We start from the raw sequence: 288,358 nt of genomic DNA, 5'->3' as shown, positions 1-288,358 counted from the left end.
GCAAGGAGAAGAGGGAGCCCTGTGAGGCTTATAGTGGAAATGTATATTGCCAACGGCCATTCTGGAGAAGTGTATTGTGTTTACTAAAGCATCTAAAAAATGAGCTACAGAGCATAGGGCACTTGCACTCATGGGCGTATATCTTGGGAAAAACAAAAATCGAGAGGACACAGGCACCCCAATGTTTACTGCCTCTCTGTTTAAAAGATCCTCGACTAGGATATAACTTAAATGTCTCTGGAGGGAAAAAATGGATAGAGATGTGGTACTTATGTAGAGTGGAATATTACTCAGCCTGGAAATCAATGAAATATGGCCAGTTGTAACAACTCCGGAGGAGTTATGTATGATCATTCTAAGTGACATAAATATGTAGAAAACACACATAAGGCTGCTAAACGGGAAAGGTGGGGAGGGGTGAGGCATCATCCAGGAGGTTGAAATTAGCAAAGATACCATTCCAAATACCAAACTGATAATCAACAAGGCCTACACGGTAGCTAAAAGAACTGCACTCAGCACACTCAAGTCACCGGAAAAGAATATCTATGACTGGTAAGAATCTGAAAAAGAAATTATTGATGTCTCTCTGTACGTGAATCAAGTGGATGTACAGCAGCAAGAAACAGAGCTTTGAAAATCAGCTGTAAACAACATAGTAATAAATTGAAAAAAATAAACGACAGAGAGACAGAGAAAACCTCTTACAACTTTTCCTCAGGGATGGTGATGCAACATGGATTGAACACATCTAGACCCACAGCAGGATGAGACATAAGGCTGGAAACTGTTCGCGCTAAGAGAAATGTGAGGTTGGGTGAGGAAATGCACACCCTTTAAAGTAATACTACCTGGTACCCATTCAATGGGTCCCAAATCTGCAGGTTCAAGGAATCTTCCTACAGCTAAAACATGCATGGAAAACCCAGAGGACTGTACACCATGTGATCGGGAGATGTGTCTAAAATGCACCTCATTTATCCTCTCCTGGTGCTCCTGTTCATCATTCCAGCCACGTTACTTAGAATCTCCCCACTTAGAGAATCAGCACATTTAAACTTCTGTTTCACACATTTTGCAAATTGTGAGGAGGATGAACGGGAACAGGGGGAACCAATGAGAGAATAGTTGTAGGGGTTTGGACGGGCACATGTCACTCTAATTTCCCATTAAGAATAAGAATTAAAAAAAGGCTCAGCCCGCCTCGCCGGAGCCAAAATAGGGCCTGAAGCAATCCTGCGGTTTTGAGGCCAGCTCACAAAAGAGCAACTTAAAAAATGGAGCTCAGGGTCACTGCAATTCACAAACCTGCAGAGTTATAAATGAAAACTAACGTCCAAAAATATGTTGAGGTAAGGCAAAGAAGAGGATCTGAATGCAAGACAGAATTGCAAGAAACAGATTTCAAGAGATAGATTGGACTCGCCTTTAAAGCACATGAAAAGCGGCAGAATTTCGACAATGATGCAGTTGGCCCAAAAGGGAGTATGCGTTTTTTCCTGAATATATCCAGGAAAAAACGCATACGCACTTTATGGGCAACCAAGCAAGCAAGCAATGCAAATGTGCACAACAAAGAAGTCTCATTTCCCACCGGTCAAATGGGCCATCCGAAAAAATTGTAAACACCAGAAATGCAGGACAGGCCATGGAGAACAGGGAGCCTTTATACGCTGATGGACAGTGTGTGAACTGCCGAGAGCCACTCTGGAGAAGTGTATGGTGGTTCCTAAATCATCTAAAAAACAGAGCGACAGAGCATAGGGCACTTCCAATCACGGGAGTATATCTAGGGAAGTCTAAAAATCAACAAGACACAAGCACACCACAGTTTAGGGCTACTCTGTTTACAAGAACCTCAACTTCAGTACACCTTAAATATCCCAGGAAAGAGAACAATGGATAAAGAAAATGTGGTACTTATGTACAATGGAATATCTCTTCACCATGAAATCAATGTAATAAGGCTAGTAGAAGGATAAAGAGTGGATTTAGGTCCGATAATACTACTTGAAATAAGTCAAACAGAAAAAGAAACATATCATAAGATATCACTTATAGAGGGAGGATAAATATGGCTGCACAAAAAATGAATTACAAAACAGAACAGTGTCTCACATTTAGAAAACACACTTATGTCAGCTTAAGGGGAAAGGAGAGGTGGGGTGATGCATAAAACCAAAGTTTGAAATTAGCACAGATACCGTTCAATAAACCAAATAGGTATCAGACAAGATCTACACCTCGCTCAATGAACTGGCCTCAACACACCCTATACACCACAGAGAAATATATCTGAGTAATAAGAATCTTAAAACCCATGTATTGACATATCTCTATAAGGGAATCAAGTGTGCGCAGAGCGGCACAAACACAGCAGTGAAAATGAGCTAAACCCCATTATAGAAATAAATTTTAAAACCAAAACACAGAAACAATGAAAGAGAGAAAAATTCTTACAAAATTCGCTCAGGGGCTGTGATGCAACCTGGAATGACCACATATAAACCCACAGCTTGATAAGACATAAGGCTGGACACTTGGGGCTGAAAGGATTGGTGAGCTTTGGTGAGCAACTGCCGAAAGTTTAATGCAATACTTCATGCTACTTATTCCAAGGGTCCCAACACTCCAAGTTGAAGGGAATCTTCCTACAGCTAAACCATGCATGGGAAATCCAGCAGATGGTATACAATATGATCGGGAAAGGTTTCTAAAATGCACCTCATTTTCCTCTCCTGGGGCTCCGGATCAACATTCCAGCCACTTTACTAACAACATCTCCACATGGAGAGTCAATGCCTTTAAGTTCCAGTATCGCACAGTCTGCAGTTAGTGCGGAGGATGAATGGGAATAGGGGGAACCAGTGAGAAAATAGCTGTAGCGGTTTCAATGGGCACATGTCACTCTAATTTCAAATGAGGAAGAAGAATTAACCAAAGGCAGAGCAAGGCGCCCCAGAAGAAGAATAGGGCCTGAAGAAATCCTGTGGATATGAGGCAAGATCACAAAAATAAGAGCTGAAAAATGGAGCTAAGGGCCACTGCAATTCAAAAACCTGCAGAGTTATAAAGGCCAACTATTTTCCAAAAGTATATTGAGGTAAGGCTATGAAGAGGCACTGAGAGCAGGGTAGAATTGCAGGAAACCGAATTCAGGAGGTAGACTGGAATTGCATGTAAAGCATAGGAAAAGAGGCAGAACGTCCACAATGATGCACTTGGCCAAAAAGGGAGTATGCGTTTTTTCCTGAATATATTCAGGAAAAAACGCATACGCACTTTTTGGCCAACCAAGCAAGCTTGCAAAGGAAATCTGCACTACAATGAAGTCTCACTGCCCCCCGGTCCAAAGGGCCATCTGAAAAAATTGTAAAATCCAGAAAGGCAGGACAGGCCAAGGAGAATAGGGAGCCTTGTTATGCTGATGGGCGGGATGTAAATTGCCAACAGCCACTCTGGAGAAGTGTATGGTGTTTCCTGAAACATCTAAAAAACAAAGCAACAGAGCCTCGGACACTTCCACTTATGGTCCTATAGCTTAGGGAAATTAAAATCAAAAAGACACAGCCACCACAAAGTTTGGGCCGGCCATGTTTACAAGAACCTCGTTTATGGTAAAATTTCAATATCACAGGAAGCGAAAAATGGATAAAGAAGTTGTGGTACTTACGTACAATGCAATATCACTCAGCAATGAAATCTATGTCATCAGGCCCGTAGCAGCATAATGAATGGATTCAGGTACGATGATTCTAAGTGAAATAAGTCACACAGAAAAAGAAACATCATAATGTATCACTCATACACGGAATGTAAACTTGGCTACACAGGAACTGAATTACAAAACAGAAAAGGGTCTCAAATGCAGAAAACCAACTTATGCTTGCTTAAGGGGAAAGGTGAGTTGGGGTGCTGCATAAAACCAGAGATTGAAATTAGCACAGATACCGTTCCATAAGCCAGATATGTAATAGACAAGAGCTACTCCTTGCTCAACGAAGTGGACTCAACACCCCATATTAAAAGCCTAAGAATATACCTGACTAGTAAGAATTTTAAAACCTATGGATTTATATGTCTCCGAAAGAGAATCAAATGTGTGTATAGTGGCATAAACGCAGCAGTGATAGGATGGGTGAGGTTTGGTGAGCAAATGCAGACTCTTTGAAGTCATATTGCATGGTACCCATTCCATAGGTCTCAACTCTCCAGGTTTACGGGATTCTTCCTTCAGCTAAAACATGCATGTGGAACCCAGAGTATGATCCACTGTGTGATCGGGAAACGTGTTCAAATGTGTCTCAGTTTTCGTCCCCTGGTACTCGGGTGCAACATTCCAGACGCTTTACTAACACTCTCCCCACTTGGAGAGTCAGTGCCTTTAACCTCCTGTTTGGCCCAGTTTGCAATTTCTGCGGAAGATGAACAGGAAGAGGGCGAACCAATGAGAGACTAGCTGGAGGTGTCTGGACGGGCAAATTTAACTCTCATTTCCCACCAGGAAGAGGAATTAAACAAAGGCTCATCATGCCATGCCGGAACCAAACTAGGGCCTGAAGCTTTCCTGCGGTGTTGCGGCCAGCTCACAAGAAAGCGAGTTGAAGAAAGGAGCTCAGGGGCACTGTAGTTCACAAACTTGCAGAGTTATAAATGACAGCTATCGTCCAAAAATATATTGAAGGAAGCCTGCCAAGAGGACTTGAAAGTGGGGCAGAATTGCAGGAAACCGATTTCAGGAGGTAGACTGGAATTGCATGTAAAGCATAGGAAAAGAGGCAGAACGTCCACAATGATGCACTTGGCCAAAAAGTGCGTATGCGTTTTTTCCTGAATATATACAGGAAAAAACGCATACGCCCTTTTTGGTCAACCAAGCAAGCTTGCAAAGGAAATCTGCACTACAATGAAGTCTTACTGCCCCCCGGTCAAAAGTGTCATCTGAAAAAAGTGTAAAATCCAGAAAGGCAGGACAGGCCATGGAGAACAGGGAGCCTTGTTATGCTGATGGGCGGCATGTAAATTGCCAACAGCCACTCTGGAGAAGTGTATGGTGTTTCCTGAAACATCTAAAAAACAAAGCAACAGAGCCTAGGGCACTTCCACTTATGGTCCTATAGCTTAGGGAAATTAAAATAAAAAAGACACAGCCACCCCAAAGTTTGGGCCGGCTCTGTTTACAAGAACCTCATTTACGGTACAAGTTCAATATCACAGAAAGCGAAAAATGGATAAAGAAGTTGTGGTACTTACGTACAATGCAATATCACTCAGCAATGAAATCTATGTCATCAGGCCCGTAGCAGCATAATGAGTGGATTCAGGTACGATGATTTTAAGTGAAATAAGTCACACAGAAAAAGAAACATCATAAGATATCACTACTACACGGAATGTAAACTTGGCTACACAGGAACTGAATTACAAAACAGAACAGGGTCTCAAATGTAGAAAACCAACTTATGCTTGCTTAAGGGGAAAGGTGAGTTGGGGTGCGGCATAAAACCAGAGATTGAAATTAGCACAGATACCGTTCCATAAGCCAAATATGTAATAGACAAGAGCTACTCCTTGCTCAACGAATTGGACTCAACACCACATATTAAACGCCTAAGAATATACCTAACTAGTAAGAATCTTAAAACCTATGGATTTATATGTCTCCGAAAGAGAATCAAGCGTGTGTACAGTGTCATAAACGCAGCAGTGATAGGATTGGTGAGGTTCGGTGAGCAAATGCAGACTCTTTGAAGTCATATTGCATGGTGCCCATTCCATGGGTCTCAACTCTCCAGGTTTAAGGGATTCTTCTTTCAGCTAAAACATGCATGTGGAACCCAGAGTATGATCCACCGTGTGATCGGGAAACGTGTTCAAATGTGTCTCAGTTTTCGTCCCCTGGTACTCGGGTGCAACATTCCAGACGCTTTACTAACACTCTCCCCACTTGGAGAGTCAGTGCCTTTAACCTCCTGTTTGGCCCAGTTTGCAATTTCTGTGGAAAATGAACAGGAATAGGGAGAACCAATGAGAGACTAGCTGGAGGTGTCTGGACGGGTAAATTTAACTCTCATTTCCCACCAGGAAGAGGAATTAACCAAAGGCTCAGCATGCCATGCCGGAACCAAACTAGGGCCTGAAGCAATCCTGCGGTGTTGCGGCCAGCTCACAAGAAAGCGAGTTGAAGAACAGAGCTCATGGGCACTGTAATTCACAAACCTGCAGAGTTATAAATGACAGCTATCGTCCAAAAATATATTGAAGTAAGGCTGCCAAGAGGACTTGAAAGCGGGACAGAATTGCAGGAAACCGATTTCAGGAGGTAGACTGGAATTGCATGTAAAGCATAGGAAAAGAGGCAGAACGTCCACAATGATGCACTTGGCCAAAAAGGGCGTATGCGTTTTTTCCTGAATATATTCAGGAAAAAACGCATACGCCCTTTTTGGCCAACCAAGCAAGCTTGCAAAGGAAATCTACACTACAATGAAGTCTCACTGCCCCCCGGTCAAAAGGGCCATCTGAAAAAAGTGTAAAATCCAGAAAGGCAGGACAGGCCATGGAGAACTGGGAGCCTTGTTATGCTGGTGGGCGGGATGTAAATTGCCAACAGCCACTCTGGAGAAGTATATGGTGTTTCCTGAAACATCTAAAAAACAAAGCAACAGAGCCTAGGGCACTTCCACTTATGGTCCTATAGCTTAGGGAAATTAAAATCAAAAAGACACAGCCTCCCCAAACTTTGGGACGGCTCTGTTTACAAGAACCTCGTTTACTGTACAAGTTCAATATCACAGAAAGCGAAAAATGGATAAAGAAGTTGTGGTACTTACGTACAATGCAATATCACTCAGCAATGAAATCTATGTCATCAGACCCGTAGCAGCATAATGAGTGGATGCAGGTATGATGAGTCTAAGTGAAATAAGTCACACAGAAAAAGAAACATCATAAGATATCACTACTACACGGAATGTAAACTTGGCTACACAGGAACTGAATTACAAAACAGGACAGGGTCTCAAATGTAGAAAACCATCTTATGCTTGCTTAAGGGGAAAGGTGAGTTGGGGTGCTGCATGAAACCAGAGATTGAAATTAGCACAGATACCGTTCCATAAGCCAAATATGTAATAGACAAGAGCTACGCCTTGCTCAACGAAGTGGACTCAACACCCCATATTAAACGCTTAAGAATACACCTGACTAGAAATAATCTTAAAAACTACGGATTTATATGTCTCCGAAAGAGAATCAAGCGTGTGTACAGCGGCATAAACGCAGCAGTGATAGGATTGGTGAGGTTCAGTGAGCAAATGCAGACCCTTTGAAGTCATATTGCATGGTACCCATTCCATGGGTCTCAACTCTCCAAGTTTAAGGGATTCTTCCTTCAGCTAAAACATGCATGTGGAACACAGAGTATGATCCACCGTGTGATCAGGAAACGTGTTCAAATGTGTCTCAGTTTTCGTCCCCTGGTACTCGGGTGCAACACTCCAGACGCTTTACTAACACTCTCCCCACTTGGAGAGTCAGTGCCTTTAACCTCCTGTATGGCCCAGTTTGCAATTTCTGCGGAAAATGTACAGGAATAGGGAGAACCAATGAGAAACTAGCTGGAGGTGTCTGGACGGGCAAATTTAACTCTCATTTCCGACCAGAAAGAGGAATTAACCAAAGGCTCAGCATGCCGTGCCGGAACCACACTAGGGCCTGAAGCAATCCTGCGGTGTTGCGGCCAGCTCACAAGAAAGCGAGTTGAAGAAAGGAGCTCAGGGGCACTGTAATTCACAAACCTGCAGAGTTATAAATGACAGCTATCGTCCAAAAATATATTGAAGTAAGGCTGCCAAGAGGACTTGAAAGCGGGGCAGAATTGCAGGAAACCGATTTCAGGAGGTAGACGGGATTTGCATGTAAAGCATAGGAAAAGAGGCAGAACGTCCACAATGATGCACTTGGCCAAAAAGGGCGTATGTGTTCTTTCCTGAATATATTCAGGAAAAAACGCATACGCCCTTTTTCGCCAACCAAGCAGGCTTGCAAAGGAAATCTGCACTACAATGAAGTCTCACTGCCCCCCGGTCAAAAGGGCCATCTGAAGAAAGTGTAATATCCAGAAAGGAAGGACTTGGCATGGAGAACTGGGAGCCTTGTTATGCTGATGGGCGGGATGTAAATTGCCAACAGCCACTCTGGAGAAGTGTATGGTGTTTCCTGAAACATCTAAAAAACAAAGCAACAGAGCCTAGGGCACTTCCACTTATGGTCCTATAGCTTAGGGAAATTAAAATCAAAAAGACACAGCCACCCCAAACTTTGGGACGGCTCTGGTTACAAGAACCTCGTTTACTGTACAAGTTCAATATCACAGAAAGCGAAAAATGGATACAGAAGTTGTGGTACTTACGTACAATGCAATATCACTCAGCAATGAGATCTATGTCATCAGGCCCGTAGCAGCATAATGAGTGGATTCAGGTACGATGATTCTAAGTGAAATAAGTCACACAGAAAAAGAAACACCATAAGATATCACTACTACACGGAAGGTAAACTTGGCTACACAGGAACTGAATTACAAAACAGAACAGGGTCTCAAATGTAGAAAACCAACTTATGCTTGCTTAAGAGGAAAGGTGAGTTGGGGTGCTGCATGAAACCAGAGATTGAAATTAGCACAGATACCGTTCCATAAGCCAAATATGTAATAGACAAGAGCTACTCCTTGCTCAACGAAGTGGACTCAACACCCCATATTAAACGCCTAAGAATATAACTGACTAGTAAGAATCTTAAAACCTATGGATTTATATGTCTCCGAAAGAGAATCAAGCGTGTGTACAGCGGCATAAACGCAGCAGTGATAGGATTGGTGAGGTTCGGTGAGCAAATGCAGACCCTTTGAAGTCATACTGCATGGTACCCATTCCATGGGTCTCAACTCTCCAGGTTTAAGGGATTCTTCCTTCAGCTAAAACATGTATGTGGAACACAGATTATGATCCACCGTGTGATTGGGAAACGTGTTCAAATGTGTCTCAGTTTTCGTCCCCTGGTACTCGGGTGCAACACTCCAGACGCTTTACTAACACTCTCCCCACTTGGAGAGTCAGTGCCTTTAAACTCTTGTATGGCCCAGTTTGCAATTTCTGCGGAAAATGTACAGGAATAGGGAGAACCAATGATAAACTAGCTGGAGGTCTCTGGACGGGCAAATTTAACTCTCATTTCCCACCAGAAAGAGGAATTAACCAAAGGCTCAGCATGCCGTGCCGGAACCACACTAGGGCCTGAAGCAATCCTGCGGTGTTGCGGCCAGCTCACAAGAAAGCGAGTTGAAGAAAGGAGCTCAGGGGCACTCTAATTCACAAACCTGCAGAGTTATAAATGACAGCTATCGTCCAAAAATATATTGAAGTAAGGCTGCCAAGAAGACTTGAAAGTGGTGCAGAATTGCACGAAACCGATTTCAGGAGGTAGACGGGAATTGCATGTAAAGCATAGGAAAAGAGGCAGATCGTCCACAACGATGCACTTGGCCAAAAAGGGCGTATGCGTTTTTTCCATTCAGGAAAAAACGCATACGCCCTTTTTGGCCAACCAAGAAAGCTTGCAAAGGAAATCTGCACTACAATGAAGTCTCACTGCCGCCCAGTCAAAAGGGCCATCTGAAAAAAGTGTTAAATCCAGAAAGGCAGGACAGGCCATGGAGAACTGGGAGCCTTGTTATGCTGATGGGCGGGATGTAAATTGCCAGCAGCCACTCTGGAGAAGTGTATGGTGTTTCCTGAAACATCTAAAAAACAAAGCAACAGAGCCTAGGGCACTTCCACTTATGGTCCTATAGCTTAGGGAAATTAAAATCAAAAAGACACAGCCTCCCCAAACTTTGGGACAGCTCTGGTTACAAGAACCTCGTTTACTGTACAAGTTCAATATCACAGAAAGCGAAAAATGGATACAGAAGTTGTGGTACTTACGTACAATGCAATATCACTCAGCAATGAAATCTATGTCATCAGGCCCGTAGCAGAATAATGATTGGATTCAGGTATGATGATTCTAAGTGAAATAAGTCACACAGAAAAAGAAACATCATAAGATATCACTACTACACGGAATGTAAACTTGGCTACACAGGAACTGAATTACAAAACAGAACAGGGTGTCAAAAGTAGAAAACCAACTTATGCTTGCTTAAGGGGAAAGGTGAGTTGGGGTGCTGCATGAAACCAGAGATTGAAATTAGCACAGATACCGCTCCATAAGCCAAATATGTAATAGACAACAGCTACACCTTGCTCAACGAAGTGGACTCAACACCCCATATTAAACGCCTAAGAATATACCTGACTAGAAATAATCTTAAAACCTACGGATTTATATGTCTCCGAAAGAGAATCAAGCGTGTGTACAGCGGCATAAACGCAGCAGTGATAGGATTGGTGAGGTTCGGTGAGCAAATGCAGACCCTTTGAAGTCATATTGCATGGTACCCATTCCATGGGTCTCAACTCTCCAAGTTTAAGGGATTCTTCCTTCAGCTAAAACATGCATGTGGAACACAGAGTATGATCCACCGTGTGATCAGGAAACGTGTTCAAATGTGTCTCAGTTTGCGTCCCCTGGTACTCGGGTGCAACACTCCAGACGCTTTACTAACACTCTCTCCACTTGGAGAGTCAGTGCCTTTAACCTCCTGTATGGCCCAGTTTGCAATTTCTGCGGAAAATGTACAGGAATAGGGAGAACCAATGATAAACTAGCTGGAGGTGTCTGGACGGGCAAATTTAACTCTCATTTCCCACCAGGAAGAGGAATTAACCAAAGGCTCAGCGTGCCGTGCCGGATCCACACTAGGGCCTGAAGCAATCCTGCGGTGTTGCGGCCAGCTCACAAAAAAGCGAGTTGAAGAAAGGAGCTCAGGGGCACTGTAATTCACAAACCTGCAGAGTTATAAATGACAGCTATCGTCCAAAAATATATTGAAGTAAGGCTGCCAAGAGGACTTGAAAGTGGTGCAGAATTGCACGAAACCGATTTCAGGAGGTAGACTGGAATTGCATGTAAAGCATAGGAAAAGAGGCAGAACGTCCACAACGATGCACTTGGCCAAAATGGGCGTATGCGTTTTTTCCTGAATATATTCAGGAAAAAACGCATACGCCCTTTTTGGCCAAACAAGCAAGCTTGCAAAGGAAATCTGCACTACAATGAAGTCTCACTGCCGCCCAGTCAAAAGGGCCATCTGAAAAATGTGTAAAATCCAGAAAGGCAGGACAGGCCATGGAGAACTGGGAGCCTTGTTATGCTGATGGGCGGGATGTAAATTGCCAACAGCCACTCTGGAGAAGTGTATGGTGTTTCCTGAAACATCTAAAAAACAAAGCAACAGAGCCTAGGGCACTTCCACTTATGGTCCTATAGCTTAGGGAAATTAAAATCAAAAAGACACAGCCACCCCAAAGTTTGGGACGGCTCTGTTTACAAGAACCTCGTTTACGGTACACGTTCAATATCAGAGAAAGCGAAAAATGGATAAAGAAGTTGTGGTACTTACGTACAATGCAATATCACTCAGCAATGAGATCTATGTCATCAGGCCCGTAGCAGCATAATGAGTGGATTCAGGTACGATGATTCTAAGTGAAATAAGTCACACAGAAAAAGAAACACCATAAGATATCACTACTACACGGAATGTAAACTTGGCTACACAGGAACTGAATTACAAAACAGAACAGGGTCTCAAATGTAGAAAACCAACTTATGCTTGCTTAAGGGGAAAGGTGAGTTGGGGTGCTGCATGAAACCAGAGATTGAAATTAGCACAGATACCGTTCCATAAGCCAAATATGTAATAGACAAGAGCTACTCCTTGCTCAACGAAGTGGACTCAACACCCCATATTAAACGCCTAAGAATATAACTGACTAGTAAGAATCTTAAAACCTATGGATTTATATGTCTCCGAAAGAGAATCAAGCGTGTGTACAGCGGCATAAACGCAGCAGTGATAGGATTGGTGAGGTTCGGTGAGCAAATGCAGACCCTTTGAAGTCATACTGCATGGTACCCATTCCATGGGTCTCAACTCTCCAGGTTTAAGGGATTCTTCCTTCAGCTAAAACATGTATGTGGAACACAGATTATGATCCACCGTGTGATTGGGAAACGTGTTCAAATGTGTCTCAGTTTTCGTCCCCTGGTACTCGGGTGCAACACTCCAGACGCTTTACAAACACTCTCCCCACTTGGAGAGTCAGTGCCTTTAAACTCTTGTATGGCCCAGTTTGCAATTTCTGCGGAAAATGTACAGGAATAGGGAGAACCAATGATAAACTAGCTGGAGGTCTCTGGACGGGCAAATTTAACTCTCATTTCCCACCAGAAAGAGGAATTAACCAAAGGCTCAGCATGCCGTGCCGGAACCACACTAGGGCCTGAAGCAATCCTGCGGTGTTGCGGCCAGCTCACAAGAAAGCGAGTTGAAGAAAGGAGCTCAGGGGCACTGTAATTCACAAACCTGCAGAGTTATAAATGACAGCTATCGTCCAAAAATATATTGAAGTAAGGCTGCCAAGAGGACTTGAAAGTGGGGCAGAATTGCAGGAAACCGATTTCAGGAGGTAGACGGGAATTGCATGTAAAGCATAGGAAAAGAGGCAGAACGTCCACAATGATGCACTTGGCCAAAAAGGGCGTATGCGTTTTTTCCGGAATATATTCAGGAAAAAACGCATACGCCCTTTTTGGCCAACCAAGCAAGCTTGCAAAGGAAATCTGCACTACAATGAAGTCTCGCTGCCCCCCGGTCAAAAGGGCCATATGAAAAAAGTGTAAAATCCAGAAAGGCAGGACAGGCCATGAAGAACTGGGAGCCTTCTTATGCTGATGGGCGGGATGTAAATTGCCAACAGCCACTCTGGAGAAGTGTATGGTGTTTCCTGTAACATCTAAAAAACTAAGCAACAGAGCCTAGGGCACTTCCACTTATGGTCCTATAGCTTAGGGCAATTAAAATCAAAGAGACACAGCCACCCCAAAGTTTGGGACGGCTCTGTTTACAAGAATCTTGTTTACGGTACAAGTTCAATATCACAAAAGCGAAAAATTGATAAAGAAGTTGTGGTACTTACGTACAATGCAATGTCACTCAGCAATGAAATCTATGTCATCAGGCCCGTAGCAGCATAATGAGTGGATTCAGGTACGATGATTCTAAGTGAAATAAGTCACACAGAAAAAGAAACATCATAAGATATCACTACTACACGGAATGTAAACTTGGCTACACAGGATCTGAATTACAAAACAGAACAGGGTCTCAAATGTAGAAAACCAACTTATGCTTGCTTAAGGGGAAAGGTGAGTTGGGGTGCTGCATGAAACCACAGATTGAAATTAGCACAGATACCGTTCCATAAGCCAAATATGTAATAGACAAGAGCTACTCCTTGCTCAACGAAGTGTACTCAACACCCCATATTAAACGCCTAACAATATACCTGACTAGAAATAATCTAAAAACCTACCAATTTATATGTCTCCAAAAGAGAATCAAGCGTGTGTACAGCGACATAAACGCAGCGGTGATAGGATTGGTGAGGTTCGGTGAGCAAATGCAGACCCTATGAAGTTATATTGCATGGTACCCATTCCATGGGTCTCAACTCTCCAGGTTTAAGGGATTCTTCCTTCAGCTAAAACATGCATGTGGAACCCAGAGTATGATTCACCGTGTGATCAGGAAACGTGTTCAAATGTGTCTCAGTTTTCGTCCCCTGGTACTCGGGTGCAACACTCCAGACGCTTTACTAACACTCTCTCCACTTGGAGAGTCCGTGCCTTTAACCTCCTGTATGGCCCAGTTTGCAATTTCTGCGGAAAATGTACAGGAATAGGGAGAACCAATGATAAACTAGCTGGAGGTGTCTGGACGGGCAAATTTAACTCTCATTTCCCACCAGGAAGAGGAATTAACCAAAGGCTCAGCGTGCCGTGCCGGATCCACACTAGGGCCTGAAGCAATCCTGCGGTGTTGCGGCCAGCTCACAAAAAAGCGAGTTGAAGAAAGGAGCTCAGGGGCACTCTAATTCACAAACCTGCAGAGTTATAAATGACAGCTATCGTCCAAAAATATATTGAAGTAAGGCTGCCAAGAAGACTTGAAAGTGGTGCAGAATTGCACGAAACCGATTTCAGGAGGTAGACGGGAATTGCATGTAAAGCATAGGAAAAGAGGCAGAACGTCCACAATGATGCACTTGGCCAAAAAGGGCGTATGCGTTTTTTCCATTCAGGAAAAAACGCATACGCCCTTTTTGGCCAACCAAGAAAGCTTGCAAAGGAAATCTGCACTACAATGAAGTCTCACTGCCGCCCAGTCAAAAGGGCCATCTGAGAAAAGTGTTAAATCCAGAAAGGCAGGACAGGCCATGGAGAACTGGGAGCCTAGTTATGCTGATGGGCGGGATGTAAATTGCCAGCAGCCACTCTGGAGAAGTGTATGGTGTTTCCTGAAACATCTAAAAAACAAAGCAACAGAGCCTAGGGCAATTCCACTTATAGTCCTATAGCTTAGGGAAATTAAAATCAAAAAGACACAGCCACCCCAAAGTTTGGGACGGCTCTGTTTACAAGAACCTCGTTTATGGTACAAGTTCAATATCACAGAAAGCGAAAAATGGATAAAGAAGTTGTGGTACTTACGTACAATGCAATATCACTCAGCAATGAAATCTATGTCATCAGGCCCGTAGCAGCATAATGAGTGGATTCAGGTATGATGATTCTAAGTGAAATAAGTCACACAGAAAAAGAAACATCATAAGGTATCACTAATACACGGAATGTAAACTTGGCTACACAGGAACTGAATTACAAAACAGAACAGGGTCTCAAAGTAGAAAACCAACTTATGCTTGCTTAAGTGGAAAGGTGAGTTGGGGTGCTGCATAAAACCAGAGATTGAAATTAGCACAGATACCGTTCCATAAGCCAAATATGTAATAGACAAGAGCTACTCCTTGCTCAACGAAGTGGACTCAACACCCCATATTAAACGCCTAACAATATACCTGACTAGTAAGAATCTTAAAACCTATGGATTTATATGTCTCCGAAAGAGAATCAAGCGTGTGTACAGCGGCATAAACGCAGCAGTGATAGGAGTGGTGAGGTTCGGTGAGCAAATGCAGACCCTTTGAAGTCATATTGCATGGTACCCATTCCATGGGTCTCAACTCTCCAGGTTTCAGGGATTCTTCCTTCAGCTAAAACATGCATGTGGAACCCAGAGTATGATCCACCGTGTGATCGGGAAACGTGTTCAAATGTGTCTCAGTTTTCGTCCCCTGGTACTCGGGTGCAACATTCCAGACGCTTTACTAACACTCTCCCCACTTGGAGAGTGAGTGCCTTTAACCTCCTGTTTGGCCCAGTTTGCAATTTCTGCGTAAGATGAACAGGAATAGGGATAACCAATGAGAGACTAGGTGGAGGTGTCTGGACGGGCAAATTTAACTCTCATTTCCCACCAGGAAGAGGAAATAACCAAAGGCTCAGCGTGCCATGCCAGAAGCACACTAAGGCCTAAAGCAATCCTGCGGTGTTGCGGCCAGCTCACAAGAAAGCGAGTTGAAGAAAGGAGCTCAGGGGCACTGTAATTCACAAACCTGCAGAGTTATAAATGACAGCTATCTTCCAAAAATATATTGAAGTAAGCCTGCCAAGAGGAGTTGAAAGCGGGGCAGAATTGCAGGAAACCGATTTCAGGAGGTAGACTGGAATTGCATGTAAAGCATAGGAAAAGAGGCAGAACGTCCACAATGATGCACTTGGCCAAAAAGGGCGTATGCGTTTTTTCCTGAATATATTCAGGAAAAAACGCATACGCCCTTTTTGGCCAACCAAGCAAGCTTGCAAAGGAAATCTGCACTACAATGAAGTCTCACTGCCCCCCAGTCAAAAGAGCCATCTGAAAAAAGTGTAAAATCCAGAAAGGCAGGACAGGCTAAGGAGAACTGGGAGCCTTTTTATGCTGATGGGTGGGATGTAAATTGCCAACAGCCACTCTGGAGAAGTGTATGGTGTTTCCTGAAACATCCAAAAAACAAAGCAACAGAGCCTAGGGCACTACCACTTATGGTCCTATAGCTTAGGGAAATTAAAATCAAAAAGACACAGCCACCCCAAAGTTTCGGCCGGCTCTGTTTACAAGAACCTCGTTTACTGTACAAGTTCAATATCACAGAAAGCGAAAGATGGATAAAGAAGTTTTGGTACATACGTACAATGCAATATCACTCAGCAATGAAATCTATGTCATCAGGCCCGTAGCAGCATAATGAGTGGATTCAGGTACGATGATTCTAAGTGAAATAAATCACACAGAAAAAGAAACATCATAAGATATCACTCCTACACGGAATGTAAACTTGGCTACACAGGAACTGAATTACAAAACAGAACAGGGTCTCAAATGTAGAAAACCAACTTATGCTTGCTTAAGGGGAAAGGTGAGTTGGGGTGCGGCATAAAACCAGAGATTGAAATTAGCACAGATACCGTTCCATAAGCCAAATATGTAATAGGCAAGAGCTACTCCTTGCTCAAAGAAGTGGACTCAACACCCCATAATAAACGCCTAAGAATATACCTGACTAGTAAGAATCTTAAAACCTTTGGATTTATATGTCTCCAAAAGAGAATCAAGCGTGTGTACAGCGGCATAAACGCAGCAGTGATAGGATTGGTGTGGTTCGGTGAGCAAATGCAGGCCCTTTGAAGTCATATTGCATGGTACCCATTCCATGGGTCTCAACTCTGCATGTTTAAGGGATTCTTCCTTCAGCTAAAACATGCATGTGGAACCCAGAGTATGATCCACCATGTGATCGGGAAACGTGTTCAAATGTGTCTCAGTTTTCGTCCCCTGGTACTCGGGTGCAACATTCCAGACGCTTTACTAACACTCTCCCCACTTGGAGAGTCAGTGCCTTTAACCTCCTGGTTGGCCCAGATTGCAATTTTTGCGTAAGATGAACAGGAACAGGGAGAACCAATGAGAGACTAGGTGGAGGTGTCTGGACGGGCAAATTTAACTCTCATTTCCCACCACGAAGAGGAATTAACCAAAGGCTCAGCGTGCCATGCCAGAAGCACACTAGGGCCTGAAGCAATCCTGCGGTGTTGCAGGGAGCTCACAAGAAAGCAAGTTGAAGAAAGGAACTCAGGGGTACTGTAATTCACAAAACTGCAGAGTTATAAATGACAGCTATCGTCCAAAACTATATTGAAGTAAGGCTGCCAAGAGGAGTTGAAAGCGGGGCAGAATTGCAGGAAACCGATTTCAGGAGGTAGACTGGAATTGCATGTAAAGCATAGGAATAGAGGCACAACGTCCACAAGGATGCACTTGGACAAAAAGGGCGAATGCGATTTTTCCTGAATATATTCAGGAAAAAACGCATACGCCCTTTTTGACCAACCAAGCAAGCTTGCAAAGGAAATCTGCACTACAATGAAGTCTCACTGCCCCCAGGTCAAAAGGGCCATCTGAAAAAAGTGTAAAATCCAGAAAGGCAGGACAGGCCATGGAGAACTGGGAGCCTTGTTATGCTGATGGTTGGGATGAAAATTGCCAGCAGCCACTCTGGAGAAGTGTATGGTGTTTCCTGAAACATCCAAAAAACAAAGCAACAGAGCCTAGGGCACTTCCACTTATGGTCCTATAGCTTAGGGAAATTAAAATCAAAAAGACACAGCCACCCCAAAGTTTGGGACGGCTCTGTATACAAGAACCTCGTTTACAGTACAAGTTCAATATCACAGAAAGCAAAAAATGGATAAAGAAGTTGTGGTACTTATGTACAATGCAATATCACTCAGCAATGAAATCTATGTCATCAAGCCCGTAGCAGAATAATGAGTGGATTCAGGTACGATGATTCTAAGTGAAATAAGTCACACAGAAAAAGAAACATCATAAGATATCACTACTACACGGAATGTAAACTTGGCTACACAGGAACAGAATTACTAAACAGGACAGGGTGTCAAATGTAGAAAACCAACTTATGCTTGCTTAAGGGGAAAGGTGAGTTGGGGTGTTGCATACAACAAGAGATTGAAATTAGCACAGATACCATTCCATGAGCCAAATATGTAATAGACAAGAGCTACTCCTTGCTCAACGAAGTGGACTCAACACCCCATATTAAACGCCTAACAATATACCTGACTAGTAAGAATCTTAAAACCTATGGATTTATATGTCTCCGAAAGAGAATCAAGCGTGTGTACAGCGGCATAAACGCAGCAGTGATAGGATTGGTGAGGTTCGGTGAGCAAATGCAGACCCTTTGAAGGCATATTGCATGGTATCCATTCCATAGGTCTCAACTCTCCAGGTTTAAGGGATTCTTCCTTCAGCTAAAACATGCATGTGGAACCCAGAGTATGACCCACCGTGTGATCGGGAAACGTGTTCAAATGTGTCTCAGTTTTTGTCCCCTGGTACTCGGGTGCAACATTCCAGATGCTTTACTAACACTCTCCCCACTTGGAGAGTCAGTGCCTTTAACCTCCTCTTTGGCCCAGTTTGCAATTTCTGCGTAAGATGAACAGGAATAGGGAGAAGAAATGAGAGACTAGCTGGAGGTTTCTGGACGGGCAAATTTAACTCTCATTTCCCACCAGGAAGAGGAAGTAACCAAAGGCTCAGCGTGCCATGCCAGAAGCACACTAGGGCCTGAAGCAATCCTGCGGTGTTTCGGCCAGCTGAAAAGAAAGCGAGTTGAAGAAAGGAGCTCAGGGGCACTGTAATTCACAAACCTGCAGAGTTATAAATGACAGCTATCCTCCAAAAATATATTGAAGTAAGGCTGCCAAGAGGAGTTGAAAGCGGGGCAGAATTGCAGGAAACCGATTTCAGGAGGTAGACTGGAATTGCATGTAAAGCATAGGAAAAGAGGCAGAACGTCCACAATGATGCACTTGGCCAAAAAGGGCGTATGCGTTTTTTCCTGAATATATTCAGGAAAAAACGCATACGCCCTTTTTGGCCAACCAAGCAAGCTTGCAAAGGAAATCTGCACTACAATGAAGTCTCACTGCCCCCCGGTCAAAAGGGCCATCTGAAAAAAGTGTAAAATCCAGAAAGGCAGGACAGACCAAGGAGAACTAGGAGCCATGTTATGCTGATGGGCGGGATGTAAATTGCCAGCAGCCACTCTGGAGAAGTGTATGGTGTTTCCTGAAACATTCAAAAAACAAAGCAACAGAGCCTAGGGCACTTCCACTTATGGTCCTATAGCTTAGGGAAATTAAAATCAAAAAGAAACAGCCACCCCGAAGCTTGGGAGGGCTCTGTTTACAAGAACCTCGTTTAATGTACAAGTTCAATATCACAGAAAGCGAAAAATGGATAAAGAAGTTGTGGTACTTACATACAATGCAATATCACTCAGCAATGAAATCTATGTCATCAGGCACATAGCAGCATAATGAGTGGATTCAGGTACGATGATTCTAAGTGAAATCAGTCACACAGAAAAAGAAATATCATAAGATATCACTACTACACGGAATGTAAACTTGGCTACACAGGAACTGAATTACAAAACAGAACAGGGTGTCAAATGTAGAAAACCAACTTATGCTTGCTTAAGGGGAAAGGTGAGTTGGGGTGCTGCATAAAACCAGAGATTGAAATTAGCACAGATACCGTTCCATAAGCCAAATATGTAATACACAAGAGCTACTCCTTGCTCAACGAAGTGGACTCAACACCACATATTAAACGCCTAACAATATACCTGACTAGTAAGAATCTTAAAACCTATCGATTTATATGTCTCCGAAAGAGAATGAAGCGTGTGTACAGCGGCATAAACGCAGTAGTGATAGGATTGGTAAGGTTCGGTGAGCAAATGCAGACCCTTTGAAGTCATATTGCATGGTACCCATTCCATGGGTCTCAACTCTGCATGTTTAAGGGATTCTTCCTTCAGCTAAAACATGCATGTGGAACCCAGAGTATGATCCACCGTGTGATCGGGAAACGTGTTCCAATGTGTCTCAGTTTTCATCCCCTGGTACTCGGGTAAAACATTCCAAACGGTTTACTAACACTCTCCCCACTTGTAAAGTCAGTGCCTTTAACCTCCTGTTTGGCCCAGTTTGCAATTTCTGCGTAAGATGAACAGGAATAGGGAGAACCAATGAGAGACTAGCTGGAGGTGTCTGGATGGGCAAATTTAACTCTCATTTCCCACCAAGAAGAAGAATTAACCAAAGGCTCAGCATGCCATGCCAGAAGCACACTAGGGCCTGAAGCAATCCTGCGGTGTTGCAGCCAGCTGAAAAGAAAGCGAGTTGAAGAAAGGAGCTCAGGGGCACTGTAATTCACAAACCTGCAGAGTTATAAATGACAGCTATCCTCCAAAAATATATTGAAGTAAGGCTGCCAAGAGGAGTTGAAAGCGGGGCAGAATTGCAGGAAACCGATTTCAGGAGGTAAACTGGAATTGCATGTAAAGCATAGGAAAAGAGGCAGAACGTCTACAATGATGCACTTGGCCAAAAAGGGCGTATGCGTTTTTTCCTGAATATATTCAGGAAAAAACGCATACGCCCTTTTTGGCCAACCAAGCAAGCTTGCAAAGGAAATCTGCACTACAATGAAGTCTCACTGCCCCCCCGGGTCAAAAGGTCCATCTGAAAAAAGTGTAAAATCCAGAAAGGCAGGACAGGCCATGGAGAACTGGGAGCCTTGTTATGCTGATGGTTGGGATGAAAATTACCAGCAGCCACTCTGGAGAAGTGTATGGTGTTTCCTGAAACATCCAAAAAACAAAGCAACAGAGCCTAGGGCACTCCCACTTATGGTCCTATAGCTTAGGGAAATTAAAATCAAAAAGTCACAGCCACCCCAAAGTTTGGGACGGCTCTGTTCACAAGAACCTCGTTTACGGTACAAGTTCAATATCACAGAAAGCAAAAAATGGATAAAGAAGTTGTGGTACGTATGTACAATGCAATATCACTCAGCAATGAAATCTATGTCATCAAGCCCGTAGCAGAATAATGAGTGGATTCAGGTACGATGATTCTAAGTGAAATAAGTCACACAGAAAAAGAAACATCATAAGATATCACTACTACATGGAATGTAAACTTGGCTACACAGGAACAGAATTACTAAACAGGACAGGGTGTTAAATGTAGAAAACCAACTTATGCTTGCTTAAGGGGAAAGGTGAGTTGGGGTGTTGCATACAACAAGAGATTGAAATTAGCACAGATACCATTCCATGAGCCAAATATGTAATAGACAAGAGCTACTCCTTGCCCAACGAAGTGGACTCAACACCCCATATTAAATGCCTAACAATATACTTGACTAGTACGAATCTTAAAACCTATGGATTTATATGTCTCCGAAAGAGAATCAAGCATGTGTACAGCAGCATAAACGCAGCAGTGATAGGATTGGTGAGGTTCGGTGAGCAAATGCAGACCCTTTGAAGTCATATTGCATGGTACCCATTGCATAGGTCTCAACTCTCCAGGTTTAAGGGATTCTTCCTTCAGCTAAAACATGCATGTGGAACCCAGAGTATGACCCACCGTGTGATCGGGAAACGTGTTCAAATGTGTCTCAGTTTTCGTCCCCTGGTACTCGGGTGCAACATTCCAGACGCTTTACTAACACTCTCCCCACTTGGAGAGTCAGTGCCTTTAACCTCCTGTTTGTCCCCGTTTGCAATTTCTTTGGAAAATGAACAGGAATAGGGAGAACCAATGAGAGACTAGGTGGAGGTGTCTGGACGGGCAAATTTAACTCTCATTTCCCACCAAGAAGAAGAATTAACCAAAGGCTCAGCATGCCATGCCGGAAGCACACTAGGGCCTGAAGCAATCCTGCGGTGTTGCGGCCAGCTCAAAAGAAAGCGAGTTGAAGAAAGGAGCTCAGGGGCACTGTAATTCACAAACCTGCAGAGATAAATGACAGCTATCTTCCAAAAATATATTGAAGTAAGGCTGCCAAGAGGACTTGAAAGCGGGGCAGAATTGCAGGAAACCGATTTCAGGAGGTAGACTGGAATTGCATGTAAAGCATAGGAAAAGAGGCAGAACGTCCACAATGATGCACTTGGCCAAAAATGGCGTATGCGTTTTTTCCTGAATATATTCAGGAAAAAACGCATACGCCCTTTTTGGCCAACCAAGCAAGCTTGCAAAGGAAATCTGCACTACAATGAAGTCTCACTGCCCCCCGCTCAAAAGGGCCATCTGAAAAAAGTGTTAAATCCAGAAAGGCCAGACAGGCCATGGAGAACTGGGAGCCTTGTTATTCTGATGGGTGGGATGTAAATTGCCAACAGCCACTCTGGAGAAGTGTATGGTGTTTCCTGAAACATCCAAAAAACAAAGCAACAGAGCCTAGGGCACTTCCACTTATGGTCCTATAGCTTAGGGAAATTAAAATCAAAAAGACACAGCCACCCCAAAGCTTGGGAGGGCTCTGTTTACAAGAACCTCGTTTAATGTACAAGTTCAATATCACAGAAAGGGAAAAATGGATAAAGAAGTTGTGGTACTTACGTACAATGCAATATCACTCAGCAATGAAATCTATGTCATCAGGCCCGTAGCAGCATAATGAGTGGATTCAGGTACGATGATTCTAAGTGAAATAAGTCACACAGAAAATGAAACATCATAAGATATCACCAATACATGGAATGTAAACTTGGCTACACAGGAACTGAATTACAAAACAGAACAGGATCTCAAATGTAGAAAACCAACTTACGCTTGCTTAAGGGGAAAGGTGAGTTGGGGTGCTGCATGAAACCATAGATTGAAATTAGCACAGATACCGTTCCATAAGCCAAATATGTAATAGACAAGAGCTACTCCTTGCTCAACGAAGTGGACTCAACACCCCATGTTAAACGCCTAACAATATACCCGACTAGTAAGAATCTTAAAACCTATGGATTTATATGTCTCCGAAAGAGAATCAAGCGTGTGTACAGCGGCATAAACGCAGCAGTGATAGGAGTGGTGAGGTTCGGTGAGCAAATGCAGACCCTTTGAAGTCATATTGCATGGTACCCATTCCATGGGTCTCAACTCTCCAGGTTTAAGAGATTCTTCCTTCAGCTAAAACATGCATGTGGAACCCAGAGTATGATCCACCGTGTGATCGGGAAACGTGTTCAAATGTGTCTCAGTTTTCGTCCCCTGGTACTCCGGTGCAACATTCCAGACGCTTTACTAACACTCTCCCCACTTGGAGAGTCAGTGCCTTTAACCTCCTGTTTGGCCCAGTTTGCAATTTCTGCGTAAGATGAACAGGAATAGGGATAACCAATGAGAGATTAGCTGGAGGTGTCTGGACGGGCAAATTTAACTCTCATTTCCCACCAGGAAGAGGAAATAACCAAAGGCTCAGCGTGCCATGCCAGAAGCACACTAAGGCCTGAAGCAATCCTGCGGTGTTGCGGCCAGCTCACAAGAAAGCGAGTTGAAGAAAGGAGCTTAGGGGCACTGTAATTCACAAACCTGCAGAGATAAATGACAGCTATCTTCCAAAAATATATTGAAGTAAGGCTGCCAAGAGGAGTTGAAAGCGGGGCAGAATTGCAGGAAACCGATTTCAGGAGGTAGACTGGAATTGCATGTAAAGCATAGGAAAAGAGGCAGAACGTCCACAATGATGCACTTGGCCAGAAAGGGCGTATGCGTTTTTTCCTGAATATATTCAGGAAAAAACGCATACGCCCTTTTTGGCCAACCAAGCAAGCTTGCAAAGGAAATCTGCACTACAATGAAGTCTCACTGCCCCCCAGTCAAAAGAGCCATCTGAAAAAAGTGTAAAATCCAGAAAGGCAGGACAGGCTAAGGAGAACTGGGAGGCTTTTTATGCTGATGGGTGGGATGTAAATTGCCAACAGCCACTCTGGAGAAGTGTATGGTGTTTCCTGAAACATCCAAAAAACAAAGCAACAGAGCCTAGGGCACTCCCACTTATGGTCCTATAGCTTAGGGAAATTAAAATCAAAAAGACACAGCCACCCCAAAGTTTCGGCCGGCTCTGTTTACAAGAACCTCGTTTACTGTACAAGTTCAATATCACAGAAAGCGAAAAATGGATAAAGAAGTTGTGGTACATATGTACAATGCAATATCACTCAGCAATGAAATCTATGTCATCAGGCCCGTAGCAGCATAATGAGTGGATTCAGGTACGATGATTCTAAGTGAAATAAATCACACAGAAAAAGAAACATCATAAGATATCACTACTACACGGAATGTAAACTTGGCTACACAGGAACTGAATTACAAAACAGAACAGGGTCTCAAATGTAGAAAACCAACTTATGCTTGCTTAAGGGGAAACGTGAGTTGCGGTGCGGCATAAAACCAGAGATTGAAATTAGCACAGATACCGTTCCATAAGCCAAATATGTAATAGACAAGAGCTACTCCTTGCTCAACGAAGTGGACTCAAAACCCCATAATAAACGCCTAAGAATATACCTGACTAGTAAGAATCTTAAAACCTTTGGATTTATATGTCTCCAAAAGAGAATCAAGCGTGTGTACAGCGGCATAAACGCAGCAGTGATAGGATTGGTGAGGTTCAGTGAGCAAATGCAGGCCCTTTGAAGTCATATTGCATGGTACCCATTCCATGGGTCTCAACTCTCCAGGTTTAAGGGATTCTTCCTTCAGCTAAAACATGCATGTGGAACCCAGAGTATGATCCACCATGTGATCGGGAAACGTGTTCAAATGTGTCTCAGTTTTCGTCCCGTGGAACTCGGGTGCAACATTCCAGATGCTTTACTAACACTCTCCCCACTTGGAGAGTCAGTGCCTTTAAACTCCTGTATGGCCCAGTTTGCAATTTCTGCGGAAAATGTACAGGAATAGGGAGAACCAATGAGAAACTAGCTGGAGGTGTCTGGACGGGCAAATTTAACTCTCATTTCCCACCAGAAAGAGGAATTAACCAAAGGCTCAGCATGCCGTGCCGGAACCACACTAGGGCCTGAAGCTATCCTGCGGTGTTGCGGCCAGCTCACAAGAAAGCGAGTTGAAGAAAGGAGCTCAGGGGCACTGTTATTCACAAACCTGCAGAGTTATAAATGACAGCTATCGTCCAAAAATATATTGAAGTAAGGCTGCCAAGAGGACTTGAAAGTGGGGCAGAATTGCAGGAAACCGATTTCAGGAGGTAGACGGGAATTGCATGTAAAGCATAGGAAAAGAGGCAGAACGTCCACAATGATGCACTTGGCCAAAAAGGGCGTATGCGTTTTTTCCTGAATATATTCACGAAAAAACGCATACGCCCTTTTTGGCCAACCAAGCAAGCTTGCAAAGGAAATCTGCACTACAATGAAGTCTCCCTGCCCCCCGGTCAAAAGGGCCATATGAAAAAAGTGTAAAATCCAGAAAGGCAGGACAGGCCATGAAGAACTGGGAGCCTTCTTATGCTGATGGGCGGGATGTAAATTGCCAACAGCCACTCTGGAGAAGTGTATGGTGTTTCCTGTAACATCTAAAAAACTATGCAACAGAGCCTAGGGCACTTCCACTTATGGTCCTATAGCTTAGGACAATTAAAATCAAAGAGACACAGCTACCCCAAAGTTTGGGACGGCTCTGTTTACAAGAATCTTGTTTACGGTACAAGTTCAATATCACAAAAGCGAAAAATGGATAAAGAAGTTGTGGTACTTACGTACAATGCAATATCACTCAGCAATGAAATCTATGTCATCAGGCCCGTAGCAGCATAATGAGTGGATTCAGGTACGATGATTCTAAGTGAAATAAGTCACACAGAAAAAGAAACATCATAAGATATCACTACTACACGGAATGTAAACTTGGCTACACAGGATCTGAATTACAAAACAGAACAGGGTCTCAAATGTAGAAAACCAACTTATGCTTGCTTAAGGGGAAAGGTGAGTTGGGGTGCTGCATGAAACCACAGATTGAAATTAGCACAGATACCGTTCCATAAGCCAAATATGTAATAGACAAGAGCTACTCCTTGCTCAACGAAGTGTACTCAACACCCCATATTAAACGCCTAACAATATACCTGACTAGAAATAATCTAAAAACCTACCGATTTATATGTCTCCGAAAGAGAATCAAGCGTGTGTACAGCGACATAAACGCAGCGGTGATAGGATTTGTGAGGTTCGGTGAGCAAATGCAGACCCTATGAAGTCATATTGCATGGTACCCATTCCATGGGTCTCAACTCTCCAGGTTTAAGGGATTCTTCCTTCAGCTAAAACATGCATGTGGAACCCAGAGTATGATCCACCGTGTGATCGGGAAACGTGTTCAAATGTGTCTCGTTTTCGTCCCCTGGTACTCGAGTGCAACATTCCAGATGCTTTACTAACACTCTCCCCACTTGGAGAGTCAGTGCCTTTAACCTCCTGTTTGGCCCAGTTTGCAGTTTCTGTGGAAAATGAACAGGAATAGGGAGAACGAAAGAGAGACTAGCTGGAGGTGTCTGGACGGGCAAATTTAACTCTCATTTCCCACCAGGAAGAGGAATTAACCAAAGGCTCAGCGTGCCGTGCCGGAACCACACTAGGGCCTGAAGCAATCCTGCGGTGTTGCGGCCAGCTCACAAGAAAGTGAGTTGAAGAAAGGAGCTCAGGGGCACTGTAATTCACAAACCTGCAGAGTTATAAATGACAGCTATCGTCCAAAAATATATTGAAGTAAGGCTGCCAAGAGGACTTGAAAGCGGGGCAGAATTGCAGGAAACCGATTTCAGGAGGTAGACGGGAATTGCATGTAAAGCATAGGAAAAGAGGCAGAACGTCCACAATGATGCACTTGGCCAAAAAGGGCGTATGCGTTTTTTCCTGAATATATTCAGGAAAAAACGCATACGCCCTTTTTGGCCAACCAAGCAAGCTTGCAAAGGATATCTGCACTACAATGAAGTCTCACTGCCCCCCGGTCAAAAGGGCCATCTGAAAAAAGTGTAAAATCCAGAAAGGCAGGACAGGCCATGGAGAACTGGGAGCCTTGTTATGCTGGTAGGCGGGATGTAAATTGCCAACAGCCACTCTGGAGAAGTGTATGGTGTTTCCTGAAACATCTAAAAAACAAAGCAACAGAGCCTAGGGCACTTCCACTTATGGTCCTATAGCTTAGGGAAATTAAAATCAAAAAGACACGGTCACCCCAAAGTTTGGGACGGCTCTGTTTACAGAACCTCGTTTACAGTACAAGTTCAATATCACAGAAAGCAAAAAATGGATAAAGAAGTTGTGGTACTTACGTACAATGCAATATCACTCAGCAATGAAATCTATGTCATCAGGCCCGTAGCAGCATAATGAGTGGATGCAGGTATGATGAGTCTAAGTGAAATAAGTCACACAGAAAAAGAAACATCATAAGATATCACTACTACACGGAATGTAAACTTGGCTACACAAGAACTGAATTACAAAACAGAACAGGGTCTCAAATGTAGAAAACCAACTTATGCTTGCTTAAGGGGAAAGGTGAGTTGGGGTGCTGCATAAAACCAGAGATTGAAATTAGCACAGATACCGTTCCATAAGCCAAATATGTAATAGACAAGAGCTACTCCTTGCTCAACGAAGTGGACTCAACACCCCATATTAAACGCTTAAAAATACCCCGGACTAGAAATAATCTTATAAACTATGGATTTATATGTCTCCGAAAGAGAATCAAGCGTGTGTACAGCGGCATAAACGCAGCAGTGATAGGATTGGTGAGGTTCAGTGAGCAAATGCAGACCCTTTGAAGTCATATTGCATGGTACCCATTCCATGGGTCTCAACTCTCCAAGTTTAAGGGATTCTTCCTTCAGCTAAAACATGCATGTGGAACACAGAGTATGATCCACCGTGTGATCAGGAAACGTGTTCAAATGTGTCTCAGTTTTCGTCCCCTGGTACTCGGGTGCAACACTCCAGACGCTTTACTAACACTCTCCCCACTTGGAGAGTCAGTGCCTTTAACCTCCTGTATGGCCCAGTTTGTAATTTCTGTGGAAAATGTACAGCAATAGGGAGAACCAATGAGAAACTAGCTGGAGGTGTCTGGACGGGCAAATTTAACTCTCATTTCCCACCAGAAAGAGGAATTAACCAAAGGCTCAGCATGCCGTGCCGGAACCACACTAGGGCCTGAAGCAATCCTGCGGTGTTGCGGCCAGCTCACAAGAAAGCGAGTTGAAGAAAGGAGCTCAGGGGCACTGTAATTCACAAACCTGCAGAGATAAATGACAGCTATCTTCCAAAAATATATTGAAGTAAGGCTGCCAAGAGGAGTTGAAAGCGGGGCAGAATTGCAGGAAACCGATTTCAGGAGGTAGACTGGAATTGCATGTAAAGCATAGGAAAAGAGGCAGAACGTCCACAATGATGCACTTGGCCAAAAGGGCGTATGTGTTTTTTCCTGAATATATTCAGGAAAAAACGCATACGCCCTTTTTGGCCAACCAAGCAAGCTTGCAAAGGAAATCTGCACTACAATGAAGTCTCACTGCCCCCCGGTCAAAAGGGCCATCTGAAAAAAGTGTAAAATCCAGAAAGGCAGGACAGACCAAGGAGAACTAGGAGCCTTGTTATGCTGATGGGCGGGATGTAAATTGCCAGCAGCCACTCTGGAGAAGTGTATGGTGTTTCCTGAAACATTCAAAAAACAAAGCAACAGAGCCTAGGGCACTTCCACTTATGGTCCTATAGCTTAGGGAAATTAAAATCAAAAAGAAACAGCCACCCCAAAGTTTGGGATGGCTCTGTTTACAAGAACCTCGTTTACGGTACAAGTTCAATATCACAGAAAGCGAAAAATGGATAAAGAAGTTGTGGTACTTATGTACAATGCAATATCACTCAGCAATGAAATCTATGTCATCAGGCACATAGCAGCATAATGAGTGGATTCAGGTACGATGATTCTAAGGGAAATCAGTCACACAGAAAAAGAAATATCATAAGATATCACTACTACACGGAATGTAAACTTGGCTACACAGGAACTGAATTACAAAACAGAACAGGGTGTCAAATGTAGAAAACCAACTTATGCTTGCTTAAGGGGAAAGGTGAGTTGGGGTGCTGCATAAAACCAGAGATTGAAATTAGCACAGATACCGTTCCATAAGCCAAATATGTAATACACAAGAGCTACTCCTTGCTCAACGAAGTGGACTCAACACCCCATATTAAACGCCTAACAATATACCTGACTAGTAAGAATCTTAAAACCTATGGATTTATATGTCTCCGAAAGAGAATGAAGCGTGTGTACAGCGGCATAAACGCAGCAGTGATAGGATTGGTAAGGTTCGGTGAGCAAATGCAGACCCTTTGAAGTCATATTGCATGGTACCCATTCCATGGGTCTCAACTCTGCATGTTTAAGGGATTCTTCCTTCAGCTAAAACATGCATGTGGAACCCAGAGTATGATCCACCGTGTGATCGGGAAACGTGTTCCAATGTGTCTCAGTTTTCATCCCCTGGTACTCGGGTACAACATTCCAGATGCTTTACTAACACTCTCCCCACTTGTAAAGTCAGTGCCTTTAACCTCCTGTTTGGCCCAGTTTGCAATTTCTGCGTAAGATGAACAGGAATAGGGAGAACCAATGAGAGACTAGCTGGAGGTGTCTGGACGGGCAAATTTAACTCTCATTTCCCACCAGGAAGAGGAAGTAACCAAAGGCTCAGCGTGCCATGCCAGAAGCACACTAAGGCCTGAAGCAATCCTGCAGAGTTGCGGCCAGCTCACAAGAAAGCGAGTTGAAGAAAGGAGCTCAGGGGCACTGTAATTCACAAACCTGCAGAGTTATAAATGACAGCTATCGTCCAAAAATATATTGAAGGAAGGCTGCCAAGAGGAGTTGAAAGCGGGGCAGAATTGCAGAAAACCGATTTCAGGAGGTAGACTGGAATTGCATGTAAAGCATAGGAAAAGAGGCAGAACGTCCACAATGATGCACTTGGCCAAAAAGGGCGTATGCGTTTTTCCCTGAATATATTCAGGAAAAAACGCATACGCCCTTTTTGGCCAACCAAGCAAGCTTGCAAAGGAAATCTGCACTACAGTGAAGTCTCACTGCCCCCGGTCAAAAGGGCTATCTGAAAAAAGTGTAAAATCCAGAAAGGCAGGACAGACCATAGAGAACTGGGAGCCTTGTTAAGCTGATGGGCGGGATGTAAATTGCCAACAGCCACTCTGAAGAAGTGTATGGTGTTTCCTGAAACATCAAAAAAACAAAGCAACAGAGCCTAGGGCACTTCCACTTATGGTCCTATAGCTTAGGGAAATTAAAATCAAAAAGACTCAGCCACCCCAAATTTTCGGCCGGCTCTGTTTACAAGAACCTCGTTTACGGTACAAGTTCAATATCACAGAAAGCAAAAAATGGATAAAGAAGTTGTGGTACTTACGTACAATGCAATATCACTCAGCAATGAAATCTATGTCATCAGGCCCGTAGCAGCATAATGAGTGGATTCAGGTACGATGATTCTAAGTGAAATCAGTCACACAGAAAAAGAAACATCATAAGATATCACTACTACACGGAATGTAAACTTGGCTACACAAGAACTGAATTACAAAACAGAACAGGGTCTCAAATGTAGAAAACCAACTTATGCTTGCTTAAGTGGAAAGGTTAGTTGGGGTGCTGCATAAAACCAGAGATTGAAATTAGCACAGATACCGTTCCATAAGCCAAATATGTAATAGACAAGAGCTACTCCTTGCTCAACGAAGTGGACTCAACACCCCACATTAAACGCCTAAGAATATACCTGACTAGTAATAATCTTAATACCTAAGGATTTATATGTCTCCGAAAGAGAATCAAGCGTGTGTACAGCGGCATAAACGCAGCAGTGATAGGATTGGTGAAGTTTGGTGAGCAAATGCAGACCCTTTGAAGTCATATTGCATGGTACCCATTCCATGGGTCTCAACTCTCCAGGTTTAAGGGATTCTTCCTTCAGCTAAAACATGCATGTGGAACCCATTGTATGATCCACCATGTGATCGGGAAACGTGTTCAAATGTGTCTCAGTTTTCGTCCCCTGGTACTCGGGTGCAACATTCCAGACGCTTTACTAACACTCTGCCCACTTGGAGAGTCAGTGCCTTTAACCTCCTGTTTGGCCCAGTTTGCAATCTCTGTGGAAAATGAACAGGAATAGGGAGAACCAATGAGAGACTAGGTGGAGGTGTCTGGTCGGGCAAATTTAACTCTCATTTCCCACCAGGAAGAGGAATTAACCAAAGGATCAGCATGCCATGCCGGAACCAAACTAGGGCCCGAAGCAATCCTGCGGTGTTGCGGCCAGCTCACAAGAAAGCGAGTTGAAGAAAGGAGCTCAGGGGCACTGTAATTCACAAACCTGCAGAGTTATAAATGACAGCTATCGTCCAAAAATATATTGAAGGAAGGCTGACAAGAGGACTTGAAAGCGGGGCAGAATTGCAGGAAACCGATTTCAGGAGGTAGACTGGAATTGCATGTAAAGCATAGGAAAAGAGGCAGAACGTCCACAATGATGCATTTGGCCAAAAAGGGCGTATGCGTTTTTTCCCAGGAAAAAACGCATACGCCCTTTTTGGCCAACCAAGCAAGCTTGCAAAGGAAATCTGCACTAAAATGAAGTCTCACTGCCGCCCAGTCAAAAGGGCCATCTGAAAAATGTGTAAAATCCAGAAAGGCAGGACAGGCCATGGACAACTGGGAGCCTTGTTATGCTGATGGGCGGGATGTAAATTGCCAACAGCCACTCTGGAGAAGTGTATGGTGTTTCCTGAAACATCTAAAAAACAAAGCAACAGAGCCTAGGGCACTTCCACTTATGGTCCTATAGCTTAGGGAAATTAAAATCAAAAAGACACAGCCACCCCAAAGTTTGGGATGGCTCTGTTTACAAGAACCTCGTTTACGGTAGAAGTTCAATATCACAGAAAGCGAAAAATGGATAAAGAAGTTGTGGTACTTACGTACAATGCAATATCACTCAGCAATGAAATCTATGTCATCAGGCCCGTAGCAGCATAATGAGTGGATTCAGGTACAATGATTCTAAGTGAAATAAATCACACAGAAAAAGAAACATCATAAGATATCACTACTACACGGAATGTAAACTTGGCTACACAGGAACTGAATTACAAAACAGAACACGGTGTCAAATGTAGAAAACCAACTTATGCTTGTTTCAGTGGAAAGGTGAGTTGGGGTGCTGCATAAAACCAGAGATTGAAATTAGCACAGATACCGTTCCATAAGCCAAATATGTAATAGACAAGAGCTACTCCTTGCTCAACGAAGTGGACTCCACACCCCACATTAAACGCCTAAGAATATACCTGACTAGTAAGAATCTTAAAACCTAAGGATTTATATGTCTCCGAAAGAGAATCAAGCGTGTGTACAGTGGCATAAACGCAGCAGTGATAGGATTGGTGAGGTTCGGTGAGCAAATGCAGACCCTTTGAAGTCATATTGCATGGTACCCATTCCATGGGTCTCAACTCTCCAGGTTTAAGGGATTCTTCCTTCAGCTAAAACATGCATGTGGACCCCAGAGTATGATCAACCGTGTGATCGGGAAACGTGTTCAAATGTGTCTCAGTTTTCGTCCCCTGGTACTCGGGTGCAACATTCCAGACGCTTTACTAACACTCTCCCCACTTGGAGAGTCAGTGCCTTTAACCTCCTGTTTGGCCCAGTTTGCAATTTCTTCGGAAGATGAACAGCAATAAGGAGAAGCAATGGGAGACTATCTGTAGGTGTCTGGACGGGCAAATTTAACTCTCATTTCCCACCAGGAAGATAAATGAACCAAAGGCTCCGCGTGCCATGCTGGAACTAGATTAGGGCCTGAGGAGATCCTGCGGTGTTGCGGCCAGCTCACAAGAAAGCGAGTTGAAGAAAGGAGCTCAGGGGCACAGTAATTCAGAAACCTGCGGAGTTATAAATGACAGCTATCATCCAAAATTATACTGAAGTAAGGCTGCGAAGAGGACTTGAATGCGGGGCAGAATTGCTGGAAACTGATTTCAGAACGTACACGGGAGTAGCTCTTAAAGCATAGGAAAAGAGACAGAACTTGGAAAATAATGCACTTGGCAAAAAAGGGCATATGTGTTTTATCCAGAGCTCTCATACCTGAGGGGAGGAGATTCCCAGCAGGCTCCAACTGCCACCTGAGGGCTCACATTGCCAAGGCAACGTGAGCATGCCAGGCAGGAGTTACCTCACAGCAGAGGTCCCACCTCACAGAAGGGTGAGAAACCCAGCCAACATCAGACTCTCACCAGAGGGGCCACATCACCAAGGGGATGGGAACCAGGCAGGAGTGTCTTCACATCAGTGGGGCCACATCATCAAAAGCTGAGGTACTCAGCACATGTGTCCTCAAACCAGAGGACCCACATCACCAAGGACCTCGGAGTGAGGCAGGCAGGAGTAGCCTCACAACACTGGGCCCATAGAATAAAAAAGTGAGGAATCCAGCAGTTGGAACCTCCCAGCAGGCGGCCCAGAGCACCGAGGCCATGGGATCCAGGCCACAGTGAACTCACAGAAGAGGGCCCATGTCATGAAACTGAGCAACCCAGCCATTGGGACCTCAGAGCAGGAGGCCCACATCCCCATGGGGATGGAATTCTGGTAGGAGTGTCCTCGCACCACTGAGAACGTATCAGAAAATTTTGGGCGACCAGCAGTTAGGGCCTGACGCCAGAGGACCCTCATCACCAAGGGAAGGAGGCTCCCAGCAGGCTCCAACTGCCACCAGAGGGCTGACGTCACCAAGGCGATGTGTGCCAACCAGGCACGAATGACCTCACAGCAGAGGGCCCACCTCAGAGAAGTGTGACGAACCCAGTCAGGATCAGACTCGCACCAGAGGGCCCACATCACCAAATGGATTGGAACCAGGCAGGAGTGTCCTCACATGAGTAGGGCCACATCATCTAAAGGTGAGGAACCCAGAACATGTGGCTTCAAACCATAGGACACCCATCACCAAGGGGCTGGGAGTGAGGCAGGCAGGAGGAGCCTCATAACAGAGGGCCCAAAAATAAGAAAGGTGAGGAATCCAGCAGTTGGAACCTCCCAGCAGGCGGCCCAGAGCACAGAGGCTAGAGGAACCAGGCCAGAGTGAACTAACACCAGACAGCCCACATCATGAAACTGTGAGCAACCCAGACATTGGGACCTCAGAGCAGAAGGCCCACATCCCCATGGTGATGGGAACATGACAGGAGTGTCCTGGCATCACTGGGCTCACATCAGAAAACGTGGGGTGCTCAGAAGTTAGGGCCTGACGCTAGAGGGCACTCATCACCGAGAGGAGGAGGCTCCCAGCAGGCTCCAGCTGCCACCAGAGGGCCAACGTCGCCAAGGTGATGTGTGCCAGCCTGGCAGGAGTGACCTCACAGCAGAGGGCCCACCTCACAGAAGGGTGAGGAACACAGCCAGGATCAGACTCTCACCAGAGGGCCCACATCACCAAGGGGATGGGAACCAGGCAGGAGTGTCCCCACACCAGTGGGACAACATCATCGAAAGGTGAGGATCCCAGCACATGTGTCCTCAAACCAGAGGAACCACATCACCAAGGGGTTCGGAATGAGGCTGGCAGGACTGGCCTCACAACACAGGGTCCATAGAATATAAAAGTTGAGGAATCCAGCAGTTGGAACCTCCCAGCAAGTGGCCCAGAGCACCGAGGCTATGGGATCCAGGCCGCAGTGAACTCACAGCAGAGGGCCCACATCATGAACCTGTGAGCAGCCCAGCTGTTGGGACCTCAGAACAGAAGGCCCACATCCCCATTGGGATGGGAACCTGGCAGGAGTGGCTTTGCACCACTTAGCACATATCAGAAAATGTTAGGAGCCCAGCAGTTAGGGCCTGATGCCAGGGGGCCCTCATAACTGAGGGGAGGAGACTCCCAGCAGGTTCCAACTGCCAACAGAGGGCCCACGTCTACAAGGTGGCATGCGCCAGCCAGGCAGTAGTGACCTCACAGCAGAGGGCCTATCTCACAGAAGGGTGAGGAACCGAGGCAGGATGAGACTCTCACCAGAGGGCCCACAACACCAAGGGGATGGGAACCAGTCAGGACTGTCCTCCCACCAGTGGGGCCACATCATCGAAAGGTGAGGAACCCAGCACATGTGGCCTCATATCAGAGGACATACATCACAAAGGGGATGGGAGTGAGGCAGGTAGGAGTAGCCTAAAAACAGAGGGCCCAAAGAATAAAAAAAGTGAGGAATCCAGCATTTGGAACCTCCCAGCAGGCGGCCGAGAGCACAGAAGCTATGGGATGCAGGCAGGAGTGAACTAACAGCAGAGAGCCCACATCATGAAACTGTGAGCAACCCAGGCATTGGGACCTCAGAGCAGAAAGCCCACATCCCCATGGGGATGGGAACCTGACAGGAGTGTCCTGGCATCACTGGGCTCACATCAGAAAACGTGGGGAGCCCAGCAGTTAGAGCCTGATGCTAGAGGGCCGTCATCACCGAGGGCAGGAGGCTCCCAGCAGGTTCCATGTGCCAACAGAGGGCCCACGTCGCCAAGGTGATGTGTGCCAGACAGGCATGATTGACCTCACAGCAGAGGGCCCACCTCACAGAAGGGTGAGGAACCCAGCCAGGATCAGACTCTCACCTGAGGGCCCACATCAGCAAGGGGATGGGAACCAGTCAGGACTGTCTTCCCTCCAGTGGGGTCACATCATCGAAAGGTGCGGAACCCAGCACATGTGGCCTCAAATCAGAGGACACATATCACAAAGGGAATGGGAGTGAGGCAGGCAGGAGTAGCCTAAAATCAGAGGGCCCAAAGAATAAGAAAGGTGAGGAATCCAGCAGTTGGAACCTCCCAGCAGGCGGCCCAGAGCACAGAAGCTATGGGATGCAGGCAGGAGTGAACTAATACCAGAGAGCCCACATCATGAAACTGTGAGCAACCCAGGCTTTGGGACCTCAGAGCAGAAGGCCCACATCCCAATGGGGATGTGAACCTGGCTGGAGTGTCCTCGCACCACTGGGCGCACATCACAAAATGTGGGGAGCCCAGCAGGTAAGGCCTGATGCCAGAGGGCCCTCATCACCGAGGAGAGGAGGCTCCCAGCAGGCTCCAAGTGCCACCAGAGGGCTCATGTCCACAAGGCGAGGTGAGCAAGCCAGGCAGGAGTGACCTCACATCAGACGGCCTACCTCACAGATGGGTGAGGAACCCAGCCAGGATCAGACTCTCAACAGAGGGCCCACATCACCAAGGGGTTGTGAACCAGGCAGGAGTCTCCTAAGACCATTGGTCCCACATCATCGAAAGGTGAGGAACCCAGCACATGTGGCCTCAAACCAGACGACACACATCACGAAGGGGATGGGAGTGAGGCAGGCAGGAGGATCCTCACAACAGAGGGCCCAAAAAATTAAAAAAGTGAGGAATCCAGCAGTTGGAACCTCCCAGCAGGCGGCCAAGAGCACAGAGGCTATGGGATCCAGGCTTCTGTGAACACCAGAGAGCCCACATCATGAAAATGTGAACAACCCAGCCGTTGGGACCTCAGAGCAGAAGGCCCACAACCCCATGGAGATGGGATCCTAAGAGGAGTGCCAAAGCATCACCGGGCTCCCTAAGAAAAGTTGGTGAGTCCAGCAGTTAGGGCCTGACGCAAGAGGGTCCTCATCACCGGGGGGAGGAGATTCCCAGCACGCTCCAACTGCCACCACACGGCTGACTTCACCAAGGCAATGTGTGCCAGCCATGCAGGAGTGACCTATCAGCAGAGGGTCTCCCTCACAGGTGGGTGAGGAACAAAGCCAGGAACAGACTCTCACCAGGGGGTCCACATAACCACGTGGATGAGAACCAAGCAGGAGTGTCCTCACACTAGTGGGGCCACATCATCGAAAGGTGAGGAACCCAGCAAAGGTGGCCACAAACCAGAGGACCCACATCACCAAGGGGTTGAGAGTGAGGTAGGTGTCTGGACGGGTATATTTAACACTCATTTCCCACCAGGAAGAGAAATTAACCAAAGGCTCAGCGTGCCCTGCCAGAAGCAGATTAGGGCCTGAAGCAGTCTTGCGGGTTTGCGGCCAGCTCACAAGAAAGCGAGTTGAAGAAAGGAGCTCAGGGGCCCTGTAATTCACAAACCTGGAGAGTTATAAATAACAGATAACGTCCAAAAATATATTGAAGTAAGGCTGCGAAGAGGACTTGAAAGCGGGGCAGAATTTCAGGAAACCGATTTCAGGAGGTAGACTGGAATTGCATTTAAAGCATAGGAAAAGAGGCAGAACATCGACAATGATGCACTTGGCAACAAAGGGCGTATGAGTTTGTTCCTGAATATATTCAGGAAAAAACACATATGCCCTTTTTGGCAAACCAAGCAAGCTTGCAATGGAAATCCGAACTACTATGAAGTGTCACTTCCCCCCGGTCTAAAGGGCCATCTGAGAAAAGTGTAAAATCCAGAAAGGCAAGACAGGCCATGGGGAAAAAGGAGCCTTGTTATGCTGATGGGCGGGATGTAAATTGCCAACAGCCACTCTGGAGAAGTGTATGGTGTTTCCTGATACATCTGAAAAACAAAGCAACAGAGTCTAGGGCATTTCCACTTATGGTCCTATAGCTTAGGGAAATTAAAATCAAAAAGACACAGCCACCCCAAAATTTGGGACGGCTCTGTTTACAGGAACCTCTTCTACAGTACGAGTTAAATATCCCAGAGAACAAATAATTGATAAAGAAGTTGCGGTACTTACGTACAACAGAATACCACTCAGCAATGAAATCTGTGTCACCAGGCCTGTACCAGCATAATGAGTGGATTGAGGCATGATGATTCTAAGTGAAATAAGTCACACAGAAAAAGAAACATCATAAGGTATCACTAATGCACGGAATGTAAACTTGGCTACACATGAACTGAATTACAAAACAGAACAGGGTCTCAAGATTAAAAAACCAACTTATGCTTGCTTAAAGGGAAAGGTGAGTTAAGGGGGTGCTGCATAAAACCAGAGATTGAAATTAGCACAGATACCGTTCCATAAGCCAAATATGTAATAGACAAGACCTACCCCCTGCTCAACGAAATGGACTCAACAATGAGGTATCACCTCACACCTGTTAGAATGGGCATCATCTGGAAATCTACAAACAACAAATGCTGGAAAGGGTGTGGAGAAAAGGAACCCTCTTCCACTATTGTTGGGAATATAAGTTGATACAGTCACTATGGAGAACAATATGGAGTTTCTTAAGAAACTAATAATAGAATTACCATATGATACAGCGATCCCAGGACTGGACATATACCCAGACAAAACCATAAATCAAAAAGAGACATTCACCGCAATGTTCATTGCATCACTATTTACAATATCGAGGTAATGGAAGCAACCTAAATGCCCACAGACAGACGAATGCATAAAGATGTGGTACATATATAAAATGGAATATTACTAAGCCATGAAAGGAATGAAATTGGGTCATTTGTAGAGACGTCGATGGATCTAGAGACTGTCATACAGAGTGAAGTAAGTCAGAAAGAGAAAAACAAATCTTGTATATTCATGCATATATGTGGAACCTAGAAAAACTGTACAGATTAACCGTTTTGCAAGGCATAAATAGAGCAACAGATGTAGACAACAATCGTATGGACAACAAGGGGGGAAAGCTCTTGGAGGGGTGGTGGTGGGAGGAGTTGAGAGATTGGGATTGGCATGTAAACATTTATATGTATAAAATAGATAACCAATGAGAACCTGCTGTATAAAAATATAAAATAAAATTCAAAATTAAAAAGAAATAAAATTTAAAAAATAAAACAGAAAAAACAATTATTCCCTTCACATACATTTATATGAATAAATTATTTCCATGCTTATATCTGTAAATACAAAAAAGAGGAATAAAATCTACCTTGAACCAAAAACAAAAAAGAGAAAAAAAAAACAGAACCCACCAGTTACTCAGAGGAAAACCGTATCAGGGCACTTGCTCCAGTTGTAAACAATTCTGAAGTTGGTCAGTGGTGGGGAATCGTCTCCCATTCAGCCAGCAGCCCCCACACAACAAGCGTCCTCATTGCAAAGCTGGGGCACCGTGCCGAGGCATCTGTGAGTAAACGTGAGCTGAGCCCCAGGCCAGTTGCTGCTGAACTGTTCCCGCCCTTCCCAGGTAAAACACCTGAATATATACAAGGACTTGAAAGCCTAGAGGAAGGGCCATGGAGCCACACGAGTGACAGCATGCCAGCTGACTTGGTGCCTGCAGGCCAGCCAGGATGGTCCTGGCCCTGGGTGCTCTTCTGGAAGATTTCCATTTCCCTGCCTGAGATACCCGTCCTGTCCCTGCCCCCACTGCTTTTTTCCTTCCTCACCTCTGCCCAGGGAGAAATTCCAGCAGCAGGTATGGGTGACACATCCTCTTCTTTAGCAGGTGGCAGCCTGGCAACTGCTGCAGAAAGTCCAGCAGAGCCCCACTCACACTGGGCCATCCACAAAGCCGTGGCCTCTCACTCCCTCCCACCAGCCCAGCCCCGAGACTGCTGACAGGGCAGAGAAAATGGCGTCAGGCACAGCTGCAGGGGCTTTTGCTGCCTGGAGTGGTATTTATATTGATCTCAACCCAGGCACACCTGGGGAGGGCTGGCCGGCATGGTAAGGCTGCCCAGGTAGCCAATCATCACCCCTCAGGGGCTCACAGTTGCAGAAAATGGAACTTGCTGAACCAGCCAGGTCCAAGGAACAGGTGTGGGCTCCTGAGAGTCAGGATAGACAAGGGGCTGCAGCTTTGGCTTGTTTTCTAATCATTTTATCTGGCCCATGAGTGGGAGACAACTTCAAGAAAACCCTCTCCTAATGAGAGGAACCCAGGAGTCAGGGAGAGGAGGGGTGGGTGGTGGTTGGAGACAGAGGCCTGGTGCCCTGGGTGCAGTGGAAGTCTCTGGAAGACCAGGTGGAGGGAGGCCACACAGAGTGATGCCCAGGGTCACAGACCTGTCGGAGCTGCTGTTTGTTAGTTCAAGTCCTGCTCTGAGGTGCTCTGTGTCAGCTCTGAGCGACAGGTGAGCTGGGGGTGCTCTTCAATGAGGGCTATGTGCACGGTTCCTGTGTGCCCAGCCCTGCCACGGTACCTGCAAGGGTAGCTCTGTATCCTGGGAGGGGCCTGACCATGAGAGCCCCGTGGGCTGGGTTGGGGGTGGGGTACCTGCCCAGGAGAGCTCCATATCCTGGGATTGGCCTGACCACGAGAGCCCCATGGGCTGCTGGGGACCTGGTAAAGGATGTCAGGACAGTCAGTGAAGCCACCGAGGATATACCTCCAGTTGCTCCTGATTCCTACACCCTGCTGGTCATTCTACCAACCACCAGGACATGGTATTCTGTATTAGTCTTCAATGATGCCTTCTTTTGTATTCCATTAGTCCCAGAGTCACAAGAAATTTTGGCTTGTGAGTGGCAGGACTCAACATACAACTAAAACAATACTTCCGGGCCGTCTTGCCCCAAGGGTTCAAAAATTCCCACACCATCTTTGGGGAAAGCTTAGCTAAAGACCGAAAAGTTCTACCTCTGGAAAAGGAAACCCTCCTTCAATATGCAGACGACATTCTGATCGCCAGCCCTACTAAGGAGGCCTCTGAACTACCAAGCCAATAAAGGATAGAAGTTGTCCAAGAAAAAGTTCAAATATCACAGACTGCAGTGACCTGCCTGGGCTTCATTCTCACACAAGGTCAGAGAAGCCCATCCCAGGAAAGGGAAGAAACCATTTGCAGCCTTACCCCTTTCTAAAACTAGAAGACAGCTTAGGGGTTCCTGGGGAGGCCAGGGTTTGCTGCTTCTGGATCCCTAACTACAGTCTACTAGCTGGGCCTCTATATGAAACACTGAAAGGAAAAGATGATGATCCTTTTGAACAGAATCCAGAAGTGGCCTTTCAAGAATGGAAAGAGCAGTCAATTCAGACCCTTGCCCTGGAACTCCCTAATTGAGCTAAACCCTTTGACCTTTCCATTCCCGGTGAAAGGTGAATCGCCATTGGAGAATTAGTGCAAAAACTGGGACCACTTGAAATGGAACAACGCAAGAATGCCATCCAGGTAGGATAAACTACAGTCACCAAAGGGCTTGGCCCACTGCCACATCTGGCCAAGATACTGGCGGTATCTAAAAACCTGGAAATCAGCAGCCCAAAAGGCCACCTCCCTCCTAAGGGAAAAGGACCCCACGTGGTGATCCTAATCACCAACCATGCCCTGAAGTTGCAGGGTTCGCTCCGTGGGCACACCGACCTCGAGTGAGGAGGCCCTCCAACTCCAACATCCAGAGAGATAACCGGGGGCAACAGGGCACCATGACGACTCGTGTGAACATCACTTGACCTGGAGTTTCTCTCATAAAACAACAATAGTGTGTCCCGAAGGAGTAGACTACTGCTTGCAGGACTTCCTGCACCCGGAGGGGAGCTAATAATCTTGGCGGGGGAACCGTATATCACACCGTCACCATAGAAAAGCCTACAGACACCGTGATGATGGTGGCCAATAAGACCGGCTGGACTCCTGTTTACTTCAAAAGGCTGTTGACTCAGTGGCCATCATGGTCCTTGATCACCACTGACCCTGGACTGTCTGGGAGTTGAGCGGGCAGGGCTCTGACACCTGGTGCTGTTTTTACGTTAATTCAGGGGCCTAATTGAAGAAAGAGCAGACTACTGGTCAGAGCATCTAGGCTGGCAGAAACGGTCAGCCTAAGGTGGCCGAACAAATGTGGGGCGGGGTGAAACCGGCCCCCACAGCGTCTCTGCACATCTCTTTCCTGGACCCTTAAAGGTCATTAGAATCTATAACACTTCCAATGCTGGTGCTCAGGCGGACGAGCAGGGAGGCAGGGGTCCTGGGGCCAATCAACGTCACCTGGAGGCTGCTGGGGAGAAGTTCTGACCCTCGTCCCCTGGTATGAGGGCTCCCAACTCAGCACTCAGCAGTTACAGAAGAAGGGTCTGCACCCTCAGCACTCCAAGAATGAGGAACGGGACAAAAGACAGAGGAGGGGTTTGTCCCCAGCAAAGCCCATTAAAAATCCCTGGGAGATAAAAATAGAATGTGGGCAATAAAGTCAAGTCTGACCTTTTTTATCCTTTGTGCTTTGTCTAATTTCACGTGCTCCTAGGGTCCCGCATACAGAGGTTCCACACCCGGCACTTCAGACCAGATTTCCTGGTGCAGAATGGCTGGGTCGACACCTCAGCTCCTGGGGCCCAGTGCAGACTCCGAGATATAGAGCCTGAGCTGCAGCCAACCCGGCCCTTGAGAGCTCCGCCCCCTCCCTCTCACTGACTCTGACAGGATCTCTACACAGCAGCCCAGCCCACAGCCCACGGGGTAGTGCATGCTCTCACCTCTCCATTCTCTGATGAAAATATAAAGTTTCCTTTGCTTGGGAACCAAACTCAGTCTCGATCTGTTGGCCCCAATGACACTGGGCAGGGGGACCCTTGTTGGGGTCCACTCTGGAGGATCAGTAACAGAAATTGAGACTATTGTAACTTCAATGAACAGATGTGTGAGCCAAACTGTAGTTAACATAGAACAGTTTATAAGGCTCGGGTAAAATAAGATGTTTCTAACACTTCCATTTGATATTTCCATCACTTTATTATAAGCAAGTTCAGTGAAAAGGTTTGTCTTATTTGTCAGGTCAATATTAGAGAAATGAAGTGATTTCTTTCCAAGGATGTACATCTAATAATCTTGGTTAAAGCTTCAATCTTGTTTTAAATGCTTTTCCATTGAAAATGATACCTCTCTTTCAGCTCCCCCATTTCTGAGAAGTATAAAATCTTATAATTTATTATTACCAAAGGGGAAAGGTGGGAGGAGGGATAAATTAACAGTTTGGAATTAACACATACACACTGCTATGTATAAAATAGATCATCAACAAGGAACTACTGTATAGCACAGGGAACTACACTCAATATTGTGCAATAACCTATAAGGGGAAATAATCGGAAAAAGAATAGATATTTTTATTGACATCATCTATCAATGACAGTTAAAGTGTAACCTAAGGGAAGCCGGTGGTGAGTGCTTCTGACCCTGAAGACTTCAGTCATCTAAAGTTTGGACTCTGCCTACTTCCCAAGGCCCTTAATGAACATATGTGTAGCCGTAGCTTAAAAAACTCCCCAGTTTGGGTTTCGGGGAGACACTGATTTTGAAAAAGCCCTGGTGTTCTCCTTACATGAATGGGACTCTTCCTACTGCTAAAACATGTCTGTCACACCCAGAGGATGGTATACCGTCTGATCGGGAAGAGTTTGGAAAAGGCATCTCATCTCCTCATCTCCTGGTGCTCGGGTTCACCCCTCCAGCGTCTTTACTAACAGTCTCCCCACTTGGAGATGTCAGCACTGTCAACATCCTGTTGCGTAAAGTTTGGAATTTGTCCAGAGGATGAAGCGGAAGGATGAGGAACAATGAGAGACAAGTCCTAGGTGTTCAGACAGGCACATGTCACTCTAATTTCCAATCAGGAAGACGAATTGACCAAAGGCTAGGGTTGCCTATGGAAACAGTATAGGGCTTGAGGAAATCCCACTGCTTTGTGGCCAGTTCCCATAAACACAAGTTGAACAATGGAACTCAGGGGCAGTAAAATTCATGAAACTGCAGAGTTGAAAATATCTATCACTGAAAAATGTCTTGAGGAAAGTCAGAGAAAAGGATTGGTAAGCAAGGGAGAATGGCAGGAAAGGGATTTGAGGAGGTAGAAAGGACTCGCCATTAAGCACAAGAAAAGGGGCTGAACATTGCCAACATTGCAGTTGGCCAAAAAGGCTGTATGCGTTTTTTTCTGCATATATTCAAGAAAAGGGCATACACTTTTTTAGCCAACCAAACAGGTGGGCACTGGAAATCAATATTACAAAAGATATCACTTCGCATCAGTCAGAAGAGCCATCCTCATAAAGTGTAAACACCGGAAATGCAGGACAGGGCAAGGAGAAGAGGGAGCCCTGTGAGGCTTATAGTGGAAATGTATATGGCCAACGGCCATTCTGGAGAAGTGTATTGTGTTTACTGAAGCATCTAAAAAATGAGCTACAGAGCATAGGGCACTTGCACTCATGGGCGTATATCTTGGGAAAAACAAAAATCGAGAGGACACAGGCACCCCAATGTTTACTGCCTCTCTGTTTAAAAGATCCTCGACTAGGATATAACTTAAATGTCTCTGGAGGGAAAAAATGGATAGAGATGTGGTACTTATGTAGAGTGGAATATTACTCAGCCTGGAAATCAATGAAATATGGCCAGTTGTAACAACTCCGGAGGAGTTACGTATGATCATTCTAAGTGACATAATTCAAAAAGAAAAAGACACATATCATAAGATATCACTTAAAGGTGGAATCCAAAATGGCTACACATGAAATAAATTACAAAACAAAAAGGTGGAATATATTGAAGTAAGGCTGCCAAGAGGACTTGAAAGCGGGGCAGAATTGCAGGAAACCGATTTCAGGAGGTAGACAGGAATTGCATGTAAAGCATAGGAAAAGAGGCAGAACGTCCACAATGATGCATTTGGCCAAAAAGGGCGTATGCGTTTTTTCCTGAATATATTCAGGAAAAAACGCATACGCCCTTTTTGGCCAACCAAGCAAGCTTGCAAAGGAAATCTGCACTACAATGAAGTCTCACTGCCCCCCGGTCAAAAGGGCCATCTGAAAAAAGTGTAAAATCCAGAAAGGCAAGACAGGCCATGGAGAACTGGGAGCCTTGTTATGCTGGTGGGCGGGATGTAAATTGCCAACAGCCACTCTGGAGAAGTGTATGGTGTTTCCTGAAACATCTAAAAAACAAAGCAACAGAGCCTAGGGCACTTCCACTTATGGTCCTATAGCTTAGGGAAATTAAAATAAAAAAGACACAGCCACCCAAAAGTTTGGGACGGCTCTGTTTACAAGAACCTCGTTTATGGTACAAGTTCAATATCACAGAAAGCGAAAAATGGATAAAGAAGTTGTGGTACTTACGTACAATGCAATATCACTCAGCAATGAAATCTATGTCATCAGGCCCGTAGCAGCATAATGAGTGGATTCAGGTACGATGATTCTAAGTGAAATAAGTCACAGAGAAAAAGAAACATCATAAGATGTCACCAATACACGGAATGTAAACTTGGCTACACAGGAACTGAATTACAAAACAGAACAGGGTCTCATATGTAGAAAACCAACTTATGCTTGCTTAAGGGGAAAGGTGAGTTGGGGTGCTGCATGAAACCAGAGATTGAAATTAGCACAGATACCGTTCCATAAGCCAAATATGCAATAGACAAGAGCTACTCCTTGCTGAACGAAGTGGACTCAACACCCCATATTAAACGCCTAAGAATATACCTGACTAGAAATAATCTTAAAACCTACGGATTTATATGTCTCCGAAAGAGAATCAAGCGTGTGTACAGCGGCATAAACGCAGCAGTGATAGGATTGGTGAGGTTCGGTGAGCAAATGCAGACTCTTTGAAGTCATATTGCATGGTACCCATTCCATGGGTCTCAACTCTCCAGGTTTAAGGGATTCTTCCTTCAGCTAAAACATGCATGTGGAACCCAGAGTATGATCCAACGTGTGATCGGGAAACGTGTTCAAATGTGTCTCAGTTTTCGTCCCCTGGTACTCGGGTGCAACACTCCAGACGCTTTACTAACACTCTCCCCACTTGGAGAGTCAGTGCCTTTAACCTCCTGTATGGCCCAGTTTGCAATTTCTGCGGAAAATGTACAGCAATAGGGAGAACCAATGAGAAACTAGCTGGAGGTGTCTGGACGGGCAAATTTAACTCTCATTTCCCACCAGGAAGAGGAATTAACCAAAGACTCAGCATGCCGTGCCGGAACCACACTAGGGCCTGAAGCAATCCTGCGGTGTTGCGGCCAGCTCACAAGAAAGCGAGTTGAAGAAAGGAGCTCAGGGGCACTGTAATTCACAAACCTGCAGAGTTATAAATGACAGCTATCGTCCAAAAATATATTGAAGTAAGGCTGCCAAGAGGACTTGAAAGCGGGGCAGAATTGCAGGAAACCGATTTCAGGAGGTAGACGGGAATTGCATGTAAAGCATAGGAAAAGAGGCAGAACGTCCACAATGATGCACTTGGCCAAAAAGGGCGTATGCGTTTTTTCCTGAATATATTCAGGAAAAAACGCATACGCCCTTTTTGGCCAACCAAGCAAGCTTGCAAAGGATATCTGCACTACAATGAAGTCTCACTGCCGCCCGGTCAAAAGGGCCATCTGAAAAAAGTGTAAAATCCAGAAAGGCAGGACAGGCCATGGAGAACTGGGAGCCTTGTTATGCTGATGGGCGGGATGTAAATTGCCAACAGCCACTCTGGAGAAGTGTATGGTGTTTCCTGAAACATCTAAAAAACAAAGCAACAGAGCCTAGGGCACTTCCACTTATGGTCCTATAGCTTAGGGAAATTAAATTCAAAAAGACACAGTCACCCCAAAGTTTGGGACGGCTCTGTTTACAAGAACCTCGTTTACGGTACAAGTTCAATATCGCAAAAAGCGAGAAATGGATAAAGAAGTTGTGCTACTTACGTACAATGCAATATCACTCAGCAATGAAATCTATGTCATCAGGCCCGTAGCAGCATAATGAGTGGATTCAGGTATGATGATTCTAAGTGAAATAAGTCACACAGAAAAAGAAACATCATAAGATAATAGTACTACACGGAATGTAAACTTGGCTACACAGGAACTGAATTACAAAACAGAACAGGGTCTCAAATGTAGAAAACCAACTTATGCTTGCTTGAGGGGAAAGGTGAGTTGGGGTGCTGCATGAAACCAGAGATTGAAATTAGCACAGATACCGTTCCATAAGCCAAATATGTAATAGACAAGAGCTACTCCTTGCTCATCGAAGTGGAATCAACACCCCATATTAAACGTCTAAGAATATACCTGACTAGTAAGAATATTAAAACCTACGGATTTATATGTCTCCGAAAGAGAATCAAGCGTGTGTACAGCGGCATAAACGCAGCAGTGATAGGATTGGTGAGGTTCGGTGAGCAAATGCAGACCCTTTGAAGTCATACTGCATGGTACCCATTCCATGGGTCTCAACTCTCCAGGTTTAAGGGATTCTTCCTTCAGCTGAAACATGCATGTGGAACACAGAGTATGATCCACCGTGTGATCGGGAAACGTGTTCAAATGTGTCTCAGTTTTCGTCCCCTGGTACTCGGGTGCAACACTCCAGACGCTTTACTAACACTCTCCCCACTTGGAGAGTCAGTGCCTTTAACCTCCTGTATGGCCCAGTTTGCAATTTCTGCGGAAAATGTACAGCAATAGGGAGAACCAATGAGAAACTAGCTGGAGGTGTCTGGACGGGCAAATTTAACTCTCATTTCCCACCAGGAAGAGGAATTAACCAAAGACTCAGCATGCCGTGCCGGAACCACACTAGGGCCTGAAGCAATCCTGCGGTGTTGCGGCCAGCTCACAAGAAAGCGAGTTGAAGAAAGGAGCTCAGGGGCACTGTAATTCACAAACCTGCAGAGTTATAAATGACAGCTATCGTCCAAAAATATATTGAAGTAAGGCTGCCAAGAGGACTTGAAAGCGGGGCAGAATTGCAGGAAACCGATTTCAGGAGGTAGACGGGAATTGCATGTAAAGCATAGGAAAAGAGGCAGAACGTCCACAATGATGCACTTGGCCAAAAAGGGCGTATGCGTTTTTTCCTGAATATATTCAGGAAAAAACGCATACGCCCTTTTTGGCCAACCAAGCAAGCTTGCAAAGGATATCTGCACTACAATGAAGTCTCACTGCCGCCCGGTCAAAAGGGCAATCTGAAAAAAGTGTAAAATCCAGAAAGGCAGGACAGGCCATGGAGAACTGGGAGCCTTGTTATGCTGATGGGCGGGATGTAAATTGCCAACAGCCACTCTGGAGAAGTGTATGGTGTTTCCTGAAACATCAAAAAAACAAAGCAACAGAGCCTAGGGCACTTCCACTTATGGTCCTATAGCTTAGGGAAATTAAATTCAAAAAGACACAGTCACCCCAAAGTTTGGGACGGCTCTGTTTACAAGAACCTCGTTTACGGTACAAGTTCAATATCGCAAAAAGCGAGAAATGGATAAAGAAGTTGTGCTACTTACGTACAATGCAATATCACTCAGCAATGAAATCTATGTCATCAGGCCCGTAGCAGCATAATGAGTGGATTCAGGTATGATGATTCTAAGTGAAATAAGTCACACAGAAAAAGAAACATCATAAGATAATAGTACTACACGGAATGTAAACTTGGCTACACAGGAACTGAATTACAAAACAGAACAGGGTCTCAAATGTAGAAAACCAACTTATGCTTGCTTGAGGGGAAAGGTGAGTTGGGGTGCTGCATGAAACCAGAGATTGAAATTAGCACAGATACCGTTCCATAAGCCAAATATGTAATAGACAAGAGCTACTCCTTGCTCATCGAAGTGGAATCAACACCCCATATTAAACGTCTAAGAATATACCTGACTAGTAAGAATATTAAAACCTACGGATTTATATGTCTCCGAAAGAGAATCAAGCGTGTGTACAGCGGCATAAACGCAGCAGTGATAGGATTGGTGAGGTTCGGTGAGCAAATGCAGACCCTTTGAAGTCATACTGCATGGTACCCATTCCATGGGTCTCAACTCTCCAGGTTTAAGGGATTCTTCCTTCAGCTGAAACATGCATGTGGAACACAGAGTATGATCCACCGTGTGATCAGGAAACGTGTTCAAATGTGTCTCAGTTTTCATCCCCTCCTACTCGGGTGCAACATTCAAGACGCTTTACTAACACTCTCCCCACTTGGAGAGTCAGTGTCTTTAAACTCCTGTTTGGCCCAGTTTGCAATTTCTGCGGAAAATGTACAGGAATAGGGAGAACCAATGAGAAACTAGCTGGAGGTGTCTGGACGGGCAAATTTAACTCTCATTTCCCACCAGAAAGAGGAATTAACCAAAGGCTCAGCGTGCCGTGCCGGAACCACACTAGGGCCTGAAGCAATCCTGCGGTGTTGCGGCCAGCTCACAAGAAAGCGAGTTGAAGAAAGGAGCTCAGGGTCACTGTAATTCACAAACCTGCAGAGTTATAAATGACAGCTATCGTCCAAAAATATATTGAAGTAAGGCTGCCAAGAGGACTTGAAAGCGGGGCAGAATTGCAGGAAACCGATTTCAGGAGGTAGACGGGAATTGCATGTAAAGCATAGGAAAAGAGGCAGAACGTCCACAATGATGCACTTGGCCAAAAAGGGCGTATGTGTTCTTTCCTGAATATATTCAGGAAAAAACGCATACGCCCTTTTTCGCCAACCAAGCAGGCTTGCAAAGGAAATCTACACTACAATGAAGTCTCACTGCCCCCCGGTCAAAAGGGCCATCTGAAGAAAGTGTAATATCCAGAAAGGCAGGACTTGGCATGGAGAACTGGGAGCCTTGTTATGCTGATGGGCGGGATGTAAATTGCCAACAGCCACTCCGGAGAAGTGTATGGTGTTTCCTGAAACATCTAAAAAACAAAGCAACAGAGCCTAGGGCACTTCCACTTATGGTCCTATAGCTTAGGGAAATTAAAATCAAAAAGACACAGCCTCCCCAAACTTTGGGACGGCTCTGTTTACAAGAACCTCGTTTACTGTACAAGTTCAATATCACAGAAAGCGAAAAATGGATACAGAAGTTGTGGTACTTACGTACAATGCAATATCACTCAGCAATGAAATCTATGTCATCAGGCCCATAGCAGCATAATGAGTGGATTCAGGTATGATGATTCTAAGTGAAATAATTCACACAGAAAAAGAAACATCATAAGATATCACTACTACACGGAATGTAAACTTGGCTACAAAGGAACTGAATTACAAAACAGAACAGGGTGTCAAATGTAGAAAACCAACTTATGCTTGCTTAAGGGGAAAGGTGAGTTGGGGTGCTGCATGAAACCAGAGATTGAAATTAGCACAGATACCGCTCCATAAGCCAAATATGTAATAGACAACAGCTACACCTTGCTCAACGAAGTGGACTCAACACCCCATATTAAACGCCTAAGAATATACCTGACTAGAAATAATCTTAAAACCTACGGATTTATATGTCTCCGAAAGAGAATCAAGCGTGTGTACAGCGGCATAAACGCAGCAGTGATAGGATTGGTGAGGTTCGGTGAGCAAATGCAGACCCTTTGAAGTCATATTGCATGGTACCCATTCCATGGGTCTCAACTCTCCAAGTTTAAGGGATTCTTCCTTCAGGTAAAACATGCATGTGGAACACAGAGTATGATCCACCGTGTGATCAGGAAACATGTTCAAATGTGTCTCAGTTTTCGTCCCCTGGTACTCGGGTGCAACACTCCAGACGCTTTACTAACAATCTCTCCACTTGGAGAGTCAGTGCCTTTAACCTCCTCTATGGCCCAGTTTGCAATTTCTGCGGAAAATGTACAGGAATAGGGAGAACCAATGATAAACTAGCTGGAGGTGTCTGGACGGGCAAATTTAACACTCATTTCCCACCAGGAAGAGGAATTAACCAAAGGCTCAGCGTGCCGTGCTGGAACTACACTAGGGCCTGAAGCAATCCTGCGGTGTTGCGGCCAGCTCACAAGAAAGCGAGTTGAAGAAAGGAGCTCAGGGGCACTGTAATTCACAAACCTGCAGAGTTATAAATGACAGCTATCGTCCAAAAATATATTGAAGTAAGGCTGCCAAGAGGACTTGAAAGCGGGGCAGAATTGCAGGAAACCGATTTCAGGAGGTAGACAGGAATTGCATGTAAAGCATAGGAAAAGAGGCAGAACGTCCACAATGATGCACTTGGCCAAAAAGGGCGTATGCGTTTTTTCCTGAATATATTCAGGAAAAAACGCATATGCCCTTTTTGGCCAACCAAGAAAGCTTGCAAAGGAAATCTGCACTACAATGAAGTCTCACTGCCCCCCGGTCAAAAGGGCCATCTGAAAAAAGTGTAAAATCCAGAAAGGCAGGACAGGCCATGGAGAACTGGGAGCCTTGTTATGCTGGTGGGCGGGATGTAAATTGCCAACAGCCACTCTGGAGAAGTGTATGGTGTTTCCTGAAACATCTAAAAAACAAAGCAACAGAGCCTAGGGCACTTCCACTTATGGTCCTATAGCTTAGGGAAATTAAAATAAAAAAGACACAGCCACCCAAAAGTTTGGGACGGCTCTGTTTACAAGAACCTCGTTTATGGTACAAGTTCAATATCACAGAAAGCGAAAAATGGATAAAGAAGTTGTGGTACTTACGTACAATGCAATATCACTCAGCAATGAAATCTATGTCATCAGGCCCGTAGCAGCATAATGAGTGGATTCAGGTACGATGATTCTAAGTGAAATAAGTCACACAGAAAAAGAAACATCATAAGATAATAGTACTACACGGAATGTAAACTTGGCTACACAGGAACTGAATTACAAAACAGAACAGGGTCTCAAATGTAGAAAACCAACTTATGCTTGCTTGAGGGGAAAGGTGAGTTGGGGTGCTGCATGAAACCAGAGATTGAAATTAGCACAGATACCGTTCCATAAGCCAAATATGTAATAGACAAGAGCTACTCCTTGCTCATCGAAGTGGAATCAACACCCCATATTAAACGCCTAAGAATATACCTGACTAGTAAGAATATTAAAGCCTACGGATTTATATGTCTCCGAAAGAGAATCAAGCGTGTGTACAGCGGCATAAACGCAGCAGTGATAGGATTGGTGAGGTTCGGTGAGCAAATGCAGACCCTTTGAAGTCATACTGCATGGTACCCATTCCATGGGTCTCAACTCTCCAGGTTTAAGGGATTCTTCCTTCAGCTGAAACATGCATGTGGAACACAGAGTATGATCCACCGTGTGATCAGGAAACGTGTTCAAATGTGTCTCAGTTTTCATCCCTTCGTACTCGGGTGCAACATTCAAGACGCTTTACTAACACTCTCCCCACTTGGAGAGTCAGTGTCTTTAAACTCCTGTTTGGCCCAGTTTGCAATTTCTGCGGAAAATGTACAGGAATAGGGAGAACCAATGAGAAACTAGCTGGAGGTGTCTGGACGGGCAAATTTAACTCTCATTTCCCACCAGAAAGAGGAATTAACCAAAGGCTCAGCGTGCCGTGCCGGAACCACACTAGGGCCTGAAGCAATCCTGCGGTGTTGCGGCCAGCTCACAAGAAAGCGAGTTGAAGAAAGGAGCTCAGGGTCACTGTAATTCACAAACCTGCAGAGTTATAAATGACAGCTATCGTCCAAAAATATATTGAAGTAAGGCTGCCAAGAGGACTTGAAAGCGGGGCAGAATTGCAGGAAACCGATTTCAGGAGGTAGACGGGAATTGCATGTAAAGCATAGGAAAAGAGGCAGAACGTCCACAATGATGCACTTGGCCAAAAAGGGCGTATGTGTTCTTTCCTGAATATATTCAGGAAAAAACGCATACGCCCTTTTTGGCCAACCAAGCAGGCTTGCAAAGGAAATCTACACTACAATGAAGTCTCACTGCCCCCCGGTCAAAAGGGCCATCTGAAGAAAGTGTAATATCCAGAAAGGCAGGACTTGGCATGGAGAACTGGGAGCCTTGTTATGCTGATGGGCGGGATGTAAATTGCCAACAGCCACTCTGGAGAAGTGTATGGTGTTTCCTGAAACATCTAAAAAACAAAGCAACAGAGCCTAGGGCACTTCCACTTATGGTCCTATAGCTTAGGGAAATTAAAATCAAAAAGACACAGCCTCCCCAAACTTTGGGACGGCTCTGTTTACAAGAACCTCGTTTACTGTACAAGTTCAATATCACAGAAAGCGAAAAATGGATAAAGAAGTTGTGGTACTTACGTACAATGCAATATCACTCAGCAATGAAATCTATGTCATCAGGCCCATAGCAGCATAATGAGTGGATTCAGGTATGATGATTCTAAGTGAAATAATTCACACAGAAAAAGAAACATCATAAGATATCACTACTACACGGAATGTAAACTTGGCTACAAAGGAACTGAATTACAAAACAGAACAGGGTGTCAAATGTAGAAAACCAACTTATGCTTGCTTAAGGGGAAAGGTGAGTTGGGGTGCTGCATGAAACCAGAGATTGAAATTAGCACAGATACCGCTCCATAAGCCAAATATGTAATAGACAAGAGCTACTCCTTGCTCAACGAAGTGGACTCAACACCCCATATTAAACGCCTAAGAATATACCTGACTAGAAATAATCTTAAAACCTACGGATTTATATGTCTCCGAAAGAGAATCAAGCGTGTGTACAGCGGCATAAACGCAGCAGTGATAGGATTGGTGAGGTTCGGTGAGCAAATGCAGACCCTTTGAAGTCATATTGCATGGTACCCATTCCATGGGTCTCAACTCTCCAAGTTTAAGGGATTCTTCCTTCAGCTAAAACATGCATGTGGAACACAGAGTATGATCCACCGTGTGATCAGCAAACATGTTCAAATGTGTCTCAGTTTTCGTCCCCTGGTACTCGGGTGCAACACTCCAGACGCTTTACTAACAATCTCTCCACTTGGAGAGTCAGTGCCTTTAACCTCCTCTATGGCCCAGTTTGCAATTTCTGCGGAAAATGTACAGGAATAGGGAGAACCAATGATAAACTAGCTGGAGGTGTCTGGACGGGCAAATTTAACTCTCATTTCCCACCAGGAAGAGGAATTAACCAAAGGCTCAGCGTGCCGTGCCGGATCCACACTAGGACCTGAAGCAATCCTGTGGTGTTGCGGCCAGCTCACAAAAAAGCGAGTTGAAGAAAGGAGCTCAGGGACACTGTAATTCACAAACCTGCAGAGTTATAAATGACAGCTATCGTCCAAAAATATATTGAAGTAAGGCTGCCAAGAGGATTTGAAAGTGGTGCAGAATTGCACGAAACCGATTTCAGGAGGTAGACTGGAATTGCATGTAAAGCGTAGGAAAAGAGGCAGAACGTCCACAATGATGCACTTGGCCAAAAAGGGTGTATGTGTTTTTTCCTGAATTCAGGAAAAAACGCATACGCCCTTTTTGGCCAACCAAGAAAGCTTGCAAAGGAAATCTGCACTACAATGAAGTCTCACTGCCGCCCAGTCAAAAGGGCCATCTGAAAAATGTGTAAAATCCAGAAAGGCAGGACAGGCCATGGAGAACTGGGAGCCTTGTTATGCTGATGGGCGGGATGTAAATTGCCAACAGCCACTCTGGAGAAGTGTATGGTGTTTCCTGAAACATCTAAAAAACAAAGCAACAGAGCCTAGGGCACTTCCACTTATGGTCCTATAGCTTAGGGAAATTAAAATCAAAAAGACACAGTCACCCCAAAGTTTGGGACGGCTCTGTTTACAAGAACCTCGTTTACGGTACAAGTTCAATATCGCAAAAAGCGAGAAATGGATAAAGAAGTTGTGGTACTTACGTACAATGCAATATCACTCAGCAATGAAATCTATGTCATCAGGCCCGTAGCAGCATAATGAGTGGATGCAGGTATGATGAGTCTAAGTGAAATAAGTCACACAGAAAAAGAAACATCATAGGATATCACTACTACATGGAATGTAAACTTGGCTACACAGGAACTGAATTACAAAACAGAACAGGGTGTCAAATGTAGAAAACCAACTTATGCTTGCTTAAGGGGAAAGGTGAGTTGGGGTGCTGCATGAAACCAGAGATTGAAATTAGCACAGATACCGTTCCATAAGCCAAATATGCAATAGACAAGAGCTACCCCTTGCTGAACGAAGTGGACTCAACACCCCATATTAAACGCCTAAGAATATACCTGACTAGAAATAATCTTAAAACCTACGGATTTATATGTCTCCGAAAGATAATCAAGCGTGTGTACAGCGGCATAAACGCAGCAGTGATAGGATTGGTGAGGTTCGGTGAGCAAATGCAGACCCTTTGAAGTCATATTGCATGGTACCCATTCCATGGGTCTCAACTCTCCAGGTTTAAGGGATTCTTCCTTCAGCTAAAACATGCATGTGGAACCCAGAGTATGATCCACCGTGTGATCGGGAAACGTGTTCAAATGTGTCTCGTTTTCATCCCTGGTACTCGGGTGCAACATTCCAGATGCTTTACTAACACTCTCCCCACTTGGAGAGTCAGTGCCTTTAACCTCCTGTTTCGCCCAGTTTGTAATTTCTGTGGAAAATGAACAGGAATAGGGAGAACGAAAGAGAGACTAGCTGGAGGTGTCTGGACGGGCAAATTTAACTCTCATTTCCCACCAGGAAGAGGAATTAACCAAAGGCTCAGCGTGCCGTGCTGGAACTACACTAGGGCCTGAAGCAATCCTGCGGTGTTGCGGCCGGCTCACAAGAAAGCGAGTTGAAGAAAGGAGCTCAGGGGCACTGTAATTCACAAACCTGCAGAGTTATAAATGACAGCTATCGTCCAAAAATATATTGAAGTAAGGCTGCCAAGAGGACTTGAAAGCGGGGCAGAATTGCAGGAAACCGATTTCAGGAGGTAGACAGGAATTGCATGTAAAGCATAGGAAAAGAGGCAGAACGTCCACAATGATGCATTTGGCCAAAAAGGGCGTATGCGTTTTTTCCTGAATATATTCAGGAAAAAACGCATACGCCCTTTTCGGCCAACCAAGCAAGCTTGCAAAGGAAATCTGCACTACAATGAAGTCTCACTGCCCCCCGGTCAAAAGGGCCATCTGAAAAAAGTGTAAAATCCAGAAAGGCAGGACAGGCCATGGAGAACTGGGAGCCTTGTTATGCTGGTGGGCGGGATGTAAATTGCCAACAGCCACTCTGGAGAAGTGTATGGTGTTTCCTGAAACATCTAAAAAACAAAGCAACAGAGCCTAGGGCACTTCCACTTATGGTCCTATAGCTTAGGGAAATTAAAATAAAAAAGACACAGCCACCCAAAAGTTTGGGACGGCTCTGTTTACAAGAACCTCGTTTATGATACAAGTTCAATATCACAGAAAGCGAGAAATGGATAAAGAAGTTGTGGTACTTACGTACAATGCAATATCACTCAGCAATGAAATCTATGTCATCAGGCCCGTAGCAGCATAATGAGTGGATTCAGGTACGATGATTCTAAGTGAAATAAGTCACACAGAAAAAGAAACATCATAAGATGTCACCAATACACGGAATGTAAACTTGGCTACACAGGTACTGAATTACAAAACAGAACAGGGTCTCAAATGTAGAAAAGCAACATATGCTTGCTTAAGGGGAAAGGTGAGTTGGGGTGCTGCATGAAACCAGAGATTGAAATTAGCACAGATACCGTTCCATAAGCCAAATATGCAATAGACAAGAGCTACTCCTTGCTGAACGAAGTGGACTCAACACCCCATATTAAACGCCTAAGAATATACCTGACTAGAAATAATCTTAAAACCTACGGATTTATATGTCTCCGAAAGAGAATCAAGCGTGTGTACAGCGGCATAAACGCAGCAGTGATAGGATTGGTGACGTTTGCTGAGCAAATGCAGACCCTTTGAAGTCATATTGCATGGTACCCATTCCATGGGTCTCAACTCTCCAGGTTTAAGGGATTCTTCCTTCAGCTAAAACATGCATGTGGAACCCAGAGTATGATCCACCGTGTGATCGGGAAACGTGTTCAAATGTGTCTCGTTTTCGTCCCCTGGTACTCGGGTGCAACATTCCACATGCTTTACTAACACTCGCCCCACTTGGAGAGTCAGTGCCTTTAACCTCCTGTTTGGCCCAGTTTGTAATTTCTGTGGAAAATGAACAGGAATAGGGAGAACGAAAGAGAGACTAGCTGGAGGTGTCTGGACGGGCAAATTTAACTCTCATTTCCCACCAGGAAGAGGAATTAACCAAAGGCTCAGCGTGCCGTGCCGGAACTACACTAGGGCCTGAAGCAATCCTGCGGTGTTGCGGCCAGCTCACAAGAAAGCGAGTTGAAGAAACGAGCTCAGGGACACTGTAATTCACAAACCTGCAGAGTTATAAATGACAGCTATCGTCCAAAAATATATTGAAGTAAGGCTGCCAAGAGGACTTGAAAGCGGGGCAGAATTGCAGGAAATCGATTTCAGGAGGTAGATTGGAATTGCATGTAAAGCATAGGAAAAGAGGCAGAACGTCCACAATGATGCACTTGGCCAAAAAGGGCGTATGCGTTTTTTCCTGAATATATTCAGGAAAAAACGCATACGCCCTTTTTGGCCAACCAAGCAAGCTTGCAAAGGATATCTGCACTACAATGAAGTCTCACTGCCGCCCGGTCAAAAGGGCCATCTGAAAAAAGTGTAAAATCCAGAAAGGCAGGACAGGCCATGGAGAACTGGGAGCCTTGTTATGCTGATGGGCGGGATGTAAATTGCCAACAGCCACTCTGGAGAAGTGTATGGTGTTTCCTGAAACATCTAAAAAACAAAGCAACAGAGCCTAGGGCACTTCCACTTATGGTCCTATAGCTTAGGGAAATTAAAATCAAAAAGACACAGCCTCCCCAAACTTTGGGACGGCTCTGTTTACAAGAACTTCGTTTACTGTACAAGTTCAATATCACAGAAAGCGAAAAATGGATACAGAAGTTGTGGTACTTACGTACAATGCAATATCACTCAGCAATGAAATCTATGTCATCAGGCCCATAGCAGCATAATGAGTGGATTCAGGTATGATGATTCTAAGTGAAATAATTCACACAGAAAAAGAAACATCATAAGATATCACTACTACACGGAATGTAAACTTGGCTACAAAGGAACTGAATTACAAAACAGAACAGGGTGTCAAATGTAGAAAACCAACTTATGCTTGCTTAAGGGGAAAGGTGAGTTGGGGTGCTGCATGAAACCAGAGATTGAAATTAGCACAGATACCGCTCCATAAGCCAAATATGTAATAGACAACAGCTACACCTTGCTCAACGAAGTGGACTCAACACCCCATATTAAACGCCTAAGAATATACCTGACTAGAAATAATCTTAAAACCTACGGATTTATATGTCTCCGAAAGAGAATCAAGCGTGTGTACAGCGGCATAAACGCAGCAGTGATAGGATTGGTGAGGTTCGGTGAGCAAATGCAGACCCTTTGAAGTCATATTGCATGGTACCCATTCCATGGGTCTCAACTCTCCAAGTTTAAGGGATTCTTCCTTCAGCTAAAACATGCATGTGGAACACAGAGTATGATCCACCGTGTGATCAGCAAACATGTTCAAATGTGTCTCAGTTTTCGTCCCCTGGTACTCGGGTGCAACACTCCAGACGCTTTACTAACAATCTCTCCACTTGGAGAGTCAGTGCCTTTAACCTCCTCTATGGCCCAGTTTGCAATTTCTGCGGAAAATGTACAGGAATAGGGAGAACCAATGATAAACTAGCTGGAGGTGTCTGGACGGGCAAATTTAACTCTCATTTCCCACCAGGAAGAGGAATTAACCAAAGGCTCAGCGTGCCGTGCCGGATCCACACTAGGACCTGAAGCAATCCTGTGGTGTTGCGGCCAGCTCACAAAAAAGCGAGTTGAAGAAAGGAGCTCAGGGACACTGTAATTCACAAACCTGCAGAGTTATAAATGACAGCTATCGTCCAAAAATATATTGAAGTAAGGCTGCCAAGAGGATTTGAAAGTGGTGCAGAATTGCACGAAACCGATTTCAGGAGGTAGACTGGAATTGCATGTAAAGCATAGGAAAAGAGGCAGAACGTCCACAATGATGCACTTGGCCAAAAAGGGCGTATGTGTTTTTTCCTGAATTCAGGAAAAAACGCATACGCCCTTTTTGGCCAACCAAGAAAGCTTGCAAAGGAAATCTGCACTACAATGAAGTCTCACTGCCGCCCAGTCAAAAGGGCCATCTGAAAAATGTGTAAAATCCAGAAAGGCAGGACAGGCCATGGAGAACTGGGAGCCTTGTTATGCTGATGGGCGGGATGTAAATTGCCAACAGCCACTCTGGAGAAGTGTATGGTGTTTCCTGAAACATCTAAAAAACAAAGCAACAGAGCCTAGGGCACTTCCACTTATGGTCCTATAGCTTAGGGAAATTAAAATCAAAAAGACACAGTCACCCCAAAGTTTGGGACGGCTCTGTTTACAAGAACCTCGTTTACGGTACAAGTTCAATATCGCAAAAAGCGAGAAATGGATAAAGAAGTTGTGGTACTTACGTACAATGCAATATCACTCAGCAATGAAATCTATGTCATCAGGCCCGTAGCAGCATAATGAGTGGATGCAGGTATGATGAGTCTAAGTGAAATAAGTCACACAGAAAAAGAAACATCATAGGATATCACTACTACATGGAATGTAAACTTGGCTACACAGGAACTGAATTACAAAACAGAACAGGGTCTCAAATGTAGAAAACCAACTTATGCTTGCTTAAGGGGAAAGGTGAGTTGGGGTGCTGCATGAAACCAGAGATTGAAATTAGCACAGATACCGTTCCATAAGCCAAATATGCAATAGACAAGAGCTACCCCTTGCTGAACGAAGTGGACTCAACACCCCATATTAAACGCCTAAGAATATACCTGACTAGAAATAATCTTAAAACCTACGGATTTATATGTCTCCGAAAGAGAATCAAGCGTGTGTACAGCGGCATAAACACAGCAGTGATAGGATTGGTGAGGTGCGGTGAGCAAATGCAGACCCTTTGAAGTCATATTGCATGGTACCCATTCCATGGGTCTCAACTCTCCAGGTTTAAGGGATTCTTCCTTCAGCTAAAACATGCATGTGGAACCCAGAGTATGATCCACCGTGTGATCGGGAAACGTGTTCAAATGTGTCTCGTTTTCATCCCTGGTACTCGGGTGCAACATTCCAGATGCTTTACTAACACTCTCCCCACTTGGAGAGTCAGTGCCTTTAACCTCCTGTTTCGCCCAGTTTGTAATTTCTGTGGAAAATGAACAGGAATAGGGAGAACGAAAGAGAGACTAGCTGGAGGTGTCTGGACGGGCAAATTTAACTCTCATTTCCCACCAGGAAGAGGAATTAACCAAAGGCTCAGCGTGCCGTGCTGGAACTACACTAGGGCCTGAAGCAATCCTGCGGTGTTGCGGCCGGCTCACAAGAAAGCGAGTTGAAGAAAGGAGCTCAGGGGCACTGTAATTCACAAACCTGCAGAGTTATAAATGACAGCTATCGTCCAAAAATATATTGAAGTAAGGCTGCCAAGAGGACTTGAAAGCGGGGCAGAATTGCAGGAAACCGATTTCAGGAGGTAGACAGGAATTGCATGTAAAGCATAGGAAAAGAGGCAGAACGTCCACAATGATGCACTTGGCCAAAAAGGGCGTATGCGTTTTTTCCTGAATATATTCAGGAAAAAACGCATACGCCCTTTTTGGCCAACCAAGCAAGCTTGCAAAGGAAATCTGCACTACAATGAAGTCTCACTGCCCCCCGGTCAAAAGGGCCATCTGAAAAAAGTGTAAAATCCAGAAAGGCAGGACAGGCCATGGAGAACTGGGAGCCTTGTTATGCTGGTGGGCGGGATGTAAATTGCCAACAGCCACTCTGGAGAAGTGTATGGTGTTTCCTGAAACATCTAAAAAACAAAGCAACAGAGCCTAGGGCACTTCCACTTATGGTCCTATAGCTTAGGGAAATTAAAATAAAAAAGACACAGCCACCCAAAAGTTTGGGACGGCTCTGTTTACAAGAACCTCGTTTATGATACAAGTTCAATATCACAGAAAGCGAGAAATGGATAAAGAAGTTGTGGTACTTACGTACAATGCAATATCACTCAGCAATGAAATCTATGTCATCAGGCCCGTAGCAGCATAATGAGTGGATTCAGGTACGATGATTCTAAGTGAAATAAGTCACACAGAAAAAGAAACATCATAAGATGTCACCAATACACGGAATGTAAACTTGGCTACACAGGTACTGAATTACAAAACAGAACAGGGTCTCAAATGTAGAAAAGCAACTTATGCTTGCTTAAGGGGAAAGGTGAGTTGGGGTGCTGCATGAAACCAGAGATTGAAATTAGCACAGATACCGTTCCATAAGCCAAATATGCAATAGACAAGAGCTACTCCTTGCTGAACGAAGTGGACTCAACACCCCATATTAAACGCCTAAGAATATACCTGACTAGAAATAATCTTAAAACCTACGGATTTATATGTCTCCGAAAGAGAATCAAGCGTGTGTACAGCGGCATAAACGCAGCAGTGATAGGATTGGTGACGTTTGCTGAGCAAATGCAGACCCTTTGAAGTCATATTGCATGGTACCCATTCCATGGGTCTCAACTCTCCAGGTTTAAGGGATTCTTCCTTCAGCTAAAACATGCATGTGGAACCCAGAGTATGATCCACCGTGTGATCGGGAAACGTGTTCAAATGTGTCTCGTTTTCGTCCCCTGGTACTCGGGTGCAACATTCCACATGCTTTACTAACACTCTCCCCACTTGGAGAGTCAGTGCCTTTAACCTCCTGTTTGGCCCAGTTTGTAATTTCTGTGGAAAATGAACAGGAATAGGGAGAACGAAAGAGAGACTAGCTGGAGGTGTCTGGACGGGCAAATTTAACTCTCATTTCCCACCAGGAAGAGGAATTAACCAAAGGCTCAGCGTGCCGTGCCGGAACCACACTAGGGCCTGAAGCAATCCTGCGGTGTTGCGGCCAGCTCACAAGAAAGCGAGTTGAAGAAACGAGCTCAGGGACACTGTAATTCACAAACCTGCAGAGTTATAAATGACAGCTATCGTCCAAAAATATATTGAAGTAAGGCTGCCAAGAGGACTTGAAAGCGGGGCAGAATTGCAGGAAATCGATTTCAGGAGGTAGATTGGAATTGCATGTAAAGCATAGGAAAAGAGGCAGAACGTCCACAATGATGCACTTGGCCAAAAAGGGCGTATGCGTTTTTTCCTGAATATATTCAGGAAAAAACGCATACGCCCTTTTTGGCCAACCAAGCAAGCTTGCAAAGGATATCTGCACTACAATGAAGTCTCACTGCCGCCCGGTCAAAACGGCCATCTGAAAAAAGTGGAAAATCCAGAAAGGCAGGACAGGCCATGGAGAACTGGGAGCCTTGTTATGCTGATGGGCGGGATGTAAATTGCCAACAGCCACTCTGGAGAAGTGTATGGTGTTTCCTGAAACATCTAAAAAACAAAGCAACAGAGCCTAGGGCACTTCCACTTATGGTCCTATAGCTTAGGGAAATTAAATTCAAAAAGACACAGTCACCCCAAAGTTTGGGACGGCTCTGTTTACAAGAACCTCGTTTACGGTACAAGTTCAATATCGCAAAAAGCGAGAAATGGATAAAGAAGTTGTGGTACTTACGTACAATGCAATATCACTCAGCAATGAAATCTATGTCATCAGGCCCGTAGCAGCATAATGAGTGGATTCAGGTATGATGATTCTAAGTGAAATAAGTCACACAAAAAAGAAACATCATAAGATAATAGTACTACACGGAATGTAAACTTGGCTACACAGGAACTGAATTACAAAACAGAACAGGGTCTCAAATGTAGAAAACCAACTTATGCTTGCTTGAGGGGAAAGGTGAGTTGGGGTGCTGCATGAAACCAGAGATTGAAATTAGCACAGATACCGTTCCATAAGCCAAATATGTAATAGACAAGAGCTACTCCTTGCTCATCGAAGTGGAATCAACACCCCATATTAAACGCCTAAGAATATACCTGACTAGTAAGAATATTAAAACCTACGGATTTATATGTCTCCGAAAGAGAATCAAGCGTGTGTACAGCGGCATAAACGCAGCAGTGATAGGATTGGTGAGGTTCGGTGACCAAATGCAGACCCTTTGAAGTCATATTGCATGGTACCCATTCCATGGGTCTCAACTCTCCAGGTTTAAGGGATTCTTCCTTTAGCTGAAACATGCATGTGGAACACAGAGTATGATCCACCGTGTGATCAGGAAACGTGTTCAAATGTGTCTCAGTTTTCATCCCCTCGTACTCGGGTGCAACATTCAAGACGCTTTACTAACACTCTCCCCACTTGGAGAGTCAGTGTCTTTAAACTCCTGTTTGGCCCAGTTTGCAATTTCTGCGGAAAATGTACAGGAATAGGGAGAACCAATGAGAAACTAGCTGGAGGTGTCTGGACGGGCAAATTTAACTCTCATTTCCCACCAGAAAGAGGAATTAACCAAAGGCTCAGCATGCCGTGCTGGAACCACACTAGGGCCTGAAGCAATCCTGCGGTGTTGCGGCCAGCTCACAAGAAAGCGAGTTGAAGAAAGGAGCTGAGGGGCACTGTAATTCACAAACCTGCAGAGTTATAAATGACAGCTATCGTCCAAAAATATATTGAAGTAAGGCTGCCAAGAGGACTTGAAAGCGGGGCAGAATTGCAGGAAACCGATTTCAGGAGGTAGACGGGAATTGCATGTAAAGCATAGGAAAAGAGGCAGAACGTCCACAATGATGCACTTGGCCAAAAAGGGCATATGTGTTCTTTCCTGAATATATTCAGGAAAAAACGCATACGCCCTTTTTCGCCAACCAAGCAGGCTTTCAAATGAAATCTACACTACAATGAAGTCTCACTGCCCCCTGGTCAAAAGGGCCATCTGAATAAAGTGTAATATCCAGAAAGGCAGGACAGGGCATGGAGAACTGGGAGCCTTGTTATGCTGATGGGCGGGATGTAAATTGTCAACAGCCACTCTGGAGAAGTGTATGGTGTTTCCTGAAACATCTAAAAAACAAAGCAACAGAGCCTAGGGCACTTCCACTTATGGTCCTATAGCTTAGGGAAATTAAAATCAAAAAGACACAGCCTCCCCAAACTTTGGGATGGCTCTGTTTACAAGAACCTCGTTTACGGTACAAGTTCAATATCACAGAAAGCGAAAAATGGATACAGAAGTTGTGGTACTTACGTACAATGCAATATCACTCAGCAATGAAATCTATGTCATCAGGCCCGTAGCAGCATAATGAGTGGATTCAGGTATGATGATTCTAAGTGAAATAAGTCACACAGAAAAAGAAACATCATAAGATATCACCAATACACGGATTGTAAACTTGGCTACACAGGAACTGAATTACAAAACAGAACAGGGTGTCAAATGTAGAAAACCAACTTATGCTTGCTTAAGGGGAAAGGTGAGTTGGGGTGCTGCATGAAACCAGAGATTGAAATTAGCACAGATGCCGTTCCATAAGCCAAATATGCAATAGACAAGAGCTACTCCTTGCTGAACGAAGTGGACTCAACACCCCATATTAAACGCCTAAGAATATACCTGACTAGAAATAATCTTAAAACCTACGGATTTATATGTCTCCGAAAGAGAATCAAGCGTGTGTACAGCGGCATAAACGCAGCAGTGATAGGATTGGTGAGGTTCGGTGAGCAAATGCAGACCCTTTGAAGTCATATTGCATGGTACCCATTCCATGGGTCTCAACTCTCCAGGTTTAAGGGATTCTTCCTTCAGCTAAAACATGCATGTGGAACCCAGAGTATGATCCACCGTGTGATCGGGAAACGTGTTCAAATGTGTCTCGTTTTCGTCCCCTGGTACTCGGGTGCAACATTCCAGATGCTTTACTAACACTCTCCCCACTTGGAGAGTCAGTGCCTTTAACCTCCTGTTTGTCCCAGTTTGTAATTTCTGTGGAAAATGAACAGGAATAGGGAGAACGAAAGAGAGACTAGCTGGAGGTGTCTGGACGGGCAAATTTAACTCTCATTTCCCACCAGGAAGAGGAATTAACCAAAGGCTCAGCATGCCGTGCCGGAACTACACTAGGGCCTGAACTAATCCTGCGGTGTTGCGGCCAGCTCACAAGAAAGCGAGTTGAAGAAAGGAGCTCAGGGGCACTGTAATTCACAAACCTGCAGAGTTATAAATGACAGCTATCGTCCAAAAATATATTGAAGTAAGGCTGCCAAGAGGACTTGAAAGCGGGGCAGAATTGCAGGAAATCGATTTCAGGAGGTACACTGGAATTGCATGTAAAGCATAGGAAAAGAGGCAGAACGTCCACAATGATGCACTTGGCCAAAAAGGGCGTATGCGTTTTTTCCTGAATTTATTCAGGAAAAAACGCATACGCCCTTTTTGGCCAACCAAGCAAGCTTGCAAAGGATATTTGCACTACAATGAAGTCTCACTGCCCCACGGTCAAAAGGGCCATCTGAAAAAAGTGTAAAATCCAGAAAGGCAGGACAGGCCATGGAGAACTGGGAGCCTTGTTATGCTGATGGGCGGGATGTAAATTGCCAACAGCCACTCTGGAGAAGTGTATGGTGTTTCCTGAAACATCCAAAAAACAAAGCAACAGAGCCTAGGGCACTTCCACTTATGGTCCTATAACTTAGGGAAATTAAAATCAAAAAGACACAGCCACCCCAAAGTTTGGGACGGCTCTGTTTACAAGAACCTCATTTACGGTACAAGTTCAATATCACAGAAAGCGAAAAATGGATAAAGAAGTTGTGGTACTTACGTACAATGCAATATCACTCAGCAATGAAATCTATGTCATCAGGCCCGTAGCAGCATAATGAGTGGATTCAGGTATGATGATTCTAAGTGAAATAAGTCACACAGAAAAAGAAACACCATAAGATATCACTACTACACGGAAGGTAAACTTGGCTACACAAGAACTGAGGTACAAAACAGAACAGGGTCTCAAATGTAGAAAACCAACTTATGCTTGCTTGAGGGGAAAGGTGAGTTGGGGTGCTGCATGAAACCAGAGATTGAAATTAGCACAGATACCGTTCCATAAGCCAAATATGTAATAGACAAGAGCTACTCCTTGCTCAACGAAGTGGACTCAACACCCCATATTAAACGCCTAAGAATATACCTGACTAGTAAGAATATTAAAACCTACGGATTTATATGTCTCCGAAAGAGAATCAAGCGTGTGTACAGCAGCATAAACGCAGCAGTGATAGGATTGGTGAGGTTCGGTGAGCAAATGCAGACCCTTTGAAGTCATATTGCATAGTACCCATTCCATGGGTCTCAACTCTCCAAGTTTAAGGGATTCTTCCTTCAGCTAAAACATGCATGTGGAACACAGAGTATGATCCACCATGTGATCAGGAAACGTGTTCAAATGTGTCTCAGTTTTCGTCCCCTGGTACTCGGGTGGAACACTCCAGACGCTTTACTAACACTCTCTCCACTTGGAGAGTCAGTGCCTTTAACCTCCTGTATGGCCCAGTTTGCAATTTCTGCCGAAAATGTACAGGAACAAGGAGAACCAATGAGAAACTAGCTGGAGGTGTCTGGACGGGCAAATTTAACTCTCATTTCCCACCAGGAAGAGGAATTAACCAAAGGTTCAGCGTGCCGTGCCGGATCCACACTAGGGCCTGAAGCAATCCTGCGGTGTTGCGGCCAGCTCACAAAAAAGCGAGTTGAAGAAAGGAGCTCAGGGGCACTGTAATTCACAAACCTGCAGAGTTATAAATGACAGCTATCGTCCAAAAATATATTGAAGTAAGGCTGCCAAGAGGACTTGAAAGTGGTGCAGAATTGCACGAAACCGATTTCAGGAGGTAGACTGGAATTGCATGTAAAGCATAGGAAAAGAGGCAGAACGTCGACAACGATGCACTTGGCCAAAAAGGGCGTATGCATTTTTTCCTGAATATATTCAGGAAAAAACGCATACGCCCTTTTTGGCCAACCAAGAAAGCTTGCAAAGGAAATCTGCACTACAATGAAGTCTCACTGCCGCCCAGTCAAAAGGGCCATCTGAAAAAAGTGTAAAATCCAGAAAGGCAGGACAGGCCATGGAGAACTGGGAGCCTTGTTATGCTGGTGGGCGGGATGTAAATTGCCAACAGCCACTCTGGAGAAGTGTATGGTGTTTCCTGAAACATCTAAAAAACAAAGCAACAGAGCCTAGGGCACTTCCACTTATGGTCCTATAGCTTAGGGAAATTAAAATCAAAAAGACACAGCCACCCGAAAGTTTGGGACGGCTCTGTTTACAAGAACCTCGTTTACGGTACAAATTCAATATCACAGAAAGCGAAAAATGGATAAAGAAGTTGTGGTACTTACGTACAATGCAATATCACTCAGCAATGAAATCTATGTCATCAGGCCCGTAGCAGCATAATGAGTGGATTCAGGTACGATGATTCTAAGTGAAATAAGTCACACAGAAAAAGAAACATCATAAGATATCACCAATACACGGAATGTAAACTTGGCTACACAGGAACTGAATTACAAAACAGAACAGGGTCTCAAATGAAGAAAACCAACTTATGCTTGCTTAAGGGGAAAGGTGAGTTGGGGTGCTGCATGAAACCAGAGATTGAAATTAGCACAGATACCGTTCCATAAGCCAAATATGCAATAGACAAGAGCTACTCCTTGCTGAACGAAGTGGACTCAACACCCCATATTAAACGCCTAAGAATATACCTGACTAGAAATAATCTTAAAACCTACGGATTTATATGTCTCCAAAAGAGAATCAAGCATGTGTACAGCGGCATAAACGCAGCAGTGATAGGATTGGTGAGGTTCGGTGAGCAAATGCAGACCCTTTGAAGTCATATTGCATGGTACCCATTCCATGGGTCTCAACTCTCCAGGTTTAAGGGATTCTTCCTTCAGCTGAAACATGCATGTGGAACCCAGAGTATGATCCACCGTGTGATCGGGAAACGTGTTCAAATGTGTCTCGTTTTCGTCCCTGGTACTCGGGTGCAACATTCCAGATGCTTTACTAACACTCTCCCCACTTGGAGAGTCAGTGCCTTTAACCTCCTGTTTGGCCCAGTTTGTAATTTCTGTGGAAAATGAACAGGAATAGGGAGAACAAAAGAGAGACTAGCTGGAGGTGTCTGGACGGGCAAATTTAACTCTCATTTACCACCAGGAAGAGGAATTAACCAAAGGCTCAGCGTGCCTTGCCGGAACTACACTAGGGCCTGAAGCAATCCTGCGGTGTTGCGGCCAGCTCACAAGAAAACGAGTTGAAGAAACGAGCTCAGGGGCACTGTAATTCACAAACATGCAGAGTTATAAATTACAGCTATCGTCCAAAAATATATTGAAGTAAGGCTGCCAACAGGACTTGAAAGTGGGGCAGAATGGCAGGAAATCGATTTCAGGAGGTACACTGGAATTGCATGTAAAGCATAGGAAAAGAGGCAGAACGTCCACAATGATGCACTTGGCCAAAAAGGGCGTATGCGTTTTTTCCTCAGGAAAAAACGCATACGCCCTTTTTGGCCAACCAAGCAAGCTTGCAAAGGATATTTGCACTACAATGAAGTCTCACTGCCCCACGGTCAAAAGGGCCATCTGAAAAAAGTGTAAAATCCAGAAAGGCAGGACAGGCCATGGAGAACTGGGAGCCTTGTTATGCTGGTGGGCGGGATGTAAATTGCCAACAGCCACTCTGGAGAAGTGTATGGTGTTTCCTGAAACATCTAAAAAACAAAGCAACAGAGCCTAGGGCACTTCCACTTATGGTCCTATAGCTTAGGGAAATTAAAATCAAAAAGACACAGCCACCCCAAAGTTTGGGACGGCTCTGTTTACAAGAACCTCGTTTACGGTACAAGTTCAATATCACAGAAAGCGAAAAATGGATAAAGAAGTTGTGGTACTTACGTACAATTCAATATCACTCAGCAATGAAATCTATGTCATCAGGCCCGTAGCAGCATAATGAGTGGATTCAGGTACGATGATTCTAAGTGAAATAAATCACACAGAAAAAGAAACATCATAAGATATCACTACTACACGGAATGTAAACTTGGCTACACAGGAACTGAATTACAAAACAGAACAGGGTCTCAAATGTAGAAAACCAACTTATGCTTGCTTAAGGGGAAAGGTGAGTTGGGGTGCGGCATAAAACCAGAGATTGAAATTAGCACAGATACCGTTCCATAAGCCAAATATGTAATAGGCAAGAGCTACTCCTTGCTCAACGAAGTGGACTCAACACCCCATATTAAACGCCTAAGAATATACCTGACTAGTAAGAATATTAAAACCTACCGATTTATATGTCTCTGAAAGAGAATCAAGCGTGTGTACGGCGGCATAAACGCAGCAGTGATAGGATTGCTGAAGTTTGGTGAGCAAATGCAGACCCTTTGAAGTCATATTGCACGGTACCCATTCCATGGGTCTCAACTCTCCAGGTTTAAGGGATTCTTCCTTCAGCTAAAACATGCATGTGGAACCCAGAGTATGATCCACCGAGTGATCGGGAAACGTGTTCAAATGTGTCTCAGTTTTCGTCCCGTGGAACTCGGGTGCAACATTCCAGATGCTTTACTAACACTCTCCCCACTTGGAGAGTCAGTGCCTTTAACCTCCTGTTTGGCCCAGTTTGCAATTTCTGTGGAAAATGAACAGGAATAGGGAGAACCAATGAGAAACTAGCTGGAGGTGTCTGGACGGGCAAATTTAACTCTCATTTCCCACCAGAAAGAGGAATTAACCAAAGGCTCAGCATGCCGTGCCGGAACCACACTAGGGCCTGAAGCAATCCTGCGGTGTTGCGGCCAGCTCACAAGAAAGCGAGTTGAAGAAAGGAGCTGAGGGGCACTGTAATTCACTAACCTGCAGAGTTATAAATGACAGCTATCGTCCAAAAATATATTGAAGTAAGGCTGCCAAGAGGACTTGAAAGCGGGGCAGAATTGCAGGAAACCGATTTCAGGAGGTAGACAGGAATTGCATGTAAAGCATAGGAAAAGAGGCAGAACGTCCACAATGATGCACTTGGCCAAAAAGGGCGTATGCGTTTTTTCCTGAATATATTCAGGAAAAAACGCATACGCCCTTTTTGGCCAACCAAGCAAGCTTGCAAAGGAAATCTGCACTACAGTGAAATCTCACTGTCCCCCGGTCAAAAGGGCCATCTGAAAAAAGTGTAAAATCCAGAAAGGCAGGACAGGCCATGGAGAACTGGGAGCCTTGTTATGCTGATGGGCGGGATGTAAATTGCCAACAGCCACTCTGGAGAAGTGTATGGTGTTTCCTGAAACATCTAAAAAACTAAGCAACAGAGCCTAGGGCACTTCCACTTATGGTCCTATAGCTTAGGAAAATTAAAATCAAAAAGACACAGCCACCCCAAAGTTTGGAACGGCTCTGTTTACAAGAACCTCGTTTACGGTACAAGTTCAATATCACAGAAAGCGAAAAATGGATAAAGAATTTGTGGTACTTACGTACAATGCAATATCACTCAGCAATGAAATCTTGTCATCAGGCCCGTCGCAGCATAATGAGTGGATTCAGGTACGATGATTCTAAGTGAAATAAGTCACACAGAAAAAGAAACATCATAACATATCACTACTACACGGAATTTAAACTTGGCTACACAGGAACTGAATTACAAAACAGAACAGGGTCTCAAATGTAGAACACCAACTTATGCTTGCTTAAGGGGAAAGGTGAGTTGGGGTGCTGCATGAAACCAGAGATTGAAATTAGCACAGATACCGTTCCATAAGCCAAATATGTAATAGACAAGAGCTACTCCTTGCTCAACGAAGTGGACTCAACACACCATATTAAACGCCTAAGAATATACCTGACTAGAAATAATCTTAAAACCTACGGATTTATATGTCTCTGAAAGACAATCAAGCGTGTGTACAGCGGCATAAACGCAGCAGTGATAGGATTGGTGAGGTTCGGTGAGCAAATGCAGACCCTTTGAAGTCATATTGCATGGTACCCATTCCATGGGTCTCAACTCTCCAGGTTTAAGGGATTCTTCCTTCAGCTAAAACATGCATGTGGAACCCAGAGTATGATCCAACGTGTGATCGGGAAACGTGTTCAAATGTGTCTCGTTTTCGTCCCCTGGTACTCGGGTGCAACATTCCAGATGCTTTACTAACACTCTCCCCACTTGGAGAGTCAGTGCCTTTAACCTCCTGTTTGGCCCAGTTTGTAATTTCTGTGGAAAATGAACAGGAATAGGGAGAACGAAAGAGAGACTAGCTGGAGGTGTCTGGACGGGCAAATTTAACTCTCATTTCCCACCAGGAAGAGGAATTAACCAAAGGCTCAGCATGCCGTGCCGGAACTACACTAGGGCCTGAAGCAATCCTGCGGTGTTGCGGCCAGCTCACAAGAAAGCGAGTTGAAGAAACGAGCTCAGGGGCACTGTAATTCACAAACCTGCAGAGTTATAAATGACAGCGATCGTCCAAAAATATATTGAAGTAAGGCTGCCAAGAGGACTTGAAAGCGGGGCAGAATTGCAGGAAATCGATTTCAGGAGGTACACTGGAATTGCATGTAAAGCATAGGAAAAGAGGCAGAACGTCCACAATGATGCACTTGGCCAAAAAGGGCGTATGCGTTTTTTCCTGAATATATTCAGGAAAAAACGCATACGCCCATTTTGGCCAACCAAGCAAGCTTGCAAAGGATATCTGCACGACAATGAAGTCTCACTGCCCCCCGGTCAAAAGGGCCATCTGAAAAAAGTGTAAAATCCAGAAAGGCAGGACAGGCCATGGAGAACTGGGAGCCTTGTTATGCTGATGGGCGGGATGTAAATTGCCAACAGCCACTCTGGAGAAGTGTATGGTGTTTCCTGAAACATCTAAAAAACAAAGCAACAGAGCCTAGGGCACTTCCACTTATGGTCCTATAGCTTAGGGAAATTAAAATCAAAAAGACACAGCCACCCCAAAGTTTGGGACGGCTCTGTTTACAAGAACCACGTTTACGGTACAAGTTCAATATCACAGAAAGCGAAAAATGGATAAAGTTGTGGTACTTACGTACAATGCAATATTACTCAGCAATGAAATCTATGTCATCAGGCCCGTAGCAGCATAATGAGTGGATGCAGGTACGATGATTCTAAGTGAAATAAGTCACACAGAAAAAGAAACATCATAAGATATCACTATTACACGGAATGTAAACTTGGCTACACAGGAACTGAATTACAAAACAGAGCAGGGTGTCAAATGTAGAAAACCAACTTATGCTTGCTTAAGGGGAAAGGTGAGTTGGGGTGCTGCATAAAACCAGAGATTAAAATTAGCACAGATACCGTTCCATAAGCCAAATATGTAATAGACAAGAGCTACTCCTTGCTCAACGCAGTGGACTCAACACCCCATATTAAACGCCTAAGAATATACCTCACTAGAAATAATCTTAAAACCTACGCATTTATATGTCTCCGAAAGAGAATCAAGCCTGTGTACGGCTGCATAAACGCAGCAGTGATAGGATTGGTGAGGTTCGGTGAGCAAATGCAGACCCTTTGAAGTCATACTGCATGGTACCCATTCCATGGGTCTCAACTCTCCAGGTTTAAGGGATTCTTCCTTCAGCTGAAACATGCATGTGGAACCCAGAGTATGATCCACCGTGTGATCAGGAAAATTGTTCAAATGTGTCTCAGTTTTCGTCCCCTGGTACTCGGGTGCAACATTCAAGACGCTTTACTAACACTCTCCCCACTTGGAGAGTCAGTGCCTTTAAACTCCTGTTTGGCCCAGTTTGCAATTTCTGCGGAAAATGTACAGGAATAGGGAGAACCAATGAGAAACTAGCTGGAGGTGTGTGGACGGGCAAATTTAACTCTCATTTCCCACCAGGAAGAGGAATTAACCAAAGGCTCAGCGTGCCGTGCCGGAACCACACTAGGGCCTGAAGCAATCCTGCGGTGTTGCGGCCAGCTCACAAGAAAGCGACTTGAAGAAACGAGCTCAGGGGCACTGTAATTCACAAACCTGCAGAGTTATAAATGACAGCTATCGTCCAAAAATATATTGAAGTAAGGCTGCCAAGAGGACTTGAAAGCGGGGCAGAATTGCAGGAAACCGATTTCAGGAGGTAGACGGGAATTGCATGTAAAGCATAGGAAAAGAGGCAGAACGTCCACAATGATGCACTTGGCCAAAAAGGGCGTATGCGTTTTTTCCTGAATATATTCAGGAAAAAACGCATACGCCCTTTTTGGCCAACCAAGCAAGCTTGCAAAGGAAATCTGCACTACAATGAAGTCTCACTGCCCCCCGGTCAAAAGGGCCATCTGAAAAAAGTGTAAAATCCAGAAAGACAGGACAGGCCATGGAGAACTGGGAGCCTTGTTATGCTGATGGGCGGGATGTAAATTGCCAACAGCCACTCTGGAGAAGTGTATGGTGTTTCCTGAAACATCTAAAAAACTAAGCAACAGAGCCTAGGGCACTTCCACTTATGGTCCTATAGCTTAGGGAAATTAAAATCAAAAAGACACAGCCACCCGAAAGATTGGGAAGGCTCTGTTTACAAGAATCTCGTTTACGGTACAAGTTCAATATCACAGAAAGCAAAAAATGGATAAAGAATTTGTGGTACTTACGTACAATGCAATATCACTCAGCAATGAAATCTATGTCATCAGGCCCGTAGCAGCATAATGAGTGGATGCAGGTACGATGATTCTAAGTGAAATAAGTCACACAGAAAAAGAAACATCATAAGGTATCACTACTACACGGAATGTAAACTTGGCTACACAGGAACTGAATTACAAACAGAAAAGGGTCTCAAATGTAGAAAACCAACTTATGCTTGCTTAATGGGAAAGGTGAGTTGGGGTGCTGCATAAAACCAGAGATTGAAATTAGCACAGATACCGTTCCATAAGCCAAATATGTAATAGACAAGAGCTACTCCTTGCTCAACGCAGTGGACTCAACACCACATATTAAACGCCTAAGAATATACCTGACTAGAAATAATCTTAAAACCTATGGATTTATATGTCTCCGAAAGAGAATCAAGCGTGTGTACGGCGGCATAAACGCAGCAGTGATAGGATTGGTGAGGTTCGGTGAGCAAATGCAGACCCTTTGAAGTCATACTGCATGGTACCCATTCCATAGGTCTCAACTCTCCAGGTTTAAGGGATTCTTCCTTCAGCTGAAACATGCATGTGGAACACAGAGTATGATCCACCGTGTGATCGGGAAACGTGTTCAAATGTGTCTCAGTTTTCGTCCCCTGGTACTCGGGTGCAACATTCAAGACGCTTTACTAACACTCTCCCCACTTGGAGACTCAGTGCCTTTAAACTACTGTTTGGTCCAGTTTGCAATTTCTGCGGAAAATGTACAGGAATAGGGAGAACCAATGAGAGACTAGCTGGAGGTGTGTGGACGGGCAAATTTAACTCTCATTTCCCACCAGGAAGAGGAATTAACCAAAGGCTCAGCGTGCCGTGCCGGAACCACACTAGGGCCTGAAGCAATCCTGCGGTGTTGCGGCCAGCTCACAAGAAAGCGAGTTGAAGAAACGAGCTCAGGGGCACTGTAATTCACAAACCTGCAGAGTTATAAATGACAGCTATCGTCCAAAAATATATTGAAGTAAGGCTGCCAAGAGGACTTGAAAGCGGGGCAGAATTGCAGGAAACCAATTTCAGGAGGTAGACGGGAATTGCATGTAAAGCATAGGAAAAGAGGCAGAACGTCCACAATGATGCACTTGGCCAAAAAGGGCGTATGCGTTTTTTCCTGAATATATTCAGGATATATATTCAGGATATATATTCAGGATATATATTCCTGAATATATTCAGGAAAAAACGCATACGCCCTTTTTGGCCAACCAAGCAAGCTTTCAAAGGAAATCTGCACTACAATGAAGTCTCACTGCCCCCCGGTCAAAAGGGCCATCTGAAAAAAGTGTAAAATCCAGAAAGGCAGGACAGGCCATGGAGAACTGGGAGCCTTGTTATGCTGATGGGCGGGATGTAAATTGCCAACAGCCACTCTGGAGAAGTGTATGGTGTTTCCTGAAACATCTAAAAAACTAAGCAACAGAGCCTAGGGCACTTCCACTTATGGTCCTATAGCTTAGGGAAATTAAAATCAAAAAGACACAGCCACCCCAAAGATTGGGAAGGCTCTGTTTACAAGAACCTCGTTTACGGTACAAGTTCAATATCACAGAAAGCAAAAAATGGATAAAGAAGTTGTGGTATTACGTACAATGCAATATCACTCAGCAATGAAATCTATGTCATCAGGCCCGTAGCAGCATAATGAGTGGATGCAGGTACGATGATTCTAAGTGAAATAAGTCACACAGAAAAAGAAACATCATAAGGTATCACTACTACACGGAATGTAAACTTGGCTACACAGGAACTGAATTACAAAACAGAACAGGGTCTCAAATGTAGAAAACCAACTTATGCTTGCTTAAGGGGAAAGGTGAGTTGGGGTGCTGCATAAAACCAGAGATTGAAATTAGCACAGATACCGTTCCATAAGCCAAATATGTAATAGACAAGAGCTACTCCTTGCTCAACGCAGTGGACTCAACACCCCATATTAAACGCCTAAGAATATACCTGACTAGAAATAATCTTAAAACCTATGGATTTATATGTCTCCGAAAGAGAATCAAGCGTGTGTACGGCGGCATAAACGCAGCAGTGATAGGATTGGTGAGGTTCGGTGAGCAAATGCAGACCCTTTGAAGTCATACTGCATGGTACCCATTCCATAGGTCTCAACTCTCCAGGTTTAAGGGATTCTTCCTTCAGCTAAAACATGCATGTGGAACCCAGAGTATGATCCACCGTGTGATCGGGAAACGTGTTCAAATGTGTCTCAGTTTTCGTCCCCTGGTACTCGGGTGCAACATTCCAGAAGCTTTACTAACACTCTCCCCACTTGGAGAGTTAGTGCCTTTAACCTCCTGTTTGGCCCAGTTTGCAATTTCTGCGGATAATGTACAGCAATAGGGAGAACCAATGAGAAACTAGCTGGAGGTGTCTGGACGGGCAAATTTAACTCTCATTTCCCACCAGGAAGAGGAATTAACCAAAGGCTCAGCATGCCGTGCCGGAACTACACTAGGGCCTGAAGCAATCCTGCGGTGTTGCGGCCAGCTCACAAGAAAGCGAGTTGAAGAAACGAGCTCAGGGGCACTGTAATTCACAAACCTGCAGAGTTATAAATGACAGCTATCGTCCAAAAATATATTGAAGTAAGGCAGCCAAGAGGAGTTGAAAGCGGGGCAGAATTGCAGGAAACCGATTTCAGGAGGTACACTGGAATTGCATGTAAAGCATAGGAAAAGAGGCAGAACGTCGACAATGATGCACTTGGCCAAAAAGGGCGTATGCGTTTTTTCCTGAATATATTCAGGAAAAAACGCATACGCACTTTTTGGCCATCCAAGCAAGCTTGCAAAGGAAATCTGCACTACAATGAAGTCTCACTGCCCCCCAGTCAAACGGACCATCTGAAAAAGTCTAAAATCCAGAAAGGCAGGACAGGCTATGGAGAACTGGGAGCCTTGTTATGCTGATGGGCGGGATGTAAATTGCCAGCAGCCACTCTGGAGAAGTGTATGGTGTTTCCTGAAACATCAAAAAAACAAAGCAACAGAGCCTAGGGCACTTCCACTTATGGTCCTATAGCTTAGGGAAATTAAAATAAAAAAGACACAGCCACCCCAAAGTTTGGGACGGCTCTGTTTACAAGAACCTCATTTACCGTACAAGTTCAATATCACAGAAAGCGAAAAATGGATAAAGAATTTGTGGTACTTACGTACAATGCAATATCACTCAGCAATGAAATCTATGTCATCAGGCCCGTGTCAGCATAATGAGTGGATTCAGGTACGATGATTCTAAGTGAAATAAGTCACACAGAAAAAGAAACATCATAAGATATCACTAATACACGGAATGTAAACTTGGCTACACAAGAACTGAATTACAAAACAGAACAGGGTGTCAAATGTAGAAAACCAACTTATGCTTGCTTAAGGGGAAAGGTGAGTTGGGGTGCTGCATAAAACCAGAGATTGAAATTAGCACAGATACCGTTCCATAAGCCAAATATGTAATAGACAAGAGCTACTCCTTGCTCAACGAAGTGGACTCAACACCCCCTATTAAACGCCTAACAATATACCTGACTAGAAATAATCTTAAAACCTATGGATTTATATGTCTCCGAAAGAGAATCAAGCGTGTGTACAGCGGCATAAACGCAGCAGTGATAGGATTGGTGAGGTTCGGTGAGCAAATGCAGACCCTTTGAAGTCATATTGCATGGTACCCATTCCATGGGTCTCAACGCTCCATGTTTAAGGGATTCTTCCTTCAGCTAAAACATGCATGTGGAACCCAGAGTATGATCCACCGTATGATCCGAAAACGTGTTCAAATGTGTCTCAGTTTTCGTCCCCTGGTACTCGGGTGCAACATTCCAGACGCTTTACTAACACTCTCCCCACTTGGAGAGACAGTGCCTTTAAACTCCTGTTTGGCCCAGTTTGCAATTTCGGTGGAAAATGAACAGGAATAGGGAGAACCAATGAGAGACTAGGTGGAGGTGTCTGGACGGGCAAATTTAACTCTCATTTCCCACCAGGAAGAGGAATTAACCAAAGACTCAGCGTGCCATGCCGGAACCACACTAGGGCCAGAAGCAATCCTGCGGTGTTGCGGCCAGCTCACAAGAAAGCGAGTTGAAGAAAGGAGCTCAGGGGCACTGTAATTCACAAACCTGCAGAGTTATAAATGACAGCTATCTTCCAAAAATATATTGAAGTAAGGCTGCCAAGAGGAGTTGAACGCGGGGCAGAATTGCAGGAAACCGATTTCAGGAGGTAGACTGAAATTGCATGTAAAGCATAGGAAAAGAGGCAGAACGTCCACAATGATGCACTTGGCCAAAAAGGGCGTATGCGTTTTTTCCTGAATATATTCAGGAAAAAACGCATACGCCCTTTTTGGCCAACCAAGCAAGCTTGCAATGGAAATCTGCACGACAATGAAGTCTCACTGACCCCCGGTCAAAGGGCCTTCTGAAAAAAGAGTAAAATCCAGAAAGGCAGGACAGGCCATGGAGAACTGGGAGCCTTGTTATGCTGATGGGCGGGATGTACATTGCCAACAGCCACTCTGGAGAAGTGTATGGTGTTTCCTGAAACATCCAAAAAACAAAGCAACAGAGCCTAGGGCACTTCCACTTATGGTCCTATAGCTTAGGGAAATTAAAATCAAAAAGACACAGCCACCCCAAAGGTTGGGCCGGCTCTGTTTACAAGAACCTCGTTTACGGTACAAGTTCAATATCGCAAAAAGCGAAAAATGGATAAAGAAGTTGTGGTACTTACGTACAATGCAATATCACTCAGCAATGAAATCTATGTCATCAGACCCGTAGCAGCATAATGAGTGGATTCATGTACGATGATTCTAAGTGAAATAAGTCACACAGAAAGAGAAACATCATAAGATATCACTACTACACGGAATGTAAACTTGGCTACACAGGAACTGAATTACAACACAGAACAGGGTCTCAAATGTAGAAAACCAACTTATGCTTGCTTAAGGGGAAAGGTGAGTTGGGGTGCTGCATAAAACCACACATTGAAATTAGCAGATACCGTTCCATAAGCCAAATATGTAATAGACAAGAGCTACTCCTTGCTCAACGAAGTGGACTCAACATCCCATATTAAAAGCCTAACAATATACCTGACTAGTAAGAATCTTAAAACCTATGGATTTATATGTCTCCGAAAGAGAATCAAGCATGTGTACAGCGGCATAAACGCAGCAGTGATAGGATTGGTGAGGTTCGGTGAGCAAATGCAGACCCTTTGAAGTCATATTGCATGGTACCCATTCCATGGTCTCAACTCTCCAGGTTTAAGGGATTCTTCCTTCAGCTAAAACATGCATGTGGAACCCAGAGTATGATCCACGGTGTGATCGGGAAACGTGTTCAAATGTGTCTCAGTTTTCGTCCCCTGGTACTCGGGTACAACATTCCAGACGCTTTACTAACACTCTCCCCACTTGGAGAGTCAGTGCCTTTAACCTCCTGTTTGGCCCAGTTTGCAGTTTCTGTGGAAGATGAACAGGAAGATGGAGAACCAAGGAGAGACTAGCTGGAGGTGTCTGGAAGGGCAAATTTAACTCTCATTTCCCACCAGGAAGAGGAATTGACCAAAGGCTCAGCGTGCCATGCCGGAACCACACTAGGGCCTGAAGCAATCCTGTGGTGTTGCGGCCAGCTCACAAAAAAGCGAGTTGAAGAAAGGAGCTCAGGGACACTGTAATTCACAACCCTACAGAGTTATAAATGACACTTATCGTCCAAAAATATATTGAAGTAAGGCTGCCAAGAGGACTTGAAAGCGGGGCAGAATTGCAGGAAACCGATTTCAGGAGGTAGACGGGAATTGCATGTAAAGCATAGGAAAAGAGGCAGAACGTCCACAATGATGCACTTTGCCAAAAAGGGCGTATGCGTTTTTTCCTGAATATAGGAAAAAACGCATACGCCCTTTTTGGCCAACCAAGCAAGCTTGCAAAGGAAATCTGCACTACAATGAAGTCTCACTGCCCCCCGATCAAAAGGGCCATCTGAAAAAAGTGTAAAATCCAGAAAGGCAGGACAGGCCATGGAGAACTGGGAGCCTTGTTATGCTGATGGGCGGGATGTAAATTGCCAGCAGCAACTCTGGAGAAGTGTATGGTGTTTCCTGAAACATCCAAAAAACAAAGCAACAGAGCTTAGGGCACTTCCACTTATGGTCCTATAGCTTAGGGAAATTAAAATCAAAAAGACACAGCCACCCCAAGTTTGGGACGGCTCTGTTTACAAGAACCTCGTTTACGGTACAAGTTCAATATCACAGAAAGCGAAAAATGGATAAAGAAGTTGTGGTACTTACGTACAATGCAATATCACTCAGCAATGAAATCTATGTCATCAGGCCTGTAGCAGCATAATGAGTGGATTCAGGTACGATGATTCTAAGTGAAATAAGTCACACAGAAAAGGAAACATCATAAGATATCACTACTACACGGAATGTAAACTTGGCTACACAGGAACTGAATTACTAAACAGAACAGGGTGTCAAATGTAGAAAACCAACTTATGCTTGCTTAAGTGGAAAGGTGAGTTGGGGTGCTGCATACAACAAGAGATTGAAATTAGCACAGATACCGTTCCATAAGCCAAATATGTAATAGACAAGAGCTACTCCTTGCTCAACGAAGTGGACTCAACACCCCATATTAAACGCCTAACAATATACCTGACTAGTAAGAATCTTAAAACCTATGGATTTATATGTCTCCGAAAGAGAATCAAGCGTGTGTACAGCGGCATAAATGCAGCAGTGATAGGATTGGTGAGGTTCGGTGAGCAAATGCAGACCCTTTGAAGTCATATTGCATGGTACCCATTCCATGGGTCTCAACTCTCCATGTTTAAGGGATTCTTCCTTCAGCTAAAACATGCATGTGGAACCCAGAGTATGATCCACCGTGTGATCGGAAAACGTGTTCAAATGTGTCTCAGTTTTCGTCCCCTGCTACTCGGGTGCAACATTCCAGACGCTTTACTAACACTCTCCCCACTTGGAGAGTCAGTGCCTTTAACCTCCTGTTTGGCCCAGTTTGCAATTTCGGTGGAAAATGAACAGGAATAGGGAGAACCAATGAGAGACTAGGTGGAGGTGTCTGGACGGGCAAATTTAACTCTCATTTCCCACCAGGAAGAGGAATTAACCAAAGGCTCAGCATGCCGTGCCGGTACCAAACTAGGGCCTGAAGCAATCATGCAGTGTTGCGGCCAGCTCACAAGAAAGCGAGTTGAAGAAAGGAGCTCAGGTGCACTGTAATTCACAAACCTGCAGAGTTATAAATGACAGCTATCGTCCAAAAATATATTGAAGTAAGGCTGCCAAGAGGAGTTGAAAGCGGGGCAGAATTGCAGGAAACCGATTTCAGGAGGTAGACTGGAATTGCATGTAAAGCATAGGAAAAGAGGCACAATGTCCACAATGATGCACTTGGCCAAAAAGGGCGTATGCGTTTTTTCCTGAATCAGGAAAAAACGCATACGCCCTTTTTGGCCAACCAAGCAAGCTTGCAAAGGAAATCTGCACTACAATGAAGTCTCAATGCCCCCCGGTGAAAAGGGCCATCTGAAAAAAGTGTAAAATCCAGAAAGGCAGGACAGGCCAAGGAGAACTGGGAGCCTTGTTATGCTGATGGGCAGAATGTAAATTGCCAGCAGCCACTCTGGAGAAGTGTATGGTGTTTCCTGAAACATCCAAAAAACAAAGCAACAGAGCCTAGGGCACTTCCACTTATGGTCCTATAGCTTAGGGAAATTAAAATCAAAAGACACAGCCACCCCAAAGTTTGGGACGGCTCTGTTTACAAGAACCTCGTTTACGGTACAAGTTCAATATCACAGAAAGCGAAAAATGGATAAAGAAGTTGTGGTACTTACGTACAATGCAATATCACTCAGCAATGAAATCTATGTCATCAGGCCCGTAGCAGCATAATGAGTGGATTCAGGTACGATGATTCTAAGTGAAATAAGTCACACAGAAAAAGAAACATCATAAGATATCCCTAATACACGGAATGTAAACTTGGCTACACAGGAACTGAATTACAAAACAGAACAGGGTCTCAAATGTAGAAAACCAACTTATGCTTGCTTAAGGGGAAAGGTGAGTTGGGGTGCTGCATGAAACCAGAGATTGAAATTAGCACAGATACCGTTCCATAAGCCAAATATGTAATAGACAAGAGCTACTCCTTTCTCAACGAAGTGGACTCAACACCCCATATTAAACGCCTAAGAATATACCTGACTAGTAAGAATCTTAAAACCTTTGGATTTATATGTCTCCGAAAGAGAATCAAGCGTCTGTACAGCAGCATAAACGCAGCAGTGATAGGATTGGTGAGGTTCGGTGAGCAAATGCAGACCCTTTGAAGTCATATTGCATGGTACCCATTCCATGGGTCTCAACTCTCCAGGTTTAAGGGATTCTTCCTTCAGCTAAAACATGCATGTGGAACGGAGTGTATGATCCACCGTGTGATCGGGAAACGTGTTCAAATGTGTCTCAGTTTTCGTCCCCTGGTATTCGGGTGCAACATTCCAGACGCTTTACTAACACTCTCCCCACTTGGAGAGTCAGTGCCTTTAACCTCCTGTTTGGCCCAGTTTGCAATTTCTTCGGAAGATGAACAGGAATAAGGAGAAGCAATGGGAGACTATCTGTAGGTGTCTGGAAGGGCAAATTTAACTCTCATTTCCCACCAGGAAGATAAATGAACCAAAGGCTCCGCGTGCCATGCTGGAACTAGATTAGGGCCTGAGGAGATCCTGTGGTGTTGCGGCCAGCTCACAAGAAAGCGAGTTGAAGAAAGGAGCTCAGGGGCACTGTAATTCAGAAACCTGCGGAGTTATAAATGACAGCTATCATCCAAAATTATACTGAAGTAAGGCTGCGAAGAGGACTTGAATGCGGGGCAGAATTGCTGGAAACTGATTTCAGAACGTACACGGGAGTAGCTCTTAAAGCATAGGAAAAGAGACAGAACTTGGAAAATAATGCACTTGGCAAAAAAGGGCATATGTGTTTTATCCAGAGCTCTCATACCTGAGGGGAGGAGATTCCCAGCAGGCTCCAACTGCCACCTGAGGGCTCACATTGCCAAGGCAACGTGAGCATGCCAGGCAGGAGTTACCTCACAGCAGAGGTCCCACCTCACAGAAGGGTGAGAAACCCAGCCAACATCAGACTCTCACCAGAGGGCCCACATCACCAAGGGGATGGGAACCAGGCAGGAGTGTCTTCACATCAGTGGGGCCACATCATCAAAAGCTGAGGTACTCAGCACATGTGTCCTCAAACCAGAGGACCCACATCACCAAGGACCTCGGAGTGAGGCAGGCAGGAGTAGCCTCACAACACTGGGCCCATAGAATAAAAAAGTGAGGAATCCAGCAGTTGGAACCTCCCAGCAGGCGGCCCAGAGCACCGAGGCCATGGGATCCAGGCCACAGTGAACTCACAGAAGAGGGCCCATGTCATGAAACTGAGCAACCCAGCCATTGGGACCTCAGAGCAGGAGGCCCACATCCCCATGGGGATGGAATTCTGGTAGGAGTGTCCTCGCACCACTGAGAATGTATCAGAAAATTTTGGGCGACCAGCAGTTAGGGCCTGACGCCAGAGGACCCTCATCACCAAGGGAAGGAGGCTCCCAGCAGGCTCCAACTGCCACCAGAGGGCTGACGTCGCCAAGGCGATGTGTGCCAACCAGGCACGAATGACCTCACAGCAGAGGGCCCACCTCAGAGAAGTGTGACGAACCCAGTCAGGATCAGACTCGCACCAGAGGGCCCACATCACCAAATGGATTGGAACCAGGCAGGAGTGTCCTCACATGAGTAGGGCCACATCATCTAAAGGTGAGGAACCCAGAACATGTGGCTTCAAACCATAGGACACCCATCACCAAGGGGCTGGGAGTGAGGCAGGCAGGAGGAGCCTCATAACAGAGGGCCCAAAAATAAGAAAGGTGAGGAATCCAGCAGTTGGAACCTCCCAGCAGGCGGCCCAGAGCACAGAGGCTAGAGGAACCAGGCCAGAGTGAACTAACACCAGACAGCCCACATCATGAAACTGTGAGCAACCCAGACATTGGGACCTCAGAGCAGAAGGCCCACATCCCCATGGTGATGGGAACATGACAGGAGTGTCCTGGCATCACTGGGCTCACATCAGAAAACGTGGGGTGCTCAGAAGTTAGGGCCTGACGCTAGAGGGCACTCATCACCGAGAGGAGGAGGCTCCCAGCAGGCTCCAGCTGCCACCAGAGGGCCAACGTCGCCAAGGTGATGTGTTCCAGCCTGGCAGGAGTGACCTCACAGCAGAGGGCCCACCTCACAGAAGGGTGAGGAACACAGCCAGGATCAGACTCTCACCAGAGGGCCCACATCACCAAGGGGATGGGAACCAGGCAGGAGTGTCCCCACACCAGTGGGACAACATCATCGAAAGGTGAGGATCCCAGCACATGTGTCCTCAAACCAGAGGAACCACATCACCAAGGGGTTCGGAATGAGGCTGGCAGGACTGGCCTCACAACACAGGGTCCATAGAATATAAAAGTTGAGGAATCCAGCAGTTGGAACCTCCCAGCAAGTGGCCCAGAGCACCGAGGCTATGGGATCCAGGCCGCAGTGAACTCACAGCAGAGGGCCCACATCATGAACCTGTGAGCAGCCCAGCTGTTGGGACCTCAGAACAGAAGGCCCACATCCCCATTGGGATGGGAACCTGGCAGGAGTGGCTTTGCACCACTTAGCACATATCAGAAAATGTTAGGAGCCCAGCAGTTAGGGCCTGATGCCAGGGGGCCCTCATAACTGAGGGGAGGAGACTCCCAGCAGGTTCCAACCGCCAACAGAGGGGCAACGTCTACAAGGTGGCATGCGCCAGCCAGGCAGTAGTGACCTCACAGCAGAGGGCCTATCTCACAGAAGGGTGAGGAACCGAGGCAGGATGAGACTCTCACCAGAGGGCCCACAACACCAAGGGGATGGGAACCAGTCAGGACTGTCCTCCCACCAGTGGGGCCACATCATCGAAAGGTGAGGAACCCAGCACATGTGGCCTCATATCAGAGGACATACATCACAAAGGGGATGGGAGTGAGGCAGGTAGGAGTAGCCTAAAAACAGAGGGCCCAAAGAATAAAAAAAGTGAGGAATCCAGCATTTGGAACCTCCCAGCAGGCGGCCGAGAGCACAGAAGCTATGGGATGCAGGCAGGAGTGAACTAACAGCAGAGAGCCCACATCATGAAACTGTGAGCAACCCAGGCATTGGGACCTCAGAGCAGAAAGCCCACATCCCCATGGGGATGGGAACCTGACAGGAGTGTCCTGGCATCACTGGGCTCACATCAGAAAACGTGGGGAGCCCAGCAGTTAGAGCCTGATGCTAGAGGGCCGTCATCACCGAGGGCAGGAGGCTCCCAGCAGGTTCCATGTGCCAACAGAGGGCCCACGTCGCCAAGGTGATGTGTGCAAGTCAGGCAGGATTGACCTCACAGCAGAGGGCCTACCTCACAGAAGAGTGAGGAACCCAGCCAGGATAAGACTGTCACCAGAAGGCCCACATCACCAAGGGGATGGGAACCAGGCAGGAGTGTCCTCACACCAGTGGGGCCACATCATTGAAAGTTGCCTAACCCAGCACATGTGGCCTCAAACCAGAAGACCCACATCACGAAGGGGTTGTGAGTGAGGCAGGCAGGAGGAGCATCACAACACAGGACCCATAGAATACAAAAGTTGAGGAATCGAGCAGTAGGAACCTCCCAGCAGGCAGCCAAGACCACAGAGGCTATGGGATCCAGGCCACAGTGAACTAACACCAGAGAGCCCACATCATGAAATTATGATCAACCCAGCCGTTGGAACCTCAGAGCAGAAGGCCCACATCCCCATGGGGATGGGAACCTAAGAGGAGTGCTTGAGCAACACTGGGCTCACTAAGAAAAGTTGGGGAGCCCAGCAGTTAGGGCCTGACGTCAGAGGGCCCTCATCACAGAGCTGAGGAGGCTTCCAGCAGGGTCCAATTGCCACCAGAGGGCTCATGTCAACAAGGCGAGGTGAGCAACCCAGGCAAGAGTTACCTGATAGTAGAGGGCCCACCTCACAGATGGGTGAGGAACCCAGCCAGGATCAGACTCTCACCAGAGGGCCCACATCACAAAGGGGATGGGACCCAGTCAGGATTATCCTCACACCAGTGGGGCCTCATCATCTTAAGGTGAGGAACCCAGCACATGTGTCCTCAAACTAGAGGACCCACATCACCAAGGGCCTTGGAGTGAGGCAGGCAGGAGTAGCCTCACAACACAGGGCACATAATATAAAAAACGTGAGGATTCCAGCATTTAGACCTTCCAGCAGGCGGCCCAGAACACCGAGGCTATGGGATCCAGGCCACAGTGAACTCACAGCAGAGGGCCCACATCACAAAACTGTGAGCAACCCAGGAGTTGAGACCTCAGCGCAGAAGGCCCACATCCCCATGGGAATGGGAACCTGGCTGGAGTGTCCTCGCACCACTGGGCGCACATCAGAAAATGTGGGGAGCCCACCATTTAGGGCCTGACGCCAGAGGGCCGTCATCACCGAGAGGAGGAGGCGCCCTGCATGCTCCAACTGCCACCAGAGGGCTCACGTCTCCAAGGTGACGTGTGCCAGCCAGGCAGGAGTGACCTCACAGCAGAGGGCCTACCTCACAGAACGTTGAGGAACCCAGCCAGGATTAGACTCTCGCCAGAGGGCCCACCTCACCAAGGGGATGGGAACCAGGCAGGAGTGTCCTCACACGAGTGGGGTCACATCATCGAAAGGTGAGGAACGCAGCACATGTGGCCTCAAGCCATAGGACAGTCATCACCAAGGGGCTGGCAGTGAGGCAGGCAGGAGGAGCCTCACAACAGAGGGCACATAGAATACAAAAGTTGAGGAATCCAGCAGTTGGAACCTCCCAGCAGGCGGCTCAGAGCACCGATGATAAGGGATCCTTGCCGGAGTGAACTCACAGCAGAGGGCCCACATCATGGTACTGTGAGCAAGCCAGCCGTCTTGACCTCAGAGCAGAAGGCCCATATCGCCATGGGGATGGGAACCTGGCAAGAGTCTCCTCACTCACTTGGCGCACATCAGAAAATGTGGGGAGCCCAGCAGTTATGGCCTAAGGCAAGAGGGCCCTCATCACCGAGGGGAGGAGGATCCCAGCACACTCCAACTGCCACCAGAGGGCCCACGTCACCAAGGTGACATCATGAAAATGTGAACAACCCAGCCGTTGGGACCTCAGAGCAGAAGGCCCACATCCCCATGGAGATGGGATCCTAAGAGGAGTGCCAAAGCATCACTGGGCTCACTAAGAAAAGTTGGTGAGCCCAGCAGTCAGGGCCTGATGCAAGAGGGCCCTCATCACCGGGGGGAAGAGATTCCCAGCACGCTCCAACTGCCACCACACGGCTGACTTCACCAAGGCAATGTGTGCCAGCCATGCAGGAGTGACCTATCAGCAGAGGGTCTCCCTCACAGGTGGGTGAGGAACAAAGCCAGGAACAGACTCTCACCAGGGGGTCCACATAACCACGTGGATGAGAACCAAGCAGGAGTGTCCTCACACTAGTGGGGCCACATCATCGAAAGGTGAGGAACCCAGCAAAAGTGGCCACAAACCAGAGGACCCACATCACCAAGGGGTTGAGAGTGAGGTAGGTGTCTGGACGGGCATATTTAACACTCATTTCCCACCAGGAAGAGGAATTAACCAAAGGCTCAGCGTGCCCTGCCAGAAGCAGATTAGGGCCTGAAGCAGTCTTGCGGGTTTGCGGCCAGCTCACAAGAAAGCGAGTTGAAGAAAGGAGCTCAGGGGCCCTGTAATTCACAAACCTGCAGAGTTATAAATGACAGATAACGTCCAAAAATATATTGAAGTAAGGCTGCGAAGAGGACTTGAAAGCGGGGCAGAATTGCAGGAAACCGATTTCAGGAGGTAGACTGGATTTGCATTTAAAGCATAGGAAAAGAGGCAGAACATCGACAATGATGCACTTGGCAACAAAGGGCGTATGAGTTTGTTCCTGAATATATTCAGGAACAAACACATACGCCCTTTTTGGCAAACCAAGCAAGCTTGCAATGGAAATCCGAACTACTATGAAGTGTCACTTCCCCCCGGTCTAAAGGGCCATCTGAGAAAAGTGTAAAATCCAGAAAGGCAAGACAGGCCATGGGGAAAAAGGAGCCTTGTTATGCTGATGGGCGGGATGTACATTGCCAACAGCCACTCTGGAGAAGTGTATGGTGTTTCCTGATACATCTGAAAAACAAAGCAACAGAGTCTAGGGCATTTCCACTTATGGTCCTATAGCTTAGGGAAATTAAAATCAAAAAGACACAGCCACCCCAAAATTTACAACGGCTCTGTTTACAGGAGCCTCTTCTACAGTACAAGTTAAATATCCCAGAGAACAAATAATTGATAAAGAAGTTGCGGTACTTATGTACAACAGAATACCACTCAGCAATGAAATCTGTGTCACCAGGCCTGTACCAGCATAATGAGTGGATTGAGGCACGATGATTCTAAGTGAAATAAGTCACACAGAAAAAGAAACATCATAAGGTATCACTAATGCACGGAATGTAAACTTGGCTACACATGAACTGAATTACAAAACAGAACAGGGTCTCAAGTTTAGAAAACCAACTTATGCTTGCTTAAGGGGAAAGGTGAGTTGGGGTGCTGCATAAAACCAGAGTTTGAAATTAGCACAGATACCGTTCCATAAGCCAAATATGTAATAGACAAGACCTACCCCTTGCTCAACGAAATGGACTCAACAATGAGGTATCACCTCACACCTGTTAGAATGGGCATCATCTGAAAATCTACAAACAACAAATGCTGGAAAGGGTGTGGAGAAAAGGAAGCCTCTTCCACTATTGTTGGGAATATAAATTGATACAGTCACTATGGAGAACAATATGGAGTTTCTTAAGAAACTAATAATAGAATTACCATATGATACAGCGATCCCAGGACTGGACATATACCCAGACAAAACCATAAATCAAAAAGAGACATTCACCGCAATGTTCATTGCATCACTATTTACAATATCGAGGTAATGGAAGCAACCTAAATGCCCACAGACAGACGAATGCATAAAGATGTGGTACATATATAAAATGGAATATTACTAAGCCATGAAAGGAATGAAATTGGGTCATTTGTAGAGACGTCGATGGATCTAGAGACTGTCATACAGAGTGAAGTAAGTCAGAAAGAGAAAAACAAATCTTGTATATTCATGCATATATGTGGAACCTAGAAAAACTGTACAGATTAACCGTTTTGCAAGGCATAAATAGAGCAACAGATGTAGACAACAATCGTATGGACAACAAGGGGGGAAAGCTCTTGGAGGGGTGGTGGTGGGAGGAGTTGAGAGATTGGGATTGGCATGTAAACATTTATATGTATAAAATAGATAACCAATGAGAACCTGCTGTATAAAAATATAAAATAAAATTCAAAATTAAAAAGAAATAAAATTTAAAAAATAAAACAGAAAAAACAATTATTCCCTTCACATACATGTATTTATATGAATAAATTATTTCCATGCTTATATCTGTAAATACAAAAAAGAGGAATAAAATCTACCTTGAACCAAAAACGAAAAAGAGAATAAAAAAACAGAACCCACCAGTTACTCAGAGGAAAACCGTATCAGGGCACTTGCTCCAGTTGTAAACAATTCTGAAGTTGGTCAGTGGTGGGGAATCGTCTCCCATTCAGCCAGCAGCCCCCACACAACAAGCGTCCTCATTGCAAAGCTGGGGCACCATGCCGAGGCATCTGTGAGTAAACGTGAGCTGAACCCCAGGCCAGTTGCTGCTGAACTGTTCCCGCCCTTCCCAGGTAAAACACCTGAATATATACAAGGACTTGAAAGCCTAGAGGAAGGGCCATGGAGCCACACGAGTGACAGCATGCCAGCTGACTTGGTGCCTGCAGGCCAGCCAGGATGGTCCTGGCCCTGGGTGCTCTTCTGGAAGATTTCCATTTCCCTGCCTGAGATACCCGTCCTGTCCCTGCCCCCACTGCTTTTTTCCTTCCTCACCTCTGCCCAGGGAGAAATTCCAGCAGCAGGTATGGGTGACACATCCTCTTCTTTAGCAGGTGGCAGCCTGGCAACTGCTGCAGAAAGTCCAGCAGAGCCCCACTCACACTGGGCCACCCACAAAGCCGTGGCCTCTCACTCCCTCCCACCAGCCCAGCCCCGAGACTGCTGACAGGGCAGAGAAAATGGCGTCAGGCACAGCTGCAGGGGCTTTTGCTGCCTGGAGTGGTATTTATATTGATCTCAACCCAGGCACACCTGGGGAGGGCTGGCCGGCATGGTAAGGCTGCCCAGGTCAGCCAATCATCACCCCTCAGGGGCTCACAGTTGCAGAAAATGGAACTTGCTGAACCGGCCAGGTCCAAGGAACAGGTGTGGGCTCCTGAGAGTCAGGATAGACAAGGGGCTGCAGCTTTGGCTTGTTTTCTAATCATTTTATCTGGCCCATGAGTGGGAGACAACTTCAAGAAAACCCTCTCCTAATGAGAGGAACCCAGGAGTCAGGGAGAGGAGGGGTGGGTGGTGGTTGGAGACAGAGGCCTGGTGCCCTGGGTGCAGTGGAAGTCTCTGGAAGACCAGGTGGAGGGAGGCCACACAGAGTGATGCCCAGGGTCACAGACCTGTCGGAGCTGCTGTTTGTTAGTTCAAGTCCTGCTCTGAGGTGCTCTGTGTCAGCTCTGAGCGACAGGTGAGCTGGGGGTGCTCTTCAATGAGGGCTATGTGCACGGTTCCTGTGTGCCCAGCCCTGCCACGGTACCTGCAAGGGTAGCTCTGTATCCTGGGAGGGGCCTGACCATGAGAGCCCCGTGGGCTGGGTTGGGGGTGGGGTACCTGCCCAGGAGAGCTCCATATCCTGGGATTGGCCTGACCACGATAGCCCCATGGGCTGCTGGGGACCTGGTAAAGGATGTCAGGACAGTCAGTGAAGCCACCGAGGATATACCTCCAGTTGCTCCTGATCCCTACACCCTGCTGGTCATTCTACCAACCACCAGGACATGGTATTCTGTATTAGTCTTCAATGATGCCTTCTTTTGTATTCCATTAGTCCCAGAGTCACAAGAAATTTTGGCTTGTGAGTGGCAGGACTCAACATACAACTAAAACAATACTTCCGGGCCGTCTTGCCCCAAGGGTTCAAAAATTCCCACACCATCTTTGGGGAAAGCTTAGCTAAAGACCGAAAAGTTCTACCTCTGGAAAAGGAAACCCTCCTTCAATATGCAGACGACATTCTGATCGCCAGCCCTACTAAGGAGGCCTCTGAACTACCAAGCCAATAAAGGATAGAAGTTGTCCAAGAAAAAGCTCAAATATCACAGACTGCAGTGACCTGCCTGGGCTTCATTCTCACACAAGGTCAGAGAAGCCCATCCCAGGAAAGGGAAGAAACCATTTGCAGCCTTACCCCTTTCTAAAACTAGAAGACAGCTTAGGGGTTCCTGGGGAGGCCAGGGTTTGCTGCTTCTGGATCCCTAACTACAGTCTACTAGCTGGGCCTCTATATGAAACACTGAAAGGAAAAGATGATGATCCTTTTGAACAGAATCCAGAAGTGGCCTTTCAAGAATGGAAAGAGCAGTCAATTCAGACCCTTGCCCTGGAACTCCCTAATTGAGCTAAACCCTGTGACCTTTCCATTCCCGGTGAAAGGTGAATCGCCATTGGAGAATTAGTGCAAAAACTGGGACCACTTGAAATGGAACAACGCAAGAATGCCATCCAGGTAGGATAAACTACAGTCACCAAGGGGCTTGGCCCACTGCCACATCTGGCCAAGATACTGGCGGTATCTAAAAACCTGGAAATCAGCAGCCCAAAAGGCCACCTCCCTCCTAAGGGAAAAGGACCCCACGTGGTGATCCTAATCACCAACCATGCCCTGAAGTTGCAGGGTTCGCTCCGTGGGCACACCGACCTCGAGTGAGGAGGCCCTCCAACTCCAACATCCAGAGAGATAACCGGGGGCAACAGGGCACCATGACGACTCGTGTGAACATCACTTGACCTGGAGTTTCTCTCATAAAACAACAATAGTGTGTCCCGAAGGAGTAGACTACTGCTTGCAGGACTTCCTGCACCCGGAGGGGAGCTAATAATCTTGGCGGGGGAACCGTATATCACACTGTCACCATAGAAAAGCCTACAGACACCGTGATGATGGTGGCCAATAAGACCGGCTGGACTCCTGTTTACTTCAAAAGGCTGTTGACTCAGTGGCCATCATGGTCCTTGATCACCACTGACCCTGGACTGTCTGGGAGTTGAGCGGGCAGGGCTCTGACACCTGGTGCTGTTTTTACGTTAATTCAGGGGCCTAACTGAAGAAAGAGCAGACTACTGGTCAGAGCATCTAAGCTGGCAGAAACGGTCAGCCTAAGGTGGCCGAACAAATGTGGGGCGGGGTGAAACCGGCCCCCACAGCGTCTCTGCACATCTCTTTCCTGGACCCTTAAAGGTCATTAGAATCTATAACACTTCCAATGCTGGTGCTCAGGCGGACGAGCAGGGAGGCAGGGGTCCTGGGGCCAATCAACGTCACCTGGAGGCTGCTGGGGAGAAGTTCTGACCCTCGTCCCCTGGTATGAGGGCTCCCAACTCAGCACTCAGCAGTTACAGAAGAAGGGTCTGCACCCTCAGCACTCCAAGAATGAGGAACGGGACAAAAGGCAGAGGAGGGGTTTGTCCCCAGCAAAGCCCATTAAAAATCCCTGGGAGATAAAAATAGAATGTGGGCAATAAAGTCAAGTCTGACCTTTTTTATCCTTTGTGCTTTGTCTAATTTCACGTGCTCCTAGGGTCCCGCATGCAGAGGTTCCACACCCGGCACTTCAGACCAGATTTCCTGGTGCAGAATGGCTGGGTCGACACCTCAGCTCCTGGGGCCCAGTGCAGACTCCGAGATATAGAGCCTGAGCTGCAGCCAACCCGGCCCTTGAGAGCTCCGCCCCCTCCCTCTCACTGACTCTGACAGGATCTCTACACAGCAGCCCAGCCCACAGCCCACGGGGTAGTGCATGCTCTCACCTCTCCATTCTCTGATGAAAATATAAAGTTTCCTTTGCTTGGGAACCAAACTCAGTCTCGATCTGTTGGCCCCAATGACACTGGGCAGGGGGACCCTTGTTGGGGTCCACTCTGGAGGATCAGTAACAGAAATTGAGACTATTGTAACTTCAATGAACAGATGTGTGAGCCAAACTGTAGTTAACATAGAACAGTTTATAAGGCTTGGGTAAAATAAGATGTTTCTAACACTTCCATTTGATATTTCCATCACTTTATTATAAGCAAGTTCAGTGAAAAGGTTTGTCTTATTTGTCAGGTCAATATTAGAGAAATGAAGTGATTTCTTTCCAAGGATGTACATCTAATAATCTTGGTTAAAGCTTCAATCTTGTTTTAAATGCTTTTCCATTGAAAATGATACCTCTCTTTCAGCTCCCCCATTTCTGAGAAGTATAAAATCTTATAATTTATTATTACCAAAGGGGAAAGGTGGGAGGAGGGATAAATTAACAGTTTGGAATTAACACATACACACTGCTATGTATAAAATAGATCATCAACAAGGAACTACTGTATAGCACAGGGAACTACACTCAATATTGTGCAATAACCTATAAGGGGAAATAATCGGAAAAAGAACAGATATTTTTATTGACATCATCTATCAATGACAGTTAAAGTGTAACCTAAGGGAAGCCGGTGGTGAGTGCTTCTGACCCTGAAGACTTCAGTCATCTAAAGTTTGGACTCTGCCTACTTCCCAAGGCCCTTAATGAACATATGTGTAGCCGTAGCTTAAAAAACTCCCCAGTTTGGGTTTCGGGGAGACACTGATTTTGAAAAAGCCCTGGTGTTCTCCTTACATGAATGGGACTCTTCCTACTGCTAAAACATGTCTGTCACACCCAGAGGATGGTATACCGTCTGATCGGGAAGAGTTTGGAAAAGGCATCTCATCTCCTCATCTCCTGGTGCTCGGGTTCACCCCTCCAGCGTCTTTACTAACAGTCTCCCCACTTGGAGATGTCAACACTGTCAACATCCTGTTGCGTACAGTTTGGAATTTGTCCAGAGGATGAAGCGGAAGGATGAGGAACAATGAGAGACAAGTCCTAGGTGTTCAGACAGGCACATGTCACTCTAATTTCCAATCAGGAAGATGAATTGACCAAAGGCTAGGGTTGCCCATGGAAACAGTATAGGGCTTGAGGAAATCCCACTGCTTTGTGGCCAGTTCCCATAAACACAAGTTGAACAATGGAACTCAGGGGCAGTAAAATTCACGAAACTGCAGAGTTGAAAATATCTATCACTGAAAAATGTCTTGAGGAAAGTCAGAGAAAAGGATTGGCAAGCAAGGGAGAATGGCAGGAAAGGGATTTGAGGAGGTAGAAAGGATTCGCCATTAAGCACAAGAAAAGGGGCTGAACATTTCCGACATTGCAGTTGGCCAAAAAGGCTGTATGCGTTTTTTTCTGTATATATTCAAGAAAAGGGCATACACTTTTTTAGCCAACCAAACAGGTGGGCACTGGAAATCAATACTACAAAAGATATCACTTCGCATCAGTCAGAAGAGCCATCCTCATAAAGTGTAAACGCCAGAAATGCAGGACAGGGCAAGGAGAAGAGGGAGCCCTGTGAGGCTTATAGTGGAAATGTATATTGCCAACGGCCATTCTGGAGAAGTGTATTGTGTTTACTAAAGCATCTAAAAAATGAGCTACAGAGCATAGGGCACTTGCACTCATGGGCGTATATCTTGGGAAAAACAAAAATCGAGAGGACACAGGCACCCCAATGTTTACTGCCTCTCTGTTTAAAAGATCCTCGACTAGGATATAACTTAAATGTCTCTGGAGGGAGAAAATGGATAGAGATGTGGTACTTATGTAGAGTGGAATATTACTCAGCCTGGAAATCAATGAAATATGGCCAGTTGTAACAACTCCGGAGGAGTTACGTATGATCATTCTAAGTGACATAATTCAAAAAGAAAAAGACACATATCATAAGATATCACTTAAAGGTGGAATCCAAAATGGCTACACATGAAATAAATTACAAAACAAAAACATAGTCAAATATGTAGAAAACACGCGTAAGGCTGCTAAACGGGAAAGGTGGGGAGGGGTGAGGCATCATCCAGGAGGTTGAAATTAGCAAAGATACCATTCCAAATACCAAACTGATAATCAACAAGGTCTACACGGTAGCTAAAAGAACTGCACTCAGCACACTCAAGTCACCGGAAAAGAATATCTATGACTGGTAAGAATCTGAAAAAGAATTTATTGATGTCTCTCTGTACGTGAATCAAGTGGATGTACAGCAGCAAGAAACAGAGCTTTGAAAATCAGCTGTAACCAATATAGTAATAAATTGAAAAAAATAAACGACAGAGAGACAGAGAAAACCTCTTACAACTTTTCCTCAGGGACGGTGATGCAACATGGATTGAACACATCTAGACCCACAGCAGGATGAGACATAAGGCTGGAAACTGTTCGCGCTAAGAGAAATGTGAGGTTGGGTGAGGAAATGCACACCCTTTAAAGTAATACTACCTGGTACCCATTCAATGGGTCCCAAATCTGCAGGTTCAAGGAATCTTCCTACAGCTAAAACATGCATGGAAAACCCAGAGGACTGTACACCATGTGATCGGGAGATGTGTCTAAAATGCACCTCATTTATCCTCTCCTGGTGCTCCTGTTCATCATTCCAGCCACGTTACTTAGAATCTCCCCACTTAGAGAATCAGCACATTTAAACTTCTGTTTCACACATTTTGCAAATTGTGAGGAGGATGAACGGGAAGAGGGGGAAACAATGAGAGAATAGTTGTAGGGGTTTGGACGGGCACATGTCACTCTAATTTCCCATTAAGAATAAGAATTAAAAAAAGGCTCAGCCCGCCTCGCCGGAGCCAAAATAGGGCCTGAAGCAATCCTGCGGTTTTGAGGCCAGCTCACAAAAGAGCAACTTAAAAAATGGAGCTCAGGGTCACTGCAATTCACAAACCTGCAGAGTTATAAATGAAAACTAACGTCCAAAAATATGTTGAGGTAAGGCAAAGAAGAGGATCTGAATGCAAGACAGAATTGCAAGAAACAGATTTCAAGAGATAGATTGGACTCGCCTTTAAAGCACATGAAAAGCGGCATAATTTCGACAATGATGCAGTTGGCCCAAAAGGGAGTATGCGTTATTTCCTGAATATATCCAGGAAAAAACGCATACGCACTTTATGGGCAACCAAGCAAGCAAGCAATGCAAATGTGCACAACAAAGAAGTCTCATTTCCCACCGGTCAAAAGGGCCATCCGAAAAAATTGTAAACACCAGAAATGCAGGACAGGCCATGGAGAACAGGGAGCCTTTATACGCTGATGGACAGTGTGTGAACTGCCGAGAGCCACTCTGGAGAAGTGTATGGTGGTTCCTAAATCATCTAAAAAAGAGAGCTACAATTTCTATGGAAGATGAAAAGGAATAGGGAGAACCAATGAGAGACTAGCTGGAGGTGTCTGGACGGGCAAATTTAACTCTCACTTCCCACGAGGAAGAGGAATTAACCAAAGGCTCAGCGTGCCATGCCGTAACCAGAAGAGGTCCTGAAGCAATCATGCAGTGTTGCGGCCAGCTCACAAGAAAGCGAGTTGAAGAAAGGAGCTCAGGGGCACTGTAATTCACAAACCTGCAGAGTTATAAATGACAGCTATCGTCCAAAAATATATTGAAGTGAGGCTGCCAAGAGGACTTGAAAGTGGGGCAGAATTGCAAAAAACGGATTTCAGGAGGTAGACTGGAATTGCATTTAAAGCATAAGAAAAGAGGCAGAACATCCACAATGATGCACTTGGCCAAAAAGGCCCTATACCTTTTTTCCTGAATATATTCAGGAAAAAACGCATATGCCCGTTTTGGCCAACAAAGCAAGCTTGCAAAGGAAATCTGCACTAAAATGAAGTCTCACTTCCCCCCGGTCAAAAGGGCCATCTAAAAAAAAGTGTAAAATCCAGAAAGGCATGACAGGCCATGGAGAACTGGGAGACTTGTTATTCTGATGGGCGGAATGTAAATTGCCAACAGCCACTCTGGAGAAGTATATGGTATTTCCTGAAACATCTAAAAAACAAAGCAACAGAGCCTAGGGCACTTCCACTTATGGTCCTATAGCTTAGGGAAATTAAAATCAAAATGACACAGCCACCGCAAAATTTGGGCCGGCTCTGTTTACAAGAACCTCGTTTACGGTACAAGTTCAATATCACAGAAAGCGAAAAATGGATACAGAAGTTGTGGTACTTACGTACAATGCAATATCACTCAGCAATGAAATCTATTTCATCAGGCCCGTAGCAGCATAATGAGTGGATTCAGGTATGATGATTCTAAGTGAAATAAGTCACACAGAAAAAGAAACATCATAAGATATCACCAATACACGGAATGTAAACTTGGCTACAAAGGAACTGAATTACAAAACAGAACAGGGTCTCAAATGTAGAAAACCAACTTATGCTTGCTTAAGGGGAAAGGTGAGTTGGGGTGCTGCATGAAACCAGAGATTGAAATTAGCACAGATACCGTTCCATAAGCCAAATATGCAATAGACAAGAGCTACTCCTTGCTGAACGAAGTGGACTCAACACCCCATATTAAACGCCTAAGAATATACCTGACTAGAAATAATCTTAAAACCTACGGATTTATATGTCTCCGAAAGAGAATCAAGCGTGTGTACAGCGGCATAAACGCAGCAGTGATAGGATTGGTGAGGTTCGGTGAGCAAATGCAGACACTTTGAAGTCATATTGCATGGTACCCATTCCATGGGTCTCAACTCTCCAGGTTTAAGGGATTCTTCCTTCAGCTAAAACATGCATGTGGAACCCAGAGTATGATCCACCGTGTGATCGGGAAACGTGTTCAAATGTGTCTCGTTTTCGTCCCCTGGTACTCGGGTGCAACATTCCAGATGCTTTACTAACACTCTCCCCACTTGGAGAGTCAGTGCCTTTAACCTCCTGTTTGGCCCAGTTTGTAATTTCTGTGGAAAATGTACAGCAATAGGGAGAACCAATGATAAACTAGCTGGAGGTGTCTGGACGGGCAAATTTAACTCTCATTTCCCACCAGAAAGAGGAATTAACCAAAGGCTCAGCATGCCGTGCCAGAACCACACTAGGGCCTGAAGCAATCCTGCGGTGTTGCGGCCAGCTCACAAGAAAGCGAGTTGAAGAAAGAAGCTCAGGGGCACTGTAATTCACAAACCTGCACAGTTATAAATGACAGCTATCGTCCAAAAATATATTGAAGTAAGGCTGCCAAGAGGACTTGAAAGTGGGGCAGAATTGCAGGAAACCGATTTCAGGAGGTAGACGGGAATTGCATGTAAAGCATAGGAAAAGAGGCAGAACGTCCACAATGATGCACTTGGCCAAAAAGGGCGTATGCGTTTTTTCCTGAATATATTCAGGAAAAAACGCATACGCCCTTTTTGGCCAACCAAGCAAGCTTGCAAAGGAAATCTGCACTACAATGAAGTCTCACTGCCCCCCGGTCAAAAGGGATATATGAAAAAAGTGTAAAATCCAGAAAGGCAGGACAGGCCATGAAGAACTGGGAGCCTTGTTATGCTGATGGGCGGGATGTAAATTGCCAACAGCCACTCTGGAGAAGTGTATGGTGTTTCCTGAAACATCTAAAAAACTAAGCAACAGAGCCTAGTGCACTTCCACTTATGGTCCTATAGCTTAGGGCAATTAAAATCAAAGAGACACAGCCACCCCAAAGTTTGGGACGGCTCTGTTTACAAGAATCTTGTTTACGGTACAAGTTCAATATCACGAAAGCGAAAAATGGATAAAGAAGTCCTGGTACTTACGTACAATGCAATATCACTCAGCAATGAAATCTATGTCATCAGGCCCGTAGCAGCATAATGAGTGGATTCAGGTACGATGATTCTAAGTGAAATAAGTCACACAGAAAAAGAAACATCATAAGATATCACTACTACACGGAATGTAAACTTGGCTACACAGGATCTGAATTACAAAACAGAACAGGGTCTCAAATGTAGAAAACCAACTTATGCTTGCTTAAGGGGAAAGGTGAGTTGGGGTGCTGCATGAAACCAGAGATTGAAATTAGCACAGATACCGTTCCATAAGCCAAATATGCAATAGACAAGAGCTACTCCTTGCTGAACGAAGTGGACTCAACACCCCATATTAAACGCCTAAGAATATACCTGACTAGAAATAATCTTAAAACCTACGGATTTATATGTCTCCGAAAGAGAATCAAGCGTGTGTACAGCGGCATAAACGCAGCAGTGATAGGATTGGTGAGGTTCGGTGAGCAAATGCAGGCCCTATGAAATCATATTGCATGGTACCCATTCCATGGGTCTCAACTCTCCATGTTTAAGGGATTCTTCCTTCAGCTAAAACATGCATGTGGAACACAGAGTATGATCCACCGTGTGATCAGGAAACGTGTTCAAATGTGTCTCAGTTTTCGTCCCCTGGTACTCGGGTGCAACACTCCAGACGCTTTACTAACACTCTCCCCACTTGGAGAGTCAGTGCCTTTAACCTCCTGTATGGCCCAGTTTGCAATTTCTGCGGAAAATGTACAGGAATAGGGAGAACCAATGAGAAACTAGCTGGAGGTGTGTGGACGGGCAAATTTAACTCTCATTTCCCACCAGGAAGAGGAATTAACCAAAGGCTCAGCGTGCCGTGCCGGAACCACACTAGGGCCTGAAGCAATCCTGCGGTGTTGCGGCCAGCTCACAAGAAAGCGAGTTGAAGAAAGGAGCTCAGGGGCACTGTAATTCACAAACCTGCAGAGTTATAAATGACAGCTATCATCCAAAAATATATTGAAGTAAGGCTGCCAAGAGGACTTGAAAGCGGGGCAGAATTGCAGGAAACCGATTTCAGGAGGTAGACGGGAATTGCATGTAAAGCATAGGAAAAGAGGCAGAACGTCCACAATGATGCACTTGGCCAAAAAGGGCGTATGTGTTCTTTCCTGAATATATTCAGGAAAAAACGCATACGCCCTTTTTGGCCAACCAAGCAGGCTTGCAAAGAAATCTACACTACAATGAAGTCTCACTGCCCCCCGGTCAAAAGGGCCATCTGAAAAAAGTGTAATATCCAGAAAGGCAGGACAGGCCATGGAGAACTGGGAGCCTTGTTATGCTGATGGGCGGGATGTATATTGCCAACAGCCACTCTGGAGAAGTGTATGGTGTTTCCTGAAACATCTAAAAAACAAAGCAACAGAGCCTAGGGCACTTCCACTTATGGTCCTATAGCTTAGGGAAATTAAAATCAAAAAGACACAGCCTCCCCAAACTTTGGGACGGCTCTGTTTACAAGAACCTCGTTTACGGTACAAGTTCAATATCACAGAAAGCGAAAAATGGATACAGAAGTTGTGGTACTTACGTACAATGCAATATCACTCAGCAATGAAATCTATGTCATCAGGCCCGTAGCAGCATAATGAGTGGATTCAGGTATGATGATTCTAAGTGAAATAAGTCACACAGAAAAAGAAACATCATAAGATATCACTACTACACGGAATGTAAACTTGGCTACACAGGAACTGAATTACAAAACAGAACAGGGTCTCAAATGTAGAAAACCAACTTATGCTTGCTTGAGGGGAAAGGTGAGTTGGGATGCTGCATGAAACCAGAGATTGAAATTAGCACAGATACCGTTCCATAAGCCAAATATGTAATAGACAAGAGCTACTCCTTGCTCAACGAAGTGGACTCAACACCCCATATTAAACGCCTAAGAATATACCTGACTAGTAAGAATATTAAAACCTATGGATTTATATGTCTCCGAAAGAGAATCAAGCGTGTGTACAGCGGCATAAACGCAGCAGTGATAGGATTGGTGAGGTTCGGTGAGCAAATGCAGACCCTTTGAAGTCATATTGCATGGTACCCATTCCATGGGTCTCAACTCTCCAAGGTTAAGGGATTCTTCCTTCAGCTAAAACATGCATGTGGAACACAGAGTATGATCCACCGTGTGATCAGGAAACGTGTTCAAATGTGTCTCAGTTTCCGTCCCCTGGTACTCGGGTGCAACACTCCAGACACTTTACTAACACTCTCTCCACTTGGAGAGTCAGTGCCTTTAACCTCCTGTATGGCCCAGTTTGCAATTTCTGCGGAAAATGTACAGGAATAGGGAGAACCAATGATAAACTAGCTGGAGGTGTCTGGACGGGCAAATTTAACTCTCATTTCCCACCAGGAAGAGGAATTAACCAAAGGCTCAGCGTGCCGTGCCGGATCCACACTAGGGCCTGAAGCAATCCTGCGGTGTTGCGGCCAGCTCACAAGAAAGCGAGTTGAAGAAAGGAGCTCAGGGGCACTGTAATTCACAAACCTGCAGAGTTATAAATGACAGCTATCGTCCAAAAATATATTGAAGTAAGGCTGCCAAGAGGACTTGAAAGTGGTGCAGAATTGCACGAAACCGATTTCAGGAGGTAGACGGGAATTGCATGTAAAGCATAGGAAAAGAGGCAGAACGTCCACAACGATGCACTTGGCCAAAAAGGGCGTATGCGTTTTTTCCTGAATATATTCAGGAAATAACGCATACGCACTTTTTAGCCAACCAAGAAAGCTTGCAAAGGAAATCTGCACTACAATGAAGTCTCACTGCCGCCCAGTCAAAAGGGCCATCTGAAAAATGTGTAAAATCCAGAAAGGCAGGACAGGCCATGGAGAACTGGGAGCCTTGTTATGCTGATGGGCGGGATGTCAATTGCCAACAGCCACTCTGGAGAAGTGTATGGTGTTTCCTGAAACATCTAAAAAACAAAGCAACAGAGCCTAGGGCACTTCCACTTATGGTCCTATAGCTTAGGGAAATTAAAATCAAAAAGACACAGCCACCCCAAAGTTTGGGACGGCTCTGTTTACAAGAACCTCGTTTATGGTACAAGTTCAATATCACAGAAAGCGAAAAATGGATAAAGAAGTTGTGGTACTTACGTACAATGCAATATCACTCAGCAATGAAATCTATGTCATCAGGCCCGTAGCAGCATAATGAGTGGATTCAGGTACGATGATTCTAAGTGAAATAAGTCACACAGAAAAAGAAACATCATAAGATATCACCAATACACGGAATGTAAACTTGGCTACACAGGAACTGAATTACAAAACAGAACAGGGTCTCAAATGTAGAAAACCAACTTATGCTTGCTTAAGGGGAAAGGTGAGTTGGGGTGCTGCATGAAACCAGAGATTGAAATTAGCACAGATACCGTTCCATAAGCCAAATATGCAATAGACAAGAGCTACTCCTTGCTGAACGAAGTGGACTCAACACCCCATATTAAACGCCTAAGAAAATACCTCACTAGAAATAATCTTAAAACCTACGGATTTATATGTCTCCGAAAGAGAATCAAGCGTGTGTACAGCGGCATAAACGCAGCAGTGATAGGATTGGTGAGGTTCGGTGAGCAAATGCAGACCCTTTGAAGTCATATTGCATGGTACCCATTCCATGGGTCTCAACTCTCCAGGTTTAAGGGATTCTTCCTTCAGCTAAAACATGCATGTGGAACCCAGAGTATGATCCACCGTGTGATCGGGAAACGTGTTCAAATGTGTCTCGTTTTCGTCCCCTGGTACTCGGGTGCAACATTACAGATGCTTTACTGACACTCTCCCCACTTGGAGAGTCAGTGCCTTTAACCTCCTGTTTGGCCCAGTTTGTAATTTCTGTGGAAAATGAACAGGAAGAGGGAGAACGAAAGAGAGACTAGCTGGAGGTGTCTGGACGGGCAAATTTAACTCTCATTTCCCACCAGGAAGAGGAATTAACCAAAGGCTCAACGTGCCGTGCCGGAACTACACTAGGGCCTGAAGCAATCCTGCGGTGTTGCGGCCAGCTCACAAGAAAGCGAGTTGAAGAAACGAGCTCAGGGGCAGTGTAATTCACAAACTGGCAGAGTTATAAATGACAGCTATCGTCCAAAAATATATTGAAGTAAGGCTGCCAAGAGGACTTGAAAGCAGGGCAGAATTGCAGGAAATCGATTTCAGGAGGTAGACGGGAATTGCATGTAAAGCATTGGAAAAGAGGCAGAACGTCCACAATGATGCACTTGGCCAAAAAGGGCGTATGTGTTCTTTCCTGAATATATTCAGGAAAAAACGCATACGCCCTTTTTCGCCAACCAAGCAGGCTTGCAAAGGAAATCTACACTACAATGAAGTCTCACTGCCCCCCGGTCAAAAGGGCCATCTGAAGAAAGTGTAATATCCAGAAAGGCAGGACTTGGCATGGAGAACTGGGAGCCTTGTTATGCTGATGGGCGGGATGTAAATTGCCAACAGCCACTCTGGAGAAGTGTATGGTGTTTCCTGAAACATCTAAAAAACAAAGCAACAGAGCCTAGGGCACTTCCACTTATGGTCCTATAGCTTAGGGAAATTAAAATCAAAAAGACACAGCCTCCCCAAACTTTGGGACGGCTCTGTTTACAAGAACCTCGTTTATTGTACAAGTTCAATATCACAGAAAGCGAAAAATGGATATAGAAGATTTGGTACTTACGTACAATGCAATATCACTCAGCAATGAAATCTATGTCATCAGGCCCGTAGCAGCATAATGAGTGGATTCAGGTATGATGATTCTAAATGAAATAAGTCACACAGAAAAAGAAACATCATAAGATATCAGTACTACACGGAATGTAAACTTGGCTACACAGGAACTGAATTACAAAACAGAACAGGGTGTCAAATGTAGAAAACCAACTTATGCTTGCTTAAGGGGAAAGGTGAGTTGGGGTGCTGCATGAAACCAGAGATTGAAATTAGCACAGATACCGCTCCATAAGCCAAATATGTAATAGACAACAGCTACACCTTGCTCAACGAAGTGGACTCAACACCCCATATTAAACGCCTAAGAATATACCTGACTAGAAATAATCTTAAAACCTACGGATTTATATGTCTCCGAAAGAGAATCAAGCGTGTGTACAGCGGCATAAACGCAGCAGTGATAGGATTGGTGAGGTTCGGTGAGCAAATGCAGACCCTTTGAAGTCATATTGCATGGTACCCATTCCATGGGTCTCAACTCTCCAAGTTTAAGGGATTCTTCCTTCAGCTAAAACATGCATGTGGAACACAGAGTATGATCCACCGTGTGATCAGGAAACGTGTTCAAATGTGTCTCAGTTTTCGTCCCCTGGTACTCGGGTGCAACACTCCAGACGCTTTACTAACACTCTCTCCACTTGGAGAGCCAGTGCCTTTAACCTCCTGTATGGCCCAGTTTGCAATTTCTGCGGAAAATGTACAGGAATAGGGAGAACCAATGATAAACTAGCTGGAGGTGTCTGGACGGGCAAATTTAACTCTCATTTCCCACCAGGAAGAGGAATTAACCAAAGGCTCAGCGTGCCGTGCCGGAACTACACTAGGGCCTGAAGCAATCCTGCGGTGTTGCGGCCAGCTCACAAGAAAGCGAGTTGAAGAAACGAGCTCAGGGGCAGTGTAATTCACAAACCTGCAGAGTTATAAAAGACAGCTATCGTCCAAAAATATATTGAAGTAAGGCTGCCAAGAGGACTTGAAAGCGGGGCAGAATTGCAGGAAATCGATTTCAGGAGGTAGACGGGAATTGCATGTAAAGCATAGGAAAAGAGGCAGAACGTCCACAATGATGCACTTGGCCAAAAAGGGTGTATGTGTTCTTTCTTGAATATATTCAGGAAAAAACGCATACGCCCTTTTTGGCCAACCAAGCAGGCTTGCAAAGGAAATCTACACTACAATGAAGTCTCACTGCCCCCCGGTCAAAAGGGCCATCTGAAAAAAGTGTAATATATAGAAAGGCAGGACAGGGCATGGAGAACTGGGAGCCTTGTTATGCTGATGGGCGGGATGTAAATTGCCAACAGCCACTCTGGAGAAGTGTATGGTGTTTCCTGAAACATCTAAAAAACAAAGCAACAGAGCCTAGGGCACTTCCACTTATGGTCCTATAGCTTAGGGAAATTAAAATCAAAAAGACACAGCCTCCCCAAACTTTGGGACGGCTCTGTTTACAAGAACCTCGTTTACGGTACAAGTTCAATATCACAGAAAGCGAAAAATGGATACAGAAGTTGTGGTACTTACGTACAATGCAATATCACTCAGCAATGAAATCTATGTCATCAGGCCCGTAGCAGCATAATGAGTGGATTCAGGTATGATGATTCTAAGTGAAATAAGTCACACAGAAAAAGAAACATCATAAGATATCACTACTACACGGAATGTAAACTTGGCTATACAGGAACTGAATTACAAAACAGAACAGGGTGTCAAATGTAGAAAACCAACTTATGCTTGCTTAAGGGGAAAGGTGAGTTGGGGTGCTGCATGAAACCAGAGATTGAAATTAGCACAGATACCGCTCCATAAGCCAAATATGTAATAGACAACAGCTACACCTTGCTCAACGAAGTGGACTCAACACCCCATATTAAACGCTTAAGAATACACCTGACTAGAAATAATCTTAAAAACTACGGATTTATATGTCTCCGAAAGAGAATCAAGCGTGTGTACAGCGGCATAAACGCAGCAGTGATAGGATTGGTGAGGTTCAGTGAGCAAATGCAGACACTTTGAAGTCATATTGCATGGTACCCATTCCATGGGTCTCAACTCTCCAAGTTTAAGGGATTCTTCCTTCAGCTAAAACATGCATGTGGAACACAGAGTATGATCCACCGTGTGATCAGGAAACGTGTTCAAATGTGTCTCAGTTTTCGTCCCCTGGTACTCGGGTGCAACACTCCAGACGCTTTACTAACACTCTCCCCACTTGGAGAGTCAGTGCCTTTAACCTCCTGTATGGCCCAGTTTGCAATTTCTGCGGAAAATGTACAGGAATAGGGAGAACCAATGAGAAACTAGCTGGAGGTGTCTGGACGGGCAAATTTAACTCTCATTTCCGACCAGAAAGAGGAATTAACCAAAGGCTCAGCATGCCGTGCCGGAACCACACTAGGGCCTGAAGCAATCCTGCGGTGTTGCGGCCAGCTCACAAGAAAGCGAGTTGAAGAAAGGAGCTCAGGGGCACTGTAATTCACAAACCTGCAGAGTTATAAATGACAGCTATCGTCCAAAAATATATTGAAGTAAGGCTGCCAAGAGGACTTGAAAGCGGGGCAGAATTGCTGGAAACCGATTTCAGGAGGTAGACGGGAATTGCATGTAAAGCATAGGAAAAGAGGCAGAACGTCCACAATGATGCACTTGGCCAAAAAGGGCGTATGCGTTTTTTCCTGAATATATTCAGGAAAAAACGCATACGCCCTTTTTGGCCAACCAAGCAAGCTTTCAAAGGAAATCTGCACTACAATGAAGTCTCACTGCCCCCCGGTCAAAAGGGCCAACTGAAAAAAGTGTAAAATCCAGAAAGGCAGGACAGGCCATGGAGAACTGGGAGCCTTGTTATGCTGATGGGCGGGATGTAAATTGCCAACAGCCACTCTGGAGAAGTGTATGGTGTTTCCTGAAACATCTAAAAAACAAAGCAACAGAGCCTAGGGCACTTCCACTTATGGTCCTATAGCTTAGGGAAATTAAAATCAAAAAGACACAGTCTCCCCAAACTTTGGGACGGCTCTGTTTACAAGAACCTCGTTTACTGTACAAGTTCAATATCACAGAAAGCGAAAAATGGATAAAGAAGTTGTGGTACTTACGTACAATGCAATATCACTCAGCAATGAAATCTATGTCATCAGGCCCGTAGCAGCATAATGAGTGGATTCAGGTACGATGATTCTAAGTGAAATAAGTCACACAGAAAAAGAAACATCATAAGATATCACCAATACACGGAATGTAAACTTGGCTACACAGGAACTGAATTACAAAACAGAACAGGGTCTCAAATGTAGAAAACCAACTTATGCTTGCTTAAGGGGAAAGGTGAGTTGGGGTGCTGCATGAAACCAGAGATTGAAATTAGCACAGATACCGATCCATAAGCCAAATATGCAATAGACAAGAGCTACTCCTTGCTCAACGAAGTGGACTCAACACCCCATATTAAACGCCTAAGAATATACCTGACTAGAAATAATCTTAAAACCTACGGATTTATATGTCTCCGAAAGAGAATCAAGCGTGTGTACAGCGGCATAAACGCAGCAGTGATAGGATTGGTGAGGTTCGGTGAGCAAATGCAGACCCTTTGAAGTCATATTGCATGGTACCCATTCCATGGGTCTCAACTCTCCATGTTTAAGGGATTCTTCCTTCAGCTAAAACATGCATGTGGAACCCAGAGTATGATCCACTGTGTGATCGGAAAACGTGTTCAAATGTGTCTCAGTTTACGTCCCCTGGTACTCGGGTGCAACATTCCAGACGCTTTACTAACACTCTCCCCACTTGGAGAGTCAGTGCCTTTAACCTCCTGTTTGGCCCAGTTTGCAATTTCTGTGGAAAATGAACAGGAATAGGGAGAACCAATGAGAGACTAGCTGGAGCTGTCTGGACGGGCAAATTTAACTCTCATTTCCCACCAGGAAGAGGAATTAACCAAAGGCTCAGCATGCCATGCCGGAAACAAACTAGGGCCTGAAGCAATCCTGCGGTGTTGCGGCCAGCTCACAAGAAAGCGAGTTGAAGAAAGGAGCTCAGGGGCACTGTAATTCACAAACCTGCAGAGTTATAAATGACAGCTATCTTCCAAAAATATATTGAAGTAAGGCAGCCAAGAGGAGTTGAAAGCAGGGCAGAATTGCAGGAAACCGATTTCAGGAGGTAGACTGGAATTGCATGTAAAGCATAGGAAAAGAGGCAGAACGTCCACAATGATGCACTTGGCCAAAAAGGGCGTATGCGTTTTTTCTTGAATATATTCAGGAAAAAACGCATACGCCCTTTTTGGCCAACCAAGCAAGCTTGCAAAGGAAATCTGCACTACAATGAAGTCTCACTGCCCCCCAGTCAAAAGGGCCATCTGAAAAAAGTGTAAAATCCAGAAAGGCAGGACAGGCCATGGAGAACTGGGAGCCTTGTTATGCTGGTGGGCGGGATGTAAATTACCAGCAGCCACTCTGGAGAAGTGTATGGTGTTTCCTGAAACATCCAAAAAACAAAGCAACAGAGCCTAGGGCACTTCCACTTATGGTCCTATAGCTTAGGGAAATTAAAATCAAAAAGACACAGCCACCCCAAAGTTTGGGACGGCTCTGTTTACAAGAACCTTGTTCACCGTACAAGTTCAATATCACAGAAAGCGAAAAATGGATAAAGAAGTTGTGGTACTTACGTACAATGCAATATCACTCAGCAATGAAATCTATGTCATCAGGCACATAGCAGCATAATGAGTGGATTCAGGTACGATGATTCTAAGTGAAATAAGTCACACAGAAAAAGAAACATCATAAGATATCACTACTACACGGAATGTAAACTTGGCTACACAGGAACTAAATTACTAAACAGAACAGAGTGTCAAATGTAGAAAACCAATTTATGCTTGCTTAAGGGGAAAGGTGAGTTGGGGTGCTGCATACAACAAGAGATTGAAATTAGCACAGATACCGTTCCATAAGCCAAATATATAATAGACAAGTGCTACTCCTTGCTCAACGAAGTGGACTCAACACCCCATATTAAACGCCTAACAATATACCTGACTAGTAAGAATCTTAAAACCTATAGATTTATATGTCTCCGAAAGAGAATCAAGCGTGTGTACAGCGGCATAAACGCAGAAGCGATAGGATTGGTGAGGTTCGGTGAACAAATGCAGACACTTTGAAGTCATATTGCATGGTATCCATTCCATGGGTCTCAACTCTCCAGTTTTAAGGGATTCTTCCTTCAGCTAAAACATGCATGTGGAACCCAGAGTATGATCAACCGTGTGATCGGGAAACGTGTTCAAATGTGTCTGAGTTTTCGTCCCCTGGTACTCGGGTGCAACATTCCAGACGCTTTACTAACACTCTCCCCACTTGGAGAGTCAGTGCCTTTAACCTCCTGTTTGGCCCAGTTTGCAATTTCTGTGGAAAATGAACAGGAATAGGGAGAATCAATGAGAGACTAGGTGGAGGTGTCTGAACGGGCAAATTTAACTCTCATTTCCCACCAGGAAGAGGAATTAACCAAAGGCTCAACATGCCCTGCCGGAACCAAACTAGGGCCTGAAGCAATCCTGCGGTGCTGCGGCCAGCTCACAAGAAAGCGAGTTGAAGAAAGGAGCTCAGGGGCACTGTAATTCAGAAAACTGCAGAGTTATAAATGACAGCTATCTTCCAAAAATATATTGAAGTAAGGCAGCCAAGAGAAGTTGAAAGCGGGGCAGAATTGCAGGAAACCGATTTCAGGAGGTAGACTGGAATTGCATGTAAAGCATAGGAAAAGAGGCAGAACGTCCACAATGATGCACTTGGCCAAAAAGTGCGTATGCGTTTTTTCCTGAATATATTCAGGAAAAAACGCATACGCCCTTTTTGGCCAACCAAGCAAGCTTGCAAAGGAAATCTGCACTACAATGAAGTCTCACTGCTCCCCGGTCAAAAGGGCTATCTGAAAAAAGTGTAAAATCCAGAAAGGCAGGACAGGCCAAGGAGAACTAGGAGCCTTGTTATGCTGATGGGTGGGATGTAAATTGCCAGCAGCCACTCTGGAGAAGTGTATGGTGTTTCCTGAAACATCTAAAAAACAAAGCAACAGAGCCTAGGGCACTTCCACTTATGGTCCTATAGCTTAGGGAAATGAAAACCAAAAAGACACAGCCACCCCAAATTTTGGGACGGCTCTGTTTACAAGAAACTCGTTTACGGTACAAGTTCAATATCACAGAAAGCGAAAAATGGATAAAGAAGTTGTGGTACTTACGTACAATGCAATATCACTCAGCAATGAAATCTATGTCATCAGGGCCATAGCAGCATAATGAGTGGATTCAGGTACGATGATTCTAAGTGAAATAAGTCACACAGAAAAAGAAGCATCATAAGATATCACTACTACACGTAATGTAAACTTGGCTACACAGGAACTGAATTACTCAACAGAACAGGGTGTCAAATGTAGAAAACCAACTTATGCTTGCTTAAGGGGAAAGGTGAGTTGGGGTGCTGCATGAAACCAGAGATTGAAATTAGCACAGATACCATTCCATAAGCCAAATATGTAATAGACAAGAGCTACTCCTTGCTCAACGAAGTGGACTCAACACCCCATATTAAACGCCTAACATTATACCTGACTAGTAAGAATCTTAAAACCTATGGATTTATATGTCTCTGAAAGAGAATCAAGCGTGTGTACAGCGTCATAAACGCAGCAGTGATAGGATTGGTGAGGTTCGGTGAGCAAATGCAGACCCTTTGAAGTCATATTGCATGGTACCCATTCCATGGGTCTCAACTCTCCATGTTTAAGGGATTCTTCCGTCAGCAAAAACATGCATGTGGAACCCAGAGTATGATCCACTGTGTGATCGGAAAACGTGTTCAAATGTGTCTCAGTTTTCGTCCCCTGCTACTCGGGTGCAACATTCCAGACGCTTTACTAACACTCTCCCCACTTGGAGAGCCAGTGCCTTTAACCTCCTGTTTGGCCCAGTTTGCAATTTCTGTGGAAAATGAACAGGAATAGGGAGAACCAATGAGAGACTAGGTGGAGGTGTCTGGACGGGCAAATTTAACTCTCATTTCCCACCAGGAAGAGGAATTAACCAAAGGCTCAGCATGCCGTGCCGGAACCAAACTAGGGCCTGAAGCAATCCTGCGGTGTTGCGGCCAGCTCACAAGAAAGCGAGTTGAAGAAAGGAGCTCAGGGGCACTGTAATTCACAAACCTGCAGAGTTATAAATGACAGCTTTCTTCCAAAAATATATTGAAGTAAGGCTGCCAAGAGGACTTGAAAGCGGGGCAGAATTGCAGGAAACCGATTTCAGGAGGGAGACTGGAATTGCATGTAAAGCATAGGAAAAGAGGCACAATGTCCACAATGATGCACTTGGCCAAAAAGGGCGTATGCGTTTTTTCCTGAATATATTCAGGAAAAAACGCATACGCCCTTTTTGGCCAACCAAGCAAGCTTGCAAAGGAAATCTGCACTACAATGAAGTCTCACTGCCCCCCGGTCAAAAGGGCCATCTGAAAAAAGTGTAAAATCCAGAAAGGCAGGACAGGCCAAGGAGAACTGGGAGCCTTGTTATGCTGATGGGCGGGATGTAAATTGCCAGCAGCCACTCTGGAGAAGTGTATGGTGTTTCCTGAAACATCCAAAAAACAAAGCAACAGAGCCTAGGGCACTTCCACTTATGGTCCTATAGCTTAGGGAAATTAAAATCAAAAAGACACAGCCACCCCAAAGTTTGGGACGGCTCTGTTTACAAGAAACTCGTTTACGGTACAAGTTCAATATCACAGAAAGCGAAAAATGGATAAAGAAGTTGTGGTACTTACGTACAATGCAATATCACTCAGCAATGAAATCTATGTCATCAGGCCCGTAGCAGCATACTGAGTGGATTCAGGTACGATGATTCTAAGTGAAATAAGTCACACAGAAAAAGAAACATCATAAGATATCACCAATACACGGAATGTAAACTTGGCTACACAGGAACTGAATTACAAAACAGAACAGGGTGTCAAATGTAGAAAACCAACTTATGCTTGCTTAAGGGGAAAGGTGAGTTGGGGTGCTGCATGAAACCAGAGATTGAAATTAGCACAGATACCGTTCCATAAGCCAAATATACAATAGACAAGAGCTACCCCTTGCTGAACGAAGTGGACTCAACACCCCATATTAAACGCCTAAGAATATACCTGACTAGAAATAATCTTAAAACCTACGGATTTATATGTCTCCAAAAGAGAATCAAGCGTGTGTACAGTGGCATAAACGCAGCAGTGATAGGATTGGTGAGGTTCGGTGAGCAAATGCAGACCCTTTGAAGTCATATTGCATGGTACCCATTCCATGGGTCTCAACTCTCCAGGTTTAAGGGATTCTTCCTTCAGCTAAAACATGCATGTGGAACCCAGAGTATGATCCACCGTGTGATCGGGAAACGTGTTCAAATGTGTCTCGTTTTCGTCCCTGGTACTCGGGTGCAACATTCCAGATGCTTTACTAACACTCTCCCCACTTGGAGAGTCAGTGCCTTTAACCTCCTGTTTGGCCCAGTTTGCAATTTCTGTGGAAAATGAACAGGAATAGGGAGAACCAATGAGAAACTAGCTGGAGGTGTCTGGACGGGCAAATTTAACTCTCATTTCCCACCAGAAAGAGGAATTAACCAAAGGCTCAGCATGCCGTGCCGGAACCACACTAGGGCCTGAAGCAATCCTGCGGTGTTGCGTCCAGCTCACAAGAAAGCGAGTTGAAGAAAGGAGCTCAGGGGCACTGTAATTCACAAACCTGCAGAGTTATAAATGACAGCTATCATCCAAAAATATATTGAAGTAAGGCTGCCAAGAGGACTTGAAAGCGGGGCAGAATTGCAGGAAACCGATTTCAGGAGGTAGACAGGAATTGCATGTAAAGCATAGGAAAAGAGGCAGAACGTCCACAATGATGCACTTGGCCAAAAAGTGCGTATGCGTTTTTTCCTGAATATATTCAGGAAAAAACGCATACGCCCTTTTTGGCCAACCAAGCAAGCTTGCAAAGGAAATCTGCACTACAATGAAGTCTCACTGCCCCCCGGTCAAAAGGGCCATCTGAAAAAAGTGTAAAATCCAGAAAGGCAGGACAGGCCATGGAGAACTGGGAGCCTTGTTATGCTGATGGGCGGGATGTAAATTGCCAGCAGCCACTCTGGAGAAGTGTATGGTGTTTCCTGAAACATCCAAAAAACAAAGCAACAGAGCCTAGGGCACTTCCACTTATGGTCCTATAGCTTAGGGAAATTAAAATCAAAAAGACACAGCCACCCCAAGTTTGGGACGGCTCTGTTTACAAGAACCTCGTTTCCGGTGCAAGTTCAATATCACAGAAAGCGAAAAATGGATAAAGAAGTTGTGGTACTTACGTACAATGCAATATCACTCAGCAATGAAATCTATGTCATCAGGCCTGTAGCAGCATAATGAGTGGATTCAGGTACGATGATTCTAAGTGAAATAAGTCACACAGGGCTTACCTGGTGGCGCAGTGGTTGAGAGTCCGCATGCCGATGCATAGGACATGGGTTCGTGCCCCGCTCCGGGAAGATGCCACATGCCGCGGAGCGGCTGGGCCTGTGAGCCATGGCCGCTGAGCCTGCGCGTCCGGAGCCTGTGCTCCGCAATGGGAAACACCACAACAGTGAGAGGCCCACGTACCGCAAAAAAAAAATAAATAAAAAAAAATAAATAAAAAAATAAGTCACACAGAAAAAGAAACATCATAAGATATCACTACTACACGGAATGAAAACTTGGTTACACAGGAACTAAATTACTAAACAGAACAGAGTGTCAAATGTAGAAAACCAATTTATGCTTGATTAAGGGGAAAGGTGAGTTGGGGTGCTGCATACAACAAGAGATTGAAATTAGCACAGATACCGTTCCATAAGCCAAATATATAATAGACAAGTGCTACTCCTTACTCAACGAAGTGGACTCAACACCCCATATTAAACGCCTAACAATATACCTGACTAGTAAGAATCTTAAAAACTATGGATTTATATGTCTCCGAAAGAGAATCAAGCGTGTGTACAGCGGCATAAACGCAGCAGTGATAGGATTGGTGAGGTTCGGTGAGCAAGTGCAGACCCTTTGAAGTCATATTGCATGGTACCCATTCCATGGGTCTCAACTCTCCATGTTTAAGGGATTCTTCCTTCAGCTAAAACATGCATGTGGAACCCAGAGTATGATCCACTGTGTGATCGGAAAACGTGTTCAAATGTGTCTCAGTTTACGTCCCCTGGTACTCGGGTGCAACATTCCAGACGCTTTACTAACACTCTCCCCACTTGGAGAGTCAGTGCCTTTAACCTCCTGTTTGGCCCAGTTTGCAATTTCTGTGGAAAATGAACAGGAATAGGGAGAACCAATGAGAGACTAGCTGGAGCTGTCTGGACGGGCAAATTTAACTCTCATTTCCCACCAGGAAGAGGAATTAACCAAAGGCTCAGCATGCCATGCCGGAAACAAACTAGGGCCTGAAGCAATCCTGCGGTGTTGCGGCCAGCTCACAAGAAAGCGAGTTGAAGAAAGGAGCTCAGGGGCACTGTAATTCACAAACCTGCAGAGTTATAAATGACAGCTATCTTCCAAAAATATATTGAAGTAAGGCAGCCAAGAGGAGTTGAAAGCAGGGCAGAATTGCAGGAAACCGATTTCAGGAGGTAGACTGGAATTGCATGTAAAGCATAGGAAAAGAGGCAGAACGTCCACAATGATGCACTTGGCCAAAAAGGGCGTATGCGTTTTTTCTTGAATATATTCAGGAAAAAACGCATACGCCCTTTTTGGCCAACCAAGCAAGCTTGCAAAGGAAATCTGCACTACAATGAAGTCTCACTGCCCCCCAGTCAAAAGGGCCATCTGAAAAAAGTGTAAAATCCAGAAAGGCAGGACAGGCCATGGAGAACTGGGAGCCTTGTTATGCTGGTGGGCGGGATGTAAATTACCAGCAGCCACTCTGGAGAAGTGTATGGTGTTTCCTGAAACATCCAAAAAACAAAGCAACAGAGCCTAGGGCACTTCCACTTATGGTCCTATAGCTTAGGGAAATTAAAATCAAAAAGACACAGCCACCCCAAAGTTTGGGACGGCTCTGTTTACAAGAACCTTGTTCACCGTACAAGTTCAATATCACAGAAAGCGAAAAATGGATAAAGAAGTTGTGGTACTTACGTACAATGCAATATCACTCAGCAATGAAATCTATGTCATCAGGCACATAGCAGCATAATGAGTGGATTCAGGTACGATGATTCTAAGTGAAATAAGTCACACAGAAAAAGAAACATCATAAGATATCACTACTACACGGAATGTAAACTTGGCTACACAGGAACTAAATTACTAAACAGAACAGAGTGTCAAATGTAGAAAACCAATTTATGCTTGCTTAAGGGGAAAGGTGAGTTGGGGTGCTGCATACAACAAGAGATTGAAATTAGCACAGATACCGTTCCATAAGCCAAATATGTAATAGACAAGAGCTACTCCTTGCTCAACGAAGTGGACTCAACACCCCATATTAAACGCCTAACATTATACCTGACTAGTAAGAATCTTAAAACCTATGGATTTATATGTCTCTGAAAGAGAATCAAGCGTGTGTACAGCATCATAAACGCAGCAGTGATAGGATTGGTGAGGTTCGGTGAGCAAATGCAGACCCTTTGAAGTCATATTGCATGGTACCCATTCCATGGGTCTCAACTCTCCATGTTTAAGGGATTCTTCCGTCAGCAAAAACATGCATGTGGAACCCAGAGTATGATCCACTGTGTGATCGGAAAACGTGTTCAAATGTGTCTCAGTTTTCGTCCCCTGCTACTCGGGTGCAACATTCCAGACGCTTTACTAACACTCTCCCCACTTGGAGAGCCAGTGCCTTTAACCTCCTGTTTGGCCCAGTTTGCAATTTCTGTGAAAAATGAACAGGAATAGGGAGAACCAATGAGAGACTAGCTGGAGGCGTCTGGACGGGCAAATTTAACTCTCATTTCCCACCAGGAAGAGGAATTAACCAAAGGCTCAGCGTGCCATGCCGGAACCACACTAGGGCCAGAAGCAATCCTGCGGTGTTGCGGCCAGCTCACAAGAAAGCGAGTTGAAGAAAGGAGCTCAGGGGCACTGTAATTCACAAACCTGCAGAGTTATAAATGACAGCTATCTTCCAAAAATATATTGAAGTAAGGCTGCCAAGAGGACTTGAAAGCGGGGCAGAATTGCAGGAAACCGATTTCAGGAGGGAGACTGGAATTGCATGTAAAGCATAGGAAAAGAGGCACAATGTCCACAATGATGCACTTGGCCTAAAAGGGCGTATGCGTTTTTTCCTGAATATATTCAGGAAAAAACGCATACGCCCTTTTTGGCCAACCAAGCAAGCTTGCAAAGGAAATCTGCACTACAATGAAGTCTCACTGCCCCCCGGTCAAAAGGGCCATCTGAAAAAAGTGTAAAATCCAGAAAGGCAGGACAGGCCAAGGAGAACTGGGAGCCTTGTTATGCTGATGGGCGGGATGTAAATTGCCAGCAGCCACTCTGGAGAAGTGTATGGTGTTTCCTGAAACATCCAAAAAACAAAGCAACAGAGCCTAGGGCACTTCCACTTATGGTCCTATAGCTTAGGGAAATTAAAATCCAAAAGACACAGCCACCCCAAAGTTTGGGACGGCTCTGTTTAAAAGAACCTCGTTTACGGTACAAGTTCAATATCACAGAAAGCGAAAAATGGATAAAGAAGTTGTGGTACTTACGTACAATGCAATATCACTCAGCAATGAAATCTATGTCATCAGGCCCGTAGCAGCATAATGAGTGGATTCAGGTACGATGATTCTAAGTGAAATAAGTCACACAGAAAAAGAAACATCATAAGATATCACTACTACACGGAATGTAAACTTGGCTACACAGGAACTGAATTACAAAACAGAACAGGGTGTCAAATGTAGAAAACCAACTTATGCTTGCTTAAGGGGAAAGGTGAGTTGGCGTGCTGCATAAAACCAGAGATTGAAATTAGCACAGATACCCTTCCATAAGCCAAATATGTAATAGACAAGAGCTACTCCTTGCTCAACGAAGTGGACTCAACACCCCACATTAAACGCCTAAGAATATACCTGACTAGTAAGAATCTTAAAACCTAAGGATTTATATGTCTCCGAAAGAGAATCAAGCGTGTGTACAGCGGCATAAACGCAGCAGTGATAGGATTGGTGAGGTTCGGTGAGCAAATGCAGACCCTTTGAAGTCATATTGCATGGTACCCATTCCATGGGTCTCAACTCTCCATGTTTAAGGGATTCTTCCTTCAGCTAAAACATGCATGTGGAACCCAGAGTACGATCCACTGTGTGATCGGGAAACGTGTTCAAATGTGTCTCAGTTTTCGTCCCCTGGTACTCGGGTGCAACATTCCAGATGCTTTACTAACACTCTCCCCACTTGGAGAGTCAGTGCCTTTAACCTCCTGTTTGGCCCAGTTTGCAATTTCTGTGGAAAATGAACAGGAATAGGGAGAACCAATGAGAGACTAGCTGGAGGCGTCTGGACGGGCAAATTTAACTCTCATTTCCCACCAGGAAGAGGAATTAACCAAAGGCTCAGCGTGCCATGCCGGATCCACACTAGGGCCAGAAGCAATCCTGCGGTGTTGCGGCCAGCTCACAAGAAAGCGAGTTGAAGAAAGGAGCTCAGGGGCACTGTAATTCACAAACCTGCAGTTATAAATGACAGCTATCTTCCAAAAATATATTGAAGTAAGGCTGCCAAGAGGAGTTGAAAGCGGGGCAGAATTGCAGGAAACCGATTTCAGGAGGTAGACTGGAATTGCATGTAAAGCATAGGAAAAGAGGCACAATGTCCACAATGATGCACTTGGCCAAAAAGGGCGTATGCGTTTTTTCCTGAATATATTCAGGAAAAAACGCATACGCCCTTTTTGCCCAACCAAGCAAGCTTGCAAAGGAAATCTGCACTACAATGAAGTCTCACTGCCCCCCGGTCAAAAGGGCCATCTGAAAAAAGTGTAAAATCCAGAAAGGCAGGACAGGCCATGGAGAAATGGGAGCCTTGTTATGCTGATGGGCGGGATGTAAATTGCCAGCAGCCACTCTGGAGAAATGTATGGTGTTTCCTGAAACATCCAAAAAACAAAGCAACAGAGCCTAGGGCACTTCCACTTATGGTCCTATAGCTTAGGGAAATTAAAATCAAAAAGACACAGCCACCCCAAAGTTTGGGACGGCTCTGTTTAAAAGAACCTCGTTTACGGTACAAGTTCAATATCACAGAAAGCGAAAAATGGATAAAGAAGTTGTGGTACTTACGTACAATGCAATATCACTCAGCAATGAAATCTATGTCATCAGGCCCGTAGCAGCATAATGAGTGGATTCAGGTACGATGATTCTAAGTGAAATAAGTCACACAGAAAAAGAAACATCATAAGATATCACTACTACACGGAATGTAAACTTGGCTACACAGGAACTGAATTACAAAACAGAACAGGGTGTCAAATGTAGAAAACCAACTTATGCTTGCTTAAGGGGAAAGGTGAGTTGGCGTGCTGCATAAAACCAGAGATTGAAATTAGCACAGATACCCTTCCATAAGCCAAATATGTAATAGACAAGAGCTACTCCTTGCTCAACGAAGTGGACTCAACAACCCACATTAAACGCCTAAGAATATACCTGACTAGTAAGAATCTTAAAACCTAAGGATTTATATGTCTCCGAAAGAGAATCAAGCGTGTGTACAGCGGCATAAACGCATCAGTGATAGGATTGGTGAGGTTCGGTGAGCAAATGCAGACCCTTTGAAGTCATATTGCATGGTACCCATTCCATGGGTCTCAACTCTCCATGTTTAAGGGATTCTTCCTTCAGCTAAAACATGCATGTGGAACCCAGAGTACGATCCACTGTGTGATCGGGAAACGTGTTCAAATGTGTCTCAGTTTTCGTCCCCTGGTACTCGGGTGCAACATTCCAGATGCTTTACTAACACTCTCCCCACTTGGAGAGTCAGTGCCTTTAACCTCCTGTTTGGCCCAGTTTGCAATTTCTGTGAAAAATGAACAGGAATAGGGAGAAGCAATGAGAGACTAGCTGGAGGCGTCTGGACGGGCAAATTTAACTCTCATTTCCCACCAGGAAGAGGAATTAACCAAAGGCTCAGCGTGCCATGCCGGAACCACACTAGGGCCAGAAGCAATCCTGCGGTGTTGCGGCCAGCTCACAAGAAAGCGAGTTGAAGAAAGGAGCTCAGGGGCACTGTAATTCACAAACCTGCAGAGTTATAAATGACAGCTATCGTCCAAAAATATATTGAAGGAAGGCTGCCAAGAGGACTTGAAAGCGGGGCAGAATTGCAGGAAACCGATTTCAGGAGGGAGACTGGAATTGCATGTAAAGCATAGGAAAAGAGGCAGAACGTCCACAATGATGCACTTGGCCAAAAAGTGCGTATGCGTTTTTTCCTGAATATATTCAGGAAAAAACGCATACGCACTTTTTGGTCAACCAAGCAAGCTTGCAAAGGAAATCTGCACTACAATATAGTCTCACTGCCCCCCGGTCAAAAGGGCTATCTGAAAAAAGTGTAAAATCCAGAAAGGCAGGACAGGCCAAGGAGAACTAGGAGCCTTGTTATGCTGATGGGTGGGATGTAAATTGCCAGCAGCCACTCTGGAGAAGTGTATGGTGTTTCCTGAAACATCCAAAAAACAAAGCAACAGAGCCTAGGGCACTTCCACTTATGGTCCTATAGCTTAGGGAAATTAAAATCAAAAAGACACAGCCACCCCAAAGTTTGGGACGGCTCTGTTTACAAGAACCTCGTTTACGGTACAAGTTCAATATCACAGAAAGCGAAAAATGGATAAAGAAGTTGTGGTACTTACGTACAATGCAATATCACTCAGCAATGAAATCTATGTCATCAGGCCCGTAGCAGCATAATGAGTGGATTCAGGTACGATGATTCTAAGTGAAATAAGTCACACAGAAAAAGAAACATCATAAGATATCACCAATACACGGAATGTAAACTTGGCTACACAGGAACTGAATTACAAAACAGAACAGGGTCTCAAATGTAGAAAACCAACTTATGCTTGCTTAAGGGGAAAGGTGAGTTGGGGTGCTGCATGAAACCAGAGATTGAAATTAGCACAGATACCGTTCCATAAGCCAAATATACAATAGACAAGAGCTACCCCTTGCTGAACGAAGTGGACTCAACACCCCATATTAAACGCCTAAGAATATACCTGACTAGAAATAATCTTAAAACCTACGGATTTATATGTCTCCAAAAGAGAATCAAGCGTGTGTACAGCGGCATAAACGCAGCAGTGATAGGATTGGTGAGGTTCGGTGAGCAAATGCAGACCCTTTGAAGTCATATTGCATGGTACCCATTCCATGGGTCTCAACTCTCCAGGTTTAAGGGATTCTTCCTTCAGCTAAAACATGCATGTGGAACCCAGAGTATGATCCACCGTGTGATCGGGAAACGTGTTCAAATGTGTCCCGTTTTCGTCCCTGGTACTCGGGTGCAACATTCCAGATGCTTTACTAACACTCTCCCCACTTGGAGAGTCAGTGCCTTTAACCTCCTGTTTGGCCCAGTTTGCAATTTCTGTGGAAAATGAACAGGAATAGGGAGAACCAATGAGAAACTAGCTGGAGGTGTCTGGACGGGCAAATTTAACTCTCATTTCCCACCAGAAAGAGGAATTAACCAAAGGCTCAGCATGCCGTGCCGGAACCACACTAGGGCCTGAAGCAATCCTGCGGTGTTGCGTCCAGCTCACAAGAAAGCGAGTTGAAGAAAGGAGCTCAGGGGCACTGTAATTCACAAACCTGCAGAGTTATAAATGACAGCTATCGTCCAAAAATATATTGAAGTAAGGCTGCCAAGAGGACTTGAAAGCGGGGCAGAATTGCAGGAAACCGATTTCAGGAGGTAGACAGGAATTGCATGTAAAGCATAGGAAAAGAGGCAGAACGTCCACAATGATGCACTTGGCCAAAAAGTGCGTATGCGTTTTTTCCTGAATATATTCAGGAAAAACCGCATACGCCCTTTTTGGCCAACCAAGCAAGCTTGCAAAGGAAATCTGCACTACAATGAAGTCTCACTGCCCCCCGGTCAAAAGGGCCATCTGAAAAAAGTGTAAAATCCAGAAAGGCAGGACAGGCCATGGAGAACTGGGAGCCTTGTTATGCTGATGGGCGGGATGTAAATTGCCAGCAGCCACTCTGGAGAAGTGTATGGTGTTTCCTGAAACATCCAAAAAACAAAGCAACAGAGCCTAGGGCACTTCCACTTATGGTCCTATAGCTTAGGGAAATTAAAATCAAAAAGACACAGCCACCCCAATTTTGGGACGGCTCTGTTTACAAGAACCTCGTTTACGGTACAAGTTCAATATCACAGAAAGCGAAAAATGGATAAAGAAGTTGTGGTACTTACGTACAATGCAATATCACTCAGCAATGAAATCTATGTCATCAGGCCTGTAGCAGCATAATGAGTGGATTCAGGTACGATGATTCTAAGTGAAATAAGTCACACAGGGCTTACCTGGTGGCGCAGTGGTTGAGAGTCCGCATGCCGATGCATAGGACATGGGTTCGTGCCCCGCTACGGGAAGATCCCACATGCCGCGGAGCGGCTGGGCCTGTGAGCCATGGCCGCTGAGCCTGCGCGTCCGGAGCCTGTGCTCCGCAATGGGAAACACCACAACAGTGAGAGGCCCACGTACCGCAAAAAAAAAATAAATAAAAAAAATAAATAAAAAAATAAGTCACACAGAAAAAGAAACATCATAAGATATCACTACTACACGGAATGAAAACTTGGTTACACAGGAACTAAATTACTAAACAGAACAGAGTGTCAAATGTAGAAAACCAATTTATGCTTGCTTAAGGGGAAAGGTGAGTTGGGGTGCTGCATACAACAAGAGATTGAAATTAGCACAGATACCGTTCCATAAGCCAAATATATAATAGACAAGTGCTACTCCTTACTCAACGAAGTGGACTCAACACCCCATATTAAACGCCTAACAATATACCTGACTAGTAAGAATCTTAAAAACTATGGATTTATATGTCTCCGAAAGAGAATCAAGCGTGTGTACAGCGGCATAAACGCAGCAGTGATAGGATTGGTGAGGTTCGGTGAGCAAATGCAGACCCTTTGAAGTCATATTGCATGGTACCCATTCCATGGGTCTCAACTCTCCATGTTTAAGGGATTCTTCCTTCAGCTAAAACATGCATGTGGAACCCAGAGTATGATCCACTGTGTGATCGGAAAACGTGTTCAAATGTGTCTCAGTTTACGTCCCCTGGTACTCGGGTGCAACATTCCAGACGCTTTACTAACACTCTCCCCACTTGGAGAGTCAGTGCCTTTAACCTCCTGTTTGGCCCAGTTTGCAATTTCTGTGGAAAATGAACAGGAATAGGGAGAACCAATGAGAGACTAGCTGGAGCTGTCTGGACGGGCAAATTTAACTCTCATTTCCCACCAGGAAGAGGAATTAACCAAAGGCTCAGCATGCCATGCCGGAAACAAACTAGGGCCTGAAGCAATCCTGCGGTGTTGCGGCCAGCTCACAAGAAAGCGAGTTGAAGAAAGGAGCTCAGGGGCACTGTAATTCACAAACCTGCAGAGTTATAAATGACAGCTATCTTCCAAAAATATATTGAAGTAAGGCAGCCAAGAGGAGTTGAAAGCAGGGCAGAATTGCAGGAAACCGATTTCAGGAGGTAGACTGGAATTGCATGTAAAGCATAGGAAAAGAGGCAGAACGTCCACAATGATGCACTTGGCCAAAAAGGGCGTATGCGTTTTTTCTTGAATATATTCAGGAAAAAACGCATACGCCCTTTTTGGCCAACCAAGCAAGCTTGCAAAGGAAATCTGCACTACAATGAAGTCTCACTGCCATCCAGTCAAAAGGGCCATCTGAAAAAAGTGTAAAATCCAGAAAGGCAGGACAGGCCATGGAGAAATGGGAGCCTTGTTATGCTGGTGGGCGGGATGTAAATTACCAGCAGCCACTCTGGAGAAGTGTATGGTGTTTCCTGAAACATCCAAAAAACAAAGCAACAGAGCCTAGGGCACTTCCACTTATGGTCCTATAGCTTAGGGAAATTAAAATCAAAAAGACACAGCCACCCCAAAGTTTGGGACGGCTCTGTTTACAAGAACCTTGTTCACCGTACAAGTTCAATATCACAGAAAGCGAAAAATGGATAAAGAAGTTGTGGTACTTACGTACAATGCAATATCACTCAGCAATGAAATCTATGTCATCAGGCACATAGCAGCATAATGAGTGGATTCAGGTACGATGATTCTAAGTGAAATAAGTCACACAGAAAAAGAAACATCATAAGATATCACTACTACACGGAATGTAAACTTGGCTACACAGGAACTAAATTACTAAACAGAACAGAGTGTCAAATGTAGAAAACCAATTTATGCTTGCTTAAGGGGAAAGGTGAGTTGGGGTGCTGCATACAACAAGAGATTGAAATTAGCACAGATACCGTTCCATAAGCCAAATATATAATAGACAAGTGCTACTCCTTGCTCAACGAAGTGGACTCAACACCCCATATTAAACGCCTAACAATATACCTGACTAGTAAGAATCTTAAAACCTATAGATTTATATGTCTCCGAAAGAGAATCAAGCGTGTGTACAGCGGCATAAACGCAGAAGCGATAGGATTGGTGAGGTTCGGTGAACAAATGCAGACACTTTGAAGTCATATTGCATGGTATCCATTCCATGGGTCTCAACTCTCCAGTTTTAAGGGATTCTTCCTTCAGCTAAAACATGCATGTGGAACCCAGAGTATGATCAACCGTGTGATCGGGAAACGTGTTCAAATGTGTCTGAGTTTTCGTCCCCTGGTACTCGGGTGCAACATTCCAGACGCTTTACTAACACTCTCCCCACTTGGAGAGTCAGTGCCTTTAACCTCCTGTTTGGCCCAGTTTGCAATTTCTGTGGAAAATGAACAGGAATAGGGAGAATCAATGAGAGACTAGGTGGAGGTGTCTGAACGGGCAAATTTAACTCTCATTTCCCACCAGGAAGAGGAATTAACCAAAGGCTCAACATGCCCTGCCGGAACCAAACTAGGGCCTGAAGCAATCTTGCGGTGCTGCGGCCAGCTCACAAGAAAGTGAGTTGAAGAAAGGAGCTCAGGGGCACTGTAATTCACAAAACTGCAGAGTTATAAATGACAGCTATCTTCCAAAAATATATTGAAGTAAGGCAGCCAAGAGGACTTGAAAGCGGGGCAGAATTGCAGGAAACCGATTTCAGGAGGGAGACTGGAATTGCATGTAAAGCATAGGAAAAGAGGCACAATGTCCACAATGATGCACTTGGCCAAAAAGGGCGTATGCGTTTTTTCCTGAATATATTCAGGAAAAAACGCATACGCCCTTTTTGGCCAACCAAGCAAGCTTGCAAAGGAAATCTGCACTACAATGAAGTCTCACTGCCCCCCGGTCAAAAGGGCCATCTGAAAAAAGTGTAAAATCCAGAAAGGCAGGACAGGCCAAGGAGAACTGGGAGCCTTGTTATGCTGATGGGCGGGATGTAAATTGCCAGCAGCCACTCTGGAGAAGTGTATGGTGTTTCCTGAAACATCCAAAAAACAAAGCAACAGAGCCTAGGGCACTTCCACTTATGGTCCTATAGCTTAGGGAAATTAAAATCCAAAAGACACAGCCACCCCAAAGTTTGGGACGGCTCTGTTTAAAAGAACCTCGTTTACGGTACAAGTTCAATATCACAGAAACCGAAAAATGTATAAAGAAGTTGTGGAACTTACGTACAATGCAATATCACTCAGCAATGAAATCTATGTCATCAGGCCCGTAGCAGCATAATGAGTGGATTCAGGTACGATGATTCTAAGTGAAATAAGTCACACAGAAAAAGAAACATCATAAGATATCACTACTACACGGAATGTAAACTTGGCTACACAGGAACTGAATTACAAAACAGAACAGGGTGTCAAATGTAGAAAACCAACTTATGCTTGCTTAAGGGGAAAGGTGAGTTGGCGTGCTGCATAAAACCAGAGATTGAAATTAGCACAGATACCCTTCCATAAGCCAAATATGTAATAGACAAGAGCTACTCCTTGCTCAACGAAGTGGACTCAACACCCCACATTAAACGCCTAAGAATATACCTGACTAGTAAAAATCTTAAAACCTAAGGATTTATATGTCTCCGAAAGAGAATCAAGCGTGTGTACAGCGGTATAAACGCAGCAGTGATAGGATTGGTGAGGTTCGGTGAGCAAATGCAGACCCTTTGAAGTCATATTGCATGGTACCCATTCCTTGGGTCTCAACTCTCCATGTTTAAGGGATTCTTCCTTCAGCTAAAACATGCATGTGGAACCCAGAGTACGATCCACTGTGTGATCGGGAAACGTGTTCAAATGTGTCTCAGTTTTCGTCCCCTGGTACTCGGGTGCAACATTCCAGATGCTTTACTAACACTCTCCCCACTTGGAGAGTCAGTGCCTTTAACCTCCTGTTTGGCCCAGTTTGCAATTTCTGTGGAAAATGAACAGGAATAGGGAGAACCAATGAGAGACTAGCTGGAGGCGTCTGGACGGGCAAATTTAACTCTCATTTCCCACCAGGAAGAGGAATTAACCAAAGGCTCAGCGTGCCATGCCGGATCCACACTAGGGCCAGAAGCAATCCTGCGGTGTTGCGGCCAGCTCACAAGAAAGCGAGTTGAAGAAAGGAGCTCAGGGGCACTGTAATTCACAAACCTGCAGTTATAAATGACAGCTATCTTCCAAAAATATATTGAAGTAAGGCTGCCAAGAGGAGTTGAAAGCGGGGCAGAATTGCAGGAAACCGATTTCAGGAGGTAGACTGGAATTGCATGTAAAGCATAGGAAAAGAGGCACAATGTCCACAATGATGCACTTGGCCAAAAAGGGCGTATGCGTTTTTTCCTGAATATATTCAGGAAAAAACGCATACGCCCTTTTTGGCGAACCAAGCAAGCTTGCAAAGGAAATCTGCACTACAATGAAGTCTCACTGCCCCCCGGTCAAAAGGGCCATCTGAAAAAAGTGTAAAATCCAGAAAGGCAGGACAGGCCAAGGAGAACTGGGAGCCTTGTTATGCTGATGGGCGGGATGTAAATTGCCAGCAGCCACTCTGGAGAAGTGTATGGTGTTTCCTGAAACATCCAAAAAACAAAGCAACAGAGCCTAGGGCACTTCCACTTATGGTCCTATAGCTTAGGGAAATTAAAATCCAAAAGACACAGCCACCCCAAAGTTTGGGACGGCTCTGTTTAAAAGAACCTCGTTTACGGTACAAGTTCAATATCACAGAAAGCGAAAAATGGATAAAGAAGTTGTGGTACTTACGTACAATGCAATATCACTCAGCAATGAAATCTATGTCATCAGGCCCGTAGCAGCATAATGAGTGGATTCAGGTACGATGATTCTAAGTGAAATAAGTCACACAGAAAAAGAAACATCATAAGATATCACTACTACACGGAATGTAAACTTGGCTACACAGGAACTGAATTACAAAACAGAACAGGGTGTCAAATGTAGAAAACCAACTTATGCTTGCTTAAGGGGAAAGGTGAGTTGGCGTGCTGCATAAAACCAGAGATTGAAATTAGCACAGATACCCTTCCATAAGCCAAATATGTAATAGACAAGAGCTACTCCTTGCTCAACGAAGTGGACTCAACAACCCACATTAAACGCCTAAGAATATACCTGACTAGTAAGAATCTTAAAACCTAAGGATTTATATGTCTCCGAAAGAGAATCAAGCGTGTGTACAGCGGCATAAACGCATCAGTGATAGGATTGGTGAGGTTCGGTGAGCAAATGCAGACCCTTTGAAGTCATATTGCATGGTACCCATTCCATGGGTCTCAACTCTCCATGTTTAAGGGATTCTTCCTTCAGCTAAAACATGCATGTGGAACCCAGAGTACGATCCACTGTGTGATCGGGAAACTTGTTCAAATGTGTCTCAGTTTTCGTCCCCTGGTACTCGGGTGCAACATTCCAGATGCTTTACTAACACTCTCCCCACTTGGAGAGCCAGTGCCTTTAACCTCCTGTTTGGCCCAGTTTGCAATTTCTGTGGAAAATGAACAGGAATAGGGAGAACCAATGAGAGACTAGCTGGAGGCGTCTGGACGGGCAAATTTAACTCTCATTTCCCACCAGGAAGAGGAATTAACCAAAGGCTCAGCGTGCCATGCCGGAACCACACTAGGGCCAGAAGCAATCCTGCGGTGTTGCGGCCAGCTCACAAGAAAGCGAGTTGAAGAAAGGAGCTCAGGGGCACTGTAATTCACAAACCTGCAGAGTTATAAATGACAGCTATCGTCCAAAAATATATTGAAGGAAGGCTGCCAAGAGGACTTGAAAGCGGGGCAGAATTGCAGGAAACCGATTTCAGGAGGTATACTGGAATTGCATGTAAAGCATAGGAAAAGAGGCAGAACGTCCACAATGATGCACTTGGCCAAAAAGTGCGTATGCGTTTTTTCCTGAATATATTCAGGAAAAAACGCATACGCACTTTTTGGTCAACCAAGCAAGCTTGCAAAGAAATCTGCACTACAATATAGTCTCACTGCCCCCCGGTCAAAAGGGCTATCTGAAAAAAGTGTAAAATCCAGAAAGGCAGGACAGGCCAAGGAGAACTAGGAGCCTTGTTATGCTGATGGGTGGGATGTAAATTGCCAGCAGCCACTCTGGAGAAGTGTATGGTGTTTCCTGAAACATCCAAAAAACAAAGCAACAGAGCCTAGGGCACTTCCACTTATGGTCCTATAGCTTAGGGAAATTAAAATCAAAAAGACACAGCCACCCCAAAGTTTGGGACGGCTCTGTTTACAAGAAACTCATTTACGGTACAAGTTCAATATCACAGAAAGCGAAAAATGGATAAAGAAGTTGTGGTACTTACGTACAATGCAATATCACTCAGCAATGAAATCTATGTCATCAGGCCCATAGCAGCATAATGAGTGGATTCAGGTACGATGATTCTAAGTGAAATAAGTCACACAGAAAAAGAAACATCATAAGATATCACTACTACACGTAATGTAAACTTGGCTACAGAGGAACTGAATTACTCAACAGAACAGGGTGTCAAATGTAGAAAACCAACTTATGCTTGCTTAAGGGGAAAGGTGAGTTGGGGTGCTGCATACAACAAGAGATTGAAATTAGCACAGATACCATTCCATAAGCCAAATATGTAATAGACAAGAGCTACTCCTTGCTCAACGAAGTGGACTCAACACCCCATATTAAACGCCTAACAATATACCTGACTAGTAAGAATCTTAAAACCTATGGATTTATATGTCTCCGAAAGAGAATCAAGCGTGTGTACAGCGTCATAAACGCAGCAGTGATAGGATTGGTGAGGTTCGGTGAGCAAATGCAGACCCTTTGAAGTCATATTGCATGGTACCCATTCCATGGGTCTCAACTCTCCATGTTTAAGGGATTCTTCCTTCAGCTAAAACATGCATGTGGAACCCAGAGTATGATCCACCGTGTGATCGGAAAACATGTTCAAATGTGTCTCAGTTTTCGTCCCCTCCTACTCGGGTGCAACATTCCAGACGCTTTACTAACACTCTCCCCAATTGGAGAGTCAGTGCCTTTAACCTCCTGTTTGGCCCAGTTTGCAATTTCTGTGGAAAATGAACAGGAATAGGGAGAACCAATGAGAGACTAGCTGGAGGTGTCTGGACGGGCAAATTTAACTCTCATTTCCCACCAGAAAGAGGAATTAACCAAAGGCTCAACATGCCGTGCCGGAACCAAACTAGGGCCTGAAGCAATCCTGCGGTGTTGCGGCCAGCTCACAAGAAAGCGAGTTGAAGAAAGGAGCTCAGGGGCACTGTAATTCACAAACCTGCAGAGTGATAAATGACAGCTATTTTCCAAAAATATATTGAAGTAAGGCTGCCAAGAGGACTTGAAAGCGGGGCAGAATTGCAGGAAACCGATTTCAGGAGGGAGACTGGAATTGCATGTAAAGCATAGGAAAAGAGGCACAATGTCCACAATGATGCACTTGGCCAAAAAGGGCGTATGCGTTTTTTCCTGAATATATTCAGGAAAAAACGCATACGCCCTTTTTGGCCAACCAAGCAAGCTTGCAAAGGAAATCTGCACTACAATGAAGTCTCACTGCCCCCCGGTCAAAAGGGCCATCTGAAAAAAGTGTAAAATCCAGAAAGGCAGGACAGGCCAAGGAGAACTGGGAGCCTTGTTATGCTGATGGGCGGGATGTAAATTGCCAGCAGCCACTCTGGAGAAGTGTATGGTGTTTCCTGAAACATCCAAAAAACAAAGCAACAGAGCCTAGGGCACTTCCACTTATGGTCCTATAGCTTAGGGAAATTAAAATCAAAAAGACACAGCCACCCAATGTTTGGGACGGCTCTGTTTACAAGAACCTCGTTTACGGTACAAGTTCAATATCACAGAAAGCGAAAAATGGATAAAGAAGTTGTGGTACTTACGTACAATGCAATATCACTCAGCAATGAAATCTATGTCATCAGGCCCGTAGCAGCATAATGAGTGGATTCAGGTACGATGATTCTAAGTGAAATAAGTCACACAGAAAAAGAAACATCATAAGATATCACTACTACACGGAATGTAAACTTGGCTACACAGGAACTGAATTACAAAACAGAACAGTGTCTCAAATGTAGAAAACCAACTTATGCTTGCTTAAGGGGAAAGGTGAGTTGGGGTGCTGCATAAAACCAGAGATTGAAATTAGCACAGATACCATTCCATAAGCCAAATATGTAATAGACAAGAGCTACTCCTTGCTCAACGAAGTGGACTCAACACCCCATATTAAACGCTTAACAATATACCTGCCTAGGAAGAATCTTAAAACCTATGGATTTATATATCTCCGAAAGAGAATCAAGCGTGTGTACAGCGGCATAAACGCAGCAGTGATAGGATTGGTGAGGTTCGGTGAGCAAATGCAGACCCTTTGAAGTCATATTGCATGGTACCCATTCCATGGGTCTCAACTCTCCATGTTTAAGGGATTCTTCCTTCAGCTAAAACATGCATGTGGAACCCAGAGTACGATCCACCGTGTGATCGGAAAACGTGTTCAAATATGTCTCAGTTTTCGTCCCCTGGTACTCGGGTGCAACACTCCAGACGCTTTACTAACACTCTCCCCACTTGGAGAGCCAGTGCCTTTAACCTCCTGTTTGGCCCAGTTTGCAATTTCTGTGGAAAATGAACAGGAATAGGGAGAACCAATGAGAGACTAGCTGGAGGCGTCTGGACGGGCAAATTTAACTCTCATTTCCCACCAGGAAGAGGAATTAACCAAAGGCTCAGCGTGCCATGCCGGAACCACACTAGGGCCAGAAGCAATCCTGCGGTGTTGCGGCCAGCTCACAAGAAAGCGAGTTGAAGAAAGGAGCTCAGGGGCACTGTAATTCACAAACCTGCAGAGTTATAAATGACAGCTATCGTCCAAAAATATATTGAAGGAAGGCTGCCAAGAGGACTTGAAAGCGGGGCAGAATTGCAGGAAACCGATTTCAGGAGGTATACTGGAATTGCATGTAAAGCATAGGAAAAGAGGCAGAACGTCCACAATGATGCACTTGGCCAAAAAGTGCGTATGCGTTTTTTCCTGAATATATTCAGGAAAAAACGCATACGCACTTTTTGGTCAACCAAGCAAGCTTGCAAAGGAAATCTGCACTACAATATAGTCTCACTGTCCCCCGGTCAAAAGGGCTATCTGAAAAAAGTGTAAAATCCAGAAAGGCAGGACAGGCCAAGGAGAACTAGGAGCCTTGTTATGCTGATGGGTGGGATGTAAATTGCCAGCAGCCACTCTGGAGAAGTGTATGGTGTTTCCTGAAACATCCAAAAAACAAAGCAACAGAGCCTAGGGCACTTCCACTTATGGTCCTATAGCTTAGGGAAATTAAAATCAAAAAGACACAGCCACCCCAAAGTTTGGGACGGCTCTGTTTACAAGAAACTCGTTTACGGTACAAGTTCAATATCACAGAAAGCGAAAAATGGATAAAGAAGTTGTGGTACTTACGTACAATGCAATATCACTCAGCAATGAAATCTATGTCATCAGGCCCATAGCAGCATAATGAGTGGATTCAGGTACGATGATTCTAAGTGAAATAAGTCACACAGAAAAAGAAACATCATAAGATATCACTACTACACGTAATGTAAACTTGGCTACAGAGGAACTGAATTACTCAACAGAACAGGGTGTCAAATGTAGAAAACCAACTTATGCTTGCTTAAGGGGAAAGGTGAGTTGGGGTGCTGCATACAACAAGAGATTGAAATTAGCACAGATACCATTCCATAAGCCAAATATGTAATAGACAAGAGCTACTCCTTGCTGAACGAAGTGGACTCAACACCCCATATTAAACGCCTAACAATATACCTGACTAGTAAGAATCTTAAAACCTATGGATTTATATGTCTCCGAAAGAGAATCAAGCGTGTGTACAGCGTCATAAACGCAGCAGTGATAGGATTGTTGAGGTTCGGTGAGCAAATGCAGACCCTTTGAAGTCATATTGCATGGTACCCATTCCATGGGTCTCAACTCTCCATGTTTAAGGGATTCTTCCTTCAGCTAAAACATGCATGTGGAACCCAGAGTATGATCCACCGTGTGATCGGAAAACATGTTCAAATGTGTCTCAGTTTTCGTCCCCTCCTACTCGGGTGCAACATTCCAGACGCTTTACTAACACTCTCCCCAATTGGAGAGTCAGTGCCTTTAACCTCCTGTTTGGCCCAGTTTGCAATTTCTGTGGAAAATGAACAGGAATAGGGAGAACCAATGAGAGACTACCTGGAGGTGTCTGGACGGGCAAATTTAACTCTCATTTCCCACCAGAAAGAGGAATTAACCAAAGGCTCAACATGCCGTGCCGGAACCAAACTAGGGCCTGAAGCAATCCTGCGGTGTTGCGGCCAGCTCACAAGAAAGCGAGTTGAAGAAAGGAGCTCAGGGGCACTGTAATTCACAAACCTGCAGAGTTATAAATGACAGCTATCTTCCAAAAATATATTGAAGTAAGGCTGCCAAGAGGACTTGAAAGCGGGGCAGAATTGCAGGAAACCGATTTCAGGAGGGAGACTGGAATTGCATGTAAAGCATAGGAAAAGAGGCACAATGTCCACAATGATGCACTTGGCCAAAAAGGGCGTATGCGTTTTTTCCTGAATATATTCAGGAAAAAACGCATACGCCCTTTTTGGCCAACCAAGCAAGCTTGCAAAGGAAATCTGCACTACAATGAAGTCTCACTGCCCCCCGGTCAAAAGGGCCATCTGAAAAAAGTGTAAAATCCAGAAAGGCAGGACAGGCCAAGGAGAACTGGGAGCCTTGTTATGCTGATGGGCGGGATGTAAATTGCCAGCAGCCACTCTGGAGAAGTGTATGGTGTTTCCTGAAACATCCAAAAAACAAAGCAACAGAGCCTAGGGCACTTCCACTTATGGTCCTATAGCTTAGGGAAATTAAAATCAAAAAGACACAGCCACCCCAAAGTTTGGGACGGCTCTGTTTAAAAGAACCTCGTTTACGGTACAAGTTCAATATCACAGAAAGCGAAAAATGGATAAAGAAGTTGTGGTACTTACGTACAATGCAATATCACTCAGCAATGAAATCTATGTCATCAGGCCCGTAGCAGCATAATGAGGGGATTCAGGTACGATGATTCTAAGTGAAATAAGTCACACAGAAAAACAAACATCATAATATATCATTAATACAAGGAATGTAAACTTGGCTACACAGGAACTGAATTACAAAACAGAACAGGGTGTCAAATGTAGAAAACCAACTTATGCTTGCTTAAGGGGAAAGGTGAGATGGGGTGCTGCATAAAACCAGAGATTGAAATTAGCACAGATACCATTCCATAAGCCAAATATGTAATAGACAAGAGCTACTCCTTGCTCAACGAAGTGGACTCAACACCCCATATTAAACGCTTAACAATATACCTGACTAGTAAGAATCTTAAAACCTATGGATTTATATGTCTCCGAAAGAGAATCAAGCGTGTGTACAGCGGCATAAACGCAGCAGTGATAGGATTGGTGAGGTTCGGTGAGCAAATGCAGACCCTTTGAAGTCATATTGCATGGTACCCATTCCATGGGTCTCAACTCTCCATGTTTAAGGGATTCTTCCTTCAGCTAAAACATGCATGTGGAACCCAGAGTACGATCCACCGTGTGATCGGAAAACGTGTTCAAATATGTCTCAGTTTTCGTCCCCTGGTACTCGGGTGCAACACTCCAGACGCTTTACTAACACTCTCCCCACTTGGAGAGTCAGTGCCTTTAACCTCCTGTTTGGCCCAGTTTGCAATTTCTGTGGAAAATGAACAGGAATAGGGAGAACCAATGAGAGACTAGGTGGAGGTGTCTGGACGGGCAAATTTAACTCTCATTTCCCACCAGAAAGAGGAATTAACCAAAGGCTCAGCGTCCCATGCCGGAACCACACTAGGGAAAGAAGCAATCCTGCGGTGTTGCGGCCAGCTCACAAGAAAACGAGTTGAAGAAACGAGCTCAGGGGCACTGTAATTCACAAACCTGCAGTTATAAATGACAGCTATCGTCCAAAAATATATTGAAGGAAGGCTGCCAAGAGGACTTGAAAGCGGGGCAGAATTGCAGGAAACCGATTTCAGGAGGTACACTGGAATTGCATGTAAAGCATAGGAAAAGAGGCAGAACGTCCACAATGATGCACTTGGCCAAAAAGGGCGTATGCGTTTTTTCCTGAATATATACAGGAAAAAACGCATACGCCCTTTTTGGCCAACCAAGCAAGCTTGCAAAGGAAATCTGCACTAAAATGAAGTCTCACTGCCCCCCGGTCAAAAGGGCTATCTGAAAAAAGTGTAAAATCCAGAAAGGCAGGACAGGCCATGGAGAACTGGGAGCCTTGTTATGCTGATGGGCGGGATGTAAATTGCCAACAGCCACTCTGGAGTAGTGTATGGTGTTTCCTGAAACATCTAAAACACAAGCAACAGAGCCTAGGGCACTTCCACTTATGGTCCTATAGCTTAGGGAAATTAAAATCAAAAAGACACAGCCACCCCAAAGTTTGGGCCGGCTCTGTTTACAAGAACCTCGTTTACGGTACAAGTTCAATATCACAGAAAGCGAAAAATGGATAAAGAAGTTGTGGTACTTACGTACAATGCAATATCACTCAGCAATGAAATCAATGTCATCAGGCCCGTAGAAGCATAATGAGTGGATTCAGGTACGATGATTCTAAGTGAAATAAGTCACACAGAAAAGGAAACATCATAAGATATCACTACTACACGGAATGTAAACTTGGCTACACAGGAACAGAATTACAAAACAGAACAGTGTCTCAGATGTAGAAAACCAACTTATGCTTGCTTAAGGGGAAAGGTGAGTTGGGGTGCAGCATAAAACCACACATTGAAATTAGCACAGATACCGTTCCATAAGCCAAATATGTAATAGACAAGAGCTACTCCTTGCTCAACGAAGTGGACTCAACACCCCATATTAAACGCCTAAGAATATACCTGACTAGTAAGAATCTTAAAACCTATGGATTTATATGTCTCCGAAAGAGAATCAAGCGTGTGTACAGCGGCATAAACGCAGCACTGATAGGATTGGTGAGGTTCGGTGAGCAAATGCAGACCCTTTGTAGTCATATTGCATGGTACCCATTCCATGAGTCTCAACTCTCCAGGTTTAAGAGATTCTTCCTTCAGCTAAAACATGCATGTGGAACCCAGAGTATGATCCACCGTGTGATCGGGAAACGTGTTCAAATGTGTCTCAGTTTTCGTCCCCTGGTACTCGGGTGCAACATTCCAGACACTTTACTAACACTCTCCCCAATTGGAGAGTCAGTGCCTTTAACCTCCTGTTTGGCCCAGTTTGCAATTTCTGTGGAAGATGAACAGGAATAGGGAGAACCAATGAGAGACTAGGTGGAGGTGTCCGGACGCGCAAATTTAACTCTAATTTCCCATCAGGAAGAGGAATTAACCAAAGGCTCAGCGTGCCATGCCGGAACCAAACAAGGGCCTGAAGCAATCCTGCGGTGTTGCGGCCAGCTCACAAGAAAGCGAGTTGAAGAAAGGAGCTCAGGGGCACTGTAATTCACAAACCTGCAGAGTTATAATTGATAGCTATCGTCCAAAAATATATTGAAGTAAGGCTGCCAAGAGGACTTGAAAGCGGGGCAGAATTGCAGGAAACCGATTTCAGGAGGTAGACAGGAATTGCATGTAACGCATAGGAAAAGAGGCAGAATGTCCACAATGATGCTCTTGGCCAAAAAGGGCGTATGCGTTTTTTCCTGAATATATTCAGGAAAAAACGCATACGCCCTTTTTGGCCAAACAAGCAAGCTTGCAAAGGAAATCTGCACTACAATGAAGTCTCACTGCCCCCCGGTCAAAAGGGCCATCTGAAAAAAGTGTAAAATCCAGAAAGGCAGGACAGGCCATGGAGAACTGGGAGCCTTGTTATGCTGATGATCGGGATGTGAATTGCCAGCAGCCACTCTGGAGAAGTGTATGGTGTTTCCTGAAACATCCAAAAAACAAAGCAACAGAGCCTAGGGCACTTCCACTTATGGTCCTATAGCTTAGGGAAATTAAAATCAAAAGACACAGCCACCCCAAAGTTTGGGACGGCTCTGTTTACAAGAACCTCGTTTACGGTACAAGTTCAATATCACAGAAAGCGAAAAATGGATAAAGAAGTTGTGGTACTTACGTACAATGCAATATCACTCAGCAATGAAATCTATGTCATCAGGCCCGTAGCAGCATAGTGAGTGGATTCAGGTACGAGTATTCTAAGTGAAATAAGTCACACAGAAAAAGAAACATCATAAGATATCCCTAATACACGGAATGTAAACTTGGCTACACAGGAACTGAATTACAAAACAGAACAGGGTCTCAAATGTAGAAAACCAACTTATGCTTGCTTAAGGGGAACGGTGAGTTGGGGTGCTGCATGAAACCAGAGATTGAAATTAGCACAGATACCGTTCCATAAGCCAAATATGTAATAGACAAGAGCTGCTCCTTGCTCAACGAAGTGGACTCAACACCCCATATTAAACGCCTAAGAATATACCTGACTAGTAATAATCTTAAAACCTTTGGATTTATATGTCTCCGAAAGAGAATCAAGCGTCTGTACAGCAGCATAAACGCAGCAGTGATAGGATTGGTGAGGTTCGGTGAGCAAATGCAGACCCTTTGAAGTCATATTGCATGGTACCCATTCCATGGGTCTCAACTCTCCAGGTTTAAGGGATTCTTCCTTCAGCTAAAACATGCATGTGGAACGGAGTGTATGATCCACCGTGTGATCGGGAAACGTGTTCAAATGTGTCTCAGTTTTCGTCCCCTGGTACTCGGGTGCAACATTCCAGACGCTTTACTAACACTCTCCCCACTTGGAGAGTCAGTGCCTTTAACCTCCTGTTTGGCCCAGTTTGCAATTTCTTCGGAAGATGAACAGGAATAAGGAGAAGCAATGGGAGACTATCTGTAGGTGTCTGGACGGGCAAATTTAACTCTCATTTCCCACCAGGAAGATAAATGAACCAAAGGCTCCGCGTGCCATGCTGGAACTAGATTAGGGCCTGAGGAGATCCTGCGGTGTTGCGGCCAGCTCACAAGAAAGCGAGTTGAAGAAAGGAGCTCAGGGGCACTGTAATTCAGAAACCTGCGGAGTTATAAATGACAGCTATCATCCAAAATTATACTGAAGTAAGGCTGCGAAGAGGACTTGAATGCGGGGCAGAATTGCTGGAAACTGATTTCAGAACGTACACGGGAGTAGCTCTTAAAGCATAGGAAAAGAGACAGAACTTGGAAAATAATGCACTTGGCAAAAAAGGGCATATGTGTTTTATCCAGAGCTCTCATACCTGAGGGGAGGAGATTCCCAGCAGGCTCCAACTGCCACCTGAGGGCTCACATTGCCAAGGCAACGTGAGCATGCCAGGCAGGAGTTACCTCACAGCAGAGGTCCCACCTCACAGAAGGGTGAGAAACCCAGCCAACATCAGACTCTCACCAGAGGGCCCACATCACCAAGGGGATGGGAACCAGGCAGGAGTGTCTTCACATCAGTGGGGCCACATCATCAAAAGCTGAGGTACTCAGCACATGTGTCCTCAAACCAGAGGACCCACATCACCAAGGACCTCGGAGTGAGGCAGGCAGGAGTAGCCTCACAACACTGGGCCCATAGAATAAAAAAGTGAGGAATCCAGCAGTTGGAACCTCCCAGCAGGCGGCCCAGAGCACCGAGGCCATGGGATCCAGGCCACAGTGAACTCACAGAAGAGGGCCCATGTCATGAAACTGAGCAACCCAGCCATTGGGACCTCAGAGCAGGAGGCCCACATCCCCATGGGGATGGAATTCTGGTAGGAGTGTCCTCGCACCACTGAGAACGTATCAGAAAATTTTGGGCGACCAGCAGTTAGGGCCTGACGCCAGAGGACCCTCATCACCAAGGGAAGGAGGCTCCCAGCAGGCTCCAACTGCCACCAGAGGGCTGACGTCGCCAAGGCGATGTGTGCCAACCAGGCACGAATGACCTCACAGCAGAGGGCCCACCTCAGAGAAGTGTGACGAACCCAGTCAGGATCAGACTCGCACCAGAGGGCCCACATCACCAAATGGATTGGAACCAGGCAGGAGTGTCCTCACATGAGTAGGGCCACATCATCTAAAGGTGAGGAACCCAGAACATGTGGCTTCAAACCATAGGACACCCATCACCAAGGGGCTGGGAGTGAGGCAGGCAGGAGGAGCCTCATAACAGAGGGCCCAAAAATAAGAAAGGTGAGGAATCCAGCAGTTGGAACCTCCCAGCAGGCGGCCCAGAGCACAGAGGCTAGAGGAACCAGGCCAGAGTGAACTAACACCAGACAGCCCACATCATGAAACTGTGAGCAACCCAGACATTGGGACCTCAGAGCAGAAGGCCCACATCCCCATGGTGATGGGAACATGACAGGAGTGTCCTGGCATCACTGGGCTCACATCAGAAAACGTGGGGTGCTCAGAAGTTAGGGCCTGACGCTAGAGGGCACTCATCACCGAGAGGAGGAGGCTCCCAGCAGGCTCCAGCTGCCACCAGAGGGCCAACGTCGCCAAGGTGATGTGTGCCAGCCTGGCAGGAGTGACCTCACAGCAGAGGGCCCACCTCACAGAAGGGTGAGGAACACAGCCAGGATCAGACTCTCACCAGAGGGCCCACATCACCAAGGGGATGGGAACCAGGCAGGAGTGTCCCCACACCAGTGGGACAACATCATCGAAAGGTGAGGATCCCAGCACATGTGTCCTCAAACCAGAGGAACCACATCACCAAGGGGTTCGGAATGAGGCTGGCAGGACTGGCCTCACAACACAGGGTCCATAGAATATAAAAGTTGAGGAATCCAGCAGTTGGAACCTCCCAGCAAGTGGCCCAGAGCACCGAGGTTATGGGATCCAGGCCGCAGTGAACTCACAGCAGAGGGCCCACATCATGAACCTGTGAGCAGCCCAGCTGTTGGGACCTCAGAACAGAAGGCCCACATCCCCATTGGGATGGGAACCTGGCAGGAGTGGCTTTGCACCACTTAGCACATATCAGAAAATGTTAGGAGCCCAGCAGTTAGGGCCTGACGCCAGGGGGCCCTCATAACTGAGGGGAGGAGACTCCCAGCAGGTTCCAACTGCCAACAGAGGGCCCACGTCTACAAGGTGGCATGCGCCAGCCAGGCAGTAGTGACCTCACAGCAGAGGGCCTATCTCACAGAAGGGTGAGGAACCGAGGCAGGATGAGACTCTCACCAGAGGGCCCACAACACCAAGGGGATGGGAACCAGTCAGGACTGTCCTCCCACCAGTGGGGCCACATCATCGAAAGGTGAGGAACCCAGCACATGTGGCCTCATATCAGAGGACATACATCACAAAGGGGATGGGAGTGAGGCAGGTAGGAGTAGCCTAAAAACAGAGGGCCCAAAGAATAAAAAAAGTGAGGAATCCAGCATTTGGAACCTCCCAGCAGGCGGCCGAGAGCACAGAAGCTATGGGATGCAGGCAGGAGTGAACTAACAGCAGAGAGCCCACATCATGAAACTGTGAGCAACCCAGGCATTGGGACCTCAGAGCAGAAAGCCCACATCCCCATGGGGATGGGAACCTGACAGGAGTGTCCTGGCATCACTGGGCTCACATCAGAAAACGTGGGGAGCCCAGCAGTTAGAGCCTGATGCTAGAGGGCCGTCATCACCGAGGGCAGGAGGCTCCCAGCAGGTTCCATGTGCCAACAGAGGGCCCACGTCGCCAAGGTGATGTGTGCAAGTCAGGCAGGATTGACCTCACAGCAGAGGGCCTACCTCACAGAAGAGTGAGGAACCCAGCCAGGATAAGACTGTCACCAGAAGGCCCACATCACCAAGGGGATGGGAACCAGGCAGGAGTGTCCTCACACCAGTGGGGCCACATCATTGAAAGTTGCCTAACCCAGCACATGTGGCCTCAAACCAGAAGACCCACATCACGAAGGGGTTGCGAGTGAGGCAGGCAGGAGGAGCATCACAACACAGGACCCATAGAATACAAAAGTTGAGGAATCCAGCAGTTGGAACCTCCCAGCAGGCAGCCAAGACCACAGAGGCTATGGGATCCAGGCCACAGTGAACTAACACCAGAGAGCCCACATCATGAAATTGTGATCAACCCAGCCGTTGGAACCTCAGAGCAGAAGGCCCACATCCCCATGGGGATGGGAACCTAAGAGGAGTGCTTGAGCAACACTGGGCTCACTAAGAAAAGTTGGGGAGCCCAGCAGTTAGGGCTTGACGTCAGAGGGCCCTCATCACAGAGCTGAGGAGGCTCCCAGCAGGGTCCAATTGCCACCAGAGGGCTCATGTCAACAAGGCGAGGTGAGCAACCCAGGCAAGAGTTACCTGATAGTAGAGGGCCCACCTCACAGATGGGTGAGGAACCCAGCCAGGATCAGACTCTCACCAGAGGGCCCACATCACAAAGGGGATGGGACCCAGTCAGGATTATCCTCACACCAGTGGGGCCTCATCATCTTAAGGTGAGGAACCCAGCACATGTGTCCTCAAACCAGAGGACCCACATCACCAAGGGCCTTGGAGTGAGGCAGGCAGGAGTAGCCTCACAACACAGGGCACATAATATAAAAAACGTGAGGATTCCAGCATTTAGACCTTCCAGCAGGCGGCCCAGAACACCGAGGCTATGGGATCCAGGCCACAGTGAACTCACAGCAGAGGGCCCACATCACAAAACTGTGAGCAACCCAGGAGTTGAGACCTCAGCGCAGAAGGCCCACATCCCCATGGGAATGGGAACCTGGCTGGAGTGTCCTCGCACCACTGGGCGCACATCAGAAAATGTGGGGAGCCCACCATTTAGGGCCTGACGCCAGAGGGCCGTCATCACCGAGAGGAGGAGGCGCCCTGCACGCTCCAAGTGCCACCAGAGGGCTCATGTCCACAAGGCGAGGTGAGCAAGCCAGGCAGGACTGACCTCACAGCAGACGGCCCACCTCACAGATGGGTGAGGAACCCAGCCAGGATCAGACTCTCAACAGAGGGCCCACATCACCAAGGGGTTGTGAACCAGGCAGGAGTCTCCTAAGACCATTGGTCCCACATCATCGAAAGGTGAGGAACCCAGCACATGTGGCCTCAAACCAGACGACACACATCACGAAGGGGCTGGGAGTGAGGCAGGCAGGAGGATCCTCACAACAGAGGGCCCAAAAATTTAAAAAAGTGAGGAATCCAGCAGTTGGAACCTCCCAGCAGGCGGCCAAGAGCACAGAGGCTATGGGATCCAGGCTTCTGTGAACTAACACCAGAGAGCCCACATCATGAAAATGTGAACAACCCAGCCGTTGGGACCTCAGAGCAGAAGGCCCACATCCCCATGGAGATGGGATCCTAAGAGGAGTGCCAAAGCATCACTGGGCTCACTAAGAAAAGTTGGTGAGCCCAGCAGTCAGGGCCTGATGCAAGAGGGCCCTCATCACCGGGGGGAAGAGATTCCCAGCACGCTCCAACTGCCACCACACGGCTGACTTCACCAAGGCAATGTGTGCCAGCCATGCAGGAGTGACCTATCAGCAGAGGGTCTCCCTCACAGGTGGGTGAGGAACAAAGCCAGGAACAGACTCTCACCAGGGGGTCCACATAACCACGTGGATGAGAACCAAGCAGGAGTGTCCTCACACTAGTGGGGCCACATCATCGAAAGGTGAGGAACCCAGCAAAAGTGGCCACAAACCAGAGGACCCACATCACCAAGGGGTTGAGAGTGAGGTAGGTGTCTGGACGGGCATATTTAACACTCATTTCCCACCAGGAAGAGGAATTAACCAAAGGCTCAGCGTGCCCTGCCAGAAGCAGATTAGGGCCTGAAGCAGTCTTGCGGGTTTGCGGCCAGCTCACAAGAAAGCGAGTTGAAGAAAGGAGCTCAGGGGCCCTGTAATTCACAAACCTGCAGAGTTATAAATGACAGATAACGTCCAAAAATATATTGAAGTAAGGCTGCGAAGAGGACTTGAAAGCGGGGCAGAATTGCAGGAAACCGATTTCAGGAGGTAGACTGGATTTGCATTTAAAGCATAGGAAAAGAGGCAGAACATCGACAATGATGCACTTGGCAACAAAGGGCGTATGAGTTTGTTCCTGAATATATTCAGGAAAAAACACATACGCCCTTTTTGGCAAACCAAGCAAGCTTGCAATGGAAATCCGAACTACTATGAAGTGTCACTTCCCCCCGGTCTAAAGGGCCATCTGAGAAAAGTGTAAAATCCAGAAAGGCAAGACAGGCCATGGGGAAAAAGGAGCCTTGTTATGCTGATGGGCGGGATGTACATTGCCAACAGCCACTCTGGAGAAGTGTATGGTGTTTCCTGATACATCTGAAAAACAAAGCAACAGAGTCTAGGGCATTTCCACTTATGGTCCTATAGCTTAGGGAAATTAAAATCAAAAAGACACAGCCACCCCAAAATTTACAACGGCTCTGTTTACAGGAGCCTCTTCTACAGTACAAGTTAAATATCCCAGAGAACAAATAATTGATAAAGAAGTTGCGGTACTTATGTACAACAGAATACCACTCAGCAATGAAATCTGTGTCACCAGGCCTGTACCAGCATAATGAGTGGATTGAGGCATGATGATTCTAAGTGAAATAAGTCACACAGAAAAAGAAACATCATAAGGTATCACTAATGCACGGAATGTAAACTTGGCTACACATGAACTGAATTACAAAACAGAACAGGGTCTCAAGTTTAGAAAACCAACTTATGCTTGCTTAAGGGGAAAGGTGAGTTGGGGTGCTGCATAAAACCAGAGTTTGAAATTAGCACAGATACCGTTCCATAAGCCAAATACGTAATAGACAAGACCTACCCCTCGCTCAACGAAATGGACTCAACAATGAGGTATCACCTCACACCTGTTAGAATGGGCATCATCTGAAAATCTACAAACAACAAATGCTGGAAAGGGTGTGGAGAAAAGGAAGCCTCTTCCACTATTGTTGGGAATATAAATTGATACAGTCACTATGGAGAACAATATGGAGTTTCTTAAGAAACTAATAATAGAATTACCATATGATACAGCAATCCCAGGACTGGACATATACCCAGACAAAACCATAAATCAAAAAGAGACATTCACCGCAATGTTCATTGCATCACTATTTACAATATCGAGGTAATGGAAGCAACCTAAATGCCCACAGACAGACGAATGCATAAAGATGTGGTACATATATAAAATGGAATATTACTAAGCCATGAAAGGAATGAAATTGGGTCATTTGTAGAGACGTCGATGGATCTAGAGACTGTCATACAGAGTGAAGTAAGTCAGAAAGAGAAAAACAAATCTTGTATATTCATGCATATATGTGGAACCTAGAAAAACTGTACAGATTAACCGTTTTGCAAGGCATAAATAGAGCAACAGATGTAGACAACAATCGTATGGACAACAAGGGGGGAAAGCTCTTGGAGGGGTGGTGGTGGGAGGAGTTGAGAGATTGGGATTGGCATGTAAACATTTATATGTATAAAATAGATAACCAATGAGAACCTGCTGTATAAAAATATAAAATAAAATTCAAAATTAAAAAGAAATAAAATTTAAAAAATAAAACAGAAAAAACAATTATTCCCTTCACATACATGTATTTATATGAATAAATTATTTCCATGCTTATATCTGTAAATACAAAAAAGAGGAATAAAATCTACCTTGAACCAAAAACGAAAAAGAGAAAAAAAAAACAGAACCCACCAGTTACTCAGAGGAAAACCGTATCAGGGCACTTGCTCCAGTTGTAAACAATTCTGAAGTTGGTCAGTGGTGGGGAATCGTCTCCCATTCAGCCAGCAGCCCCCACACAACAAGCGTCCTCATTGCAAAGCTGGGGCACCGTGCCGAGGCATCTGTGAGTAAACGTGAGCTGAACCCCAGGCCAGTTGCTGCTGAACTGTTCCCGCCCTTCCCAGGTAAAACACCTGAATATATACAAGGACTTGAAAGCCTAGAGGAAGGGCCATGGAGCCACACGAGTGACAGCATGCCAGCTGACTTGGTGCCTGCAGGCCAGCCAGGATGGTCCTGGCCCTGGGTGCTCTTCTGGAAGATTTCCATTTCCCTGCCTGAGATACCCGTCCTGTCCCTGCCCCCACTGCTTTTTTCCTTCCTCACCTCTGCCCAGGGAGAAATTCCAGCAGCAGGTATGGGTGACACATCCTCTTCTTTAGCAGGTGGCAGCCTGGCAACTGCTGCAGAAAGTCCAGCAGAGCCCCACTCACACTGGGCCACCCACAAAGCCGTGGCCTCTCACTCCCTCCCACCAGCCCAGCCCCGAGACTGCTGACAGGGCAGAGAAAATGGCGTCAGGCACAGCTGCAGGGGCTTTTGCTGCCTGGAGTGGTATTTATATTGATCTCAACCCAGGCACACCTGGGGAGGGCTGGCCGGCATGGTAAGGCTGCCCAGGTCAGCCAATCATCACCCCTCAGGGGCTCACAGTTGCAGAAAATGGAACTTGCTGAACCGGCCAGGTCCAAGGAACAGGTGTGGGCTCCTGAGAGTCAGGATAGACAAGGGGCTGCAGCTTTGGCTTGTTTTCTAATCATTTTATCTGGCCCATGAGTGGGAGACAACTTCAAGAAAACCCTCTCCTAATGAGAGGAACCCAGGAGTCAGGGAGAGGAGGGGTGGGTGGTGGTTGGAGACAGAGGCCTGGTGCCCTGGGTGCAGTGGAAGTCTCTGGAAGACCAGGTGGAGGGAGGCCACACAGAGTGATGCCCAGGGTCACAGACCTGTCGGAGCTGCTGTTTGTTAGTTCAAGTCCTGCTCTGAGGTGCTCTGTGTCAGCTCTGAGCGACAGGTGAGCTGGGGGTGCTCTTCAATGAGGGCTATGTGCACGGTTCCTGTGTGCCCAGCCCTGCCACGGTACCTGCAAGGGTAGCTCTGTATCCTGGGAGGGGCCTGACCATGAGAGCCCCGTGGGCTGGGTTGGGGGTGGGGTACCTGCCCAGGAGAGCTCCATATCCTGGGATTGGCCTGACCACGAGAGCCCCATGGGTTGCTGGGGACCTGGTAAAGGATGTCAGGACAGTCAGTGAAGCCACCGAGGATATACCTCCAGTTGCTCCTGATCCCTACACCCTGCTGGTCATTCTACCAACCACCAGGACATGGTATTCTGTATTAGTCTTCAATGATGCCTTCTTTTGTATTCCATTAGTCCCAGAGTCACAAGAAATTTTGGCTTGTGAGTGGCAGGACTCAACATACAACTAAAACAATACTTCCGGGCCGTCTTGCCCCAAGGGTTCAAAAATTCCCACACCATCTTTGGGGAAAGCTTAGCTAACGACCGAAAAGTTCTACCTCTGGAAAAGGAAACCCTCCTTCAATATGCAGACGACATTCTGATCGCCAGCCCTACTAAGGAGGCCTCTGAACTACCAAGCCAATAAAGGATAGAAGTTGTCCAAGAAAAAGCTCAAATATCACAGACTGCAGTGACCTGCCTGGGCTTCATTCTCACACAAGGTCAGAGAAGCCCATCCCAGGAAAGGGAAGAAACCATTTGCAGCCTTACCCCTTTCTAAAACTAGAAGACAGCTTAGGGGTTCCTGGGGAGGCCAGGGTTTGCTGCTTCTGGATCCCTAACTACAGTCTACTAGCTGGGCCTCTATATGAAACACTGAAAGGAAAAGATGATGATCCTTTTGAACAGAATCCAGAAGTGGCCTTTCAAGAATGGAAAGAGCAGTCAATTCAGACCCTTGCCCTGGAACTCCCTAATTGAGCTAAACCCTTTGACCTTTCCATTCCCGGTGAAAGGTGAATCGCCATTGGAGAATTAGTGCAAAAACTGGGACCACTTGAAATGGAACAACGCAAGAATGCCATCCAGGTAGGATAAACTACAGTCACCAAGGGGCTTGGCCCACTGCCACATCTGGCCAAGATACTGGCGGTATCTAAAAACCTGGAAATCAGCAGCCCAAAAGGCCACCTCCCTCCTAAGGGAAAAGGACCCCACGTGGTGATCCTAATCACCAACCATGCCCTGAAGTTGCAGGGTTCGCTCCGTGGGCACACCGACCTCGAGTGAGGAGGCCCTCCAACTCCAACATCCAGAGAGATAACCGGGGGCAACAGGGCACCATGACGACTCGTGTGAACATCACTTGACCTGGAGTTTCTCTCATAAAACAACAATAGTGTGTCCCGAAGGAGTAGACTACTGCTTGCAGGACTTCCTGCACCCGGAGGGGAGCTAATAATCTTGGCGGGGGAACCGTATATCACACCGTCACCATAGAAAAGCCTACAGACACCGTGATGATGGTGGCCAATAAGACCGGCTGGACTCCTGTTTACTTCAAAAGGCTGTTGACTCAGTGGCCATCATGGTCCTTGATCACCACTGACCCTGGACTGTCTGGGAGTTGAGCGGGCAGGGCTCTGACACCTGGTGCTGTTTTTACGTTAATTCAGGGGCCTAATTGAAGAAAGAGCAGACTACTGGTCAGAGCATCTAGGCTGGCAGAAACGGTCAGCCTAAGGTGGCCGAACAAATGTGGGGCGGGGTGAAACCGGCCCCCACAGCGTCTCTGCACATCTCTTTCCTGGACCCTTAAAGGTCATTAGAATCTATAACACTTCCAATGCTGGTGCTCAGGCGGACGAGCAGGGAGGCAGGGGTCCTGGGGCCAATCAACGTCACCTGGAGGCTGCTGGGGAGAAGTTCTGACCCTCGTCCCCTGGTATGAGGGCTCCCAACTCAGCACTCAGCAGTTACAGAAGAAGGGTCTGCACCCTCAGCACTCCAAGAATGAGGAACGGGACAAAAGGCAGAGGAGGGGTTTGTCCCCAGCAAAGCCCATTAAAAATCCCTGGGAGATAAAAATAGAATCTGGGCAATAAAGTCAAGTCTGACCTTTTTTATCCTTTGTGCTTTGTCTAATTTCACGTGCTCCTAGGGTCCCGCATGCAGAGGTTCCACACCCGGCACTTCAGACCAGATTTCCTGGTGCAGAATGGCTGGGTCGACACCTCAGCTCCTGGGGCCCAGTGCAGACTCCGAGATATAGAGCCTGAGCTGCAGCCAACCCGGCCCTTGAGAGCTCCGCCCCCTCCCTCCCACTGACTCTGACAGGATCTCTACACAGCAGCCCAGCCCACAGCCCACGGGGTAGTGCATGCTCTCACCTCTCCATTCTCTGATGAAAATATAAAGTTTCCTTTGCTTGGGAACCAAACTCAGTCTCGATCTGTTGGCCCCAATGACACTGGGCAGGGGGACCCTTGTTGGGGTCCACTCTGGAGGATCAGTAACAGAAATTGAGACTATTGTAACTTCAATGAACAGATGTGTGAGCCAAACTGTAGTTAACATAGAACAGTTTATAAGGCTCGGGTAAAATAAGATGTTTCTAACACTTCCATTTGATATTTCCATCACTTTATTATAAGCAAGTTCAGTGAAAAGGTTTGTCTTATTTGTCAGGTCAATATTAGAGAAATGAAGTGATTTCTTTCCAAGGATGTACATCTAATAATCTTGGTTAAAGCTTCAATCTTGTTTTAAATGCTTTTCCATTGAAAATGATACCTCTCTTTCAGCTCCCCCATTTCTGAGAAGTATAAAATCTTATAATTTATTATTACCAAAGGGGAAAGGTGGGAGGAGGGATAAATTAACAGTTTGGAATTAACACATACACACTGCTATGTATAAAATAGATCATCAACAAGGAACTACTGTATAGCACAGGGAACTACACTCAATATTGTGCAATAACCTATAAGGGGAAATAATCGGAAAAAGAATAGATATTTTTATTGACATCATCTATCAATGACAGTTAAAGTGTAACCTAAGGGAAGCCGGTGGTGAGTGCTTCTGACCCTGAAGACTTCAGTCATCTAAAGTTTGGACTCTGCCTACTTCCCAAGGCCCTTAATGAACATATGTGTAGCCGTAGCTTAAAAAACTCCCCAGTTTGGGTTTCGGGGAGACACTGATTTTGAAAAAGCCCTGGTGTTCTCCTTACATGAATGGGACTCTTCCTACTGCTAAAACATGTCTGTCACATCCAGAGGATGGTATACCGTCTGATCGGGAAGAGTTTGGAAAAGGCATCTCATCTCCTCATCTCCTGGTGCTCGGGTTCACCCCTCCAGCGTCTTTACTAACAGTCTCCCCACTTGGAGATGTCAACACTGTCAACATCCTGTTGCGTACAGTTTGGAATTTGTCCAGAGGATGAAGCGGAAGGATGAGGAACAATGAGAGACAAGTCCTAGGTGTTCAGACAGGCACATGTCACTCTAATTTCCAATCAGGAAGATGAATTGACCAAAGGCTAGGGTTGCCCATGGAAACAGTATAGGGCTTGAGGAAATCCCACTGCTTTGTGGCCAGTTCCCATAAACACAAGTTGAACAATGGAACTCAGGGGCAGTAAAATTCACGAAACTGCAGAGTTGAAAATATCTATCACTGAAAAATGTCTTGAGGAAAGTCAGAGAAAAGGATTGGCAAGCAAGGGAGAATGGCAGGAAAGGGATTTGAGGAGGTAGAAAGGACTCGCCATTAAGCACAAGAAAAGGGGCTGAACATTGCCGACATTGCAGTTGGCCAAAAAGGCTGTATGCGTTTTTTTCTGTATATATTCAAGAAAAGGGCATACACTTTTTTAGCCAACCAAACAGGTGGGCACTGGAAATCAATACTACAAAAGATATCACTTCGCATCAGTCAGAAGAGCCATCCTCATAAAGTGTAAACGCCAGAAATGCAGGACAGGGCAAGGAGAAGAGGGAGCCCTGTGAGGCTTATAGTGGAAATGTATATTGCCAACGGCCATTCTGGAGAAGTGTATTGTGTTTACTAAAGCATCTAAAAAATGAGCTACAGAGCATAGGGCACTTGCACTCATGGGCGTATATCTTGGGAAAAACAAAAATCGAGAGGACACAGGCACCCCAATGTTTACTGCCTCTCTGTTTAAAAGATCCTCGACTAGGATATAACTTAAATGTCTCTGGAGGGAAAAAATGGATAGAGATGTGGTACTTATGTAGAGTGGAATATTACTCAGCCTGGAAATCAATGAAATATGGCCAGTTGTAACAACTCCGGAGGAGTTACGTATGATCATTCTAAGTGACATAATTCAAAAAGAAAAAGACACATATCATAAGATATCACTTAAAGGTGGAATCCAAAATGGCTACACATGAAATAAATTACAAAACAAAAACATAGTCAAATATGTAGAAAACACGCGTAAGGCTGCTAAACGGGAAAGGTGGGGAGGGGTGAGGCATCATCCAGGAGGTTGAAATTAGCAAAGATACCATTCCAAATACCAAACTGATAATCAACAAGGCCTACACGGTAGCTAAAAGAACTGCACTCAGCACACTCAAGTCACCGGAAAAGAATATCTATGACTGGTAAGAATCTGAAAAAGAATTTATTGATGTCTCTCTGTACGTGAATCAAGTGGATGTACAGCAGCAAGAAACAGAGCTTTGAAAATCAGCTGTAACCAATATAGTAATAAATTGAAAAAAATAAACGACAGAGAGACAGAGAAAACCTCTTACAACTTTTCCTCAGGGACGGTGATGCAACATGGATTGAACACATCTAGACCCACAGCAGGATGAGACATAAGGCTGGAAACTGTTCACGCTAAGAGAAATGTGAGGTTGGGTGAGGAAATGCACACCCTTTAAAGTAATACTACCTGGTACCCATTCAATGGGTCCCAAATCTGCAGGTTCAAGGAATCTTCCTACAGCTAAAACATGCATGGAAAACCCAGAGGACTGTACACCATGTGATCGGGAGATGTGTCTAAAATGCACCTCATTTATCCTCTCCTGGTGCTCCTGTTCATCATTCCAGCCACGTTACTTAGAATCTCCCCACTTAGAGAATCAGCACATTTAAACTTCTGTTTCACACATTTTGCAAATTGTGAGGAGGATGAACGGGAAGAGGGGGAAACAATGAGAGAATAGTTGTAGGGGTTTGGACGGGCACATGTCACTCTAATTTCCCATTAAGAATAAGAATTAAAAAAAGGCTCAGCCCGCCTCGCCGGAGCCAAAATAGGGCCTGAAGCAATCCTGCGGTTTTGAGGCCAGCTCACAAAAGAGCAACTTAAAAAATGGAGCTCAGGGTCACTGCAATTCACAAACCTGCAGAGTTATAAATGAAAACTAACGTCCAAAAATATGTTGAGGTAAGGCAAAGAAGAGGATCTGAATGCAAGACAGAATTGCAAGAAACAGATTTCAAGAGATAGATTGGACTCGCCTTTAAAGCACATGAAAAGCGGCAGAATTTCGACAATGATGCAGTTGGCCCAAAAGGGAGTATGCGTTAGTTCCTGAATATATCCAGGAAAAAACGCATACGCACTTTATGGGCAACCAAGCAAGCAAGCAATGCAAATGTGCACAACAAAGAAGTCTCATTTCCCACCGGTCAAAAGGGCCATCCGAAAAAATTGTAAACACCAGAAATGCAGGACAGGCCATGGAGAACAGGGAGCCTTTATACGCTGATGGACAGTGTGTGAACTGCCGAGAGCCACTCTGGAGAAGTGTATGGTGGTTCCTAAATCATCTAAAAAACAGAGCAACAGAGCATAGGGCACTTCCAATCACAGGAGTATATCTAGGGAAGTCTAAAAATCAACAAGACACAAGCACACCACAGTTTAGGGCTACTCTGTTTACAAGAACCTCAACTTCAGTACACCTTAAATATCCCAGGAAAGAGAACAATGGATAAAGAAAATGTGGTACTTATGTACAATGGAATATCTCTTCACCATGAAATCAATGTAATAAGGCTAGTAGAAGGATAAAGAGTGGATTGAGGTCCGATAATACTACTTGAAATAAGTCAAACAGAAAAAGAAACATATCATAAGATATCACTTATAGAGGGAGGATAAATATGGCTGCACAAAAAATGAATTACAAAACAGAACAGTGTCTCACATTTAGAAAACACACTTATGTCAGCTTAAGGGGAAAGGAGAGGTGGGGTGATGCATAAAACCAGAGTTTGAAATTAGCACAGATACCGTTCAATAAACCAAATAGGTATCAGACAAGATCTACACCTCGCTCAATGAACTGGCCTCAACACACCCTATACACCGCAGAGAAATATATCTGAGTAATAAGAATCTTAAAACCCATGTATTGATATATCTCCATAAGGGAATCAAGTGTGCGCAGAGCGGCACAAACACAGCAGTGAAAATGAGCTAAACCCCATTATAGAAATAAATTTTAAAACCAAAACGCAGAAACAATGAAAGAGAGAAAAATTCTTACAAAATTCGCTCAGGGGCTGTGATGCAACCTGGAATGACCACATATAAACCCACAGCTGGATAAGACATAAGGCTGGACACTTGGGGCTGAAAGGATTGGAGAGCTTTGGTGAGCAACTGCCGAAAGTTTAATGCAATACTTCATGCTACTTATTCCAAGGGTCCCAACACTCCAAGTTGAAGGGAATCTTCCTACAGCTAAACCATGCATGGGAAATCCAGCGGATGGTATACCATATGATCGGGAAAGGTTTCTAAAATGCACCTCATTTTCCTCTCCTGGGGCTCCGGATCAACATTCCAGCCACTTTACTAACAACATCTCCACATGGAGAGTCAATGCCTTTAAGTTCCGGTATCGCACAGTCTGCAGTTAGTGCGGAGGATGAATGGGAATAGGGGGAACCAGTGAGAAAATAGCTGTAGCGGTATCAATGGGCACATGTCACTCTAATTTCACATCAGGAAGAAGAATTAACCAAAGGCAGAGCAAGGCACCCCAGAAGAAGAATAGGGCCTGAAGAAATCCTGTGGATATGAGGCAAGATCACAAAAATAAGAGCTGAAAAATGGAGCTAAGGGCCACTGCAATTCAAAAACCTGCAGAGTTATAAAGGCCAACTATTCTCCAAAAGTATATTGAGGTAAGGCTATGAAGAGGCACTGAGAGCAAGGCAGAACTGCAGGAAACCGATTTCAGGAGGTAGACAGGAATTGCACTGAAAACATATGAAAACACTCAGAACGTCGACAATGATGCACTTGGCCAAAAAGGGCGTATGCGTTTTTTCCTGAATATATTCAGGAAGAAACGCATACGCCCTTTCTGGCCAACCAAGCAAGCTCTCAAAGGAAATCTGCACTACAATGAAGTCTCACTTCACCCCGGTCAAAGGGCCATCTGAAAAAAGTGTAAAATCCAGAAAGGCAGGACAGGCCATGGAGAACTGGGAGCCTTGTTATGCTGATGGGCGGGATGTAAATTGCCAGCAGCCACTCTGGAGAAGTGTATGGTGTTTCCTGAAACATCTAAAAAACAAAGCAACAGAGCCTAGGGCACTTGCACTTATGGTCCTATAGCTTAGGGAAATTAAAATCAAAAAGACACAGCCACCCCAAAGTTTGGGACGGCTCTGTTTACAAGAACCTCGTTTATGGTACAAGTTCAATATCACAGAAAGCGAAAAATGGATAAAGAAGTTGTGGTACTTACGTACAATGCAATATCACTCAGCAATGAAATCTATGTCATCAGGCCCGTCGCAGCATAATGAGTGGATTCAGGTACGATGATTCTAAGTGAAATAAGTCACACAGAAAAAGAAACTTCATAAGATATCACCAATACACGGAATGTAAACTTGGCTACAAAGGAACTGAATTACAAAACAGAACAGGGTCTCAAATGTAGAAAACCAACTTATGCTTGCTTAAGGGGAAAGGTGAGTTGGGGTGCTGCATGAAACCAGAGATTGAAATTAGCACAGATACCGTTCCATAAGCCAAATATGTAATAGACAAGAGCTACTCCTTGCTCAACGAAGTGGACTCAACACCCCATATTAAACGCCTAAGAATATACCTGACTAGAAATAATCTTAAAACCTACGGATTTATTTGGCTCCGAAAGAGAATCAAGCGTGTGTACAGCGGCATAAACACAGCAGTGATAGGATTGGTGAGGTTCGGTGAGCAAATGCAGACCCTTTGAAGTCATATTGCATGGTACCCATTCCATGGGTCTCAACTCTCCAGGTTTAAGGGATTCTTCCTTCAGCTAAAACATGCATGTGGAACACAGATTATGATCCACCGTGTGATCAGGAAACGTGTTCAAATGTGTCTCAGTTTTCGTCCCCTGGTACTCGGGTGCAACACTCCAGACGCTTTACTAACACTCTCCCCACTTGGAGAGTCAGTGCCTTTAACCTCCTGTTTGGCCCAGTTTGTAATTTCTGTGGAAAATGAACAGGAATAGGGAGAACGAAAGAGAGACTAGCTGGAGGTGTCTGGACGGGCAAATTTAACTCTCATTTCCCACCAGGAAGAGGAATTAACCAAAGGCTCAGCGTGCCGTGCCGGAACTACACTAGGGCCTGAAGCAATCCTGCGGTGTTGCGGCCAGCTCACAAGAAAACGAGTTGAAGAAACGAGCTCAGGGGCACTGTAATTCACAAACCTGCAGAGTTATAAATGACAGCTATCGTCCAAAAATATATTGAAGTAAGGCTGCCAAGAGGACTTGAAAGCGGGGCAGAATTGCAGGAAATCGATTTCAGGGGGTACACTGAAATTGCATGTAAAGCATAGGAAAAGAGGCAGAACGTCCACAATGATGCACTTGGCCAAAAAGGGCGTATGCGTTTTTTCCTGAATATATTCAGGAAAAAACGCATACGCCCTTTTTGGCCAACCAAGCAAGCTTGCAAAGGAAATCTGCACTACAATGAAGTCTCACTGCCCCCCGGTCAAAAGGGCCATCTGAAAAAAGTGTAAAATCCAGAAAGGCAGGACAGGCCATGGAGAACTGGGAGCCTTGTTATGCTGGTGGGCGGGATGTAAATTGCCAACAGCCACTCTGGAGAAGTGTATGGTGTTTCCTGAAACATCTAAAAAACAAAGCAACAGAGCCTAGGGCACTTCCACTTATGGTCCTATAGCTTAGGGAAATTAAAATCAAAAAGACACAGCCACCCCAAAGGTTGGGACAGCTCTGTTTACAAGAACCTCGTTTACGGTACAAGTTCAATATCACAGAAAGCAAAAAATGGATAAAGAAGTTGTGGTACTTACGTACAATGCAATATCACTCAGCAATGAAATCTATGTCATCAGGCCCGTAGCAGCATAATGAGTGGATTCAGGTACGATGATTCTAAGTGAAATAAGTCACACAGAAAAAGAAACATCATAAGATATCACTACTACACGGAATGTAAACTTGGCTACACAGGAACTGAATTACAAAACAGAACAGGGTGTCAAATGTAGAAAACCAACTTATGCTTGCTTAAGGGGAAAGGTGAGTTGGGGTGCTGCATGAAACCAGAGATTGAAATTAGCACAGATACCGTTCCATAAGCCAAATATGCAATAGACAAGAGCTACTCCTTGCTCAACGAAGTGGACTCAACACCCCATATTAAACGCCTAAGAATATACCTGACTAGAAATAATCTTAAAACCTACGGATTTATATGTCTCCGAAAGAGAATCAAGCGTGTGTACAGCGGCATAAACGCAGCAGTGATAGGATTGGTGAGGTTCGGTGAGCAAATGCAGACCCTTTGAAGTCATACTGCATGGTACCCATTCCATGGGTCTCAACTCTCCAGGTTTAAGGGATTCTTCCTTCAGCTGAAACATGCATGTGGAACACAGAGTATGATCCACCGTGTGATCAGGAAACGTGTTCAAATGTGTCTCAGTTTTCATCCCCTCGTACTCGGGTGCAACATTCAAGACGCTTTACTAACACTCTCCCCACTTGGAGAGTCAGTGTCTTTAAACTCCTGTTTGGCCAAGTTTGCAATTTCTGCGGAAAATGTACAGGAATAGGGAGAACCAATGAGAAACTAGCTGGAGGTGTCTGGACGGGCAAATTTAACTCTCATTTCCCACCAGAAAGAGGAATTAACCAAAGGCTCAGCATGCCGTGCCGGAACCACACTAGGGCCTGAAGCAATCCTGCGGTGTTGCGGCCAGCTCACAAGAAAGCGAGTTGAAGAAAGGAGCTCAGGGGCACTGTAATTCACAAACCTGCAGAGTTATAAATGACAGCTATCGTCCAAAAATATATTGAAGTAAGGCTGCCAAGAGGACTTGAAAGCGGGGCAGAATTGCAGGAAACCGATTTCAGGAGGTAGACGGGAATTGCATGTAAAGCATAGGAAAAGAGGCAGAACGTCCACAATGATGCACTTGGCCAAAAAGGGCGTATGTGTTCTTTCCTGAATATATTCAGGAAAAAACGCATACGCCCTTTTTCGCCAACCAAGCAGGCTTGCAAAGGAAATCTACACTACAATGAAGTCTCACTGCCCCCCGGTCAAAAGGGCCATCTGAAGAAAGTGTAATATCCAGAAAGGCAGGACTTGGCATGGAGAACTGGGAGCCTTGTTATGCTGATGGGCGGGATGTAAATTGCCAACAGCCACTCTGGAGAAGTGTATGGTGTTTCCTGAAACATCTAAAAAACAAAGCAACAGAGCCTAGGGCACTTCCACTTATGGTCCTATAGCTTAGGGAAATTAAAATCAAAAAGACACAGCCTCCCCAAACTTTGGGATGGCTCTGTTTACAAGAACCTCGTTTACTGTACAAGTTCAATATCACAGAAAGCGAAAAATGGATACAGAAGTTGTGGTACTTACGTACAATGCAATATCACTCAGCAATGAAATCTATGTCATCAGGCCCGTAGCAGCATAATGAGTGGATTCAGGTATGATGATTCTAAGTGAAATAAGTCACACAGGAAAAGAAACACCATAAGATATCACTACTACACAGAAGGTAAACTTGGCTACACAAGAACTGAATTACAAAACAGAACAGGGTCTCAAATGTAGAAAACCAACTTATGCTTGCTTAAGGGGAAAGGTGAGTTGGGGTGCTGCATGAAACCAGAGATTGAAATTAGCACAGATACCGTTCCATAAGCCAAATATGCAATAGACAAGAGCTACTCCTTGCTCAACGAAGTGGACTCAACACCCCATATTAAACGCCTAAGAATATACCTGACTAGAAATAATCTTAAAACCTACGGATTTATATGTCTCCGAAAGAGAATCAAGCGTGTGTACAGCGGCATAAACGCAGCAGTGATAGGATTGGTGAGGTTCGGTGAGCAAATGCAGACCCTTTGAAGTCATATTGCATGGTACCCATTCCATGGGTATCAACTCTCCAAGTTTAAGGGATTCTTCCTTCAGCTAAAACATGCATGTGGAACACAGAGTATGATCCACCGTGTGATCAGGAAACGTGTTCAAATGTGTCTCAGTTTTCGTCCCCTGGTACTCGGGTGCAACACTCCAGACGCTTTACTAACACTCTCTCCACTTGGAGAGTCAGTGCCTTTAACCTCCTGTATGGCCCAGTTTGCAATTTGTGCGGAAAATGTACAGGAATAGGGAGAACCAATGATAAACTAGCTGGAGGTGTCTGGACGGGCAAATTTAACTCTCATTTCCCACCAGGAAGAGGAATTAACCAAAGGCACAGCGTGCCGCGCCGGATCCACACTAGGGCCTGAAGCAATCCTGTGGTGTTGCGGCCAGCTCACAAAAAAGCGAGTTGAAGAAAGGAGCTCAGGGGCACTGTAATTCACAAACCTGCAGAGTTATAAATGACAGCTATCGTCCAAAAATATATTGAAGTAAGGCTGCCAAGAGGACTTGAAAGCGGGGCAGAATTGCAGGAAATCGATTTCAGGAGGTACACTGGAATTGCATGTAAAGCATAGGAAAAGAGGCAGAACGTCCACAATGATGCACTTGGCCAAAAAGGGCGTATGCGTTTTTTCCTGAATATATTCAGGAAATATATATTTTCCTGAATATATTCAGGAAAAAACGCATACGCCCTTTTTGGCCAACCAAGCAAGCTTGCAAAGGATATCTGCACTACAATGAAGTCTCACTGCCCCCCAGTCAAAAGGGCCATCTGAAAAAAGTGTAAAATCCAGAAAGGCAGGACAGGCCATGGAGAACTGGGAGCCTTGTTATGCTGATGGGCGGGATGTAAATTGCCAGCAGCCACTCTGGAGAAGTGTATGGTGTTTCCTGAAACATCTAAAAAACAAAGCAACAGAGCCTAGGGCACTTGCACTTATGGTCCTATAGCTTAGGGAAATTAAAATCAAAAAGACACAGCCACCCCAAAGTTTGGGACGGCTCTGTTTACAAGAACCTCGTTTACGGTACAAGTTCAATATCACAGAAAGCGAAAAATGGATAAAGAAGTTGTGGTACTTACGTACAATGCAATATCACTCAGCAATGAAATCTATGTCATCAGGCCCGTAGCAGCATAATGAGTGGATTCAGGTATGATGATTCTAACTGAAATAAGTCACACAGAAAAAGAAACACCCTAAGATATCACTACTACACGGAATGTAAACTTGGCTACACAAGAACTGAATTACAAAACAGAACAGGGTCTCAAATGTAGAAAACCAACTTATGCTTGATTGAGGGGAAAGGTGAATTGGGGTGCTGCATGAAACCAGAGATTGAAATTAGCACAGATACAGTTCCATAAGCCAAATATGTAATAGACAAGAGCTACTCCTTGCTCAACGCAGTGGACTCAACACCCCATATTAAACGCCTAAGAATATACCTGACTAGAAATAATCTTAAAACCTACGGATTTATATGTCTCCGAAAGAGAATCAAGCGTGTGTACGGTGGCATAAACGCAGCAGTGATAGGATTGGTGAGGTTCGGTGAGCAAATGCAGACCCTTTGAAGTCATATTGCATGGTACCCATTCCATGGGTCTCAACTCTCCAGGTTTAAGGGATTCTTCCTTCAGCTGAAACATGCATGTGGAACACAGAGTATGATCCACCGTGTGATCAGGAAACGTGTTCAAATGTGTCTCAGTTTTCGTCCCCTGGTACTCAGGTGCAACATTCAAGACGCTTTACTAACACTCTCCCCACTTGGAGAGTCAGTGCCTTTAAACTCCTGTTTGGCCCAGTTTGCAATTTCTGCGGAAAATGTACAGGAATAGGGAGAACCAATGAGAGACTAGCTGGAGGTGTGTGGACGGGCAAATTTAACTCTCATTTCCCACCAGGAAGAGGAATTAACCAAAGGCTCAGCGTGCCGTGCCGGAACCACACTAGGGCCTGAAGCAATCCTGCGGTGTTGCGGCCAGCTCACAAGAAAGCGAGTTGAAGAAAGGAGCTCAGGGGCTCTGTAATTCACAATCCTGCAGAGTTATAAATGACAGCTATTGTCCAAAAATATATTGAAGTAAGGCTGCCAAGAGGACTTGAAAGCGGGGCAGAATTGCAGGAAACCGATTTCAGGAGGTAGACTGGAATTGCATGTAAATCATAGGAAAAGAGGCAGAACGTCCACAATGATGCACTTGGCCAAAAAGGGCATATGCGTTTTTTCCTGAATATATACAGGAAAAAACGCATACGCCCGTTTTGGCCAACCAAGCAAGCTTGCAAAGGAAATCTGCACTACAATGAAGTCTCACTGCCCCCCGGTCAAAAGGGCTATCTGAAAAAAGTGTAAAATCCAGAAAGGCAGGACAGGCCATGGAGAACTGGGAACCTTGTTATGATCATGGGCGGCATGTAAATTGCCAGCAGCCACTCTGGAGAAGTGTATGGTGTTTCCTGAAACATCCAAAAAACAAAGCAACAGAGCCTAGGGCACTTCCACTTATGGTCCTATAGCTTAGGGAAATTAAAATCCAAAAGACACAGCCACCCCAAAGTTTGGGCCGGCTCTGTCTACAAGAACCTCGTTTACGGTACAAGTTCAATATCACAGAAAGCGAAAAATGGATAAAGAAGTTGTGGTACTTACGTACAATGCAATATCACTCAGCAATGAAATCTATGTCATCAGGTCCGTAGCAGCATAATGAGTGGATTCAGGTACGATGATTCTAAGTGAAATAAGTCACACAGAAAAAGAAACATCATAAGATATCACTACTACATGGAATGTAAACTTGGCTACACAGGAACTGAATTACAAAACAGAACAGGGTGTCAAATGTAGAAAACCAACTTATACTTGCTTAAGGGGAAAGGTGAGTTGGGGTGCTGCATAAAACCAGAGATTGAAATTAGCACAGATACCGTTCCATAAGCCAAATATGTAATAGACAAGAGCTACTCCTTGCTCAACGAAGTGGACTCAACACCCCATATTAAACGCCTAACAATATACCTGACTAGTAAGAATCTTAAAACCTATGGATTTATATGTCTCCGGAAGAGAATGAAGCGTGTGTACAGTGGCATAAACGCAGCAGTGATAGGATTGGTGAGTTTTGGTGAGCAAATGCAGACCCTTTGAAGTCATATTGCATGGTACCCATTCCATGGGTCTCAACTCTCCATGTTTAAGGGATTCTTCCTTCAGCTAAAACATGCATGTGGAACCAAGAGTATGATCCACCGTGTGATCGGGAAACGTGTTCAAATGTGTCTCAGTTTTCGTCCCCTGGTACTCGGGTGCAACATTCCAGACGCTTTACTAACACTCTCCCCACTTGGAGAGTCAGTGCCTTTAACCTCCTGTTTGGCCCAGTTTGCAATTTCTTCGGAAGATGAACAGGAATAAGGAGAAGCAATGGGAGACTATCTGTAGGTGTCTGGACGGGCAAATTTAACTCTCATTTCCCACCAGGAAGATAAATGAACCAAAGGCTCTGCGTGCCATGCTGGAACTAGATTAGGGCCTGAGGAGATCCTGCGGTGTTGCGGCCAGCTCACAAGAAAGCGAGTTGAAGAAAGCAGCTCAGGGGCACTGTAATTCAGAAACCTGCGGAGTTATAAATGACAGCTATCATCCAAAATTATACTGAAGTAAGGCTGCGATGAGGACTTGAATGCCGGGCAGAATTGCTGGAAACTGATTTCAGAACATACACGGGAGTAGCTCTTAAAGCATAGGAAAAGAGACAGAACTTGGAAAATTATGCACTTGGCAAAAAAGGGCATATGTGTTTTATCCAGAGCTCTCATAACTGAGGGGAGGAGATTCCCAGCAGGCTCCAACTGCCACCTGAGGGCTCACATTGCCAAGGCAACGTGAGCATGCCAGGCAGGAGTTACCTCACAGCAGAGGTCCCACCTCACAGAAGGGTGAGAAACCCAGCCAACATCAGACTCTCACCAGAGGGCCCACATCACCAAGGGGATGGGAACCAGGCAGGAGTGTCTTCACATCAGTGGGGCCACATCATCAAAAGCTGAGGTACTCAGCACATGTGTCCTCAAACCAGAGGACCCACATCACCAAGGACCTCGGAGTGAGGCAGGCAGGAGTAGCCTCACAACACTGGGCCCATAGAATAAAAAAGTGAGGAATCCAGCAGTTGGAACCTCCCAGCAGGCGGCCCAGAGCACCGAGGCTATGGGATCCAGGCCACAGTGAACTCACAGAAGAGGCCCCATGTCATGAAACTGAGCAACCCAACCATTGGGACCTCAGAGCAGGAGGCCCACATCCCCATGGGGATGGAATTCTGGTAGGAGTGTCCTCGCACCACTGAGAACGTATCAGAAAATTTTGGGCGACCAGCAGTTAGGGCCTGACGCCAGAGGACCCTCATCACCAAGGGAAGGAGGCTCCCAGCAGGCTCCAACTGCCACCAGAGGGCTGACGTCGCCAAGGCGATGTGTGCCAACCAGGCACGAATGACCTCACAGCAGAGGGCCCACCTCAGAGAAGTGTGACGAACCCAGTCAGGATCAGACTCGCACCAGAGGGCCCACATCACCAAATGGATTGGAACCAGGCAGGAGTGTCCTCACATGAGTAGGGCCACATCATCTAAAGGTGAGGAACCCAGAACATGTGGCTTCAAACCATAGGACACCCATCACCAAGGGGCTGGGAGTGAGGCAGGCAGGAGGAGCCTCATAACAGAGGGCCCAAAAATAAGAAAGGTGAGGAATCCAGCAGTTGGAACCTCCCAGCAGGCGGCCCAGAGCACAGAGGCTAGAGGAACCAGGCCAGAGTGAACTAACACCAGACAGCCCACATCATGAAACTGTGAGCAACCCAGACATTGGGACCTCAGAGCAGAAGGCCCACATCCCCATGGTGATGGGAACATGACAGGAGTGTCCTGGCATCACTGGGCTCACATCAGAAAACGTGGGGTGCTCAGAAGTTAGGGCCTGACGCTAGAGGGCACTCATCACCGAGAGGAGGAGGCTCCCAGCAGGCTCCAGCTGCCACCAGAGGGCCAACGTCGCCAAGGCGATGTGTGCCAGTCTGGCAGGAGTGACCTCACAGCAGAGGGCCCACCTCACAGAAGGGTGAGGAACACAGCCAGGATCAGACTCTCACCAGAGGGCCCACATCACCAAGGGGATGGGAACCAGGCAGGAGTGTCCCCACACCAGTGGGACAACATCATCGAAAGGTGAGGATCCCAGCACATGTGTCCTCAAACCAGAGGAACCACATCACCAAGGGGTTCGGAATGAGGCTGGCAGGACTGGCCTCACAACACAGGGTCCATAGAATATAAAAGTTGAGGAATCCAGCAGTTGGAACCTCCCAGCAAGTGGCCCAGAGCACCGAGGCTATGGGATCCAGGCCGCAGTGAACTCACAGCAGAGGGCCCACATCATGAACCTGTGAGCAGCCCAGCTGTTGGGACCTCAGAACAGAAGGCCCACATCCCCATTGGGATGGGAACCTGGCAGGAGTGGCTTTGCACCACTTAGCACATATCAGAAAAAGTTAGGAGCCCAGCAGTTAGGGCCTGATGCCAGGGGGCCCTCATAACTGAGGGGAGGAGACTCCCAGCAGGTTCCAACTGCCAACAGAGGGCCCACATCTACAAGGTGGCATGCGCCAGCCAGGCAGTAGTGACCTCACAGCAGAGGGCCTATCTCACAGAAGGGTGAGGAACCGAGGCAGGATGAGACTCTCACCAGAGGGCCCACAACACCAAGGGGATGGGAACCAGTCAGGACTGTCCTCCCACCAGTGGGGCCACATCATCGAAAGGTGAGGAACCCAGCACATGTGGCCTCATATCAGAGGACATACATCACAAAGGGGATGGGAGTGAGGCAGGTAGGAGTAGCCTAAAAACAGAGGGCCCAAAGAATAAAAAAAGTGAGGAATCCAGCATTTGGAACCTCCCAGCAGGCGGCCGAGAGCACAGAAGCTATGGGATGCAGGCAGGAGTTAACTAACACCAGAGAGCCCACATCATGAAACTGTGAGCAACCCAGGCATTGGGACCTCAGAGCAGAAAGCCCACATCCCCATGGGGATGGGAACCTGACAGGAGTGTCCTGGCATCACTGGGCTCACATCAGAAAACGTGGGGAGCCCAGCAGTTAGAGCCTGATGCTAGAGGGCCATCATCACCGAGGGCAGGAGGCTCCCAGCAGGTTCCATGTGCCAACAGAGGGCCCACGTCGCCAAGGTGATGTGTGCAAGTCAGGCAGGATTGACCTCACAGCAGAGGGCCTACCTCACAGAAGAGTGAGGAACCCAGCCAGGATAAGACTGTCACCAGAAGGCCCACATCACCAAGGGGATGGGAACCAGGCAGGAGTGTCCTCACACCAGTGGGGCCACATCATTGAAAGTTGCCTAACCCAGCACATGTGGCCTCAAACCAGAAGACCCACATCACGAAGGGGTTGCGAGTGAGGCAGGCAGGAGGAGCATCACAACACAGGACCCATAGAATACAAAAGTTGAGGAATCCAGCAGTTGGAACCTCCCAGCAGGCGGCTCAGAGCACCGATGATAAGGGATCCTTGCCGGAGTGAACTCACAGCAGAGGGCCCACATCATGGTACTGTGAGCAAGCCAGCCGTCTTGACCTCAGAGCAGAAGGCCCATATCGCCATGGGGATTGGAACCTGGCAAGAGTCTCCTCACTCACTTGGCGCACATCAGAAAATGTGGGGAGCCCAGCAGTTATGGCCTAAGGCAAGAGGGCCCTCATCACCGAGGGGAGGAGGATCCCAGCACACTCCAACTGCCACCAGAGGGCCCACGTCGCCAAGGTGACGTGTGCCAGACAGGCATGATTGACCTCACAGCAGAGGGCCCACCTCACAGAAGGGTGAGGAACCCAGCCAGGATCAGACTCTCACCTGAGGGCCCACATCAGCAAGGGGATGGGAACCAGGCAGGAGTCTCCTAAGACCATTGGTCCCACATCATCGAAAGGTGAGGAACCCAGCACATGTGGCCTCAAACCAGACGACACACATCACGAAGGGGATGGGAGTGAGGAAGGCAGGAGGATCCTCACAACAGAGGGCCCAAAAAATTAAAAAAGTGAGGAATCCAGCAGTTGGAACCTCCCAGCAGGCGGCCAAGAGCACAGAGGCTATGGGATCCAGGCTTCTGTGAACACCAGAGAGCCCACATCATGAAAATGTGAACAACCCAGCCGTTGGGACCTCAGAGCAGAAGGCCCACAACCCCATGGAGATGGGATCCTAAGAGGAGTGCCAAAGCATCACCGGGCTCCCTAAGAAAAGTTGGTGAGTCCAGCAGTTAGGGCCTGACGCAAGAGGGTCCTCATCACCGGGGGGAGGAGATTCCCAGCACGCTCCAACTGCCACCACACGGCTGACTTCACCAAGGCAATGTGTGCCAGCCATGCAGGAGTGACCTATCAGCAGAGGGTCTCCCTCACAGGTGGGTGAGGAACAAAGCCAGGAACAGACTCTCACCAGGGGGTCCACATAACCACGTGGATGAGAACCAAGCAGGAGTGTCCTCACACTAGTGGGGCCACATCATCGAAAGGTGAGGAACCCAGCAAAGGTGGCCACAAACCAGAGGACCCACATCACCAAGGGGTTGAGAGTGAGGTAGGTGTCTGGACGGGTATATTTAACACTCATTTCCCACCAGGAAGAGAAATTAACCAAAGGCTCAGCGTGCCCTGCCAGAAGCAGACTAGGGCCTGAAGCAGTCTTGCGGGTTTGCGGCCAGCTCACAAGAAAGCGAGTTGAAGAAAGGAGCTCAGGGGCCCTGTAATTCACAAACCTGGAGAGTTATAAATAACAGATAACGTCCAAAAATATATTGAAGTAAGGCTGCGAAGAGGACTTGAAAGCGGGACAGAATTTCAGGAAACCGATTTCAGGAGGTAGACTGGAATTGCATTTAAAGCATAGGAAAAGAGGCAGAACATCGACAATGATGCACTTGGCAACAAAGGGCGTATGAGTTTGTTCCTGAATATATTCAGGAAAAAACACATACGCCCTTTTTGGCAAACCAAGCAAGCTTGCAATGGAAATCCGAACTACTATGAAGTGTCACTTCCCCCCGGTCTAAAGGGCCATCTGAGAAAAGTGTAAAATCCAGAAAGGCAAGACAGGCCATGGGGAAAAAGGAGCCTTGTTATGCTGATGGGCGGGATGTAAATTGCCAACAGCCACTCTGGAGAAGTGTATGGTGTTTCCTGATACATCTGAAAAACAAAGCAACAGAGTCTAGGGCATTTCCACTTATGGTCCTATAGCTTAGGGAAATTAAAATCAAAAAGACACAGCCACCCCAAAATTTGGGACGGCTCTGTTTACAGGAACCTCTTCTACAGTACGAGTTAAATATCCCAGAGAACAAATAATTGATAAAGAAGTTGCGGTACTTACGTACAACAGAATACCACTCAGCAATGAAATCTGTGTCACCAGGCCTGTACCAGCATAATGAGTGGATTGAGGCATGATGATTCTAAGTGAAATAAGTCACACAGAAAAAGAAACATCATAAGGTATCACTAATGCACGGAATGTAAACTTGGCTACACATGAACTGAATTACAAAACAGAACAGGGTCTCAAGATTAGAAAACCAACTTATGCTTGCTTAAAGGGAAAGGTGAGTTAAGGGGGTGCTGCATAAAACCAGAGATTGAAATTAGCACAGATACCGTTCCATAAGCCAAATATGTAATAGACAAGACCTACCCCCTGCTCAACGAAATGGACTCAACAATGAGGTATCACCTCACACCTGTTAGAATGGGCATCATCTGAAAATCTACAAACAACAAATGCTGGAAAGGGTGTGGAGAAAAGGAACCCTCTTCCACTATTGTTGGGAATATAAGTTGATACAGTCACTATGGAGAACAATATGGAGTTTCTTAAGAAACTAATAATAGAATTACCATATGATACAGCGATCCCAGGACTGGACATATACCCAGACAAAACCATAAATCAAAAAGAGACATTCACCGCAATGTTCATTGCATCACTATTTACAATATCGAGGTAATGGAAGCAACCTAAATGCCCACAGACAGACGAATGCATAAAGATGTGGTACATATATAAAATGGAATATTACTAAGCCATGAAAGGAATGAAATTGGGTCATTTGTAGAGACGTCGATGGATCTAGAGACTGTCATACAGAGTGAAGTAAGTCAGAAAGAGAAAAACAAATCTTGTATATTCATGCATATATGTGGAACCTAGAAAAACTGTACAGATTAACCGTTTTGCAAGGCATAAATAGAGCAACAGATGTAGACAACAATCGTATGGACAACAAGGGGGGAAAGCTCTTGGAGGGGTGGTGGTGGGAGGAGTTGAGAGATTGGGATTGGCATGTAAACATTTATATGTATAAAATAGATAACCAATGAGAACCTGCTGTATAAAAATATAAAATAAAATTCAAAATTAAAAAGAAATAAAATTTAAAAAATAAAACAGAAAAAACAATTATTCCCTTCACATACATTTATATGAATAAATTATTTCCATGCTTATATCTGTAAATACAAAAAAGAGGAATAAAATCTACCTTGAACCAAAAACAAAAAAGAGAAAAAAAAAACAGAACCCACCAGTTACTCAGAGGAAAACCGTATCAGGGCACTTGCTCCAGTTGTAAACAATTCTGAAGTTGGTCAGTGGTGGGGAATCGTCTCCCATTCAGCCAGCAGCCCCCACACAACAAGCGTCCTCATTGCAAAGCTGGGGCACCGTGCCGAGGCATCTGTGAGTAAACGTGAGCTGAGCCCCAGGCCAGTTGCTGCTGAACTGTTCCCGCCCTTCCCAGGTAAAACACCTGAATATATACAAGGACTTGAAAGCCTAGAGGAAGGGCCATGGAGCCACACGAGTGACAGCATGCCAGCTGACTTGGTGCCTGCAGGCCAGCCAGGATGGTCCTGGCCCTGGGTGCTCTTCTGGAAGATTTCCATTTCCCTGCCTGAGATACCCGTCCTGTCCCTGCCCCCACTGCTTTTTTCCTTCCTCACCTCTGCCCAGGGAGAAATTCCAGCAGCAGGTATGGGTGACACATCCTCTTCTTTAGCAGGTGGCAGCCTGGCAACTGCTGCAGAAAGTCCAGCAGAGCCCCACTCACACTGGGCCACCCACAAAGCCGTGGCCTCTCACTCCCTCCCACCAGCCCAGCCCCGAGACTGCTGACAGGGCAGAGAAAATGGCGTCAGGCACAGCTGCAGGGGCTTTTGCTGCCTGGAGTGGTATTTATATTGATCTCAACCCAGGCACACCTGGGGAGGGCTGGCCGGCATGGTAAGGCTGCCCAGGTAGCCAATCATCACCCCTCAGGGGCTCACAGTTGCAGAAAATGGAACTTGCTGAACCAGCCAGGTCCAAGGAACAGGTGTGGGCTCCTGAGAGTCAGGATAGACAAGGGGCTGCAGCTTTGGCTTGTTTTCTAATCATTTTATCTGGCCCATGAGTGGGAGACAACTTCAAGAAAACCCTCTCCTAATGAGAGGAACCCAGGAGTCAGGGAGAGGAGGGGTGGGTGGTGGTTGGAGACAGAGGCCTGGTGCCCTGGGTGCAGTGGAAGTCTCTGGAAGACCAGGTGGAGGGAGGCCACACAGAGTGATGCCCAGGGTCACAGACCTGTCGGAGCTGCTGTTTGTTAGTTCAAGTCCTGCTCTGAGGTGCTCTGTGTCAGCTCTGAGTGACAGGTGAGCTGGGGGTGCTCTTCAATGAGGGCTATGTGCACGGTTCCTGTGTGCCCAGCCCTGCCACGGTACCTGCAAGGGTAGCTCTGTATCCTGGGAGGGGCCTGACCATGAGAGCCCCGTGGGCTGGGTTGGGGGTGGGGTACCTGCCCAGGAGAGCTCCATATCCTGGGATTGGCCTGACCACGAGAGCCCCATGGGCTGCTGGGGACCTGGTAAAGGATGTCAGGACAGTCAGTGAAGCCACCGAGGATATACCTCCAGTTGCTCCTGATTCCTACACCCTGCTGGTCATTCTACCAACCACCAGGACATGGTATTCTGTATTAGTCTTCAATGATGCCTTCTTTTGTATTCCATTAGTCCCAGAGTCACAAGAAATTTTGGCTTGTGAGTGGCAGGACTCAACATACAACTAAAACAATACTTCCGGGCCGTCTTGCCCCAAGGGTTCAAAAATTCCCACACCATCTTTGGGGAAAGCTTAGCTAAAGACCGAAAAGTTCTACCTCTGGAAAAGGAAACCCTCCTTCAATATGCAGACGACATTCTGATCGCCAGCCCTACTAAGGAGGCCTCTGAACTACCAAGCCAATAAAGGATAGAAGTTGTCCAAGAAAAAGCTCAAATATCACAGACTGCAGTGACCTGCCTGGGCTTCATTCTCACACAAGGTCAGAGAAGCCCATCCCAGGAAAGGGAAGAAACCATTTGCAGCCTTACCCCTTTCTAAAACTAGAAGACAGCTTAGGGGTTCCTGGGGAGGCCAGGGTTTGCTGCTTCTGGATCCCTAACTACAGTCTACTAGCTGGGCCTCTATATGAAACACTGAAAGGAAAAGATGATGATCCTTTTGAACAGAATCCAGAAGTGGCCTTTCAAGAATGGAAAGAGCAGTCAATTCAGACCCTTGCCCTGGAACTCCCTAATTGAGCTAAACCCTTTGACCTTTCCATTCCCGGTGAAAGGTGAATCGCCATTGGAGAATTAGTGCAAAAACTGGGACCACTTGAAATGGAACAACGCAAGAATGCCATCCAGGTAGGATAAACTACAGTCACCAAGGGGCTTGGCCCACTGCCACATCTGGCCAAGATACTGGCGGTATCTAAAAACCTGGAAATCAGCAGCCCAAAAGGCCACCTCCCTCCTAAGGGAAAAGGACCCCACGTGGTGATCCTAATCACCAACCATGCCCTGAAGTTGCAGGGTTCGCTCCGTGGGCACACCGACCTCGAGTGAGGAGGCCCTCCAACTCCAACATCCAGAGAGATAACCGGGGGCAACAGGGCACCATGACGACTCGTGTGAACATCACTTGACCTGGAGTTTCTCTCATAAAACAACAATAGTGTGTCCCGAAGGAGTAGACTACTGCTTGCAGGACTTCCTGCACCCGGAGGGGAGCTAATAATCTTGGCGGGGGAACCGTATATCACACTGTCACCATAGAAAAGCCTACAGACACCGTGATGATGGTGGCCAATAAGACCGGCTGGACTCCTGTTTACTTCAAAAGGCTGTTGACTCAGTGGCCATCATGGTCCTTGATCACCACTGACCCTGGACTGTCTGGGAGTTGAGCGGGCAGGGCTCTGACACCTGGTGCTGTTTTTACGTTAATTCAGGGGCCTAATTGAAGAAAGAGCAGACTACTGGTCAGAGCATCTAGGCTGGCAGAAACGGTCAGCCTAAGGTGGCCGAACAAATGTGGGGTGGGGTGAAACCGGCCCCCACAGCGTCTCTGCACATCTCTTTCCTGGACCCTTAAAGGTCATTAGAATCTATAACACTTCCAATGCTGGTGCTCAGGCGGACGAGCAGGGAGGCAGGGGTCCTGGGGCCAATCAACGTCACCTGGAGGCTGCTGGGGAGAAGTTCTGACCCTCGTCCCCTGGTATGAGGGCTCCCAACTCAGCACTCAGCAGTTACAGAAGAAGGGTCTGCACCCTCAGCACTCCAAGAATGAGGAACGGGACAAAAGGCAGAGGAGGGGTTTGTCCCCAGCAAAGCCCATTAAAAATCCCTGGGAGATAAAAATAGAATCTGGGCAATAAAGTCAAGTCTGACCTTTTTTATCCTTTGTGCTTTGTCTAATTTCACGTGCTCCTAGGGTCCCGCATGCAGAGGTTCCACACCCGGCACTTCAGACCAGATTTCCTGGTGCAGAATGGCTGGGTCGACACCTCAGCTCCTGGGGCCCAGTGCAGACTCCGAGATATAGAGCCTGAGCTGCAGCCAACCCGGCCCTTGAGAGCTCCGCCCCCTCCCTCTCACTGACTCTGACAGGATCTCTACACAGCAGCCCAGCCCACAGCCCACGGGGTAGTGCATGCTCTCACCTCTCCATTCTCTGATGAAAATATAAAGTTTCCTTTGCTTGGGAACCAAACTCAGTCTCGATCTGTTGGCCCCAATGACACTGGGCAGGGGGACCCTTGTTGGGGTCCACTCTGGAGGATCAGTAACAGAAATTGAGACTATTGTAACTTCAATGAACAGATGTGTGAGCCAAACTGTAGTTAACATAGAACAGTTTATAAGGCTCGGGTAAAATAAGATGTTTCTAACACTTCCATTTGATATTTCCATCACTTTATTATAAGCAAGTTCAGTGAAAAGGTTTGTCTTATTTGTCAGGTCAATATTAGAGAAATGAAGTGATTTCTTTCCAAGGATGTACATCTAATAATCTTGGTTAAAGCTTCAATCTTGTTTTAAATGCTTTTCCATTGAAAATGATACCTCTCTTTCAGCTCCCCCATTTCTGAGAAGTATAAAATCTTATAATTTATTATTACCAAAGGGGAAAGGTGGGAGGAGGGATAAATTAACAGTTTGGAATTAACACATACACACTGCTATGTATAAAATAGATCATCAACAAGGAACTACTGTATAGCACAGGGAACTACACTCAATATTGTGCAATAACCTATAAGGGGAAATAATCGGAAAAAGAATAGATATTTTTATTGACATCATCTATCAATGACAGTTAAAGTGTAACCTAAGGGAAGCCGGTGGTGAGTGCTTCTGACCCTGAAGACTTCAGTCATCTAAAGTTTGGACTCTGCCTACTTCCCAAGGCCCTTAATGAACATATGTGTAGCCGTAGCTTAAAAAACTCCCCAGTTTGGGTTTCGGGGAGACACTGATTTTGAAAAAGCCCTGGTGTTCTCCTTACATGAATGGGACTCTTCCTACTGCTAAAACATGTCTGTCACACCCAGAGGATGGTATACCGTCTGATCGGGAAGAGTTTGGAAAAGGCATCTCATCTCCTCATCTCCTGGTGCTCGGGTTCACCCCTCCAGCGTCTTTACTAACAGTCTCCCCACTTGGAGATGTCAACACTGTCAACATCCTGTTGCGTACAGTTTGGAATTTGTCCAGAGGATGAAGCGGAAGGATGAGGAACAATGAGAGACAAGTCCTAGGTGTTCAGACAGGCACATGTCACTCTAATTTCCAATCAGGAAGATGAATTGACCAAAGGCTAGGGTTGCCCATGGAAACAGTATAGGGCTTGAGGAAATCCCACTGCTTTGTGGCCAGTTCCCATAAACACAAGTTGAACAATGGAACTCAGGGGCAGTAAAATTCACGAAACTGCAGAGTTGAAAATATCTATCACTGAAAAATGTCTTGAGGAAAGTCAAAGAAAAGGATTGGCAAGCAAGGGAGAATGGCAGGAAAGGGATTTGAGGAGGTAGAAAGGATTCGCCATTAAGCACAAGAAAAGGGGCTGAACATTTCCGACATTGCAGTTGGCCAAAAAGGCTGTATGCGTTTTTTTCTGTATATATTCAAGAAAAGGGCATACACTTTTTTAGCCAACCAAACAGGTGGGCACTGGAAATCAATACTACAAAAGATATCACTTCGCATCAGTCAGAAGAGCCATCCTCATAAAGTGTAAACGCCAGAAATGCAGGACAGGGCAAGGAGAAGAGGGAGCCCTGTGAGGCTTATAGTGGAAATGTATATTGCCAACGGCCATTCTGGAGAAGTGTATTGTGTTTACTAAAGCATCTAAAAAATGAGCTACAGAGCATAGGGCACTTGCACTCATGGGCGTATATCTTGGGAAAAACAAAAATCGAGAGGACACAGGCACCCCAATGTTTACTGCCTCTCTGTTTAAAAGATCCTCGACTAGGATATAACTTAAATGTCTCTGGAGGGAAAAAATGGATAGAGATGTGGTACTTATGTAGAGTGGAATATTACTCAGCCTGGAAATCAATGAAATATGGCCAGTTGTAACAACTCCGGAGGAGTTACGTATAATCATTCTAAGTGACATAATTCAAAAAGAAAAAGACACATATCATAAGATATCACTTAAAGGTGGAATCCAAAATGGCTACACATGAAATAAATTACAAAACAAAAACATAGTCAAATATGTAGAAAACACGCGTAAGGCTGCTAAACGGGAAAGGTGGGGAGGGGTGAGGCATCATCCAGGAGGTTGAAATTAGCAAAGATACCATTCCAAATACCAAACTGATAATCAACAAGGCCTACACGGTAGCTAAAAGAACTGCACTCAGCACACTCAAGTCACCGGAAAAGAATATCTATGACTGGTAAGAATCTGAAAAAGAATTTATTGATGTCTCTCTGTACGTGAATCAAGTGGATGTACAGCAGCAAGAAACAGAGCTTTGAAAATCAGCTGTAACCAATATAGTAATAAATTGAAAAAAATAAACGACAGAGAGACAGAGAAAACCTCTTACAACTTTTCCTCAGGGACGGTGATGCAACATGGATTGAACACATCTAGACCCACAGCAGGATGAGACATAAGGCTGGAAACTGTTCGCGCTAAGAGAAATGTGAGGTTGGGTGAGGAAATGCACACCCTTTAAAGTAATACTACCTGGTACCCATTCAATGGGTCCCAAATCTGCAGGTTCAAGGAATCTTCCTACAGCTAAAACATGCATGGAAAACCCAGAGGACTGTACACCATGTGATCGGGAGATGTGTCTAAAATGCACCTCATTTATCCTCTCCTGGTGCTCCTGTTCATCATTCCAGCCACGTTACTTAGAATCTCCCCACTTAGAGAATCAGCACATTTAAACTTCTGTTTCACACATTTTGCAAATTGTGAGGAGGATGAACGGGAAGAGGGGGAAACAATGAGAGAATAGTTGTAGGGGTTTGGACGGGCACATGTCACTCTAATTTCCCATTAAGAATAAGAATTAAAAAAAGGCTCAGCCCGCCTCGCCGGAGCCAAAATAGGGCCTGAAGCAATCCTGCGGTTTTGAGGCCAGCTCACAAAAGAGCAACTTAAAAAATGGAGCTCAGGGTCACTGCAATTCACAAACCTGCAGAGTTATAAATGAAAACTAACGTCCAAAAATATGTTGAGGTAAGGCAAAGAAGAGGATCTGAATGCAAGACAGAATTGCAAGAAACAGATTTCAAGAGACAGATTGGACTCGCCTTTAAAGCACATGAAAAGCGGCAGAATTTCGACAATGATGCAGTTGGCCCAAAAGGGAGTATGCGTTAGTTCCTGAATATATCCAGGAAAAAACGCATACGCACTTTATGGGCAACCAAGCAAGCAAGCAATGCAAATGTGCACAACAAAGAAGTCTCATTTCCCACCGGTCAAAAGGGCCATCCGAAAAAATTGTAAACACCAGAAATGCAGGACAGGCCATGGAGAACAGGGAGCCTTTATACGCTGATGGACAGTGTGTGAACTGCCGAGAGCCACTCTGGAGAAGTGTATGGTGGTTCCTAAATCATCTAAAAAACAGAGCGACAGAGCATAGGGCACTTCCAATCACGGGAGTATATCTAGGGAAGTCTAAAAATCAACAAGACACAAGCACACCACAGTTTAGGGCTACTCTGTTTACAAGAACCTCAACTTCAGTACACCTTAAATATCCCAGGAAAGAGAACAATGGATAAAGAAAATGTGGTACTTATGTACAATGGAATATCTCTTCACCATGAAATCAATGTAATAAGGCTAGTAGAAGGATAAAGAGTGGATTGAGGTCCGATAATACTACTTGAAATAAGTCAAACAGAAAAAGAAACATATCATAAGATATCACTTATAGAGGGAGGATAAATATGGCTGCACAAAAAATGAATTACAAAACAGAACAGTGTCTCACATTTAGAAAACACACTTATGTCAGCTTAAGGGGAAAGGAGAGGTGGGGTGATGCATAAAACCAGAGTTTGAAATTAGCACAGATACCGTTCAATAAACCAAATAGGTATCAGACAAGATCTACACCTCGCTCAATGAACTGGCCTCAACACACCCTATACACCGCAGAGAAATATATCTGAGTAATAAGAATCTTAAAACCCATGTATTGATATATCTCCATAAGGGAATCAAGTGTGCGCAGAGCGGCACAAACACAGCAGTGAAAATGAGCTAAACCCCATTATAGAAATAAATTTTAAAACCAAAACGCAGAAACAATGAAAGAGAGAAAAATTCTTACAAAATTCGCTCAGGGGCTGTGATGCAACCTGGAATGACCACATATAAACCCACAGCTGGATAAGACATAAGGCTGGACACTTGGGGCTGAAAGGATTGGAGAGCTTTGGTGAGCAACTGCCGAAAGTTTAATGCAATACTTCATGCTACTTATTCCAAGGGTCCCAACACTCCAAGTTGAAGGGAATCTTCCTACAGCTAAACCATGCATGGGAAATCCAGCGGATGGTATACCATATGATCGGGAAAGGTTTCTAAAATGCACCTCATTTTCCTCTCCTGGGGCTCCGGATCAACATTCCAGCCACTTTACTAACAACATCTCCACATGGAGAGTCAATGCCTTTAAGTTCCGGTATCGCACAGTCTGCAGTTAGTGCGGAGGATGAATGGGAATAGGGGGAACCAGTGAGAAAATAGCTGTAGCGGTATCAATGGGCACATGTCACTCTAATTTCACATCAGGAAGAAGAATTAACCAAAGGCAGAGCAAGGCACCCCAGAAGAAGAATAGGGCCTGAAGAAATCCTGTGGATATGAGGCAAGATCACAAAAATAAGAGCTGAAAAATGGAGCTAAGGGCCACTGCAATTCAAAAACCTGCAGAGTTATAAAGGCCAACTATTCTCCAAAAGTATATTGAGGTAAGGCTATGAAGAGGCACTGAGAGCAAGGCAGAACTGCAGGAAACCGATTTCAGGAGGTAGACAGGAATTGCACTGAAAACATATGAAAACACTCAGAACGTCGACAATGATGCACTTGGCCAAAAAGGGCGTATGCGTTTTTTCCTGAATATATTCAGGAAGAAACGCATACGCCCTTTCTGGCCAACCAAGCAAGCTCTCAAAGGAAATCTGCACTACAATGAAGTCTCACTTCACCCCGGTCAAAGGGCCATCTGAAAAAAGTGTAAAATCCAGAAAGGCAGGACAGGCCATGGAGAACTGGGAGCCTTGTTATGCTGATGGGCGGGATGTAAATTGCCAGCAGCCACTCTGGAGAAGTGTATGGTGTTTCCTGAAACATCTAAAAAACAAAGCAACAGAGCCTAGGGCACTTGCACTTATGGTCCTATAGCTTAGGGAAATTAAAATCAAAAAGACACAGCCACCCCAAAGTTTGGGACGGCTCTGTTTACAAGAACCTCGTTTATGGTACAAGTTCAATATCACAGAAAGCGAAAAATGGATAAAGAAGTTGTGGTACTTACGTACAATGCAATATCACTCAGCAATGAAATCTATGTCATCAGGCCCGTCGCAGCATAATGAGTGGATTCAGGTACGATGATTCTAAGTGAAATAAGTCACACAGAAAAAGAAACTTCATAAGATATCACCAATACACGGAATGTAAACTTGGCTACAAAGGAACTGAATTACAAAACAGAACAGGGTCTCAAATGTAGAAAACCAACTTATGCTTGCTTAAGGGGAAAGGTGAGTTGGGGTGCTGCATGAAACCAGAGATTGAAATTAGCACAGATACCGTTCCATAAGCCAAATATGTAATAGACAAGAGCTACTCCTTGCTCAACGAAGTGGACTCAACACCCCATATTAAACGCCTAAGAATATACCTGACTAGAAATAATCTTAAAACCTACGGATTTATTTGGCTCCGAAAGAGAATCAAGCGTGTGTACAGCGGCATAAACACAGCAGTGATAGGATTGGTGAGGTTCGGTGAGCAAATGCAGACCCTTTGAAGTCATATTGCATGGTACCCATTCCATGGGTCTCAACTCTCCAGGTTTAAGGGATTCTTCCTTCAGCTAAAACATGCATGTGGAACACAGATTATGATCCACCGTGTGATCAGGAAACGTGTTCAAATGTGTCTCAGTTTTCGTCCCCTGGTACTCGGGTGCAACACTCCAGACGCTTTACTAACACTCTCCCCACTTGGAGAGTCAGTGCCTTTAACCTCCTGTTTGGCCCAGTTTGTAATTTCTGTGGAAAATGAACAGGAATAGGGAGAACGAAAGAGAGACTAGCTGGAGGTGTCTGGACGGGCAAATTTAACTCTCATTTCCCACCAGGAAGAGGAATTAACCAAAGGCTCAGCGTGCCGTGCCGGAACTACACTAGGGCCTGAAGCAATCCTGCGGTGTTGCGGCCAGCTCACAAGAAAACGAGTTGAAGAAACGAGCTCAGGGGCACTGTAATTCACAAACCTGCAGAGTTATAAATGACAGCTATCGTCCAAAAATATATTGAAGTAAGGCTGCCAAGAGGACTTGAAAGCGGGGCAGAATTGCAGGAAATCGATTTCAGGGGGTACACTGAAATTGCATGTAAAGCATAGGAAAAGAGGCAGAACGTCCACAATGATGCACTTGGCCAAAAAGGGCGTATGCGTTTTTTCCTGAATATATTCAGGAAAAAACGCATACGCCCTTTTTGGCCAACCAAGCAAGCTTGCAAAGGAAATCTGCACTACAATGAAGTCTCACTGCCCCCCGGTCAAAAGGGCCATCTGAAAAAAGTGTAAAATCCAGAAAGGCAGGACAGGCCATGGAGAACTGGGAGCCTTGTTATGCTGGTGGGCGGGATGTAAATTGCCAACAGCCACTCTGGAGAAGTGTATGGTGTTTCCTGAAACATCTAAAAAACAAAGCAACAGAGCCTAGGGCACTTCCACTTATGGTCCTATAGCTTAGGGAAATTAAAATCAAAAAGACACAGCCACCCCAAAGGTTGGGACAGCTCTGTTTACAAGAACCTCGTTTACGGTACAAGTTCAATATCACAGAAAGCAAAAAATGGATAAAGAAGTTGTGGTACTTACGTACAATGCAATATCACTCAGCAATGAAATCTATGTCATCAGGCCCGTAGCAGCATAATGAGTGGATTCAGGTACGATGATTCTAAGTGAAATAAGTCACACAGAAAAAGAAACATCATAAGATATCACTACTACACGGAATGTAAACTTGGCTACACAGGAACTGAATTACAAAACAGAACAGGGTGTCAAATGTAGAAAACCAACTTATGCTTGCTTAAGGGGAAAGGTGAGTTGGGGTGCTGCATGAAACCAGAGATTGAAATTAGCACAGATACCGTTCCATAAGCCAAATATGCAATAGACAAGAGCTACTCCTTGCTCAACGAAGTGGACTCAACACCCCATATTAAACGCCTAAGAATATACCTGACTAGAAATAATCTTAAAACCTACGGATTTATATGTCTCCGAAAGAGAATCAAGCGTGTGTACAGCGGCATAAACGCAGCAGTGATAGGATTGGTGAGGTTCGGTGAGCAAATGCAGACCCTTTGAAGTCATATTGCATGGTACCCATTCCATGGGTCTCAACTCTCCAGGTTTAAGGGATTCTTCCTTCAGCTAAAACATGCATGTGGAACCCAGAGTATGATCCACCGTGTGATCGGGAAACGTGTTCAAATGTGTCTCGTTTTCGTCCCCTGGTACTCGGGTGCAACATTCCAGATGCTTTACTAACACTCTCCCCACTTGGAGAGTCAGTGCCTTTAACCTCCTGTTTGGCCCAGTTTGTAATTTCTGTGGAAAATGAACAGGAATAGGGAGAACAAAAGAGAGACTATCTGGAGGTGTCTGGACGGGCAAATTTAACTCTCATTTCCCACCAGGAAGAGGAATTAACCAAAGGCTCAGCGTGCCGTGCCGGAACTACACTAGGGCCTGAAGCAATCCTGCGGTGTTGCGGACAGCTCACAAGAAAACGAGTTGAAGAAACGAGCTCAGGGGCACTGTAATTCACAAACCTGCAGAGTTATAAATGACAGCTATCGTCCAAAAATATATTGAAGTAAGGCTGCCAAGAGGACTTGAAAGCGGGGCAGAATTGCAGGAAATCGATTTCAGGGGGTACACTGGAATTGCATGTAAAGCATAGGAAAAGAGGCAGAACGTCCACAATGATGCACTTGGCCAAAAAGGGCGTATGCGTTTTTTCCTGAATGTATTCAGGAAAAAACGCATACGCCCTTTTTGGCCAACCAAGCAAGCTTGCAAAGGAAATCTGCACTACAATGAAGTCTCACTGCCCCCCGGTCAAAAGGGCCATTTGAAAAAAGTGTAAAATCCAGAAAGGCAGGACAGGCCATGGAGAACTGGGAGCCTTGTTATGCTGGTGGGCGGGATGTAAATTGCCAACAGCCACTCTGGAGAAGTGTATGGTGTTTCCTGAAACATCTAATAAACAAAGCAACAGAGCCTAGGGCACTTCCACTTATGGTCCTATAGCTTAGGGAAATTAAAATCAAAAAGACACAGCCACCCCAAAGGTTGGGACGGCTCTGTTTACAAGAACCTCGTTTACGGTACAAGTTCAATATCACAGAAAGCAAAAAATGGATAAAGAAGTTGTGGTACTTACGTACAATGCAATATCACTCAGCACTGAAATCTATGTCATCAGGCCCGTAGCAGCATAATGAGTGGATTCAGGTACGATGATTCTAAGTGAAATAAGTCACACAGAAAAAGAAACATCATAAGATATCACTACTACACGGAATGTAAACTTGGCTACACAGGAACTGAATTACAAAACAGAACAGGGTGTCAAATGTAGAAAACCAACTTATGCTTGCTTAAGGGGAAAGGTGAGTTGGGGTGCTGCATGAAACCAGAGATTGAAATTAGCACAGATACCGATCCATAAGCCAAATATGCAATAGACAAGAGCTACTCCTTGCTCAACGAAGTGGACTCAACACCCCATATTAAACGCCTAAGAATATACCTGACTAGAAATAATCTTAAAACCTACGAATTTATATGTCTCCGAAAGAGAATCAAGCGTGTGTACAGCGGCATAAACGCAGCAGTGATAGGATTGGTGAGGTTCGGTGAGCAAATGCAGACCCTTTGAAGTCATATTGCATGGTACCCATTCCATGGGTCTCAACTCTCCAGGTTTAAGGGATTCTTCCTTCAGCTAAAACATGCATGTGGAACCCAGAGTATGATCCACCGTGTGATCGGGAAACGTGTTCAAATGTGTCTCGTTTTCGTCCCTGGTACTCGGGTGCAACATTCCAGATGCTTTACTAACACTCTCCCCACTTGGAGAGTCAGTGCCTTTAACCTCCTGTTTGGCCCAGTTTGTAATTTCTGTGAAAAATGAACAGGAATAGGGAGAACGAAAGAGAGACTATCTGGAGGTGTCTGGACGGGCAAATTTAACTCTCATTTCCCACCAGGAAGAGGAATTAACCAAAGGCTCAGCGTGCCGTGCCGGAACTACACTAGGGCCTGAAGCAATCCTGCGGTGTTGCGGCCAGCTCACAAGAAAGCGAGTTGAAGAAACGAGCTCAGGGGCACTGTAATTCACAAACCTGCAGAGTTATAAATGACAGCTATCGTCCAAAAATATATTGAAGGAAGGCTGCCAAGAGGACTTGAAAGCGGGGCAGAATTGCAGGAAATCGATTTCAGGGGTACACTGAAATTGCATGGAAAGCATAGGAAAAGAGGCAGAACGTCCACAATGATGCACTTGGCCAAAAAGGGCGTATGCGTTTTTTCCTGAATATATTCAGGAAAAAACGCATACGCCCTTTTTGGCCAACCAAGCAAGCTTGAAAAGGAAATCTGCACTACAATGAAGTCTCACTGCCCCCCGGTCAAAAGGGCCATCTGAAAAAAGTGTAAAATCCAGAAAGGCAGGACAGGCCATGGAGAACTGGGAGCCTTGTTATGCTGGTGGGCGGGATGTAAATTGCCAACAGCCACTCTGGAGAAGTGTATGGTGTTTCCTGAAACATCTAAAAAACAAAGCAACAGAGCCTAGGGCACTTCCACTTATGGTCCTATAGCTTAGGGAAATTAAAATCAAAAAGACACAGCCACCCCAAAGGTTGGGACGGCTCTGTTTACAAGAACCTCGTTTACGGTACAAGTTCAATATCACAGAAAGCAAAAAATGGATAAAGAAGTTGTGGTACTTACGTACAATGCAATATCACTCAGCAATGAAATCTATGTCATCAGGCCCGTAGCAGCATAATGAGTGGATTCAGGTACGATGATTCTAAGTGAAATAAGTCACACAGAAAAAGAAACATCATAAGATATCACTACTACACGGAATGTAAACTTGGCTACACAGGAACTGAATTACAAAACAGAACAGGGTGTCAAATGTAGAAAACCAACTTATGCTTGCTTAAGGGGAAAGGTGAGTTGGGGTGCTGCATGAAACCAGAGATTGAAATTAGCACAGATACCGTTCCATAAGCCAAATATGCAATAGACAAGAGCTACTCCTTGCTCAACGAAGTGGACTCAACACCCCATATTAAACGCCTAAGAATATACCTGACTAGAAATAATCTTAAAACCTACGGATTTATATGTCTCCGAAAGAGAATCAAGCGTGTGAACAGCGGCATAAACGCAGCAGTGATAGGATTGGTGAGGTTCGGTGAGCAAATGCAGACCCTTTGAAGTCATATTGCATGGTACCCATTCCATGGGTCTCAACTCTCCAGGTTTAAGGGATTCTTCCTTCAGCTAAAACATGCATGTGGAACCCAGAGTATGATCCACCGTGTGATCGGGAAACGTGTTCAAATGTATCTCGTTTTCGTCCCTGGTACTCGGGTGCAACATTCCAGATGCTTTACTAACACTCTCCCCACTTGGAGAGTCAGTGCCTTTAACCTCCTGTTTCGCCCAGTTTGTAATTTCTGTGGAAAATGAACAGGAATAGGGAGAACGAAAGAGAGACTAGCTGGAGGTGTCTGGACGGGCAAATTTAACTCTCATTTCCCACCAGGAAGAGGAATTAACCAAAGGCTCAGCGTGCCGTGCCGGAACTACACTAGGGCCTGAAGCAATCCTGCGGTGTTGCGGACAGCTCACAAGAAAGCGAGTTGAAGAAACGAGCTCAGGGACACTGTAATTCACAAACCTGCAGAGTTATAAATGACAGCTATCGTCCAAAAATATATTGAAGGAAGGCTGCCAAGAGGACTTGAAAGCGGGGCAGAATTGCAGGAAATCGATTTCAGGAGGTACACTGGAATTGCAAGTAAAGCATAGGAAAAGAGGCAGAACGTCCACAATGATGCACTTGGCCAAAAAGGGCGTATGCGTTTTTTCCTGAATATATTCAGGAAAAAACGCATACGCACTTTTTGGCCAACCAAGCAAGCTTGCAAAGGATATCTGCACTACAATGAAGTCTCACTGCCCCCCGGTCAAAAGGGCCATCTGAAAAAAGTGTAAAATCCAGAAAGGCAGGACAGGCCATGGAGAACTGGGAGCCTTGTTATGCTGATGGGCGGGATGTAAATTGCCAACAGCCACTCTGGAGAAGTGTATGGTGTTTCCTGAAACATCTAAAAAACAAAGCAACAGAGCCTAGGGCACTTCCACTTATGGTCCTATAGCTTAGGGAAATTAAAATCAAAAAGACACAGTCACCCCAAAGTTTGGGACGGCTCTGTTTACAAGAACCTCGTTTACGGTACAAGTTCAATATCACAGAAAGCGAAAAATGGATAAAGAAGTTGTGGTACTTACGTACAATGCAATATCACTCAGCAATGAAATCTATGTCATCAGGCCCGTAGCAGCATAATGAGTGGATTCAGGTATGATGATTCTAAGTGAAATAAGTCACACAGGAAAAGAAACACCATAAGATATCACTACTACACGGAAGGTAAACTTGGCTACACAAGAACTGAATTACAAAACAGAACAGGGTCTCAAATGTAGAAAACCAACTTATGCTTGCTTAAGGGGAAAGGTGAGTTGGGGTGCTGCATGAAACCAGAGATTGAAATTAGCACAGATACCGTTCCATAAGCCAAATATGCAATAGACAAGAGCTACTCCTTGCTCAACGAAGTGGACTCAACACCCCATATTAAACGCCTAAGAATATACCTGACTAGAAATAATCTTAAAACCTACAGATTTATATGTCTCCGAAAGAGAATCAAGCGTGTGTACAGCGGCATAAACGCAGCAGTGATAGGATTGGTGAGGTTCGGTGAGCAAATGCAGACCCTTTGAAGTCATATTGCATGGTACCCATTCCATGGGTCTCAACTCTCCAGGTTTAAGGGATTCTTCCTTCAGCTAAAACATGCATGTGGAACCCAGAGTATGATCCACCGTGTGATCGGGAAACGTGTTCAAATGTGTCTCGTTTTCGTCCCTGGTACTCGGGTGCAACATTCCAGATGCTTTACTAACACTCTCCCCACTTGGAGAGTCAGTGCCTTTAACCTCCTGTTTGGCCCAGTTTGTAATTTCTGTGGAAAATGAACAGGAATAGGGAGAACAAAAGAGAGACTATCTGGAGGTGTCTGGACGGGCAAATTTAACTCTCATTTCCCACCAGGAAGAGGAATTAACCAAAGGCTCAGCGTGCCGTGCCGGAACTACACTAGGGCCTGAAGCAATCCTGCGGTGTTGCGGACAGCTCACAAGAAAACGAGTTGAAGAAACGAGCTCAGGGGCACTGTAATTCACAAACCTGCAGAGTTATAAATGACAGCTATCGTCCAAAAATATATTGAAGTAAGGCTGCCAAGAGGACTTGAAAGCGGGGCAGAATTGCAGGAAATCGATTTCAGGGGGTACACTGGAATTGCATGTAAAGCATAGGAAAAGAGGCAGAACGTCCACAATGATGCACTTGGCCAAAAAGGGCGTATGCGTTTTTTCCTGAATGTATTCAGGAAAAAACGCATACGCCCTTTTTGTCCAACCAAGCAAGCTTGCAAATGAAATCTGCACTACAATGAAGTCTCACTGCCCCCCGGTCAAAAGGGCCATTTGAAAAAAGTGTAAAATCCAGAAAGGCAGGACAGGCCATGGAGAACTGGGAGCCTTGTTATGCTGGTGGGCGGGATGTAAATTGCCAACAGCCACTCTGGAGAAGTGTATGGTGTTTCCTGAAACATCTAATAAACAAAGCAACAGAGCCTAGGGCACTTCCACTTATGGTCCTATAGCTTAGGGAAATTAAAATCAAAAAGACACAGCCACCCCAAAGGTTGGGACGGCTCTGTTTACAAGAACCTCGTTTACGGTACAAGTTCAATATCACAGAAAGCGAAAAATGGATAAAGAAGTTGTGGTACTTACGTACAATGCAATATCACTCAGCACTGAAATCTATGTCATCAGGCCCGTAGCAGCATAATGAGTGGATTCAGGTACGATGATTCTAAGTGAAATAAGTCACACAGAAAAAGAAACATGATAAGATATCACTACTACACGGAATGTAAACTTGGCTACACAGGAACTGAATTACAAAACAGAACAGGGTGTCAAATGTAGAAAACCAACTTATGCTTGCTTAAGGGGAAAGGTGAGTTGGGGTGCTGCATGAAACCAGAGATTGAAATTAGCACAGATACCGATCCATAAGCCAAATATGCAATAGACAAGAGCTACTCCTTGCTCAACGAAGTGGACTCAACACCCCATATTAAACGCCTAAGAATATACCTGACTAGAAATAATCTTAAAACCTACGGATTTATATGTCTCCGAAAGAGAATCAAGCGTGTGTACAGCGGCATAAACGCAGCAGTGATAGGATTGGTGAGGTTCGGTGAGCAAATGCAGACCCTTTGAAGTCATATTGCATGGTACCCATTCCATGGGTCTCAACTCTCCAGGTTTAAGGGATTCTTCCTTCAGCTAAAACATGCATGTGGAACCCAGAGTATGATCCACCGTGTGATCGGGAAACGTGTTCAAATGTGTCTCGTTTTCGTCCCTGGTACTCGGGTGCAACATTCCAGATGCTTTACTAACACTCTCCCCACTTGGAGAGTCAGTGCCTTTAACCTCCTGTTTGGCCCAGTTTGTAATTTCTGTGAAAAATGAACAGGAATAGGGAGAACGAAAGAGAGACTATCTGGAGGTGTCTGGACGGGCAAATTTAACTCTCATTTCCCACCAGGAAGAGGAATTAACCAAAGGCTCAGCGTGCCGTGCCGGAACTACACTAGGGCCTGAAGCAATCCTGCGGTGTTGCGGCCAGCTCACAAGAAAGCGAGTTGAAGAAACGAGCTCAGGGGCACTGTAATTCACAAACCTGCAGAGTTATAAATGACAGCTATCGTCCAAAAATATATTGAAGGAAGGCTGCCAAGAGGACTTGAAAGCGGGGCAGAATTGCAGGAAATCGATTTCAGGGGGTACACTGGAATTGCATGTAAAGCATAGGAAAAGAGGCAGAACGTCCACAATGATGCACTTGGCCAAAAAGGGCGTATGCGTTTTTTCCTGAATATATTCAGGAAAAAACGCATACGCCCTTTTTGGCCAACCAAGCAAGCTTGCAAAGGAAATCTGCACTACAATGAAGTCTCACTGCCCCCCGGTCAAAAGGGCCATTTGAAAAAAGTGTAAAATCCAGAAAGGCAGGACAGGCCATGGAGAACTGGGAGCCTTGTTATGCTGGTGGGCGGGATGTAAATTGCCAACAGCCACTCTGGAGAAGTGTATGGTGTTTCCTGAAACATCTAAAAAACAAAGCAACAGAGCCTAGGGCACTTCCACTTATGGTCCTATAGCTTAGGGAAATTAAAATCAAAAAGACACAGCCACCCCAAAGTTTGGGACGGCTCTGTTTACAAGAACCTCGTTTACGGTACAAGTTCAATATCACAGAAAGCGAAAAATGGATAAAGAAGTTGTGGTACTTACGTACAATGCAATATCACTCAGCAATGAAATCTATGTCATCAGGCCCGTAGCAGCATAATGAGTGGATTCAGGTATGATGATTCTAAGTGAAATAAGTCACACAGGAAAAGAAACACCATAAGATATCACTACTACACGGAAGGTAAACTTGGCTACACAAGAACTGAATTACAAAACAGAACAGGGTCTCAAATGTAGAAAACCAACTTATGCTTGCTTAAGGGGAAAGGTGAGTTGGGGTGCTGCATGAAACCAGAGATTGAAATTAGCACAGATACCGTTCCATAAGCCAAATATGTAATAGACAAGAGCTACTCCTTGCTCAACGAAGTGGACTCAACACCCCATATTAAACGCTTAAGAATACACCTGACTAGAAATAATCTTAAAAACTACGGATTTATATGTCTCCGAAAGAGAATCAAGCGTGTGTACAGCGGCATAAACGCAGCAGTGATAGGATTGGTGAGGTTCGGTGAGCAAATGCAGACCCTTTGAAGTCATATTGCATGGTACCCATTCCATGGGTCTCAACTCTCCAGGTTTAAGGGATTCTTCCTTCAGCTAAAACATGCATGTGGAACACAGATTATGATCCACCGTGTGATCAGGAAACGTGTTCAAATGTGTCTCAGTTTTCGTCCCCTGGTACTCGGGTGCAACACTCCAGACGCTTTACTAACACTCTCCCCACTTGGAGAGTCAGTGCCTTTAACCTCCTGTTTGGCCCAGTTTGTAATTTCTGTGGAAAATGAACAGGAATAGGGAGAACGAAAGAGAGACTAGCTGGAGGTGTCTGGACGTGCAAATTTAACTCTCATTTCCCACCAGGAAGAGGAATTAACCAAAGGCTCATCATGCCGTGCCGGAACTACACTAGGGCCTGAAGCAATCCTGCGGTGTTGCGGCCAGCTCACAAGAAAGCGAGTTGAAGAAAGGAGCTCAGGGGCACTGTAATTCACAAACCTGCAGAGTTATAAATGACAGCTATCGTCCAAAAATATATTGAAGTAAGGCTGCCAAGAGGACTTGAAAGCGGGGCAGAATTGCAGGAAATCGATTTCAGGAGGTAGACTGGAATTGCATGTAAAGCATAGGAAAAGAGGCAGAACGTCCACAATGATGCACTTGGCCAAAAAGGGCGTATGCGTTTTTTCCTGAATATATTCAGGAAAAAACGCATACGCCCTTTTTGGCCAACCAAGCAAGCTTGCAAAGGATATCTGCACTACAATGAAGTCTCACTGCCCCCCGGTCAAAAGGGCCATCTGAAAAAAGTGTAAAATCCAGAAAGGCAGGACAGGCCATGGAGAACTGGGAGCCTTGTTATGCTGGTGGGCGGGATGTAAATTGCCAACAGCCACTGTGGAGAAGTGTATGGTGTTTCCTGAAACATCTAAAAAACAAAGCAACAGAGCCTAGGGCACTTCCACTTATGGTCCTATAGCTTAGGGAAATTAAAATCAAAAAGACACAGCCACCCCAAAGTTTGGGACGGCTCTGTTTACAAGAACCTCGTTTACGGTACAAGTTCAATATCACAGAAAGCGAAAAATGGATAAAGAAGTTGTGGTACTTACGTACAATGCAATATCACTCAGCAATGAAATCTATGTCATCAGGCCCGTAGCAGCATAATGAGTGGATTCAGGTATGATGATTCTAAGTGAAATAAGTCACACAGGAAAAGAAACACCATAAGATATCACTACTACACGGAAGGTAAACTTGGCTACACAAGAACTGAATTACAAAACAGAACAGGGTCTCAAATGTAGAAAACCAACTTATGCTTGCTTAAGGGGAAAGGTGAGTTGGGGTGCTGCATGAAACCAGAGATTGAAATTAGCACAGATACCGTTCCATAAGCCAAATATGTAATAGACAAGAGCTACTCCTTGCTCAACGAAGTGGACTCAACACCCCATATTAAACGCTTAAGAATACACCTGACTAGAAATAATCTTAAAAACTACGGATTTATATGTCTCCGAAAGAGAATCAAGCGTGTGTACAGCGGCATAAACGCAGCAGTGATAGGATTGGTGAGGTTCGGTGAGCAAATGCAGACCCTTTGAAGTCATATTGCATGGTACCCATTCCATGGGTCTCAACTCTCCAGGTTTAAGGGATTCTTCCTTCAGCTAAAACATGCATGTGGAACACAGATTATGATCCACCGTGTGATCAGGAAACGTGTTCAAATGTGTCTCAGTTTTCGTCCCCTGGTACTCGGGTGCAACACTCCAGACGCTTTACTAACACTCTCCCCACTTGGAGAGTCAGTGCCTTTAAACTCCTGTTTGGCCCAGTTTGTAATTTCTGTAGAAAATGAACAGGAATAGGGAGAACCAAAGAGAGACTAGCTGGAGGTGTCTGGACGGGCAAATTTAACTCTCATTTCCCACCAGGAAGAGGAATTAACCAAAGGCTCAGCGTGCCGTGCCGGAACTACACTAGGGCCTGAAGCAATCCTGCGGTGTTGCGGCCAGCTCACAAGAAAACGAGTTGAAGAAAGGAGCTCAGGGGCACTGTAATTCACAAACCTGCAGAGTTATAAATGACAGCTATCGTCCAAAAATATATTGAAGTAAGGCTGCCAAGAGGACTTGAAAGCGGGGCAGAATTGCAGGAAATCGATTTCAGGGGGTACACTGAAATTGCATGTAAAGCATAGGAAAAGAGGCAGAACGTCCACAATGATGCACTTGGCCAAAAAGGGCGTATGCGTTTTTTCCTGAATATATTCAGGAAAAAACGCATACGCCCTTTTTGCCCAACCAAGCAAGCTTGCAAAGGAAATCTGCACTACAATGAAGTCTCACTGCCCCCCGGTCAAAAGGGCCATCTGAAAAAAGTGTAAAATCCAGAAAGGCAGGACAGGCCATGGAGAACTGGGAGCCTTGTTATGCTGGTGGGTGGGATGTAAATTGCCAACAGCCACTCTGGAGAAGTGTATGGTGTTTCCTGAAACATCTAAAAAACAAAGCAACAGAGCCTAGGGCACTTCCACTTATGGTCCTATAGCTTAGGGAAATTAAAATCAAAAAGACACAGCCACCCCAAAGGTTGGGACGGCTCTGTTTACAAGAACCTCGTTTACGGTACAAGTTCAATATCACAGAAAGCAAAAAATGGATAAAGAAGTTGTGGTACTTACGTACAATGCAATATCACTCAGCAATGAAATCTATGTCATCAGGCCCGTAGCAGCATAATGAGTGGATTCAGGTACGATGATTCTAAGTGAAATAAGTCACACAGAAAAAGAAACATCATAAGATATCACTACTACACGGAATGTAAACTTGGCTACACAGGAACTGAATTACAAAACAGAACAGAGTGTCAAATGTAGAAAACCAACTTATGCTTGCTTAAGGGGAAAGGTGAGTTGGGGTGCTGCATGAAACCAGAGATTGAAATTAGCACAGATACCGTTCCATAAGCCAAATATGCAATAGACAAGAGCTACTCCTTGCTCAACGAAGTGGACTCAACACCCCATATTAAACGCCTAAGAATATACCTGACTAGAAATAATCTTAAAACCTACGGATTTATATGTCTCCGAAAGAGAATCAAGCGTGTGTACAGCGGCATAAACGCAGCAGTGATAGGATTGGTGAGGTTCGGTGAGCAAATGCAGACCCTTTGAAGTCATATTGCATGGTACCCATTCCATGGGTCTCAACTCTCCAGGTTTAAGGGATTCTTCCTTCAGCTAAAACATGCATGTGGAACCCAGAGTATGATCGACCGTGTGATCGGGAAACGTGTTCAAATGTATCTCGTTTTCGTCCCTGGTACTCGGGTGCAACATTCCAGATGCTTTACTAACACTCTCCCCACTTGGAGAGTCAGTGCCTTTAACCTCCTGTTTCGCCCAGTTTGTAATTTCTGTGGAAAATGAACAGGAATAGGGAGAACGAAAGAGAGACTAGCTGGAGGTGTCTGGACGGGCAAATTTAACTCTCATTTCCCACCAGGAAGAGGAATTAACCAAAGGCTCAGCGTGCCGTGCCGGAACTACACTAGGGCCTGAAGCAATCCTGCGGTGTTGCGGACAGCTCACAAGAAAGCGAGTTGAAGAAACGAGCTCAGGGGCACTGTAATTCACAAACCTGCAGAGTTATAAATGACAGCTATCGTCCAAAAATATATTGAAGTAAGGCTGCCAAGAGGACTTGAAAGCGGGCAGAATTGCAGGAAATCGATTTCAGGAGGTACACTGGAATTGCAAGTAAAGCATAGGAAAAGAGGCAGAACGTCCACAATGATGCACTTGGCCAAAAAGGGCGTATGCGTTTTTTCCTGAATATATTCAGGAAAAAACGCATACGCCCTTTTTGGCCAACCAAGCAAGCTTGCAAAGGATATCTGCACTACAATGAAGTCTCACTGCCCCCCGGTCAAAAGGGCCATCTGAAAAAAGTGTAAAATCCAGAAAGGCAGGACAGGCCATGGAGAACTGGGAGCCTTGTTATGCTGATGGGCGGGATGTAAATTGCCAACAGCCACTCTGGAGAAGTGTATGGTGTTTCCTGAAACATCTAAAAAACAAAGCAACAGAGCCTAGGGCACTTCCACTTATGGTCCTATAGCTTAGGGAAATTAAAATCAAAAAGACACAGTCACCCCAAAGTTTGGGACGGCTCTGTTTACAAGAACCTCGTTTACGGTACAAGTTCAATATCACAGAAAGCGAAAAATGGATAAAGAAGTTGTGGTACTTACGTACAATGCAATATCACTCAGCAATGAAATCTATGTCATCAGGCCCGTAGCAGCATAATGAGTGGATTCAGGTATGATGATTCTAAGTGAAATAAGTCACACAGGAAAAGAAACACCATAAGATATCACTACTACACAGAAGGTAAAGTTGGCTACACAAGAACTGAATTACAAAACAGAACAGGGTCTCAAATGTAGAAAACCAACTTATGCTTGCTTAAGGGGAAAGGTGAGTTGGGGTGCTGCATGAAACCAGAGATTGAAATTAGCACAGATACCGTTCCATAAGCCAAATATGCAATAGACAAGAGCTACTCCTTGCTCAACGAAGTGGACTCAACACCCCATATTAAACGCCTAAGAATATACCTGACTAGAAATAATCTTAAAACCTACAGATTTATATGTCTCCGAAAGAGAATCAAGCGTGTGTACAGCGGCATAAACGCAGCAGTGATAGGATTGGTGAGGTTCGGTGAGCAAATGCAGACCCTTTGAAGTCATATTGCATGGTACCCATTCCATGGGTCTCAACTCTCCAGGTTTAAGGGATTCTTCCTTCAGCTAAAACATGCATGTGGAACCCAGAGTATGATCCACCGTGTGATCGGGAAACGTGTTCAAATGTGTCTCGTTTTCGTCCCTGGTACTCGGGTGCAACATTCCAGATGCTTTACTAACACTCTCCCCACTTGGAGAGTCAGTGCCTTTAACCTCCTGTTTGGCCCAGTTTGTAATTTCTGTGGAAAATGAACAGGAATAGGGAGAACAAAAGAGAGACTATCTGGAGGTGTCTGGACGGGCAAATTTAACTCTCATTTCCCACCAGGAAGAGGAATTAACCAAAGGCTCAGCGTGCCGTGCCGGAACTACACTAGGGCCTGAAGCAATCCTGCGGTGTTGCGGCCAGCTCACAAGAAAACGAGTTGAAGAAACGAGCTCAGGGGCACTGTAATTCACAAACCTGCAGAGTTATAAATGACAGCTATCGTCCAAAAATATATTGAAGTAAGGCTGCCAAGAGGACTTGAAAGCGGGGCAGAATTGCAGGAAATCGATTTCAGGGGGTACACTGGAATTGCATGTAAAGCATAGGAAAAGAGGCAGAACGTCCACAATGATGCACTTGGCCAAAAAGGGCGTATGCGTTTTTTCCTGAATATATTCAGGAAAAAACGCATACGCCCTTTTTGGCCAACCAAGCAAGCTTGCAAAGGAAATCTGCACTACAATGAAGTCTCACTGCCCCCCGGTCAAAAGGGCCATCTGAAAAAAGTGTAAAATCCAGAAAGGCAGGACAGGCCATGGAGAACTGGGAGCCTTGTTATGCTGGTGGGCGGGATGTAAATTGCCAACAGCCACTCTGGAGAAGTGTATGGTGTTTCCTGAAACATCTAAAAAACAAAGCAACAGAGCCTAGGGCACTTCCACTTATGGTCCTATAGCTTAGGGAAATTAAAATCAAAAAGACACAGCCACCCCAAAGGTTGGGACGGCTCTGTTTACAAGAACCTCGTTTACGGTACAAGTTCAATATCACAGAAAGCAAAAAATGGATAAAGAAGTTGTGGTACTTACGTACAATGCAATATCACTCAGCACTGAAATCTATGTCATCAGGCCCGTAGCAGCATAATGAGTGGATTCAGGTACGATGATTCTAAGTGAAATAAGTCACACAGAAAAAGAAACATCATAAGATATCACTACTACACGGAATGTAAACTTGGCTACACAGGAACTGAATTACAAAACAGAACAGGGTGTCAAATGTAGAAAACCAACTTATGCTTGCTTAAGGGGAAAGGTGAGTTGGGGTGCTGCATGAAACCAGAGATTGAAATTAGCACAGATACCGATCCATAAGCCAAATATGCAATAGACAAGAGCTACTCCTTGCTCAACGAAGTGGACTCAACACCCCATATTAAACGCCTAAGAATATACCTGACTAGAAATAATCTTAAAACCTACGGATTTATATGTCTCCGAAAGAGAATCAAGCGTGTGTACAGCGGCATAAACGCAGCAGTGATAGGATTGGTGAGGTTCGGTGAGCAAATGCAGACCCTTTGAAGTCATATTGCATGGTACCCATTCCATGGGTCTCAACTCTCCAGGTTTAAGGGATTCTTCCTTCAGCTAAAACATGCATGTGGAACCCAGAGTATGATCCACCGTGTGATCGGGAAACGTGTTCAAATGTGTCTCGTTTTCGTCCCTGGTACTCGGGTGCAACATTCCAGATGCTTTACTAACACTCTCCCCACTTGGAGAGTCAGTGCCTTTAACCTCCTGTTTGGCCCAGTTTGTAATTTCTGTGAAAAATGAACAGGAATAGGGAGAACGAAAGAGAGACTATCTGGAGGTGTCTGGACGGGCAAATTTAACTCTCATTTCCCACCAGGAAGAGGAATTAACCAAAGGCTCAGCGTGCCGTGCCGGAACTACACTAGGGCCTGAAGCAATCCTGCGGTGTTGCGGCCAGCTCACAAGAAAGCGAGTTGAAGAAACGAGCTCAGGGGCACTGTAATTCACAAACCTGCAGAGTTATAAATGACAGCTATCGTCCAAAAATATATTGAAGGAAGGCTGCCAAGAGGACTTGAAAGCGGGGCAGAATTGCAGGAAATCGATTTCAGGGGGTACACTGGAATTGCATGTAAAGCATAGGAAAAGAGGCAGAACGTCCACAATGATGCACTTGGCCAAAAAGGGCGTATGCGTTTTTTCCTGAATATATTCAGGAAAAAACGCATACGCCCTTTTTGGCCAACCAAGCAAGCTTGCAAAGGATATCTGCACTACAATGAAGTCTCACTGCCCCCCGGTCAAAAGGGCCATCTGAAAAAAGTGTAAAATCCAGAAAGGCAGGACAGGCCATGGAGAACTGGGAGCCTTGTTATGCTGGTGGGCGGGATGTAAATTGCCAACAGCCACTCTGGAGAAGTGTATGGTGTTTCCTGAAACATCTAAAAAACAAAGCAACAGAGCCTAGGGCACTTCCACTTATGGTCCTATAGCTTAGGGAAATTAAAATCAAAAAGACACAGCCACCCCAAAGTTTGGGACGGCTCTGTTTACAAGAACCTCGTTTACGGTACAAGTTCAATATCACAGAAAGCGAAAAATGGATAAAGAAGTTGTGGTACTTACGTACAATGCAATATCACTCAGCAATGAAATCTATGTCATCAGGCCCGTAGCAGCATAATGAGTGGATTCAGGTACGATGATTCTAAGTGAAATAAGTCACACAGAAAAAGAAACATCATAAGATATCACTACTACACGGAATGTAAACTTGGCTACACAGGAACTGAATTACAAAACAGAACAGGGTGTCAAATGTAGAAAACCAACTTATGCTTGCTTAAGGGGAAAGGTGAGTTGGGGTGCTGCATGAAACCAGAGATTGAAATTAGCACAGATACCGTTCCATAAGCCAAATATGCAATAGACAAGAGCTACTCCTTGCTCAACGAAGTGGACTCAACACCCCATATTAAACGCCTAAGAATATACCTGACTAGAAATAATCTTAAAACCTACGGATTTATATGTCTCCGAAAGAGAATCAAGCGTGTGTACAGCGGCATAAACGCAGCAGTGATAGGATTGGTGAGGTTCGGTGAGCAAATGCAGACCCTTTGAAGTCATATTGCATGGTACCCATTCCATGGGTCTCAACTCTCCAGGTTTAAGGGATTCTTCCTTCAGCTAAAACATGCATGTGGAACCCAGAGTATGATCCACCGTGTGATCGGGAAACGTGTTCAAATGTATCTCGTTTTCGTCCCTGGTACTCGGGTGCAACATTCCAGATGCTTTACTAACACTCTCCCCACTTGGAGAGTCAGTGCCTTTAACCTCCTGTTTCGCCCAGTTTGTAATTTCTGTGGAAAATGAACAGGAATAGGGAGAACGAAAGAGAGACTAGCTGGAGGTGTCTGGACGGGCAAATTTAACTCTCATTTCCCACCAGGAAGAGGAATTAACCAAAGGCTCAGCGTGCCGTGCCGGAACTACACTAGGGCCTGAAGCAATCCTGCGGTGTTGCGGACAGCTCACAAGAAAGCGAGTTGAAGAAACGAGCTCAGGGGCACTGTAATTCACAAACCTGCAGAGTTATAAATGACAGCTATCGTCCAAAAATATATTGAAGTAAGGCTGCCAAGAGGACTTGAAAGCGGGGCAGAATTGCAGGAAATCGATTTCAGGAGGTACACTGGAATTGCAAGTAAAGCATAGGAAAAGAGGCAGAACGTCCACAATGATGCACTTGGCCAAAAAGGGCGTATGCGTTTTTTCCTGAATATATTCAGGAAAAAACGCATACGCCCTTTTTGGCCAACCAAGCAAGCTTGCAAAGGATATCTGCACTACAATGAAGTCTCACTGCCCCCCGGTCAAAAGGGCCATCTGAAAAAAGTGTAAAATCCAGAAAGGCAGGACAGGCCATGGAGAACTGGGAGCCTTGTTATGCTGATGGGCGGGATGTAAATTGCCAACAGCCACTCTGGAGAAGTGTATGGTGTTTCCTGAAACATCTAAAAAACAAAGCAACAGAGCCTAGGGCACTTCCACTTATGGTCCTATAGCTTAGGGAAATTAAAATCAAAAAGACACAGTCACCCCAAAGTTTGGGACGGCTCTGTTTACAAGAACCTCGTTTACGGTACAAGTTCAATATCACAGAAAGCGAAAAATGGATAAAGAAGTTGTGGTACTTACGTACAATGCAATATCACTCAGCAATGAAATCTATGTCATCAGGCCCGTAGCAGCATAATGAGTGGATTCAGGTATGATGATTCTAAGTGAAAAAAGTCACACAGGAAAAGAAACACCATAAGATATCACTACTACATGGAAGGTAAACTTGGCTACACAAGAACTGAATTACAAAACAGAACAGGGTCTCAAATGTAGAAAACCAACTTATGCTTGCTTAAGGGGAAAGGTGAGTTGGGGTGCTGCATGAAACCAGAGATTGAAATTAGCACAGATACCGTTCCATAAGCCAAATATGCAATAGACAAGAGCTACTCCTTGCTCAACGAAGTGGACTCAACACCCCATATTAAACGCCTAAGAATATACCTGACTAGAAATAATCTTAAAACCTACAGATTTATATGTCTCCGAAAGAGAATCAAGCGTGTGTACAGCGGCATAAACGCAGCAGTGATAGGATTGGTGAGGTTCGGTGAGCAAATGCAGACCCTTTGAAGTCATATTGCATGGTACCCATTCCATGGGTCTCAACTCTCCAGGTTTAAGGGATTCTTCCTTCAGCTAAAACATGCATGTGGAACCCAGAGTATGATCCACCGTGTGATCGGGAAACGTGTTCAAATGTGTCTCGTTTTCGTCCCTGGTACTCGGGTGCAACATTCCAGATGCTTTACTAACACTCTCCCCACTTGGAGAGTCAGTGCCTTTAACCTCCTGTTTGGCCCAGTTTGTAATTTCTGTGGAAAATGAACAGGAATAGGGAGAACAAAAGAGAGACTATCTGGAGGTGTCTGGACGGGCAAATTTAACTCTCATTTCCCACCAGGAAGAGGAATTAACCAAAGGCTCAGCGTGCCGTGCCGGAACTACACTAGGGCCTGAAGCAATCCTGCGGTGTTGCGGCCAGCTCACAAGAAAACGAGTTGAAGAAACGAGCTCAGGGGCACTGTAATTCACAAACCTGCAGAGTTATAAATGACAGCTATCGTCCAAAAATATATTGAAGTAAGGCTGCCAAGAGGACTTGAAAGCGGGGCAGAATTGCAGGAAATCGATTTCAGGGGGTACACTGGAATTGCATGTAAAGCATAGGAAAAGAGGCAGAACGTCCACAATGATGCACTTGGCCAAAAAGGGCGTATGCGTTTTTTCCTGAATATATTCAGGAAAAAACGCATACGCCCTTTTTGGCCAACCAAGCAAGCTTGCAAAGGAAATCTGCACTACAATGAAGTCTCACTGCCCCCCGGTCAAAAGGGCCATCTGAAAAAAGTGTAAAATCCAGAAAGGCAGGACAGGCCATGGAGAACTGGGAGCCTTGTTATGCTGGTGGGCGGGATGTAAATTGCCAACAGCCACTCTGGAGAAGTGTATGGTGTTTCCTGAAACATCTAAAAAACAAAGCAACAGAGCCTAGGGCACTTCCACTTATGGTCCTATAGCTTAGGGAAATTAAAATCAAAAAGACACAGCCACCCCAAAGGTTGGGACGGCTCTGTTTACAAGAACCTCGTTTACGGTACAAGTTCAATATCACAGAAAGCAAAAAATGGATAAAGAAGTTGTGGTACTTACGTACAATGCAATATCACTCAGCACTGAAATCTATGTCATCAGGCCCGTAGCAGCATAATGAGTGGATTCAGGTACGATGATTCTAAGTGAAATAAGTCACACAGAAAAAGAAACATCATAAGATATCACTACTACACGGAATGTAAACTTGGCTACACAGGAACTGAATTACAAAACAGAACAGGGTGTCAAATGTAGAAAACCAACTTATGCTTGCTTAAGGGGAAAGGTGAGTTGGGGTGCTGCATGAAACCAGAGATTGAAATTAGCACAGATACCGATCCATAAGCCAAATATGCAATAGACAAGAGCTACTCCTTGCTCAACGAAGTGGACTCAACACCCCATATTAAACGCCTAAGAATATACCTGACTAGAAATAATCTTAAAACCTACGGATTTATATGTCTCCGAAAGAGAATCAAGCGTGTGTACAGCGGCATAAACGCAGCAGTGATAGGATTGGTGAGGTTCGGTGAGCAAATGCAGACCCTTTGAAGTCATATTGCATGGTACCCATTCCATGGGTCTCAACTCTCCAGGTTTAAGGGATTCTTCCTTCAGCTAAAACATGCATGTGGAACCCAGAGTATGATCCACCGTGTGATCGGGAAACGTGTTCAAATGTGTCTCGTTTTCGTCCCTGGTACTCGGGTGCAACATTCCAGATGCTTTACTAACACTCTCCCCACTTGGAGAGTCAGTGCCTTTAACCTCCTGTTTGGCCCAGTTTGTAATTTCTGTGAAAAATGAACAGGAATAGGGAGAACGAAAGAGAGACTATCTGGAGGTGTCTGGACGGGCAAATTTAACTCTCATTTCCCACCAGGAAGAGGAATTAACCAAAGGCTCAGCGTGCCGTGCCGGAACTACACTAGGGCCTGAAGCAATCCTGCGGTGTTGCGGCCAGCTCACAAGAAAGCGAGTTGAAGAAACGAGCTCAGGGGCACTGTAATTCACAAACCTGCAGAGTTATAAATGACAGCTATCGTCCAAAAATATATTGAAGGAAGGCTGCCAAGAGGACTTGAAAGCGGGGCAGAATTGCAGGAAATCGATTTCAGGGGGTACACTGGAATTGCATGTAAAGCATAGGAAAAGAGGCAGAACGTCCACAATGATGCACTTGGCCAAAAAGGGCATATGCGTTTTTTCCTGAATATATTCAGGAAAAAACGCATACGCCCTTTTTGGCCAACCAAGCAAGCTTGCAAAGGAAATCTGCACTACAATGAAGTCTCACTGCCCCCCGGTCAAAAGGGCCATTTGAAAAAAGTGTAAAATCCAGAAAGGCAGGACAGGCCATGGAGAACTGGGAGCCTTGTTATGCTGGTGGGCGGGATGTAAATTGCCAACAGCCACTCTGGAGAAGTGTATGGTGTTTCCTGAAACATCTAAAAAACAAAGCAACAGAGCCTAGGGCACTTCCACTTATGGTCCTATAGCTTAGGGAAATTAAAATCAAAAAGACACAGCCACCCCAAAGTTTGGGACGGCTCTGTTTACAAGAACCTCGTTTACGGTACAAGTTCAATATCACAGAAAGCGAAAAATGGATAAAGAAGTTGTGGTACTTACGTACAATGCAATATCACTCAGCAATGAAATCTATGTCATCAGGCCCGTAGCAGCATAATGAGTGGATTCAGGTATGATGATTCTAAGTGAAATAAGTCACACAGGAAAAGAAACACCATAAGATATCACTACTACACGGAAGGTAAACTTGGCTACACAAGAACTGAATTACAAAACAGAACAGGGTCTCAAATGTAGAAAACCAACTTATGCTTGCTTAAGGGGAAAGGTGAGTTGGGGTGCTGCATGAAACCAGAGATTGAAATTAGCACAGATACCGTTCCATAAGCCAAATATGTAATAGACAAGAGCTACTCCTTGCTCAACGAAGTGGACTCAACACCCCATATTAAACGCTTAAGAATACACCTGACTAGAAATAATCTTAAAAACTACGGATTTATATGTCTCCGAAAGAGAATCAAGCGTGTGTACAGCGGCATAAACGCAGCAGTGATAGGATTGGTGAGGTTCGGTGAGCAAATGCAGACCCTTTGAAGTCATATTGCATGGTACCCATTCCATGGGTCTCAACTCTCCAGGTTTAAGGGATTCTTCCTTCAGCTAAAACATGCATGTGGAACACAGATTATGATCCACCGTGTGATCAGGAAACGTGTTCAAATGTGTCTCAGTTTTCGTCCCCTGGTACTCGGGTGCAACACTCCAGACGCTTTACTAACACTCTCCCCACTTGGAGAGTCAGTGCCTTTAACCTCCTGTATGGCCCAGTTTGCAATTTCTGCGGAAAATGTACAGGAATAGGGAGAACCAATGAGAAACTAGCTGGAGGTGTCTGGACGGGCAAATTTAACTCTCATTTCCCACCAAGAAGAAGAATTAACCAAAGGCTCAGCATGCCATGACGGAAGCACACTAGGGCCTGAAGCAATCCTGCGGTGTTGCGGCCAGCTCACAAGAAAGCGAGTTGAAGAAAGGAGCTCAGGGGCACTGTAATTCACAAACCTGCAGAGTTATAAATGACAGCTATCGTCCAAAAATATATTGAAGTAAGGCTGCCAAGAGGACTTGAAAGCGGGGCAGAATTGCAGGAAACCGATTTCAGGAGGTAGACGGGAATTGCATGTAAAGCATAGGAAAAGAGGCAGAACGTCCACAATGATGCACTTGGCCAAAAAGGGCGTATGCGTTTTTTCCTGAATATATTCAGGAAAAAACGCATACGCCCTTTTTGGCCAACCAAGAAAGCTTGCAAAGGAAATCTGCACTACAATGAAGTCTCACTGCCCCCCGGTCAAAAGGGCCATCTGAAAAAAGTGTAAAATCCAGAAAGGCAGGACAGGCCATGGAGAACTGGGAGCCTTGTTATGCTGGTGGGCGGGATGTAAATTGCCAACAGCCACTCTGGAGAAGTGTATGGTGTTTCCTGAAACATCTAAAAAACAAAGCAACAGAGCCTAGGGCACTTCCACTTATGGTCCTATAGCTTAGGGAAATTAAAATCAAAAAGACACAGCCACCCCAAAGTTTGGGACGGCTCTGTTTACAAGAACCTCGTTTACGGTACAAGTTCAATATCACAGAAAGCGAAAAATGGATAAAGAAGTTGTGGTACTTACGTACAATGCAATATCACTCAGCAATGAAATCTATGTCATCAGGCCCGTAGCAGCATAATGAGTGGATTCAGGTATGATGATTCTAAGTGAAATAAGTCACACAGGAAAAGAAACACCATAAGATATCACTACTACACGGAAGGTAAACTTGGCTACACAAGAACTGAATTACAAAACAGAACAGGGTCTCAAATGTAGAAAACCAACTTATGCTTGCTTAAGGGGAAAGGTGAGTTGGGGTGCTGCATGAAACCAGAGATTGAAATTAGCACAGATACCGTTCCATAAGCCAAATATGTAATAGACAAGAGCTACTCCTTGCTCAACGAAGTGGACTCAACACCCCATATTAAACGCTTAAGAATACACCTGACTAGAAATAATCTTAAAAACTACGGATTTATATGTCTCCGAAAGAGAATCAAGCGTGTGTACAGCGGCATAAACGCAGCAGTGATAGGATTGGTGAGGTTCGGTGAGCAAATGCAGACCCTTTGAAGTCATATTGCATGGTACCCATTCCATGGGTCTCAACTCTCCAGGTTTAAGGGATTCTTCCTTCAGCTAAAACATGCATGTGGAACACAGATTATGATCCACCGTGTGATCAGGAAACGTGTTCAAATGTGTCTCAGTTTTCGTCCCCTGGTACTCGGGTGCAACACTCCAGACGCTTTACTAACACTCTCCCCACTTGGAGAGTCAGTGCCTTTAACCTCCTGTATGGCCCAGTTTGCAATTTCTGCGGAAAATGTACAGGAATAGGGAGAACCAATGAGAAACTAGCTGGAGGTGTCTGGACGGGCAAATTTAACTCTCATTTCCCACCAAGAAGAAGAATTAACCAAAGGCTCAGCATGCCATGCCGGAAGCACACTAGGGCCTGAAGCAATCCTGCGGTGTTGCGGCCAGCTCACAAGAAAGCGAGTTGAAGAAAGGAGCTCAGGGGCACTGTAATTCACAAACCTGCAGAGTTATAAATGACAGCTATCGTCCAAAAATATATTGAAGTAAGGCTGCCAAGAGGACTTGAAAGCGGGGCAGAATTGCAGGAAACCGATTTCAGGAGGTAGACGGGAATTGCATGTAAAGCATAGGAAAAGAGGCAGAACGTCCACAATGATGCACTTGGCCAAAAAGGGCGTATGCGTTTTTTCCTGAATATATTCAGGAAATAACGCATACGCCCTTTTTGGCCAACCAAGCAAGCTTGCAAAGGAAATCTGCACTACAATGAAGTCTCACTGCCCCCCGGTCAAAAGGGCCATTTGAAAAAAGTGTAAAATCCAGAAAGGCAGGACAGGCCATGGAGAACTGGGAGCCTTGTTATGCTGGTGGGCGGGATGTAAATTGCCAACAGCCACTCTGGAGAAGTGTATGGTGTTTCCTGAAACATCTAAAACACAAAGCAACAGAGCCTAGGGCACTTCCACTTATGGTCCTATAGCTTAGGGAAATTAAAATCAAAAAGACACAGCCACCCCAAAGTTTGGGACGGCTCTGTTTACAAGAACCTCGTTTACGGTACAAGTTCAATATCACAGAAAGCGAAAAATGGATAAAGAAGTTGTGGTACTTACGTACAATGCAATATCACTCAGCAATGAAATCTATGTCATCAGGCCCGTAGCAGCATAATGAGTGGATTCAGGTACGATGATTCTAAGTGAAATAAGTCACACAGAAAAAGAAACATCATAAGATATCACTACTACACGGAATGTAAACTTGGCTACACAGGAACTGAATTACAAAACAGAACAGGGTGTCAAATGTAGAAAACCAACTTATGCTTGCTTAAGGGGAAAGGTGAGTTGGGGTGCTGCATGAAACCAGAGATTGAAATTAGCACAGATACCGTTCCATAAGCCAAATATGCAATAGACAAGAGCTACTCCTTGCTCAACGAAGTGGACTCAACACCCCATATTAAACGCCTAAGAATATACCTGACTAGAAATAATCTTAAAACCTACGGATTTATATGTCTCCGAAAGAGAATCAAGCGTGTGTACAGCGGCATAAACGCAGCAGTGATAGGATTGGTGAGGTTCGGTGAGCAAATGCAGACCCTTTGAAGTCATATTGCATGGTACCCATTCCATGGGTCTCAACTCTCCAGGTTTAAGGGATTCTTCCTTCAGCTAAAACATGCATGTGGAACCCAGAGTATGATCCACCGTGTGATCGGGAAACGTGTTCAAATGTATCTCGTTTTCGTCCCTGGTACTCGGGTGCAACATTCCAGATGCTTTACTAACACTCTCCCCACTTGGAGAGTCAGTGCCTTTAACCTCCTGTTTCGCCCAGTTTGTAATTTCTGTGGAAAATGAACAGGAATAGGGAGAACGAAAGAGAGACTAGCTGGAGGTGTCTGGACGGGCAAATTTAACTCTCATTTCCCACCAGGAAGAGGAATTAACCAAAGGCTCAGCGTGCCGTGCCGGAACTACACTAGGGCCTGAAGCAATCCTGCGGTGTTGCGGACAGCTCACAAGAAAGCGAGTTGAAGAAACGAGCTCAGGGGCACTGTAATTCACAAACCTGCAGAGTTATAAATGACAGCTATCGTCCAAAAATATATTGAAGTAAGGCTGCCAAGAGGACTTGAAAGCGGGGCAGAATTGCAGGAAATCGATTTCAGGAGGTACACTGGAATTGCAAGTAAAGCATAGGAAAAGAGGCAGAACGTCCACAATGATGCACTTGGCCAAAAAGGGCGTATGCGTTTTTTCCTGAATATATTCAGGAAAAAACGCATACGCCCTTTTTGGCCAACCAAGCAAGCTTGCAAAGGATATCTGCACTACAATGAAGTCTCACTGCCCCCCGGTCAAAAGGGCCATCTGAAAAAAGTGTAAAATCCAGAAAGGCAGGACAGGCCATGGAGAACTGGGAGCCTTGTTATGCTGATGGGCGGGATGTAAATTGCCAACAGCCACTCTGGAGAAGTGTATGGTGTTTCCTGAAACATCTAAAAAACAAAGCAACAGAGCCTAGGGCACTTCCACTTATGGTCCTATAGCTTAGGGAAATTAAAATCAAAAAGACACAGTCACCCCAAAGTTTGGGACGGCTCTGTTTACAAGAACCTCGTTTACGGTACAAGTTCAATATCACAGAAAGCGAAAAATGGATAAAGAAGTTGTGGTACTTACGTACAATGCAATATCACTCAGCAATGAAATCTATGTCATCAGGCCCGTAGCAGCATAATGAGTGGATTCAGGTATGATGATTCTAAGTGAAAAAAGTCACACAGGAAAAGAAACACCATAAGATATCACTACTACATGGAAGGTAAACTTGGCTACACAAGAACTGAATTACAAAACAGAACAGGGTCTCAAATGTAGAAAACCAACTTATGCTTGCTTAAGGGGAAAGGTGAGTTGGGGTGCTGCATGAAACCAGAGATTGAAATTAGCACAGATACCGTTCCATAAGCCAAATATGCAATAGACAAGAGCTACTCCTTGCTCAACGAAGTGGACTCAACACCCCATATTAAACGCCTAAGAATATACCTGACTAGAAATAATCTTAAAACCTACAGATTTATATGTCTCCGAAAGAGAATCAAGCGTGTGTACAGCGGCATAAACGCAGCAGTGATAGGATTGGTGAGGTTCGGTGAGCAAATGCAGACCCTTTGAAGTCATATTGCATGGTACCCATTCCATGGGTCTCAACTCTCCAGGTTTAAGGGATTCTTCCTTCAGCTAAAACATGCATGTGGAACCCAGAGTATGATCCACCGTGTGATCGGGAAACGTGTTCAAATGTGTCTCGTTTTCGTCCCTGGTACTCGGGTGCAACATTCCAGATGCTTTACTAACACTCTCCCCACTTGGAGAGTCAGTGCCTTTAACCTCCTGTTTGGCCCAGTTTGTAATTTCTGTGGAAAATGAACAGGAATAGGGAGAACAAAAGAGAGACTATCTGGAGGTGTCTGGACGGGCAAATTTAACTCTCATTTCCCACCAGGAAGAGGAATTAACCAAAGGCTCAGCGTGCCGTGCCGGAACTACACTAGGGCCTGAAGCAATCCTGCGGTGTTGCGGCCAGCTCACAAGAAAACGAGTTGAAGAAACGAGCTCAGGGGCACTGTAATTCACAAACCTGCAGAGTTATAAATGACAGCTATCGTCCAAAAATATATTGAAGTAAGGCTGCCAAGAGGACTTGAAAGCGGGGCAGAATTGCAGGAAATCGATTTCAGGGGGTACACTGGAATTGCATGTAAAGCATAGGAAAAGAGGCAGAACGTCCACAATGATGCACTTGGCCAAAAAGGGCGTATGCGTTTTTTCCTGAATATATTCAGGAAAAAACGCATACGCCCTTTTTGGCCAACCAAGCAAGCTTGCAAAGGAAATCTGCACTACAATGAAGTCTCACTGCCCCCCGGTCAAAAGGGCCATCTGAAAAAAGTGTAAAATCCAGAAAGGCAGGACAGGCCATGGAGAACTGGGAGCCTTGTTATGCTGGTGGGCGGGATGTAAATTGCCAACAGCCACTCTGGAGAAGTGTATGGTGTTTCCTGAAACATCTAAAAAACAAAGCAACAGAGCCTAGGGCACTTCCACTTATGGTCCTATAGCTTAGGGAAATTAAAATCAAAAAGACACAGCCACCCCAAAGGTTGGGACGGCTCTGTTTACAAGAACCTCGTTTACGGTACAAGTTCAATATCACAGAAAGCAAAAAATGGATAAAGAAGTTGTGGTACTTACGTACAATGCAATATCACTCAGCACTGAAATCTATGTCATCAGGCCCGTAGCAGCATAATGAGTGGATTCAGGTACGATGATTCTAAGTGAAATAAGTCACACAGAAAAAGAAACATCATAAGATATCACTACTACACGGAATGTAAACTTGGCTACACAGGAACTGAATTACAAAACAGAACAGGGTGTCAAATGTAGAAAACCAACTTATGCTTGCTTAAGGGGAAAGGTGAGTTGGGGTGCTGCATGAAACCAGAGATTGAAATTAGCACAGATACCGATCCATAAGCCAAATATGCAATAGACAAGAGCTACTCCTTGCTCAACGAAGTGGACTCAACACCCCATATTAAACGCCTAAGAATATACCTGACTAGAAATAATCTTAAAACCTACGGATTTATATGTCTCCGAAAGAGAATCAAGCGTGTGTACAGCGGCATAAACGCAGCAGTGATAGGATTGGTGAGGTTCGGTGAGCAAATGCAGACCCTTTGAAGTCATATTGCATGGTACCCATTCCATGGGTCTCAACTCTCCAGGTTTAAGGGATTCTTCCTTCAGCTAAAACATGCATGTGGAACCCAGAGTATGATCCACCGTGTGATCGGGAAACGTGTTCAAATGTGTCTCGTTTTCGTCCCTGGTACTCGGGTGCAACATTCCAGATGCTTTACTAACACTCTCCCCACTTGGAGAGTCAGTGCCTTTAACCTCCTGTTTGGCCCAGTTTGTAATTTCTGTGAAAAATGAACAGGAATAGGGAGAACGAAAGAGAGACTATCTGGAGGTGTCTGGACGGGCAAATTTAACTCTCATTTCCCACCAGGAAGAGGAATTAACCAAAGGCTCAGCGTGCCGTGCCGGAACTACACTAGGGCCTGAAGCAATCCTGCGGTGTTGCGGCCAGCTCACAAGAAAGCGAGTTGAAGAAACGAGCTCAGGGGCACTGTAATTCACAAACCTGCAGAGTTATAAATGACAGCTATCGTCCAAAAATATATTGAAGGAAGGCTGCCAAGAGGACTTGAAAGTGGGGCAGAATTGCAGGAAATCGATTTCAGGGGGTACACTGGAATTGCATGTAAAGCATAGGAAAAGAGGCAGAACGTCCACAATGATGCACTTGGCCAAAAAGGGCATATGCGTTTTTTCCTGAATATATTCAGGAAAAAACGCATACGCCCTTTTTGGCCAACCAAGCAAGCTTGCAAAGGAAATCTGCACTACAATGAAGTCTCACTGCCCCCCGGTCAAAAGGGCCATTTGAAAAAAGTGTAAAATCCAGAAAGGCAGGACAGGCCATGGAGAACTGGGAGCCTTGTTATGCTGGTGGGCGGGATGTAAATTGCCAACAGCCACTCTGGAGAAGTGTATGGTGTTTCCTGAAACATCTAAAAAACAAAGCAACAGAGCCTAGGGCACTTCCACTTATGGTCCTATAGCTTAGGGAAATTAAAATCAAAAAGACACAGCCACCCCAAAGTTTGGGACGGCTCTGTTTACAAGAACCTCGTTTACGGTACAAGTTCAATATCACAGAAAGCGAAAAATGGATAAAGAAGTTGTGGTACTTACGTACAATGCAATATCACTCAGCAATGAAATCTATGTCATCAGGCCCGTAGCAGCATAATGAGTGGATTCAGGTATGATGATTCTAAGTGAAATAAGTCACACAGGAAAAGAAACACCATAAGATATCACTACTACACGGAAGGTAAACTTGGCTACACAAGAACTGAATTACAAAACAGAACAGGGTCTCAAATGTAGAAAACCAACTTATGCTTGCTTAAGGGGAAAGGTGAGTTGGGGTGCTGCATGAAACCAGAGATTGAAATTAGCACAGATACCGTTCCATAAGCCAAATATGTAATAGACAAGAGCTACTCCTTGCTCAACGAAGTGGACTCAACACCCCATATTAAACGCTTAAGAATACACCTGACTAGAAATAATCTTAAAAACTACGGATTTATATGTCTCCGAAAGAGAATCAAGCGTGTGTACAGCGGCATAAACGCAGCAGTGATAGGATTGGTGAGGTTCGGTGAGCAAATGCAGACCCTTTGAAGTCATATTGCATGGTACCCATTCCATGGGTCTCAACTCTCCAGGTTTAAGGGATTCTTCCTTCAGCTAAAACATGCATGTGGAACACAGATTATGATCCACCGTGTGATCAGGAAACGTGTTCAAATGTGTCTCAGTTTTCGTCCCCTGGTACTCGGGTGCAACACTCCAGACGCTTTACTAACACTCTCCCCACTTGGAGAGTCAGTGCCTTTAACCTCCTGTATGGCCCAGTTTGCAATTTCTGCGGAAAATGTACAGGAATAGGGAGAACCAATGAGAAACTAGCTGGAGGTGTCTGGACGGGCAAATTTAACTCTCATTTCCCACCAAGAAGAAGAATTAACCAAAGGCTCAGCATGCCATGACGGAAGCACACTAGGGCCTGAAGCAATCCTGCGGTGTTGCGGCCAGCTCACAAGAAAGCGAGTTGAAGAAAGGAGCTCAGGGGCACTGTAATTCACAAACCTGCAGAGTTATAAATGACAGCTATCGTCCAAAAATATATTGAAGTAAGGCTGCCAAGAGGACTTGAAAGCGGGGCAGAATTGCAGGAAACCGATTTCAGGAGGTAGACGGGAATTGCATGTAAAGCATAGGAAAAGAGGCAGAACGTCCACAATGATGCACTTGGCCAAAAAGGGCGTATGCGTTTTTTCCTGAATATATTCAGGAAAAAACGCATACGCCCTTTTTGGCCAACCAAGAAAGCTTGCAAAGGAAATCTGCACTACAATGAAGTCTCACTGCCCCCCGGTCAAAAGGGCCATCTGAAAAAAGTGTAAAATCCAGAAAGGCAGGACAGGCCATGGAGAACTGGGAGCCTTGTTATGCTGGTGGGCGGGATGTAAATTGCCAACAGCCACTCTGGAGAAGTGTATGGTGTTTCCTGAAACATCTAAAAAACAAAGCAACAGAGCCTAGGGCACTTCCACTTATGGTCCTATAGCTTAGGGAAATTAAAATCAAAAAGACACAGCCACCCCAAAGTTTGGGACGGCTCTGTTTACAAGAACCTCGTTTACGGTACAAGTTCAATATCACAGAAAGCGAAAAATGGATAAAGAAGTTGTGGTACTTACGTACAATGCAATATCACTCAGCAATGAAATCTATGTCATCAGGCCCGTAGCAGCATAATGAGTGGATTCAGGTATGATGATTCTAAGTGAAATAAGTCACACAGGAAAAGAAACACCATAAGATATCACTACTACACGGAAGGTAAACTTGGCTACACAAGAACTGAATTACAAAACAGAACAGGGTCTCAAATGTAGAAAACCAACTTATGCTTGCTTAAGGGGAAAGGTGAGTTGGGGTGCTGCATGAAACCAGAGATTGAAATTAGCACAGATACCGTTCCATAAGCCAAATATGTAATAGACAAGAGCTACTCCTTGCTCAACGAAGTGGACTCAACACCCCATATTAAACGCTTAAGAATACACCTGACTAGAAATAATCTTAAAAACTACGGATTTATATGTCTCCGAAAGAGAATCAAGCGTGTGTACAGCGGCATAAACGCAGCAGTGATAGGATTGGTGAGGTTCGGTGAGCAAATGCAGACCCTTTGAAGTCATATTGCATGGTACCCATTCCATGGGTCTCAACTCTCCAGGTTTAAGGGATTCTTCCTTCAGCTAAAACATGCATGTGGAACACAGATTATGATCCACCGTGTGATCAGGAAACGTGTTCAAATGTGTCTCAGTTTTCGTCCCCTGGTACTCGGGTGCAACACTCCAGACGCTTTACTAACACTCTCCCCACTTGGAGAGTCAGTGCCTTTAACCTCCTGTATGGCCCAGTTTGCAATTTCTGCGGAAAATGTACAGGAATAGGGAGAACCAATGAGAAACTAGCTGGAGGTGTCTGGACGGGCAAATTTAACTCTCATTTCCCACCAAGAAGAAGAATTAACCAAAGGCTCAGCATGCCATGCCGGAAGCACACTAGGGCCTGAAGCAATCCTGCGGTGTTGCGGCCAGCTCACAAGAAAGCGAGTTGAAGAAAGGAGCTCAGGGGCACTGTAATTCACAAACCTGCAGAGTTATAAATGACAGCTATCGTCCAAAAATATATTGAAGTAAGGCTGCCAAGAGGACTTGAAAGCGGGGCAGAATTGCAGGAAACCGATTTCAGGAGGTAGACGGGAATTGCATGTAAAGCATAGGAAAAGAGGCAGAACGTCCACAATGATGCACTTGGCCAAAAAGGGCGTATGCGTTTTTTCCTGAATATATTCAGGAAATAACGCATACGCCCTTTTTGGCCAACCAAGCAAGCTTGCAAAGGAAATCTGCACTACAATGAAGTCTCACTGCCCCCCGGTCAAAAGGGCCATTTGAAAAAAGTGTAAAATCCAGAAAGGCAGGACAGGCCATGGAGAACTGGGAGCCTTGTTATGCTGGTGGGCGGGATGTAAATTGCCAACAGCCACTCTGGAGAAGTGTATGGTGTTTCCTGAAACATCTAAAACACAAAGCAACAGAGCCTAGGGCACTTCCACTTATGGTCCTATAGCTTAGGGAAATTAAAATCAAAAAGACACAGCCACCCCAAAGTTTGGGACGGCTCTGTTTACAAGAACCTCGTTTACGGTACAAGTTCAATATCACAGAAAGCGAAAAATGGATAAAGAAGTTGTGGTACTTACGTACAATGCAATATCACTCAGCAATGAAATCTATGTCATCAGGCCCGTAGCAGCATAATGAGTGGATTCAGGTATGATGATTCTAAGTGAAATAAGTCACACAGAAAAAGAAACACCATAAGATATCACTACTACACGGAAGGTAAACTTGGCTACACAAGAACTGAATTACAAAACAGAACAGGGTCTCAAATGTAGAAAACCAACTTATGCTTGCTTGAGGGGAAAGGTGAGTTGGGGTGCTGCATGAAACCAGAGATTGAAATTAGCACAGATACCGTTCCATAAGCCAAATATGTAATAGACAAGAGCTACTCCTTGCTCAACGAAGTGGACTCAACACCCCATATTAAACGCCTAAGAATATACCTGACTAGAAATAATCTTAAAACCTACGGATTTATATGTCTCCGAAAGAGAATCAAGCGTGTGTACGGCTGCATAAACGCAGCAGTGATAGGATTGGTGAGGTTCGGTGAGCAAATGCAGACCCTTTGAAGTCATACTGCATGGTCCCCATTCCATGGGTCTCAACTCTCCAGGTTTAAGGGATTCTTCCTTCAGCTGAAACATGCATGTGGAACACAGATTATGATCCACCGTGTGATCGGGAAACGTGTTCAAATGTGTCTCAGTTTTCGTCCCCTGGTACTCGGGTGCAACATTCAAGACGCTTTACTAACACTCTCCCCACTTGGAGAGTCAGTGTCTTTAAACTCCTGTTTGGCCCAGTTTGCAATTTCTGCGGAAAATGTACAGGAATAGGGAGAACCAAAGAGAGACTAGCTGGAGGTGTCTGGACGGGCAAATTTAACTCTCATTTCCCACCAGGAAGAGGAATTAACCAAAGGCTCAGCGTGCCGTGCCGGAACCACACTAGGGCCTGAAACAATCCTGCGGTGTTGCGGCCAGCTCACAAGAAAGCGAATTGAAGAAAGGAGCTCAGGGGCACTGTAATTCACAAACCTGCAGAGTTATAAAGGACAGCTATCGTCCAAAAATATATTGAAGTAAGGCTGCCAAGAGGACTTGAAAGCGGGGCAGAATTGCAGGAAACCGATTTCAGGAGGTAGACGGGAATTGCATGTACAGCATAGGAAAAGAGGCAGAACGTCCACAATGATGCACTTGGCCAAAAAGGGCGTATGCGTTTTTTCCTGAATTCAGGAAAAAACGCATACGCCCTTTTTGGCCAACCAAGCAAGCTTGCAAAGGAAATCTGCACTACAATGAAGTCTCACTGCCCCACGGTCAAAAAGGCCATCTGAAAAAAGTGTAAAATCAAGAAAGGCAGGACAGGCCATGGAGAACTGGGAGCCTTGTTATGCCGGTGGGCGGGATGTAAATTGCCAACAGCCACTCTGGAGAAGTGTATGGTGTTTCCTGAAACATCTAAAAAACAAAGCAACAGAGCCTAGGGCACTTCCACTTATGGTCCTATAGCTTAGGGAAATTAAAATCAGAAAGACACAGCCACCCCAAAGTTTGGGCCGGCTCTGTTTACAAGAACCTCGTTTACGGTACAAGTTCAATATCACAGAAAGCGAAAAATGGATAAAGAAGTTGTGGTACTTACGTACAATGCAATATCACTCAGCAATGAAATCTATGTCATCAGGCCCGTCGCAGCATAATGAGTGGATTTAGGTACGATGATTCTAAGTGAAATAAGTCACACAGAAAAAGAAAGATCATAAGATATCACTACTACACGGAATGTAAACTTGGCTACACAGGAACTGAATTACAAAACAGAACAGGGTCTCAAATGTAGAAAACCAACTTATGCTTGCTTAAGGGGAAAGGTGAGTTGGGGTGCTGCATGAAACCAGAGATTGAAATTAGCACAGATACCGTGCCATAAGCCAAATATGTAATAGACAAGAGCTACTCCTTGCTAAACGAAGTGTACTCAACACCCCATATTAAACGCCTAAGAATACACCTGACTAGTAAGAATCTTAAAACCTGTGGATTTATATGTCTCCGAAAGAGAATCAAACGTGTGTACGGCGGCATAAACGCAGCAGTGATAGGATTGGTGAGGTTCGGTGAGCAAATGCAGACCCTTTGAAGTCATATTGCATGGTACCCATTCCATGGGTCTCAACTCTCCAGGTTTAAGGGATTCTTCCTTCAGCTAAAACATGCATGTGGAACCCAGAGTATGATCCACCGTGTGATCGGGAAACGTGTTCAAATGTGTCTCAGTTTTCGTCCCCTGGTACTCGGGTGCAACATTCAAGACGCTTTACTAACACTCTCCCCACTTGGAGAGTCAGTGCCTTTCAACTCCTGTTTGGCCCAGTTTGCAATTTCTGCGGAAAATGTACAGGAATAGGGAGAACCAATGAGAGACTAGCTGGAGGTGTGTGGACGGGCAAATTTAACTCTCATTTCCCACCAGGAAGAGGAATTAACCAAAGGCTCAGCGTGCCGTGCCAGAACCACACTAGGGCCTGAAGCAATCCTGCGGTGTTGCGGCCAGCTCACAAGAAAGCGAGTTGAAGAAAGGAGCTCAGGGGCACTGTAATTCACAAACCTGCAGAGTTATAAATGACAGCTATCGTCCAAAAATATATTGAAGTAAGGCTGCCAAGAGGACTTGAAAGCGGGGCAGAATTGCAGGAAACCGATTTCAGGAGGTAGACGGGAATTGCATGTAAAGCATAGGAAAAGAGGCAGAACGTCCACAATGATGCACTTGGCCAAAAAGGGCGTATGCGTTTTTTCCTGAATATATTCAGGAAAAAACGCATACGCCCTTTTTGGCCAACCAAGTAAGCTTGCAAAGGAAATCTGCACTACAATGAAGTCTCACTGCCCCCCGGTCAAAAGGGCCATCTGAAAAAAGTGTAAAATCCAGAAAGGCAGGACAGGCCATGGAGAACTGGGAGCCTTGTTATGCTGGTGGGCGGGATGTAAACTGCCAACAGCCACTCTGGAGAAGTGTATGGTGTTTCCTGAAACATCTAAAAAACAAAGCAACAGAGCCTAGGGCACTTCCACTTATGGTCCTATAGCTTAGGGAAATTAAAATCTAAAAGACACAGCCACCCCAAAGTTTGGGCTGGCTCTGTTTACAAGAACCTCGTTTACGGTACAAGTTCAATATCACAGAAAGCGAAAAATGGATAAAGAAGTTGTGGTACTTACGTACAATGCAATATCACTCAGCAATGAAATCTATGTCATCAGGCCCGTAGCAGCATAATGAGTGGATGCAGGTACGATGATTCTAAGTGAAATAAGTCACACAGAAAAAGAAACATCATAAGGTATCACTACTACACGGAATGTAAACTTGGCTACACAGGAACTGAATTAGAAAACAGAACAGGGTCTCAAATGTAGAAAACCAACTTATGCTTGCTTAAGGGGAAAGGTGAGTTGGGGTGCTGCATAAAACCAGAGATTGAAATTAGCACAGATACCGTTCCATAAGCCAAATATGTAAGAGACAAGAGCTACTCCTTGCTCAACGCAGTGGACTCAACACCCCATATTAAACGCCTAAGAATATACCTGACTAGAAATAATCTTAAAACCTACGGATTTATATGTCTCCGAAAGAGAATCAAGCGTGTGTACGGTGGCATAAACGCAGCAGTGATAGGATTGGTGAGGTTCGGTGAGCAAATGCAGACCCTTTGAAGTCATATTGCATGGTACCCATTCCATGGGTCTCCACTCTCCAGGTTTAAGGGATTCTTCCTTCAGCTGAAACATGCATGTGGAACACAGAGTATGATCCACCGTGTGATCAGGAAACGTGTTCAAATGTGTCTCAGTTTTCGTCCCCTGGTACTCGGGTGCAACATTCAAGACGCTTTACTAACACTCTCCCCACTTGGAGAGTCAGTGCCTTTAAACTCCTGTTTGGCCCAGTTTGCAATTTCTGCGCAAAATGTACAGGAATAGGGAGAACCAATGAGAGACTAGCTGGAGGTGTGTGGACGGGCAAATTTAACTCTCATTTCCCACCAGGAAGAGGAATTAACCAAAGGCTCAGCGTGCCGTGCCGGAACCACACTAGGGCCTGAAGCAATCCTGCGGTGTTGCGGCCAGCTCACAAGAAAGCGAGTTGAAGAAAGGAGCTCAGGGGCACTGTAATTCACAAACCTGCAGAGTTATAAATGACAGCTATCGTCCAAAAATATATTGAAGTAAGGCTGCCAAGAGGACTTGAAAGCGGGGCAGAATTGCAGGAAACCGATTTCAGGAGGTAGACGGGAATTGCATGTAAAGCATAGGAAAAGAGGCAGAACGTCCACAATGATGCACTTGGCCAAAAAGGGCGTATGCGTTTTTCCCTGAATATATTCAGGGAAAAACGCATACGCCCTTTTTGGCCAACCAAGCAAGCTTGCAAAGGAAATCTGCACTACAATGAAGTCTCACTGCCCCCCGGTCAAAAGGGCCATCTGAAAAAAGTGTAAAATCCAGAAAGGCAGGACAGGCCAGGGAGAACTGGGAGCTTTGTTATGCTGATGGGCGGGATGTAAATTGCCAACAGCCACTCTGGAGAAGTGTATGGTGTTTCCTGAAACATCTAAAAAACAAAGCAACAGAGCCTAGGGCACTTCCACTTATGGTCCTATAGCTTAGGGAAATTAAAATCAAAAAGACACAGCCACCCCAAAGTTTGGGACGGCTCTGTTTACAAGAACCTCGTTTACGGTACAAGTTCAATATCACAGAAAGTGAAAAATGGATAAAGAAGTTTTGGTACTTACGTACAATGCAATATCACTCAGCAATGAAATCTATGTCATCAGGCCCGTCGCAGCATAATGAGTGGATTTAGGTACGATGATTCTAAGTGAAATAAGTCACACAGAAAAAGAAAGATCATAAGATATCACTACTACACGGAATGTAAACTTGGCTACACAGGAACTCAATTACAAAACAGAACAGGGTCTCAAATGTAGAAAACCAACTTATGCTTGTTTAAGGGGAAAGGTGAGTTGGGGTGCTGCATGAAACCAGAGATTGAAATTAGCACAGATACCGTGCCATAAGCCAAATATGTAATAGACAAGAGCTACTCCTTGCTCAACGAAGTGGACTCAACACCCCATATTAAACGCCTAAGAATACACCTGACTAGTAAGAATCTTAAAACCTACCGATTTATATGTCTCCGAAAGAGAATCAAGCGTGTGTACAGCGGCATAAACGCAGCAGTGATAGGATTTGTGAGGTTCGGTGAGCAAATGCAGACCCTTTGAAGTCATACTGCATGGTACCCATTCCATGGGTCTCAACTCTCCAGGTTTAAGGGATTCTTCCTTCAGTTGAAACATGCATGTGGAACACAGAGTATGATCCACCGTGTGATCAGGAAACGTGTTCAAATGTGTCTCAGTTTTCATCCCCTGGTACTCGGGTGCAACATTCAAGACGCTTTACTAACTCTCTCCCTACTTGGAGAGTCAGTGTCTTTAAACTCCTGTTTGGCCCAGTTTGAAATTTCTGCGGAAAATATACAGGAATAGGGAGAACCAATGAGAAACTAGCTGGAGGTGTCTGGACGGGCAAATTTAACTCTCATTTCCCACCAGGAAGAGGAATTAACCAAAGGCTCAGCGTGCCGTGCCGGAACCACACTAGGGCCTGAAGCAATCGTGCGGTGTTGCGGCCAGCTCACAAGAAAGCGAGTTGAAGAAAGGAGCTCAGGGGCACTGTAATTCACAAACCTGCAGAGTTATAAATGACAGCTATCGTCCAAAAATATATTGAAGTAAGGCTGCCAAGAGGACTTGAAAGCGGGGCAGAATTGCAGGAAACCGATTTCAGGAGGTAGACGGGAATTGCATGTACAGCATAGGAAAAGAGGCAGAACGTCCACAATGATGCACTTGGCCAAAAAGGGCGTATGCGTTTTTTCCTGAATATATTCAGGAAAAAACGCATACGCCCTTTTTGGCCAACCAAGCAAGCTTGCAAAGGAAATCTGCACTACAATGAAGTCTCACTGCCCCACGGTCAAAAGGGCCATCTGAAAAAAGTGTAAAATCCAGAAAGGCAGGACAGGCCATGGAGAACTGGGAGCCTTGTTATGCTGGTGGGCGGGATGTAAATTGCCAACAGCCACTCTGGAGAAGTGTACGGTGTTTCCTGAAACATCTAAAAAACAAAGCAACAGAGCCTAGGGCACTTCCACTTATGGTCCTATAGCTTAGGGAAATTAAAATCAGAAAGACACAGCCACCCCAAAGTTTGGGCCGGCTCTGTTGACAAGAACCTCGTTTACGGTACAAGTTCAATATCACAGAAAGCGAAAAATGGATAAAGAAGTTGTGGTACTTACGTACAATGCAATATCACTCAGCAATGAAATCAATGTCATCAGGCCCGTAGCAGCATAATGAGTGGATGCAGGTACGATGATTCTAAGTGAAATAAATCACACAGAAAAAGAAACATCATAAGGTATCACTACTACACGGAATGTAAACTTGGCTACACAGGAACTGAATTACAAAACAGAACAGGGTCTCAAATGTAGAAAACCAACTTATGCTTGCTTAAGGGGAAAGGTGAGTTGGGGTGCTGCCTAAAACCAGAGATTGAAATTAGCACAGATACCGTTCCATAAGCCAAATATGTAATAGACAAGAGCTACTCCTTGCTCAACGCAGTGGACTCAACACCCCATATTAAACGCCTAAGAATATACCTGACTAGAAATAATCTTAAAACCTATGGATTTATATGTCTCCGAAAGAGAATCAAGCGTGTGTACGGCGGCATAAACGCAGCAGTGATAGGATTGGTGAGGTTCGGTGAGCAAATGTAGACCCTTTGAAGTCATACTGCATGGTACCCATTACATGGGTCTCAACTCTCCAGGTTTAAGGGATTCTTCCTTCAGCTGAAACATGCATGTGGAACACAGAGTATGATCCACTGTGTGATCAGGAAACGTGTTCAAATGTGTCTCAGTTTTCGTCCCCTGGTACTCGGGTGCAACATTCAAGACGCTTTACTAACACTCTCCCCACTTGGAGAGTCAGTGCCTTTAACCTCCTGTTTGGCCCAGTTTGCAATTTCTGCGTAGGATTAACAGGAATAGGGAGAACCAATGAGAGACTAGCTGGAGCTGTGAGGACGGGCAAATTTAACTCTCATTTCCAACCAGGAAGAGGAATTAACCAAAGGCTCAGCATGCAATGCCGGAACTACACTAGGGCCTGAAGCAATCCTGCGGTGTTGCGGCCAGCTCACAAGAAAGCGAGTTGAAGAAAGTAGCTCAGGGGCACTGTAATTCACAATCCTGCAGAGTTATAAATGACAGCTATCTTCCAAAAATATATTGAAGGAAGGCTGCCAAGAGGACTTGAAAGCGGGGCAGAATTGCAGGAAACCGATTTCAGGAGGTAGATTGGAATTGCATGTAAAGCATAGGAAAAGAGGCAGAACGTCCACAATGATGCACTTGGCCAAAAAGTGCATATGCGTTTTTTCCTGAATATATACAGGAAAAAACGCATACGCCCGTTTTGGCCAACCAAGCAAGTTTGCAAAGGAAATCTGCACTACAATGAAGTCTCACTGCCCCCCCGGTCAAAAGGGCTATCTGAAAAAAGTGTAAAATCCAGAAAGGCAGGACAGGCCATGGAGAACTGGGAACCTTGTTATGCTGATGGGCGGGATGTAAATTGCCAACAGCCACTCTGGAGAAGTGTATTGTGTTTCCTGAAACATCTAAAAAACAAAGCAACAGAGCCTACGGCACTTCCACTTATGGTCCTATAGCTTAGGGAAATTAAAATCAAAAAGACACAGCCACCCCAATGTTTGGGCCGGCTCTGTTTACAAGAACCTCGTTTACGGTACAAGTTCAATATCACAGAAAGCGAAAAATGGATAAGGAAGTTGTGGGAATTACGTACAATGCAATATCACTCAGCAATGAAATCTATGTCATCAGGCCCGTAGCAGCATAATGAGTGGATTCAGGTAGGATGATTCTAAGTGAAATCAGTCACACAGAAAAAGAAACATCATAAGGTATCACTACTACACGGAATGTAAACTTGGCTACACAGGAACTGAATTACAAAACAGAACAGGGTCTCAAATGTAGAAAACCAACTTATGCTTGCTTAAGGGGAAAGGTGAGTTGGGGTGCGGCATAAAACCAGTGATTGAAATTAGCACAGATACCGTTCCATAAGCCAAATATGTAATAGACAAGAGCTACTCCTTGCTCAACGAAGTTGACTCAACACCCCATATTAAACGCCTAACAATATACCTGACTAGTAAGAATCTTAAAACCTATGGATTTATATGTCTCCGAAAGAGAATCTAGCGTGTGTACAGTGGCATAAACGCAGCAGTGATAGGATTGGTGAGGTTCGGTGAGCAAATGCAGACTCTTTGAAGTCATATTGCATGGTACCCATTCCATGGGTCTCAACTCTCCAGGTTTAAGGGATTCTTCCTTCAGCTAAAACATGCATGTGGAACCCAGAGTATGATCCACCGTGTGATCGGGAAACGTTTTCAAATGTGTCTCAGTTTTCGTTCCCTGGTACTCGGGTGCAACATTCCAGACGCTTTACTAACACTCTCCCCACTTGGAGAGTCAGTGCCTTTAACCTCCTGTTTGGCCCAGTTTGCAATTTCTGCGTAGGATTAACAGGAATAGGGAGAACCAATGAGAGACTAGCTGGAGCTGTGAGGACGGGCAAATTTAACTCTCATTTCCCACCAGGAAGAGGAATTAACGAAAGGCTCAGCATGCGATGCCGGAACCAAACTAGGGCCTGAAGCCATCCTGAGGTGTTGCGGCCAGCTCACAAGAAAGCGAGTTGAAGAAAGGAGCTCAGGGGCACTGTAATTCACAATCCTGCAGAGTTATAAATGACAGCTATCGTCCAAAAATATATTGAAGGAAGGCTGCCAAGAGGAGTTGAAAGCGGGGCAGAATTGCAGAAAACCGATTTCAGGAGGTAGACTGGAATTGCATGTAAAGCATAGGAAAAGAGGCAGAACGTCCACAATGATGCACTTGGCCAAAAAGGGCGTATGCGTTTTTTCCTATTCAGGAAAAAACGCATACGCCCTTTTTGGCCAACCAAGCAAGCTTGCAAAGGAAATCTGCACTACAATGAAGTCTCACTGCCCCCCGGTCAAAAGGGCCATCTGAAAAAAGTGTAAAATCCAGAAAGGCAGGACAGGCCATGGAGAACTGGGAGCCTTGTTATGCTGATGGGCGGGATGTAAATTGCCAACAGCCACTCTGGAGAAGTGTATGGTGTTTCCTGAAACATCTAAAAAACAAAGCAACAGAGCCTAGGGCACTTCCACTTATGGTCCTATAGCTTAGGGAAATTAAAATCAAAAAGACACAGTCACCCCAAAGTTTGGGACGGCTCTGTTTACAAGAACCTCGTTTACGGTACAAGTTCAATATCACAGAAAGCGAAAAATGGATAAAGAAGTTGTGGTACTTACGTACAATGCAATATCACTCAGCACTGAAATCTATGTCATCAGGCCCGTAGCAGCATAATGAGTGGATTCAGGTATGATGATTCTAAGTGAAATAAGTCACACAGGAAAAGAAACACCATAAGATATCACTACTACACGGAAGGTAAACTTGGCTACACAAGAACTGAATTACAAAACAGAACAGGGTCTCAAATGTAGAAAACCAACTTATGCTTGCTTAAGGGGAAAGGTGAGTTGGGGTGCTGCATGAAACCAGAGATTGAAATTAGCACAGATACCGTTCCATAAGCCAAATATGCAATAGACAAGAGCTACTCCTTGCTCAACGAAGTGGACTCAACACCCCATATTAAACGCCTAAGAATATACCTGACTAGAAATAATCTTAAAACCTACAGATTTATATGTCTCCGAAAGAGAATCAAGCGTGTGTACAGCGGCATAAACGCAGCAGTGATAGGATTGGTGAGGTTCGGTGAGCAAATGCAGACCCTTTGAAGTCATATTGCATGGTACCCATTCCATGGGTCTCAACTCTCCAGGTTTAAGGGATTCTTCCTTCAGCTAAAACATGCATGTGGAACCCAGAGTATGATCCACCGTGTGATCGGGAAACGTGTTCAAATGTGTCTCGTTTTCGTCCCTGGTACTCGGGTGCAACATTCCAGATGCTTTACTAACACTCTCCCCACTTGGAGAGTCAGTGCCTTTAACCTCCTGTTTGGCCCAGTTTGTAATTTCTGTGGAAAATGAACAGGAATAGGGAGAACGAAAGAGAGACTATCTGGAGGTGTCTGGACGGGCAAATTTAACTCTCATTTCCCACCAGGAAGAGGAATTAACCAAAGGCTCAGCGTGCCGTGCCGGAACTACACTAGGGCCTGAAGCAATCCTGCGGTGTTGCGGCCAGCTCACAAGAAAACGAGTTGAAGAAACGAGCTCAGGGGCACTGTAATTCACAAACCTGCAGAGTTATAAATGACAGCTATCGTCCAAAAATATATTGAAGTAAGGCTGCCAAGAGGACTTGAAAGCGGGGCAGAATTGCAGGAAATCGATTTCAGGGGGTACACTGGAATTGCATGTAAAGCATAGGAAAAGAGGCAGAACGTCCACAATGATGCACTTGGCCAAAAAGGGCGTATGCGTTTTTTCCTGAATATATTCAGGAAAAAACGCATACGCCCTTTTTGGCCAACCAAGCAAGCTTGCAAAGGAAATCTGCACTACAATGAAGTCTCACTGCCCCCCGGTCAAAAGGGCCATCTGAAAAAAGTGTAAAATCCAGAAAGGCAGGACAGGCCAGGGAGAACTGGGAGCTTTGTTATGCTGATGGGCGGGATGTAAATTGCCAACAGCCACTCTGGAGAAGTGTATGGTGTTTCCTGAAACATCTAAAAAACAAAGCAACAGAGCCTAGGGCACTTCCACTTATGGTCCTATAGCTTAGGGAAATTAAAATCAAAAAGACACAGCCACCCCAAAGTTTGGGACGGCTCTGTTTACAAGAACCTCGTTTACGGTACAAGTTCAATATCACAGAAAGCGAAAAATGGATAAAGAAGTTTTGGTACTTACGTACAATGCAATATCACTCAGCAATGAAATCTATGTCATCAGGCCCGTCGCAGCATAATGAGTGGATTTAGGTACGATGATTCTAAGTGAAATAAGTCACACAGAAAAAGAAAGATCATAAGATATCACTACTACACGGAATGTAAACTTGGCTACACAGGAACTGAATTACAAAACAGAACAGGGTCTCAAATGTAGAAAACCAACTTATGCTTGTTTAAGGGGAAAGGTGAGTTGGGGTGCTGCATGAAACCAGAGATTGAAATTAGCACAGATACCGTGCCATAAGCCAAATATGTAATAGACAAGAGCTACTCCTTGCTCAACGAAGTGGACTCAACACCCCATATTAAACGCCTAAGAATACACCTGACTAGTAAGAATCTTAAAACCTGTGGATTTATATGTCTCCGAAAGAGAATCAAGCGTGTGTACAGCGGCATAAACGCAGCAGTGATAGGATTTGTGAGGTTCGGTGAGCAAATGCAGACCCTTTGAAGTCATACTGCATGGTACCCATTCCATGGGTCTCAACTCTCCAGGTTTAAGGGATTCTTCCTTCAGCTGAAACATGCATGTGGAACACAGAGTATGATCCACCGTGTGATCAGGAAACGTGTTCAAATGTGTCTCAGTTTTCATCCTCTGGTACTCGGGTGCAACATTCAAGACGCTTTACTAACTCTCTCCCCTCTTGGAGAGTCAGTGTCTTTAAACTCCTGTTTGGCCCAGTTTGCAATTTCTGCGGAAAATGTACAGGAATAGGGAGAACCAATGAGAAACTAGCTGGAGGTGTCTGGACGGGCAAATTTAACTCTCATTTCCCACCAGAAAGAGGAATTAACCAAAGGCTCAGCATGCCGTGCCGGAACCACACTAGGGCCTGAAGCAATCCTGCGGTGTTGCGGCCAGCTCACAAGAAAGCGAGTTGAAGAAAGGAGCTCAGGGGCACTGTAATTCACAAACCAGCAGAGTTATAAATGACAGCTATCGTCCAAAAATATATTGAAGTAAGGCTGCCAAGAGGACATGAAAGCGGGGCAGGATTGCAGGAAACCGATTTCAGGAGGTAGACAGGAATTGCATGTAAAGCATAGGAAAAGAGGCAGAACGTCCACAATGATGCACTTGGCCAAAAAGGGCGTATGCGTTTTTTCCTGAATATATTCAGGAAAAAACGCATACGCCCTTTTTGGCCAACCAAGCAAGCTTGCAAAGGAAATCTGCACTACAATGAAGTCTCACTGCCCCCCGGTCAAAAGGGCCATCTGAAAAAAGTGTAAAATCCAGAAAGGCAGGACAGGCCATGCAGAACTGGGAGCCTTGATATGCTGATGGGCGGGATGTAAATTGCCAACAGCCACTCTGGGGAAGTGTATGGTGTTTCCTGAAACATCTAAAAAACTAAGCAACAGAGCCTAGGGCACTTCCACTTATGGTCCTATAGCTTAGGGAAATTAAAATCAAAAAGACACAGCCACCCCAAAGTTTGGGACGGCTCTGTTTACAAGAACCTCGTTTACGGTACAAGTTCAATATCACAGAAAGCGAAAAATGGATAAAGAAGTTGTGGTACTTACGTACAATGCAATATCACTCAGCAATCAAATCTATGTCATCAGGCCCGTAGCAGCATAATGAGTGGATTCAGGTATGATGATTCTAAGTGAAATAAGTCACACAGAAAAAGAAACACCATAAGATATCACTACTACAAGGAAGGTAAACTTGGCTACACAAGAACTGAATTACAAAACAGAACAGGGTCTCAAATGTAGAAAACCAACTTATGCTTGCTTGAGGGGAAAGGTGAGTTGGGGTGCTGCATGAAACCAGAGATTGAAATTAGCACAGATACCGTTCCATAAGCCAAATATGTAATAGACAAGAGCTACTCCTTGCTCAACGAAGTGGACTCAACACCCCATATTAAATGCCTAAGAATATACCTGACTAGTAAGAATATTAAAACCTACCGATTTATATGTCTCCGAAAGAGAATCAAGCGTGTGTACGGCGGCATAAACGCAGCAGTGATAGGATTGGTGAAGTTCGGTGAGCAAATGCAGACCCTTTGAAGTCATATTGCATGGTACCCATTCCATGGGTCTCAACTCTCCAGGTTTAAGGGATTCTTCCTTCAGTTGAAACATGCATGTGGAACACAGAGTATGATCCACCGTGTGATCAGGAAACGTGTTCAAATGTGTCTCAGTTTTCATCCCCTGGTACTCGGGTGCAACATTCAAGACGCTTTACTAACTCTCTCCCCACTTGGAGAGTCAGTGTCTTTAAACTCCTGTTTGGCCCAGTTTGAAATTTCTGCGGAAAATATACAGGAATAGGGAGAACCAATGAGAAACTAGCTGGAGGTGTCTGGACGGGCAAATTTAACTCTCATTTCCCACCAGGAAGAGGAATTAACCAAAGGCTCAGCGTGCCGTGCCGGAACCACACTAGGGCCTGAAGCAATCCTGCGGTGTTGCGGCCAGCTCACAAGAAAGCGAGTTGAAGAAAGGAGCTCAGGGGCACTGTAATTCACAAACCTGCAGAGTTATAAAGGACAGCTATCGTCCAAAAATATATTGAAGTAAGGCTGCCAAGAGGACTTGAAAGCGGGGCAGAATTGCAGGAAACCGATTTCAGGAGGTAGACGGGAAGTGCATGTACAGCATAGGAAAAGAGGCAGAACGTCCACAATGATGCACTTGGCCAAAAAGGGCGTATGCGTTTTTTCCTGAATATATTCAGGAAAAAACGCATACGCCCTTTTTGGCCAACCAAGCAAGCTTGCAAAGGAAATCTGCACTACAATGAAGTCTCACTGCCCCCCGGTCAAAAGGGCCATCTGAAAAAAGTGTAAAATCCAGAAAGGCAGGACAGGCCATGCAGAACTGGGAGCCTTGATATGCTGATGGGCGGGATGTAAATTGCCAACAGCCACTCTGGGGAAGTGTATGGTGTTTCCTGAAACATCTAAAAAACTAAGCAACAGAGCCTAGGGCACTTCCACTTATGGTCCTATAGCTTAGGGAAATTAAAATCAAAAAGACACAGCCACCCCAAAGTTTGGGACGGCTCTGTTTACAAGAACCTCGTTTACGGTACAAGTTCAATATCACAGAAAGCAAAAAATGGATAAAGAAGTTGTGGTACTTACGTACAATGCAATATCACTCAGCAATGAAATCTATGTCATCAGGCCCGTAGCAGCATAATGAGTGGATTCAGGTATGATGATTCTAAGTGAAATAAGTCACACAGAAAAAGAAACACCATAAGATATCACTACTACAAGGAAGGTAAACTTGGCTACACAAGAACTGAATTACAAAACAGAAGAGGGTCTCAAATGTAGAAAACCAACTTATGCTTGCTTGAGGGGAAAGGTGAGTTGGGGTGCTGCATGAAACCAGAGATTGAAATTAGCACAGATACCGTTCCATAAGCCAAATATGTAATAGACAAGAGCTACTCCTTGCTCAACGAAGTGGACTCAACACCCCATATTAAATGCCTAAGAATATACCTGACTAGTAAGAATATTAAAACCTACCGATTTATATGTCTCCGAAAGAGAATCAAGCGTGTGTACGGCGGCATAAACGCAGCAGTGATAGGATTGGTGAAGTTCGGTGAGCAAATGCAGACCCTTTGAAGTCATATTGCATGGTACCCATTCCATGGGTCTCAACTCTCCAGGTTTAAGGGATTCTTCCTTCAGTTGAAACATGCATGTGGAACACAGAGTATGATCCACCGTGTGATCAGGAAACGTGTTCAAATGTGTCTCAGTTTTCATCCCCTGGTACTCGGGTGCAACATTCAAGACGCTTTACTAACTCTCTCCCCACTTGGAGAGTCAGTGTCTTTAAACTCCTGTTTGGCCCAGTTTGAAATTTCTGCGGAAAATATACAGGAATAGGGAGAACCAATGAGAAACTAGCTGGAGGTGTCTGGACGGGCAAATTTAACTCTCATTTCCCACCAGGAAGAGGAATTAACCAAAGGCTCAGCGTGCCGTGCCGGAACCACACTAGGGCCTGAAGCAATCGTGCGGTGTTGCGGCCAGCTCACAAGAAAGCGAGTTGAAGAAAGGAGCTCAGGGGCACTGTAATTCAAAAACCTGCAGAGTTATAAAGGACAGCTATCGTCCAAAAATATATTGAAGTAAGGCTGCCAAGAGGACTTGAAAGCGGGGCAGAATTGCAGGAAACCGATTTCAGGAGGTAGACGGGAATTGCATGTACAGCATAGGAAAAGAGGCAGAACGTCCACAATGATGCACTTGGCCAAAAAGGGCGTATGCGTTTTTTCCTGAATATATTCAGGAAAAAACGCATACGCCCTTTTTGGCCAACCAAGCAAGCTTGCAAAGGAAATCTGCACTACAATGAAGTCTCACTGCCCCACGGTCAAAAGGGCCATCTGAAAAAAGTGTAAAATCCAGAAAGGCAGGACAGGCCATGGAGAACTGGGAGCCTTGTTATGCTGGTGGGCGGGATGTAAATTGCCAACAGCCACTCTGGAGAAGTGTATGGTGTTTCCTGAAACATCTAAAAAACAAAGCAACAGAGCCTAGGGCACTTCCACTTATGGTCCTATAGCTTAGGGAAATTAAAATCAGAAAGACACAGCCACCCCAAAGTTTGGGCCGGCTCTGTTGACAAGAACCTCGTTTACGGTACAAGTTCAATATCACAGAAAGCGAAAAATGGATAAAGAAGTTGTGGTACTTACGTACAATGCAATATCACTCAGCAATGAAATCAATGTCATCAGGCCCGTAGCAGCATAATGAGTGGATGCAGGTACGATGATTCTAAGTGAAATAAATCACACAGAAAAAGAAACATCATAAGGTATCACTACTACACGGAATGTAAACTTGGCTACACAGGAACTGAATTACAAAACAGAACAGGGTCTCAAATGTAGAAAACCAACTTATGCTTGCTTAAGGGGAAAGGTGAGTTGGGGTGCTGCCTAAAACCAGAGATTGAAATTAGCACAGATACCGTTCCATAAGCCAAATATGTAATAGACAAGAGCTACTCCTTGCTCAACGCAGTGGACTCAACACCCCATATTAAACGCCTAAGAATATACCTGACTAGAAATAATCTTAAAACCTATGGATTTATATGTCTCTGAAAGAGAATCAAGCGTGTGTACGGCGGCATAAACGCAGCAGTGATAGGATTGGTGAGGTTCGGTGAGCAAATGTAGACCCTTTGAAGTCATACTGCATGGTACCCATTACATGGGTCTCAACTCTCCAGGTTTAAGGGATTCTTCCTTCAGCTGAAACATGCATGTGGAACACAGAGTATGATCCACTGTGTGATCAGGAAACGTGTTCAAATGTGTCTCAGTTTTCGTCCCCTGGTACTCGGGTGCAACACTCCAGACGCTTTACTAACACTCTCCCCACTTGGAGAGTCAGTGCCTTTAACCTCCTGTTTGGCCCAGTTTGCAATTTCTGCGTAGGATTAACAGGAATAGGGAGAACCAATGAGAGACTAGCTGGAGCTGTGAGGACGGGCAAATTTAACTCTCATTTCCAACCAGGAAGAGGAATTAACCAAAGGCTCAGCATGCAATGCCGGAACTACACTAGGGCCTGAAGCAATCCTGCGGTGTTGCGGCCAGCTCACAAGAAAGCGAGTTGAAGAAAGTAGCTCAGGGGCACTGTAATTCACAATCCTGCAGAGTTATAAATGACAGCTATCTTCCAAAAATATATTGAAGGAAGGCTGCCAAGAGGACTTGAAAGCGGGGCAGAATTGCAGGAAACCGATTTCAGGAGGTAGATTGGAATTGCATGTAAAGCATAGGAAAAGAGGCAGAACGTCCACAATGATGCACTTGGCCAAAAAGTGCATATGCGTTTTTTCCTGAATATATACAGGAAAAAACGCATACGCCCGTTTTGGCCAACCAAGCAAGTTTGCAAAGGAAATCTGCACTACAATGAAGTCTCACTGCCCCCCCGGTCAAAAGGGCTATCTGAAAAAAGTGTAAAATCCAGAAAGGCAGGACAGGCCATGGAGAACTGGGAACCTTGTTATGCTGATGGGCGGGATGTAAATTGCCAACAGCCACTCTGGAGAAGTGTATTGTGTTTCCTGAAACATCTAAAAAACAAAGCAACAGAGCCTACGGCACTTCCACTTATGGTCCTATAGCTTAGGGAAATTAAAATCAAAAAGACACAGCCACCCCAATGTTTGGGCCGGCTCTGTTTACAAGAACCTCGTTTACGGTACAAGTTCAATATCACAGAAAGCGAAAAATGGATAAGGAAGTTGTGGGAATTACGTACAATGCAATATCACTCAGCAATGAAATCTATGTCATCAGGCCCGTAGCAGCATAATGAGTGGATTCAGGTAGGATGATTCTAAGTGAAATCAGTCACACAGAAAAAGAAACATCATAAGGTATCACTACTACACGGAATGTAAACTTGGCTACACAGGAACTGAATTACAAAACAGAACAGGGTCTCAAATGTAGAAAACCAACTTATGCTTGCTTAAGGGGAAAGGTGAGTTGGGGTGCGGCATAAAACCAGTGATTGAAATTAGCACAGATACCATTCCATAAGCCAAATATGTAATAGACAAGAGCTACTCCTTGCTCAACGAAGTGGACTCAACACCCCATATTAAACGCCTAACAATATACCTGACTAGTAAGAATCTTAAAACCTATGGATTTATATGTCTCCGAAAGAGAATCTAGCGTGTGTACAGTGGCATAAACGCAGCAGTGATAGGATTGGTGAGGTTCGGTGAGCAAATGCAGACTCTTTGAAGTCATATTGCATGGTACCCATTCCATGGGTCTCAACTCTCCAGGTTTAAGGGATTCTTCCTTCAGCTAAAACATGCATGTGGAACCCAGAGTATGATCCACCGTGTGATCGGGAAACGTTTTCAAATGTGTCTCAGTTTTCGTTCCCTGGTACTCGGGTGCAACATTCCAGACGCTTTACTAACACTCTCCCCACTTGGAGAGTCAGTGCCTTTAACCTCCTGTTTGGCCCAGTTTGCAATTTCTGCGTAAGATGAACAGGAATAGGGAGAACCAATGAGAGACTAGCTGGAGCTGTGAGGACGGGCAAATTTAACTCTCATTTCCCACCAGGAAGAGGAATTAACGAAAGGCTCAGCATGCGATGCCGGAACCAAACTAGGGCCTGAAGCCATCCTGCGGTGTTGCGGCCAGCTCACAATAAAGCGAGTTGAAGAAAGGAGCTCAGGGGCACTGTAATTCACAATCCTGCAGAGTTATAAATGACAGCTATCGTCCAAAAATATATTGAAGGAAGGCTGCCAAGAGGAGTTGAAAGCGGGGCAGAATTGCAGAAAACCAATTTCAGGAGGTAGACTGGAATTGCATGTAAAGCATAGGAAAAGAGGCAGAACGTCCACAATGATGCACTTGGCCAAAAAGGGCGTATGCGTTTTTTCCTATTCAGGAAAAAACGCATACGCCCTTTTTGGCCAACCAAGCAAGCTTGCAAAGGAAATCTGCACTACAATGAAGTCTCACTGCCCCCCGGTCAAAAGGGCCATCTGAAAAAAGTGTAAAATCCAGAAAGGCAGGACAGGCCATGGAGAACTGGGAGCCTTGTTATGCTGATGGGCGGGATGTAAATTGCCAACAGCCACTCTGGAGAAGTGTATGGTGTTTCCTGAAACATCTAAAAAACAAAGCAACAGAGCCTAGGGCACTTCCACTTATGGTCCTATAGCTTAGGGAAATTAAAATCAAAAAGACACAGTCACCCCAAAGTTTGGGACGGCTCTGTTTACAAGAACCTCGTTTACGGTACAAGTTCAATATCACAGAAAGCAAAAAATGGATAAAGAAGTTGTGGTACTTACGTACAATGCAATATCACTCAGCACTGAAATCTATGTCATCAGGCCCGTAGCAGCATAATGAGTGGATTCAGGTACGATGATTCTAAGTGAAATAAGTCACACAGAAAAAGAAACATCATAAGATATCACTACTACACGGAATGTAAACTTGGCTACACAGGAACTGAATTACAAAACAGAACAGGGTGTCAAATGTAGAAAACCAACTTATGCTTGCTTAAGGGGAAAGGTGAGTTGGGGTGCTGCATGAAACCAGAGATTGAAATTAGCACAGATACCGATCCATAAGCCAAATATGCAATAGACAAGAGCTACTCCTTGCTCAACGAAGTGGACTCAACACCCCATATTAAACGCCTAAGAATATACCTGACTAGAAATAATCTTAAAACCTACGGATTTATATGTCTCCGAAAGAGAATCAAGCGTGTGTACAGCGGCATAAACGCAGCAGTGATAGGATTGGTGAGGTTCGGTGAGCAAATGCAGACCCTTTGAAGTCATATTGCATGGTACCCATTCCATGGGTCTCAACTCTCCAGGTTTAAGGGATTCTTCCTTCAGCTAAAACATGCATGTGGAACCCAGAGTATGATCCACCGTGTGATCAGGAAACGTGTTCAAATGTGTCTCGTTTTCGTCCCTGGTACTCGGGTGCAACATTCCAGATGCTTTACTAACACTCTCCCCACTTGGAGAGTCAGTGCCTTTAACCTCCTGTTTGGCCCAGTTTGTAATTTCTGTGAAAAATGAACAGGAATAGGGAGAACGAAAGAGAGACTATCTGGAGGTGTCTGGACGGGCAAATTTAACTCTCATTTCCCACCAGGAAGAGGAATTAACCAAAGGCTCAGCGTGCCGTGCCGGAACTACACTAGGGCCTGAAGCAATCCTGCGGTGTTGCGGCCAGCTCACAAGAAAGCGAGTTGAAGAAACGAGCTCAGGGGCACTGTAATTCACAAACCTGCAGAGTTATAAATGACAGCTATCGTCCAAAAATATATTGAAGGAAGGCTGCCAAGAGGACTTGAAAGCGGGGCAGAATTGCAGGAAATCGATTTCAGGGGGTACACTGGAATTGCATGTAAAGCATAGGAAAAGAGGCAGAACGTCCACAATGATGCACTTGGCCAAAAAGGGCGTATGCGTTTTTTCCTGAATATATTCAGGAAAAAACGCATACGCCCTTTTTGGCCAACCAAGCAAGCTTGCAAAGGAAATCTGCACTACAATGAAGTCTCACTGCCCCCCGGTCAAAAGGGCCATCTGAAAAAAGTGTAAAATCCAGAAAGGCAGGACAGGCCATGGAGAACTGGGAGCCTTGTTATGCTGATGGGCGGGATGTAAATTGCCAACAGCCACTCTGGAGAAGTGTATGGTGTTTCCTGAAACATCTAAAAAACAAAGCAACAGAGCCTAGGGCACTTCCACTTATGGTCCTATAGCTTAGGGAAATTAAAATCAAAAAGACACAGTCACCCCAAAGTTTGGGACGGCTCTGTTTACAAGAACCTCGTTTACGGTACAAGTTCAATATCACAGAAAGCGAAAAATGGATAAAGAAGTTGTGGTACTTACGTACAATGCAATATCACTCAGCAATGAAATCTATGTCATCAGGCCCGTAGCAGCATAATGAGTGGATTCAGGTATGATGATTCTAAGTGAAATAAGTCACACAGGAAAAGAAACACCATAAGATATCACTACTACACGGAAGGTAAACTTGGCTACACAAGAACTGAATTACAAAACAGAACAGGGTCTCAAATGTAGAAAACCAACTTATGCTTGCTTAAGGGGAAAGGTGAGTTGGGGTGCTGCATGAAACCAGAGATTGAAATTAGCACAGATACCGTTCCATAAGCCAAATATGCAATAGACAAGAGCTACTCCTTGCTCAACGAAGTGGACTCAACACCCCATATTAAACGCCTAAGAATATACCTGACTAGAAATAATCTTAAAACCTACAGATTTATATGTCTCCGAAAGAGAATCAAGCGTGTGTACAGCGGCATAAACGCAGCAGTGATAGGATTGGTGAGGTTCGGTGAGCAAATGCAGACCCTTTGAAGTCATATTGCATGGTACCCATTCCATGGGTCTCAACTCTCCAGGTTTAAGGGATTCTTCCTTCAGCTAAAACATGCATGTGGAACCCAGAGTATGATCCACCGTGTGATCGGGAAACGTGTTCAAATGTGTCTCGTTTTCGTCCCTGGTACTCGGGTGCAACATTCCAGATGCTTTACTAACACTCTCCCCACTTGGAGAGTCAGTGCCTTTAACCTCCTGTTTGGCCCAGTTTGTAATTTCTGTGGAAAATGAACAGGAATAGGGAGAACGAAAGAGAGACTATCTGGAGGTGTCTGGACGGGCAAATTTAACTCTCATTTCCCACCAGGAAGAGGAATTAACCAAAGGCTCAGCGTGCCGTGCCGGAACTACACTAGGGCCTGAAGCAATCCTGCGGTGTTGCGGCCAGCTCACAAGAAAACGAGTTGAAGAAACGAGCTCAGGGGCACTGTAATTCACAAACCTGCAGAGTTATAAATGACAGCTATCGTCCAAAAATATATTGAAGTAAGGCTGCCAAGAGGACTTGAAAGCGGGGCAGAATTGCAGGAAATCGATTTCAGGGGGTACACTGGAATTGCATGTAAAGCATAGGAAAAGAGGCAGAACGTCCACAATGATGCACTTGGCCAAAAAGGGCGTATGCGTTTTTTCCTGAATATATTCAGGAAAAAACGCATACGCCCTTTTTGGCCAACCAAGCAAGCTTGCAAAGGAAATCTGCACTACAATGAAGTCTCACTGCCCCCCGGTCAAAAGGGCCATCTGAAAAAAGTGTAAAATCCAGAAAGGCAGGACAGGCCATGGAGAACTGGGAGCCTTGTTATGCTGGTGGGCGGGATGTAAATTGCCAACAGCCACTCTGGAGAAGTGTATGGTGTTTCCTGAAACATCTAAAAAACAAAGCAACAGAGCCTAGGGCACTTCCACTTATGGTCCTATAGCTTAGGGAAATTAAAATCAAAAAGACACAGCCACCCCAAAGGTTGGGACGGCTCTGTTTACAAGAACCTCGTTTACGGTACAAGTTCAATATCACAGAAAGCAAAAAATGGATAAAGAAGTTGTGGTACTTACGTACAATGCAATATCACTCAGCACTGAAATCTATGTCATCAGGCCCGTAGCAGCATAATGAGTGGATTCAGGTACGATGATTCTAAGTGAAATAAGTCACACAGAAAAAGAAACATCATAAGATATCACTACTACACGGAATGTAAACTTGGCTACACAGGAACTGAATTACAAAACAGAACAGGGTGTCAAATGTAGAAAACCAACTTATGCTTGCTTAAGGGGAAAGGTGAGTTGGGGTGCTGCATGAAACCAGAGATTGAAATTAGCACAGATACCGATCCATAAGCCAAATATGCAATAGACAAGAGCTACTCCTTGCTCAACGAAGTGGACTCAACACCCCATATTAAACGCCTAAGAATATACCTGACTAGAAATAATCTTAAAACCTACGGATTTATATGTCTCCGAAAGAGAATCAAGCGTGTGTACAGCGGCATAAACGCAGCAGTGATAGGATTGGTGAGGTTCGGTGAGCAAATGCAGACCCTTTGAAGTCATATTGCATGGTACCCATTCCATGGGTCTCAACTCTCCAGGTTTAAGGGATTCTTCCTTCAGCTAAAACATGCATGTGGAACCCAGAGTATGATCCACCGTGTGATCAGGAAACGTGTTCAAATGTGTCTCGTTTTCGTCCCTGGTACTCGGGTGCAACATTCCAGATGCTTTACTAACACTCTCCCCACTTGGAGAGTCAGTGCCTTTAACCTCCTGTTTGGCCCAGTTTGTAATTTCTGTGAAAAATGAACAGGAATAGGGAGAACGAAAGAGAGACTATCTGGAGGTGTCTGGACGGGCAAATTTAACTCTCATTTCCCACCAGGAAGAGGAATTAACCAAAGGCTCAGCGTGCCGTGCCGGAACTACACTAGGGCCTGAAGCAATCCTGCGGTGTTGCGGCCAGCTCACAAGAAAGCGAGTTGAAGAAACGAGCTCAGGGGCACTGTAATTCACAAACCTGCAGAGTTATAAATGACAGCTATCGTCCAAAAATATATTGAAGGAAGGCTACCAAGAGGACTTGAAAGCGGGGCAGAATTGCAGGAAATCGATTTCAGGGGGTACACTGGAATTGCATGTAAAGCATAGGAAAAGAGGCAGAACGTCCACAATGATGCACTTGGCCAAAAAGGGCGTATGCGTTTTTTCCTGAATATATTCAGGAAAAAACGCATACGCCCTTTTTGGCCAACCAAGCAAGCTTGCAAAGGAAATCTGCACTACAATGAAGTCTCACTGCCCCCCGGTCAAAAGGGCCATTTGAAAAAAGTGTAAAATCCAGAAAGGCAGGACAGGCCATGGAGAACTGGGAGCCTTGTTATGCCGGTGGGTGGGATGTAAATTGCCAACAGCCACTCTGGAGAAGTGTATGGTGTTTCCTGAAACATCTGAAAAACAAAGCAACAGAGCCTAGGGCACTTCCACTTATGGTCCTATAGCTTAGGGAAATTAAAATCAAAAAGACACAGCCACCCCAAAGTTTGGGACGGCTCTGTTTACAAGAACCTCGCTTACGGTACAAGTTCAATATCACAGAAAGCGAAAAATGGATAAAGAAGTTGTGGTACTTACGTACAATGCAATATCACTCAGCAATGAAATCTATGTCATCAGGCCCGTAGCAGCATAATGAGTGGATTCAGGTATGATGATTCTAAGTGAAATAAGTCACACAGGAAAAGAAACACCATAAGATATCACTACTACACAGAAGGTAAACTTGGCTATACAAGAACTGAATTACAAAACAGAACAGGGTCTCAAATGTAGAAAACCAACTTATGCTTGCTTAAGGGGAAAGGTGAGTTGGGGTGCTGCATGAAACCAGAGATTGAAATTAGCACAGATACCGTTCCATAAGCCAAATATGTAATAGACAAGAGCTACTCCTTGCTCAACGAAGTGGACTCAACACCCCATATTAAACGCTTAAGAATACACCTGACTAGAAATAATCTTAAAAACTACGGATTTATATGTCTCCGAAAGAGAATCAAGCGTGTGTACAGCGGCATAAACGCAGCAGTGATAGGATTGGTGAGGTTCGGTGAGCAAATGCAGACCCTTTGAAGTCATATTGCATGGTACCCATTCCATGGGTCTCAACTCTCCAGGTTTAAGGGATTCTTCCTTCAGCTAAAACATGCATGTGGAACACAGATTATGATCCACCGTGTGATCAGGAAACGTGTTCAAATGTGTCTCAGTTTTCGTCCCCTGGTACTCGGGTGCAACACTCCAGACGCTTTACTAACACTCTCCCCACTTGGAGAGTCAGTGCCTTTAACCTCCTGTATGGCCCAGTTTGCAATTTCTGCGGAAAATGTACAGGAATAGGGAGAACCAATGAGAAACTAGCTGGAGGTGTCTGGACGGGCAAATTTAACTCTCATTTCCCACCAAGAAGAAGAATTAACCAAAGGCTCAGCATGCCATGCCGGAAGCACACTAGGGCCTGAAGCAATCCTGCGGTGTTGCGGCCAGCTCACAAGAAAGCGAGTTGAAGAAAGGAGCTCAGGGGCACTGTAATTCACAAACCTGCAGAGTTATAAATGACAGCTATCGTCCAAAAATATATTGAAGTAAGGCTGCCAAGAGGACTTGAAAGCGGGGCAGAATTGCAGGAAACCAATTTCAGGAGGTAGACGGGAATTGCATGTAAAGCATAGGAAAAGAGGCAGAACGTCCACAATGATGCACTTGGCCAAAAAGGGCGTATGCGTTTTTTCCTGAATATATTCAGGAAAAAACGCATACGCCCTTTTTGGCCAACCAAGAAAGCTTGCAAAGGAAATCTGCACTACAATGAAGTCTCACTGCCCCCCGGTCAAAAGGGCCATCTGAAAAAAGTGTAAAATCCAGAAAGGCAGGACAGGCCATGGAGAACTGGGAGCCTTGTTATGCTGGTGGGCGGGATGTAAATTGCCAACAGCAACTCTGGAGAAGTGTATGGTGTTTCCTGAAACATCTAAAAAACAAAGCAACAGAGCCTAGGGCACTTCCACTTATGGTCCTATAGCTTAGGGAAATTAAAATCAAAAAGACACAGCCACCCCAAAGTTTGGGACGACTCTGTTTACAAGAACCTCGTTTACGGTACAAGTTCAATATCACAGAAAGCGAAAAATGGATAAAGAAGTTGTGGTACTTACGTACAATGCAATATCACTCAGCAATGAAATCTATGTCATCAGGCCCGTAGCAGCATAATGAGTGGATTCAGGTATGATGATTCTAAGTGAAATAAGTCACACAGGAAAAGAAACACCATAAGATATCACTACTACACGGAAGGTAAACTTGGCTACACAAGAACTGAATTACAAAACAGAACAGGGTCTCAAATGTAGAAAACCAACTTATGCTTGCTTAAGGGGAAAGGTGAGTTGGGGTGCTGCATGAAACCAGAGATTGAAATTAGCACAGATACCGTTCCATAAGCCAAATATGTAATAGACAAGAGCTACTCCTTGCTCAACGAAGTGGACTCAACACCCCATATTAAACGCTTAAGAATACACCTGACTAGAAATAATCTTAAAAACTACGGATTTATATGTCTCCGAAAGAGAATCAAGCGTGTGTACAGCGGCATAAACGCAGCAGTGATAGGATTGGTGAGGTTCGGTGAGCAAATGCAGACCCTTTGAAGTCATATTGCATGGTACCCATTCCATGGGTCTCAACTCTCCAGGTTTAAGGGATTCTTCCTTCAGCTAAAACATGCATGTGGAACACAGATTATGATCCACCGTGTGATCAGGAAACGTGTTCAAATGTGTCTCAGTTTTCGTCCCCTGGTACTCGGGTGCAACACTCCAGACGCTTTACTAACACTCTCCCCACTTGGAGAGTCAGTGCCTTTAACCTCCTGTATGGCCAAGTTTGCAATTTCTGCGGAAAATGTACAGGAATAGGGAGAACCAATGAGAGACTAGCTGGAGGCGTCTGGACGGGCAAATTTAACTCTCATTTCCCACCAGGAAGAGGAATTAACCAAAGGCTCAGCGTGCCGTGCCGGAACTACACTAGGGCCTGAAGCAATCCTGCGGTGTTGCGGCCAGCTCACAAGAAAGCGAGTTGAAGAAACGAGCTCAGGGGCACTGTAATTCACAAACCTGCAGAGTTATAAATGACAGCTATCGTCCAAAAATATATTGAAGGAAGGCTGCCAAGAGGACTTGAAAGCGGGGCAGAATTGCAGGAAATCGATTTCAGGGGGTACACTGGAATTGCATGTAAAGCATAGGGAAAGAGGCAGAACGTCCACAATGATGCACTTGGCCAAAAAGGGCGTATGCGTTTTTTCCTGAATATATTCAGGAAAAAACGCATACGCCCTTTTTGGCCAACCAAGCAAGCTTGCAAAGGAAATCTGCACTACAATGAAGTCTCACTGCCCCCCGGTCAAAAGGGCCATTTGAAAAAAGTGTAAAATCCAGAAAGGCAGGACAGGCCATGGAGAACTGGGAGCCTTGTTATGCTGGTGGGCGGGATGTAAATTGCCAACAGCCACTCTGGAGAAGTGTATGGTGTTTCCTGAAACATCTAAAAAACAAAGCAACAGAGCCTAGGGCACTTCCACTTATGGTCCTATAGCTTAGGGAAATTAAAATCAAAAAGACACAGCCACCTCAAAGTTTGGGACGGCTCTGTTTACAAGAACCTCGTTTACGGTACAAGTTCAATATCACAGAAAGCGAAAAATGGATAAAGAAGTTGTGGTACTTACGTACAATGCAATATCACTCAGCAATGAAATCTATGTCATCAGGCCCGTAGCAGCATAATGAGTGGATTCAGGTATGATGATTCTAAGTGAAATAAGTCACACAGGAAAAGAAACACCATAAGATATCACTACTACACGGAAGGTAAACTTGGCTACACAAGAACTGAATTACAAAACAGAACAGGGTCTCAAATGTAGAAAACCAACTTATGCTTGCTTAAGGGGAAAGGTGAGTTGGGGTGCTGCATGAAACCAGAGATTGAAATTAGCACAGATACCGTTCCATAAGCCAAATATGTAATAGACAAGAGCTACTCCTTGCTCAACGAAGTGGACTCAACACCCCATATTAAACGCTTAAGAATACACCTGACTAGAAATAATCTTAAAAACTACGGATTTATATGTCTCCGAAAGAGAATCAAGCGTGTGTACAGCGGCATAAACGCAGCAGTGATAGGATTGGTGAGGTTCGGTGAGCAAATGCAGACCCTTTGAAGTCATATTGCATGGTACCCATTCCATGGGTCTCAACTCTCCAGGTTTAAGGGATTCTTCCTTCAGCTAAAACATGCATGTGGAACACAGATTATGATCCACCGTGTGATCAGGAAACGTGTTCAAATGTGTCTCAGTTTTCGTCCCCTGGTACTCGGGTGCAACACTCCAGACGCTTTACTAACACTCTCCCCACTTGGAGAGTCAGTGCCTTTAACCTCCTGTTTGGCCCAGTTTGTAATTTCTGTGGAAAATGAACAGGAATAGGGAGAACGAAAGCGAGACTAGCTGGAGGTGTCTGGACGGGCAAATTTAACTCTCATTTCCCACCAGGAAGAGGAATTAACCAAAGGCTCAGCGTGCCGTGCCGGAACTACACTAGGGCCTGAAGCAATCCTGCGGTGTTGCGGCCAGCTCACAAGAAAGCGAGTTGAAGAAAGGAGCTCAGGGGCACTGTAATTCACAAACCTGCAGAGTTATAAATGACAGCTATCGTCCAAAAATATATTGAAGTAAGGCTGCCAAGAGGACTTGAAAGCGGGGCAGAATTGCAGGAAATCGATTTCAGGAGGTAGACTGGAATTGCATGTAAAGCATAGGAAAAGAGGCAGAACGTCCACAATGATGCACTTGGCCAAAAAGGGCGTATGCGTTTTTTCCTGAATATATTCAGGAAAAAACGCATACGCCCTTTTTAGCCAACCAAGCAAGCTTGCAAAGGATATCTGCACTACAATGAAGTCTCACTGCCCCCCGGTCAAAAGGGCCATCTGAAAAAAGTGTAAAATCCAGAAAGGCAGGACAGGCCATGGAGAACTGGGAGCCTTGTTATGCTGGTGGGCAGGATGTAAATTGCCAACAGCCACTGTGGAGAAGTGTATGGTGTTTCCTGAAACATCTAAAAAACAAAGCAACAGAGCCTAGGGCACTTCCACTTATGGTCCTATAGCTTAGGGAAATTAAAATCAAAAAGACACAGCCACCCCAAAGTTTGGGACGGCTCTGTTTACAAGAACCTCGTTTACGGTACAAGTTCAATATCACAGAAAGCGAAAAATGGATAAAGAAGTTGTGGTACTTACGTACAATGCAATATCACTCAGCAATGAAATCTATGTCATCAGGCCCGTAGCAGCATAATGAGTGGATTCAGGTACGATGATTCTAAGTGAAATAAGTCACGCAGAAAAAGAAATATCATAAGGTATCACTAATACACGGAATGTAAACTTGGCTACACAGGAACTGAATTACAAAACAGAACAGGGTGTCAAATGTAGAAAACCAACTTATGCTTGCTTAAGGGGAAAGGTGAGTTGGGGTGCTGCATGAAACCAGAGATTGAAATTAGCACAGATACCGTTCCATAAGCCAAATATGCAATAGACAAGAGCTACTCCTTGCTCAACGAAGTGGACTCAACACCCCATATTAAACGCCTAAGAATATACCTGACTAGAAATAATCTTAAAACCTACGGATTTATATGTCTCCGAAAGAGAATCAAGCGTGTGTACAGCGGCATAAACGCAGCAGTGATAGGATTGGTGAGGTTCGGTGAGCAAATGCAGACCCTTTGAAGTCATATTGCATGGTACCCATTCCATGGGTCTCAACTCTCCAGGTTTAAGGGATTCTTCCTTCAGCTAAAACATGCATGTGGAACCCAGAGTATGATCCACCGTGTGATCGGGAAACGTGTTCAAATGTGTCTCGTTTTCGTCCCTGGTACTCGGGTGCAACATTCCAGATGCTTTACTAACACTCTCCCCACTTGGAGAGTCAGTGCCTTTAACCTCCTGTTTCGCCCAGTTTGTAATTTCTGTGGAAAATGAACAGGAATAGGGAGAACGAAAGAGAGACTAGCTGGAGGTGTCTGGACGGGCAAATTTAACTCTCATTTCCCACCAGGAAGAGGAATTAACCAAAGGCTCAGCGTGCCGTGACGGAACTACACTAGGGCCTGAAGCAATCCTGCGGTGTTGCGGACAGCTCACAAGAAAGCGAGTTGAAGAAACGAGCTCAGGGGCACTGTAATTCACAAACCTGCAGAGTTATAAATGACAGCTATCGTCCAAAAATATATTGAAGTAAGGCTGCCAAGAGGACTTGAAAGCGGGGCAGAATTGCAGGAAATCGATTTCAGGAGGTACACTGGAATTGCAAGTAAAGCATAGGAAAAGAGGCAGAACGTCCACAATGATGCACTTGGCCAAAAAGGGCGTATGCGTTTTTTCCTGAATATATTCAGGAAAAAACGCATACGCCCTTTTTGGCCAACCAAGCAAGCTTGCAAAGGATATCTGCACTACAATGAAGTCTCACTGCCCCCCGGTCAAAAGGGCCATCTGAAAAAAGTGTAAAATCCAGAAAGGCAGGACAGGCCATGGAGAACTGGGAGCCTTGTTATGCTGATGGGCGGGATGTAAATTGCCAACAGCCACTCTGGAGAAGTGTATGGTGTTTCCTGAAACATCTAAAAAACAAAGCAACAGAGCCTAGGGCACTTCCACTTATGGTCCTATAGCTTAGGGAAATTAAAATCAAAAAGACACAGTCACCCCAAAGTTTGGGACGGCTCTGTTTACAAGAACCTCGTTTACGGTACAAGTTCAATATCACAGAAAGCGAAAAATGGATAAAGAAGTTGTGGTACTTACGTACAATGCAATATCACTCAGCAATGAAATTTATGTCATCAGGCCCGTAGCAGCATAATGAGTGGATTCAGGTATGATGATTCTAAGTGAAATAAGTCACACAGGAAAAGAAACACCATAAGATATCACTACTACACAGAAGGTAAACTTGGCTACACAAGAACTGAATTACAAAACAGAACAGGGTCTCAAATGTAGAAAACCAACTTATGCTTGCTTAAGGGGAAAGGTGAGTTGGGGTGCTGCATGAAACCAGAGATTGAAATTAGCACAGATACCGTTCCATAAGCCAAATATGCAATAGACAAGAGCTACTCCTTGCTCAACGAAGTGGACTCAACACCCCATATTAAACGCCTAAGAATATACCTGACTAGAAATAATCTTAAAACCTACAGATTTATATGTCTCCGAAAGAGAATCAAGCGTGTGTACAGCGGCATAAACGCAGCAGTGATAGGATTGGTGAGGTTCGGTGAGCAAATGCAGACCCTTTGAAGTCATATTGCATGGTACCCATTCCATGGGTCTCAACTCTCCAGGTTTAAGGGATTCTTCCTTCAGCTAAAACATGCATGTGGAACCCAGAGTATGATCCACCGTGTGATCGGGAAACGTGTTCAAATGTGTCTCGTTTTCGTCCCTGGTACTCGGGTGCAACATTCCAGATGCTTTACTAACACTCTCCCCACTTGGAGAGTCAGTGCCTTTAACCTCCTGTTTGGCCCAGTTTGTAATTTCTGTGGAAAATGAACAGGAATAGGGAGAACAAAAGAGAGACTATCTGGAGGTGTCTGGACGGGCAAATTTAACTCTCATTTCCCACCAGGAAGAGGAATTAACCAAAGGCTCAGCGTGCCGTGCCGGAACTACACTAGGGCCTGAAGCAATCCTGCGGTGTTGCGGCCAGCTCACAAGAAAACAAGTTGAAGAAACGAGCTCAGGGGCACTGTAATTCACAAACCTGCAGAGTTATAAATGACAGCTATCGTCCAAAAATATATTGAAGTAAGGCTGCCAAGAGGACTTGAAAGCGGGGCAGAATTGCAGGAAATCGATTTCAGGGGGTACACTGGAATTGCATGTAAAGCATAGGAAGAGAGGCAGAACGTCCACAATGATGCACTTGGCCAAAAAGGGCGTATGCGTTTTTTCCTGAATATATTCAGGAAAAAACGCATACGCCCTTTTTGGCCAACCAAGCAAGCTTGCAAAGGAAATCTGCACTACAATGAAGTCTCACTGCCCCCTGGTCAAAAGGGCCATCTGAAAAAAGTGTAAAATCCAGAAAGGCAGGACAGGCCATGGAGAACTGGGAGCCTTGTTATGCTGGTGGGCGGGATGTAAATTGCCAACAGCCACTCTGGAGAAGTGTATGGTGTTTCCTGAAACATCTAAAAAACAAAGCAACAGAGCCTAGGGCACTTCCACTTATGGTCCTATAGCTTAGGGAAATTAAAATCAAAAAGACACAGCCACCCCAAAGGTTGGGACGGCTCTGTTTACAAGAACCTCGTTTACGGTACAAGTTCAATATCACAGAAAGCAAAAAATGGATAAAGAAGTTGTGGTACTTACGTACAATGCAATATCACTCAGCACTGAAATCTATGTCATCAGGCCCGTAGCAGCATAATGAGTGGATTCAGGTACGATGATTCTAAGTGAAATAAGTCACACAGAAAAAGAAACATCATAAGATATCACTACTACACGGAATGTAAACTTGGCTACACAGGAACTGAATTACAAAACAGAACAGGGTGTCAAATGTAGAAAACCAACTTATGCTTGCTTAAGGGGAAAGGTGAGTTGGGGTGCTGCATGAAACCAGAGATTGAAATTAGCACAGATACCGATCCATAAGCCAAATATGCAATAGACAAGAGCTACTCCTTGCTCAACGAAGTGGACTCAACACCCCATATTAAACGCCTAAGAATATACCTGACTAGAAATAATCTTAAAACCTACGGATTTATATGTCTCCGAAAGAGAATCAAGCGTGTGTACAGCGGCATAAACGCAGCAGTGATAGGATTGGTGAGGTTCGGTGAGCAAATGCAGACCCTTTGAAGTCATATTGCATGGTACCCATTCCATGGGTCTCAACTCTCCAGGTTTAAGGGATTCTTCCTTCAGCTAAAACATGCATGTGGAACCCAGAGTATGATCCACCGTGTGATCGGGAAACGTGTTCAAATGTGTCTCGTTTTCGTCCCTGGTACTCGGGTGCAACATTCCAGATGCTTTACTAACACTCTCCCCACTTGGAGAGTCAGTGCCTTTAACCTCCTGTTTGGCCCAGTTTGTAATTTCTGTGAAAAATGAACAGGAATAGGGAGAACGAAAGAGAGACTATCTGGAGGTGTCTGGACGGGCAAATTTAACTCTCATTTCCCACCAGGAAGAGGAATTAACCAAAGGCTCAGCGTGCCGTGCCGGAACTACACTAGGGCCTGAAGCAATCCTGCGGTGTTGCGGCCAGCTCACAAGAAAGCGAGTTGAAGAAACGAGCTCAGGGGCACTGTAATTCACAAACCTGCAGAGTTATAAATGACAGCTATCGTCCAAAAATATATTGAAGGAAGGCTACCAAGAGGACTTGAAAGCGGGGCAGAATTGCAGGAAATCGATTTCAGGGGGTACACTGGAATTGCATGTAAAGCATAGGAAAAGAGGCAGAACGTCCACAATGATGCACTTGGCCAAAAAGGGCGTATGCGTTTTTTCCTGAATATATTCAGGAAAAAACGCATACGCCCTTTTTGGCCAACCAAGCAAGCTTGCAAAGGAAATCTGCACTACAATGAAGTCTCACTGCCCCCCGGTCAAAAGGGCCATTTGAAAAAAGTGTAAAATCCAGAAAGGCAGGACAGGCCATGGAGAACTGGGAGCCTTGTTATGCTGGTGGGCGGGATGTAAATTGCCAACAGCCACTCTGGAGAAGTGTATGGTGTTTCCTGAAACATCTAAAAAACAAAGCAACAGAGCCTAGGGCACTTCCACTTATGGTCCTATAGCTTAGGGAAATTAAAATCAAAAAGACACAGCCACCCCAAAGTTTGGGACGGCTCTGTTTACAAGAACCTCGTTTACGGTACAAGTTCAATATCACAGAAAGCGAAAAATGGATAAAGAAGTTGTGGTACTTACGTACAATGCAATATCACTCAGCAATGAAATCTATGTCATCAGGCCCGTAGCAGCATAATGAGTGGATTCAGGTATGATGATTCTAAGTGAAATAAGTCACACAGGAAAAGAAACACCATAAGATATCACTACTACACGGAAGGTAAACTTGGCTACACAAGAACTGAATTACAAAACAGAACAGGGTCTCAAATGTAGAAAACCAACTTATGCTTGCTTAAGGGGAAAGGTGAGTTGGGGTGCTGCATGAAACCAGAGATTGAAATTAGCACAGATACCGTTCCATAAGCCAAATATGTAATAGACAAGAGCTACTCCTTGCTCAACGAAGTGGACTCAACACCCCATATTAAACGCTTAAGAATACACCTGACTAGAAATAATCTTAAAAACTACGGATTTATATGTCTCCGAAAGAGAATCAAGCGTGTGTACAGCGGCATAAACGCAGCAGTGATAGGATTGGTGAGGTTCGGTGAGCAAATGCAGACCCTTTGAAGTCATATTGCATGGTACCCATTCCATGGGTCTCAACTCTCCAGGTTTAAGGGATTCTTCCTTCAGCTAAAACATGCATGTGGAACACAGATTATGATCCACCGTGTGATCAGGAAACGTGTTCAAATGTGTCTCAGTTTTCGTCCCCTGGTACTCGGGTGCAACACTCCAGATGCTTTACTAACACTCTCCCCACTTGGAGAGTCAGTGCCTTTAACCTCCTGTATGGCCCAGTTTGCAATTTCTGCGGAAAATGTACAGGAATAGGGAGAACCAATGAGAAACTAGCTGGAGGTGTCGGGACGGGCAAATTTAACTCTCATTTCCCACCAAGAAGAAGAATTAACCAAAGGCTCAGCATGCCATGCCGGAAGCACACTAGGGCCTGAAGCAATCCTGCGGTGTTGCGGCCAGCTCACAAGAAAGCGAGTTGAAGAAAGGAGCTCAGGGGCACTGTAATTCACAAACCTGCAGAGTTATAAATGACAGCTATCGTCCAAAAATATATTGAAGTAAGGCTGCCAAGAGGACTTGAAAGCGGGGCAGAATTGCAGGAAACCGATTTCAGGAGGTAGACGGGAATTGCATGTAAAGCATAGGAAAAGAGGCAGAACGTCCACAATGATGCACTTGGCCAAAAAGGGCGTATGCGTTTTTTCCTGAATATATTCAGGAAAAAACGCATACGCCCTTTTTGGCCAACCAAGAAAGCTTGCAAAGGAAATCTGCACTACAATGAAGTCTCACTGCCCCCCGGTCAAAAGGGCCATCTGAAAAAAGTGTAAAATCCAGAAAGGCAGGACAGACCATGGAGAACTGGGAGCCTTGTTATGCTGGTGGGCGGGATGTAAATTGCCAACAGCCACTCTGGAGAAGTGTATGGTGTTTCCTGAAACATCTAAAAAACAAAGCAACAGAGCCTAGGGCACTTCCACTTATGGTCCTATAGCTTAGGGAAATTAAAATCAAAAAGACACAGCCACCCCAAAGTTTGGGACGGCTCTGTTTACAAGAACCTCGTTTACGGTACAAGTTCAATATCACAGAAAGCGAAAAATGGATAAAGAAGTTGTGGTACTTACGTACAATGCAATATCACTCAGCAATGAAATCTATGTCATCAGGCCCGTAGCAGCATAATGAGTGGATTCAGGTATGATGATTCTAAGTGAAATAAGTCACACAGGAAAAGAAACACCATAAGATATCACTACTACACGGAAGGTAAACTTGGCTACACAAGAACTGAATTACAAAACAGAACAGGGTCTCAAATGTAGAAAACCAACTTATGCTTGCTTAAGGGGAAAGGTGAGTTGGGGTGCTGCATGAAACCAGAGATTGAAATTAGCACAGATACCGTTCCATAAGCCAAATATGTAATAGACAAGAGCTACTCCTTGCTCAACGAAGTGGACTCAACACCCCATATTAAACGCTTAAGAATACACCTGACTAGAAATAATCTTAAAAACTACGGATTTATATGTCTCCGAAAGAGAATCAAGCGTGTGTACAGCGGCATAAACGCAGCAGTGATAGGATTGGTGAGGTTCGGTGAGCAAATGCAGACCCTTTGAAGTCATATTGCATGGTACCCATTCCATGGGTCTCAACTCTCCAGGTTTAAGGGATTCTTCCTTCAGCTAAAACATGCATGTGGAACACAGATTATGATCCACCGTGTGATCAGGAAACGTGTTCAAATGTGTCTCAGTTTTCGTCCCCTGGTACTCGGGTGCAACACTCCAGACGCTTTACTAACACTCTCCCCACTTGGAGAGTCAGTGCCTTTAACCTCCTGTATGGCCCAGTTTGCAATTTCTGCGGAAAATGTACAGGAATAGGGAGAACCAATGAGAAACTAGCTGGAGGTTTCTGGACGGGCAAATTTAACTCTCATTTCCCACCAAGAAGAAGAATTAACCAAAGGCTCAGCATGCCATGCCGGAAGCACACTAGGGCCTGAAGCAATCCTGCAGTGTTGCGGCCAGCTCACAAGAAAGCGAGTTGAAGAAAGGAGCTCAGGGGCACTGTAATTCACAAACCTGCAGAGTTATAAATGACAGCTATCGTCCAAAAATATATTGAAGTAAGGCTGCCAAGAGGACTTGAAAGCGGGGCAGAATTGCAGGAAACCGATTTCAGGAGGTAGACGGGAATTGCATGTACAGCATAGGAAAAGAGGCAGAACGTCCACAATGATGCACTTGGCCAAAAAGGGCGTATGCGTTTTTTCCTGAATATATTCAGGAAAAAACGCATACGCCCTTTTTGGCCAACCAAGCAAGCTTGCAAAGGAAATCTGCACTACAATGAAGTCTCACTGCCCCACGGTCAAAAAGGCCATCTGAAAAAAGTGTAAAATCAAGAAAGGCAGGACAGGCCATGGAGAACTGGGAGCCTTGTTATGCCGGTGGGCGGGATGTAAATTGCCAACAGCCACTCTGGAGAAGTGTATGGTGTTTCCTGAAACATCTAAAAAACAAAGCAACAGAGCCTAGGGCACTTCCACTTATGGTCCTATAGCTTAGGGAAATTAAAATCAGAAAGACACAGCCACCCCAAAGTTTGGGCCGGCTCTGTTTACAAGAACCTCGTTTACGGTACAAGTTCAATATCACAAAACCGAAAAATGGATAAACAAGTTGTGGTACTTACGTACAATGCAATATCACTCAGCAATGAAATCTTGTCATCAGGCCCGTCGCAGCATAATGAGTGGATTCAGGTACGATGATTCTAAGTGAAATAAGTCACACAGAAAAAGAAACATCATAAGATATCACTACTACACGGAATATAAACTTGGCTACACAGGAACTGAATTACAAAACAGAACAGGTTCTCAAATGTAGAACACCAACTTATGCTTGCTTAAGGGGAAAGGTGAGTTGGGGTGCTGCATGAAACCAGAGATTGAAAATAGCACAGATACCGTTCCATAAGCCAAATATGCAATAGACAAGAGCTACTCCTTGCTGAACGAAGTGGACTCAACACCCCATATTAAACGCCTAAGAATATACCTGACTAGAAATAATCTTAAAACCTACGGATTTATATGCCTCCGAAAGAGAATCAAGCGTGTGTACGGTGGCATAAACGCAGCAGTGATAGGATTGGTGAGGTTCGGTGAGCAAATGCAGACCCTTTGAAGTCATATTGCATGGTACCCATTCCATGGGTCTCAACTCTCCAGGTTTAAGGGATTCTTCCTTCAGCTGAAACATGCATGTGGAACACAGAGTATGATCCACCGTGTGATCAGGAAACGTGTTCAAATGTGTCTCAGTTTTCGTCCCCTGGTACTCGGGTGCAACATTCAAGACGCTTTACTAACACTCTCCCCACTTGGAGAGTCAGTGCCTTTAAACTCCTGTTTGGCCCAGTTTGCAATTTCTGCGCAAAATGTACAGGAATAGGGAGAACCAATGAGAGACTAGCTGGAGGTGTGTGGACGGGCAAATTTAACTCTCATTTCCCACCAGGAAGAGGAATTAACCAAAGGCTCAGCGTGCCGTGCCGGAACCACACTAGGGCCTGAAGCAATCCTGCGGTGTTGCGGCCAGCTCACAAGAAAGCGAGTTGAAGAAAGGAGCTCAGGGGCACTGTAATTCACAAACCTGCAGAGTTATAAATGACAGCTATCGTCCAAAAATATATTGAAGTAAGGCTGCCAAGAGGACTTGAAAGCGGGGCAGAATTGCAGGAAACCGATTTCAGGAGGTAGACGGGAATTGCATGTAAAGCATAGGAAAAGAGGCAGAACGTCCACAATGATGCACTTGGCCAAAAAGGGCGTATGCGTTTTTCCCTGAATATATTCAGGAAAAAACGCATACGCCCTTTTTGGCCAACCAAGCAAGCTTGCAAAGGAAATCTGCACTACAATGAAGTCTCACTGCCCCACGGTCAAAAGGGCCATCTGAAAAAAGTGTAAAATCCAGAAAGGCAGGACAGGCCATGGAGAACTGGGAGCCTTGTTATGCTGGTGGGCGGGATGTAAATTGCCAACAGCCACTCTGGAGAAGTGTACGGTGTTTCCTGAAACATCTAAAAAACAAAGCAACAGAGCCTAGGGCACTTCCACTTATGGTCCTATAGCTTAGGGAAATTAAAATCAGAAAGACACAGCCACCCCAAAGTTTGGGCCGGCTCTGTTGACAAGAACCTCGTTTACGGTACAAGTTCAATATCACAGAAAGCGAAAAATGGATAAAGAAGTTGTGGTACTTACGTACAATGCAATATCACTCAGCAATGAAATCAATGTCATCAGGCCCGTAGCAGCATAATGAGTGGATGCAGGTACGATGATTCTAAGTGAAATAAATCACACAGAAAAAGAAACATCATAAGGTATCACTACTACACGGAATGTAAACTTGGCTACACAGGAACTGAATTACAAAACAGAACAGGGTCTCAAATGTAGAAAACCAACTTATGCTTGCTTAAGGGGAAAGGTGAGTTGGGGTGCTGCCTAAAACCAGAGATTGAAATTAGCACAGATACCGTTCCATAAGCCAAATATGTAATAGACAAGAGCTACTCCTTGCTCAACGCAGTGGACTCAACACCCCATATTAAACGCCTAAGAATATACCTGACTAGAAATAATCTTAAAACCTATGGATTTATATGTCTCCGAAAGAGAATCAAGCGTGTGTACGGCGGCATAAACGCAGCAGTGATAGGATTGGTGAGGTTCGGTGAGCAAATGTAGACCCTTTGAAGTCATACTGCATGGTACCCATTCCATGGGTCTCAACTCTCCAGGTTTAAGGGATTCTTCCTTCAGCTGAAACATGCATGTGGAACACAGAGTATGATCCACCGTGTGATCAGGAAACGTGTTCAAATGTGTCTCAGTTTTCGTCCCCTGGTACTCGGGTGCAACATTCAAGACGCTTTACTAACACTCTCCCCACTTGGAGAGTCAGTGCCTTTAACCTCCTGTTTGGCCCAGTTTGCAATTTCTGCGTAGGATTAACAGGAATAGGGAGAACCAATGAGAGACTAGCTGGAGCTGTGAGGACGGGCAAATTTAACTCTCATTTCCAACCAGGAAGAGGAATTAACCAAAGGCTCAGCATGCAATGCCGGAACTACACTAGGGCCTGAAGCAATCCTGCGGTGTTGCGGCCAGCTCACAAGAAAGCGAGTTGAAGAAAGGAGCTCAGGGGCACTGTAATTCACAATCCTGCAGAGTTATAAATGACAGCTATCTTCCAAAAATATATTGAAGGAAGGCTGCCAAGAGGACTTGAAAGCGGGGCAGAATTGCAGGAAACCGATTTCAGGAGGTAGATTGGAATTGCATGTAAAGCATAGGAAAAGAGGCAGAACGTCCACAATGATGCACTTGGCCAAAAAGTGCATATGCGTTTTTTCCTGAATATATACAGGAAAAAACGCATACGCCCGTTTTGGCCAACCAAGCAAGTTTGCAAAGGAAATCTGCACTACAATGAAGTCTCACTGCCCCCCCGGTCAAAAGGGCTATCTGAAAAAAGTGTAAAATCCAGAAAGGCAGGACAGGCCATGGAGAACTGGGAACCTTGTTATGCTGATGGGCGGGATGTAAATTGCCAACAGCCACTCTGGAGAAGTGTATTGTGTTTCCTGAAACATCTAAAAAACAAAGCAACAGAGCCTACGGCACTTCCACTTATGGTCCTATAGCTTAGGGAAATTAAAATCAAAAAGACACAGCCACCCCAAAGTTTGGGCCGGCTCTGTTTACAAGAACCTCGTTTACGGTACAAGTTCAATATCACAGAAAGCGAAAAATGGATAAGGAAGTTGTGGGAATTACGTACAATGCAATATCACTCAGCAATGAAATCTATGTCATCAGGCCCGTAGCAGCATAATGAGTGGATTCAGGTAGGATGATTCTAAGTGAAATCAGTCACACAGAAAAAGAAACATCATAAGGTATCACTACTACACGGAATGTAAACTTGGCTACACAGGAACTGAATTACAAAACAGAACAGGGTCTCAAATGTAGAAAACCAACTTATGCTTGCTTAAGGGGAAAGGTGAGTTGGGGTGCGGCATAAAACCAGTGATTGAAATTAGCACAGATACCGTTCCATAAGCCAAATATGTAATAGACAAGAGCTACTCCTTGCTCAACGAAGTGGACTCAACACCCCATATTAAACGCCTAACAATATACCTGACTAGTAAGAATCTTAAAACCTATGGATTTATATGTCTCCGAAAGAGAATCTAGCGTGTGTACAGTGGCATAAACGCAGCAGTGATAGGATTGGTGAGGTTCGGTGAGCAAATGCAGACTCTTTGAAGTCATATTGCATGGTACCCATTCCATGGGTCTCAACTCTCCAGGTTTAAGGGATTCTTCCTTCAGCTAAAACATGCATGTGGAACCCAGAGTATGATCCACCGTGTGATCGGGAAACGTTTTCAAATGTGTCTCAGTTTTCGTTCCCTGGTACTCGGGTGCAACATTCCAGACGCTTTACTAACACTCTCCCCACTTGGAGAGTCAGTGCCTTTAACCTCCTGTTTGGCCGAGTTTGCAATTTCTGCGTAAGATGAACAGGAATAGGGAGAACCAATGAGAGACTAGCTGGAGCTGTGAGGACGGGCAAATTTAACTCTCATTTCCCACCAGGAAGAGGAATTAACGAAAGGCTCAGCATGCGATGCCGGAACCAAACTAGGGCCTGAAGCCATCCTGCGGTGTTGCGGCCAGCTCACAAGAAAGCGAGTTGAAGAAAGGAGCTCAGGGGCACTGTAATTCACAATCCTGCAGAGTTATAAATGACAGCTATCGTCCAAAAATATATTGAAGGAAGGCTGCCAAGAGGAGTTGAAAGCGGGGCAGAATTGCAGAAAACCGATTTCAGGAGGTAGACTGGAATTGCATGTAAAGCATAGGAAAAGAGGCAGAACGTCCACAATGATGCACTTGGCCAAAAAGGGCGTATGCGTTTTTTCCTATTCAGGAAAAAACGCATACGCCCTTTTTGGCCAACCAAGCAAGCTTGCAAAGGAAATCTGCACTACAATGAAGTCTCACTGCCCCCCGGTCAAAAGGGCCATCTGAAAAAAGTGTAAAATCCAGAAAGGCAGGACAGGCCATGGAGAACTGGGAGCCTTGTTATGCTGATGGGCGGGATGTAAATTGCCAACAGCCACTCTGGAGAAGTGTATGGTGTTTCCTGAAACATCTAAAAAACAAAGCAACAGAGCCTAGGGCACTTCCACTTATGGTCCTATAGCTTAGGGAAATTAAAATCAAAAAGACACAGTCACCCCAAAGTTTGGGACGGCTCTGATTACAAGAACCTCGTTTACGGTACAAGTTCAATATCACAGAAAGCGAAAAATGGATAAAGAAGTTGTGGTACTTACGTACAATGCAATATCACTCAGCAATGAAATCTATGTCATCAGGCCCGTAGCAGCATAATGAGTGGATTCAGGTATGATGATTCTAAGTGAAATAAGTCACACAGGAAAAGAAACACCATAAGATATCACTACTACACGGAAGGTAAACTTGGCTACACAAGAACTGAATTACAAAACAGAACAGGGTGTCAAATGTAGAAAACCAACTTATGCTTGCTTAAGGGGAAAGGTGAGTTGGGGTGCTGCATGAAACCAGAGATTGAAATTAGCACAGATACCGATCCATAAGCCAAATATGCAATAGACAAGAGCTACTCCTTGCTCAACGAAGTGGACTCAACACCCCATATTAAACGCCTAAGAATATACCTGACTAGAAATAATCTTAAAACCTACGGATTTATATGTCTCCGAAAGAGAATCAAGCGTGTGTACAGCGGCATAAACGCAGCAGTGATAGGATTGGTGAGGTTCGGTGAGCAAATGCAGACCCTTTGAAGTCATATTGCATGGTACCCATTCCATGGGTCTCAACTCTCCAGGTTTAAGGGATTCTTCCTTCAGCTAAAACATGCATGTGGAACCCAGAGTATGATCCACCGTGTGATCGGGAAACGTGTTCAAATGTGTCTCGTTTTCGTCCCTGGTACTCGGGTGCAACATTCCAGATGCTTTACTAACACTCTCCCCACTTGGAGAGTCAGTGCCTTTAACCTCCTGTTTGGCCCAGTTTGTAATTTCTGTGAAAAATGAACAGGAATAGGGAGAACGAAAGAGAGACTATCTGGAGGTGTCTGGACGGGCAAATTTAACTCTCATTTCCCACCAGGAAGAGGAATTAACCAAAGGCTCAGCGTGCCGTGCCGGAACTACACTAGGGCCTGAAGCAATCCTGTGGTGTTGCGGCCAGCTCACAAGAAAGCGAGTTGAAGAAACGAGCTCAGGGGCACTGTAATTCACAAACCTGCAGAGTTATAAATGACAGCTATCGTCCAAAAATATATTGAAGGAAGGCTGCCAAGAGGACTTGAAAGCGGGGCAGAATTGCAGGAAATCGATTTCAGGGGGTACACTGGAATTGCATGTAAAGCATAGGAAAAGAGGCAGAACGTCCACAATGATGCACTTGGCCAAAAAGGGCGTATGCGTTTTTTCCTGAATATATTCAGGAAAAAACGCATACGCCCTTTTTGGCCAACCAAGCAAGCTTGCAAAGGAAATCTGCACTACAATGAAGTCTCACTGCCCCCCGGTCAAAAGGCCCATTTGAAAAAAGTGTAAAATCCAGAAAGGCAGGACAGGCCATGGAGAACTGGGAGCCTTGTTATGCTGGTGGGCAGGATGTAAATTGCCAACAGCCACTCTGGAGAAGTGTATGGTGTTTCCTGAAACATCTAAAAAACAAAGCAACAGTACCTAGGGCACTTCCACTTATGGTCCTATAGCTTAGGGAAATTAAAATCAAAAAGACACAGCCACCCCAAAGTTTGGGACGGCTCTGTTTACAAGAACCTCGTTTACGGTACAAGTTCAATATCACAGAAAGCGAAAAATGGATAAAGAAGTTGTGGTACTTACGTACAATGCAATATCACTCAGCAATGAAATCTATGTCATCAGGCCCGTAGCAGCATAATGAGTGGATTCAGGTATGATGATTCTAAGTGAAATAAGTCACACAGGAAAAGAAACACCATAAGATATCACTACTACACGGAAGGTAAACTTGGCTACACAAGAACTGAATTACAAAACAGAACAGGGTCTCAAATGTAGAAAACCAACTTATGCTTGCTTAAGGGGAAAGGTGAGTTGGGGTGCTGCATGAAACCAGAGATTGAAATTAGCACAGATACCGTTCCATAAGCCAAATATGTAATAGACAAGAGCTACTCCTTGCTCAACGAAGTGGACTCAACACCCCATATTAAACGCTTAAGAATACACCTGACTAGAAATAATCTTAAAAACTACGGATTTATATGTCTCCGAAAGAGAATCAAGCGTGTGTACAGCGGCATAAACGCAGCAGTGATAGGATTGGTGAGGTTCGGTGAGCAAATGCAGACCCTTTGAAGTCATATTGCATGGTACCCATTCCATGGGTCTCAACTCTCCAGGTTTAAGGGATTCTTCCTTCAGCTAAAACATGCATGTGGAACACAGATTATGATCCACCGTGTGATCAGGAAACGTGTTCAAATGTGTCTCAGTTTTCGTCCCCTGGTACTCGGGTGCAACACTCCAGACGCTTTACTAACACTCTCCCCACTTGGAGAGTCAGTGTCTTTAAACTCCTGTTTGGCCCAGTTTGCAATTTCTGCGGAAAATGTACAGGAATAGGGAGAACCAAAGAGAGACTAGCTGGAGGTGTCTGGACGGGCAAATTTAACTCTCATTTCCCACCAGGAAGAGGAATTAACCAAAGGCTCAGCGTGCCATGCCGGAACCACACTAGGGCCTGAAACAATCCTGCGGTGTTGCGGCCAGCTCACAAGAAAGCAAGTTGAAGAAAGGAGCTCAGGGGCACTGTAATTCACAAACCTGCAGAGTTATAAAGGACAGCTATCGTCCAAAAATATATTGAAGTAAGGCTGCCAAGAGGACTTGAAAGCGGGGCAGAATTGCAGGAAACCGATTTCAGGAGGTAGACGGGAATTGCATGTACAGCATAGGAAAAGAGGCAGAACGTCCACAATGATGCACTTGGCCAAAAAGGGCGTATGCGTTTTTTCCTGAATATATTCAGGAAAAAACGCATACGCCCTTTTTGGCCAACCAAGCAAGCTTGCAAAGGAAATCTGCACTACAATGAAGTCTCACTGCCCCACGGTCAAAAAGGCCATCTGAAAAAAGTGTAAAATCAAGAAAGGCAGGACAGGCCATGGAGAACTGGGAGCCTTGTTATGCCGGTGGGCGGGATGTAAATTGCCAACAGCCACTCTGGAGAAGTGTATGGTGTTTCCTGAAACATCTAAAAAACAAAGCAACAGAGCCTAGGGCACTTCCACTTATGGTCCTATAGCTTAGGGAAATTAAAATCAGAAAGACACAGCCACCCCAAAGTTTGGGCCGGCTCTGTTTACAAGAACCTCGTTTACGGTACAAGTTCAATATCACAGAAAGCGAAAAATGGATAAAGAAGTTGTGGTACTTACGTACAATGCAATATCACTCAGCAATGAAATCTATGTCATCAGGCCCGTCGCAGCATAATGAGTGGATTTAGGTACGATGATTCTAAGTGAAATAAGTCACACAGAAAAAGAAAGATCATAAGATATCACTACTACACGGAATGTAAACTTGGCTACACAGGAACTGAATTACAAAACAGAACAGGGTCTCAAATGTAGAAAACCAACTTATGCTTGCTTAAGGGGAAAGGTGAGTTGGGGTGCTGCATGAAACCAGAGAATGAAATTAGCACAGATACCGTGCCATAAGCCAAATATGTAATAGACAAGAGCTACTCCTTGCTAAACGAAGTGTACTCAACACCCCATATTAAACGCCTAAGAATACACCTGACTAGTAAGAATTTTAAAACCTACGGATTTATGTCTCCGAAAGAGAATCAAGCCTGTGTACGGCTGCTTAAACGCAGCAGTGATAGGATTGGTGAGGTTCGGTGAGCAAATGCAGACCCTTTGAAGTCATACTGCATGGTACCCATTCCATGGGTCTCAACTCTCCAGGTTTAAGGGATTCTTCCTTCAGCTGAAACATGCATGTGGAACACAGAGTATGATCCACCGTGTGATCAGGAAACGTGTTCAAATGTGTCTCAGTTTTCGTCCCCTGGTACTCGGGTGCAACATTCAAGACGCTTTACTAACACTCTCCCCACTTGGAGAGTCAGTGCCTTTAAACTCCTGTTTGGCCCAGTTTGCAATTTCTGCGGAAAATGTACAGGAATAGGGAGAACCAATGAGAGACTAGCTGGAGGTGTGTGGACGGGCAAATTTAACTCTCATTTCCCACCAGGAAGAGGAATTAACCAAAGGCTCAGCGTGCCGTGCCAGAACCACACTAGGGCCTGAAGCAATCCTGCGGTGTTGCGGCCAGCTCACAAGAAAGCGAGTTGAAGAAAGGAGCTCAGGGGCACTGTAATTCACAAACCTGCAGAGTTATAAATGACAGCTATCGTCCAAAAATATATTGAAGTAAGGCTGCCAAGAGGACTTGAAAGCGGGGCAGAATTGCAGGAAACCGATTTCAGGAGGTAGACGGGAATTGCATGTAAAGCATAGGAAAAGAGGCAGAACGTCCACAATGATGCACTTGGCCAAAAAGGGCGTATGCGTTTTTTCCTGAATATATTCAGGAAAAAACGCATACGCCCTTTTTGGCCAACCAAGCAAGCTTGCAAAGGAAATCTGCACTACAATGAAGTCTCACTGCCCCCCGGTCAAAAGGGCCATCTGAAAAAAGTGTAAAATCCAGAAAGGCAGGACAGGCCATGGAGAACTGGGAGCCTTGTTATGCTGGTGGGCGGGATGTAAACTGCCAACAGCCACTCTGGAGAAGTGTATGGTGTTTCCTGAAACATCTAAAAAACAAAGCAACAGAGCCTAGGGCACTTCCACTTATGGTCCTATAGCTTAGGGAAATTAAAATCTAAAAGACACAGCCACCCCAAAGTTTGGGCTGGCTCTGTTTACAAGAACCTCGTTTACGGTACAAGTTCAATATCACAGAAAGCGAAAAATGGATAAAGAAGTTGTGGTACTTACGTACAATGCAATATCACTCAGCAATGAAATCTATGTCATCAGGCCCGTAGCAGCATAATGAGTGGATGCAGGTACGATGATTCTAAGTGAAATAAGTCACACAGAAAAAGAAACATCATAAGGTATCACTACTACACGGAATGTAAACTTGGCTACACAGGAACTGAATTACAAAACAGAACAGGGTCTCAAATGTAGAAAACCAACTTATGCTTGCTTAAGGGGAAAGGTGAGTTGGGGTGCTGCATAAAACCAGAGATTGAAATTAGCACAGATACCGTTCCATAAGCCAAATATGTAAGAGACAAGAGCTACTCCTTGCTCAACGCAGTGGACTCAACACCCCATATTAAACGCCTAAGAATATACCTGACTAGAAATAATCTTAAAACCTATGGATTTATATGTCTCCGAAAGAGAATCAAGCGTGTGTACAGCGGCATAAACGCAGCAGTGATAGGATTGGTGAGGTTCGGTGAGCAAATGCAGACCCTTTGAAGTCATACTGCATGGTACGCATTCCATGGGTCTCAACTCTCCAGGTTTAAGGGATTCTTCCTTCAGCTGAAACATGCATGTGGAACACAGTGTATGATCCACCGTGTGATCAGGAAACGTGTTCAAATGTGTCTCAGTTTTCGTCCCCTGGTACTCGGGTGCAACATTCAAGACGCTTTACTAACACTCTCCCCACTTGGAGAGTCAGTGCCTTTAAACTCCTGTTTGGCCCAGTTTGCAATTTCTGCGGAAAATGTACAGGAATAGGGAGAACCAATGAGAGACTAGCTGGAGGTGTGTGGACGGGCAAATTTAACTCTCATTTCCCACCAGGAAGAGGAATTAACCAAAGGCTCAGCGTGCCGTGCCAGAACCACACTAGGGCCTGAAGCAATCCTGCGGTGTTGCGGCCAGCTCACAAGAAAGCGAGTTGAAGAAAGGAGCTCAGGGGCACTGTAATTCACAAACCTGCAGAGTTATAAATGACAGCTATCGTCCAAAAATATATTGAAGTAAGGCTGCCAAGAGGACTTGAATGCGGGGCAGAATTGCAGGAAACCGATTTCAGGAGGTAGACGGGAATTGCATGTAAAGCATAGGAAAAGAGGCAGAACGTCCACAATGATGCACTTGGCCAAAAAGGGCGTATGCGTTTTTTCCTGAATATATTCAGGAAAAAACGCATACGCCCTTTTTGGCCAACCAAGCAAGCTTGCAAAGGAAATCTGCACTACAATGAAGTCTCACTGCCCCCCGGTCAAAAGGGCCATCTGAAAAAAGTGTAAAATCCAGAAAGGCAGGACAGGCCATGGAGAACTGGGAGCCTTGTTATGCTGATGGGCGGGATGTAAATTGCCAACAGCCACTCTGGAGAAGTGTATGGTGTTTCCTGAAATATCTAAAAAACAAGCAACAGAGCCTAGGGCACATCCACTTATGGTCCTATAGCTTAGGGAAATTAAAATCAAAAAGACACAGCCACCCCAAAGTTTGGGACGGCTCTGTTTACAAGAATCTTGTTTACGGTACAAGTTCAATATCACAAAACCGAAAAATGGATAAAGAAGTTGTGGTACTTACGTACAATGCAATATCACTCAGCAATGAAATCTTGTCATCAGGCCCGTCGCAGCATAATGAGTGGATTCAGGTACGATGATTCTAAGTGAAATAAGTCACACAGAAAAAGAAACATCATAAGATATCACTACTACACGGAATATAAACTTGGCTACACAGGAACTGAATTACAAAACAGAACAGGGTGTCAAATGTAGAAAACCAACTTATGCTTGCTTAAGGGGAAAGGTGAGTTGGGGTGCTGCATGAAACCAGAGATTGAAAATAGCACAGATACCGTTCCATAAGCCAAATATGCAATAGACAAGAGCTACTCCTTGCTGAAGGAAGTGGACTCAACACCCCATATTAAACGCCTAAGAATATACCTGACTAGAAATAATCTTAAAACCTACGGATTTATATGTCTCCGAAAGAGAATCAAGCGTGTGTACGGTGGCATAAACGCAGCAGTGATAGGATTGGTGAGGTTCGGTGAGCAAATGCAGACCCTTTGAAGTCATATTGCATGGTACCCATTCCATGGGTCTCAACTCTCCAGGTTTAAGGGATTCTTCCTTCAGCTGAAACATGCATGTGGAACACAGAGTATGATCCACCGTGTGATCAGGAAACGTGTTCAAATGTGTCTCAGTTTTCGTCCCCTGGTACTCGGGTGCAACATTCAAGACGCTTTACTAACACTCTCCCCACTTGGAGAGTCAGTGCCTTTAAACTCCTGTTTGGCCCAGTTTGCAATTTCTGCGCAAAATGTACAGGAATAGGGAGAACCAATGAGAGACTAGCTGGAGGTGTGTGGACGGGCAAATTTAACTCTCATTTCCCACCAGGAAGAGGAATTAACCAAAGGCTCAGCGTGCCGTGCCGGAACCACACTAGGGCCTGAAGCAATCCTGCGGTGTTGCGGCCAGCTCACAAGAAAGCGAGTTGAAGAAAGGAGCTCAGGGCCACTGTAATTCACAAACCTGCAGAGTTATAAATGACAGCTATCGTCCAAAAATATATTGAAGTAAGGCTGCCAAGAGGACTTGAAAGCGGGGCAGAATTGCAGGAAACCGATTTCAGGAGGTAGACGGGAATTGCATGTAAAGCATAGGAAAAGAGGCAGAACGTCCACAATGATGCACTTGGCCAAAAAGGGCGTATGCGTTTTTCCCTGAATATATTCAGGGAAAAACGCATACGCCCTTTTTGGCCAACCAAGAAAGCTTGCAAAGGAAATCTGCACTACAATGAAGTCTCACTGCCCCCCGGTCAAAAGGGCCATCTGAAAAAAGTGTAAAATCCAGAAAGGCAGGACAGGCCAGGGAGAACTGGGAGCTTTGTTATGCTGACGGGCGGGATGTAAATTGCCAACAGCCACTCTGGAGAAGTGTATGGTGTTTCCTGAAACATCTAAAAAACAAAGCAACAGAGCCTAGGGCACTTCCACTTATGGTCCTATAGCTTAGGGAAATTAAAATCAAAAAGACACAGCCACCCCAAAGTTTGGGACGGCTCTGTTTACAAGAACCTCGTTTACGGTACAAGTTCAATATCACAGAAAGCGAAAAATGGATAAAGAAGTTTTGGTACTTACGTACAATGCAATATCACTCAGCAATGAAATCTATGTCATCAGGCCCGTCGCAGCATAATGAGTGGATTTAGGTACGATGATTCTAAGTGAAATAAGTCACACAGAAAAAGAAAGATCATAAGATATCACTACTACACGGAATGTAAACTTGGCTACACAGGAACTGAATTACAAAACAGAACAGGGTCTCAAATGTAGAAAACCAACTTATGCTTGTTTAAGGGGAAAGGTGAGTTGGGGTGCTGCATGAAACCAGAGATTGAAATTAGCACAGATACCGTGCCATAAGCCAAATATGTAATAGACAAGAGCTACTCCTTGCTCAACGAAGTGGACTCAACACCCCATATTAAACGCCTAAGAATACACCTGACTAGTAAGAATCTTAAAACCTGTGGATTTATATGTCTCCGAAAGAGAATCAAGCGTGTGTACAGCGGCATAAACGCAGCAGTGATAGGATTTGTGAGGTTCGGTGAGCAAATGCAGACCCTTTGAAGTCATACTGCATGGTACCCATTCCATGGGTCTCAACTCTCCAGGTTTAAGGGATTCTTCCTTCAGCTGAAACATGCATGTGGAACACAGAGTATGATCCACCGTGTGATCAGGAAACGTGTTCAAATGTGTCTCAGTTTTCATCCCCTGGTACTCGGGTGCAACATTCAAGACGCTTTACTAACTCTCTCCCCTCTTGGAGAGTCAGTGTCTTTAAACTCCTGTTTGGCCCAGTTTGCAATTTCTGCGGAAAATGTACAGGAATAGGGAGAACCAATGAGAAACTAGCTGGAGGTGTCTGGACGGGCAAATTTAACTCTCATTTCCCACCAGAAAGAGGAATTAACCAAAGGCTCAGCATGTCGTGCCGGAACCACACTAGGGCCTGAAGCAATCCTGCGGTGTTGCGGCCAGCTCACAAGAAAGCGAGTTGAAGAAAGGAGCTCAGGGGCACTGTAATTCACAAACCAGCAGAGTTATAAATGACAGCTATCGTCCAAAAATATATTGAAGTAAGGCTGCCAAGAGGACATGAAAGCGGGGCAGGATTGCAGGAAACCGATTTCAGGAGGTAGACAGGAATTGCATGTAAAGCATAGGAAAAGAGGCAGAACGTCCACAATGATGCACTTGGCCAAAAAGGGCGTATGCGTTTTTTCCTGAATATATTCAGGAAAAAACGCATACGCCCTTTTTGGCCAACCAAGCAAGCTTGCAAAGGAAATCTGCACTACAATGAAGTCTCACTGCCCCCCGGTCAAAAGGGCCATCTGAAAAAAGTGTAAAATCCAGAAAGGCAGGACAGGCCATGCAGAACTGGGAGCCTTGATATGCTGATGGGCGGGATGTAAATTGCCAACAGCCACTCTGGGGAAGTGTATGGTGTTTCCTGAAACATCTAAAAAACTAAGCAACAGAGCCTAGGGCACTTCCACTTATGGTCCTATAGCTTAGGGAAATTAAAATCAAAAAGACACAGCCCCCCCAAAGTTTGGGACGGCTCTGTTTACAAGAACCTCGTTTACGGTACAAGTTCAATATCACAGAAAGCGAAAAATGGATAAAGAAGTTGTGGTACTTACGTACAATGCAATATCACTCAGCAATGAAATCTATGTCATCAGGCCCGTAGCAGCATAATGAGTGGATTCAGGTATGATGATTCTAAGTGAAATAAGTCACACAGAAAAAGAAACACCATAAGATATCACTACTACAAGGAAGGTAAACTTGGCTACACAAGAACTGAATTACAAAACAGAACAGGGTCTCAAATGTAGAAAACCAACTTATGCTTGCTTGAGGGGAAAGGTGAGTTGGGGTGCTGCATGAAACCAGAGATTGAAATTAGCACAGATACCGTTCCATAAGCCAAATATGTAATAGACAAGAGCTACTCCTTGCTCAACGAAGTGGACTCAACACCCCATATTAAATGCCTAAGAATATACCTGACTAGTAAGAATATTAAAACCTACCGATTTATATGTCTCCGAAAGAGAATCAAGCGTGTGTACGGCGGCATAAACGCAGCAGTGATAGGATTGGTGAAGTTCGGTGAGCAAATGCAGACCCTTTGAAGTCATATTGCATGGTACCCATTCCATGGGTCTCAACTCTCCAGGTTTAAGGGATTCTTCCTTCAGTTGAAACATGCATGTGGAACACAGAGTATGATCCACCGTGTGATCAGGAAACGTGTTCAAATGTGTCTCAGTTTTCATCCCCTGGTACTCGGGTGCAACATTCAAGACGCTTTACTAACTCTCTCCCCACTTGGAGAGTCAGTGTCTTTAAACTCCTGTTTGGCCCAGTTTGAAATTTCTGCGGAAAATATACAGGAATAGGGAGAACCAATGAGAAACTAGCTGGAGGTGTCTGGACGGGCAAATTTAACTCTCATTTCCCACCACGAAGAGGAATTAACCAAAGGCTCAGCGTGCCGTGCCGGAACCACACTAGGGCCTGAAGCAATCCTGCGGTGTTGCGGCCAGCTCACAAGAAAGCGAGTTGAAGAAAGGAGCTCAGGGGCACTGTAATTCACAAACCTGCAGAGTTATAAAGGACAGCTATCGTCCAAAAATATATTGAAGTAAGGCTGCCAAGAGGACTTGAAAGCGGGGCAGAATTGCAGGAAACCGATTTCAGGAGGTAGACGGGAATTGCATGTACAGCATAGGAAAAGAGGCAGAACGTCCACAATGATGCACTTGGCCAAAAAGGGCGTATGCGTTTTTTCCTGAATATATTCAGGAAAAAACGCATACGCCCTTTTTGGCCAACCAAGCAAGCTTGCAAAGGAAATCTGCACTACAATGAAGTCTCACTGCCCCACGGTCAAAAGGGCCATCTGAAAAAAGTGTAAAATCCAGAAAGGCAGGACAGGCCATGCAGAACTGGGAGCCTTGATATGCTGATGGGCGTGATGTAAATTGCCAACAGCCACTCTGGGGAAGTGTATGGTGTTTCCTGAAACATCTAAAAAACTAAGCAACAGAGCCTAGGGCACTTCCACTTATGGTCCTATAGCTTAGGGAAATTAAAATCAAAAAGACACAGCCACCCCAAAGTTTGGGACGGCTCTGTTTACAAGAACCTCGTTTACGGTACAAGTTCAATATCACAGAAAGCAAAAAATGGATAAAGAAGTTGTGGTACTTACGTACAATGCAATATCACTCAGCAATGAAATCTATGTCATCAGGCCCGTAGCAGCATAATGAGTGGATTCAGGTATGATGATTCTAAGTGAAATAAGTCACACAGAAAAAGAAACACCATAAGATATCACTACTACAAGGAAGGTAAACTTGGCTACACAAGAACTGAATTACAAAACAGAACAGGGTCTCAAATGTAGAAAACCAACTTATGCTTGCTTGAGGGGAAAGGTGAGTTGGGGTGCTGCATGAAACCAGAGATTGAAATTAGCACAGATACCGTTCCATAAGCCAAATATGTAATAGACAAGAGCTACTCCTTGCTCAACGAAGTGGACTCAACACCCCATATTAAATGCCTAAGAATATACCTGACTAGTAAGAATATTAAAACCTACCGATTTATATGTCTCCGAAAGAGAATCAAGCGTGTGTACGGCGGCATAAACGCAGCAGTGATAGGATTGGTGAAGTTCGGTGAGCAAATGCAGACCCTTTGAAGTCATATTGCATGGTACCCATTCCATGGGTCTCAACTCTCCAGGTTTAAGGGATTCTTCCTTCAGTTGAAACATGCATGTGGAACACAGAGTATGATCCACCGTGTGATCAGGAAACGTGTTCAAATGTGTCTCAGTTTTCATCCCCTGGTACTCGGGTGCAACATTCAAGACGCTTTACTAACTCTCTCCCCACTTGGAGAGTCAGTGTCTTTAAACTCCTGTTTGGCCCAGTTTGAAATTTCTGCGGAAAATATACAGGAATAGGGAGAACCAATGAGAAACTAGCTGGAGGTGTCTGGACGGGCAAATTTAACTCTCATTTCCCACCAGGAAGAGGAATTAACCAAAGGCTCAGCGTGCCGTGCCGGAACCACACTAGGGCCTGAAGCAATCCTGCGGTGTTGCGGCCAGCTCACAAGAAAGCGAGTTGAAGAAAGGAGCTCAGGGGCACTGTAATTCAAAAACCTGCAGAGTTATAAAGGACAGCTATCGTCCAAAAATATATTGAAGTAAGGCTGCCAAGAGGACTTGAAAGCGGGGCAGAATTGCAGGAAACCGATTTCAGGAGGTAGACGGGAATTGCATGTACAGCATAGGAAAAGAGGCAGAACGTCCACAATGATGCACTTGGCCAAAAAGGGCGTATGCGTTTTTTCCTGAATATATTCAGGAAAAAACGCATACGCCCTTTTTGGCCAACCAAGCAAGCTTGCAAAGGAAATCTGCACTACAATGAAGTCTCACTGCCCCACGGTCAAAAGGGCCATCTGAAAAAAGTGTAAAATCCAGAAAGGCAGGACAGGCCATGGAGAACTGGGAGCCTTGTTATGCTGGTGGGCGGGATGTAAATTGCCAACAGCCACTCTGGAGAAGTGTACGGTGTTTCCTGAAACATCTAAAAAACAAAGCAACAGAGCCTACGGCACTTCCACTTATGGTCCTATAGCTTAGGGAAATTAAAATCAGAAAGACACAGCCACCCCAAAGTTTGGGCCGGCTCTGTTGACAAGAACCTCGTTTACGGTACAAGTTCAATATCACAGAAAGCGAAAAATGGATAAAGAAGTTGTGGTACTTACGTACAATGCAATATCACTCAGCAATGAAATCAATGTCATCAGGCCCGTAGCAGCATAATGAGTGGATGCAGGTACGATGATTCTAAGTGAAATAAATCACACAGAAAAAGAAACATCATAAGGTATCACTACTACACGGAATGTAAACTTGGCTACACAGGAACTGAATTACAAAACAGAACAGGGTCTCAAATGTAGAAAACCAACTTATGCTTGCTTAAGGGGAAAGGTGAGTTGGGGTGCTGCATGAAACCAGAGATTGAAAATAGCACAGATACCGTTCCATAAGCCAAATATGCAATAGACAAGAGCTACTCCTTGCTGAACGAAGTGGACTCAACACCCCATATTAAACGCCTAAGAATATACCTGACTAGAAATAATCTTAAAACCTACGGATTTATATGTCTCCGAAAGAGAATCAAGCGTGTGTACGGCGGCATAAACGCAGCAGTGATAGGATTGGTGAGGTTCGGTGAGCAAATGTAGACCCTTTGAAGTCATACTGCATGGTACCCATTCCATGGGTCTCAACTCTCCAGGTTTAAGGGATTCTTCCTTCAGCTGAAACATGCATGTGGAACACAGAGTATGATCCACCGTGTGATCAGGAAACGTGTTCAAATGTGTCTCAGTTTTCGTCCCCTGGTACTCGGGTGCAACATTCAAGACGCTTTACTAACACTCTCCCCACTTGGAGAGTCAGTGCCTTTAACCTCCTGTTTGGCCCAGTTTGCAATTTCTGCGTAGGATTAACAGGAATAGGGAGAACCAATGAGAGACTAGCTGGAGCTGTGAGGACGGGCAAATTTAACTCTCATTTCCAACCAGGAAGAGGAATTAACCAAAGGCTCAGCATGCAATGCCGGAACTACACTAGGGCCTGAAGCAATCCTGCGGTGTTGCGGCCAGCTCACAAGAAAGCGAGTTGAAGAAAGGAGCTCAGGGGCACTGTAATTCACAATCCTGCAGAGTTATAAATGACAGCTATCTTCCAAAAATATATTGAAGGAAGGCTGCCAAGAGGACTTGAAAGCGGGGCAGAATTGCAGGAAACCGATTTCAGGAGGTAGATTGGAATTGCATGTAAAGCATAGGAAAAGAGGCAGAACGTCCACAATGATGCACTTGGCCAAAAAGTGCATATGCGTTTTTTCCTGAATATATACAGGAAAAAACGCATACGCCCGTTTTGGCCAACCAAGCAAGTTTGCAAAGGAAATCTGCACTACAATGAAGTCTCACTGCCCCCCCGGTCAAAAGGGCTATCTGAAAAAAGTGTAAAATCCAGAAAGGCAGGACAGGCCATGGAGAACTGGGAACCTTGTTATGCTGATGGGCGGGATGTGAATTGCCAACAGCCACTCTGGAGAAGTGTATTGTGTTTCCTGAAACATCTAAAAAACAAAGCAACAGAGCCTACGGCACTTCCACTTATGGTCCTATAGCTTAGGGAAATTAAAATCAAAAAGACACAGCCACCCCAAAGTTTGGGCCGGCTCTGTTTACAAGAACCTCGTTTACGGTACAAGTTCAATATCACAGAAAGCGAAAAATGGATAAGGAAGTTGTGGGAATTACGTACAATGCAATATCACTCAGCAATGAAATCTATGTCATCAGGCCCGTAGCAGCATAATGAGTGGATTCAGGTAGGATGATTCTAAGTGAAATCAGTCACACAGAAAAAGAAACATCATAAGGTATCACTACTACACGGAATGTAAACTTGGCTACACAGGAACTGAATTACAAAACAGAACAGGGTCTCAAATGTAGAAAACCAACTTATGCTTGCTTAAGGGGAAAGGTGAGTTGGGGTGCGGCATAAAACCAGTGATTGAAATTAGCACAGATACCGTTCCATAAGCCAAATATGTAATAGACAAGAGCTACTCCTTGCTCAACGAAGTGGACTCAACACCCCATATTAAACGCCTAACAATATACCTGACTAGTAAGAATCTTAAAACCTATGGATTTATATGTCTCCGAAAGAGAATCTAGCGTGTGTACAGTGGCATAAACGCAGCAGTGATAGGATTGGTGAGGTTCGGTGAGCAAATGCAGACTCTTTGAAGTCATATTGCATGGTACCCATTCCATGGGTCTCAACTCTCCAGGTTTAAGGGATTCTTCCTTCAGCTAAAACATGCATGTGGAACCCAGAGTATGATCCACCGTGTGATCGGGAAACGTTTTCAAATGTGTCTCAGTTTTCGTTCCCTGGTACTCGGGTGCAACATTCCAGACGCTTTACTAACACTCTCCCCACTTGGAGAGTCAGTGCCTTTAACCTCCTGTTTGGCCCAGTTTGCAATTTCTGCGTAAGATGAACAGGAATAGGGAGAACCAATGAGAGACTAGCTGGAGCTGTGAGGACGGGCAAATTTAACTCTCATTTCCCACCAGGAAGAGGAATTAACGAAAGGCTCAGCATGCGATGCCGGAACCAAACTAGGGCCTGAAGCCATCCTGCGGTGTTGCGGCCAGCTCACAAGAAAGCGAGTTGAAGAAAGGAGCTCAGGGGCACTGTAATTCACAATCCTGCAGAGTTATAAATGACAGCTATCGTCCAAAAATATATTGAAGGAAGGCTGCCAAGAGGAGTTGAAAGCGGGGCAGAATTGCAGAAAACCGATTTCAGGAGGTAGACTGGAATTGCATGTAAAGCATAGGAAAAGAGGCAGAACGTCCACAATGATGCACTTGGCCAAAAAGGGCGTATGCGTTTTTTCCTATTCAGGAAAAATCGCATACGCACTTTTTGGCCAACCAAGCAAGCTTGCAAAGGAAATCTGCACTACAATGAAGTCTCACTGCCCCCCGGTCAAAAGGGCCATCTGAAAAAAGTGTAAAATCCAGAAAGGCAGGACAGGCCATGGAGAACTGGGAGCCTTGTTATGCTGATGGGCGGGATGTAAATTGCCAACAGCCACTCTGGAGAAGTGTATGGTGTTTCCTGAAACATCTAAAAAACAAAGCAACAGAGCCTAGGGCACTTCCACTTATGGTCCTATAGCTTAGGGAAATTAAAATCAAAAAGACACAGCCACCCCAAAGTTTGGGACGGCTCTGTTTACAAGAACCTCGTTTACGGTACAAGTTCAATATCACAGAAAGCGAAAAATGGATAAAGAAGTTTTGGTACTTACGTACAATGCAATATCACTCAGCAATGATATCTATGTCATCAGGCCCGTAGCAGCATAATGAGTGGATTCAGGTATGATGATTCTAAGTGAAATAAGTCACACAGGAAAAGAAACACCATAAGATATCACTACTACACGGAAGGTAAACTTGGCTACACAAGAACTGAATTACAAAACAGAACAGGGTCTCAAATGTAGAAAACCAACTTATGCTTGCTTAAGGGGAAAGGTGAGTTGGGGTGCTGCATGAAACCAGAGATTGAAATTAGCACAGATACCGTTCCATAAGCCAAATATGCAATAGACAAGAGCTACTCCTTGCTCAACGAAGTGGACTCAACACCCCATATTAAACGCCTAAGAATATACCTGACTAGAAATAATCTTAAAACCTACGGATTTATATGTCTCCGAAAGAGAATCAAGCGTGTGTACAGCGGCATAAACGCAGCAGTGATAGGATTGGTGAGGTTCGGTGAGCAAATGCAGACCCTTTGAAGTCATATTGCATGGTACCCATTCCATGGGTCTCAACTCTCCAGGTTTAAGGGATTCTTCCTTCAGCTAAAACATGCATGTGGAACCCAGAGTATGATCCACCGTGTGATCGGGAAACGTGTTCAAATGTGTCTCGTTTTCGTCCCTGGTACTCGGGTGCAACATTCCAGATGCTTTACTAACACTCTCCCCACTTGGAGAGTCAGTGCCTTTAACCTCCTGTTTGGCCCAGTTTGTAATTTCTGTGGAAAATGAACAGGAATAGGGAGAACGAAAGAGAGACTATCTGGAGGTGTCTGGACGGGCAAATTTAACTCTCATTTCCCACCAGGAAGAGGAATTAACCAAAGGCTCAGCGTGCCATGCCGGAACTACACTAGGGCCTGAAGCAATCCTGCGGTGTTGCGGCCAGCTCACAAGAAAACGAGTTGAAGAAACGAGCTCAGGGGCACTGTAATTCACAAACCTGCAGAGTTATAAATGACAGCTATCGTCCAAAAATATATTGAAGTAAGGCTGCCAAGAGGACTTGAAAGCGGGGCAGAATTGCAGGAAATCGATTTCAGGGGGTACACTGGAATTGCATGTAAAGCATAGGAAAAGAGGCAGAACGTCCACAATGATGCACTTGGCCAAAAAGGGCGTATGCGTTTCTTCCTGAATATATTCAGGAAAAAACGCATACGCCCTTTTTGGCCAACCAAGCAAGCTTGCAAAGGAAATCTGCACTACAATGAAGTCTCACTGCCCCCCGGTCAAAAGGGCCATCTGAAAAAAGTGTAAAATCCAGAAAGGCAGGACCGGCCATGGAGAACTGGGAGCCTTGTTATGCTGGTGGGCGGGATGTAAATTGCCAACAGCCACTCTGGAGAAGTGTATGGTGTTTCCTGAAACATCTAAAAAACAAAGCAACAGAGCCTAGGGCACTTCCACTTATGGTCCTATAGCTTAGGGAAATTAAAATCAAAAAGACACAGCCACCCCAAAGGTTGGGACGGCTCTGTTTACAAGAACCTCGTTTACGGTACAAGTTCAATATCACAGAAAGCAAAAAATGGATAAAGAAGTTGTGGTACTTACGTACAATGCAATATCACTCAGCACTGAAATCTATGTCATCAGGCCCGTAGCAGCATAATGAGTGGATTCAGGTACGATGATTCTAAGTGAAATAAGTCACACAGAAAAAGAAACATCATAAGATATCACTACTACACGGAATGTAAACTTGGCTACACAGGAACTGAATTACAAAACAGAACAGGGTGTCAAATGTAGAAAACCAACTTATGCTTGCTTAAGGGGAAAGGTGAGTTGGGGTGCTGCATGAAACCAGAGATTGAAATTAGCACAGATACCGATCCATAAGCCAAATATGCAATAGACAAGAGCTACTCCTTGCTCAACGAAGTGGACTCAACACCCCATATTAAACGCCTAAGAATATACCTGACTAGAAATAATCTTAAAACCTACGGATTTATATGTCTCCGAAAGAGAATCAAGCGTGTGTACAGCGGCATAAACGCAGCAGTGATAGGATTGGTGAGGTTCGGTGAGCAAATGCAGACCCTTTGAAGTCATATTGCATGGTACCCATTCCATGGGTCTCAACTCTCCAGGTTTAAGGGATTCTTCCTTCAGCTAAAACATGCATGTGGAACCCAGAGTATGATCCACCGTGTGATCAGGAAACGTGTTCAAATGTGTCTCGTTTTCGTCCCTGGTACTCGGGTGCAACATTCCAGATGCTTTACTAACACTCTCCCCACTTGGAGAGTCAGTGCCTTTAACCTCCTGTTTGGCCCAGTTTGTAATTTCTGTGAAAAATGAACAGGAATAGGGAGAACGAAAGAGAGACTATCTGGAGGTGTCTGGACGGGCAAATTTAACTCTCATTTCCCACCAGGAAGAGGAATTAACCAAAGGCTCAGCGTGCCGTGCCGGAACTACACTAGGGCCTGAAGCAATCCTGCGGTGTTGCGGCCAGCTCACAAGAAAGCGAGTTGAAGAAACGAGCTCAGGGGCACTGTAATTCACAAACCTGCAGAGTTATAAATGACAGCTATCGTCCAAAAATATATTGAAGGAAGGCTGCCAAGAGGACTTGAAAGCGGGGCAGAATTGCAGGAAATCGATTTCAGGGGGTACACTGGAATTGCATGTAAAGCATAGGAAAAGAGGCAGAACGTCCACAATGATGCACTTGGCCAAAAAGGGCGTATGCGTTTTTTCCTGAATATATTCAGGAAAAAACGCATACGCCCTTTTTGGCCAACCAAGCAAGCTTGCAAAGGAAATCTGCACTACAATGAAGTCTCACTGCCCCCCGGTCAAAAGGGCCATTTGAAAAAAGTGTAAAATCCAGAAAGGCAGGACAGGCCATGGAGAACTGGGAGCCTTGTTATGCTGGTGGGTGGGATGTAAATTGCCAACAGCCACTCTGGAGAAGTGTATGGTGTTTCCTGAAACATCTAAAAAACAAAGCAACAGAGCCTAGGGCACTTCCACTTATGGTCCTATAGCTTAGGGAAATTAAAATCAAAAAGACACAGCCACCCCAAAGTTTGGGACGGCTCTGTTTACAAGAACCTCGTTTACGGTACAAGTTCAATATCACAGAAAGCGAAAAATGGATAAAGAAGTTGTGGTACTTACGTACAATGCAATATCACTCAGCAATGAAATCTATGTCATCAGGCCCGTAGCAGCATAATGAGTGGATTCAGGTACGATGATTCTAAGTGAAATAAGTCACACAGAAAAAGAAACTTCATAAGATATCACCAATACACGGAATGTAAACTTGGCTACAAAGGAACTGAATTACAAAACAGAACAGGGTCTCAAATGTAGAAAACCAACTTATGCTTGCTTAAGGGGAAAGGTGAGTTGGGGTGCTGCATGAAACCAGAGATTGAAATTAGCACAGATACCGTTCCATAAGCCAAATATGTAATAGACAAGAGCTACTCCTTGCTCAATGAAGTGGACTCAACACCCCATATTAAACGCTTAAGAATACACCTGACTAGAAATAATCTTAAAAACTACGGATTTATATGTCTCCGAAAGAGAATCAAGCGTGTGTACAGCGGCATAAACGCAGCAGTGATAGGATTGGTGAGGTTCGGTGAGCAAATGCAGACCCTTTGAAGTCATATTGCATGGTACCCATTCCATGGGTCTCAACTCTCCAGGTTTAAGGGATTCTTCCTTCAGCTAAAACATGCATGTGGAACACAGATTATGATCCACCGTGTGATCAGGAAACGTGTTCAAATGTGTCTCAGTTTTCGTCCCCTGGTACTCGGGTGCAACACTCCAGACGCTTTACTAACACTCTCCCCACTTGGAGAGTCAGTGCCTTTAACCTCCTGTATGGCCCAGTTTGCAATTTCTGCGGAAAATGTACAGGAATAGGGAGAACCAATGAGAAACTAGCTGGAGGTGTCTGGACGGGCAAATTTAACTCTCATTTCCCACCAAGAAGAAGAATTAACCAAAGGCTCAGCATGCCATGCCGGAAGCACACTAGGGCCTGAAGCAATCCTGCGGTGTTGCGGCCAGCTCACAAGAAAGCGAGTTGAAGAAAGGAGCTCAGGGGCACTGTAATTCACAAACCTGCAGAGTTATAAATGACAGCTATCGTCCAAAAATATATTGAAGTAAGGCTGCCAAGAGGACTTGAAAGCGGGGCAGAATTGCAGGAAACCGATTTCAGGAGGTAGACGGGAATTGCATGTAAAGCATAGGAAAAGAGGCAGAACGTCCACAATGATGCACTTGGCCAAAAAGGGCGTATGCGTTTTTTCCTGAATATATTCAGGAAAAAACGCATACGCCCTTTTTGGCCAACCAAGAAAGCTTGCAAAGGAAATCTGCACTACAATGAAGTCTCACTGCCCCCCGGTCAAAAGGGCCATCTGAAAAAAGTGTAAAATCCAGAAAGGCAGGACAGGCCATGGAGAACTGGGAGCCTTGTTATGCTGGTGGGCGGGATGTAAATTGCCAACAGCCACTCTGGAGAAGTGTATGGTGTTTCCTGAAACATCTAAAAAACAAAGCAACAGAGCCTAGGGCACTTCCACTTATGGTCCTATAGCTTAGGGAAATTAAAATCAAAAAGACACAGCCACCCCAAAGTTTGGGACGGCTCTGTTTACAAGAACCTCGTTTACGGTACAAGTTCAATATCACAGAAAGCGAAAAATGGATAAAGAAGTTGTGGTACTTACGTACAATGCAATATCACTCAGCAATGAAATCTATGTCATCAGGCCCGTAGCAGCATAATGAGTGGATTCAGGTACGATGATTCTAAGTGAAATAAGTCACACAGAAAAAGAAACTTCATAAGATATCACCAATACACGGAATGTAAACTTGGCTACAAAGGAACTGAATTACAAAACAGAACAGGGTCTCAAATGTAGAAAACCAACTTATGCTTGCTTAAGGGGAAAGGTGAGTTGGGGTGCTGCATGAAACCAGAGATTGAAATTAGCACAGATACCGTTCCATAAGCCAAATATGTAATAGACAAGAGCTACTCCTTGCTCAATGAAGTGGACTCAACACCCCATATTAAACGCTTAAGAATACACCTGACTAGAAATAATCTTAAAAACTACGGATTTATATGTCTCCGAAAGAGAATCAAGCGTGTGTACAGCGGCATAAACGCAGCAGTGATAGGATTGGTGAGGTTCGGTGAGCAAATGCAGACCCTTTGAAGTCATATTGCATGGTACCCATTCCATGGGTCTCAACTCTCCAGGTTTAAGGGATTCTTCCTTCAGCTAAAACATGCATGTGGAACACAGATTATGATCCACCGTGTGATCAGGAAACGTGTTCAAATGTGTCTCAGTTTTCGTCCCCTGGTACTCGGGTGCAACACTCCAGACGCTTTACTAACACTCTCCCCACTTGGAGAGTCAGTGCCTTTAACCTCCTGTATGGCCCAGTTTGCAATTTCTGCGGAAAATGTACAGGAATAGGGAGAACCAATGAGAAACTAGCTGGAGGTGTCTGGACGGGCAAATTTAACTCTCATTTCCCACCAAGAAGAAGAATTAACCAAAGGCTCAGCATGCCATGCCGGAAGCACACTAGGGCCTGAAGCAATCCTGCGGTGTTGCGGCCAGCTCACAAGAAAGCGAGTTGAAGAAAGGAGCTCAGGGGCACTGTAATTCACAAACCTGCAGAGTTATAAATGACAGCTATCGTCCAAAAATATATTGAAGTAAGGCTGCCAAGAGGACTTGAAAGCGGGGCAGAATTGCAGGAAACCGATTTCAGGAGGTAGACGGGAATTGCATGTAAAGCATAGGAAAAGAGGCAGAACGTCCACAATGATGCACTTGGCCAAAAAGGGCGTATGCGTTTTTTCCTGAATATATTCAGGAAAAAACGCATACGCCCTTTTTGGCCAACCAAGAAAGCTTGCAAAGGAAATCTGCACTACAATGAAGTCTCACTGCCCCCCGGTCAAAAGGGCCATCTGAAAAAAGTGTAAAATCCAGAAAGGCAGGACAGGCCATGGAGAACTGGGAGCCTTGTTATGCTGGTGGGCGGGATGTAAATTGCCAACAGCCACTCTGGAGAAGTGTATGGTGTTTCCTGAAACATCTAAAAAACAAAGCAACAGAGCCTAGGGCACTTCCACTTATGGTCCTATAGCTTAGGGAAATTAAAATCAAAAAGACACAGCCACCCCAAAGTTTGGGACGGCTCTGTTTACAAGAACCTCGTTTACGGTACAAGTTCAATATCACAGAAAGCGAAAAATGGATAAAGAAGTTGTGGTACTTACGTACAATGCAATATCACTCAGCAATGAAATCTATGTCATCAGGCCCGTAGCAGCATAATGAGTGGATTCAGGTATGATGATTCTAAGTGAAATAAGTCACACAGGAAAAGAAACACCATAAGATATCACTACTACACGGAAGGTAAACTTGGCTACACAAGAACTGAATTACAAAACAGAACAGGGTCTCAAATGTAGAAAACCAACTTATGCTTGCTTAAGGGGAAAGGTGAGTTGGGGTGCTGCATGAAACCAGAGATTGAAATTAGCACAGATACCGTTCCATAAGCCAAATATGTAATAGACAAGAGCTACTCCTTGCTCAACGAAGTGGACTCAACACCCCATATTAAACGCTTAAGAATACACCTGACTAGAAATAATCTTAAAAACTACGGATTTATATGTCTCCGAAAGAGAATCAAGCGTGTGTACAGCGGCATAAACGCAGCAGTGATAGGATTGGTGAGGTTCGGTGAGCAAATGCAGACCCTTTGAAGTCATATTGCATGGTACCCATTCCATGGGTCTCAACTCTCCAGGTTTAAGGGATTCTTCCTTCAGCTAAAACATGCATGTGGAACACAGATTATGATCCACCGTGTGATCAGGAAACGTGTTCAAATGTGTCTCAGTTTTCGTCCCCTGGTACTCGGGTGCAACACTCCAGACGCTTTACTAACACTCTCCCCACTTGGAGAGTCAGTGCCTTTAACCTCCTGTATGGCCCAGTTTGCAATTTCTGCGGAAAATGTACAGGAATAGGGAGAACCAATGAGAGACTAGCTGGAGGTTTCTGGACGGGCAAATTTAACTCTCATTTCCCACCAGGAAGAGGAATTAACCAAAGGCTCAGCGTGCCGTGCCGGAACCACACTAGGGCCTGAAACAATCCTGCGGTGTTGCGGCCAGCTCACAAGAAAGCAAGTTGAAGAAAGGAGCTCAGGGGCACTGTAATTCACAAACCTGCAGAGTTATAAAGGACAGCTATCGTCCAAAAATATATTGAAGTAAGGCTGCCAAGAGGACTTGAAAGCGGGGCAGAATTGCAGGAAACCGATTTCAGGAGGTAGACGGGAATTGCATGTACAGCATAGGAAAAGAGGCAGAACGTCCACAATGATGCACTTGGCCAAAAAGGGCGTATGCGTTTTTTCCTGAATATATTCAGGAAAAAACGCATACGCCCTTTTTGGCCAACCAAGCAAGCTTGCAAAGGAAATCTGCACTACAATGAAGTCTCACTGCCCCCCGGTCAAAAAGGCCATCTGAAAAAAGTGTAAAATCAAGAAAGGCAGGACAGGCCATGGAGAACTGGGAGCCTTGTTATGCCGGTGGGCGGGATGTAAATTGCCAACAGCCACTCTGGAGAAGTGTATGGTGTTTCCTGAAACATCTAAAAAACAAAGCAACAGAGCCTAGGGCACTTCCACTTATGGTCCTATAGCTTAGGGAAATTAAAATCAGAAAGACACAGCCACCCCAAAGTTTGGGCCGGCTCTGTTTACAAGAACCTCGTTTACGGTACAAGTTCAATATCACAGAAAGCGAAAAATGGATAAAGAAGTTGTGGTACTTACGTACAATGCAATATCACTCAGCAATGAAATCTATGTCATCAGGCCCGTCGCAGCATAATGAGTGGATTTAGGTACGATGATTCTAAGTGAAATAAGTCACACAGAAAAAGAAAGATCATAAGATATCACTACTACACGGAATGTAAACTTGGCTACACAGGAACTGAATTACAAAACAGAACAGGGTCTCAAATGTAGAAAACCAACTTATGCTTGCTTAAGGGGAAAGGTGAGTTGGGGTGCTGCATGAAACCAGAGATTGAAATTAGCACAGATACCGTGCCATAAGCCAAATATGTAATAGACAAGAGCTACTCCTTGCTAAACGAAGTGTACTCAACACCCCATATTAAACGCCTAAGAATACACCTGACTAGTAAGAATCTTAAAACCTGTGGATTTATATGTCTCCGAAAGAGAATCAAACGTGTGTACGGCGGCATAAACGCAGCAGTGATAGGATTGGTGAGGTTCGGTGAGCAAATGCAGACCCTTTGAAGTCATATTGCATGGTACCCATTCCATGGGTCTCAACTCTCCAGGTTTAAGGGATTCTTCCTTCAGCTAAAACATGCATGTGGAACCCAGAGTATGATCCACCGTGTGATCGGGAAACGTGTTCAAATGTGTCTGAGTTTTCGTCCCCTGGTACTCGGGTGCAACATTCCAGACGCTTTACTAACACTCTCCCCACTTGGAGAGTCAGTGCCTTTAACCTCCTGTTTGGCCCAGTTTGCAATTTCTGTGGAAAATGAACAGGAATAGGGAGAATCAATGAGAGACTAGGTGGAGGTGTCTGAACTGGCAAATTTAACTCTCATTTCCCACCAGGAAGAGGAATTAACCAAAGGCTCAACATGCCCTGCCGGAACCAAACTAGTGCCTGAAGCAATCCTGCGGTGCTGCGGTCAGCTCACAAGAAAGCGAGTTGAAGAAAGGAGCTCAGGGGCACTGTAATTCACAAAACTGCAGAGTTATAAATGACAGCTATCTTCCAAAAATATATTGAAGTAAGGCAGCCAAGAGGAGTTGAAAGCGGGGCAGAATTGCAGGAAACGGATTTCAGGAGGTAGACTGGAATTGCATGTAAAGCATAGGAAAAGAGGCAGAACGTCCACAATGATGCACTTGGCCAAAAAGGGCGTATGCGTTTTTTCCTGAATATATTCAGGAAAAAACGCATACGCCCTTTTTGGCCAACCAAGCAAGCTTGCAAAGGAAATCTGCACTACAATGAAGTCTCACTGCTCCCCGGTCAAAAGGGCTATCTGAAAAAAGTGTAAAATCCAGAAAGGCAGGACAGGCCAAGGAGAACTAGGAGCCTTGTTATGCTGATGGTTGGGATGTAAATTGCCAGCAGCCACTCTGGAGAAGTGTATGGTGTTTCCTGAAACATCCAAAAAACAAAGCAACAGAGCCTAGGGCACTTCCACTTATGGTCCTATAGCTTAGGGAAATGAAAACCAAAAAGACACAGCCACCCCAAAGTTTGGGACGGCTCTGTTTACAAGAAACTCGTTTACGGTACAAGTTCAATATCACAGAAAGCGAAAAATGGATAAAGAAGTTGTGGTACTTACGTACAATGCAATATCACTCAGCAATGAAATCTATGTCATCAGGGCCATAGCAGCATAATGAGTGGATTCAGGTACGATGATTCTAAGTGAAATAAGTCACACAGAAAAAGAAGCATCATAAGATATCACTACTACACGTAATGTAAACTTGGCTACACAGGAACTGAATTACTCAACAGAACAGGGTGTCAAATGTAGAAAACCAACTTATGCTTGCTTAAGGGGAAAGGTGAGTTGGGGTGCTGCATGAAACCAGAGATTGAAATTAGCACAGATACCATTCCATAAGCCAAATATGTAATAGACAAGAGCTACTCCTTGCTCAACGAAGTGGACTCAACACCCCATATTAAACGCCTAACATTATACCTGACTAGTAAGAATCTTAAAACCTATGGATTTATATGTCTCTGAAAGAGAATCAAGCGTGTGTACAGCGTCATAAACGCAGCAGTGATAGGATTGGTGAGGTTCGGTGAGCAAATGCAGACCCTTTGAAGTCATATTGCATGGTACCCATTCCATGGGTCTCAACTCTCCATGTTTAAGGGATTCTTCCGTCAGCAAAAACATGCATGTGGAACCCAGAGTATGATCCACTGTGTGATCGGAAAACGTGTTCAAATGTGTCTCAGTTTTCGTCCCCTGCTACTCGGGTGCAACATTCCAGACGCTTTACTAACACTCTCCCCACTTGGAGAGCCAGTGCCTTTAACCTCCTGTTTGGCCCAGTTTGCAATTTCTGTGGAAAATGAACAGGAATAGGGAGAACCAATGAGAGACTAGGTGGAGGTGTCTGGACGGGCAAATTTAACTCTCATTTCCCACCAGGAAGAGGAATTAACCAAAGGCTCAGCATGCCGTGCCGGAACCAAACTAGGGCCTGAAGCAATCCTGCGGTGTTGCGGCCAGCTCACAAGAAAGCGAGTTGAAGAAAGGAGCTCAGGGGCACTGTAATTCACAAACCTGCAGAGTTATAAATGACAGCTATCTTCCAAAAATATATTGAAGTAAGGCTGCCAAGAGGACTTGAAAGCGGGGCAGAATTGCAGGAAACCGATTTCAGGAGGGAGACTGGAATTGCATGTAAAGCATAGGAAAAGAGGCACAATGTCCACAATGATGCACTTGGCCAAAAAGGGCGTATGCGTTTTTTCCTGAATATATTCAGGAAAAAACGCATACGCCCTTTTTGGCCAACCAAGCAAGCTTGCAAAGGAAATCTGCACTACAATGAAGTCTCACTGCCCCCCGGTCAAAAGGGCCATCTGAAAAAAGTGTAAAATCCAGAAAGGCAGGACAGGCCAAGGAAAACTGGGAGCCTTGTTATGCTGATGGGCGGGATGTAAATTGCCAGCAGCCACTCTGGAGAAGTGTATGGTGTTTCCTGAAACATCCAAAAAACAAAGCAACAGAGCCTAGGGCACTTCCACTTATGGTCCTATAGCTTAGGGAAATTAAAATCCAAAAGACACAGCCACCCCAAAGTTTGGGACGGCTCTGTTTAAAAGAACCTCGTTTACGGTACAAGTTCAATATCACAGAAAGCGAAAAATGTATAAAGAAGTTGTGGTACTTACGTACAATGCAATATCACTCAGCAATGAAATCTATGTCATCAGGCCCGTAGCAGCATAATGAGTGGATTCAGGTACGATGATTCTAAGTGAAATAAGTCACACAGAAAAAGAAACATCATAAGATATCACTACTACACGGAATGTAACCTTGGCTACACAGGAACTGAATTACAAAACAGAACAGGGTGTCAAATGTAGAAAACCAACTTATGCTTGCTTAAGGGGAAAGGTGAGTTGGCGTGCTGCATAAAACCAGAGATTGAAATTAGCACAGATACCCTTCCATAAGCCAAATATGTAATAGACAAGAGCTACTCCTTGCTCAACGAAGTGGACTCAACACCCCATATTAAACGCCTAACAATATACCTGACTAGTAAGAATCTTAAAACCTATGGATTTATGTGTCTCCGAAAGAGAATCAAGCGTGTGTTCAGCGTCATAAACGCAGCAGTGATAGGATTGGTGAGGTTCGGTGAGCAAATGCAGACCCTTTGAAGTCATATTGCATGGTACCCATTCCATGGGTCTCAACTCTCCATGTTTAAGGGATTCTTCCTTCAGCTAAAACATGCATGTGGAACCCAGAGTATGATCCACCGTGTGATCGGAAAACATGTTCAAATGTGTCTCAGTTTTCATCCCGTGGAACTCGGGTGCAACATTCCAGACGCTTTACTAACACTCTCCCCAATTGGAGAGTCAGTGCCTTTAACCTCCTGTTTGGCCCAGTTTGCAATTTCTGTGGAAAATGAACAGGAATAGGGAGAACCAATGAGAGACTAGCTGGAGGTGTCTGGACGGGCAAATTTAACTCTCATTTCCCACCAGAAAGAGGAATTAACCAAAGGCTCAACATGCCGTGCCGGAACCAAACTAGGGCCTGAAGCAATCCTGCGGTGTTGCGGCCAGCTCACAAGAAAGCGAGTTGAAGAAAGGAGCTCAGGGGCACTGTAATTCACAAACCTGCAGAGTGATAAATGACAGCTATCTTCCAAAAATATATTGAAGTAAGGCTGCCAAGAGGACTTGAAAGCGGGGCAGAATTGCAGGAAACCGATTTCAGGAGGGAGACTGGAATTGCATGTAAAGCATAGGAAAAGAGGCACAATGTCCACAATGATGCACTTGGCCAAAAAGGGCGTATGCGTTTTTTCCTGAATATATTCAGGAAAAAACGCATACGCCCTTTTTGGCCAACCAAGCAAGCTTGCAAAGGAAATCTGCACTACAATGAAGTCTCACTGCCCCCCGGTCAAAAGGGCCATCTGAAAAAAGTGTAAAATCCAGAAAGGCAGGACAGGCCAAGGAGAACTGGGAGCCTTGTTATGCTGATGGGCGGGATGTAAATTGCCAGCAGCCACTCTGGAGAAGTGTATGGTGTTTCCTGAAACATCCAAAAAACAAAGCAACAGAGCCTAGGGCACTTCCACTTATGGTCCTATAGCTTAGGGAAATTAAAATCAAAAAGACACAGCCACCCCAAAGTTTGGGACGGCTCTGTTTAAAAGAAACTCGTTTACGGTACAAGTTCAATATCACAGAAAGCGAAAAATGGATAAAGAAGTTGTGGTACTTACGTACAATGCAATATCACTCAGCAATGAAATCTATGTCATCAGGCCCGTAGCAGCATAATGAGTGGATTCAGGTACGATGATTCTAAGTGAAATAAGTCACACAGAAAAAGAAACATCATAAGATATCACTACTACACGGAATGTAAACTTGGCTACACAGGAACTGAATTACAAAACAGAACAGGGTGTCAAATGTAGAAAACCAACTTATGCTTGCTTAAGGGGAAAGGTGAGTTGGCGTGCTGCATAAAACCAGAGATTGAAATTAGCACAGATACCCTTCCATAAGCCAAATATGTAATAGACAAGAGCTACTCCTTGCTCAACGAAGTGGACTCAACAACCCACATTAAACGCCTAAGAATATACCTGACTAGAAATAATCTTAAAACCTACGGATTTATATGTCTCCGAAAGAGAATCAAGCGTGTGTACAGCGGCATAAACGCAGCAGTGATAGGATTGGTGAGGTTCGGTGAGCAAATGCAGACCCTTTGAAGTCATACTGCATGGTACCCATTCCATGGGTCTCAACTCTCCATGTTTAAGGGATTCTTCCTTCAGCTAAAACATGCATGTGGAACCCAGAGTACGATCCACTGTGTGATCGGGAAACGTGTTCAAATGTGTCTCAGTTTTCGTCCCCTGGTACTCGAGTGCAACACTCCAGACGCTTTACTAACACTCTCCCCACTTGGAGAGTCAGTGCCTTTAACCTCCTGTTTGGCCCAGTTTGCAATTTCTGTGAAAAATGAACAGGAATAGGGAGAACCAATGAGAGACTAGCTGGAGGCGTCTGGACGGGCAAATTTAACTCTCATTTCCCACCAGGAAGAGGAATTAACCAAAGGCTCAGCGTGCCGTGCCGGAACCACACTAGGGCCAGAAGCAATCCTGCGGTGTTGCAGCCAGCTCACAAGAAAGCGAGTTGAAGAAAGGAGCTCAGGGGCACTGTAATTCACAAACCTGCAGTTATAAATGGCAGCTATCGTCCAAAAATATATTGAAGTAAGGCTGCCAAGAGGACTTGAAAGCGGGGCAGAATTGCAGGAAACCGATTTCAGGAGGTACACTGGAATTGCATGTAAAGCATAGGAAAAGAGGCAGAACGTCCACAATGATGCACTTGGCCAAAAAGGGCGTATGCGTTTTTTCCTGAATATATACAGGAAAAAATGCATACGCCCTTTTTGGCCAAACAAGCAAGCTTGCAAATGAAATCTGCACTACAATGAAGTCTCACTGCCCCCCCCGGTCAAAAGGGCCATCTGAAAAAAGTGTAAAATCCAGAAAGGCAGGACAGGCCATGGAGAAATGGGAGCCTTGTTATGCTGATGGGTTGGATGTAAATTGCCAGCAGCCACTCTGGAGAAGTGTATGGTGTTTCCTGAAACATCCAAAAAACAAAGCAACAGAGCCTAGGGCACTTCCACTTATGGTCCTATAGCTTAGGGAAATTAAAATCAAAAGACACAGCCACCCCAAAGTTTGGGACGGCTCTGTTTACAAGAACCTCGTTTACGGTACAAGTTCAATATCACAGAAAGCGAAAAATGGATAAAGAAGTTGTGGTACTTACGTACAATGCAATATCACTCAGCAACGAAATCTATGTCATCAGGCCCGTAGAAGCATAATGAGTGGATTCAGGTACGATGATTCTAAGTGAAATAAGTCACACAGAAAAAGAAACATCATAAGATATCACTACTACACGGAATGTAAACTTGGCTACACAGGAACTGAATTACAAAACAGAACAGTGTCTCAAATGTAGAAAACCAACTTATGCTTGCTTAAGGGGAAAGGTGAGTTGGGGTGCTGCATAAAACCAGAGATTGAAATTAGCACAGATACCATTCCATAAGCCAAATATGTAATAGACAAGAGCTACTCCTTGCTCAACGAAGTGGACTCAACACCCCATATTAAACGCCTAACAATATACCTGACTAGTAAGAATCTTAAAACCTATGGATTTATATGTCTCCGAAAGAGAATCAAGCGTGTGTACAGCGTCATAAACGCAGCAGTGATAGGATTGGTGAGGTTCGGTGAGCAAATGCAGACCCTTTGAAGTCATATTGCATGGTACCCATTCCATGGGTCTCAACTCTCCATGTTTAAGGGATTCTTCCTTCAGCTAAAACATGCATGTGGAACCCAGAGTATGATCCACCGTGTGATCGGAAAACATGTTCAAATGTGTCTCAGTTTTCGTCCCCTCCTACTCGGGTGCAACATTCCAGACGCTTTACTAACACTCTCCCCAATTGGAGAGTCAGTGCCTTTAACCTCCTGTTTGGCCCAGTTTGCAATTTCTGTGGAAAATGAACAGGAATAGGGAGAACCAATGAGAGACTAGCTGGAGGTGTCTGGACGGGCAAATTTAACTCTCATTTCCCACCAGAAAGAGGAATTAACCAAAGGCTCAACATGCCGTGCCGGAACCAAACTAGGGCCTGAAGAAATCCTGCGGTGTTGCGGCCAGCTCACAAGAAAGCGAGTTGAAGAAAGGAGCTCAGGGGCACTGTAATTCACAAACCTGCAGAGTTATAAATGACAGCTATCTTCCAAAAATATATTGAAGTAAGGCTGCCAAGAGGACTTGAAAGCGGGGCAGAATTGCAGGAAACCGATTTCAGGAGGGAGATTGGAATAGCATGTAAAGCATAGGAAAAGAGGCACAATGTCCACAATGATGCACTTGGCCAAAAAGGGCATATGCGTTTTTTCCTGAATATATTCAGGAAAAAACGCATACGCCCTTTTTGGCCAACCAAGCAAGCTTGCAAAGGAAATCTGCACTACAATGAAGTCTCACTGCCCCCCGGTCAAAAGGGCCATCTGAAAAAAGTGTAAAATCCAGAAAGGCAGGACAGGCCAAGGAGAACTGGGAGCCTTGTTATGCTGATGGGCGGGATGTAAATTGCCAGCAGCCACTCTGGAGAAGTGTATGGTGTTTCCTGAAACATCCAAAAAACAAAGCAACAGAGCCTAGGGCACTTCCACTTATGGTCCTATAGCTTAGGGAAATTAAAATCAAAAAGACACAGCCACCCCAAAGTTTGGGACGGCTCTGTTTACAAGAACCTCGTTTATGGTACAAGTTCAATATCACAGAAAGCGAAAAATGGATAAAGAAGTTGTGGTACTTACGTACAATGCAATATCACTCAGCAATGAAATCTATGTCATCAGGCCCGTAGCAGCATAATGAGGGGATTCAGGTACGATGATTCTAAGTGAAATAAGTCACACAGAAAAACAAACATCATAATATATCATTAATACACGGAATGTAAACTTGGCTACACAGGAACTGAATTACAAAACAGAACAGGGTGTCAAATGTAGAAAACCAACTTATGCTTGCTTAAGGGGAAAGGTGAGTTGGGGTGCTGCATAAAACCAGAGATTGAAATTAGCACAGATACCATTCCATAAGCCAAATATGTAATAGACAAGAGCTACTCCTTGCTCAACGAAGTGGACTCAACACCCCATATTAAACGCTTAACAATATACCTGACTAGTAAGAATCTTAAAACCTATGGATTTATATGTCTCCGAAAGAGAATCAAGCGTGTGTACAGCGGCATAAACGCAGCAGTGATAGGATTGGTGAGGTTCGGTGAGCAAATGCAGACCCTTTGAAGTCATATTGCATGGTACCCATTCCATGGGTCTCAACTCTCCATGTTTAAGGGATTCTTCCTTCAGCTAAAACATGCATGTGGAACCCAGAGTACGATCCACCGTGTGATCGGAAAACGTGTTCAAATATGTCTCAGTTTTCGTCCCCTGGTACTCGGGTGCAACACTCCAGACGCTTTACTAACACTCTCCCCACTTGGAGAGTCAGTGCCTTTAACCTCCTGTTTGGCCCAGTTTGCAATTTCTGTGGAAAATGAACAGGAATAGGGAGAACCAATGAGAGACTAGGTGGAGGTGTCTGTACGGGCAAATTTAACTCTCATTTCCCACCAGAAAGAGGAATTAACCAAAGGCTCAACATGCCGTGCCGGAACCAAACTAGGGCCTGAAGCAATCCTGCGGTGTTGCGGCCAGCTCACAAGAAAGCGAGTTGAAGAAAGGAGCTCAGGGGCACTGTAATTCACAAACCTGCAGAGTTATAAATGACAGCTATCTTCCAAAAATATATTGAAGTAAGGCTGCCAAGAGGACTTGAAAGCGGGGCAGAATTGCAGGAAACCGATTTCAGGAGGGAGACTGGAATTGCATGTAAAGCATAGGAAAAGAGGCACAATGTCCACAATGATGCACTTGGCCAAAAAGGGCGTATGCGTTTTTTCCTGAATATATTCAGGAAAAAACGCATACGCCCTTTTTGGCCAACCAAGCAAGCTTGCAAAGGAAATCTGCACTACAATGAAGTCTCACTGCCCCCCGGTCAAAAGGGCCATCTGAAAAAAGTGTAAAATCCAGAAAGGCAGGACAGGCCAAGGAGAACTGGGAGCCTTGTTATGCTGATGGGCGGGATGTAAATTGCCAGCAGCCACTCTGGAGAAGTGTATGGTGTTTCCTGAAACATCCAAAAAACAAAGCAACAGAGCCTAGGGCACTTCCACTTATGGTCCTATAGCTTAGGGAAATTAAAATCAAAAAGACACAGCCACCCCAAAGTTTGGGACAGCTCTGTTTAAAAGAACCTCGTTTACGGTACAAGTTCAATATCACAGAAAGCGAAAAATGGATAAAGAAGTTGTGGTACTTACGTACAATGCAATATCACTCAGCAATGAAATCTATGTCATCAGGCCCGTAGCAGCATAATGAGGGGATTCAGGTACGATGATTCTAAGTGAAATAAGTCACACAGAAAAACAAACATCATAATATATCATTAATACACGGAATGTAAACTTGGCTACACAGGAACTGAATTACAAAACAGAACAGGGTGTCAAATGTAGAAAACCAACTTATGCTTGTTTAAGGGGAAAGGTGAGTTGGGGTGCTGCATAAAACCAGAGATTGAAATTAGCACAGATACCATTCCATAAGCCAAATATGTAATAGACAAGAGCTACTCCTTGCTCAACGAAGTGGACTCAACACCCCATATTAAACGCTTAACAATATACCTGACTAGTAAGAATCTTAAAACCTATGGATTTATATGTCTCCGAAAGAGAATCAAGCGTGTGTACAGCGGCATAAACGCAGCAGTGATAGGATTGGTGAGGTTCGGTGAGCAAATGCAGACCCTTTGAAGTCATATTGCATGGTACCCATTCCATGGGTCTCAACTCTCCATGTTTAAGGGATTCTTCCTTCAGCTAAAACATGCATGTGGAACCCAGAGTACGATCCACCGTGTGATCGGAAAACGTGTTCAAATATGTCTCAGTTTTCGTCCCCTGGTACTCGGGTGCAACACTCCAGACGCTTTACTAACACTCTCCCCACTTGGAGAGTCAGTGCCTTTAACCTCCTGTTTGGCCCAGTTTGCAATTTCTGTGGAAAATGAACAGGAATAGGGAGAACCAATGAGAGACTAGCTGGAGGCGTCTGGACGGGCAAATTTAACTCTCATTTCCCACCAGAGAGTGGAATTAACCAAAGGCTCAGCGTGCCATGCCGGAACCACACTAGGGCCAGAAGCAATCCTGCGGTGTTGCGGCCAGCTCACAAGAAAGCGAGTTGAAGAAAGGAGCTCAGGGGCACTGTAATTCACAAACCTGCAGTTATAAATGACAGCTATCGTCCAAAAATATATTGAAGGAAGGCTGCCAAGAGGACTTGAAAGCGGGGCAGAATTGCAGGAAACCGATTTCAGGAGGTACACTGGAATTGCATGTAAAGCATAGGAAAAGAGGCAGAACGTCCACAATGATGCACTTGGCCAAAAAGGGCGTATGCGTTTTTTCCTGAATATATACAGGAAAAAACGCATACGCCCTTTTTGGCCAACCAAGCAAGCTTGCAAAGGAAATCTGCACTAAAATGAAGTCTCACTGCCCCCCGGTCAAAAGGGCTATCTGAAAAAAGTGTAAAATCCAGAAAGGCAGGACAGGCCATGGAGAACTGGGAGCCTTGTTATGCTGATGGGCGGGATGTAAATTGCCAACAGCCACTCTGGAGTAGTGTATGGTGTTTCCTGAAACATCTAAAAAACAAGCAACAGAGCCTAGGGCACTTCCACTTATGGTCCTATAGCTTAGGGAAATTAAAATCAAAAAGACACAGCCACCCCAAAGTTTGGGCCGGCTCTGTTTACAAGAACCTCGTTTACGGTACAAGTTCAATATCACAGAAAGCGAAAAATGGATAAAGAAGTTGTGGTACTTACGTACAATGCAATATCACTCAGCAATGAAATCAATGTCATCAGGCCCGTAGAAGCATAATGAGTGGATTCAGGTACGATGATTCTAAGTGAAATAAGTCACACAGAAAAGGAAACATCATAAGATATCACTACTACACGGAATGTAAACTTGGCTACACAGGAACAGAATTACAAAACAGAACAGTGTCTCAGATGTAGAAAACCAACTTATGCTTGCTTAAGGGGAAAGGTGAGTTGGGGTGCAGCATAAAACCACACATTGAAATTAGCACAGATACCGTTCCATAAGCCAAATATGTAATAGACAAGAGCTACTCCTTGCTCAACGAAGTGGACTCAACACCCCATATTAAACGCCTAAGAATATACCTGACTAGTAAGAATCTTAAAACCTATGGATTTATATGTCTCCGAAAGAGAATCAAGCGTGTGTACAGCGGCATAAACGCAGCAGTGATAGGATTGGTGAGGTTCGGTGAGCAAATGCAGACCCTTTGTAGTCATATTGCATGGTACCCATTCCATGAGTCTCAACTCTCCAGGTTTAAGAGATTCTTCCTTCAGCTAAAACATGCATGTGGAACCCAGAGTACGATCCACCGTGTGATCGGGAAACATGTTCAAATGTGTCTCAGTTTTCGTCCCCTGGTACTCGGGTGCAACATTCCAGACACTTTACTAACACTCTCCCCAATTGGAGAGTCAGTGCCTTTAACCTCCTGTTTGGCCCAGTTTGCAATTTCTGTGGAAGATGAACAGGAATAGGGAGAACCAATGAGAGACTAGGTGGAAGTGTCCGGACGCGCAAATTTAACTCTAATTTCCCATCAGGAAGAGGAATTAACCAAAGGCTCAGCGTGCCATGCCGGAACCAAACAAGGGCCTGAAGCAATCCTGCGGTGTTGTGGCCAGCTCACAAGAAAGCGAGTTGAAGAAAGGAGCTCAGGGGCACTGTAATTCACAAACCTGCAGAGTTATAATTGATAGCTATCGTCCAAAAATATATTGAAGTAAGGCTGCCAAGAGGACTTGAAAGCGGGGCAGAATTGCAGGAAACCGATTTCAGGAGGTAGACAGGAATTGCATGTAACGCATAGGAAAAGAGGCAGAATGTCCACAATGATGCTCTTGGCCAAAAAGGGCGTATGCGTTTTTTCCTGAATATATTCAGGAAAAAACGCATACGCCCTTTTTGGCCAAACAAGCAAGCTTGCAAAGGAAATCTGCACTACAATGAAGTCTCACTGCCCCCCGGTCAAAAGGGCCATCTGAAAAAAGTGTAAAATCCAGAAAGGCAGGACAGGCCATGGAGAACTGGGAGCCTTGTTATGCTGATGATCGGGATGTGAATTGCCAGCAGCCACTCTGGAGAAGTGTATGGTGTTTCCTGAAACATCCAAAAAACAAAGCAACAGAGCCTAGGGCACTTCCACTTATGGTCCTATAGCTTAGGGAAATTAAAATCAAAAGACACAGCCACCCCAAAGTTTGGGACGGCTCTGTTTACAAGAACCTCGTTTACGGTACAAGTTCAATATCACAGAAAGCGAAAAATGGATAAAGAAGTTGTGGTACTTACGTACAATGCAATATCACTCAGCAATGAAATCTATGTCATCAGGCCCGTAGCAGCATAGTGAGTGGATTCAGGTACGAGTATTCTAAGTGAAATAAGTCACACAGAAAAAGAAACATCATAAGATATCCCTAATACACGGAATGAAAACTTGGCTACACAGAAACTGAATTACAAAACAGAACAGGGTCTCAAATGTAGAAAACCAACTTATGCTTGCTTAAGGGGAACGGTGAGTTGGGGTGCTGCATGAAACCAGAGATTGAAATTAGCACAGATACCGTTCCATAAGCCAAATATGTAATAGACAAGAGCTACTCCTTGCTCAACGAAGTGGACTCAACACCCCATATTAAACGCCTAAGAATATACCTGACTAGTAATAATCTTAAAACCTTTGGATTTATATGTCTCCGAAAGAGAATCAAGCGTCTGTACAGCAGCATAAACGCAGCAGTGATAGGATTGGTGAGGTTCGGTGAGCAAATGCAGATCCTTTGAAGTCATATTGCATGGTACCCATTCCATGGGTCTCAACTCTCCAGGTTTAAGGGATTCTTCCTTCAGCTAAAACATGCATGTGGAACAGAGTGTATGATCCACCGTGTGATCGGGAAACGTGTTCAAATGTGTCTCAGTTTTCGTCCCCTGGTACTCGGGTGCAACATTCCAGACGCTTTACTAACACTCTCCCCACTTGGAGAGTCAGTGCCTTTAACCTCCTGTTTGGCCCAGTTTGCAATTTCTTCGGAAGATGAACAGGAATAAGGAGAAGCAATGGGAGACTATCTGTAGGTGTCTGGACGGGCAAATTTAACTCTCATTTCCCACCAGGAAGATAAATGAACCAAAGGCTCCGCGTGCCATGCTGGAACTAGATTAGGGCCTGAGGAGATCCTGCGGTGTTGCGGCCAGCTCACAAGAAAGCGAGTTGAAGAAAGGAGCTCAGGGGCACTGTAATTCAGAAACCTGCGGAGTTATAAATGACAGCTATCATCCAAAATTATACTGAAGTAAGGCTGCGAAGAGGACTTGAATGCGGGGCAGAATTGCTGGAAACTGATTTCAGAACGTACACGGGAGTAGCTCTTAAAGCATAGGAAAAGAGACAGAACTTGGAAAATAATGCACTTGGCAAAAAAGGGCATATGTGTTTTATCCAGAGCTCTCATACCTGAGGGGAGGAGATTCCCAGCAGGCTCCAACTGCCACCTGAGGGCTCACATTGCCAAGGCAACGTGAGCATTCCAGGCAGGAGTTACCTCACAGCAGAGGTCCCACCTCACAGAAGGGTGAGAAACCCAGCCAACATCAGACTCTCACCAGAGGGCCCACATCACCAAGGGGATGGGAACCAGGCAGGAGTGTCTTCACATCAGTGGGGCCACATCATCAAAAGCTGAGGTACTCAGCACATGTGTCCTCAAACCAGAGGACCCACATCACCAAGGACCTCGGAGTGAGGCAGGCTGGAGTAGCCTCACAACACTGGGCCCATAGAATAAAAAAGTGAGGAATCCAGCAGTTGGAACCTCCCAGCAGGCGGCCCAGAGCACCGAGGCCATGGGATCCAGGCCACAGTGAACTCACAGAAGAGGGCCCATGTCATGAAACTGAGCAACCCAGCCATTGGGACCTCAGAGCAGGAGGCCCACATCCCCATGGGGATGGAATTCTGGTAGGAGTGTCCTCGCACCACTGAGAACGTATCAGAAAATTTTGGGCGACCAGCAGTTAGGGCCTGACGCCAGAGGACCCTCATCACCAAGGGAAGGAGGCTCCCAGCAGGCTCCAACTGCCACCAGAGGGCTGACGTCGCCAAGGCGATGTGTGCCAACCAGGCACGAATGACCTCACAGCAGAGGGCCCACCTCAGAGAAGTGTGACGAACCCAGTCAGGATCAGACTCGCACCAGAGGGCCCACATCACCAAATGGATTGGAACCAGGCAGGAGTGTCCTCACATGAGTAGGGCCACATCATCTAAAGGTGAGGAACCCAGAACATGTGGCTTCAAACCATAGGACACCCATCACCAAGGGGCTGGGAGTGAGGCAGGCAGGAGGAGCCTCATAACAGAGGGCCCAAAAATAAGAAAGGTGAGGAATCCAGCAGTTGGAACCTCCCAGCAGGCGGCCCAGAGCACAGAGGCTAGAGGAACCAGGCCAGAGTGAACTAACACCAGACAGCCCACATCATGAAACTGTGAGCAACCCAGACATTGGGACCTCAGAGCAGAAGGCCCACATCCCCATGGTGATGGGAACATGACAGGAGTGTCCTGGCATCACTGGGCTCACATCAGAAAACGTGGGGTGCTCAGAAGTTAGGGCCTGACGCTAGAGGGCACTCATCACCGAGAGGAGGAGGCTCCCAGCAGGCTCCAGCTGCCACCAGAGGGCCAACGTCGCCAAGGTGATGTGTGCCAGCCTGGCAGGAGTGACCTCACAGCAGAGGGCCCACCTCACAGAAGGGTGAGGAACACAGCCAGGATCAGACTCTCACCAGAGGGCCCACATCACCAAGGGGATGGGAACCAGGCAGGAGTGTCCCCACACCAGTGGGACAACATCATCGAAAGGTGAGGATCCCAGCACATGTGTCCTCAAACCAGAGGAACCACATCACCAAGGGGTTCGGAATGAAGCTGGCAGGACTGGCCTCACAACACAGGGTCCATAGAATATAAAAGTTGAGGAATCCAGCAGTTGGAACCTCCCAGCAAGTGGCCCAGAGCACCGAGGCTATGGGATCCAGGCCGCAGTGAACTCACAGCAGAGGGCCCACATCATGAACCTGTGAGCAGCCCAGCTGTTGGGACCTCAGAACAGAAGGCCCACATCCCCATTGGGATGGGAACCTGGCAGGAGTGGCTTTGCACCACTTAGCACATATCAGAAAATGTTAGGAGCCCAGCAGTTAGGGCCTGACGCCAGGGGGCCCTCATAACTGAGGGGAGGAGACTCCCAGCAGGTTCCAACTGCCAACAGAGGGCCCACGTCTACAAGGTGGCATGCGCCAGCCAGGCAGTAGTGACCTCACAGCAGAGGGCCTATCTCACAGAAGGGTGAGGAACCGAGGCAGGATGAGACTCTCACCAGAGGGCCCACAACACCAAGGGGATGGGAACCAGTCAGGACTGTCCTCCCACCAGTGGGGCCACATCATCGAAAGGTGAGGAACCCAGCACATGTGGCCTCATATCAGAGGACATACATCACAAAGGGGATGGGAGTGAGGCAGGTAGGAGTAGCCTAAAAACAGAGGGCCCAAAGAATAAAAAAAGTGAGGAATCCAGCATTTGGAACCTCCCAGCAGGCGGCCGAGAGCACAGAAGCTATGGGATGCAGGCAGGAGTGAACTAACAGCAGAGAGCCCACATCATGAAACTGTGAGCAACCCAGGCATTGGGACCTCAGAGCAGAAAGCCCACATCCCCATGGGGATGGGAACCTGACAGGAGTGTCCTGGCATCACTGGGCTCACATCAGAAAACGTGGGGAGCCCAGCAGTTAGAGCCTGATGCTAGAGGGCCGTCATCACCGAGGGCAGGAGGCTCCCAGCAGGTTCCATGTGCCAACAGAGGGCCCACGTCGCCAAGGTGATGTGTGCAAGTCAGGCAGGATTGACCTCACAGCAGAGGGCCTACCTCACAGAAGAGTGAGGAATCCAGCCAGGATAAGACTGTCACCAGAAGGCCCACATCACCAAGGGGATGGGAACCAGGCAGGAGTGTCCTCACACCAGTGGGGCCACATCATTGAAAGTTGCCTAACCCAGCACATGTGGCC

Source organism: Leucopleurus acutus (assembly GCF_964270905.1).
Source record: "Leucopleurus acutus genome assembly, chromosome: 1".
Taxonomy (NCBI): Eukaryota; Metazoa; Chordata; class Mammalia; order Artiodactyla; family Delphinidae; genus Leucopleurus; species Leucopleurus acutus.
Note: the sequence above shows the minus strand (reverse complement) of the source record.